Below are 288,358 nucleotides of genomic sequence, written 5' to 3'. Positions count from 1 at the left end.
TTTCCTTCCTTGCACACTTGATGTTAATAATATCCTGTGTATATTGTGTTAACAGAAAATTGGCCTATCAATAGTGTTTTTATTTGTCCTAATTGTTATAGATTTGTTATCTTCACGGTCATCTATATATTTTTCTTACTCTCTAATGCTGGTTTATTTTCTATTTCTATTTTGAGATGTTTCTATTTTAGAATTGTTTATTTCTCCTCTTTTAATTTGTTATTATGTGCAATGCCTTGTTTTGTTTTATGCTGCTGCAACAAAAAGTTTCACAAATTGGGATTAATAAAGTACATCTTATCATATCTTATCTTTGTATGTGTTTTGTGTTTGAAATAATGGATGTCACACTGGCATTAAAGAAGACTTTATTTCAGAAAAGCAACAAAGACACTTATTCTCAAACTATTATGTTTTTATCTTTACCAGAATGTTCAAAGAATGAAACAGAGTCTACCCAGAGAGCTGGAGAAACATCTGAAGAAAAAGTGTTTGAGCCTCCTCTCTTACTATCAACCTGAATGGGGTACAGTATTACCGATTCACCTGTTCCCACCAGTACAAACCCTCACTAAATGTCACCGTCTTTGTTTCACTGCATTGACCTGACCCGGGTGTTGCTTTGTGATCTCTTGTAGAGAACGAGAGTGAGGGTCTGAAGAACAGCAAGTTGTCTCACCTATCAGCCCAGATGGACAATGAGAAGAAAAGAGCAGAGAGTCGGAAGGAGAGCAGCCGGGAAAACAGTGTCCTCCTGCAGAGACAGACCCAGCTCTACCTCTCTGTAAGTGCTCTTTCAACTGCATATAGAAAAGCCACTATGACCTGTATTTATGGCACATTATAGGCCCAATTCCAAACTGCCCCCTATCCACTCCTACTCCGTCTGGAGTCACACTCACAGCTAAACAAGGTTCCCTTATTTCGGGTGGAGGCTGTAAATACAGTGGCTTTATAACAAACTCCCCTCTCTCCGACAGAAACAGGACATTTAACAACAGTTTCAAATCAGCGTCTCTTGGACACAAAACAATACAAATAAAACTCTTTAATGGCTTTTCCTTTTTGTAAACCTCTTTTTGTTTTGAAATCTGATGTTTATAAGCTGCTAGTTTTTGCAACAGTCCCTGTAAATATACAAAACTTTACAATCAAATGCAGATGTTTACTTAACACGGGTATATGATCCTAAGTAAAAGAATATGAGGTAACCATGAAGTTAACATCTGCATGGCTATATGAAATGTCTATCTTGTTTTGCGCAGTTTACTAGTAAATGTTTGCACGGAACTTCAGGGTAGGATGTATGGGCCGGTTTGGTATTGGGCCATACTGTTACATTTGATTTATTTAGTTTCATTGTTTTTTTCTTCTTGTGTCCAGGAACAGATCAAGTGTATTCAGCTTCTCCAGTCTCTCATCTTGGACCACAGGCTGAGGATCCAGACAGATCTGGATCGGAAGAAGTTAGACTACTTTGAAGGAAAATGTGAATTAGTCTTGCAGAAGATCAAGTAAGCATTCTTATATACATTTGAATACAACATATTCACTGGTGCTCTTATCTAGGAAAATAAACTCCAATTGTATTACTTGCATTTCATTTTTTACATGCATTTCTCTTTTTTCTTCAAAGGACTGAGATGGTGGAAATTCAGCTGGACACGTACAAAGTGGACACAATATCTGCTCATACAAAAATTAGGCAAGATGCTTTATCATCTATCTCCGACTAATGTCCTATGTTTTGATCAATTGCACCTTCTGTTTGGCACTACAGTAATGTTAATGGATGTAATGCATACTCTTTCTTACGAGCGTTTGTCATTGAAATGTCTTTAAATGTATCGTAGCTTCCTGATATCAACCCTGTATAACATTTTGACAGTAACTCCACTCTGTCTCGCTTGTATTTCTCTAACAAAATGTTGTTGTTGCGTCTACATTTCAGAGAGAAGCTGTCGTCTGATCTGAAGGCCAGTCAGGTGGAGAAGCACTCCGTTGAGTTGAAACTGGCCTCCTTTGAGATGTTGGGGAAAGACTTTGAGGCCTTGGCCGACGAGTACTGCAGACTACGGCAGGAGATAGAAGTGAATACCTGGGCTCTGAAGGAGTTCACCCAGTGCAAGGACAAGTGAAGGTCATATCTGACAACAGCCAGCCATCCCCTGGTCATAGTGTGTCAGTGCTCACAACAACATGCTGGCTTTTGGATGCTTGTCACAGACAGTGTGTGGATATTTGGCTCCCATATTACTCCTATTTATAATTCTGTTTAATAACTGCCATAAACTCTTAAAATAGTCAACCACATGTTAATCAACATTTATATGTTTTAGGTTTCTACCTGAACCCATTTTTAGTTCACGTTTGCATTTCTCTTTGTAATTAAATGCAGTGTTACACTTAGCTTTACTTTCCGTCTCTGAATGATAACTTTCTTATTTACATATACATACATATATGAGGTTAAGAAAGTGAGAGTATATTAATATTTACAATGTAAAAATCATTTGTCTTCCTACTAGGCATAGACAGCAGTCTTGGTGACCTGATCTTACTTCACCTTAAATACAAATGATGAGGTGTATAGGTAGCATTTTCTTGTAACACATTATCTCAAGCATCAACACAGTCAAATGTGCCAAAGATGGACAAGAATTGTTGTCTATATTGTAATATAAACCTGTAAGAAAATAAACTAGATTGAGTAAGTGTGAACATGCCGTTAATATTTTTTTCCTCTATAAAAAAAATAGATGACTGCCAGACAAATAATCCTTATAAAAGATCAATTATCAGTTTTGCGATGTAGCTCCTAATTTTCAGTCGTCTCCTGTGGGAGTATTGATGTTTTCATCAAAAACACTTAATAATCTTTTGGTAAACACTTCTGACATTTTGCTGCCATTTGCAGGTGTATCCACAAGATGGCAGTATATACTTCAATTTTCAACAGATGTCAAGTCATATTTTCCACCGGACAGTTATATTTTTGCAGACATGCTTGTTTTGTTTCTTTATTATCCTACTATATGCAACAATTTCACTTTTTCACTGTATAATATCACAAAAAGTAATGTTGTTGTTCAAAGCGCAAAAAAACCCATATGATTTAATGTGATGAATGTAATAAGCAGTCTATTGTATATACTGTAGCCTATGCATTTTAAATATGTATATATATATATATATATATATATGTATATATATATATATATATATATATGTATATATATGTATATATATATATGTATATATATATATATATATATATATATATATATACGTATATATCATTTTCCACGTCTCTAAGATGCTGGGAAATGTTTAGGAACCTTTATATACACATGATATGGTAGGAACCAGTTAAGAAGTGCCTCTCATTACTTATTTATTTAAGTATTTTAAATGTTCAGAGCAAGTAGCAATCCCTTTTACGGGTGTCTTATTAAAGCAGCATTTAGGGAATTGTGTTTATTGTTTTGATGTTGATAAAGACTATTTGTTATTTGACGCTGGCCGGCTGTCTTCTTATCATTGACGATCTTTGGTTACGTTTGCTTTCCACTGAGGAGAAACGGAAGTAGGTAAGGGTGAAGCATCTCGCCTCGTTAAACCTCATATCTCTGCTCTCATCAGCAGCAGCAGCAGCAGCCCCGCCTCGCGACGCTAACCGCTGGCTGGTTCGCCTCCAACATACAGTCTATGCCTCCAACACAACCTCTCCACATCTGGCTGTCACAACGTGCCGCGCTCCTCTGGTACCGCGGCATGCTCACATACACAGCGAGTGGAATTTAACAAGAGGGGCACAATGTCTGAGGTGCGAAAATTCACAAAGAGGCTAAGCAAACCCGGGACGGCTGCGGAAGTCCGACAGAGCGTGTCGGAGGCTGTGAAGAGCTCCGTGGACCTGGTGGTGAGTTAATGCTGTGTGTGGACCGGCGGCGGTCATTTTAAGCTAATAGGGATAATGTAACTGGTTAGCCCTCTTACCCCCCCCCTCCCTCAGTTTCCTTGGTGAATAACGGGTCAGCTTTCCCCTAGTTCTTTACATTCCTTCTGTACATCTTCCACATCTTTTTCAGTCTGTTTTATTTGTGTCTTTCTAGTTTCATTCAGTGCGCGTGCCCCACCAGTCTTTACGTTAAACCTAAAGCTAATGTAAGCCCCGTGTCAGAATGCACTGGAACAATTTCCCTCGCATTCTGTGTAAAAGACAGGAGCTATTATATTCCGCTAATACAACTCATATATGTTGGCTTGATTTTTCTAAATTACCGGCATTACAAAATAGGCTGACATTGTCCACATGGTTTTTCTGTCATGTTCGGCTCCTTTTGTGTGCTGGCGGCTGAGCAGCAGTGCCAGTTGGACAGCTGCAGCATGGCTTCCCTGTCCTTGTCTTGGAGTGTGTGAGCCTCTTTATTTCGGCAGGAACTGGCCACATTGAGTCAAAGAAAGCAGTCCATGCATTCCTTCAGGGTTGATGTAAATGGCTAATGACGTGTGTGCAAAGCATAGGGTTTTTGTTTTCTTCTCCTTTGGAATCAATAGCAGTGCTGGTGGCTGATATTGGCCTTGAACAGACTGAATGATGAGGGATTATAGGCGCAGTGGTTTGAGTTGAATAGCATTGAGGATCCTGCTGATGCAGATTGACTTCTTTTCATATAAGCATGTTTTAGGCGTTACATTGATTTGTCTTGAAACTTCCAGTGATGTCAATGCAGATTAAGCCTGCTGATAACTTTTCTATTTGTTATAACCAAAAATCTCGCTAACTGATATGAAAAACTTCCATTTTAAACACAAAACTCTTAAATATGTGGCTGTTTTAGAAAGTTGAGTAGCGTACAATTGTGTAAATAAACTCTTGTTCCCTTGGGATAAAGTCTTATGATGGTCATCTAGGAGTGTGACGCACTAGTGTAATAACCATGTGATAAGGTTTGATTTCCGAAACAGAGGTGGGAGTGTGTGTATTTGTGTATGTCTGTGTGTGAGTTTGTTGGCCACGTGTGATGTGTCTTCTGATAAGTTTTTCCTGTTGAAGAGTATCTGCTCATTTTGTGGAATAAGTGGTTGGCTTGGTAACTTGAGAACAAGCGTAGTTTTGTGGAGGGAGATTCCCTCAGGCCAGCTGTGACCGTGCTTCCTGTGTGACTGTTCATTATGAACATCTCTATAACGTCTGTCCTGTTTTCCAAGTCATTCCTTACATGCCTATATTCTTGGATTTTCTAGTGAACAAATAGGAAAGTGCTGAATACAACAACAACAACAACAACAACAACAACAACAACAACAACAACAACAACCCTTGGGCCAATCGGCATTACATTGCTACCTATTGCTTCTTCGTTAGTGGTCTGGGGTTCACAGAAAGTCATGTTGTAGGGCTGCTCAATTAATCGTTAATTTTAATCGCGATTACTATTATGGCTGGCAACGATTACGAAAACAACGTAATCGAAATAAAACGATTATTTTTTATGATTATTATTACTTTATTGATTTTTTTATTGATTAATTAATAATTATACTTAAAGTTCAGGGTAATCAACTGTTAAAAACATACTGTTCACATTTTTTTCTCCTATAAATGGATGTTTTCAAAGTCAATGAATAATCACATTTAATAATCGCAATTACAATTATTGACCCAAATAATCGAGATTATGATTTTTGCTAAAATCGAGCAGCCCTATCATGTTGACATGCTTTATCAATTCTAGGTATTTGTTTAGTTGTTTTTCACACAAAACTGTTTGGGGAGCAGTGGACAGTAATTGTTGTTAATTGGAATGTGGTAGTAGTCCTTAATGGATTACTAACATTCTAAAAGGTTTAACCGCTTATGTTTAGATTATAATAAATACGTTATTTGTACAGTAGTTCCCAATCTTGGAGGGCAAGCACCTATAACACGGAGCAGCAAACCCATTGCATATAACTAAAAGTAAGAATTTGTTGTGATCATTTTCACGCTGGTGTAACTAATATAAGTCTTAATTGCTACATTTCATGTCAGTGATAAGTAGTGTCATCTTTAAGGTAATTGATTTCACAGGTGTAATTCTTCCTCCCTGACAAGTGAACATATTTGTAATCCTTCAAATTCCAATGGGAAAGTTATTTTTTTAAATGTTGGGAACAATTCTTGAGGAATGCACTGTTGCCATCTTGGTTAATATCACACAAACACGTAATAGTCACTCAAATCCTTATTCATCCTTACTCTGCTATGCAAGCCTAAGTACCAGTCATTTTGCAGCGAAACATGTCTATATTAGGTAAATCATTCCAGGGTTCTTACGGTCATTAAAAACCTGGAAAGGTCATGGAAATTCAAAATGCTAATTCCAGGCCCTGGAAAAGTTTTGGAAAACAATATTTTTCCCAAAGTTTTGGAAAAGTCATGGAAATGTAACTAAAGTTGCATCAAATATAATTTATATTTTATCTAATCGCCGAAACAGTAATACTATAATGATAATAAATACTGTATCGTATAGTAATGAAACGTAAAATGGCATTTAACTGTCGAGGTGTTTTGCTGGTGAGAGATTTGAGTTGCTTTAGTGTGTAGAAGCTAGTAAGCCTACTATTGGATTTGTTTTAGATACTGTAGGCACAACATGTTTCAGACCTTATTTTCCTGTTCCATGTTAAAATAAACCATTTTCAGTGGTACCGCTGAGAAAGACACTTTTTTTTTGGTCATGGGAAATTAGTTAAAGCTCATGGAGAAGTCATTGAAAATGATTGGTGAAAAAGTGTATGAACCCTGTCATTAGTTTTTAGATGAAATGAATGATAACATGAAACAAGGCTCCTTTAGGCTGAACAATCCAATATATCTTATTGAAAAAAACCTCATACAAATCAATATCCTTTGGAATCAACGTGTACTTATAAACAAGTAAAATAAGGCAAGCTATCCATTTTCTTCCCCTCCATGAGCCCCTGTGTGTCAGATACACACAGGTTGGAGCACCAAGTGGGGTCAGCTGTGGGGCAAGGGAGCTTGATTCAGTGTGTGACTCCCATGAGAGTGTGTCATCTATTGGTTTTAAGTGTAAGCTTCCTTAGCCAGCCTGATTAAACCCACCTGGTCATGTTGGAGTTGGGATCGTGTAATGGGACACAGACATCTGGAAATGCACCCTTTGCTAACATCATCATCACAGTCCCCTGGAGAAGAGGAGAAAGTGTTTGCATCATACAGTCACGCCACGTCTTCTAGCATCTCCCTGTGTGTCTCAACCGATGAATGTGGCTTCACAGCTGCCTGCTTGTGATTCTTCTATGAAAGCAGAACTCTCTCTCAGCCCTTCCTTCTCTCTTTCTTGCTTCCTCCTCTCTCTCTCTCTCTCTGTAACATGATCAGCGTTGCAGTGGAGCCGCTGTGCGCTGGCGATTTCCCTGTGACTTACACAGCGCTGCGGTTTAGCTTGTTGCACATGACAGGAAGCAGGGCTGCTGCTTCGGGTGCAGTGCCGGCACAGTCGCGTGTAATGCTTTCAACAGACGTGTAGCTTGGTGTTTTACTGCTGCTCAGGTGGCTGTTTGTCCCCTGAAGAGACAGACTTCATGCACAAACATACTCTGAGATATCTGCAACCACTACGTTTCACACTTCATTTCAAGTATCTTTGTGAAGTTCTTCTTAAGATGAGTGGCTCAAAAAATGATAAATGCTGGTTTCATGTGGTCAACCGAGAAAGTCGGGGGTCTGGTGGAAAAATGTGCACACATCACGTACTTGAAACCATCGTGGGCCAAATGATTGGTTAGAGAACACTTAAAAGCGAGCACTTTCTTTCCTTCATTGGCTTGTGCACAGATACCAGCATATTCAAGGCGTCTCAAACTCTTTCACCCTCACTAAACTCATACTGTGGAGCCAAACAGTGTTCAAAACCACAGAAATGTGTTTTCACATTCAAGTGGAGATCCAACAATTCAAAAAGATCCCAAACAAGTGAGCGTTTATTCTCAGGAAATGCGCGCTGGAATATTTCCTCAGTGTAAACATCATATAGCTACTGTATAATGAGGAGCTGTTACACAATGCTGTAGATGCAAGTTATACTTTGAGCCACGTGTGGAAGTAATTTGATTCCATTTTTTTAGCTGCTCAAACCTCTAAAAACCAGACAAACTCATAAAAGATGTTGTGTACGTCCATGTAGCCTATAGTGAGAGGGAGATTAAGTTGGAATATGTTGTCAGTGATGGATTACAACATGGTTCACTTGGCACATAAAGCTGCATATTGGAAAAGGATGTAAGAGCTTGATATCTGCACCAGTGGTAGTGTTAGAGGAATAGCAGTAGAACAAGGGGAAGGAGAGAAGAACAGCAAGCACAGGGGGAAAAGCAGCAGCCAAGCTCTTTTTCACTCTGCCTGCCTCAGCTGTGGTGCAGTAGGAAAACACAGCTCTGCATCTCAGCTGCACGACTCTTAAATGGAAATGTGACAATGTGGAAAATGACTCAATCCCGCTCCGCCAGCTGAAGCGCATTGTCGCAGTTCTTCTCCCCACTTTGGCTCAGCAGAAGTCAAATCCATACAGTCTGACCATCTCCTCTGCAGAGTCCAACGCTCAGCCGGGGCTTATTGGCTAAGCTATTCATCACCATTTTCATTGCTTAGCTTAGCTTGAGCTTAAAGTTGCACTTTCTTCGGAATTAATTGTGAATCTTACCAAGTGGTTTTAGGTTTATACTTGTGATCACATCTTGACCTAGTTGTGCACGGCTAGCTTTTAGCCTGTATGCCACTTGAAGACATTCATGCATTTCATATCTTTCACTTCTCTATGAAATTCAAAACAGGAAGTTATGATGATCAGCTATATGGCATGTGATTTATTTCTTGTCTTTTGTTTTATTATTATGCTTCTGTCAAGAACACGCGCTTTATTTGACATCACATAACTGTCGAGTCAGATGGATTCCATTCCTATTTTGTCTTACCTTGAATGCCAGATGTCAGTTGCTTCGCTTTCGTCATTTTCACCTTTTTGTTGTCCACCCAGCCACAGCTGTCTGAGCCACTGTTTCCCTGTGAACCTCTGAGCTCTGTGGTTGTTTTTCTGATCTCTTGTTGCTCTGCTTTTGTACGGGTTGTTAAGAGCTTCTGGGGTTGAGCCCTTGTGAACTGCATTCAAACAAGCAAGGCCACGTGGAGCTTACCAGAGCCACAGTACACACAGAACCATCACAACATCAAATCAAAAAGAAATTGTTCATTTTTTGAAGTGACATTTATTCGTCTTCCTCCGTCTTTTAGGAGCAGCCAAAGATCATCGAACCGCTGGACTATGAAACGGTGGTGTTCCAGAGGAAGGCCCAGATCCACAGCGACCCCCACAGAGACCTGCTGCTGTGCCCTATGGACGATGTCTCGGTGAGTCCCCTCATGCTTTGTCTCCTACTGCCTCTCGTCTTCCTCCCCCACTGAAATCAGCCAAATCAGCATTTCTTTTCTTGTTAAACTGCCTGAGTCAAACGGGGAACAAAGAGCTGGAAAATATCCCCGTCCAAAGAAAGATGTCCCATCATGAATCACTTTTCCACTAACAGGCTTGATTAATTACACTTCAGTCAAACACAACCCAGCCAGTTAAACATTTTGTTTAGAGCCACGTCTTGCTCTTTTTCTTTCTTTACACTCATCTGTTTCCTTGCATCTGTGTCTTCTTTTTTATTTCATTCACTTTCTCTCTACCAGTCGCTGTTGAGGGCTTCCTGCTGTCTTACTATATTCGATGGGAGGATAAAGAACTGTCATTATAACATTGTTGTGTTGTGTGTCGTAGGAGTCCCAGATCTCACGGCAGAGGAGGACCGTCGTTCCCTCTGTGCCTCAGAATGCAGAGCGAGAGGCCAGGAGTCTGTTTGCCATGGAGGTATAATCCATCCGGCCCATGTGTAGGACTTGACACTTACTAGTCTCAAACTGCACATATGTCGCAGTGACTCCTTTCCAAAAACAAACATTGAAGTTACGGCATTTATTCTTGACGTTACAAACATTTCTTGATGACTTCATACAAGGCTTTCTGCATGAAGTGGTCACTTAAAGCTCCTAAAGGAACACATAATGCACAGGCCAGTGCTTAACACATGCTCTACTGAAGATATATTGCCGCTTTTCTGCCTGGCTCTAAATCTGTTTCCCTCCGCCAGCTCCCGTGACTGTGATATAGCATGGAAACAACTGTCATAGGGATCGTTAAAACAGATCCAGGCTTACTCAGCATCTATTGGACAAAGATCCTTTCAGTTGACTTAATTGAGAAGTTCTGCTTGCAGTTCATATTGAATTAAAAGTGATATGCACAGTGAAAACCATCTTGAGTAATGCCAAGTAGAACTCACGGCAGGGCTAAAGAGTTCTTCTGCTACTTTCAGACTTATTCTGAGTTCATAAATAATACAGAGCTGGAGGATCTGTCTGGAAAGAAATGTGTGCTCTGTTGGGTCATGTTGCTGCTGTGGGATGCTTGTTGTATTTCTGCCGCCCCTAATCGAGCTCTCTGTTTGGCAGTGCATCAAGATGTACAACACCGACTGGCATGTAATCAACTACAAGTACGAGGCTTACTCTGGTGACTTTCGCATGTTGCCAAGGTAAGGACAACATATTTTTCTACTGCTAGTGCAAAACAAGTTCTATACTGCCAAACATGCAACATGTGAAAGAGATTTACTCTGCTCAGGTGGGTCTGCTGGATGACAACATGCAACACATCTCTGTCGCTGTATATACATGTAACATGATGCCTCAGCAGTGAAGAGGACATACTGTAAATCAGATTCTCCTTTACAACACAGGTGCTTGTAAGATGTTGTAAGTTATTCAAATGGTGATAAAGCTTCCTAAAGGAAATATGTGTTAACCCCGCAACATGCACTCAAACCATACATTGGAATGAAGGAAACATGCGTAACAACATTTGACATATGTCCTCGAAATTCCAGAAAAAAACCCAAATACAAATAAAATAACCAATTGCAATTATTTTGACTGGAGTATGATGAATACATGGAGTGGTTGGTCATTTTGCATCATTATTCTCATTATTATAGAAAAAGAAATCATGGTGGAAGATCTGTAACAAACAGAAGTTTAAAATATGATTTGTAGCCCGGAATATCTCTGCTGCTCAACAATACTTTATTCAACATTTTATCTTACCACATATTTAGCTATATAAAACTACGGAGCGCCGAAAGGGACCATGAAGAAGAAAAAAAAGAGAGAAAAAAAAGAAAAGTCGGGATAACGGGTTTGTTTCTCGTGCGCACGAGAAACAAACCCGTTTTCCTGACTTTATTTAATTTTTTTAGAAAGTTACCGATGCGCCAAGGAGGAAGTGGAGACAACCATTTCATTGCAGACTGTTATGTTTACTTGGGGAAATGGCAGTGCATACATTATTTGAGATATATTTCAAACTCAGACTTAATTTTATGGACATTTCAGCCAGGGGTGGAGAGCTATTTGTTTAAGCACCGGATTGGCAAAACAGGAGAGTCTGTAAACCAGTCTGCTTTGATCTATGCATTCATGTCCGTGACTCTCAGAGTCCCCTGCTGACTCAGGCTGGTCAACCAGCCTGACCAGCTAAGTTGACCAGCTGAACCAACTAAACCAGCTAAACCAGCCATCCTGGCCAGCTAAAAAACACAGCATAGACCAGCATAGTATGCTTGTATGCTGGGCTGGTCACCAGCATCCATCTATCACCAGTTTATGTTTAATAATATGATTAAATATACGTCCACGAGTTAGTATTTCATGCGCACGAGATACTAACCCGTTATCCTGACTTTTTCTCTCTCTGTTTTTTTTCATGTCCCTTAGGGGCTCCGTTTAAAACATATATACTTCCTACAATTAAAATATTGTACTATTCCATATTGCAATTTTGTACTAAATACACTGTCAGATACGGTGGTGCTAAACTTACTGACCAACACATACAGTAAAAAGCAACGGCAACAGTTCAAGCAGTGATTTGTTGCATGTTTTACGAAGAGTCAAGACGTAGACAGATCTCACCACAGGGGGAGTACAGTGGGGAAGGGGCTGATTTATTGAAGACTGCTGACACTCACTCGCTGTCTTTTCAAAGCAAAGGCCTGAAGACAGACAAGCTGCCAGCTCATGTGTTCGAGATCGATGAAGACGCCAAAGATGAGGTGAGTAGGGGGGCCCGTTAGATCACAGTCATTGATCAGTGCAGCGAGGATCAAATCAAGTGTTATTTATATTAGGGATGCCAGCGATTATTCGATTATTCGAATATTCGTTACAGTCTCCATAATCGAATATTATTTTTAAAAATCGATTTTATTTATATATTTTTTTTTTATTATTTAAATTTTTTTTATTATTATTTATGTTTTTTTTTTTTTTTTTCTGGCTTAGTTTCAACCAAAATATATATATATGCTAATAATAGTAATAGTATTAATACTTGTAAATGGCCATTGGTCACACCACCAGTTTGTTTTACTGTAAACTTGGAGGAAGCCTGCGTGCAGAGCAGACTGCTGCTGCAGCAGCTACACACCGACCCCGCCCCCCCTCTCCCTCACACGTGCGACTAAAGATGAACAAAGCGGCAGGTAAAAAGAGTTCCTCCTCGTGGAACTACTTCGAACTTACAAGTCCAAAGGAAGTTAAATGCAAGCTCTGCGAAAAGACGTTGGTCTATCACAGCTCAACCTCAACAATGCGTTCGCATTTGAGTGCGAAGCACGCCAAAGAGGTTACAGAGAAAGACGCAGCACAGCTGGCCATTACCAACTTCACTTCAAGGCCACGTCGTTGTGATGACATGCTTGTTTGTTGTTTGTGCTGTTAAACATGTTACAGTAAAGACAACAACGGAATTCCTTTTGTCTGATTTTTTTTTTTTTTCGTCCTTTTTTTTTTTTCTCCCGTGGGGGGGGGGGTCGAATAATCGATTATTATTCGCCAGGGCTGCCGAATAATCGATTTTGAGCATGGTCAGTTTCTGGCAACCCTAATTTATATAGCACATTTCTAAACGATTTTTGGTCGAGCCAAAGTGCTGTACATATAATAAAAAATACCCTACAGTACACTTTACAGCAAATACAACAGCACAGTTTGTGCAGAATATCAGTATGTGAAAATGACACCCTCTGTCCTTAGACCCTCACATCGTACAAGGAAAAACTTCCGGAGAAAACCCACAGTTTAAAGGGAAACATGGGAGAAACCTCAGGGAGAGCAACAGAGGAGGGATCCCTCTCCCAGGACGGACAGACGTGCAATAGATGCCGTGTGTAAATCGAAGAGATAATACATTTTACAGCATATAGACAGAATGTTTGGAAATGCATGTCTGTAATGAGAAGATGAATCCACGAGGATGTCAGCAATCCTGTGGGAGCCATCAGGGAAGTAGTGTGGTGAGAGTCAGGCAGGACCGCAGAGACAGGTTCAGCCACGACTCGAAGTCAAGGACTCAGATCCAGAACTCAGGATAGAGGATCCAGGACACACAACCACAGCAACAGGATTAGCCTCGACTCCGGATCCCGGCGTAGATATAGACACAAAAAAGAACATTTGGGGGAGGCTGGGTTAATCGGAACATGAGCGTACACAGACACAGACAGACAGAAGGAAGAACAAGCACTCCCTTAGGATAGGTTGAGGGAAAAGGGAAGCAAGTAAGAGAGTAAGAAACATAGGTGGAAAGGCACACTCGGGGAACAAGGTCCCCACTGGAGCCTTAGTTGGAATTGATGAGAGGTAAGGAGGTAAGCTGTGAACACGGCCATAACACTCCCTGGCTGGAATAAGCCACTCTGCAAACCTATTTCCCTCTAATAAAACCTCGAGAAGTCAGAGAGGGAAAAGGTTTTGGGTAAAGAGAGGATAGAAAAGAATAGATTACAGGAGTAGAGAGTATGAGGATGAGTGGTCTGCTATTGACTCACCGGACCCTTTATGGACAGATTGTGCCACACAGGCACAGCTTTTAGTGATGTGCTATAAACCCTGCCCGGAAATTCAAAAGATACCTTTGAATCTTTTGGATTATCGAGATAAGACACATTTGGCTCCTTTCATATGCCTCCTTTCATATGCCTCCATATCCTGGAAACATGAGCAAATGTAAACGTGCATTTAGCTGGTTATTCTGCTGGATGATTTTCTGTGACTGATGGTCCGTCGGTCCTTCAGTCCAGCCAGCAGTGAGACCCCTCAGAGACTGAGCGTGAGGAGGGGAAATCAGTAGCTTTATACGTCCTATAAATAGCCCGCATCGATCCTCCTCCCTCTAACCGGATGTGGATAAACTCAGACAGAGAACAAGTTTAATTGACATTTAAAAAAAAGGCTGCTTGAATGGGGATGGCAGGGAGAGGCTCTGTTCCTTCTTGAAATGGGAAGTGCTACTGCTAAAAGCTGGGGGCGTGTAGAAACAACATTTAGGGAAATAGAGAAAACACGCATACAGGTGATGAAGCAAACAATCATTATATAGTTATTAGCTTCTGAAAAGCTTTACTATGTCTTTTCATAGCCATCCACAGGCTGTAACAATAAATCATAATCAATGCAAATTCAGTCAGGGACATGACACACGATGCAAGGTTTGGTGTGTCTGAGGGAAGCATAGACTTCTACAGAAGGAGAGCAGCCAGCCAATTAGATTACAGGACAGCTGGAAGGAGGGGTGGTGTGTGACGCTTGGAGGACAGAATGCCTCTTCAATGTGATTAGTCTGGTCTCAATTGTGCACACACATAAACACACATACACACCTCGACCCCTTTCAATCAATGTCATAATATGTGTGTCACGTTCCCGGTTTACATTAAGTTAATTAACGCTCCTTTTACTGGGCATTCCTCCAAGTGGCGTTACTCCTGAAAATGTGTGTGTGGTGTATATGAGAGAGACCATTCCCTTGTGCTGAATGTTATTGGATATTGTGATGCTTAATAAGTAAGAACAATTAACAGGAGAGTCTGTATAATTTATTCTGTCTTGATTGCTTTTCAATATGTGTCTGTGCCTGTCAGGACTCAGCCTCGCTGTGCTCCCAGAGGGGAGGCATCATGAAGCAGGGCTGGCTGCAGAAAGCCAACATCAACAGCAGCCTGTCTGTCACCATGAGGGTAAGTCACCACCAGATGCCCTGTCTGCTATTCATACAACATAACAGCAACACATAACACAACAACAACAGAGCAGTAGGGTTCACCACAGAACTAGAGAAGCAATAGTATTATTATTTATCTTAATACAGACAATCAATGAAACAGACAATCAGCAACCAAATCTAAGAAAGCTTAGCTCATAAAGAATATAGCCCTCCCGTTAGTCATCCAGTTTCAACGTTTTTGCATTTTAACTGCAAAGTCAGGAGGTGGGTTTCCATGAGTATGCTTATAAAGACACACATAAGTAAACAACATTCTATATGTACGTACAGCGATACTTTAGGTTTCAAGGTAGGATTTAACAAGGTCATGTATAGGGCTGAAAGACACATACAATACCTTATCAATACTAAAGCTAAATTAAAAAGAAAAAGGGTACACATGTCGGTGTACAGATAGCAATACAGTTTGACTTTTGATCTTATTTAAATCAAAGTGTTTTTTTTGGTAAACAAAAACACAAAGTTACACCTTTAGTACTTTGTTGCTATTGAATGTACAGCATTCTCTATCATCTTCTGCATTAAACCAACCCCATCATACATCATCATCCCCCATTTTAAAATCAGTTTAGGCCAAAAACAGCATCAAACATCCTCAATCTGTTCGATATTCCTCTGTCTTGATCTCTCCTGTCGCTAATTGCAGGTGTTCAAGAGGAGGTACTTCTACTTGTCTCAGCTCCCCGACGGCTCCTACATCCTCAACTCCTACAAGGACGAGAAGAACTGCAAGGACACAAAAGGATCCATCTACCTGGACTCCTGCATAGACGTTGTTCAGGTAGAAAAGGCTTTAGATTCTTCTGTTTTACAACTCTTAAGCTCTAAATAAACCTACTTCATCAAACTCTTCTGACCCTCTGTGCTCACTGTTAGTTTTCAGTTTTTTGGCACAAGCTCCCATCCTCGTGAACATCGGTGTGTTTCTTCACCTCGCCACGCTCCAAGGGGTTTTAGTCGCTTTGATTGAACAGATTTGTTGCATTCCGAGGACTCGGCAGAAAAGTCCCGTTCTGTGGGATTATGGGGGGCTGCTGCGGTTGGCTCACGGCGCAGGCTGGTACCTCATTCAGGTCAGCGCTCACAGCAGAGGCTGCCAGGAAGCTTTCAGTTTGATGAACACATTCAGAAGATCAATGGGAAGAGTGAGGAGACTCATTCTGGCTGCTGGCATACAGTGGACGCACCCAAAAGATCGCAGCGTTTACCTGGAAATGACCCAGTATTAGGACAATCTCAATCTGAAGCACTGCAAAACGTTTATTGTAGAGAATGTTTTCTTTTTAAATGTATAGATTAAATCAGTTTTTTTCAATATTTTTTGAGCCACGGTAAGGCAAGGCAAGTTTATTTATATAGCACTTTTCAACACAAGGCAATTCAAAGTGCTTTACAAAAAACGAAAGACATTAAGAAAATGGCATTTAAAATCAGTCATTAAAAAGAAAAGCTAATAAAATAAACATTAAAAGAAAAAATACATGGATAAAAGTTAAAGTGCAGTCTAAGATATGAATAGTTCAATTAAAAGCAGCGACAAAAAGAAAAGTCTTCAGCCGGGATTTAAAAGTAGTAAGAGTTGCAGCGGACCTGCAGGTTTCTGGGAGTTTGTTCCAGATATTTGGAGCATAATAACTGAACGCTGCTTTACCATGTTTAGTTCTGACTCTGACTCTGACAGAAAGCTGACCAGTCCCTGAAGACCTGAGAGATCTGGATGTTTCATAATTTAGCATGAGGTCAGAAATGCATTTTGGGCCTAAACCATTCAGTGCTTTATAAACCAGCAGCAGTATTTTGAAATCTATTCTTTGACACACAGGAAGCCAGTGTAAAGACTTCAGAACAGGAGTGATGTGATCCACTTTCTTAGTGTTAGTGAGGACTCAAGCAGCAGCGTTCTGAATCAGCTGCAGCTTTCTAATAGATTTTTTAGTGAGACCTGTGAAGACACCATTGCAGTAGTCCAGTCTACTGAAGATAAAAGCATGGACAAGTTTTTCCAAATCCTGCTGTGACATTAGTCTTTTAATCCTAGATATGTTCTTTAGGTGATAGTCGGCTGATTTAGTAACTGTTTTAATGTGACTGTTGAAACTCAGGTCAGAGTCCATGACTACACCTAGATTTCTGGCTTTATCTGTTGTTTTGAACATTGCAGGCTGAAGCTCAGCGCTAACTTTTATATGTTCTGCCTTGGCTTCAAAAACCATTACCTCAGTTTTATCTTTGTTTAAGTGGAGAAAGTTCTGACCCATCCAGTCATTGATTTGTTCAATGCACTTACTCAGTGTTTGAATTGGAGCATAGTCTCCTGGTGAAATTGTTACGTACATTTGTGTGTCATCCGCATAGCTATGGTAACTTATTTTGTTGTTTTTCATTATCTGAGCCAGTGGTAGCATGTAGACGTTAAAGAGAAGAGGCCCCAAGATGGAGCCTTGAGGTACCCCACATGTCATATTTGTCAACTCAGATGTGTATTTACCTATAGAAACAAAGTTGTTTCTGTCCTTTAAGTAGGATTCAAACCAATTTAGAACTGTTTCCGAAAGTCCCATCCAGTTTTCCAGTCGGTCTAGTAATATGCTGTGGTCAACAGTGTCAAACGCAGCACTGACATCTAATAATACTAACACTGAAGTTCTGCCACTGTCTGTGTTTAAGTGGATGTCATTAAAGACCTTTACAAGAGCAGTCTCAGTGCTGTGGTTTGGACGAAAGCCTGACTGGAACACATCAAAACAGTCATTTAAATGCAAGAAATTACTCAACTGTTGAAAAACAACTTTTTCAATGATTTTACCTAGAAATGGGAGGTTTGATATGGGCCTGTAATTGTTCATTACTGAAGCATCTAGATTATTCTTTTTTAAGAGCGGTTTAATGACTGCAGTTTTCAGGGCCTGTGGAAAAATACCTGAGTGAAGAGATTTGTTTACTATATGAAGTAGATCTGAGGCCATGCAAGGCAAAACATCTTTGAAATGTTGGAATAATATCAAGGCAGCAGGAGGAGGACTTCAGAAGTTGTATAATGTCCTCTAGGTTTTTATCATTAATCTGATGGAATTGTGTCATGGTGTTTGACTTGATGTTAAGTGGACAACACATTTGCTGTACCTGATGCAGAATTTTTTTTACTTTTTGAATTAAAATGATCTACTAGCTCATTTACTGAGATGTTAGCAGGGGCAAGTGTGGAATAAAAATTCTGAGTAAACATTTCACTAGTATTTTCAGTTAAATATCGCTTTGTGGTTACCTCTTTTTGAAAAAATTTGTGAACAGAAATAGAGCTCTCAAAGGAAACACAGGAATGGTCAGAGAGCGCAACATCAGTCACCACAACCTTAGAGATATTCAGACCCTTTGAGATAATTAAGTCCAGAGTGTGCCCCTTATTGTGCGTGGGCTCCGTCACATGCTGAGTCAGTCCATAGCTATCAAGAACACAAAACAGTTCTTTAGCCCCTCTGTCCTGGGGGTTGTCAACATGGATGTTAAAATCACCAACAATGACTAGACGGTCAAAGTCAATACACACTATAGACAGCAGTTCAGTAAAGTCATCAAAAAAGCTTGCACAGTATTTGGGTGGTCTATAGATATTTAGGAACAGAGCTCGAGAGGAGCATTTCAGCTGAAGGGCCACATATTCAAAAGAATCAAAGTTTCCATAAGATGTCTTCCTGCATTGAAGGGAATCATTGAACAGAATAGCAACTCCACCCCCTTTCTTATGCATTCTTTCCTGACTTATAAAACTAAAGTTGGGAGGGGTTGATTCGATAAGAACAGCTGCACTGTTATGTTGTTCAATCCAAGTTTCTGTTAAAAACGACAGAACGGCTAAAAAAACATCTCACACCGTGTCAGATTTAGGTTATTTTAGGGAGGTCGAGATAAATCATATTGTTTGGTGGATGCCATTTGAACCAGAGTAGCAGCATGGAGGTCGGATCGTCACCAACATAAATAAATAAGTGGCCCGAAAAAGGTTAATGACAAAAAAAAGACACATAGCCTTCCTCAGGCAGTGTGTTTGTACCGGGGACAGGAGACCCCCCTTGATGAGAGACTGTAAGAAATGATCGGGGAATCCCTCCGGAGTGGAGTCATGACAACTGGATCTGAATTATGTCTTTGTATTTGGTGGTTTGTGTCCCAGCTGTCGATCAGCTGTGCGCAGCATCTCCACTGCAGCCTGTACGGGTCCAGCGATGGGGGGAGGGTGACGCCAGTCAGAAGAGGAGTGGAGAGATTCAGCAGATTGTTTGCACTGAACACCTGGCTTTCAACTGCATGTATTGACCATTCTGTCAATTTTATTGACCATTTTAACTTTTTCTGGGACCGCAGACATCTTTTCAAGGCAAATGGAGTTTGCCTGAACAAGTCAGGAGTGAAATTGTTTATCTCTAACATATTCAACTGCCTGCGTCATCAATCTGTTCCCTCTGCCAAGGACAAGCGGCAAGAGGAATCAAAACAGGAGAAAGACACAACACATCGCGCAGAAAACCCTGAAGAAGTATCACTGCACCTGCCTGAGGAATGTTCTGATTATGGGAGACCTATGACACACATGGAGGAGTCTCCACCGCCCGTCACCCCCCCCCTCCTGTCAACGCCTTCGAGGATACTCTTCATTCATCCCCCAGCTCTCTCTACTCTCCGCTCACCCTTTCACCCTCGCCCACCCCCCTGGAGTTCGATGACCGCATGAAGGCGACACGCAGGGTTGGCAGCACGTCCTTTACCCCCGCCCCTCAACGACGCCCACCAACATCACCGAAGCAGAGATGCGCACCATCTCCCCCGGCTTACAGTGTAGCCCTCACCCTGCCCTCCTATGAGAGGCGCAGGGTGGTGGGTCCTCCCTCCCCTTCAAAGCCTGATAGGGATGTGTGTGTACAAAACGCTGCAAATTGATATCTGTTGGGTCCAGGCTCAAGGGCGTATGGCACTCTCCGCTCGAGCTCCACCAGGCTGAGGAACAGCTTCCTCCACCAGGCAGTCAGGATGCTGAACTCCCTCCCTCCCTCCCTCCTCTCTCTCCTCTTTCCCTCCCTCCCCCCTCTGACATCTCTCCCCTGACCTCTCCACCCTGCCTCCCACCTTTCCCCCCTGCCCCAAATGGACCTGGACTTTAACCCCCCCCCCACACACACACACACACACACACACACACACACACACACACACACACACACACACACACACACACACACACACACACACACACACACACACACACACACACACACACACACACACACACACACACACACAACCTTCCCTCATCCAGCACCAGTCACTTTTCTACCCATCTCCGCTGCTACTGCACTAACACAGTACTTTGCAGCACATCATTTTCTCATTTGCACTAAAGAATACTTGCATTAATGTAAATTCATGTTCTGTGGATTGTGTTTTTTAAAATATATTATTAACTAGTACTTATTGCTACTATTACTTAGTTTTATAGCCCGTTTATCTATGCCCTTTTTGTATCTGTTTTATGTATATATGTCACACTGTGGGACTGTATTTCAAATGTCTGTATAACACATGTAGAAATGTTAACAATAAAGCTGACTTTGATATATGATGATAATTTAATGAAAATTCCTTAATTTGGCTACAGGTTCAGATCCTAAGTAGCTAGTCTTTGTGTTTTTTTTCATAAAAGTGACCTGTTTTTCAGTTTGTTTACGCAGACGAACAAAATAGCCTCTGTTCTTGTTTTAAGGTGACAGTGTTTCTTTTAGAGATGTCGTTAATTGGACAGTCTCCCCCTGGATGTAATTACTTGATTGAATGATATTAACCTCCAGGGGACATTCCATATTCCAAACCATACCTATCTTCTTATTAGGACAATATAGGATGATCTTTTATCTATTGTGAGTGTTTTTTTCTTGTGGAACTTAAAATGTAAAGCATATCAAATCCAGTAATACTTCCCCCCTCAGAGCCCTAAGATGCGCCGCAATGGCTTCGAACTGAAGATGCAAGACCGCTACAGCCACTTCCTGGCGGCGGACAGCGAAGCAGAGATGGAGGACTGGGTGATCACGCTGAAACAGGCTCTGCAGAACGCCACTGATCCCAGCCAGGACAGGAGGAACGGGGCAGAGACACTGGACTGTGCCCTGGGTGAGTAATACCCTACCTACCAAGACACTTTGGATAAACACATGTCTAGATCTACTTCTGTCAACCTATTATTTACAGCATCATTTCAATGTTGCCTGAGCCTGTTTGAGGGTTTAAAGTGATGTGGAAGAATGCCAACAGTCTAATGCAGTTTGACTTTGTGTGCAAGCATCTATTGGCCCGTCTTCTTTAATAGCATACTCTGCAGAATGTTCTAGGGAAACCAAATAGCTTGGTCAGAGCTGCTGATGAGGGACTGGGTGGGAGTCACTTAGACAGACCCGGCGGCAGACATACGTCTCTGGGCGGGCATTTGATTTACCAGGGCGGGCCCACCCCGAAACTTACATTTCCCTGGAAATCTCGAGATTTGTCAAGGGTTGACGGTCTTATTATAGGCTACATCCATTGGTTGGTTTTGTGGCACATTTGTAACGCTGTGCCAACTTGGGCAAGAACGCAGGCAGACCTGTGCGCACACAGGGTGGAGAGGTTGAGCGATGGAGAGAAAGGGAGAGAGAGAGAGAGAGAGAGATTGAGCGAGGCAGAGAGCATGTGCAGCGGTATGCTTGCGCACAGAGCAGGAGTTTGTGAGAGATACGGCTTGAGAGTGATGTCTTCTAATGTGCCTGCATCTGGCGCTGAGTTGCCATATTCCTTTCATGAACCACTTCCTGATATTCATTGTTGCAGATAAATATAAATGATAATAGCCAAACTAACCTAGCAAGAGTAAACGGACAGGCTGCTGTGCCGCATCTCACTCAAAAAGCCACACGACTCAACCCAGCGAAAAACCAGTCTTGCGTGCAGCCTTTCATTCAGAATTTCATAGCAAAATAAAAAAAATGCTATTAAACTAATCTTTCAACATAGTTTAAAACAAAAATAATATTAGGACAAAGCCCTACAAATAACAACAATAAACATAATCAGTGGCGGCTCCAGAGTGTTTGTGTTGGGTAATCTATGGTAGGGCCGCCTAACCCATACAGTGGTGGGGCTCAAGTCAGTATTTTCAATGTAATTACATACACGCTCCCCTTGACAGTGAAACGCCACGCGTCACGGCCCGTCCACACAGCGGCGTGCGTTGAAGCTTCCAACGCTTCTGCCCATTCACTTTGAATGGGGTGACGTCACTTTTAGCCGAACTGCATCGTGGGAAGCGACGCGGAGCGTTGCTGGCGTGGCTCGCTGCAAAAGTTGAGCAATGTTCAACTTTTGACGCCTCCGCAGAAACGTCAGCCAATCGAATCATATGCCAGTACAAGCTCTAGCCAATCAAACCGCTGCTTGTGTGTCAGGGGCGGGAGATTCATGTGATTGGTTGTTGGTCGAGTGTCAGACACGCCCGCCGGCAAGCGTCAACGCACGCCGCTGTGTAGACGGGCCGTGAGGTTTAGATTATTTCCCTGTCTCAATCCAAATTGAACTGTATGAAATAAAAAGGCACATTTGTCTTGTAGTAAATAAAAAGAGCGACCTGGGGCCAATCCTGCAATTTCCCCACAGGTGAAAGAGTTGACGTGCTGAAAACCCAATCCCTGCAGGAGGGTCTGGGGGGATTCTCCCCCAGGAGATCTTTTGAAATACTAACATAAAATACACATTCTGGTACTCTCTTGAGAAGAGAAATAAATACATCTATTACTACACGACATATTTAAAAAAATGAATGCCATTTTAGTTTGTTGTTACTTTGTTCTGAAAGCTGAACCTGCTGCTCCTCACAGAGAGAAGAGGGAAGAGGCTGTGCATTACTTTACATTGTGGATAAGGGTGGATAGCCCCCATTGTTCTGTGTGTCAAAATGACAGACAGCCCACACACCTATCAATCATCAAACCGTGGGGTCTTATTTCATTACGTAATGTTGTATCGACGTATAGAGATTTACTACAGCAAAAGTATTCTCCGTCGGGACTTCCTGCAACAACACCATGTCGTTATCGTGATTCTGATTGGCCAGAAGACATTATCAAAGATGTTCTATTGAGAAGACGATCACTACGTGACAAAAGTTTTCAAACCGTTTCTAGTCTTCGGTATTTACTGCTGTCTGTGCAATTTACTCTGCGCGAGTTGGCGGACTTTAAAATCATTTTTCATGGTGGGGCTAAGCCATTTCTTGGTATGGCTGTAGCCTACCCCAGTATACCCTGGCGCCACCACTGAACATAATAATAAAACAATTAAAATGTTGTATTCAGCCTTGATTAAAACAGCGGGCCCAAATCCTGGATGGGCGGGCCCGGCCCCATGGGGCCCGCCCATGACGCCGGGTCTGCACTTGGAGTTCACTCAGTTCATCACCCGTCACCTGGGAGTCAGCAGAATAGTGAAGAGCCTCTTTCTGATTGGCCCAGTAGACTGTAAGGTTTTATTCGGTCTAGATTTGAAACTTGCACCCAGCCCAGAGGAAGCCATTAGAGAAACATTGAGCAACAGAGCTTTACTGGACCTGATTTGCATCAGTGATTTGTTATCAGACTGTGTGATTCATGTGTGATCATTGTCCCGTTCAACCAGATGACGACACAGCCAGCCAAGGTAAAGGGGAGAGCCTGCTGGAGAGCCTGGGGAGGGGCTTACATCCTGAACTAATGAAGGTATGAAGGATGAATGGATGGATGGTTCAATAATGAATGTAGACAAGAGGAGATACTGACTTATATCTGACCACAGCAAGACTACTTCATAGTGATTTGACCTCGCAAAGTAAAGTGGTTCCTTGATTAAAAAAAGCACTATTTTTTCTACTTGTGACTTTATTCTCACTGAATGTTTAAGATTCTTAAGAGGAAGAGTATGTTCTTGTATATTCACCACAATAATCTTTCATTTTGGGTTTTCTCCAAAAATGCACCCCTCTCCCCGTTTCTTTAGTGTTTAATAAAAAAGCAATGGATCTAAAATGCTATAATTGATATTCAGAAACATTTTACATTTGTATGGAAATCCTACACTTTTTTGTATTTCACATGGTAGTTTTTCATATCCTAAGTGTGCAGCTTTATTTAGCTAAGTATTATGTATTTGTAGTATTCCTTGTGTTCTGTTGCTGTTCTTGTTAGTAGTGAAAAGAAAGAAGAAAAAACACTGCGAGAAGCCCCATGTTATCTCGAAAGAGTCTGAGGTTTTGTACCATGCCACATTTGTTATCTCTTATTTATAAATGTTTACACAATGATAGAGCCACAGAAGAGCAGCTCTGTGTTTGAGTCTGTTTCCTACGCCAGTGTGTATTCTCCAGAGACTCTCCTGCTTTAACCCAGAGCTGCACACAGACAACAAAGCCCTCTGTGCTCTGTGCTGCTGCTGCTGCTGATTCACCGCTGTTTGCTCTGGGCCGCTCCAGCACAGCTTTCCCCAAGAACACCTGTCTGCAGGCTGGTCACAGAGAGGAGGAGGCGAGAGAGATGGATTAGTGCTTTTACCGTGACCTGAGGCTTTGATATGTTTGTCTCCATTAGATTCTTATCCTTTTTGCTTGTTGACCGTCTTCTTCTTTGTCTTACTGTGTCTGGATGTGTGTTGGTTTACTATGAGAATCTACATGTCCCTTTAGTACACAATATAGCAATATATACAACTCATAAAACATTTTTGAAAAGGCTTTGGAATTCTTTGCATAAAGTTAAAGAAAATACTGAAAACACTAAAACATTTGAATACCCTATTTGCTTGGAATGAATACGCCTGAAAGCCCAGGAAAACACACACATATATCATTGAAGGTTATTTCAGACAAAGACTTATGTTTGCAATACTATGTCTTTTTTATAGAACTGTATTATTACTTCTTGAAGAATTGTGTGATTTGTTTTTGTTTGGGTTAATGATGAAAGGTTGATAATGTTGTCTCGCTTCATAATGGGGATCCTTATAAAAACATCTGAACAACAAGATCTTTAAATTCCAAATGAAATAATGTATTTAAGTGTCATTACATTATATTGCACATATTGTGCCTGATAGTCTTCCACTGTGTGTGTCTGCAGTATGCCAGGGAGACGGACCAGCTGAATAAGATCAACAGGAACGAAGGCAGACAAAAGCTTTTCTCCCTGGATCCAGAGACACAGGTACGCTTCATGCTTCATTTGACACCTTCATGTTTGATTTATTTCACTATTGATTCAGACTATTTGATCTTTCCTTCTCCTTTGTCCTCTTCCTTCTTTCACTGCTTCTCCCCTCTCATATCCCCTGGATCAATCGTTCTCTTCTTGTTGTTTTATGTCCTCCCTTCTTTCCCCCTCTCCTCCCTCCTGTGGGATATCCAGAGGCTGGACTTCTCAGGGATCGAGCCAGATGTGAAGCCGTTCGAGGAGCGTTTCGGCCGTCGTATCGTGGTCAGCTGCCACGACCTGACCTTCAGTCTGCAGGGCTGCGTCAGTGAGAAGGGGGACAGCGTCCTCACCAATGTAGGTCACCACCTTACCTCCACAGGAAAGACTCCATTAATATCCTGCTTAAGTTACTCTTACCTCTACTGCTTCCTATTTTTCCTTAATTACTACTAATGAGACACTAAAGCTTTTTAAAGTCAAATAGATGACCATAAGACCTTATATACATAGACAAAATGACACAAAAAGATAAAAAAAATATATACAAAAAAATATATTTTGAAAGGCATATTGCATCCAGACCTAAAAAACGAATTTACGGTAAAAAATGATGACAAAAATAAATAAAAAATATAAAAATCAATTGTGATAGTACATCCGTAGTAATTCTTTTTTCTAATTGCACTTAAGCTAATCTCAATACACAGTCGTCCTTTAACCTCACCCATCCCCAACCTTCCTCACCCTCTGCAGGGCTGCCCCAGATAATACACTTTCATAATTCATGCTGCTCTGTCTGAAAGCCATGGAAGTAACCAGGCCAACGGAAAACACAACTACATATCGTTGTCATATTTTCTAAACAGATCAAAACACTGATGTTGCTAGCTGGTCTTAATGTGAGTGCTTATTTTCATTTCTCTAGGCGTTAAACTTTGTTCCTCCAGATAACTTATGCAAGAACTCCGTCTGATGAATGGTGGAGATTTCTTCATTGTGTTTAATGTGCGCATCATGAGACAGCACTTCAGAGTCAGAGTGGATTACTGTCGTCTGAACACATTGAGTTGCCTGCTTGTGCATTAGAGGGGCTGGAGAGTTGAAGTGATGCATATTTGTGGTTTGGATACAGCACGCTCTCTCAATCCCTCCCGCCTCTCCTTCCACAGTCTCTGATAGGTCTAATGATTATTGGATGGTTCTATCCCGGCATAAGTGCACAGTCATTCAGAAATGTGCGACTGTAGAGCCAACATCTGCTTCTAAACAAGGGATAAGATAACACTTATTTTAAGTGTCTGATATACGTGAAGGCAATGTTTATACAATATTTATCTGTAAATATTTTGTCTCGAACAACTGTAGTTAAAATGTTTCTTAAAATGGAAACATCTACAATTGTTACATATTTGATAGTATGGCAGATTACATTTAAAGAGTTAACATTGTTCTCAATAGCTTGGGGGTCCTCCACAGAAAAATGAAAAGCTGGGGGGAATTCTTAATTGAGGCATTGCTCTGAATAAAGCTGCGATGGACAGTCACTATATCCAGGGGTATTGTAATCCTGCCTGATGTATGGAAGTGTGAAAGCCTCTCTCTGCTGGACCCCAGGTGGAGCCGTTCTTCATCAGCCTCGCCCTCTTCGACATCTCCAAGAGCTGTAAGATCTCAGCCGACTTCCACGTGGACCTGAACCCGCCGTGCGTCAAGGAGATGCTGACCGACGCCTCGGGGCAGCTCTCTCCTTCATCAGACTCAGAGGGGGGAGAAGGAGGAGGAGGAGTCAGGGAGGGAGGAGGCATGGTGAACGGAGACTCTGCCAAAGGGAACGGCCTGCCGCTTCTTCAGAGGGTGTCCGAGGCTCTGCTGCGCTTCCCTACACAGGTAGAGACTTGGCTGTGGTTATACATCTGTTTGATTCAGGAAATGACTCACGGCCAATCAGAATGGGCAAGGAGCCTGAATCATTGCAGTATCGTTCACACAGATGTGAGGTGTGTTCGGAACAATGCTTCATCCTGTCTGGGAAACATATTCAGTGTCTTCTGAACAAAACAAACACAATCTAATTGACTTTAATTCATCATTCATATTTTGTATACTAATTATAAATAGATTTTTTTTTTATGACATTTGGACAGTTAAAAATACTAATTTACCAAAAGTACAATTGGTTTAAAATGTAATGAGTTATGTATTAAAAGTAAAACTATTATGAACTTTTAAGGCAAGTGATCTATAGTGTAGTCTCTCTAGTATAAATAAAACCAGAGATCTGGGAAGTGTATGCTCTTCGATTACAAAGTCAAGTGGGCTCTGCTTACATAGCCTGCCTTTTAGACAGAAGAAGACGGTATCCTTTCAGATTAGAGTTTTAACCGCTTGAAGAACTAACTGAAAAAGTGTTAGTTCATAACGTGTTTTGCTCTTCCTCTGTTTTGAGAAAGAATAGCTACTGGTGAGGCGGTGGTGGCGAAGTCGATAGGGTCTTGGCTTGGAAACTGGAAGGTCACCAGTTCAAGTCCCGGCAAGACCAAGTGCTACCGAGGTGTCCCTTAGCAAGGCACCGTTACCTACACTGCTCCCCGGGCGCTGTTCAAAATGGCAGCACACTGCTCCTAACACTAGGATGGGTCAAATGCAGAGAAACAATTTACCCACGGGGATTAATAAAGTATATCAAATCAAAATCAAAAGTGAAGATATACAAAAATACTAATCTAAAGCAAACAGTGTGAACACATATCCATTTGTATTCCTCTTTGCCCATGTGGAGAAATGCATACATAGACTACTTGAAACAGAGTTCAGAGGGTTGTATTTGTGTGTTGGACCCTTTCAGCACCAAAGTCTGCTGAAACAGAAACACAGTGGTGCTCATTGAGATGGCATTTGTGATTTCAGAACTTTCAGTGTTCTATCAACGCAGTGCCCGAGATGTAAGCTTGAAACAGCAGAACGGTATCTCTAATGAAGAATGTAGCAACCAGTAGCAGGCCATACATACACAGTTTAAAAGCTGCAGACATGAAATAATAGAACTGTTCCAAGTCTTAGTTCTGCCCTTGATATTACATTCTGCCAACAGACATCTGTGAAAGTCCTACCCCAGCAGAACACATACACACACACACACACACACACACACACACACACACACACACACACACACACACACACACACACACACACACACACACACAAACGGAGCCGTCTCTACCTCTGTGATTAGTGTGTTATTATAGCTCAGCTGACCACGCTTTAATTTAGGTGCGTTGGGTGTGGTCCAAGGACTGAGCCTCCACTCTCCACGGCATCAGCAGCTCTGAGGAGGCCACCGCTTCTATTCCAGTTCATTACATCATTCACAGATCTATTACGTTGATCACAGTGAAAATGTGAATGAGTTCCTCAAGCCAACAACAAGTAGTATTTGTTTGCAAAAAAGCTGTGACACTTTCTGCGAGCCATTCTGGGCAGTATGAGAATTAGATGTATGTGGTTGTTTGAAATCATGCAGATAAATGAACGAGGGCGGATGGGAGTGGTTGCACAGAGTGTCTATCTGTCCGGATTCTCTCTTCTATATTATTACTGTTTGTGACGTCTGCGTGTATTTCAATGTGAAACTAAAGTAGCCACTTAGAAGGTGCTCCCTCGGTAGTATCAATTCTTATGCTGCCTGAAAATGTAATGAATTCCAAAATGACTTCCTGCTACTTCTGTCTAGATTTTGTTTCCATTCTAGGGAAACCCAAGAGGAGGTTAAATATACATTTCAAACTATGAGCTCTTAACTTAATAGGAACAGCGTGTTTTGTCCGAAAGTCAATTCTGTCCCCTGGAGATTGTTTATGTGAGCTGACACTGACGAGCTAGAAGTCAGCCCCCTCGCACCGGGGCAAAAATAGAAGTGAGCCCCATGTGGTTTTCCTGTATGAGCTCAGCTGACAGCAGCCACTTCCCCCTGCACTTGCCTTGTAGAGAAGCAGCGGAAAGATTTAAGAACGAAAAGACATTTAAATTAATGATGAATGCTTTTCTATCAAAGTACCCAGCAGTTTGGAAGAAGTGCTTTCTAGTCTAGAATACTCTCACATCCTGCTAATGCACATACAACTCCATATGATCAAGTCCCTACTCTAATTATTCATGTACCCCCCTCTCCTCTAGGGCATCTTTTCAGTGACCAACCCTCATGCAGACATCTTCCTGGTGGCCCGTGTGGAGAAGGTGCTGCAGAACGGCATCACACACTGCGCCGAGCCGTACATCAAGACCTCTGACATCAGCAAGGTGCACAGTGTTCCCTTATTCAAAGACAAGCAAACAGCAGTGATCTTACGAGTTTAGCATTCTGTCTTTTGTATTGGAATGATTCCTTTCTGTTTGTCTCTGCAGACTGCTCAGAAGGTGCTCAAAGCTGCCAAGCAGACATGCCAACGCCTGGGTCAGTACAGGATGCCTTTCGCCTGGGCTGCCAAGTAAGACAGGAAGAATACACAAGTCAGAAATATGACCCAGAAATGAATCTGTTTGGATCCTTTTTTAGAACGACCCAATTGAAATGCATAACATCTGGCATCATAACGAGTAGACGTGGGTTTTTAAATGCCGAAAATCGACTTTTTTATTCTGCTTATGTCACACCTCCTCTAATGTGTTTTCAGGCAGGTGTTTAAAGACGCCCAGGGCAGCTTGGACATGGACGGGAAGTTTTCTCCTCTCTACCGCCAGGACAGCAGCAAAGTCTCCAATGATGACATCATCAAGCTGCTGGCTGACATCAGGAAGTGAGTCATCACATCTTCTGCTATTTTAGACAGTGCTTAGAAACTAGAGCACACAAACACCCATGCCCTTGCACATACATTTTTAAAAAGGCATTGCATCAAAGCCAGTTTACAAAAGCCTACATTCAAATGTAGAAACATTGTTTTATTTAATCTTGTTCTTATTTTAAATCTTTATTTTCCTCAACAGACCTGAGAAGAGCAAGCTTCAGACCATCCCTGGACAGATGAATGTCACCATCGAGTGTGTCCCACCTGACTTCTCAAGTAGATTGTCGTTCCTAAACACTCCCCATAGCCTAATGTGTGTCTGTAAAATAAGCTTCAAATTCTTGATCACAAGGATAGTTATCAAACAATAGTAACCGTATTCCTGTTCCTAAAATGCAAACAAGACAATAGAGAAACAGAATGCAAAAATAAAAACAATGAAGTTATGGATTTAAGAAATAAGCTCATGGTGAAAATTCTAGTGAAATAAATAACCAAATATATAAATACATTAGATACAAATAAAGGAGGTGATCTTGTATAAAAGGCAACAAAATGCCAGAAATACTAGAAGAAGAAAGTATAATAAAGCTAAAATGGTGATACTAAAACAAGCACAGTTTAGATATGATATGACAATAAAGGGAAATAGCCCACCATACATTTGAATAATGAGAGGAAACATGCAATAGATCATCAGGCCATCTTATAAAAGTGAGTTTTGAACGGCTGCAGATGGAGAAAAGGCTGATCCAAAGCCAGGAGGAGTCCTTAGCTTAGAAGTATCCAGAACAATCTTAAGTTAACTCTTGGGATGGCACTAAAAACAGGAACACAGCGGCGACGGTTTTCCCCTTACTCGTGCACTCTGTCCCTGCAGATACGGTGACTTCCTCTTATGTTCCCGTCAAGCCCTTCGAGGACGGCTGTGAGCGGGTTTCAGTGGAGGTGGAGGAGTTTCTGCCCGCGGAGGCCAAGTACAACTACCCCTACACATCGTACAAGAACCAGCTGTACGTCTGCCCCCTGCAGCTCAAATACGACAACCAGAAGTCCTTCACCAAGGTGTGACTCTCAGAGTTGATCTGATTTCTGTGGGGTTGCCTGCTACACAAAATGAAGCATATATCTCCAAATTGATACGGTGTGTAGACCATGACTCGCTCTACTCTGAGCATTACCTGACTGATGTCATGTTTCCTCCACACCAGGCGAGAAACATTGCAGTCTGCTTCCAGTTCAGAGATTCAGATGAAGAAGGGGCGACCTCTTTAAAGGTGGGTTTAATGAGCTGCATACTATATTGTCATATGTTCTGCCTATGTAAGTTATACACACACATGTACACGTTGTGATGCAGGAGTGTATTCACAGGTCATTTTGATCTGAAATGTTGCGATTACAGTTCGATACAAAGTTCTAATATGAACCTACTATCAAACATTTGTAAATGCAACTGTTCACATGATGTTTAGGTCGATTACTACACAGGATTTGAAGCAGTGTTTTCAAATGATTACATTACTCCCAAAATGTAGAACTTTTTCATGTAGATTAAAATGTATTCAGGACATTTGACAGCATGTTCCATGTAGAGACATTGAGAGCTTTTATAACTTCACACACTTAAATCAACTGCATTACACAATGTATGTAATTCATGCAGCTCAAGTTCTTCTTATCTCACATTGTGAATTATGGACAAGAAGTCTAAAAACGGACTTGAGCAGGGTCACCCAGAGAGAGGAGGGTGGTCATATTTTGATCTGTTATTCAAACAGCATGCTTACAGGAACATAGCAGAAGATAGAATAAAAAGATAAACAAGCACAACCTTTATTGGGAATGTCCTTTGAGAGATGTGATGGACAGCAGAGGCCTCAGCCATGATCAGCTCTTCTTTCTATTGCTGTCACAAAGTGGGTCTCGGAGAGCAGCAGAGGGGCCAGAGGAGGAGAACGGGAAACCGCTTATTATAGCTGGCAGGAGAAGATAATGAATGGTCACTCTTTTTTCTCTCTCTCTCCTCATCCTCGCTGCTCCTCTTCGTGTCAAATATTTGCGGCTGGAAAGAGTCTTCAAAGCACCGCGGGTTGTCTTTCTTTTCACTTTTCCGGAGAGACGGAGGAAAACGGGGTTTCTTTGAATTCAACCAACAAAACATTTGCCCTCGATGCAATTGATAGAGTCTCAGCCTCCAGTACACTACATCAGATAAAGTGAGTCTGATCTCAAACAATGCTGGAAGTACATGGAGGAAGAATTTTTGTTTTACAGACACACAGGAGCGAGCAGCGGGAGCTAGGGGGAGCTCTGGGTTTTGCACAAGTCACAAATATGTATTTTTCAGAGTAAAATCCTACAATCCTGATCTCAGGTTTAATTTATTTGTTGGTTTCCCTGAGATTTGAATGACGAGCTCTACCAGTGCAACATGTTTGTTTTGAAGGCATGTCTGGTTCAGTATGTGTATGACTGGGACATCAGATAAGAGCCTGGTTAATCACAATTCCCATCAGCCCCCTTGCTGCGTCTGCCCTGGATGTGTTGCTTCACAAACCACTGCACGGCGCCTGCAGTCCTACCGCACCGTGTGACCGCGACAACAGACCTTTCTGAAATCTGTGTAATCCCCCCTGCTTCCTCCTCACACTCCAGCTTCTTCCCCACTGTCCCCCCTCTTTGAGCCTCTCCCCTCCTCCAGCAGAGGCTCAATTTTCCTGATCCAATCAGTCTCAATTTGCATCCAGAAATGTCTTTCCTCTTGGCAGCTCTGCTCATTGTCCTTCATTACAGATGACTGCATCTGTTAGCCTCCTCATTACAGCATCAAAGCAGCCATCAGGACGGCTCTGAACATTTGTATCCCTTTTTGTTGCCCCTGATTGGAAATATTCTCACCTGGTCAAGCATGACTTTCCTCCACAGATATACACAGTCCTGATTGAGGGTGCATTTGGAAAGAAACATGAACACTTTTGTCACCCCACGTAGAGTCAAGGAGACGTAACTGTTCTGTGTTTGTTGCTTTTCTGTCATTATTAAAAATGTAGAAAAGTTTAAAAATGTAAGGCACAAAACTGCATGACGTTCTTGATGAGGCCGAGGTTGAGTAACCTTCTTTGTTTAATCTGCCGGAGCTTCAAAGCCACATACAATGAGGGGCTTGCACCCTCACCTCCAAATATTGTCAGTAATTACAGATTTCAGAGCACTTACTCACCGCCGTGGCCCCCAACATCAGAGGGCCAGAGTTGATGACTGACTCTTGATGCTTGCTTGCCTTTCAGTGCATCTACGGCAAGCCGGGAGACTCACTCTTCACCAGCAGCACCTACGCCGCCGTCCTGCACCACAATCAGAGCCCGGAGTTCTACGACGAGGTGAGAAGGTTACATCGGTATCCTCGCACTTTTTTCCCCAGGCATTAGTCTGATTCAGTCTGTTCAGTAAACATGTTATCGTGAAATGAAACAACCTGAAGAAACACTCATTCATCAGGTGATTCACATTGGATTCGACATAAAGAGGAAGTGCAACAATGAAGCAACTCTGATTGTCATTCCCAAAACTTCCTACAGCGAGAGGCAGTCACTGTGGTCAAATTCCTCAGCCAGAGATAATCCCATAAATCAGTCACACACACACACACACACACACACACACACACACACACACACACACACACACACACACACACACACACACACACACACACACACACACACACACACACACACACACACACACACACACACACACACACACACACACACACACACACACACACACGAAGCTGGGCTCAGTGAAAGAGGTTCGGTCAGGTTACTGTTAGAGAGGTGGTGGAGCAGAGGGGGGGGGGGGGGGGCATATGCTCCTGATATCAAACGGATTAGGATCTGAAGAGTGCCTACACAACACCCGCATGCACGCTCTCTGGGATTGACCTCCACATGCTTCAGCGTCACATCATAGAGAGTTTCTGCTCCAAAAACAATGATCTTTATCTTTTTACATATTTTGCCTTGATCTTTTTATCCTCAAAAGCTTATTTTAACACACGTTAAGATCTTAGGTGAGGTCATAGAGAGCCTTAAAGGATGTCACAATCTTATGTTTGAATTTCCCCAGATTAATAATTAAACACACTAACTGAAAGATTCATACACCTGTCATCAAAAGTACTTACTCATGACATTCTTAAGCAGTTTGTTGGTCACGAGATCTGTTAATGTGGAAATGCAGTTTAGTGTTTCTATATGTGTCACTTCCTGTGAGAAAATCAGCACGTGTTCAGGGTTAAAACCATAGACTGTATATATAAAGGTTAAAACTTGTATTTGATGTTGCTGCCCCCTGGTGGATAAACTGATATTTCTTATTTATAGATTTGTTTTACTTTTACTTTACTATGCTTTTCAGGGAGACACAAATACTGTATCACAAGTGAAATGTGGGTCCAAGTGCTGAACACCACTAGAGTTGGATATGAAAATGTTGGGTGGCATTAATGTCAAAAGTTATATCTATGCACTTTGGACAATTGAGAAAATAGGATGCCCGAATTTAAATGAAATATATGCCACTATTTCTGTATGAGTGTAGAATATTTACTTCTTTAAAAATCAATGAAGCATAACTGAAATTACTTTAATAGTTGTATTCCAATATACAGTGAATTTAGACTCACAATAGATGCAAAGGCTTTCCAGCTAGCTGCAAAGGGGGTTGTAAATATGCCTTGTTGATGAGATAAAATCCAGTTCCGTGTAAAAACATTTGAAATATAACTGCAAAAGACTGATCTAGCATAGCATTAACAACTTTTGATATTGTTGTTATATATTAAGTCTATTGTTGGTACCAGTAATGTCTATGCTGAGATGGTGTTGCTACATACAGTGACCTGTTCCCATGTGTAGGTGAAGATCGAGCTGCCTGTCCACGTTCATGAGAAACACCACATCCTCTTCACCTTCTACCACATCAGCTGTGAGTCCAGCAGCAAGGCCAGCAGCAAGAAGAGAGAGGGGGTAGAGTCCCTGGGTGAGTGTCTGTCTAAAACTGATTTGATATGTGTCCTTTAATGGAAAACTATTAAAAGAAAAGGAAATAAACAAATTGCTGGCTTCACATTTCATGTCCATATAAGGACAGTAAGGCCAACTCTGCTATTTGTATGTGTTCCAGTGGGTTACTCCTGGATGCCTTTGCTGAAAGAAGGGAGGATGCAGTCAGTGGAGCTGCAGCTGCCTGTAGCATCCACCTTGCCTCCTGGATACCTCTGTCAGGACACCAAGAAGGTACAGTCCTATTCCCTTTACCAAAGACTCACTGACCCCAATAGAGGTCAGGCATAATGGTACAACTAAAACTAAAGCTATCATATACGCAGAGGGTTCTTCATTAGTAAAATAATACTGATACTTGATTTTTTAAGTGCTAATCAAGCTAAATGTCCACAAATTAAGATGTCACTTTTCTAAAAGCTGACAATGTTTGTACATATGCAATGTATTCATCAAGCTGCTTGACCCTAAACATTTTATATTTGTGTGCACTGCAACAGTCCCAACCAGACATCAAATGGGTGGAAAATACCAAGACGCTGTTCAAAGTGAAGACCCACGTGGCATCTACAATATATGCTCAGGTACATCACGTTGCTCTTCAGTCATTCTGGTAGCTGGTGTAAAGAGAGTGTGTTTACATGATGGTCCTATTGTCCGGCTTCCTCTGCAGGACCTGCATCTTCACAAGTTCTTCCAGCACTGTCAGCTGATGAGGACGACATCAGACGGCAACACAGCAGAACTGATCAAATACCTGAAGGTGAGATACTGTCAGGCTGTACACAGTCTCATTGCCCCTCAGGGACAAATAAAGGTCTTCAACTTGTCAGTCAGCAGGGGAGGGGGGGGGGGGGTACAGTTCCCTAAAATGCAGCTCCAGACTTGTTGCATGGCACTATCTGACAACTGAGGAAGCACTGATAGGCAGGAGAGATAAACGTATTCTGGTAACCCACTTTCTCATCACATGGTTCTCTCTCGAATTCATGACAAAATAACAGTCACCAAGTTACTCACTTTTCGTAGGAAGGTAGGAGTAGGACGTGTATTTTCTTATACCTGTTATTATGCTTATCTTGATACAAACATAACTTGATAACTCACAAAGCAATCCTGTGGCCAGATACAGTTTTACAACAACAATAGCAATGTCTTAGATGGGGGAAAAAAGAATAAATGATGATCCTGGCAAAAAAAAAATTCCACAAGTTCTTAAGTCAAAACATAGGAGACAAAAAATGTTCAGGCCAGACTAAGAAAATAAAAAGCCAGATGTTATTGAAGTTATTTGTGTTTTTATGTTAAGTGTATTTATTTTTAAGTCACTTACATATATAGTCAAGATTATACAAGATTTCTGACCCCAATTACCAGATTCAGTATCTTCTATAAAGGTGTTGATATAGTTGCTCTTTAAAAATCACGTTGTAACTTACCTAACATGATTTTTCTTCACTTCCACCTATACCTCCCTCTCTTATAGTGCCTGCATGCCATGGAGACTCATGTCATCATCAACTTCCTTCCAACGGTGCTGATGCAGCTGTTTGGAGTGCTCACAGCAGCGACCAAAGAAACACATGAGATCGCTGTCAACTCTCTGCGGTGAGTAGAGTGTAGCATCTCTTTTAAACAATTTAATACTGATGCAAAAGCTCACACTATAACACCGCCCTGCTTCTGTGTCTCCAGTGTCATCATACACATCGTCTCCAGGTGTCACGAGGAGGGCCTGGAACACTACCTGCGCTCTTTTGTTAAGGTAACATACTAACTCTGCTACCCGGCTGAACAAAATCAAAGAATCCTAAAGTTGATTTGTGTTTATTTTCTCTTCTCAGTATGTGTTTGTGACCAACACCCCTGCCTCGGGGAACTCAGTAACCACACATGAGGTTTTAGCCACCGCCGTCACAGCGACCCTCAAGCAGACAGCTGATTTCAACACCAGCAACAAACTGCTCAAGGTGTGTTTTTTGCTAGTTACACACTTCCTGCCTCAGTCCAGTTGTAGTACCATTAATAAACAGCAGGGGGCACACCTGCTTATAAGATGGCACTTGTATTATGTACTAGCATGTGTTTCTGTCATCACAACTTTCTCTCCTGGTTAGCTTATAAGCCATCAGGAAATACCCAACACTATCTAACTGCAGTTCTCTTTTCCATTTGTCTGCAGTATTCTTGGTTCTTCTTTGAAACAATGGCCAAATCCATGGCCCAGTATCTACAGGAGGGCAGCCGCATAAAGGTCGGTATTTTGTGACTTCTTTTGAGTCATTAAGATCACCTCACTGTTTAACAATACCAGTCTTTGCTTGTGACGCTACCCAGAGTTCAAATGTCTACATCTGGCGTGTAACCCACAATCACGTGATGTTACGAAACATGTCAACACATTTAAACAAACCATACAAACACTCAAAGACATAACAGGAAACTCATAATGAATCACTGAGCTGTGTGTTTATTCCATATTTTGATGTCTGGGTCTGCATTTCATCTGGGTTGTAAGCAACAGTAAACAAGGTGATGGCTGTTGCTCTTTCGAAAACATGATAGAATGCAATGTTTAAAGGAACTGTACACTCGGGGCTATCTGTACACATTACGCTTCATTACGTATTCATCCCGATCATTAGATGCCGCGGCCCCAGCGTTTCCCGGACAGTTTCCACCAGGCGCTGCAGTCGCTGGTGTTGTCCATCATGCCGCACATCACCATCCGCCACATGGAAATCCTGGAGGAAGCTCGCTGCATCAACCTGAGCCTGGCCAATTTCATCAAGGTCTGGAACGCCACATGCACAAACATTAGAAACACATCCTTCTGCAGGCTGGTGCATAGAAACTGACTTTCAGCTATACCATCTGATCTGGGAACAAAACGTCAGTCATGATAATACAATAGTTTGATAGATAGATATACTTTATTTATCCCGAATTGGGAAATAGTTTTGTCAATGAACAAGAATTACAACATTTATTAAAAATAGAATAAAATACAAATAAACATTAAATATAAAAAGAAATACATTACATATTCTAAGTAGAAAAGACATATATTCAGAAGTGTATCTACACACTGTAAAATATACAGAATACATTTCAATACTCTCTAATATACCGATCTACTAAAGAAACATATAAACATAGTATATACATTCAAAATGGTGCACAGTAGCTTTTCATTCAAAGTGAAATATATCCTGTGAGGTTGTGTAAGCAGGCTAAAGAGATGTAAGTACAGTAGGTGCAAATTGTTTGGTAGTTTTATCAAACTACCACCAAACATGTATTTTCTCCAGTAAGTCCTATCTGAGATCTTCAAGTTGTACATATCATATTGCTTCTCTCTTGTTGTCCTTTTTAACACAACTCCAGAACACAACAAAATCATCTCAGCCTCAAAAAGGTGTTTGTTTATTCTGGGATCACACCTTTATTCACCTCAGCAGTATACGTGCTAACCATGCTCTCTCTCCTCAGAGGTGCCTGATCGTCATGAACAGGGGCTTTGCTTTCGGCCTGATCAACCACTACATGTGTCACTTCGGTCTCAAGGATCCTAAGGTACATCCTTTAAGTCAGCCAACACACAACTGCACACTTTAAGGCTATTGAAAAGAGGACAATAGAAGAGTAAAAGTATGTTTTTGCTGATCAGAATAGAATTTGGTTTATTGCCAAGTAGGTTTTCGCATTCAAGGAATTTGCTTTGGTGTCAAAAAGTGCATATATAAACTAGTGGTGGAAAAGTACTCAGATTTTATACTTAAGTAAAAGTAGCAGTACATTGTAGAAATTCTGTACAAGTCCTGCATTTAAAGTCTTATTTAAGTAAAAGTACAGTGTTATTGGCATCAAAATATACTTAAGTACCAAAAGTACTTTTAAAGCATTAAGGACAATTTCATTTCATCCATTTTATATTAAATAACTGGAAAATATGTATTAATTAATGAATGTATACATCAAAGCTTGTAAAGGAGAACATTTAGAAAGGTTTTTTTCATCAATTATAACATAAAAAAATGTGTTTAAGAAATGTAAATAGACAAAAAAAGGAAATGAAATGCATTTATGACTAGTCACTATGAAACAAGATGTAAAGTAGAATGGAAATGAACTGAATTGGAGAACTTGTTTACATGATAGAATAACATGTTTTGTATCTCCTGCCGTATAAAAAATTAAACACGAGAAGCACTATCAGCGGCATCAAGGATCGAGTTCAAAACACTGCAGAGAATTCTATGTTTGCACTGCAGCGGTTGATATACATTTGCTTATGAACTTGCATGGCCCACACTCACGTACGTCTGTTTTTTGGCACAGGTGCTGACAGAAATGAAATTTGATTTCCTGATGTCAATGTGCAACCACGAACACTTCATCCCTCTTAACCTGCCCATGGCGTTCGGGCGCACCAAGATGCAGAGGGTACAAGGTGAGCGTCAGATAGAATACCTCCCTTTGAATGCATTATGCTCTACATGTACCAACTAAGTAGCTATCACATGACCCATCACCCACCTGACCTGCATCCACCACACTGAACCCCTCTATTAACCTGCCTGATTGTTTGGCCCATGCACACACAGGTCTATAAATAAGCAGGTGGCAAGTTACCCCTGCATTACCTACTAATTATCATACTACGGTATATCTGCTAATCAAGTTTAGCCAACACGTGTTGACACATGTTTTAACTAACCACAAGTGAAAGAAAAGTGCTGTGGAAATGCTGCATGGATTTCACCCCCAATATCTTTATTTCCCCCCCCCCTCTCTGTTTTTTTTGCTCGTGGTCAGATTTTATTCCGTATGCGACGGAGCTTTTTGGCCCTGTAGGTAGGTGATGCTCACCGCGCCTTACTGTACATAAACGCCACCGTGTTTGCTGCCGTAAGCAAACCACCTGCACCTCCTCGCTCTGACCTGCACTAACCATCCTGTCAACACTCATAGGACCCCCATTCACTCCAACTCACTATGCTAATGCTAGGCTAACCCTTCACTTGCCTGAGCCTGGGTGTTGTCGAGGGGGAGGATCTTGGCTATCAAGCCTTCTCTCCGCAGTGACTTGAGACACTAGAACGCACCGTCTTTCACAAAGCTGCGGTTCTCTCTCTTCCCTGTCTGTGTCTGTTCTCTCTCTCTGCCTGTCTGTTTCTGTCAATCAGAAGGTACATGCAGATGTGGGCTCAGTTCCCAGCCTGCATTGCCTGACATTATCTCAGCATTATTGTGAAAATCATCGTTCGTGTTGAAACAGACAGCTTCTCATTTCTCGTGGCACGTCTCTGATTCTTGTGATGTGTATCTCTTCTCTGAATATACTGTACAGAATGAATATGTATAACATTATTATCACCTAATGTGGGCATTGGTAAAGAACGATCTTGATTTCTACCTTTCTGGCGTGGTGTGTAAACATGGTTGCTCATTGGTTTGGGACGTTGCACTTTAAATGACTGAATGTTTTTCACACTTTGCCTCTATTACATTTCAACTCACTGAGCAATGCTGATTATATTGCATGCACAAAGTAATTTATAGAAATATACACTAATACTAAGTACAATAAGCTAATATTATTCACTGAACAACTGTAATACCACTTCTTTATGAGACATTCTAACACAAACACATTCCACAAGACTGCTTATCAGATTTTAGTCTAAGAACATTCCCCTTAGAAGGTAGTGCCGCAATCAAAAAGACACATATTTATCAGCTTCACTTTAGCCCATACTTTGTATACTGACACTTCCTGTTTGACCTAACACAGAGCAGAGTTTGGAGTTCAGCCTGACGGAGGATTACTGCCGTAACCACTTCCTGGTGGGCCTGCTGCTGAGGGAACTGGCGGAGGCCGTGCAGCAGGGGCCCGTGGTCCGGCAGCTGGCCGTGAGCGTCCTAAAGAACCTTCTTATTAAACACGCCATGGACGACCGCTACACAGCATATAAGGTGAGGGAGCGATGAAGGAACAAGGAAAGAGGTACAAATAATGTTCGGAATAACTCTGTTTGGATAGTGACTAAAAGCACAAGCAGTCTATTCATACACTCGTCTAGCTACCCATACAAAAAGGCTTTCTCTCTGTTATCACACCTCCCTTTTCTTTTGTTCACGTTCAATTTCTTTATGACAAAGCATCGTGACAAGCACATTGCCCCCCTCTTTCCACTGTGGCACCTATTTGCATCAGAACCTCGTTGTCTGATACTAAAAGTTAATATTTGATATGACACGGGTTAAACACAGCTCCACTATGAACATACAATGAGCTGCGGTTTAACGTACCTCCAACAAGATACCAGTGTCTGTCTGTTATGCAAACGAGACCGTTTTTAGAGTGCAGGAACATGTGATAGCAGCTTGGAGCAGTTGGCTCATGAACTTAAACAGTGCCTTTTGTTTGCCTTTGTGACCTTACAGTATGTGATGTCGCAATTCATGATTCATCAGTGCATTTGTTTTTTTAAAAGCTCATTGTGTCATATGTATTGTTTCAGAACCAGCAGGCCCGGATCTGTTTGCTGTACCTGCCACTTTTTGAGCTGCTCTACCAGAATCTGAAGCAGCTGTCTGCCCAGCCGTACACCTCCAGCCCCGGGCATGGCCTCAATGTGAGTCCTCTCAAACCCTGGATTGAGGGAGGTGGGATTTTAGCCTTTGGAGACCATTTACATGCACAACAACCTATAGAACACACTACAGGGAAGGGGAGACCCCCAAACATCACAATAGGGCCCCTTTAAGTTCATGAAGAAGACATTTTAACAGGAGCTTTTGAAAGTGTTTGGGAGCATTCACACAAACAGTTTCGTGCAAAATAGGATTCGTCTATTTAAATCATTACATCTGTGAAATCCCACAATGTAATTCCAGCAATATTGTTTCTATAGCTGTTGACATCCTAACAGTAACCCGGATGTCCCTTCTTCCATCTTGTGGTTGTGCAGGGCTCCAGAGATGACCTGATATCCAGCGGATACACAGACAGCAGGAGGATCAGCACTGCAATGGACAGAGAACATGGTGAGTTTGGATCCTCAGAAAAGAACCAGCGCACCTGGGATCTGGCCTCTTCCTGTTTACAGATCATTAGCATCGCCGCAGAGGCAGTGTTTATGTTACATTAGCAGCACTCTCTCTGACAGCAGCAGATATGTGCCACTCAGATTGTGCTGTACTTTGTTGTTTTGTTTCTTGGGAATGGACACAACAAGCCTCATCGCACTTACCCTAAGGCTGTTTAAATGAGCATACCATTTACTAGCGACCAGCAACAACAAAAACATTTGAAATCTTTGAAAAATGTCAGCTATGTTTAATAGCGTCTTCTTTTCATAGATTTGATTCAAATTCAACTGTGAACTGAGGTATGGATTGTAAGGCTACAAATTCACATAGAAACGTTTTTTTTCTACAGATTTATTGTGAAATGTGTGAACGAGTTCTCCAGCAATGCAGTACTGCATTCCCATGAAGTCACACTAGACGGATTAAAGTAAAAAAACACATTCTGACCTTTATGATTTCAAAAGCATCTTTTCTCTGGTGACAGAACTAGGGTTAGGTTCTCAGACTTCCTCTCCTGAGCCACAGAACGGCTTTCATCAAGACTCGTTTAAATGCCAAATATCCTGTTACTCACAGAATGCCAGTAATACTTAACGTAGGGGCGTGTCAGTATCTTTTATTATCTTTATTATGTAAATCTGGGCTTGAGAAAGAATCAATATAAATATAATTGACAGATAAATAAATAGGCGAGGCATAGTATACAAAACATTACAAAGTTGTTGACAATAATATACATATAAGAATAAAATATGTATTTGTTATCTGTCAACTATCTTCTATTTATTGTTTTGTCTTTGTCTCCTTTCTTCTGATTTATCAATTTGTATTTTATCTGTTATAGTTTTAATGTATTTCTTTTTGTTGTGTATGCCCTTTAAAAAAACATATTTTCTTAAATGCAAATAATAATAATAATTAAAAAAAATAATCCTGCTATCGGTTGTCATTTAACAAAACTTGACTGTTTTGGCTTTAGGTCTGCCCGCTCAAAATGGCCATGTTGTGAGGAGAGAGGACTCCAGATGCTCTCTGTTTCTGGACTCAGGGACATCAGACAGCATGGAGGTAAACAGACTGTATTAAAGAGATGGCTCTCATTGCTTTGAAGTAGGGTTGTATAAGGTACTTATCCATAGTCAGTGTATTTCATACTTATGACTGTGGTAGGAACCCTTCCAGTCGGAGAAACAGACAATGCGCTGTTCTGGATTGCGGCAGAAGCTAAATATATTTAGCCAGACAAAATAATCTTAAGTGTAAGCAACATTTTACATATTTTCCCCGTTTAACCTGGCAGTTTTTGGGCTTTCGCTCTCTCAATTCGTTAGTTTAGAATCTCTTAAGTCACATTCAGTTCCCCTTTGTAAAGGATTGACTATTTAAGAAAAATCTTATTGGTTATCTTAATCATTTAGTTTGAGATACAACTACTTAGATAACCAGGGGCTAAAGCTCATGCTACATAGACACGCTGTTCTGTATCCACATCTGAAGACTGCACAGTTCATTCAACAAACCGTGGTGAGAATAATGTTAAAAAAAACATGTCTATTGCTTTTGAAAAGTGTACCATCGACCTCTCAGTGTGGAGTAGCACTCTCTCTGAACACTGACCCAACATAACAAGCCCTAAACAGTTCCTGCTGTGGAACCGCGGCACAATAAATGAGATGAATCCTTATTTATCTCACGCCAAAGACTACCATTGTGTTAATGTCAATAGTATTTTGATCCAGATATGCTGTTAATAGGTTTATTCATGTTCCCTGGTCTGATGTGTGTATCCGCTCTCTTTTAAGGCAGCCAGATGTTGAATAAAGACGCACTGAACTAGATTTTGTACTATCTACATACTTTTAGTACATTGCAGCACATCAAAGCTGGTTTATTCCGTGTCCATTTTTGGCCACAGCTTGGTTCACATGACCTATGAGGTAAACTACTATGCCGATTTACTCACTTCAAGATGTAAACAGTCAAACACAACAACAACAAAATGTATTTGCTTCATCTAAAAAAAAGATCAGTACAGCAAGAATTTGACCACGTGGGGAGACAATGATCTAAATAAATATTAACATGAACTTTTAATTGTACTTGAATAGTTTAACCTATACAAGGGTAAGTTACACACCCAACCCAACAAACCCACTACAAAATGTTGTATGTACATATGAGTTTATCCCAGATAAATCTTGTGACATCACTTCTTCTTCTTGACCGAAAAGTGCACCACAAATACTCCATTACTCTGTTTTGAGTCACTGTTAGTAAACACATGACTTCCCAGCTGTTTCGGGGAATTAACAAGCATTTTTCTAAAAATGAACTTTGTATATGTGACTTGATTTTAAATACTTTTTCAAGGGAAATGTGTGGCTCTAAGTCACACACAGGATATGGAAGACAGACTATGGAGTATGGAGAGACAAAATGGCTTGTTGTCTAATCATAAAACCCCAAACAGGTATCAAATAAAGTGTAAACAGACTCTTCCACTTCATGGATATGAATATCTCACTGTGTGTGTGTGTGTGTGTGTGTGTGTGTGTGTGTGTGTGTGTGTGTGTGTGTGTGTGTGTGTGTGTGTGTGTGTGTGTGTGTGTGTGTGTGTGTGTGTGTGTGTGTGTGTGTGTGTGTGTGTGTGTGTGTGGCAGCTGCAGAGACGGTACTCCACCATGAGCAGCAGCCCCGCGCCTCCCATCGGCAGACTGGGACCGTACGAGATTAAGGGCCTCCTGCTCTCCTTCCTGCACATCGTCAAGACTTTGTCAGAGGGTCAGTGAATATCTATGCTCCTTCACCACACACAATATAGGACATCAATGTCCCTTCTGCTATTTTGGGATAGCCTCTACGCAGAAACTTGGCACAACAATACATAAACAAAGATTTTTACGGCTGATTTTACGACACACACACATGGTGAGATATTCATATCCATGAGGTGGAAAAATCAGTCGTAAAGACAGCCTTCTCCCCATCATTCTTCATGAGACCTGAACTATTTCTTTAGATTTGATTGATGATGGTTAAAGGTTGTTTTTTGTTATGCATTAAAGACTTTCTTTTGTCCACAGACACTCTCATGGCCTACTGGAACAAAGTCAGCCCTCAAGACATCATGAACTTCCTCAGTTTGCTGGAGTGAGTAGTGAATACAAAGAAAACGTTAGCACATAATGGCCCGTTGTCATTCAGTAAAATGATGTGGTCGGCTAGTGTAAACAGGCTTGTTGAGTAAAGGATTACATTTACGTAATCAGGATACATTACAACAAGGTCACTTTATTCCCTTAAATTATATAAAAGAATCCGATTTGATCTCGTCTCTGTAAGCTGTACGGTCCTGTAGGCTAATACTTAAAGTGTGAATCCATACATTTACTGCCTGAATTTACTTTATGGTTTTCACTTTCTTTGGTTCTTTTTCTAATTCAGTAGGTGAACCTATATGTTCATAAAATAGTGTGTGTGAGCTTAACTGTGTGAGTTCAACTAAAATGGAGCATTTTCTGTCAGCTCAGATTTGATTTATTCTTATTTAAACTGTAGTTTGTGCTCTTGTGTTTCGTTGTAGGTGTATAGGTTACTGCCTGAATATGCTTAATGAATGACAGGCACTAAATATCTTGGTTACTGGTTTCTAGTAACTGTAACGGAATGCATTTTTAAAGTAACCCTTCCAACCCTGTATGTAATATAAAGCCACAGACGTCTTATTGGTTGTAACAATGTTTCCTTGCCAAATAGTATTTCATCAGCAGTTGATTGACAAGTGTTGCCAAAGTTGAGTTGTACAAACAACAATTACAAAAAATTGCAACCGAACATAGTAGTCCTGGTATTTATACAGACCACCAGATAGAATTTCTCATTGCTTACAACAAAAACTAAAAGGTGAAAGAATAACATGAACATTTCCCCTTCTCCTGCTAATATGTTGTATTCTTTCTCTCTGCAGGACCTGTCTGGTTCAGCTCCGTTACATTGGAAAAAGGAACATTGGCCGGTAATGCTGGGAACATTCTTAATATAATAGCTCAATATCTTCAGGGTGTCTGTCTGTGTCTATAAAATAAACAATGTCTCTCACTCTGGATCTATTATTCATACAGGAGTCAGGAGATTTGCGCGTCAAAGCTTTTCTCGTCAGACAGGAAGTCTCAGACGATGCCAGCTATGCGCTGCAACCGAGCCAGCCTCATGCAGACGAAGTTAAACCAGTTCAGCACCATGGAAGCCTCCCTCACTCTCAATATAGGTAACCACACACTTGTGCAAACTTTAGGTCACAATTTATCTAACGCTTTTTTTCCCTACCTTTTTTTCCTAATGGTTTTCACTTGACAGTTGGATTTGGGGAACCTAAGAGATTAGAAAGCCACACGGGTTTTTAATGCAAAGTTAGTCTAGCACAAACAAACCACACTGTAAGCTGTTGTTATCCCAAGATTAAACAAAGCTTTACCAATACACTTTACTAATACACTTTACCAATACACTTTACCAATACACTTTACCAATACACTTTACCAATACACTTTACCATGATGTGTGTACCTGATTGGAAACCAGCCAATATGCAGCTCTTGTAAGACTCAACAGTTAAGCCTTTCCTAGATTTATGCTAAACACACACAATCACATTGTGTAAAGCTGAAAGGAAAGATTAATACATTAATACATGTGTTAAATCCATACTGAAACTTTTTGAGAAATATGTGGTCTATTTGAGAGAAAAACTGACAGGATAAACTGCACATAAAAACATGAATGTGTCATAATTACATCTTTTGTTTTCAAACCTGAAAACAAGTTAAATTGTCTAAAATGTTACTTGGTATTGTTTTGTCCCCTTTAACTGTATATAAAACCAGTTTGTTGTTATCCATGAAATTGTATCCAAAAAAACATTGGTAATTTACCTTGTGAACTAAATAAAAAATGGATAATTTAACAGTCCAGAATCAGAAAAGGCAGTTCTAAAACAAAACAAGAGAAACATCCCTAAAGTGAGAAATGTATGTTTTTTTAATATATAATCTGTTCTGTGTGAGCCTTTATCATACAGCTATTCAAATATACTTGTTTTTTCACGTGTGCTTGTTCTGTGTGTTCTAGGGACGGGGCCATCCGAAGCAGAGATCCACCATCAGGCTGTGCTGGAGGGAAACATCTCCACGGAGGTCTCCCTTAGCGTCCTGGATGTCCTTGCTTTTTTCACTCAGTGCTTCAAGGTCAGTACACACACACACACACACACACACACACACACACACACACACACACACACACACACACACACACACACACACACACACACACACACACACACACACACACACACACACACACACACACACACACACACACACACACACACACACACACACACACACACACACGGATGGGGATTGTGTATCTCTCTAGGGAAAAATGGAACCCAGTGTCTCTGTGTGTGTCAGACCCAGCTGCTGGACAGCGACGGTCACAACCCCCTGATGAAGAAAGTGTTTGACGTTTACCTGACCTTCCTGAAAGTCGGCCAATCGGAAGCGGCCCTCAGGCACGTGTTCGCCGCACTCAGGGCTTTCATAAACAAGGTATGTTAACAAACTCTACCCCAGTCCTTCTACGTATTTGTACTATTTGTACTATCTAATTTCTCTAAAACACAGCTTAAGCCACAGTGTTGCCCTGGGTAACATGTTATTTGTATCACCACTCACACTGTAGTTTATCGTAACTCAATTTCACATACACCACAGTGAGAATAGGGCCAAACTAATGTGTTGTAACTTGATTAAGCCATATTTACACAGGGCGGTGTAATGGGAGCAGGTCACGCTCTGTTTTGCATGGCCTCTCACAATAACATATCAAACATTTCCTCTCTAAACATTAGAACTCAAAACGCCCCAAAATGTTGGTGTTATTTATTCAATTTGCATGTTTGTATCCTTGTCAAACATACTAAGCAGGAAGTCATGAAACAGAAGTCAAACGACCACAAATAAAAGATAAAAACTCCTGCATTACTTGCCCGTTGGTCCCTTTCAACATTCTCTTGCACTATTTTATTTCCATTATTTTAGTTGTTGCACTATTTTCATTTTTGTATTATTTTAAGTCGTATATATATATTTATGTTACATTGTTCAAGGAGCCTAGGACTTAATATTGTCATTGCCATAGCAACACTAGCTACTGCGCATATAAGATAAAGATAAGATATACTTTATTGATCCCAATGTGGGATTTTCTTTGTCACAGCATGTAGATCAGACTTAGAAGTTAATTACATAAAATATATAATAAAATCAAAAACAATTAAGATACACATATCAGCAGAAGAAGATGAACAAAATACGCCAACAGTGAATATATACATATCAATAATGAAGGTTATATATATCTATACAGTATAAATATTGAATACACAATACATATACATGATATATATGGATACATATGTCAATAAACCTTTGTATTATCTGACTCACAGCTCCTGTCCCTACCTAATGTCTCACTGCCACTAACCTGCTGTCCCCCCTACATACTAACAGTGTTTTCCCTAACCCCTGCCCTCTAAAACCCTAACATGTTGTCCCCTCAGTTCCCGTCGGTGCTGTTTAAGGGCCGCGTGACGCTGTGTGAAGCTCTGTGCACCGAGGTCCTCAAGTGCTGCGTCTCCAGGATGGGGTCTCTAAGGGCGGAGGCGTCCGCTCTGCTCTACCTGCTGATGAGAAACAACTACGAGTACACCAAGAGGAAGACCTTCCTACGCACGCACCTGCAGGTAGGGGGGGGGGGGTTGTTCTGAAGTAGAGGAAAAGGAAGTCACGCCTCTAAAGATCTGTCCTGAGAACAATCTCTCAACATCCCATAGCCTTGGTGGTCTGTAACAATGTCTTTCCTGATCTCAACACTCATATCAAGACTTGACCTTTAGCCTTTCTTTCCACACACTCCTCATGGGAACTTCAGATGCTTTCATAATGCTGGTGCAGAATGTTAGGATGTTGTTTAAACAGTTTAAACACACAGTGCCTTGCCGAGTTTCCGGCCTCTCAGCAGAACGCCGTCCAGCTTTCCATTAGATCTCACTGGACTCAAAACATATACACTCAGTATTTGGTGTAGAACTGTGTTTACCCTACTTTTTTTTCTTTGTTCTTCTCCTTAGCCAGCCCATTTCTCCCTTCAGTCCTCGTTCTTCTGCACGATCCCCTCACTGTGCTCCTTTGTTTCCTGTCCAGATCATCATCGCTGTGAGTCAGCTGATCTCCGACGTGGCGCTGACCGGCAGCTCTCGCTTCCAGGAGTCTCTCTCCATCATCAACAACTTTGCAAACAGTGACAAACTCATGAAGGTAGTAACAGAAAGTCAGACCAATCACAACTCTGAATGCAATAGGATTTAAATAAGAAACCATATATAGAAACAAATAAAGAAAGAAGGTTATTCCAAACTAAGTAAATGTTTGGGACATTAGATCTTTCCATATAAGCCCGTGCTGCGCCCAAAGCCAAGAGAGGATTCAACCCAAAAACTACAGAGAGCCCACCTGTGATCCATCTCTCTCTGTCTGTTTACGCCCCTGTTAGAGCAGCCATTTAGTTTAGACTGTAAATATGTACCGTACGAGGCGACGATGATCTATAACAGATTCTCTTACAAGGAGGCCTTGTAGAGGTACTGATCTCGTGTCTTGAACATATTCATGCATATAGTACAGCTTCAGAATAAAGTGCAACAAATGTAGAAACAAAGTGGGTCGCAGTGCAAACCACAATAACACCACTTAGAATGCATTAACTAAGACATGTGTGCATATGAGACTGTTGCCCCTGTGCATGCTGGGAGGCTTTCCTCCACAATCACTTGATCAGCACTGTAACGTGACTGATTATGGTTTCAATCCTCTCTTCATGCTGTCTCTATTTCAAAATAAGAGCGCACTGTTATTGAAGTTAACGTCCCCTAAGACAAACAAATCAATACTTAAACTGCACTTTAAGAATTTCCAATTAGTGAGAATGTATAGGATGATTTTAATCTATCTAGCCTGGATAAGGACATTTATCTCATAACATCATGTATTCAAACGTTTATTCCTCTCTGCATGAAACAGTCCACGGCGTTCCCCTCTGAAGTAAAGGGTCTGACCAAGGGATCCGCACGGTGCTGATGGCCACGGCCCAAGATGAGGGAGCATGAGAAAGACCCGGAGATGCTGCTGGACCTCCAGTACAGCCTGGCCCGGTCCTACGCCAGCACCCCCGAACTGAGACGCACCTGGCTGGACAGCATGGCCCGAGCACACCTGAAGAACGGAGATCTCTCGAGGGGTAACAACGGAATGCTTCACCTGGTGTCATATTTACAACACAGAAGTATTGCTATGCTCCTGGTTCATCTATTTTATTTATTTATTCATCAGAGACGGTTGTACATAAAAAAAACTTCTGCAAATGCGTCAGTCAGCCCTAAAAACACGTTTCATTTAAAATAACAAGTAAATACAATCAGTAACACACGCTGATCACTTTCTTTGCATGCAATGAAATCCACTTTCTCAATCACTTACAACTGTAAGCTGTCAAGACTCTTAAAAGAAAGTGTTTGAAGCATATTTACTTTGCTATTGGCACAGTGGCAACACCAAAGCAAACAGCATAACGAGTCTCTGCCCTTGTGTACACTCTGATGTACACAGTGAGTCAGTCCTTCAGTCTCAGGTTTCCAAGCCCACAAGGTTTCACGGAAGCATTACTCCCTGAATCACTCATGCATTTAAATGTGCTGCATTCTGAAGCAGAAGTAAAAATATATACCTACATAGTGTACATACTTACTACTGCTGCCAACAGGACACAGGCTGAATAAGCAGCAAATTGTTTACAATGTTTTTACCATCTCCAACATAAATCAGAGAGCTCAAGTCGAGGTCATTTTTAGGTTAAGCTGCAATTAAAACGTTTATTTATGGTTATCAAGAAAATAAAACATCGGCTGGTACATCCTACTTTGGTTGTAAACAAGAGAGACAGTGGCTGAGTCTTTATACTTATACTATGAATAGTTTTTTGTACAGTCACAATGATGCAGTACTACTGTTTCAGATAAGAGGAGGGGAACTTGATTTGAACTTGATGAACTTCACTTGGAATGAACTTAAATAAATAAGGACTGGTGTGAAACTTTACACCTGGCTGCTTTCTGGCTTTTGTACATTCTGTACAGCTGCCAGTGAATGATCGGTGTGGCTGCTAGATATGAGTCACCAACTGTGGAGGGTGACATGCGCTTGAATATAAAATAAATATTGTGCATATCAGTCCCAGTTAATCCAGTCACTGTCAATGAAACATTTGCATGTAATAATAATTGATAATTGTATATAGCGCCTGTCAAGAGACCCAAGCTGCTTTACACGGTGAACAAACAAAAGGGGGGCAAAAATAATAAATGGTTAGAAATGTAAACGCAATGTCACCTTTGCTGTTTTCCGTTTTTGCTTCCAATCTTGTGTTGACTAAATCCGTTGGGGTGTTTTTGTTCTCTCACAGGAGGCCATGTGTTACGTTCATGTGGCTGCGCTGGTTGCAGAATACCGTACAGGAAAAGTAAGTCCCCCTACACACCTGTACACACACCTGTACACACACCTGTACACACACCTGTACACAACATGTACACACACAACATGTACACACACCCACACACACACACACACACACACACACACACACACACACACACACACACACACACACACACCACACACACACACCACACCCACACACCACACACACACACACACACAGAGAAGCTACATGTTTGGCTCACACTTATACTGTAATCAAACACAGAGCCGAAGACCCTGTTGACTGATGAAAGTGCTAAGAAAATAAGAAAGGTATTTCCGCCTCAAAGGAATTCAGTTACACACTTCTCTTTGTTGGCATTGTGGTCCAGGACCAGTGTTGATAAAAGACAAGTCAGACCATTTCGCTGCCCGTCATTTTGACGGACAGGATCGTTAAGACTTCCGTCGAAATCCAGAATTACCCGTCGGCCTTTACACAACTCTGACGAGGGGGGGGGGGGGGAGCAGCTCGTGAACTGTCAACAGGGGGGGGGGGGGGGGGGGACAGTTCACATGCGCCGTGTTATGCATGGCTGCTGCAACTTGCGGGAGCATGCACAGCGTTAAAGCCAAAACTCACAGACAGTTCATTGGTCTGTACGGCAAAGTTAGGTTTGGAAACGGTATAATTTCCTTTTTGGAGGGCATGCATAACCCGGCATAACACCGGAGCCTCGCTGCGGGGAGGAAACTTTGGCGCTGTTCCGAGTTTGTTCTAATCTGTCAAAATGACGGACTGCTTTCAGATTTGTCCGTCATTGTTAAAAAAATATATTCGGTTAACGCCTCTGCAAGGCAAGGCAAGGCAAGGCAAGTTTATTTATATAGCACTTTTCAACACAAGGCAATTCAAAGTGCTTTACAAAAAACGAAAGACATTAAGAAAATGGCATTTAAAATCAGTCATTAAAAAGAAAAGCTAATAAAATAAACATTAAAAGAAAAAATACATGGATAAAAGTTACAGTGCAGTCTAAGATGTGAATAGTTCAATTAAAAAGCAGCGACAAAAAGAAAAGTCTTCAGCCTGGATTAAAAGTAGTCAGAGTTGCAGCGGACCTGCAGGTTTCTGGGAGTTTGTTCAGATATTTGGAGCATAATAACTGAACGCTGCTTTACCATGTTTAGTTCTGACTCTGGGGACAGAAAGCTGACCAGTCCTGAAGACCTGAGAGATCTGGATGGTTCATAGTTTAGCAGGAGGTCAGAATGGTACCATGTGCTCAACCATGGTAGAGCACTGATATAAACCATGGTCTACCATGGTCACAATAAACCATGGTCACCGGACTGGAAATAATATAAATTAATACAAGCTTTCAATAGTTTCAAGCAGTGTTTTTTTTTAATTTTAAAATATTTGTATAGATCATGTTAATTGCACTTTAATTTCATTTACAGTATATGTCACTCTATAGTTGCACACACACTCATTAAATGCCATGGTTGGCAATGGAATGCCATGGTTGGCAATGGAATACCATGGTGACCATGGTCAACCATGGTTACGTTTCGCAGGGGCAGCACAGTGACATTTAGCAAATGTACCGGAATGTGCTGTCAAATACTCATCATAACAAACGGGTTTGCCAACCTTTGTTGCATGTCAACGGAAAAGATAATTATGGGGTTTCACACAAATGGTTGATTGAGATCCAACAACAATATCATAAAAGAAAGCACATAAACAACAGATTCAGATGTACAATAACATACAATAATAGATCACAGCATGCAAACAAAGTCAAAGGTTATTATATTCTACTCAGGATGCAACCTCGGAACTAACCATGATGACAGTATTTGATAAGAAAATATTCCTTTTTTTTGACATGTATTTAATAAACGCCTTTTATTTGACCTCCTTGCTTTGTATTTGTAAAGAGTTGTTCCCGAGCGGCCCTGGCAGTTTTAAGAGATAACCTTAAACACGAAGAGGGAAGCTGCCATGAGGGACGACAGCGGAATGCAAGACGTCCTATGACACCGAGGTTCTGGACTGGCTGCATTTTCATGGTTTCTTGGTATTGCCAATACAGCTTATGACATTGTAAATGACTTAGATGCGCTGTACTTTCATTGTTTCCCAAATTGGGAGTTGTTTTGGTACAGCCAGCATTCGATCAAGGCATTGCCCATGAGTTACAAAAAGAAAACTAATACATTCATAAAAAAGAAAGCTATGATAAGAGTATCTACTAGAATAAACCATGTAAAAAAATACCAAAACAAAAGTCAGGAATTCACGATAATAGACCAACCGTACTACCAAAAATATATTCAAACATTGGTTACCATATACAGTATACAAGTGCAAAGATAGCTTTTATTCTGAGTGTGAACTGGCAATACCCTTATTCTACTTCAATGGATGTACTTTTGTTTGGACAATATTTAACATAAAAAAAACACATTTCAAATGTAGTAATAGCTAACAATTCTGTACTTTTGGCATTTAGCTCGGGTTTTGCGATTTAAATCCTAATGTAGAATCCAATTGTTAGTTTTATTCTGTTAATATGGTTCAAATGCATTTTCTACCCCTTTTAGGAGGTCTTGGTGGAACACTTGGAGGTCTGTGTGGAGGCGCGGTGGAAGGCCGAACGCTATGAGATCATTCACGCACCATTGCCAAGCTCATATCCCCATCTATGAGAAGCGTTCACGAGTACGAGGTACGGCTCTCAAACAGATATCATGGTATCATAAACATGCAGCCACTTGCCTCTCTTTGCAAAGCGGCTCATCCATGTCCCCGTGCTTATGAAGGTCAAGTAATCACACCTATGTAAGGACTAGGCTTTGTAGAAACATTATCCTGATATAAATACTTGTGTGTAAAGTGTACTCATATTCATTTTCCACTCATCATCTGACTCTTTGGCTTCATGTGGGTTGTTCGCATCTCGTTGCCTTTACTTACACAACAAGATACTTGGTTTCACTGCTCTCCGATTATTAAACCTGTTCTTATAGGTGCTTAATATAGCACTTACTTGTTGCTCTTGAACACATCAGGGTGGGGTGTGAGACTCTCAGGCTTTATAGAAAACATTATATATCATGTCTTAAAATCATTTTTTAAAACACAAACTGCTCTGTATGACCCTCAAGCCGTGAACTTTCTTCTTTTTTTTTACCACATGTTCATGCTCAGGCAGACATTTCTCAATATTGAAATAATGTGATTCAAAAACAGCTTTAGTTCAAATGTTAGTCTGGATTTTACACAACTGAAATGCCTGTTCTTGCTCCTGCACGCACTGCTCAGTCACTGCCATAGGTCACTGCACAGAAAACAGAAAATAGAACATGCCATCTCTCTTCTCCTTTTTGTGCAGAAGCTAAGCCGACTGTACGACACCCTGCACAGAGCGTACAACAAAATAATGGAGGTGATTCATTCAGGCCGCAGGCTGCTGGGTACATACTTCCGCGTGGCTTTTTACGGACAGGTGAGATCCGACAACAAGCCAGTTTCAATGAGGACTTTATTTGAATAAGATTAGATTGACAAACACATTTGTTAAGAATGTTATGTAGCAAATAGGTGTGCTAATGCATAATGTCACGTTCAGGATTGCTTTCAATTGTATTTTTCATATAATGCCACTTTATACTTTCCTCCACCTGCAGATTTAGGTTATTAATAACAAATATAAATCAACACACATTATGATATATTATGATAGGTCAATCTACCCAGAAAGTGTATAAAGTAATTCAAATAAACTCCCCGTTACCCAAGCGCAGACTGAAGTAATAAATTGTAATAAAATAATTTAAAAAGATCTTGTGCTTAAAATTGCCATGTTGCACAACGAGTACTTTTAATTTTTGGTACTGGTAATGCTAATACTTTTTTAACTGTATTAAGTACAATATGAATGCAATATGAATGCAGGACTTTTACTCGTAACTGAGTATGGTGGATTGGCACTGTATAAGAACTCGCAGTAAGGGTGCTGCAACTACGCAGACACAAAGCAGGATGTTCAGCAGGAATGGAATGAAGAAACACAATAGTTGTTACTGGATGCCATCTGCTCAGGCATGTGCCATGCCCATCCATCATAGCACGGAATAACTACTGTCTTGTCAAATCGTTCACATTTTGAAATGTCCTCTAGTGTAGGTGACAGTACAGCCTGTTGATAGATAAGCAACATGCAGATTCAGGAGAGGCACCGCAATAAATGAAAGCCAAATAACTGCCAGTGACGTTACATGTAATCATCCTTTACAGAAATGCTGAGTCATGCAGAATAACTATCTTATCTTATCTTACTTGTGCCGAAGGCAAAAACAACATGTTTATAATGTTGTAAAACATCTTATTTTGCCTTTTTTTTTAAGCCTCTGAAACACATTTTTTAATGCATGTGTCTCAAGCACATTTCCAATGGGACTGTCTCTTTATGTTATGTAATTTTCGCAGGGTTTCTTTGAGGAAGAGGACGGGAAGGAGTACATTACAAAGAGCCCAAACTCACTGGCCTGTTGAAATCTCTCAGCGGCTGATGTCACTGTACGGGGAAAAGTTTGTGCCGGAAAACGTCAAGATAATCCAGGGACTCGAACAGGTGCAGTAGATCATGAGGACGGATAAAGTGGGAATCGTTTGCCTTGATGTGATTGATGGGTTGACATTCTGTTATAAAATGACATAAAGCTGGAAACCTCCTCTGGAGGGAACTTTGGGAGTTCAGCCTTTGCAGACCATTTACATGCACACCTATCCAACACACGACAGGACAAGACAAACCCCCAGAAGCGTAATATGGCCCCCTTTACTCTTGACTGCTTTAATCTGAGTCAGTGGAAGTCCATGAGGCGGCATGAATTAGTTTTGAAGCAGTGAGAGCTGTTGGTGATGTTAGAAAGTTTAGTTTTGCTTTAGGATGACAGCAACATGTTTCTTTTGAAATGTCAAAAACTCAGTTCTCTTACTTGAGGTGTTTGTTCTCCCACAGGTGAAACCCCAAAGACCTGGACCCCAAGTTCGCCTACGTCCAGGTGACATTCGTCAAGGCATACTTTGAGGAGAAGGAGGCCCCAGAGAAGAAGACTGACTTTGAGAAGTGCCACAATATCAACCGCTTCGTGTTCGAGACCCCTTACACGCTGTCGGGCAAAACGCACGGCGGGGTGGAGGAGCAGTGCAAGAGGAGGAGCGTGCTCACAAGTACATAAAACATAATCTCATATCAGAAACTGCAACACAGTGATAATACATGTATTTGTATCTCTTTATGTGGTTGTTAATCTCTCCTAAGATCATGTATTGCACAATCTTTTCTCTTGACAAATCTTATCTTATCTTGTTGCTGGTTACCATAGCGAGAAGCAGCTGTATATTTCCATTCCATCCAGAAACACCCTATTAAAGTATCCTTGGCTTATCTGACATTATAACAAATCCCCCCAAAGCCAGGTTATTATTTAAATGTAGTTCTCATGGTGAACCTACAGTCACTAAGGGAGACAATACTTTGACTCTAAACGCTAAATTGCAACAGATGAATCGGCTCATTCTGTTCCTTATTTTTAAGTGTCCATCCAAAAGGACAGTGTTGCCAAAACTTTCCATCAGATATGATTGCGTGCAAATGAGTGATCACCTCAAGTTGACTCTTCGAGAAGCATATTGTCACTTTTTATTTATTTATTTTTTTTTCTCTGTGTTTTTAAATTGAACGCATGATTCGACCCTATATGACTCATGTTTCATCTCAAGCTGCCAACACATTCCCCTACGTGAAGAAGCGCGTGGAGGTGGTCGGGGAGAAGCAGGTGGAGCTGAAGCCGGTGGAAGTGGCCATAGATGAGATGACGGCTCGAACGGCCGAGCTGACCAAACTGTGCTCCAGCCAGGAAGTGGACATGATCCAACTGCAACTCAAACTGCAGGGCTGCGTCTCGGTGCAGGTAAAGGCCTCAATCAGAGACTCAGCTCAGTAAAAAAAACAATATATTAATAACGCATAATGACTGCCCATAGATTGCGAAAAGCTGGGCTGGTGTCAGTATCCGAGTGCCGTGAGAAAGCACGAATGGAACGTGCCAATTGTTAGTTTGTTTGTTGCGCTGACTCTGAACAGGAATGCCTAACACTCTCATGTTTTTCTGCAGGTGAATGCATGGTCCCATGGCCTATGCATAGGGCTTTCTTGGATGACAGTAAATCCAACCAGTGTGGCAACAAGAAAGTTAAAGATCTCAAGGACATTTTCAGGTACCCATTGTTTTTTCGTGGCTAATCACTAAGCTGCTACTTTCCTTGTTGTCCCTTACTTCCTCATTTCCTGGTTAACAGTCACTTTTTGTTGTAAAACGGTTTCTAAGCAGTCAATTGAGTTTGTAATTAATTACTTTTTGATAATTGCAGGCAATTTGTCCAGGCTTGCAGTATGGCTCTACGACATAAATGAGCGGATTATCAAAGAGGACCAGTTTGAGTACCATGAGGGCCTGAAGTCCAACTTTAAAGAAATGGTAAAGGAGCTCTCTGACATCATCCACGAGCAGTAATTGTTTTTATTTTCTGGGCGAATCAAAACAGTGTCTCTAAACAGAATATGTTATTTTTTACAAAGGAGCACACCCTTGGCTGATTACATACTTTCCCCTTGAGAACTCACAGGTTGCCTGTGGCAGGTTATCAGATAGAACTGTTCTGGAAAGAGATGTCGTCATCATTTTTTTACAATAAACAAAACTGTCACATAAAAGACAAAACGAGCCTGCGTAGCGGCACACAATAACAATATCCAAAAAACAACAGAACTCATGAGTAACACAGATAGTTATCACCGAGCAATGACAAACAATGGCTTCACACCTTCAAGAAATAGCATTGCACACAAACTGTATTTGATTGAGCTACCTCCTTTGGGACACTTCCCAGTTAATAATGGTAACTGTTTCACCTGCAAGCATGCCATTGCCCTACCTTGAAAGCCTGGTTATGATAGGAGGGAAGAGCCCGTATCCTTTCAGAACAAATTATACAGCTGGCTCTGTTTGTTATAATGGTCGGTGTCAAAAGTGTAAAAGTGATCCAATACCAACTTAGAAACTCATAGGAGAAATTAAAGTTTCTCAGTAATGCAGTCTAAGACTAATGTATCTATTTCTGTAAATTCACTTTGGGAAGTCCACGTCTTGGTCTCAGGCTTCTTTGAGATGAGTATTTACTGGAATCGTAAAAGCTGTGACGAGATCAATTGTTTACGGTTTGGCTGTAAAAGAGAAGAACATCATTAAAATGTGTCTCTTTGGTGAGAATTCTGGGAAATACTCTCACACCTACTTAAGGGACACAACGGAAATGTGATTAAGGATTTACAGCAGAATTAGTATCTATGTATGAAACAGATACAATACAGCAGAGTGTCCCTCCCCATTAGTGCTGGTGCGGTGCTCTATAGGGGGGTTCACTGAGACAATTTATCTTGATTCAAATTCTACAGGGAGTTTCTGAGAAGGAAGTTATGATGACCAAGAGAGAGAAACACATTACCATCAAGTGAGAACCATCGCATTTGCAGCCCCATTATAATGGCTATATCCAGGAACTGTTTACCTTCTGTAAGTGGGCTTTCGAGATTGAGCAGGTTTGTTAGCCCGGACCAAGCAGATGATTACTAAATCCAGGGGTTTTACAGGAACCTATGAAGTGCAAACCCGCCTCCATTGCACCCCTTTGTTTACCTCTGTGACATCCCTATGGAACACTAGCGCTAACACATTGTACGTGATAGGCTAAGGGGAGGGACTTCTCTAAGAGGTGGACCATTCACAACACAGCTAACCAATCAGATCAGACTGGGCTCGGGTTTCAGACAGAGGGTGAAAAGAGGTGCTGCAGTACAGGCAGTATGAGAAGAATAAAGAGCTTTTTGAACATTAAAGCATTGAGACATGTCCCAGTGGAGACACTACATACTGATATCTACTTGAAATGAGCATCGGTCCAATGTAGGTCAAATAGGTAGCTAATTTTACAAAAACAATCAATGAATCATCCTCATACATTCACAAGGCTTTCAACATTAACAAATGATATACAATGGATACCTGAGGGACTCGTGATTCTTATTGCACTAACTTATGAATCAATATCATAATAGAGCGGATGCAAAAGTTGTGTCTGTGTAAGTGAAGATGTCTCATAAACTGAATATATTGTATTTGAAAGCAACCATGTACTGTACTAAGCACGGGATAAGTCTGCTCTGATTTTGATTTGCAATGGTTGAGATATGATCACGTTATTTTGTGGCCAGGACTTTAGTCATTACCTTCTCAGCATCATTTAAGATCCTGAACTGGCAGGGTCGGTTTCTTCTTTTTCCTTTTCTAGAAGCAAGCCGACATCTGCTACGTAGAGTAAGCTGGGGAGCCTCTTATTTTAGCGACTATCTTTCCTTGAAACAACTTCTATAATTAAAAAACATCTGCTGTTGCCATCACAAACACAAACATGTCAACTTCTCTAGAGCTGGGGTCGAAGGCAGTTGGGAGAAAGGATAGCTCACAATCTGAGCACATAAAGGTTTGGTCGACAAAACTAGCGGTGAATGATTCCTTTAGTTTTTGGTCATTTGCGTTGAGCAACTCTATAAGTTGTGTTGTTACTATAGTTACAATCACAGCAGAAACCCAATACTGTTGCATCACAGCCGCCCATGCTTCATGTACGGCTGTGCGTATCACTGTGAATTATGTCTAAGTATCGAGTCATTTGAAAACAATGGAAACTCAGACAGATCAAATTACACATATGTACAACTCATTGCTAAAATGGAGAATTCTGCTGGCCGTTGCCTTGTTATCTCTATCCAAAAGCCCACAGTGGCTCAGTCAGTAGGGGCTTGGACTGTGAGCCGTAGGGTCGCCGGTTCAAGTCCCCGAACAGACCTAAATATGGAGTGTGGACTGCTACTTGGAGAGGTCCCAGTTCACCTCCTGCCCTGCCGTGGAGCCCTTGAGCAAGGCACTGGTCACCCCCCTTCCCCCCTCACTCCCGTTGCTCCCCGGTACAATAGCTGCCCACTGCTCCTAGAACTAGACTCCTGGTACTAGGATGGGTTAAATGCAGAGAACACGTGTCACTGTGTGTGCTGTGTGCTCTGCATGTGTAACCATTAAAGAGGGTTTCATCCGCTTCTACTCTATCTATTATTCTATTCTATACGTTAAGTTAATCACTTTTAAGTTTGATGGTTCCCACACGCGTACCTTTTGCAGCATCACATTCATTGCTCTGTGGGTGGTAAGACTACAAAAAGTTATCCGCTTTCTTTGGGTTGAACATTACTGGCAATTCACTTTGGCAACATTTTAATAGCATTTAGCAGCCACTTCAATTTACTCTGGCTTGTCAAAAATTCAAAAACTCAATAATAATCCTTCATTTTTAATGTTTCACACTGGTCATTAGACTTTGAGTGAGTCACAATGAGTTGTGACTCACTCAAAGTCTAATGACCTAATTTCCTGTGGAACATTTCCTGGACAAATTATGCCCAATGTCTCCCACTCATCTGTCCCTGTCACCCAATACGGCAAAGAGTTGAGTGTAAAAATGCACTGGTTTAATTCGCTGGAGAAAGGTATCAATGTGTCTTGTATGTGCTGTAATATGTTGCAATCTACAAAGAGGAAATACCCATCATCGTTACCGACATATGATATTACTTAAGCTGCTCTGAACTCACTTAACTAACTGGTCTGCCTTTTTCTCTCCAATACGCTGGCCTTTAGCTTTAAGGAAAACAGGTAATGTGTTCATGAAGTGTGTCAATGCTCCATTTTTATTTTATTTTTTAACTCATTCATTCTTAGTCAATTCCCTCCAGAAAGGTTTTCGATAATGCCAAGGTAATCTAAGAATATACACATTCCAAAAAAAAGTCGAAAGATAGTGGTTTCGGCTGATGTGGCAGACATTTGGCAGTCCTTGAATCCTCCTTTGAATAACATGTCGGCTGCTGGGTGACTCATGAAAATACATTTACATTTTCAAGAACACTATCATCACAGAGGATATTGCAAAACCACTCATCAAACGAGTAGTGTCCTTTGTGAGGGTGGAACTATTGCATCAACACATGCAAACAAAAGAGATGGTTAAAACACTCAGGTGTCTGCTGTTAGTCACCTCTTTGGTCATGTGGTCATGGTTTCACTTGCAGAACATGTTAAAGCGAAAACTTAAAGGAAGAATTCTGCACTTGAGAAATTAAAGGTTTAAGTGTCTTTTAAAGATATTATGTAGAGTGTCTGAATCTTTTGACACGGAGAGAAAACATGCGCATGTTGAGAGGAAACTGCATTTTCTTTTTTTTAAACATCCATACGAACCAATTCCAAACTTCATTGCATCACAACTAAAGGTGTGGTTGATCTGTGGAATAACTGAAATAATGAGCTGAAATATTGTGCAAGTTTATCTAATTTCAAACTATTATTTAGAAACCAAATCCTGAATGGTTCTGAGCAGGACCTGTGAACTCATACTTGCTATTTCTTGTCATTGTAAAAGTTATTTCTTTTTGTACAAAGAAAACATTTGTTTAAAAACAATGATTCCAATATCACGGATGCTGATGACGATGACTTCATCTTTTATTTTCAATAAAAATGTACGCTGGGGGGGGGGGGGTAGGACCAGAAACGTTTGTAAGCTTCTTCTTGCCCCTTTTGAGCATTACTGAAACTATTTGAGAATGTTCTTCTTTTTTTTATACCTTGAACGGTTTTTTTTTTTGCTTCACTTTGTTATGATTAATATTATAATTATAATTATTGTTTTGTTTCTAACATGTACAATACATTGATTAATAAAACAAAAAAAATCTGTTTAAATTAGCAACAGATTAATTGTAAGATATCGATGATACAGAAATGATGAAAACGTAGATATTCACAACATAGTTACATCACTATGTAACACTCACTCTTCTACTGCCTAGCGCTCCGACACACGTGATAGGCTAAGGGGCGGGACATCTATAAGCTGTTGACTAATCACAACAGACCCAGACAGCCAACCAATCAGAGCAGACTGGGCTTTGGTTTCAGACAGAGACAAGAAGTGCAAAATACTAATATGAACCTGAAAATGAGAATAATAGGGCCCTTTTAAACAGTTGATTGATATATCCAAGAATATAAAGATAAAACTACATTCACGAAATTGAAATAAACACGTGTTTAACAAACTAGCCCATGATGAGTCCACCCCTCTAACAAAGTTTAATAAACAAGACTTATTTAAATAATCAAACCGGTCAAGGCTGCAGCCAAAGGATGATCTGCGTTTATTCCTGTCTACCCTGCCAGAGTCCTGCACGGGTCTGATTTTCAAGACCCGCGACGTGCAGCACCGAACCCGCCCCGCCACCGCACATATTGCCAATTAGTTCCGCAAACCGACCCGACCCGTCGGCACAAGATCCGCAAACCGACCCGAACCCGCATATCCTAGGAGCAGTGAAAACATGCAATTATTAACACACGCAGTTGCGTATTTGTCTCAAAAAGCATGGGATATTGGTTATTTTCTCCATCTAGGAACCAAAAGCCTCCCAGACGTTGGATTTCGCTCTTGAGGAAGTGTTATTGAAAATGCTGTATTCTCCGCTAGAGAGCTTCACCTCAGCCATTTCAAATGTGACGCGCTCAGCAGCAGATTGATGCGGTGCAGAGGTTATGATTATGCGCGGTCCCGCGGGGGAGAGGTCTGAGGAATCTTTAAACATTCAATTATATTATTTTAATATATTTGTTATGCAACACCCGCGACCCGACCCGGCAGTGGGTCAGTCTGTGAGCCGTAGGGTCGCCGGTTCAAATCCCCGACCAGACCTAAAAATGGAGTGTGGACTGCTACTTGGAGAGGTCCCAGTTCACCTTCTGCTGTGGTGCCCTTGAGCAAGGCACCGGACACCCCCCTTCCCCCCTCACTCCCATTGCTCCCCGGGCGCTGTGCAATAGCTGCCCACTGCTCCTCGACTCCTGGTACTAGGATGGGTTAAATGCAGAGGCCACATGTCACTGTGTATGCAAGGACTGCATGTGTGACCATTAAAGAGGGTTTCATCCCTCCCAATATTGTTATTATTATCTTCTTTGTTTTACTCGCTGGTACCCGACCCGATGCAGGACTCTGATCCCCGCATCGTCCGCCTGTGCGCATCAAAGACGCACACTCATTGTTCCCACTAAAGTAGGGATGAGTGTAATAAGGAGGAAAAGTTGACGTTCAGTACATGTGTTGCCGGGCGCATTGGATTTATCCACAATGTTGGAAATGTTAAAAACATAAAGATAAAAAGGTTTAAAAAAGTTATTGTTTAATGTTTTAAGGAGGTGACGCTTCTCAGCCAATCAAATCGGTGCTGTCAGTGAGTCAGCACGAAGAGAGAAACAGTCAGTCATTTCAAATGGCGTGCTCATTGCATTATAGCAACAACAACAATAATAATAAAAATAGCAATAATAATTGGGAGGGGGGCGCGGCTGTTATGTTCTCTGAGGTGAGGCTCACCTTCCCACACTTGGAAAACCCCTGGAGACAGTAGTGGATGATTGACATGAATGTGGGTGGAGGTGTTGGGAAAGGTGCAATGTATCACCACCGTATAATGTGTGCTGTCGCCTTTCAATGACATCCTTGCACAGCCTGACTGATGTGTTATTCAGCAATGATCATGTTCCACATTGCTGAGGGTTGGCACCAGCCAGTTAACACTCCAAATCTATGAAGTCTTTAGTTGTCAGGGAAGTTTAGTGGATTGTTTACATGTCACTGTTAATTATTGAGACACTCCCAAAGAGACTAAATGTCCTGTGCCACAACAGATGTGCCATCTGAAGAAAGAGTAGGCGGAACATTATCTTTTCAAGATCAATGTTGTAAGAATTGTCTAATACACTGGACCAAACTTCAGATGGACAATAGTGTTCATCCGCTACAAAAACAGTTATTTTGTTTGAATACAAATAATTATTTAGCAACTTGCAACATTGTAATCCCGGGGACAGACCTCTGAATTCAAGATGTACTCAGCCATTCAAACGGAAGGATGATTAAAACGAGACATCAGAGAAATACCAAAGCGTTTTGAAAACAAAACGTATTTTTCATCGACAAAATTACTTTAGCAACGGGAAATGTGGTGTGGCCCCTTTCTTGTTTCTTTGTTTTTTGCCATTTCATTATTATCTTTTAATTATTGTTTGTCGTTTTTTTCGTTTCAATATTCACTTTTCAATAACATCACAGCATAAAAAAAACCACTGAAACACATATGCAAAAAATGAACGACAAAAAATATACATAAACACCATTTCTTTATATTCTGTACTTCTAGTTAACTACTGTTGCAGCGATATCTTCCATACATGTCGTAGCTTTAATAGCTTTATATACCTTTAGAGTACAAACCTCTCATTTAGAGAGTGTTTGTTGAACCACATCCCAAAGTGTGTCACATCCTATCTGCCAATGCAATCCAGATCACGTGCCCACATGTTCTGACCTCCTCTACGTGTGAACTGTGTGTTTTGCAGATCTTCCAGGAGGATATGATGCGCTCGCTCTTACAGAACTCCCACCATGTGTTCCGTGCCATCAGCGGGACGACCCCCAACCTGGGCTGACCTTCCTCGGCTGCAGCAGTTGGATGTGCTAATCAAGACACTGACACACCTGCTTTAGGTGTTGAGCAGAGTCAAGCTAGGTTGCACTTGCAGGATCAAACTGTTATGTGTTGCACTGAAGCAAAGCAGTGTCTCCAGTCCTCTCTTTGCTAAGATGCCTTTCCGGTCTATGCAGGACAAGCTTCTTCCAGAATTCATTTTCACCTTCTTGAGTCAACTTTAAGAAGACAAACGCATATTTCTATTGTACCACAAGGAACTATGTGAACTGAAAGTATTTGAGATACTCAGTCAAGCCAAGAGTTTATAGACTGTTGGCGCATTCCAGCCAGGTTACAAGATTGTGAAACAGATACATGACGGATCTTATTGCGAGCGCCAGGTTTGTTTTAAAAACAAATGCCTTCTCGATGTGTTCAGACGCTAAAGAAAGAGAGACAGACCTCAGGGTTATAAAGCTGCTCTTCAGAAGGGTTTGCATAGTGTAGAGGACTACGATTACATTGTAAAGGTCAAGAAATACGTATCAGAGGTGAAGAATAAGAATAGATTGTAATTGCAAATCAGAGCTTCAGAACAATCACTAAAACACGTCTTCTTTATGGGCTAAAAAAGGACACACCGGGATGGAATAATATTAACTTCAGAAAACAAGTGAATCCTCTCATCTGGGTTAAAATCCAGTGCCTTTGCCATCTGAAAAAAAAAAGCAAGAAGACCTTCATCATATGCTGGTTATAAACAGTATTTCACAAGTGCTACACTGTAATTAGCAGAGAGATGAATCATATTTAAGGAATTGTACATAGCCATGCTGTAAAATGAATTCTGTATCTTTGTTTGTTTGTATGTATTTATATTTGTAATATTTTGGACTCAGTCCAAACCTGTCCTAGCAATGAGATGTTTTCATTTGAATTGCATTGTACAGTATACTAAAGTGCAGCTGCTTGTTAAACTTTCTTTGTAAAGCCATTTTCCAATAAAACCCGGAGAAACAATCAAGAATGACGGTTCATTTTCAACAGAAGAACAACAGTATTGTTTCTGATCTTCTGCAGGTGTTGCCGGTTGTCATGGACCTCAGTCTCAGGACGGCTCCTTCTCCAAAGAAAATGGTGTGATATTGAATCCGAACAAACAACATGAGTCATACAATAACACAAACTGAAGACAAGGAACTCCGGGTTCTACAAGATAAAAATACAGTTTTTTCCGATGTAGTCTGGTGTCTTTGGGAGGAGCATGGATACCTGCTTCTGTAACTGCGGTTTGCTTATTTAAACTACCTATGTATATGCACCTCATACAACCCCACTTCTAAGCATCCTAACTGTTACTTTAACCTGGTTTAACAGCCTCTACTCGTTCTAGTTTCAGGCTTGCCACAATGTGTTGTAACTTGGATGCAGGTATTTGCTTCTATTGCGCAACCAGAAGTCAGGCAGGTAGGAGGCTCAAAAACACTGAGATGCATTATGGGAAGTGTAGGATCCAGCGTTTAATATCTCCCTTAGGAGTCCTTTAACATTGACATAATGTATTTTAAGGGGCTTACTCAAAGTATCCAAGTACATTTACTCGAGTTGGTATTTCATGTTAAACTGTACTTTATACTTCTACTCCACTATGTTTTGGAAGCACAGCAATTTTGCTAAAATAGTTTTTTGTTTAAAAATATTTTACAGCTCCAGCTTCTTAAAGTGAAGATTTACCGCTTTGCTTCACATTTTTTAAATATTGTTTTTGTTTGTTCTGTAATTAAATAAAAAATTAAAAACATTTGCTCATCATACTTAAATACTTTTATTTAAGTAACATTTTTTCGATGCAGTTTGTTTTACTTGAAATTGAGTATTTGTACAGTGTGGTATTAGTACTTTCACTCAAGTAAAGAATCTGAATACTTTTTCCACCACTGCTCAAACCATAAAAACACATTGGATTCCTTATTTTCAGAGGTGTTGGTGAACACTTGTTTTTACAGAGGATTATTTCTCTCAGCCAAAAACAGGGTTACAAAGCAATCCAGTGAGTTCAAATGTACTGCTGTTTGTTGCTGCCTAAAGCCATTACCCACAGTTAATCCTGTAATTAATTCACAGACTCATTTAGAGGCTGACTACTTCCTGAAGGAATGGATGAACACATGTGGTTTGGGATATAGCACTTACCATAAATACCAGACGCATGCGTGATCTTTGAACTGTCAGTTTCTTGAGTAACTTGCGTCGGCCAGAGGTCTTATAACATTCCCTCTGCTGGGTCACTTTCATTTCCGTGCTGTCATCGCAGCTTGCGTCTCCGCCCCCCCCCCCCCCTCGCGGCAAACAGCACACCCCTGACTGACAACATCACGGTGTGCCTCTGTCAACTTTCCAGAGGGAATAGACGCTCAGACAACATGACTTTTACACGGGAGCTCCACGCCTTTTTAACATTCACCGCCATGATGATGGTATACCACTGTAAAGCAGGTAAACTCATCTATTACCTGCCATTCACTAGAATAATTTTGTTTAGCTTTTATAAAGGTTTAATCAACACCGACCGCTGGTATGTAGCCTATACGTCTATCAAGTATGCTGCAGTGGTTCCCAAACGGTGTGCCGCGGCACACTGGTGTGCCGTGAGTCAAGTCCGGGTGTGCCGTGGGATTTTGTGACAACTATACGTTATTATTGCAATATACAACTACACAAAAATAATTATTTAATTTACTATATCAGTACTTTGTAGGTTTATGTACGTAATCTGCGCGACTTGCGCGTCCACATCTCCACGTGCAGTGCTGCATAAACATGGCTGAGTCAGCGATAACTTTCGAGGGGTGGAGGTATGCCCATTATTTTGAGTTCGTCCGAAGAATAGACAGGAATGTGACGGTGAGGTGCAAACTGTGTCCACTGTCCAGGCCAGAAGCTGTTATCCACTGCTGTAAACACCACGTCAAACCTCAACACACACCTGCAAAGAACACTTGCTCAGGTGAAGCTAACGCACACGCTATTTGTTGTTTGTTTAAAGGAATGGTATGCTCATGACAATCATTTTTAAATAATTATCATCCGATAAAACAGACCAGTCTCTGCCAGTCTCTCTCTTTTTTTTTTTTTAATCCGATGACATTATCAGTGATTTTAAACTGATTATATACCGAAATAACATCAACACTGTGGGCGCCGCCATTTCCCGGACGTGACGTTTGGTTTTCGAAGACACTTGATCTCCATGTTATTTACTGTAGTTTCTCTCTTCAAATATGCCTCACTGTATCGCGAAATATTGCCACAATTCTGATAGGAACAATCACGTAGTGGTCTGTTCTTCTTCTCTGTTTTCCGGTTGTTGCCTGTTTTGAATGACAAATACACACTACCGCCGCCTGCTAGTAAGGAGAGTTATTGCCACTCACGCATGCGCAGTTCGTACGTGCTCGGCGAGTAAAGTAACGAGTTACTTTATGTAGGTAGTAACAATTAACAAAGTAGTGTAATATATTACTTTTTTTAAAGTAATATGTAATATATGAAAAAAAAATTGTAACGACCCCATCTCTGGAGTTGGCGTTCTCTACTCTGATTTACATGAAGAACAACAGGAGGTCACGGCTCTCTGTTGAACAGGATTTGCGTGTGGCCCTCTCCTCAGTGCCACCAAGGATTCATAAAATCTGCGCGCCCCGACAGGCACATGTATCTTACTAATCATAGCTATGTATGTCGGCAAAATATTTACAATAGCACATGTTTCGATGCTGATTGCTGAAATGTTACATTTATAATTTGTAGTTCAGGACCATGGACAATGCTACGGAGCCCCTAAAGGGACATGAAGAAAAAGAAAAAAAAAACAGAGGGAGAAAAAAAAAAGTCAGGATAACGGGTTAGTATCTCGTGCGCACGAGAAACGAATCCGTTATCCTGACTTTTTTTTTTTTTGAGAAAGTTACCGATGCACCAAGGAGGAAGTGGAACACGAGACAACCATGTCATTGCAGACTTGTGTGTGTGTGTGTGTGTGTGTGTGTGTGTGTGTGTGTGTGTGTGTGTGTGTGTGTGTGTGTGTGTGTGTGTGTGTGTGTGTGTGTGTGTGTGTGTGTGTGTGTGTGTGTGTGTGTGTGTGTGTGTGTGTGTGTGTGTGTGTGTGTGTGTGTGTGTGTGTGACGCGGGCAGCAGGTACTCTGAGAGTCACGGACATTAATTCATAGATCAAAGCAGACTGGTTTACAGACTCTCCTGTTTTTTGCCAATCCGGTGCTTAAACCAATAGTTCTACACCCTTGGCCGAAATGTCCATAAAATTAAGTCTGACTTCAAAATATATCTCAAATAATGTATGCACTGTCATTTCCCCACGTAAACATAACAGTCTGCAATGACATGGTTGTCTCGTGTTCAACTTCCTCCTTGGTGCATCGGTAACTTTCTCAAAAAAAAATAAAGTCAGGATAACGGATTCGTTTCTCGTGCGCACGAGATACTAACCCGTTATCCTGACTTTTTTTTTTTCCCTCTGTTTTTTTTTTTTTTTTTTTCATGTCCCTTTAGGACAATGCAGCTTCCTTGCATTGACAGTTTTCTGTGCTGAATTTCTGCTGAGTTTCCTTTGCCTCATTTTTTATTGTGTGACCTGTCTGGTTTAAATGAGTGTGTTGCTGCTTTGATGAAGCCTAATTTGATAACGTTTCAAATTAATTTCTGAAATACTTCATTAATAAATATTTCATGAGTAATATAGTTGTCTTTGTCACATTTTATTTGGCATTAGTAAATAATTATGCACATGTACAGATATTTTACATGCTATGAGTGATAACACGTGTCATACGGGCTATTTTGCACAATAGGTGTGCCTTGATATTTGTACTTGTCCTTTGGTGTGCCTTGGGCACAACACGTTTGGGAACCACGTCTAACAAAGCAAATGTAACTCTTTTGACATCACAGTAAATAAATTATGGATTTATTGTCCATTTCAGACAAGAAATTAAAAAACAACTGTCTGATTTATGATCAGTACAGATTAACCCTGTAATTTCTTCCTCCCATTTGTGTACTATTTAGCCAACTGTAGGGGAGACCAGGGACAGTTGTAACACGGGTCGGTTGTAACACCTTCGATATCTCCAATCACAAACAAGCTGGAGTGATGAAACTCACTCTGCACATGCGCAGTTAGATGGTAAGATCGCTGAGAAAAAAAGGAGCCACGTTTGAATTTCTCGCGTAAGATATCAGCAAAAGTGTGTTTCTGAGGTCAAATATTAACTACAATTATATGATGTATTTTTTGGATACTGTCTTGAGTTCAAATGTCTAGGAATCCAAACTAGTATTAGAGTCACTGTTTTGTAAGCTACAAATATAACTAGCTAAATATGGGTCAAGCTAGCAATCAGGCAGGTTCACACGACGCTGAAGTTGGCTTCCGATTCGGCAGTTAAGGGGAAAGTTAAGGGACATTTAATTTACAGCGCTGAGCGAACAATCCTCCGTGTTTGAACCTCTTAAATCGCTGCATAGCCGATTTATCTGAACTGGATTATCCCAGAGAGTCTAAAGATTCTTTATAACCCAGTTTCAGATTTGTGAAACCTTTATTCTATTTGTGAAAATACAAACAAGGGAGATTTCAGTGCTTTTTTACATGTAGACCACATTAGACCAGGTCCTGATCTGAAACCACTAGACCTAGACTCATCAAATCTGGACTGGATTATCCCAGAGAGTCTAAAGATTCTTTAGTTTCAGATTTGTGAAACCTTTATTCTATTTGTGAAAATACAAACACAGGTGGAAGGCTGAGGTTGCTGCAGCAGGCCAGGATCAGGATCAGAAAGTGAACCTCCCAGCTGGGCAAATAGAATAAAGGTTTCACAAATCTCAAACTGTTATTACATTGACCACCACACCCCCGACCCAAAAGAAAGGAGGTATTATTGGCTTCCCCTCATTGTTTCCCCACGCCACGCTACTGACCATGATGGCTCATTTGCTTGAATGATCAATTGTTCATTCAAGCATACAGTTGTATTGTTGATTGGTGTGCATTGTCCCTGTAAAAATAAACAGAATAAAATACTGTACGGTAGGCCTAAAGTGTGTGTGTGTGTGTGTGTGTGTGTGTGTGTGTGTGTGTGTGTGTGTGTGTGTGTGTGTGTGTGTGTGTGTGTGTGTGTGTGTGTGTGTGTGTGTGTGTGTGTGTGTGTGTGTGTGTGTGTGTGTGTTTACAGTATGCAAATGTCAGAAAGAGGAAGACAGACAGGGGAGTGCCACTTGCTCTGCTGCAGAGAGCCTCAAATGAAGTTGAGAAGGGCAAATCAGTCAGGGAAGTGGCAAAGTCCCTGGTCTGTGCCATGTCACCCTGTACCGGTTCCATACAAAGAGGCTGGGGTTGGAGAGTCAGGGATCACAAACACCCCCAAGAGTAGGCTACTGGACACCAAAGCAGGTGTTCTCAACAGAGCAGGAGATGCTTTTGAGAGACTACCTGATGGAGGCAGCTGATTTATATTATGGCCTCAGCTCAAAGGAGGCAGGTCCACATAATGAAGGTAGAAGCACCTCTGAGAGAACAGTTTAATCCTTCACAGAGGATGATGCTGTGTGTGTTATCTGTTATCCTGTTCATTGTTCATTGTTTGTTGGAGGATGTGTGAAACCCCATTCAAATCTTGTTGCCTTAGAATTTGACAGCTTTCCCTATTTGTTGTCATGTAGTGTGAAAAAAGGTAACCGTTATTACATGTTACAACCGTGCCTGGCATGTGCTACAACTGTCCCTGTACACAAGGACAGTTGTAACAGTTGAGTTTATAAAAAAAAAAAAAAATACATTTTCCAACCTGCACTTATTTCATAAAAACATCTTAAATACATTGTTTCAGTAGCTGACATATTGATAATGTATGATATAGCAAAATGGTTATCCTATTGTAAATGGTTTTTTACTTATTGGGGAAAAGCCCAAAAAGTGTTGCAACTGTCCCTGGTCTCCCCTACTTGGCTTTTGTTATATCATTTATTAATTCAACATTTTCATTTTATGGCTTTCTTTGGAGAAATTACCCCATTATTCATTGTGTTATTAAAAGAGATTGTTTAATTGAAAAGTACTAAGCATGGGAGACAAGTAGGTATTGTTAACCTGAGACCATGCACAAATAATATTTAAAAGTCACAATCAAGCATTTTTTTTGTTGAGTTTGGATAAAATATATAAATCTGGATGTCTCACTTGTTGCGTCAGTTCTTGTTTAGATGTAGTTGCGCCTCATCTTGCAATTACGGGTTCCCAACTGAGCTCTGCGGGGAAACGACAAACCAAGCGGATGCAGGCCATTACAAACGTGTAATGGAATATTTAATATAAAAAATACAATGGTTTCTACAATAGTTTTGCACTACCATTTTAAATAAATCTTTAGAAAATTATAGTGCCTGTCATTTCAATCAGCATTGGGAATGTTATGACATTTGATCTCAGCTAATCTTCAGGTTTGCTAAAAAGATCTCAAGCATAATTTTAGAAGGATACATTCCTACTCTGTCTCTATATCCATAAAACGATGAAGGAAGTGATATCCCGCTTTTATTTTTTTGTTCCTACAGATTTCCCTCCTCCACCAACAGGGCTGACTTTTAAATGGCTGGACCCGTTTGCTGTCAACGTGTCCTGGCAGGATCCCCGCGGCCTGCAGGACAGCAAGGTCTTGTACAAAATCTGCCTGAAAGGGTTTGATGTAAGTATTGGGAAAAGTACTCAGATCTTGTATTTAAGTAAAAGTAGAAATACCAGGATGTAGGAATACTCTGTTACAAGTAAAAAATCCTGCAAATACTCGAGTAAAAGTAGAAAAGTACCAAAAGTAAAAGTAGTCGTTGTGCAGATTGGTTCATTTCAGAATAATATATATTATGTTTTATAATTATTGATCATTAGTGTTCTCAAAGCTGGTAAAGGTTTGAATGACTTTGTATACTGCAAGGTAGCTTGTGAATTTACTCAAAATATCTCAATGAATGACTGCTGCCTGAAGGAATATAAAACACAGATCATATATAAACCACAACAACATGGCTTTGAGTATTAGGTCTAACATGGAAGAAGCACTCTTGTAATAGTTCATCACAGTGAATTAGTTAATTTGATTTGTATCACATCCTGCAAAGGTAACAAGTAACACATGTTTTCAAATGAATGTAGTGGAGTTAAAAGTACAATATGTTAGGAGTAGATGAAAGTAGAAGTATCAAGTAGCAATTGAAAGGGTAAAGTACAAGTACCTAAAAAATACTTCAGTAAAGTTACTGCTCACACTGAACACAGCATTTTAAAAACAATACAATAACTGAAAACATGTAAAGACAAATATGTAGAGATAAAAAGCAATATCTCAATCTACATTGTTTATTCAAGTGTGTTTCAATATGTGTTGGCATCATCGTGATCAAAGCCTCTTGTTTTTTCTCCAGGCTTTTCATTGCAGAACCGACAAATATGTAAAAGTCAGCACTCTCACAGAACAGATTGGTTCTGATCATTGGACGTACCAAGTGTGGACAGTTGTTGACAAGTGTGAGAGTACAAATGAGAGCAACAAAGTGGACATTACCATTCATTCCCCAAAAACCCAAGGTAAGAAGCAGAGATCTATAATTACAGAAATACATAAAATGGTCCTCTACATTATAATGCTTAAATCTCATGTTCGATTGCATATATTTGACACCTTTTTTTTCTTCAAATGCTCAGTTAAATTAAAGGACACAAAATGCATCGTCTACACAGAGGGAATGAACTGTTCCTGGAAATCAACACATCAGCCTTTTAACCTCTCCTATAGGTAAATACTCCAAATATGTGCAGTAAATATTTAGTGATGGTTGTTAACATTTTGGAGGGACAGAGATTAGGTGGATGTGAAAACCAGGTGCAAAAGTCTCAGGGCCTCTAGTGGACAGGTAGAGAACGGTAATGGCAGAAAACAAACATTATGCCATGTTGGTTAGCATCTTAACTAAAGTCAATTGTGCAGAAACACTGTATCCCCTCATATATTTGTTGAAGAGGACATATTACTCTCATTTTAAGTTCATACTTGTATTTAGTGATTCTTATAGAAAATCTTCACATGCGTTTATGTCCAAAAAACTATTTATTTATCTCAACCTGTCTATCTGAATATAACCGTATTCAACCTTTGTTTGAAACGCTCTGTTCTAGCGCCTGTCCCTTTTAAGATCTGCAGTGTGCATTTCTCTGTCGATTTTTTGATAACTTAACAGTATATTAAAAGCTCCTAGATTTGCTTTATATATTTTCTTAAATACGAAAAAACTCTGAAATCTTGCTTTTTACCAAAGAGGTCCCATACTGTAAAGCAATAAGCTATTCAGCCTCCAAGAAAACACACAGAAAGTCAGTAAAAACTCAGATTTAGAGCCAGGACATCTGCCGCATGAGTTCAAGAGGAAAGCCTACGTGTGGCAATGATTTTCATTCCTCATTCAGGATGTTATTATTAGTTTATTTATATTCAGCAAGCCATTCTCACGTTACGTAATGAACCACAGTTCATTAGTGAGCATTATGAGCCCCTAGTGGTGACTGAAGGTATTGCAGACACATCAGCTCTAACCTTCCCTTCTCCCTATTTCTCTCACCACCTGCCCATTCTGTTTTTACAGGACTTGTCCTGAGGAAACTTTAAAACCTTTAAGAACGTGTGATCGGCCTTACAGTGGTGCCGAAAGGAGTGGGTGTTATCTGAAATACGATGAATTCAAAGAAAGAAAAGTAGACTTATGCATTCACGTGGAAACTGAAGCTGGATGGAGCACCTTTAAACCTCGTTTTGGTTTGTGTTACCTTCATTCAAATACTTATTTAACACAATGATTTAATCTTTTTTGTTGCCAAGTGAAGGTGAAAATGATACATGTTTTTGTCCTCAGTGGTACCTCCACCTAAACTGATCATCAAAGAAGAAAAAGATGATCTAAGATTAGAGGGAGAACATCAATTGATCGGAGAGTGTAAATGGAATTTCACAGTCTGCTACACCCGATGCAATAAGCCTGAAGTAAAAAGTCTCGATTATCTTAATAATTTTAAGTCATATAAGTTTTCTATACAATACAGTTCACCACTGTTTTTTTTGCTTACTTTTTTAAGGTATGCATTTCGAAAGTAGGACCCTCGGAAATTCGTTACGATAAAGACTGCCTTTACGAGTTCCGATCTAGAACTGAATCACGCTATTGCGATTTAGCCAGCGATTTTAGCGATGTTGTAAAATATGGTAAGTGTCATCACAATTAGAAAAAAAGAATTTACTAAAATATTATACTCCAGTAAATACTAACATGGTTGTCATTGGATCCCTTAATTTGCAACATTTTATGCCCTACAGTTTATTCTTAAAAAGGCACATTAGTAATTATTCAGAAAAACATTGAATTTGTCCATGATGACATTTATGATTGCTGGCTAATGTGTGTGTATATCAAAAATAAGCAGTTTATACTCATCAGTTGTTCCCTGTCATGTTCATATCTATGTTTTTGTTTGACACATGCTCTGTCTGCTTTTAATATTTAATTAGACCTCAAATGTGTTGAAAGTTGAAGAAAATGTGTCTCTTCTTCATCACAGGTTCTAACAAGCCTCCTGACCAAACACTGATGGTGGTCGCCATCGTCGTCCCCATCATTCTGTCCGTCTGCATCATTCTGTCCTGCTACTGCTTCAGGAAGTATGTTTTAGTAACAGAGAAGTGATTCTGGGTAGCTCAAACGGCTTTGTGGCTCCTTTCATTTTCATTCATTTTTTTCAAGTTTTGACGTCTAAATGTCCTCCAATTCTCCAGAATAAAACATCTGATTCATTTTTTTCAAGTTTTGAAAAAAATTAATCAGATGTTTTATTTTTTGTTCTCCAATAGTGCTCAATGGTCGGTTAGAATCGAATAGAAATCACAATTTTAAATGTCTATTAACCTCTTGATCTAACTATAATTTAAACGCAGTTATGGTCCTTTTGAGTCTAGACTGAAAACATAAGAAAAATAAAAGAGAGGACATCAACAAAATAATAGCAAATAAAGTATATTTGAAGTTGGCCACCAAGGAGGGACCAGAGAAAAATTCCATTTTAGGGGGGCTCGAGAGCTTTTTGATATTTTAAATAATATTTTGAAACCACTTTTCCTACAACTTTATTCACATTTTGTCTAAGGACAAGTATGTTTAACACAACAAGTGCATGTTTTGGCCAGGGACTATTTGAAATTTCGTAGCTGGGACAGAAAATGTCATCCAATTTTGGAATGAACCGGATACTGAATTTATCAATCGATTTCAAAAGCAGTTGTAAGCATACAGCTGTTCAGTTTTTTAGATCTGCAACGTTGAGATCATGCCACTGAGATTTTGCCACACCTCGTATAAAGGCTGATTTGGTGCATTTGAGGCATAAGACCTTGCCACAGCAGCGCTTCAATCAGTGAGAGTGTGTGGGTGGAAAATAGATGATTAACCCGCCTCACCCTCAGGCACAGATAGTATAGGAGCTACAATGAAAACAAATCATAGGAGAGGAATGCTTATTGCCCCAAGTCAGTGAAGGTTTGTAGCTTTAGGAGAAGATAAACTCTATAATCCAGAATGCATTTCCTCCTACCTGTAGTGCTTTGTTTCACCATTATACACACATGATCATACATTTGTCTACTATTTGGAATCAGTACAGAGTTCATGCAAATAAAGAAAACATGACTTTTGAAAACAAATGGAGATAAATAAATGTAAGAACTAAAAAATATGTATAAAAAAACGGTTGGAAAGTTAGGACAGTGGAAATGAAATCAATTAAAATAGTTTGGGTTTGAGTTTTTGGTCTGCCTTCTTTCCGTAATATAACTAGATGACGTGCGGTGCTCAAAGCCCCAAAACTAGTTCTCGAGAAACTCAACAGCAATGTCTTTCTCCAGAAATCACGCCCTTCACACTTCGGATAATCCACCGCAAGTAGTTTCAGTGCCCATGGAACTGCAACAAGTAACCTATAACCGGTTTATCATTTCTGGAAAGCAACATTGAAGTGGAGTTTTCAAATGTATATTTGGGGTGAACTGTTCCTTTAAAAATCTCCTGCAGACATGTTTACCAAATATCTTAATACCTTTGAATAATATCCTGCGTGTGATGCGTTTTTTCCACCAATAAGAACAATATGTGTTTGAATTGTAATAAATAATGTTGTGTTTGCCTGTTAAATATGAAACGTTGGTGGTGAAAACATTGTATGCTGGCTGTTAATCTGTGTCATTGTGTGTGTTTGTAGGCACAGCTCCATTTTGTGCCCCATCATACCAGACCCTTCAGCAATATTCAAGGAAATGATGATAAACGGGAACAAAGATCATAAGGTATTTTTTCGAGAAAGAAAACAAATGTGTGTATGGTGTGCTCCCAAAAATATGAATTTAACACTGTTCTGTTTTTTTCAGACGACAGGGAATTTGTACACGCCGGTACCAGAACCTATTGAATCCTGTAAAGTTACCATGGTAGCTGAAAACAGTGACCTATAGAGCAAATCTCCTGCCGTGAACACGCACAGTAGAATGCCCGCAGTGAAGCTGGACTTCCACTCAGGACCAACTCATCAGGAACATTGACTGAGTAGCTCAAAAACAGGCTGAAACGCTGTGATCCACTGACCTCTAGTGGTGTAAAGTTTCAAGTCAAGCTGTTTTTGCATCTTTACAGACCTGTCTGACTGCAGCTCAGGGAAGAACTTCACCTTTCATGAAGTCCTGGAAAAACAAGATTTTCAGCTGCTATTACGTAAAGGTAGTGTTGATGTACACTGCTGAGTCCTCCCCTTCACAGGACAAGGGAATGCATTGGCTCTTAAAATGAAAAAGCGGATCCTAACTATGGAGGAAGACGAGAGTAGTACGAGAAGCGGGTGGCCCTATGGATTTCTACTGTACTAAATGTCTTGGCACAGGATGTAGGACTCAAATGCCAGTATGACAGCAAGACAATGGGAAAGGAAGCAATAACTTAAATTAAAAGCACATACTTCTACTGATCCCTAATTGTTTTTACGACAATCGCTTGGAATTCCAACCTGTGGGGTTAAGCGTATAATCACAGCTTTAAACCATTTCTGGAAAGAGGACAATACCAGAGAACTGTGAAGGCATGAGGGCAAAAAACGGACAACTTGGCTTTCAGTCAGTCTGTTGATTCTGTGTTTTCTGTCTGCTTGCTCACAGAATCACCCACATCCAAAATGCCTTTCTTTGTTCTCTTGTCGCTTTGGTACGCGAAAACTATCTGTTGAGTGATTGCTTATTTTCACAGCTTAGAGATAATAAAGAAAGAGAGATTGAAAGTATAATGTGTTGCTCGGTCGTGATTGCGTGCTGTCTTAGCCTTCTTTAGAAGCAAGTATACTTTGACTTGACACAACTTGCACACATTTTCATTGGATCTGTTAGTCAGTGGGCAAGTCCCAGTTTCTATAGGTTATTTTTTAACACGCACTATATCAAGGATGATACTTGATGGATTACAAAACTATGAATAATAATAACAGCTTCTGTGTTGCATCCAGTCATTTCATATCATCCCACTCCTGGTTTTATTACATTAAATATAATGTTGGATGTTTTAATATATACCAAATACTCATATTTTAAAAGTGTTCCCCAAGTATTGTGTATACAAATCTGAATTTAGAAAGAAACGTGTGAATACATCTTTAAAATAAATGTATTGAGCCGAGGTGGGAAGTAACTATTTACTCAAGTACTTTACTTAAGTATAATTTGGAGATACTTGTACTTTACTTGAGTATTTTCTTTTAATGCTACTTTGTACTTTTACTCCACTACATTAATTGTGTACCTGGACTAATGATGTGAAATATATTCAACTCTTAAACAGACCTGGAGTAAATTCGCAACCCTGCAGTATACAAAGTCATTCAAACTTGCTGCACCTTTACCAGCTTTGATAACACTTTAATGATCAATATAAAACACATATTATTCTGAAAAGGACCAATCTGCAAAATGACTACTTTTACTTTTGGTAATTTAAGTATATTTGTATGCTACTACTTTTTGTAGGCTACTTTTACTTGCAGGACTTTTACTTGTAACAGAGTATTTCTACACTGTGGTACTTCTACTTTTAGTTAAGTACAATAACTGAGTAGGCCTACCTCAAATGTGTGGGTTAGGATTAATATACCTAATTATTTTCCACCACAAACGTATATTCAAAGTAGGCTATTATTATATTGCAAAATACTGGCACTCGCCCTTGTCCAGAAAAGGGAAGCTCTAGTCTACGCCCATTTCCCGCCTCCAACAGGTCTCATATATTTCAGAGCAAACTGGAAGGTTAGATTAAAACCTTTAAGTCTATGATTAAAACACGTACATTTACTGTCTTTTTAGAAACCGTGACAGCAGGACTGACACCAGGCGGTCGTCGTTAGAAACGAGAATAATTTACCAATACATTTTTTTACTATCGAAACTCAGACAGGAAAACCGACATGTATCAAAGTCGGGACATCTTCGTTTTAAGCTGCCTCTTTTTAACGGCCCTGTCTCAAGACGGTAAGAAAATATTTACAACAAAACTTGCTGTGGTACTTTTCCCAACGTTTGTGTTCTCAATCTGCTCCCTTGATGGAATTTTCCCAGCGGTGTTTTCCCAGTACTGACGTCACTACAGAGCAGGAAAACAAGCATACAGGATACAGTTGTTATACAGTTGTTATAGATTGCCTAATAATGTATTGCGCACCTTGGAGGTGCAGTGCAGGCATATTAAAGCCAGACAGTCTGTCTAACAACAATGTTCTGTTAATAAACAGCGGTGGAAAGTACTTCTACTCAAGTACTGTACTTTACACATTTGAAGTACTTTATCCAATTATTTTCATCGTATAGCTGCTTTATAGTTCTACTCTACTACATTTTAGAAGCAAAGGTTGTACTTTTTACATGTATTGTCCAGATTTATTTACTTTTACTTACTAAATTCAGATTTTAACACACAACACAATTATTTGGTATAGACATTATATTTAAGCAGCAATTTTGCTAAGAAGTTTTTTGTTAAAATATAGGCTATATTAAACGCTTTTAGCATCTTGATGCAGTACTTGAAATTGAGTATTTGTACAGTTTGGTATTATTACTTTTTCTCAAGTAAAGAATCTGAATACTTTGTTCACCTCTGTAAATAAATGATATCTGCATCAAAGTGTCACTTTAACAAAAATGACAAATTAAAATAAATAAATGAATAACTCTGACTACATACAGGCTCAAATATAAGTATTTTACTGTGTCAAAAAGAATTGTCTCACAGTTGTTCCAGGGAATAAGAGTTAATTCTAAGAACTAGTAGTCGGTAATGATTCGCGTGTCACATTCCATGGAATATACAGTATAAAGGAACACTCCCATTATTTCCTACATAAATGATAATAATAACATATGCAAGTTACCGTGCAGGCAATGTGTCTTTGTAAATAGTATACTTATTTGATGATCTTTTCAGTGATATCAAAATGTAAATGTTTACCGTTTCACTTTCTTGAAGAAAGCTATGAACTGTGGGAAATGTGGTCATTGGCTTCACTATATGACCCAATTAAGATGAAGTAGCTTTTATCTCCGGATAAGTTCATATGTTTTTTATATCTGTATCAAGGAATTATGTTTTATCAAATGTCTGTATTTTCTCTTTCTTTACCGAAGGATTACCACAACATGTGTCCGTACAATGGATTAATGATTTCGAGCAGAAGGTGACCTGGGAACCAGCACAGCACCCGGTGAAAAACTGCAGATATGATGTGATTGCAGTACAAAAAGACAGTTTTAAATCAGAGACACATGTGAGTATGCATGTATTTCGTTTTTTGGTTTGAATGTAATTGTATTTAATAGTTTTTCAGTGTATACAGCACCTATTTTAGTTCCATCATTTCCTGGATAACAATAACCTCAATTTACTAATGTTTTTTATGTCATTGTTAGAAATATTAAAACATGCATAGACTCTCTTATTATTATTATATCTATAATAATATATTGTTTTGTTATATTATGTTTACATAAATTATTACATTATTTTCGTGTCGGGACATTTCTACATTTCTTTAGGAAGTTGCTTGTTAGAAGAAGTATTCAGTGCGTTGTGTAAAGATAAAGATGTTGAAATACTATGATGTAAAATATATTGCATTACATGTTATAATCCGAGAAGTATAATTGAAAAACTCTAAAGTAGCAAAGATTAAACTCAGAATGTCCCCTTTCAGGCTGTGGTATTATAATCTATATTGAAATATAGCTTTTTTAATTATTATTATCTAAAATAAATGTATAAGCAGCATTTATATGTCTCAGGATGGAGCAATTTCCAGCTGTTTTACACCCAGTGTGGTAGTTCAATGTGTTAGCACGCGAATAACATGTTATAATTCCTGGAAAGTACTGCTTTTTGTTCCTCATTGTTTTTGTTTTGTTCTGCTTTCCTATTCTTGGTGGATTTAGAACTCAGTCACGTCCCCCGTCAGCCTGAAGATGGTGATGTACGGGGGGTTTCTGAATGTGTCTATAAGGAGTAATTGTGCAAGATACGAGCCAGTGATCGCCACTTACCCAGGTAGCTGAATGCTTCTGCTGCAGTTGAAATTCATTACCATGTGTTTGTTTATACATGTAATGCTGTGTGTGTGTGTGTGTGTGTGTGTGTGTGTGTGTGTGTGTGTGTGTGTGTGTGTGTGTGTGTGTGTGTGTGTGTGTGTGTGTGTGTGTGTGTGTGTGTGTGTGTGTGTGTGTGTGTGTGTGTGTGTGTGTGTGTGTGTGTGTGTGTGTGTGTGTGTGTCATATCCTGCCAGCTCTGGTGCAGGACTTGCAGTGCTTCATTACTACCCCCACGGAAGCTCACTGCACCTGGAACCAGATCGCTCACACTCCCTCAAATCTGGGTTTTTTCTATCAGTGAGTTTATTTTTTGCTAAACACAGACACATGTTGACAAAGTGCAGACAGTGTTCTCTGCCTGGCCTTAGAGACAGGCAGATATAAGAAAACATGGCTGCCAAAAGAGAAGCCATTATACCAACAGCATGGAGGAACTGCTGTGGGAACAACGCAGCACTTCCTCATACAATGCCCACAATTCAAACCTCATCCTCAATTCTTTGAAAAAGAAAACTAATAATCTTACTAGACTCACATCTCAGGTCTTTTTACTTTCTATTATTATTTTCTTATTAATGTATTATATGAATTCATCATCAGAATTATACTGCAAAATAGTCAATAACTCACCTTAACGTTTTCTATCTGTGTTTTAAATAAATAATTCATGTTGATATACTATATTGGTTTCCTTGTAAAGAAAACATGTTGTGATTGCTTTTCGCTCAAAATGGTTATGAACATAACTATAATAGTATATAATAATTAAGCGTTTTGAGCACCATATAAATAACATTATTATAACTGCCCAAATGTTTATTTATACTGTATATAGATGTCGTAATTGTACAAAGCTTTGGCCATACTGTAGGTAGGTCATTATGGTCATGCCAATTACCCCATTTGAATTGAATTGAATGGAAAAACACATTGGTGTGCAGTGCTGTTGTGTCACAGTAAACGGGACCAACACTAGCTGTTACTAGCTGTTACATTATTTTCGTGTCGGGACATTTCTACATTTTTTTAGGAAGTTGCTTGTTAGAAGAAGTATTCAGTGCGTTGTGTAAAGATAAAGATGTTGAAATACTATGTAAATGTTATAATCCGTGAAGTATAATTGAAAAACTCTAAAGTAGCAAAGATAAAACTTAGAATGTCCCCTTTCAGGCTGTGGTATTATAATCTATATTGAAATATAGCTTTTTTAATTATTATTATCTAAAATAAATGTATAAGCAGCATTTATATGTCTCAGGATGGAGCAATTTCCAGCTGCTTTACACCCAGTTTGGTAATTATAATGGTAAATGAGTAAGCTGTATTGCAAAATCTCCTGATACTGATTTCATCACATAAGATTCAGCAGAACCCGAGTGGCAGGAAATACTTTTTGTTTAACTGAGGCTAAAGTCCCCGTGTTCGTCGACCTCGCTTTTTATCGGGTGTCAGTTTAAGTTTAGGAGACTTTTTGTTGACTCTTGGAATGTTTATTCATCGAGTCTCTTGTCAATTTAAGTTTAAGTAAAATCACATTACAACGTACCCCAGTCCATCTGCCTATCCTTTAGCAAGTAGGATAGCTGCCAGAAGTTATGGTTTGGCTCAGGGGACGCGGAGCAGTGAAACTTCCTGCAGACTCTAGAGTCAAGGGGACTCAGAGCCGTACCATAGCCGTGGGAACATGTTTCAAATGGGGGGTGCTATGGGGATGACACCAGGGCCGGTTCTGACCAATTTTCTGCCCTAGGCAAGATTTTAGCTGGCAATGAAAATCCTCTACAAAAGACCAATACACTACAAAAAGAGAAACTTATTGACATGGTGGACAGCTTATATAAAAAAAGGCTTCAAATGTATTTAGTATTAGTACGTTGTGTATTTTATTATGTGAAGCACTAAATGGTTTTAGAAAAATATCGACTCTTTGTTTGTAGATATCTACTAAACTAAAGCAAATAAAGAGAGTAGGCCTGTTATACTGAGTGATGTATATTATACACACTGCTCTGCTTTCTGAACGGACCTCACAGCTGTTCACTGTAAACATCGTGTTGCGATGAAAGCAGTTAATACAATAATATCCAGGTGATGCATGCAGAGCTGTCATTGGCTGAGATAAGTCCGGCCGTGCGTCACGACGCTTTGAAACATCTCTGTTCCCGGAAATGCATCCGCGAAGGAGCCGTGGTGGACCCATCAGTGTATCCTCGGTTATAGCTCATCCAAAGAGCATTTAGAGAAATGAGATGTCCTTCAAAATGGCGCGCTGAAATTCATTTCTGGGTCACTACCGGAGGACCGAGGAGACGAGGAGGGGGATTTGATGAAATGAGAAAGAGCCCGGGTCTCTTGTTCTATATCGTATAAAGCTTCACCCTCTAAGGCTATCGCTATTGGGTAATCCCACTGCATTTGTGCAGCACTGACAGACTTAATCCACGCCCACCTATGACGTGGGCCCCACCTACGGACTCACTTCCGTATAGATAGGAAGTAGTCTCTACAACACGTGTCAAACTCAAGGCCCGGGGCCAAATCAGGCCCTTGGTGGATTTAATTTCGGCCCGCAGGATAATTTTGAATTACTATAAGATCTGGCGCGTCGGTATATTGCACGCACACCTTCACTCCATCCTGAGGATTTCCTCAGCTCAGAGCCTGAGCCCAAACATTGATGACCTTGCACCCGAGATGAGATGCCAAGTATCTGGCTTGAACTAGCATCACAGAGCAGCAAACTGAGTTTACATGGATGTTTCCTTCCCATTGGCTCTGAGACGGGCATGTTTGGTTTTTTCTTTGAGGGGAATTGTTTTTTTGAAGCTGTTGTTGGCCTGTGGAAAAATGTAATCATAAGAAATGACTCTGCAGATAGAGCCATAAAAAATGAATGCAACTGATTATTTAATGTTTAATGTTGTTTTTATAGGCAATCATTTAAGCTTTGTTAGTTCCAGGTTTAATATGTGCAATAAGTTCATTTCAATAAGTTTTGCAATAAACATTGAACCAGTCCGGCCCTCGACTAGCACCGATTTTTTTTATTTTGGCCCACTGTGTATTTGAGTTTGACACTCCTGATCTACAATCTGCTCCCACACAAACAGCTTTTCTTCAGCTATTCGCAGAGCCAGTGGGGCCTGATACTCATAGAAACTGGGTTACAGTATGTAACCCCAGTGCTATATCGTATAAGGCTTCGCCCTCTAAGGCTATCACTATTGGGTTAAGGGCAAAGCAGGATGTAGTCTACGCCCCACTGGTCCGTCCGAACTTACCAGAAGCACAAAAACACACCTGCTCAATTAATAACCGATGTCCATTTCGCCATGCATAATGGAGCATCACATTCCCAGGGAATATAGCATTAATATTCTCCATAAGGGAAAGTAACCAACCACACGGCAGGCAAAAACATCGTTTTTCATGCACTGGTCAATTTTGAGATTTTGTGCTATTTTGATTCCATAACATGTTTTCTTTCAGGCAGGAAGGAAAGGAAAACGTACAAAATACTTTCTTTAAATACAATCTTTAAAGGTTGTTTTCTCAAAATGAGTTTTTCTCCTACTCTGAGTTCGAAATCTCCACTTCAGTTGCACGTACATACACCAAACCTTCCAGTTATATTCCTATCAATATTATGATGGCTTTTACAGAAGGGTTTGTTCATATATCATTCATAGCCTGAATTATATAACATTTTATACCTAAAAACATGGCGAAAATTGATATTTTAGGGCTATTGACAGTATTTTCTGATTTATGGAGTGATAAAAAGAGATATCCAAAATCCCTTCTGTAAAAGCCTTAGATGCTAATATGACTACAAAATGAACCTTTGAACCTGGCTTTATCCAAAGTTGAGATTTCGATTCCTGAAATGTGTTAAAATATGCGCATATGTAATGAGATAATGGTTAATTTGCATATTTAAACATGCTATTTCAGAAAACATGTAATACAAAAGACAATTGCCTTATTGTAAGTCATTAACTGGAGACATTTCTAGCTATTTCTTTGTTAGTAATTCTATCGCTCGAGGTGGAGTCGAAAGAGATGAGTTTTCAGTCTGCGCCGGAAGATGTGTAAGCTTTCTGCTGTCCTGATGTCAATGGGGAGCTCATTCCACCATTTTGGAGCCAGGATAGCAAACCCACGTGTTTTTGCTGATGGGAACTTGGGTCCCCATCGCAGCGAGGGTGCAGTGAGTCGTTTGGCTGATGCAGAGCGTAGTGCACGCGCTGGGGTGTACAGTTTAACCATGTCCTGGATGTAGGAAGGGCCAGATCCATTCGCAGCATGGTAAGCAAGTACCAGTGTCTTGAAGTGGATTCTAGCAGTTACCGGAAGCCAGTGAAGGGAGCGGAGGAGCGGCGTGGTGTGGGAAAATGTAGGAAGGTTGAAGACCAGACGAGCCGCTGCATTCTGGATGAGCTGCAGAGGTCGGATGGCACATGCAGGTAGACCAGCCAGGAGGGAGTTGCAGTAGTCTAGGCGTGAGATGACGAGAGCCTGGACCAGAACCTGCGCCGCTTTCTGGGTCAGCTGGGGACGTATCCTCCTGATGTTGTAAAGCGTGTATCTGCAGCAGCGGGTTGTAGCAGCGATGTTTGCAGTGAAGGACAGGTTGTTATCTAGGATCACACCCAGATTCCTTGCAGTCTGGGTCGGGGAAACAACAGAGGTGCCGATGTTGAATGTTAGGTCAAGAGTGGGACAATTTTTCCCGGAAGGAAAAGCAGTTCAGTTTTGTTGAGCTTGAGGTGATGAGCAGACATCCACTGAGAGATGTCAACTAGACAAGCAGAGATGCGTGCGACAACCTGGGTCTCTGAGCGGGGGAAAGGACAGAATTAATTGGGTGTCGTCAGCGTAGCAGTGGTATGAAAAACCATGCGGGCTAATGACAGATCCGAGCGAGTTTGTGTACAGGGAGAAGAGGGGACCAAGAACAGAGCCCTGAGGGACCCCTGTAGTTAATTGACAAGGGTCCCTCTCCAACCCTCTCCAAGTTACCCTGTAGGTACGATCTATGAGGTATGAGGTGAGGAGGGAAAGTGCAGAGCCTGAAACTCCAAGTTCTTGGAGAGTGCGAAGGAGGATCTGATGGTTCACCGTGTCGAATGCAGCAGACAGGTCCAAAAGGATGATGACAGAGGAGAGGGATGCTGCTTTGGCAGTGCGCAGTTCCTCAGTGACAGCAATGAGAGCAGTTTCTGTGGAGTGACCTGCCTTGAAACCAGACTGGTGCGGATCCAGAAGGTTGTTCTGATGGAGATAACAGGAGAGTTGTTTAAAGACAGCGCGTTCAAGTGTTTTAGACAGGAACGGGAGGAGAGAGACAGGCCTGTAGTTTATAACATCAGACGGGTTGAGAGTGGGTTTCTTTAGGAGAGGGTTTACTCTTGCCTCCTTGAGACTGTTTGGAAAGTGACCAGAAGTTAGAGAAGTGTTGATTAAATGGGTGAGAAACGGTAGAATATCAGGAGCAATAGTCTGAAGGAGGTTTGAAGGGATAGGGTCCAGAGAACAGGTGGTAGGGCGGGCAGAGGTAATGAGGGTAAGAACCTCACTTGGCGAGAGAGGGGAAAAGGAGGTTAGTGTGCGGGTGGAAGGAGGGTCTGGTGACCCAGCGGTGAGTAAAGGTGAGTCAGAAAAAGAAGAGCGAATATCATCAACCTTTTTTTCAAAGTGGTTAACAAAGTCGCTTGACAGAAGTGAGGAGGGGGGAGGGGCTTTGGGAGGGTCCAGGAGGGAGGAGAAGATGGAAAATTGTTTTTTGGTATTGGAATAGGAAGATTGGATCTTATCTTGAAAGAAAGTGCTTTTTGCCTGAGAGATCGAAGCAGAGAAAGAGGAGAGGAGAGCCTGATAGGTTAGGAGGTCGTCACGGTGTTTGGATTTCCACCGTTTCCGCTCTGCTGCCCGAAGGACGGTTCTATTAGCACGCAGTGCGTCATTTAGCCAGGGAGCAGGAGGGGACTGACGAGCCTGCCGAGATGTGAGAGGACAGAGAGAGTCCAGAGAGGATGAGAGAGTAGAGAGGAGAGTTTCTGCAGCAGAGTTTGGAGGCAGGAGTTGGAACGAGTCAGAGGAAGGGAGGGCTGAGAGCACCGATGAGGCAAAGGTAGAGGGGGAGAGGAAACGAAGGTTACGGCGGACAGGTGCAGGATGAGAAGAGATTAGTTTGTTATGTTTGGAAAGGGATAGAGAGAATGAAATGAAGAAGTGATCGGATGTGTGGAGCGGGTTTACAGAGCGGTTAGAAGTAGTGCAGTTCCTTGAGAATATGAGATCAAGGACATTGCCAGCTTTATGAGTTGGTGGGGACGGAGACAGTGAGAAAGCAAAGGCGGTTAACAGAGATGTTAGTTCGTCTATCTTCCCTGTCTGGAGGTTGAAGTCTCCGAGAAGTACAGCGGGAGGGCCAGTTTCAGGGATGTGTGAGAGGAGATTATCTAATTCCTCCAAGAAGTCCCCCAAGGCGCCTGGTGGACGGTAGAGAACAACAATGGTTAATTGTATAGGATGGGTTACTGTGACGGCATGGAATTCAAAGGTGGAAGGAGTGAAGTTAGGTAGCTTGAAGAGGGAAAAGCTCCATTTGGGAGAGAGCAGGAGACCAGTGCCACCTCCTCTGCCAGTGGGTCTGGGTGTATGGGAGAAGGAATATGCTGTGGAGAGAGCTGCTGGGGTGGATGTGTTGGATGGAGTAATCCAGGTCTCAGTGAGAGCAAGGAAATCCAGGGTCTGCAGGGAGGCGTAGTCAGAGATGAAGTCAGCCTTAGGAACAGCTGACAGTTCCACAGGCCACCTGAAACTAGATGTTGGATCTCAGTGGAGCATGTGGGATAGACGAGAGCAGGCCGGTTATAGCGATTAGAAGATACACGGGGCCAGTGATAATTGTGAGAAGACCCATGAACAGGAATGGAGAAAATACACATGATTATAGCATGAGGGGCTAGAAAACTAAAGAAAAGAAAATTAGCTCAATCAGAGTAGGATTTGCCTCCTCTTTGCCACCCTCGTGACTCCCGCAGGACTCCAATGTCTTTGTCAGTCTTACTCCCGCAGGACTCCAATGTCTTTGTCAGTCTTCGGCTATCTGACGCTCCAGGAAAGAGCTACCTAAAATGGACGCCTGATTGCTGAGTTCTCACAGCTGTGGGGCCACCCCCTTCTAATTAGTTAACTCTCTACAGCTGATGGGCGACAGCAGAGTGGCCCTGCCTATATTGTAATGCAGGCTTGAGTGCCCACTGAGACCTGTGTAACAGGTTCACTTGAGCAGATCTGAGATTTAAAATCTCTCAAAAGCGCCGTTTTAGCTACAATACCTGCAGAACAATTATACAGAGTAGAATAGATTAAACAGAGAAGTCTAATTAAACAAGACTATAACTTACAGTGGTTGCTGCGTCAATAGGTATTGTTGTCACCCGGTCTAGATGCACACAGTTATCTTCCGACACTGACACATGATCTGTCAGTGTCCAACAAGGGAATGGCATTTTCCCATGCAGGTGCTGGAGTGTGTTCACCAGGGAGACTGGTTCACATCCATAATCCTGAAGGATGCATTCTTCCCTATGATTCTTCCACGTAACCATCATCCCGAAACACAGCAAATTCCTGCGTTTCTCATTCCTGGCTCCACGCACTTTTTCAAAGTGGGTGGAGACGGTTGGAGCAGCTACTCAGAATGGGGATGAGAGTGTTATTTTACCAGGACGACCGGCTGTGGCTGGCTCGCTCTAGGGAGGATGCGGCTTTACAGACGATACAGCTGTCCTCGTCCCTCCCAGGTTATCATTTAACTGGGAGTGGAATTGAACTCAGCCCGCATGAGAGAGCGACTCTCACAGCGGAGAGGGGAGGAAGTGACAGCTCTCCTCTGGCGCGTCACACCCCGCGCGCGGGCTGGTGACAGCCCTCTCCGTGATGCAGCTGTTAGACATGATGTCAGCTGGTCACGTGGTGATCCCCCTGGGTCTCCTTCACAGTAAGGAGACTCCAGAGGTGGTTTATTCGCCTGTGCATCGACCCTGTGCGTCAGAGGTGTACATTCCTCCTTCCATGGGTTTGGATTTAACCCACTGGAAAAATCTCCACGTCCTGTCAGTGGGGGTGTCCCTGATCAGAGTGACGTCACACACCGCAGTGTTCACAGACGCATCTCTCGCAGGCTGAGGAACGTGCATGTCGCAGGCAGTGGGGGGGACAGTGGCCGGCTCACTAGTCACTCCTTATAAACTGGATTTTTTACTTTCTCCGTATGGAGAGTAATCCAGCACTTCTCCCCGTTGCTGTACAATCAACATGTGTTGATTCGAACAGACAACAAAGCAGCGGCGGCCTACATAAATCGCCAGGGAGGTGTACGATCAGCCAAATGGACAATGTTCCGTTTGGTGTGTAGGGAAAAGCCTGGACCCTGTTACGGGCCCCCTGCCTCGTGCTGTCGTTCCTCCAGCTGTTGCTGGACAGGAATTTGGCTTATAGCACGGTAAAAACATATGATGCTGCCATTTCATCTTGCCACGTAGGTTTGGGGTCAGCACGGTGTTTAGTCACCCTCTGACAAAACGTTTTCTACGGGGAGTACAGAGACTCAGACCTGTGTCACGCGCTTTGGCGCCTCAATGGGTTTTTGGCTTTAGTGTTACGCGCACTGAGTAAAGCTCCATTTGAAACCTAAAGTTCTTGTCAGCCAAAGTAGCTCTGCTCCTGGCTCTGACATCAGCTAAAAGGGTGAGTGATTTGTCGGCTCTCTCTGTGGCTCCGTCATGTCTCCGGATCCAAGGAGATGGCAGCTCAGCTGTTTTGCTCCCGAACCCGGCTTTTATGCCAAAGGTGATCACAAGCTCTTTTAGATCGAGAGTGATACCTTTGGATGGCTTCTTTCCTCCTCCTCACACATCAGAGGAGGAAGCCACATCTCATCTCCTCTGTCCCGTGCGCACGATGTCATGCTATATTGCACAGACGGCTGCTTTACGCAGTTCCCAGCGTCTGTTTGTGCATTACAGAGAGGGCAGCCTCTGTCGGCACAGCGCCTGTCACACGGGCTGTGTGAGTGTCACAGGCGTATGTCTACTCTGGGTTGGATCCCCCTATTTACGTTCCAGAGCCTATTTAGCCTACCTTCTTTCCCTTATGGAGAATATTCATTTTGTAATGCTATATTCCCTGGGAATGTGATGCTCCATTACGCATGATAGGAGACCTTTAAGGAATATAGGCAAACAAATGTTGAAACATGTGAAAAGGTACACTTTACCTTTTTTACCTCGAGAATAGGTATCAGGTTTCAAAATTTGATTTCCTGATTCAGCAAACTAATAAATCACTCAACGCAAAAAGCCAGCTCCAGACTTCTGGAAAGTTCGAAAAGTCTGAAGATTAAAGAAAAAGTAGATTTTTACGTCAGTATTTTTTATGAATTAAAAAATAAATAGGGTGTCGTGTGTTAATTAAATTGAATTAGAAATTATATAAAGCTAAATGTTATTTCCTCTACAGAGAGTTAGGCTAGCAGCTAGCTGTTTACCCTTGTTTTCAATCTACATGCTAAGCTAAGCTAACCGTCTTATTTATCTTCATATTTAGGAGTATTAATACTTCCAGAAAACGTCAAACTCTTTTTTAAATTGAATTGAACCCAGTGGTGTCCTCTAGGCCAGGTGTGAGTTGTATATATTTTTATTTAGATGTTTGTGAAATGGTTCAGATAATTTTTTCAATTGTTGGCTTCTCTGAGGTGTTTTTTTGGCCTAACTTCACTGCGTTTTCTCTGTCTTTCCCAGCTTAAACAACAATGTCATTAAAGAGTGCCCATCGTACGTTCACCGCGGCAGTGACAGGACCGGCTGTGATCTGGAGGCAAACGTATATGATTCCATCATCTTTTCATTTAACGGAACGCTGAAAAACCAGACTGTGAGGAACACCTTCAAGGAGAAGCTGAGATTGAATGGTACGCCAGTATCAATAGTACTACAGGGGTCATTCCTAGCATTCCGTGTCATTCCATCGATACATTTCCATGATTTGTTGTTATTTATTTATTCATTATCTTATCATTGTGTATGGCTGTATCCTAGTTACTTTATGTCTGTTTCCATGCAGTGAGAGCTCCTGCCCTGCAATGGAATGTCACCAAAAGTGGGGATAAATTCAAAATCCGCTGGACTCCTCCCAGCATCAAAATCCATTGGGAGTATGTCATTACATACACAGAATGCAGTGAAAAAAAGGTAAGAAACACAAGAGAACAATATTAGTAGCACCTCAATATCTGATTCTAACATTGACATATTTTACTTCCAAGATGAATAGATGTGGTTTGTTTGTTTGTTTGTTTGTTTGTTTGTTTATTTTATTTAAAGGACAGTGCACATTAATTCACATTGCTGTAAATGAGCCAGTATTAGCCAGCAGGCTAATTTTCAACTGTTGTCCTGGTTTGAATTCTACAAGGTTATTTAAGGTTGACTTTGTGAAGTGGGACCAAGCAAAAGTGATCGTCCCAGGGAGTTCTTCTTATCATGTCATTTGTGTAACCCTCAAGTCATGTCCTTCCTCCTAATTACATTTGCATAGACCTTTAAAAAAGAGAAAGACATTTTTCGGCACATTTTGTTCCTTGTATGTTATTTAAATTATTGCGTTGATGCACAATACAAACATAATGGGACCTAATGTAGAAAACAACTGTTTGTGCTACTAGTGGTGTCTTCAGAGCAATTTTATTTGAAAATAAAACTATATTTAAGTTGTGAAAAGTATAAATTGTTAATTCTACAACACAATTTACTTTTGGTTCATAATCAACAGTAGTTAAAATTAGGTGATTGTTTCTAAGATTCATAAAATAATGTCTTTAATGTTTTGTATCTGTGACCTGTAATCTATTGTTGAAAAATAGTATAATAGGGGACCTTTAAATTCCACATCATTTGTGTGCCTTCACTTTCTCACAGCATTTAGATGGTTTCGGGGAAACAGCTGAGTTCACGTTTGTCCCTAAGTGTTCGTACCGAATAACTATTCAAGGCATTGGAGAACTTGAAGGCGCAAAGACACTATTGAGTGACGAGAAGTATTTTGGTATGGTCGTCGTCTCTTTGTCTATTTTCTTATCTTATTGAAATGATTATATCTATTATATTTAATTAGTTTGAGGTATATAATACTTTACGTGAGTATTTCCTATTCGTGACACTTATAGTTGTAGTCCATTATGTTCAGAGGGGTTTATTTTTCTTTTAAATGCCTTGCAGTTATTTGATCAATTGTTTAACTACTTGTTTCTTTACACATTCAAATTATTTGAAAATATGATGCATTTCAAAATATGAAACTATCCAACATAAAATCTAAGGTTAAGAAAATAGTCGAAATTCGTCCTTTTCAATTATCTGTATATGTACTTGTTTTAAAAAGTGCTAGAGATGTACTCAGATCTTTTACTTAAGTAAAAGTAGAAATACCAGAGTGTAGAAATACTCCAGTACAAATAAAACTCCTGTATTCAAAATGTTACTTTAGTAAAAGTACAAAAGTATTAGCATCATAAATACTTCAAGTACTAAAACTAAAAGTATACATCATGCACATTGAACATTTTCAAAATAATCTAAATTATATTTATCATAATTGCTTATCATTGATGTTTAATGTTGCAGCTGGTGAAGGGGGGGGAGCTACAAAATGTATTTGAGGAGAAATTACAATATTTGCCTAGAAGTTTATAGTAGTAGGAAATAGGAAGAAGTAATAGGAAATACTTAAGTAAAGTACAAGTACCTCAAAATGTGTAATTACAGTACTTAAGTAAATCCACCACTGGTTTTAATGGTGTACTGTAGCTTGAACACACTGCGGCTGTATAAGTCACTCATGATGTCTGTGATGTTTTTGCATGCAGCTGCTGAGTCAGATCTCAATGCGTGGGTGTATGTGGCCATCTTCCTGCCGCTGATGGTTGCTGTCCTGGCAGTCCTGACCATCGTGTATTGCAGGAAGTACGTAGAGTCTTCACCTCCACCTTTTAGCTCGGCTTGAATGAAGTAGTGTGCTTGCCTCTGGTCTTAAACTCTCTTTCTCTCTACAGGAATAAGGAGATCCTCATCCCCAAAGTTCCACAACCTCGGGACCTCATCAGCGACATTTCTGACAACAACAACAAGGTCTGTGTTTTTTTAAATACAAGGCTCGGGACCCCCATTGACACTCGTAGACACTGTGCATTAAATCAATTCACACTATGCCATCAATATCTTGTTCCTTTTGATACTGTCGGATCTGCGCACATTTGTACACAAAGCTTTTCACTTTTCATACCAATACTCTCCATATTGTTGTCTTATTATGCTTTACACAGTCTTTAGGTATATCTAATGTATATTTCATGTAAATATTTCTCAGAATTTGAATGTTATAATAGTTGTTTTTGTCCTTTTCTTACAATTGATCTTCCTTAACTGGCTTTTTGTTGTTGTCATAAACACAGCTACAGTGTAGTTATGGCAATGAACATCTGTATGTGTAAACCTACTTGGCAATAAACCTGATTCTGATCAAGTCACAATGAAATTAAGACCAAGAAATAATATATTTGTTCTTATCTAAATTGCAAAAAGTGTGTAATCACCAAATATATGTATGATTATTTTAATATTAATTATTTATTAATTAATTACCATTTCCTTCCTCTTTTCCTTAGAGCATGGGCGGCAAGCTGTACATCCCCGCAGAGAAGGAAGACAACTTTAACGTCACCCTGGTGACAGACCCCCAAATCTGCAAACTGGACATCAGACACGACTCAGTCTAAATCTGCACCATTTTTCTGTCTCAACAAGACCATATAAAGACTGTTACACTAATGAATCCAAGAGATTCATTACCCAAGTGCATCAAGGGAGCTATCAAGTCAAACTTCCATTGAGCCATCAAACTGTGAAAGCGAAGCACGGACCTGTAACATCCCGTCATGTCTGCTAAATTGTTCATGTCATGTTAATCAGGTTCATGTTATTGTTTTACGTTTAGTTCATAGCCCAGGTTAGATTTATGTTTAGTCAAGTCTTTTTGTTCACCTGTCTAGTCCTGTCATTGCACTTCCTGTTTTATTTTGTACTTACCTCTGGTCTCATTTCAGGTCCCTTTACTTCCTCCCTTTGTGTGTTTTCCCGCCATCGTCAGTGTCTGCCCCGCCCCTGATTGTTTCCACCTGTTCCTCCTTACCTCATGTATAAATAGTCCTGTCTCCCTTTGTCCTGTGCCAGTTCGTCTTGTGCCTTGTGCCATTTAGAGAGCCAGCTTGTCTCGTCCAGAGATTATTGTATTTTGTGACCATAGTCAAGTTTATTTAGTTAGTTTGTAATTTGCTTTGCTATGTTTTGCCTCTTAGGAGTGATGTTTTGTTTGAACTTTATACTTTTACAAAGTAAAGACTATTTTTGAACAAACTTTCTTTTGAGTCGTGCGTTTGAGTCCAAGTGTCTGTAAGGTCCCTAACAGAACGAACTGGCCAAAAAATGGACTCAGCCGACTCCGGTTCCTTCAAGGCCGATGTGTTAGCGCAGGATGCTAAGCTAACCCTCCATGCTGAACAGCTGTCTTCCATCAACCAAGGAATGATTGGTCTCACGGATCGTCAGGATGAATTCCAATCAGCTGTAACCAACCAAGTAAATCACCTGGCACTTCTAATGCAGCAAGTTCTCTCACCCCTCAAAGACGGTTCCTCTGCACCTACTCCAGCAATGCCAGGTCCACCGTCTGTTGCTTCGGATCACACCACCCCACCTGGATCGACGCTTCGCCTTGCTCCTCCGGAGAGGTTTTCCGGGGACTCTGGTAACTGTCGATCCTTTCTGGTACAGTGTGAACTACATTTTGCTCATAACCCTGCTGCCTTTGTTTCGGACCAAGCTAAGGTAGCTTTTATGTTGTCCCACATGTCTGGTAGAGCCGCTGCTTGGGCTACAGCCGAGTGGTCAAGAAACTCGCCCATATGTCAGTCACTGAACATGTTTACCCAGACCCTAAGCTGTGTGTTTGATCACTCATCACCTTCCAGAGAAGCCTCACGAGTCATTATGCAGATCAAACAGGGACAACAGAGAGTGACAGACTATTAGGGGTGTTGAAAATAATCGTTTCTACGATGCATTGCGATGCGGACGTGGACGATTCGGTCTCGATGCAGTGACGGAAGATAATCGGTTATAGAGTAGTAACGTTGCTTCCTGATTTTCCGGCCGCGGCTTTACTATAACGTTTTTTCTGTCACTTTAATATCAAATCGGTCGGTGACTCAGAGATCAGGGAACATACGTGACAGCGGCACAGCAACACGGAGCAGTCTGCTTTATCCACCAACACAAGAACACCAGTCCAGAACCGACAACAGCAGGACCCGCTCTGAATCACTCCGTGCATGTCGCTGCGGCTCAGAGACACAGGGAGGGATTTATGTTTTTCAAAAATAATCGCGTTACAATCATGTCAGGTTTTTGGTGGATTTAATTAAGTCTTGGATTGCAAAGTATGAATGTCCTCTAGCAATTTGCAGACGATATATACGTGTGTAAAGTTTGTGAAGGCAGGAGGAAAAAAGCTTCCGCGATCACCGTCTCCTCTCCGTTACTCCAAGCCCCGCCCCCTCCCTGAAAATAATGAGTGACAGGCTGATAGTGACCCGATAGAAACGTTGTTATTCACTTAATCACTGAGATATAATGAAGCTAATTTAATCTCATACATTCATGGGATTTATGTAACCGTAAGACAGAGAATGTAAGTGTGCACCCACATGCAGTATTTTTGTTTGTATATGCTGTTGTAAATACTCCTGTTGTCTGCTGTGTTCAGACTCAAGTCCTGTGTGTGATGCCACATTCAGGACATTGAGAATGGAACAACTTCACACACGGAGGCTAGACCTATACAATTCATTTATTTTGGTTTATAAATTAATGTCAAGACATTTATGTAATTGATTTCTGAAGCACTTTCTAAATAATAAAAAGAGAGTTCATATGTATTTACATACATGCAGTATGCATTGATGAAAAATAAGCCATGTGCAGTAATATAGAAAATTGAGGATGCAACGCATTGGTATGAATCGTGATGCACCGGGATATCGAACCGAATCGAATCGTTGACAGGATAATCGTAATCGAATCGTGAGACCAGTGAAGATGCACAGCCCTACAGACTATGCAATAGATTTTCGTACTCTAGCAGCAGACAGTGGGTGGAACACCCCTGCTTTAATTGATGCCTTCATGAATGGTCTACAAGACTCTATAAAGGACCAGTTGGCACCCCATGAACTACCCACAGATCTTGATTCCATCATTGCCATGTCAATTCGCATTGATAACAGGCTTCATGAAAGGCAGAAGGAGAGAATCAGAACCAGTGCACGACCTCCGAGCCACATGGGGTACTCACCTGCCTTTCGACACCCATGGAGCTCCAGTCCACCTTCCTCAGCCTCGCCCAAGGAACCAGCGCCCTCGGCTGCACCGGAGGAACCCATGCAGCTGGTGAGCCAATTCTCTGCAACTGATTTCCCTCCACGTTCATTGACCATGGTACATATTCAAGTGCGTGACCAAGACATTACTGTGGGGACATTAGTCGATTCAGGTGCCGACGAAAGTCTGATGGACTGGAGTTTGGCAAAGAGACTATGCATCAAGACTGTTCCGTTGACTTCCCCTGTTACTGCCAGTGCCTTAGATGGCAAGTTATTATTTAAAATAACCCATGTATCTGAACCTGTCCAAATAACCATTGACAATACACACATAGAGGAAATGAAATTCCAGTTATTTGACTCTGCACTACACCCCTTGATTTTGGGTTATCCATGGCTGATCAAACATAATCCGATCATTGACTGGCGATCAGGGAGGGTTAAGGAATGGGGCCCAGGCTGTAGGCTGACCTGTTCAGACCTTCCTAGGTTCTCCACAGAACCTGAAAAGGAACAAGACAAACACACTCATAAGCCTGACTCCATTTCGGATTATCCCGACCTGACTAAAGTGCCCTTGTGTTACCAGGACTTAAAGGAAGCATTTAACAAAACTAGGGCCATGTCCCTACCTCCCCACCGACCTTATGACTGTCCCCTTAACCTGTTGGCTGGTTCTCAGATCCCTAAAAGGAGACTTTACTCTCTCTCTGCACCGGAAAGGGAGGCTATGAAGTCCTATATTGACTCCTCTCTAAAAACTGGACTCATCAGACCATCCTCCTCAGCAGCCGCTGGGTTTTTCTTCATCGATAAGAAAGATGGTACCCTCCGTCCATGCATTGACTATAGTCCCCTTAATGAAATAACAGTTAAAAATAGATACCCACTCCCTCTCATGTCTTCAGCCTTTGAACTTTTGCAGGATGCAAAACTATTCACCAAACTGGACTTGAGAAACGCTTACCATCTCATTAGGATACGAGAGGGGGATGAGTGGAAGACCGGTTTTAACACTCCCAGTGGTCACTACGAGTACCTAGTAATGCCATTTGGATTATGCAATGCTCCGGCAGTTTTTCAGTCATTTGTCAACGATGTGCTGAGGGATTATCTCAACAAGTTTATATTCGTTTATCTCGATGACATCTTGATCTTCTCACCCGATGAGGAGACCCACACCCATCATGTCCGCCAGGTACTGCAAAGCCTGATGGAGAATCAACTCTACTGCAAGGCTGAAAAGTGTGAGTTTCACGTCAAGACCATCTCCTTCCTGGGGTACATCATCTCGGCCAATCAAATCCAGATGGATCCAGAGAAGGTCAGTGCAGTGGCCAATTGGCCATCTCCCACCAACAGGAAAAAGGTGCAACAATTTTTAGGCTTTGCAAACTTCTACAGGAGGTTTATAAGAAACTTTAGTGGCATTGCAGCACCTTTACATGCTTTAACCTCTCCCCATGTCATGTTCAAGTGGAATATACAGGCGGATGAAGCTTTCCAGAAGCTCAAGAAACTGTTCACGACTGCCCCAATCCTCACAGTGGCCGACCCACGGAGACAATTTATCGTGGAGGTGGATGCCTCCAACGATGGCATTGGGGCGGTGCTGTCCCAAAGATCTGTCCAGGACAACAAGCTACACCCATGTGCGTTCCTTTCACGTAAGTTGACAACTGCAGAAAGGAACTATGATGTGGGGAATAAGGAGCTTTTAGCAGTTAAAACAGCTTTGGAGGAATGGCGTCATTGGTTGGAGGGGGCTGAGCAACCATTTCTAGTTTGGACTGACCATAAAAACCTGGAATACATTAAGAACTCCAAAAGACTGAACTCACGCCAGGCTAGATGGTCATTGTTTTTTAATCGGTTTCATTTTGTATTGTCATACAGACCAGGCACACATAATGTTAAACCTGATGTATTGTCACGTTTGTACGATCCTGAACCTGTTGCCAAAGAGCCCGAGAGCATCCTTCCACCTAACCGTGTGGTTGGAACAGTTTCATGGCCAATAGAATCAGTGGTGAAGCAGGCAAATGGTGAGACCCCGGCACCTAGGGGTTGCCCACGAAATAGGTTGTTTGTCCCTGTTTCCGTTCGATCACAGGTAATCCACTGGGCTCACACGTCTATGCTCACCTGTCATCCTGGAGTGAAACGCACAACCTTCATGATCAAGCAACGTTTCTGGTGGCAGGCTATGAGGAAGCAGGTGGCAGAATATGTTGCGGCCTGCACTGTCTGTGCCAGGAACAAGACCTCCACTGAAGCACAGATGGGGTTGCTGCAGCCACTTCCTGTTCCGCATCGGCCATGGTCCCACATCTCGATGGACTTTGTCACCGGACTACCGATATCAGAAGGTAACACCACCGTCTTGACGGTGGTGGACAGATTTAGTAAAATGGCACATTTTATTGCACTATCCAAACTTCCCTCTGCCAAGGAAACGGCAGAGGTCATGTTACGTCATGTCTTTCGCATTCATGGTTTTCCCAGGGACATTGTGTCAGACCGGGGCCCACAGTTCATTTCCCGTTTCTGGAAGGAGTTCTGCCATCTCCTTGGAGCCACCGTGAGTCTTTCCTCAGGATATCACCCCCAGTCGAATGGCCAGTCAGAGCGCATTAACCAGGAGCTAGAGACCTGTTTGCGCTGCCTGGTCTCCCAGAACCAGGCATCCTGGAGCAAGCACCTGATGTGGGTGGAGTACGCCCACAACACGCTGCCCACTTCCGCAACAGGACTCACACCGTTTCAGTGTGTGCACGGCTACCAACCACCTCTGTTCCCTGCCAATGAGGCCGAGGTCACGGTCCCATCAGCTCACGCTATGGTCCGTCGGTTCCGCCGGATCTGGGCCGGTGCTCGTCGGGCTCTCTTGCGCAGTGCCAGCCGGATGAAGGAGGTGGTGGATCGACGCCGGAGACCTGCTCCACCGTATCGGCCTGGACAAAGAGTTTGGTTAGCTACCAAGAACTTACCCCTCCACGTCATGTCGCGAAAGCTAGCGCCAAGGTTTGTTGGTCCATTCCCGATATCGAAGATCATAAACCCGGTGTCTGTGCAGTTACGTCTACCCAGGTCATTAAAGGTCCATCCAACGTTTCATGTCGGCAAGATCAAGCCGGTCAGGGAGAGCTCATTGGTACCCGCCTCTAAACCCCCTCCACCCCCCCAGATGGTAGAAGGAGGCCCCGTCTACGCTGTAAAGAGACTGCTGGCAGTTCGTAAGCGAGGGCGAGGAAGACAGTTCCTTGTGGACTGGGATGGGTACGGTCTAGAAGAGAGAACATGGATCCCAGCGAGTTTCATTGTTGATCCGGCCATGATTAAAGATTTTGATCGGGTTCACCCAGAAGTTCCTGGGACGTCAGGAGCCGTCCCTAGAGGGGGGGGTACTGTAACATCCCGTCATGTCATGTTAATCAGGTTCATGTTATTGTTTTACGTTTAGTTCATAGCCCAGGTTAGATTTATGTTTAGTCAAATCTTTTTGTTCACCTGTCTAGTCCTGTCATTGCACTTCCTGTTTTATTTTGTACTTACCTCTGGTCTCATTTCAGGTCCCTTTACTTCCTCCCTTTGTGTGTTTTCCCGCCATCGTCAGTGTCTGCCCCGCCCCTGATTGTTTCCACCTGTTCCTCCTTACCTCATGTATAAATAGTCCTGTCTCCCTTTGTCCTGTGCCAGTTCGTCTTGTGCCTTGTGCCATTTAGAGAGCCAGCTTGTCTCGTCCAGAGATTATTGTATTTTGTGACCATAGTCAAGTTTATTTAGTTAGTTTGTAATTTGCTTTGCTATGTTTTGCCTCTTAGGAGTGATGTTTTGTTTGAACTTTATACTTTTACAAAGTAAAGACTATTTTTGAACAAACTTTCTTTTGAGTCGTGCGTTTGAGTCCAAGTGTCTGTAAGGTCCCTAACAGGACCAAGGATTAACCTCTTCAGTTTCAGAACCGAATCACAGGTTGGATACACGCATTATTGTTCACTCAAACAAACAGTCCACCAGTACATTCCTATTTAATGAATGCAAGTCTTTTGTTGCACTAAATGATTTGCTGCACTACTTTGGTGGAATTAATACATTAATGTGTCCCTATTTGAAGCAATACATATGAAAATAATCCCATTTGTACAAAATGGTTACAACAATTTTGATAGTGATGAATAGTTTTAGCACTTTCCAGGCATTACATCTGAAGCGTTGGTCCCAGATTGTATGAGGATGTGAGGAGTTTCTGCGTTTCTCTGTTTTATATAAATATTTTGAGTTTAATTGGTTTTGGCTTGCCACATATTGAGCCAACATGTATCTGTACTGCTAAGCCTTATATTGGCTACCTAGCTTACTTCGTCTTCTTCATCAGCCAGCATCCTTGGTATCTGTTGTTCACTGAGTTGATTCTCGCTAAGTAGCCAATAGAAGGCTTAGTCATCTTGCCAAATAGTGAGCCTGTGTTGATGTATAGAACTGGTTTATAATGATTAATAAAGTGTTTACAACCTAATTCATAACCTAATTATAAACCCTTTATGAATCCTCTTTGTAAAGTGGTACCTCACTGTGGTAGAACTGAAGCACTCACAGTGAAAATACTGATGAATAACTGTAAACGTCCAAAGACCAAAACAGAAAGGCTGAATGTGTTGATGAAGTGCACGGGTTTCACATTGTATGCTAAATTCTTTGTTTGATTTTCAATAAATGTTTAAAGCTTCTGCACATAAAGAAAATGTTTCACTTTTTACAATAATATAATCTAGGAATGATAGCGGTATAGTAAGAGTTTACAGGCTTTTGCAGATACAATATTATCGGAGCCTACAGTTAGACTGTGATAGGAATTTCACAATATCCAACCTTTAGCAGAAAATGAAGTTTCACAACATCCCTTTTTGCAAATCACAGTAAACACTGACTGTGTGTCGTGTGTGCTACATTTGTGTTGTGTCCCGTCAATTATGTTAGTTTGTGTATTTGTCACGTTCATGTTTGTTTTGTTTGTTTCACTTCCTGTTTTATTTTGTACTCAGAGGCTTCTCAATACTCAAATTTCCCCTCCTCGACTCCCCTCCTCGAGACTTAGACCCGCCCACAGGAGATGCGAGCGGAGGACCGAGGAGGGGAACCGAGGAGAGAGGAGGGGAAGCAGCAGACGTTTAAAGAAATGAGAACTCCTCTCCTCTGAGCGGTCATATTAAAGCGACGTCCGTTCATTATGACGTGGCAACAGCTGCATCAGCTGTCGAGTGTTTTGTCATATTTTATAATCTCTGTTAGATCAGCTGAACATTGTTCCCCCACATATTTTATTTGAATTCATTGAGAGTGCGGTATAATGAGACAATAACAGGCTACAGATGCGGACACACACACACAAATATATTTATATAAATGTATACAATTTAAAGTATGAGAGCACTCTCATAATAACGTAACACAGTCAGAGACTGGATATACCCCCCCCCCCCCCTCTCTCTCTGGTCGCTGAAATGGGGAATTGAAATTACGGGCCAAAAGTTGTATTTGCAAGTATTAAAAGTAAGGACATCAAACCAACTGAGACCCGTCTGTCCGCGGCATCTGCGCACTGTACAACACACACCTACACACTGTACAACACACACACCTACACACTGTACAACACACGCACCTACACACTGTACAACACACGCACCTACACACTGTACAACACACGCACCTACACACTGTACAACACACTGTACAACACACGCACCTACACACTGTACAACACACACCTACACACTGTACAACACACACCTACACACTGTACAACACACACCTACATACTGTACCACACACACCTACAGCTGCTAAAGCATAATCAGGCTACAGCCGTTGTGTATTTTATTATGTGAAGCACTAAATGGTTTTAGAAAAATATGGACTCTTTGTAGATATCTACTAAACTAAAGCAAATAAAGAGAGTAGGCCTGTTATACTGAGTGATATATATTTTACACACTGCTCTGCTTTCTGCAGGACCTCACAGCTGTTCTCACTGTAAACATCGCGTTGCGATGAGAGCAGGTTCTCAAATAATATCCAGGGGATGCATGCAGAGCTGTCATTGGCTGAGATAAGTCCGGCCGTGCGTCACGCCTCCACCGTTCCCGGAAATGCATCCGCGGAGGAGCCGTGGAGGAACCATCAGTGTATCCTCGGTTATAGCTCCTCCAGAGAGCCTCCTCGATGCTCGATCCTCGGTCCTCGGTGTGCATTTAGAGAAATGAGACGTCCTTCAAAATGGCGCGCTGAAATTCATTTCCGGGTCACTACCGGAGGACCGAGGAGTCGAGGAGTCGAGGAGGGGAAATTTGAGTATTGAGAAGCCTCTCTCGTCTCATTCCGGGTGCCTTTACTTCCTTGGTTCTTGTTTCCCGCCATCGTCAGCGTCTGCCCCGCCCCTGATTGTTTCCACCTGTTCCCACCTACCTCTTGTATATATTGTCCTGTCTTGTCTGTTGTCAGTTCGTCTTGTTCGTCATGCCAAGAAGTCAGATCCAAGCAGCCATAGAGAGACCAAGTACCTTTTGTGATATCCTCCATGAGAGCGTTTTGTTTTGTCACTCCCTCTGTAAAGAGTGTTTCTTTGTTTTTGATCCATTAAAGTTTATTTTTCTTCAAACCTTTTCGTCTCCGGGTTGTGCAATTGAGTCCTCATATCAGTGAGTTATGGTTCCTAACAATTTGTGCTACATTTAGGAAAGCGATCTACAGAATCGAAAATCAACTTCTAAGAAAATAATAAATGATGATAATGCATTATTTACTCTGAGAAGTTTCAGTTCTTGTACAGAACTACAACGTGAACAGTTTTGAAATGGCATCATAACAACTTCACACTCTTCCTCAAAAGAAGGGGAACAATCGCATTTCTAAAAATGACTGATACTTTCTGTATTGCACTCACACACAGTCACATTATATTCAAGCCTAATGGTCACATCCAAAGCTTACAGGCGTATTTGTATTTACTGTCCATACACTGGGGAAAAATATCCATGAACCTTTATGGTGAATTTTGACTGGGTCTATGTTTTACCACAGAAGGTGTCCTTGACATAAAGTGTAGATGGCAAGAAACATAGCCGTGGGAACATGTTTCAAATGGGGGGTGCTGTGGGGATGACACCAGGGCTGTAACCTGAATATATACAGTATATTTAAAGTATTTCAGCCACTTCAGGGGACCATGGGACTCACATCAATTAGCATCAGAAGTAAAAAGGCAAAAGCGTTTAAAACTACCATTTATCAAAGTATTTTACCTAGAAAAGCTGCAGTGTGACCCACATACTTTAAGAGTCAATGTTACCCAACACAAGATCAAAGGTTCCTGTTGAGCTACACCTTTGGTCCCATCTGCTAAATATTGAAAAATAACCCAATAACCTACATACACTCTTAAAAACTACTGGGTTAAAAAATAACCCAATCATAACCCAGCTGCTGAGTCACTATAGGACAGAACACGCGCTGGGTTGTCTTAACCCATGTGCTGAGTTGTTCATTTGACCCATGCTAGTGATTGAAATTAACTATATTGTTGGGCTAAATAGAATATAATAATAATAATGTATAATAGTGTAATGAATTATCTCCAAACACACTGTATATATATAATATATATATATATATAAAAATGCATTTATTGATAATTTGAACAGCTTTGGCAAATCGCCAACATTCCATTTCCACTATAAAAGAACAATGCATTTTAGCACAATACAAATTCAATATATTTAACTCTTAAATAAATAAATAAAACACCTTAAAAACAGTGCTCGGGCCTTGAGAAATATCGGTGTATTTTAACCATCACTTATGAGTGAACACAATTTTCAGGAACAGTGCTGCGTATTAATTTAACACATGGACCATAAAGACCCAATACATATAAAAGTATAAAACAACATCTACGAACAGTCCAACTCGAAGCTGAACAGTAACAAATCTGTCAATGAACAGAACACAGATGTAAAGCAGCAGGATGTAAGTAGAGGAGAAGTGTGTGTGTGTGTGTGTGTGTGTGTGTGTGTGTGTGTGTGTGTGTGTGTGTGTGTGTGTGTGTGTGTGTGTGTGTGTGTGTGTGTGTGTGTGTGTGTGTGTGTGTGTGTGTGTGTGTGTGTGTGTGTGTGTGTGTGTGTGTGTGTGTGTGTGTGTGTGGTGTGTGTTGTTAGGAGATTTGGTGGACAACTCGTCCGCTTTCTTAAATCTCCTCGCGTCCCTACACAAGCCGTTATCTTACAGGAAGGAAACCCAAAGCATACAAGTAACCGTTTAACAATAATCCATTTTAATGGTAATATACAATGCAATACAATCAAGTACAGTACAAATTAAATACAGTTTATCTGTGGGATCCCATAATTACCTGTGCCAGCGAGAGGAGAGAGAGGGAGGCACACAGCGGGGTTCCCGTCTAAATACTTCGCTGACCAGAGGAGGAGTTATCTGCGCCTCCCTTCCAGACCAGTGATTGGCTGCCCAAATTAGTATCAACAGCTCACATCTTAAGTTCCCAATCCCAGTGGCTCAGCTTCCTTATCACAGGGATCTGAGATGACTGTATGTCAACTCCACACCTTCCCCCTCTTCCTTTGTCCTCACAAAACCAAATGTTCACAGGCCCCAAAAACAGTTCACAGTTTTCTTACCCAAATCATTTTCCCTTTTTAAGCATCTTGATAGTTTACTAACATGAATACATACAAATATTCCCTTACAGTGTGTGTGTGTGTGTGTGTGTGTGTGTGTGTGTGTGTGTGTGTGTGTGTGTGTGTGTGTGTGTGTGTGTGTGTGTGTGTGTGTGTGTGTGTGTGTGTGTGTGTGTGTGTGTGTGTGTGTGTGTGTGTGTGTGTGTGTGTGTGTGTGTGTGTGTTGTTAGGAGATTTGGTGGACAACTCGTCCGCTTTCTTAAATCTCCTCGCGTCCCTACACAAGCCGTTATCTTACAGGAAGGAAACCCAAAGCATACAAGTAACCGTTTAACAATAATCCATTTTAATGGTAATATACAATGCAATACAATCAAGTACAGTACAAATTAAATACAGTTTATCTGTGGGATCCCATAATTACCTGTGCCAGCGAGAGGAGAGAGAGGGAGGCACACAGCGGGGTTCCCGTCTAAATACTTCGCTGACCAGAGGAGGAGTTATCTGCGCCTCCCTTCCAGACCAGTGATTGGCTGCCCAAATTAGTATCAACAGCTCACATCTTAAGTTCCCCAATCCCAGTGGCTCAGCTTCCTTATCACAGGGATCTGAGATGACTGTATGTCAACTCCACACCTTCCCCCTCTTCCTTTGTCCTCACAAAACCAAATGTTCACAGGCCCCAAAAACAGTTCACAGTTTTCTTACCCAAATCATTTTCCCTTTTTAAGCATCTTGATAGTTTACTAACATGAATACATACAAATATTCCCTTACAGTGTGTGTGTGTGTGTGTGTGTGTGTGTGTGTGTGTGTGTGTGTGTGTGTGTGTGTGTGTGTGTGTGTGTGTGTGTGTGTGTGTGTGTGTGTGTGTGTGTGTGTGTGTGTGTGTGTGTGTGTGTGTGTGTGTGTGTTAAAGTGCAACTTTCTTGGTAGGATTAAACTGCCAAATGCTTTTTCAGGCTCAACACCCTGGGCTTCAAGGGCTTCAAGTTCCCCTCATGCAGGCCCATCAACACTTTCTGGGTGAAGGCGAAAGTGTTGACCAAGTCTTTTGGGTAGCTCAGATGCAGGGCAAAGGTCAGTGCAAAAAGCAGGATGAATGCGGCAGCCAGTGTGGGGAGTTCCATAACTCCGTTACCCTCAATGACAACAGCGATGCTCTCTGGGCAGAAGAGCGTGGTGTCTGTTGACCTGGCACTGATCATGAGAAGTCCTCTGTGTCTGGATCATCAGACTGCTCCACCTGATGACAAGAACAGATACACGTTACCCAAATTGCCTTGGCTATCTCAGAAATGTGTTTTTTGAAAAATACATCAGTGACATATCACATAAAATAACCGTATGTTTTGTGCCTAATGTGGGTTTAAGGAAACGCCTATTAGCATTACACAGCATAATGTTACAGCACCAGAAACGCCAGCCTCCAAAATAACCAATCAGTTGACATAAAGGCTTTCAACAAAAAAACACGTATAACCTTCATACGGGTAGGATTTATTTTATCACTGTATTAGACTGTTACTATTAGCTAGTTGTCCCTAAGAAACTGGAAACTGAATATATATTTACAGTATAATCTCTCCCTACTACATACAAACAAATATGGGGAACACTAGAGATTATTTTGTAGGAAAGAAAGCCCTCTCTTGATTGTGTATTTTATTAAATCACGTGAGCCCATTTTTTACATGGACGTCACCTTGCTCCTTGAGTGTGAGAACATATCTTGTTTGACTTTGGATGCTAAACAGTATAACCACACAACAATTGATATCACAAGAAAGGGCTCTTCCATGACTGAAGAGATTAACATTTTGACAAAGATAATCCACTGTAGTATGAGAATAAAACACCAAGAGGCATAACCGACTCACCTGGAGGTCATAGGAGGCAAATAGCTGATCCAGAACTTCAGTTTCCTTTCCTTGCCGCCTTCTTCCTGAACAGGCTCTGAAGATGGAGGACATGTCTATCCAACTCCGCATAGAAGTGGTTCTTCAGGTTGAGGTTTGTTATCCTGTGAAACTCTGCCAAAATATAAAATGACTATTAATTCACAGTACAATGTATATGTGGACTGAAGGCAGCAGAGATAAACAGAAACATAACATGCTAAAAACACGAGTAAACATGTCAAAGTTATCAGTGACAAAGGCACACAAAATAATTATATAGTTGTAATAAATAAAACATTTTCACCTGTGACTCCATTGTCAAGGCAGGCCAGCGTTCCAGGATCTCTCCAACAGGTAGCTCATCATTGATGATCTCATTGCGTCGCAGGGCAACGGTAGTCTGCATTCACTTTTAAATCAAAGGAATAATAATGTTATAATGTTCAAGTAACTCTGCCCTTGTATCAAAGACAGCAGCACAAAGTTTGCATCTCCAAGCCATTGGAAAACGTAACAATATTCACAGGCACCAACACAAATATAATTTCAGTGTTGAGCACTAAATATTCATTCACATTTTAGTAACTATGTGGAATAAACATGGACGCGGGAAGGGGCTGCAGCACCCCCAAACTCGGCGCACCAACAGTGTGTAATTACAAAAACATTCTTAACACAATATTAAACAGTAATATCAACAGTAAACATATTTTAAAGCATTTTTAAAGTGATTTCTGTCTTTATAATATTATATAATTTTGAACAGTAATATGAACAATTAACATATATTTTTAGCATTTTTGAAAGCTATTTATATATAATATTCAACAGTAATATTAACAATAAACATATGTATATTCATATATATAAACAAGAATATTTGCTACTTCCATGCTCTCATCCAGCTGCAGAGCGAAATATTCACTAGCTCTCACTTGCTCCAAAAGCTGAGCAGATACTCAGTTTCACTCAGTAGCGGCAGCTCGATTCTGATTGGCTTGAAGGGCGGTCGTGTGATTTAAAAACAAAAAAATTAAATATTAATAAATAAAAATATTAAAAGATTGGCATAGATTGATAGATATGCAGTTATTAATAACATCAAAAAGAAAAAAAGGAAAAAAATGTAACTTTAAAAAAAGAAAAAAATTCCCCTTTCCCTCAAACTTTGCATGACCCCCTGGCGCCCCCTGGCGAGCCCCCACTTTGAAAAACACTGCACTATTAATCTGTTAAATCCGGCAGCCGTCGGTACCGAGGTGTTCTTGTTCACGAAACTTTGTCTCAGGGCTTCTTAACATTTAAAAACCAAGATAAGATATCAGATTAAAGCTGAAATTCCACATATTATAGAAGTATTAGTATCATCACTGTGCGATCATTACCTTTGCTGAGTTACATGTATTTGAAAACTCTGGGGGGTATAAATTACCTTGTAAAATGAATAGTCTAGTGCAGGGGTGCCCACACTTTTTTGGCTGGTGAGCTACTTTTGAAATGACCAGCTCACCGGGGTCTACCAACCAAAAATAAAATCCCAAATTGCAAGGGTTGCTGAATAACACGTGTTATTTATACATGGGATAACTACAATAGGGCTGCAACAAACGACTCATTTGGTAAGCGATTAATCTATCGATTAATGAAACGATTAATCGACTATTCGGACTATTACTGTATGCCTTGCACAATTTCTCAAACGCTCTTATTTAGCCATCAACTTTTAGATTTAGCTTGAGGTTGTTTTAGGCATGTGGAAACTAGCAATGAAGACACAGATGAATACTTGATTCAAAAATACATATATTATTAAATTAACTTAACAAATTGTGAACAAAATTAACATTGCTTTTTATTTAAATTAAATAAATAATATTTCACATCAAAAGAAACAACAATGTTTTAACAAATCGTATTAAATAATCTGATGACGGAACTGTAAACAGAATAGCTGAAACTTTAACAAAATAAAGAGTAACTCAGTTTCCTCTAATCATTAACTCATGTTTGTATAATTGAGTTAACTCCGTGTGTTGCTGCTAGCATACATAACACCTGAAGTGGAAACGTTACTCGTGGATGGGGCTACAGAGCTGCTAGAAAGACAGTCTAACCCGGTGCATTCCTCCGTCTGAATGAGGAGCACTTTTGCTAAATGTTTAGACAAATTGCTTGTGTTACCGCCCTCATGCTAAACACTCTTAGCAACGAGCATCGTCCACCTCAAGACGGGTAACATTTAACCACACCTTGGAGCGCTTCTCTCCGCCATCCCAGCTGTGTGTTGCTGACGACGCTGAAGTTGGCTTCCGATTCAGAGCATCCGATTCGGCAGTTAAGGGGAAAGTTAAGGGACATTTCATTTACAGCGCTGAGCGAACAATCCTCCGTGTTTGAACCTCTTAAATCGCTGCATAGCCGATTTATTTGGACTGGATTATCCCAAGATTCTTTATAACCCAGTTTGAGATTTGTGAAACCTTTATTCTATTTGTGAAAATACAAACAAGGGAGATTTCAGTGCTTTTTTCGCATCTTCACCACATTAGACCAGGTACCTGATCTAAAACCACTTTTCCTAGACTCATCAAATCTGGACTGGATTATCCCAGAGAGTCTAAAGATTCTTTATAACAGTTTCAGATTTGTGAAATCTTTATTCTATTTGTGAAAATACAAACACAGGTGGAAGGCTGAGGTTGCTGCAGCAGGCCAGGATCAGGATCAGAAAGTGAACCTCCCAGCTGGGCAAGCCTTTATGCCTTCTTGAGGCTCCGCCTCTAGATGGGCGGGCACAAACAGGACGACACTCCCAGTACCTGCCAGAGGACAGCAAGGCAGGGAGCACAGACAGGCAGAAGGGGGAGGGGTCGTCACAACATGTTCTTTCGTTTTGTTTTATTGTTCTGTCTTTTTATTTATTTAAGTATTCCAGTAATGTATGTTGCATGTTTTAATTTGATTGTATTTACTTGTTTAAATGACATTTGTTATAGGTTCACTTATAAAATCTGTCCAGGGACAACAGATAAAAAATAGCCTATTGGCTAACTGGCACATTTACAGGAATGTTAATTAATGTGCACTGTCCCTGTTAAACAAATGAATAAATAAATAAAAATAAGTGTATGCTCCTCATTCAGGTGATAATTCTTTATCTACAAAGTTTTCGTAACTTAATAGACTATATTTCATTTCCTGTTGAAATGTTTTGCCTGCAACTGTAAATACATTAAGTTTATATAAGTATACCTACTTATCTGTTGAATTTGTATTTGCAACAAAAAATTATAATACATTTGAGAAGTAAAGACTTTATTCTTCCTTAATTAGCTGTCCATACTTACCTGATTTGATGAGTGGTTTCAGATCAGGACCTGGTCTAATGTGGTCTACATGTGAAAAAGCACTGAAATCTCACTTTTTGTATTTTCACAAATAGAATTAAGGTTTCACAAATCTCAAACTGTGTTATAAAGAATCTTTAGCCTCTGTGGGATAATCCAGTCCAGATTTGATGAGTGTATGTCTAGTGGTTTTAGATCAGGACCTGGTCTAATGTGGTGAGGATGCGAAAAAAGCACTTAAATCTCCCTTGTTTGTATTTTCACAAATAGAATAAAGGTTTCACAAATCTGAAACTGGGTTATAAAGAATCTTTAGACCCTATGGGATAATCCAGTCCAGATTTGACGAGTCGTGGTTTTAGATCAGGACCTGGTCTAATGTGGTCTAGATTTAAAAAAGCACTGAAATCTCCCTTGTTTGTATTTTCACAAATAGAATAAAGGTTTCACAAATCTGAAACTGTTATAAAGAATCTTTAGCCTCTCTGGGATAATCCAGTCTAGATTTGATGAGTGTAGGTCTAGTGGTCTTTTAGATTAGGACCTGGTCTAATGTGGTGAGGATGCGAAAAAAGCACTGAAATGTCCCTTGTTTGTATTCTCACAAATAGAATAAAGGTTTCACAAATCTGAAACTGGGTTATAAAGAATATTTAGCCTCTGTGGGATAATTCAGTCCAGATTTGATGAGTCTAGGTATAGTGGTTTCAGATCAGGACCTGGTCTAATGTGGTCTACATGTGAAAAAGCACTGAAATCTCACTTTTTGTATTTTCACAAATAGAATTAAGGTTTCACAAATCTCAAACTGTGTTATAAAGAATCTTTAGCCTCTGTGGGATAATCCAGTCCAGATTTGATGAGTGTAGGTCTAGTGGTTTTAGATCAGGACCTGGTCTAATGTGGTCAGGATGCGAAAAAAGCACTGAAATCTCCCTTGTTTGTATTTTCACTAGGGATGCTCCGATCGATCGGTCACCGATCGATATCGGCCGATACTCACTCTCTACCGATCGATCGGTGCTCTCGAAACATGCCGATCGCGAGAGCCGATCGCATGACGTAAAATACATGACACTTTTCTCTGTGTGCGGCAAAACAAGCTCGCCAAAATGGCTTCACCGGTCTGGCATTATTTTAAGGTGTCCGAAAAAGACAGTAAAATAGCGGTATGCAACGTGTGTGTGAAGCAGAAATCCTGCAGCTCCGCCCGCCGGACCGATAAACGGGACGAAACACACAAGAGTTAGACCTAACACCAGGGGCGTCGCCTGGGGTAGGCATCCGGGGCTTTGTTTTTTCTTTAGCCCCGGACAAATTCTCCCTCAATAATATAATACATTAACCTACTTTACCTATAGGACGGACGGCAGGAATGTAATTTCCCATGTTCAGTGAATGCAACACAGAGGCAAGACGACGCCACCAGACCAATCAGAGAGTTGCATGGAAATAAACGTGTTTTATTGGCTGACAGGTACGTACCTCTCCTCTGTGACAATGATTCAACTTTAAACTGTCAGCCCCAGACGCGGAGATTCTGAAGATGGACATTAGACATTTCTTTAATAAAAAAGACGGCAATTCTCAAGTGATGGCTCACACAACAACCCCAGAGCCACCACCTGAGCCAGGTGAACAAGGTATGTACCTGTCAGTAAACTTACAAGTTATGTCAACATGTAAGCAAAGCATAAATTATAGCTACGTTGACGTTACTTTGAATCGCGGGGGTAAGCTAAACCGTTAGCAAGTAGCTATAGCTAGCCAGATATATTAAATAAACACTTTGTCATACAATCTAAATGTTGTGTTTTTTAGCGTTACTTGGTGATTTCAAAGAAAGCTCTCTGGGAAATGTTGACTTACTGTCTGTGTTCGACCTTACAGTAGTAGTTGATCCTGAGTCCTGCCAGTTAAAGTGTTTCATAGTTAGCTTAGCTAAGCATCAACCTAGCACTGAAATATATATATGGATGTTATGTGACGGTATTTCTGAGAAAAAGTCAGCTGAAATGGTGGCATAGTTGCCACTGCTTTACGTGTCGACAGCATGTTTGAACGTATTTGCAGCAGTAAATGTGGCTGTCTGGCCACTGACGTTGCCATAACAACACCTGCATTTAAATGTGCAACCTCTTTTTGTGACAGATTTTGCATGAAAATATAATTCTTCTGATTGATATTTCCTATTGACAGCTAGTTTCTATGTGAACATTATGAGATGGACAGCCAGCTAACAAGCTTGTTATACACATATTTCAGATCAAAGCCAATCCAGTGGGGCTCCTGAAAGGGGCAAGGGACACTATGCTCCCAAATATTAAGCCTTGACCCCCATTTTAAAATTGATATGATCAAAAAATGATCTGCATTGTCGGAGGCCTTTTTTCCTCATCATCATGTCAGATTGTACAGCTTTCCTTAGTGTTGAATGCAGAAAGATGACTATATTAGAGTATTAAGTGAAAATGACTATCACAGTTTTAAGTGAATATATTAAGTGAATTACTCAAACTGCATTTGTATAGGAATGATTCTGTCCTATTGGCAGATAACTACTCTTAACAGTGATATCTGCAAGAGGTTTCCAAAGTAAATGTAACTATTTTCAATTGGTTAGTATTACATTTTGTGACAGTGTGGTGACACTCATTTTAATGAAGACAAATGTGTGTATCTTGAAATTCATTTATTTGACAGAGCTGGAAACTGATTGACTTAGGCTGCGGCCCCACGAGGACGAAAACGGCTAAACGCATAGGATTAACGCAAACGCAATCGCAAACGGCTTCCGTCCACATGCAATAATTATCCGGATAGTGTCTGCCCACACGAGACCGCTCCGTTTAGCTCCAACCGCTGGAGAAGCTGCAGTACATATGCAGGAGCCTCTACGTGGCGCTGTAACTTCCTCCACAAAAGCAGCGAAGAAGCATGGTTGTCATGGTTGCCCTTCTGTTTATTCTCCGCGCTGGGGGCCGAGGGAACCGGGCAGAGTTTTTCGCCAGTCAGCGTGTATTAAAGTTGAAATCTTCCGGACAAAATTATAAAAGTGCCGGTCAAAGGTCTTCTTTGTTATTTATTGAGCTTTAAAACAAATGAATAACGACTCTATATAATATAATGATAAAATACACGGAGCCTCTCTTTTTCCTCCCTCTCTTCGGACAGCGCCAGTGTCTGTCTCATGCAGCAGCTCATCCAGTAATCAGTGACCCGGCCGACTGTAAAAATAAACATATTTATAACTAGTTTAGGTAGTTTGAGAGGTAATTAAAATAGCTAAGGGTGATGATCTGACTTGAAGTGTGTGTTTTGCTGCAGCGGGAGGAGCTGCAGGTGAGCAGAGCTGCGTGTCTCCGTCCTGTCAGATTAGACTTCACTCGCGAGAGAAAGATAAATAATCTGAATTCAGGGTGCAGTTTACTTTGACGTGGGGGTGAGCAGCAGAGGTGGGGAGAGGCGGGGCTATTGCCTCATCATTATTGCTGTAGATGTTGCACAAACAACTGTAGCATGGTCAATAGCGTCCGGAGCACGATAGCAACTCTGCGATCCGCCATTGTTGTTGTTGTTGGTGGCGAAACACTTCAGCACTGGCGCGGGGTAAGCGGAGGTGAGCAGAAGAGGTGGGGAGAGGCGGGGCTATTGCGCAATCACTATCAGTGATCTGAAAATGTCCGTATAGGGCGCACACACGGAGCTGTTTGACCCCCCAGAGAGTGGCGTATGCCTTTCTATCCACCTTGGGACCCGTTGTCGTTTCCTCAGTCGTTTAGTGCCATATTCGGTCGTCCTCGTCCGAACGGTCTATATGACACTAAACAGTAACGCAAACGACCGAATTCGTCCTCGTGGGGCCGCAGCCTTACATACTTGTTTGTGTTTACCTACACAGTCATCACAGATGAGCCAAACGGAGTAGAGGATGGAGAACAGGAGAAAGGGACACACAAGAAGGAGATACAACAGACAAGAACGACAATGGAGACAACAATGAACAGGAACACCAGAACAGACACGAGTCAATGGGTAACATGACTGATTTAGGGACTGCAGATACAGGGCCAAGGCAAGTGAGGCATCACTGCTTTCCATCCAGCATGTTTGGCCAGCAAAAGAGATAATTTCAACCGCAAACAGCAAGAGAAGAGGGATTATTATTTCCTCCTTCCATCCCTTTTTTCTGTTTAATCTGATTACTAACAACTTCTAATAATTTGACATCGTTTATGATTTAATTGGAAAATGAAGTGTTTTTAAATAATAAACCCGTTTCTGATTCTGATTCTTTGATTTCTTTTTGACATATGGGTGTTGAGAGATGTATCATATCTCTTGATGTTGCTCTCAAAGTGCACAAGATTGATGCTTTTAACTTCAACATTTAAAAAAAATCTTCCTGGGGGACCCCAGAGGAGGTGAGTTCCCCCCAAAGAGCACTTTATCTCTGCTTCTGTAACTCCGGTGTAGTGTCCCCTCGGCAACAGATCACTCAGACCTGGTGATTACTTTCCTGCATTTCAATGGACAGCATATAAAAAGGACACGTGAGCTGCATTGCTTAAGAGATCCTCTCATGCTATCTCTTTTACAAAATAAGTGTCCAGTCAACAACAAAACATCAGTGATCGTATAGTGGTAGTATATTTTTCACAAGCAATGTGAAACATGAAACTTATACAAACTGTTGTACAAAACTCACATACCTGCGTTGATCTCCTGGAGTGTCTCTACTCTTTCTTCTCCACATCTCTTGTCCACCATCAGAGATTGCAAACATTTCAGAAACAGCTAGAGGTAGGGGACAAACAACTTGTTCGCTGGGCATGTCAAAGACCTCCCTGCTTTGATCAAGACTTTAGGGAGCCTTTCAGCCCCTCTAGCAAAGGGACTGGAAAGCAAGCTTTGAACATGCAGTACCATCTACATGCTGTCATGTTCCAGACACTGCTCTCAACCACTCAGGGCCTGCACAAATACCTGCAGAAAGAAACAATTGACTTGGTGCAGGCAGTGGATTACAAAACGGCAGTTGAGAACACACTAAAAAATTACCAAAGTAACGAGAAAGCACATGAGGTCTATGACAAGACCAAAGCCCTGTGCAATGATCTTGATATTCCCGAAACTGTGACGCAGAGGAAGAAGCGTAGAAACATCATCTTTGTAGTCAAGGCATCATGTGGAGCAATGTGAAACATTACACATAAATAAACTGGTGTACAAAACTCACATACCTGCATTTCAATGGACAGCATAAAAGGACACGTGAGCTGGGTTCTGGTGCTCAGATTAGCTATTGATGATCACGTTGGTAAATCATATAAAACAAATAGCCAATCACACAAAAAACATGTTGCTGTGACTGTGAGCATTAAACAATTAACATTAAACTAAACAAACACAACGGTACGTTATTGTCCTTATAAAATAAAAACATACATTTTGTCCACCGAGATAATACAGGCACCTTACCCTCAAGAGATCCTCATGTGCTTTGAGAATCTCCCACAATCCATTGCCGTAACAAAGCTAATGCAGGCACACGTTTGTGACACCAGATGGCGCAATTGTGTATGTGCTGTGGGGAGTCTTGCAGTAGAACATTTGACTGTAGCGCCGCCACTGTGGGCTAAGCCCCGAATGTTTCCAGGTCCAGGCGACGCCCCTGCCTAACACACGTAGCTATTTTATCTACCTCTGGAACAAGCTAAACTAGTTATTATAAATATATGTATTCTTCACTGTCGGGTCACTCATTACTAGATCAGTGAGCTGCATGAGATACTGACAGGCTGTCAGGAGAGAGAGAGAGAGAGGGGGAGAGAGGAAAAGAGAGCCCTTTTCCGCTCATTTCTCCCGTGTTATTATCCAAAGTGAATGTAAACTTGAATAATGTACATCATTTCAATGTAATAATTAAGTTGATTGTTGTTTGTGGAAGCTCCAGTGAATGAGCCCCATTAACTGAGTTTAAACATCACTTTAAATGGAAGATTTAAAGTGATGTTTAAATCTTCCATTTAGGTCCCGCACACTCGATCGGATCGGCCGATACTGATTCCGGCGATCGGCCCCGAAATTGGCGATCGGAGCATCCCTAATTTTCACAAATAGAATAAAGGTTTCACAAATCTCAAACTGGGTTATAAAGAATCTTTAGACTCTCTGGGATAATCCAGTCCAGATTTGATGAGTGTAGGTCAAGTGGTTTCAGATCAGGACCTGGTCTAATGTGGTGAGGATGCGAAAAAAGCACTGAAATCTCCCTTGTTTGTATTTTCACAAATAGAATAAAGGTTTCACAAATCTGAAACTGGGTTATAAAGAATCTTTAGACCCTCTGGGATAATCCAGTCCAAATAAATCGGCTATGCAGCGATTTAAGAGGTTCAAACACGGAGGATTGTTCGCTCAGCGCTGTAAATTAAATGTCCCTTAACTGCTGAATCGGATGCTCTGAATCGAAAGCCAACTTCAGCGTAGTGTGTTGCTGCATGTAGCAGCTGCGTGTGTGTGGTACTGCCCCGCCCCCCCTCACACACAGATGGGAGAGAGAGAGATCTCGTCTCGATTGGAAAGATAAAAATACACCGACCATAGACGCATTTGTTTGTCTTTTTGCATATTAGAAACGAGTTGGCGACACCAAGACTGCGAGATGATGTTTGTGTAGCAATAATACATGACCTTTCTCTTTCTCAACTCGCTACTCGAAGGGAAATCGCTGTCATATGCCTTGTGAACACTCCGATAATGCCTCTCCACGTTACCTTTCTTTGGCAGAGCGACGCTTGCTTTACAAATAAGGCAAATAACCTTTGAATGTGACATCACTACAAAATATTCTTCCTCCCATTCTGGGTGGAAGTGGTATGTCTTTAGCTTCTTGCTCGGTCCCGCACTCATTTTGTTGTTTGTCTCTTTAACTTAATTTGAGTTTTCCCGGCACTTGACTGATTTTGTATCGCTTTGCATTCTGGGTTAACAGACTGGAAAGCGATGTCGCTTTTTCTGTCAATCAAGTCAACTCCTGAATTAAGTGGCAGGGAGGCCAAGGGAGGAGGGATCAAAACCTGTTTTGTCTATTTCAACGGAGCTGGATATTTTTTTTTATGAATGACTCGCGATCTACCAGCATTGCCCCCGCGGTCGACTACTGGGCACCTCTGGTCTAGTGTTTCAAGTTAGCTTGCTTTTACAAACATGCAGAACGCACGGTTATGATACATTGTAGTGGATCAAATGAACGTAAATCCTCTATGCCTCTAAGTTAATAAAACATTGGTAACAAAAAGAAGAAAGAAAACGCGCCGCCTGCCGCCATTTTAGGTTCGACTTTTCCAGAAAACTATTGCAACACAAACGTTCCACTTTGAGATATAACTTAAAACAATATTAAAATACTGTCTTACACGTAAGTTAAATCATTTTTCAAGTGAGGCAGATATTAAATGTAGGCTAGCTAACAAGATCTCAAATCAAACTAACACACCATGCGACACAAAGTGCATTAGATGCAGAAATTAATAACACATCATTTAAATACTGTGCAAAGGCAAGACGTAACTCAATCAATCAATCAATCAATCAATGTTTATTTATATAGCCCAATATCACAAATGTTACATTTGTCTCAGTGGTCTTCACAGTGTGTACAGAATATCAGTATGACAATACGACACCCTCACCAGAGTAGTGCGGCCAAAAAAGGATCACGATTCCGGCAGTGAGAGCACGGTGGGCAAAGTATTCTTAAAAGTCTGAGCGATTTCAACAGAGACGAGGGGCTAATGGCGGACTCTGGTGAAGCATGTGTGATGGAACCTCTAGGCACGTCAGGGGCGGAGCACATACGTGATGACGTCAGACCAGCGTCAGACAGATTCAATAAAAATGTTTGAGTACTATTACCAATATGACCCAAAGTGGTTGAACACTGTATACACAATAATAAATCAGTTCATAGTCATCAGAAAATTAGCGGTGAATTAACTTGTTTAAATGTTTGAGTTAAAACAATCAATTTTCTTTCAGAAGCTTGTAATGTTCGGTCTTACAGTGTGCAATAACTCTGGTGATTCTGTGAAATCACTGGCTGATTACTGGTTTTGCATAATCACTGTTGTGGTTGTAGTGGTTTTGCAAAATCACTTACTAGTGATTCAATAAGTTACAGAATTGTATAATTATATAAAATATAGTGATAACATATAGGTTACATACCTTGTGTTATGTGATAAATTACAAAAAGATGGTTCCAGAATGATTCAGAAGTGGGAAAATGAATAAAGCAACCTCTGGGTTAAAAATAACCCAGGCAGGTGTACAACTGCAATTGAAGCCCTAATAACCCCTTTGACCCAGCATGAACAACCCACCAGTGTGTTTACAGTACCCAAATAACCCATAATTACCCAGCCAAATCAACCCAGCAATGTGTTTATAGAAATAAACCAGCATTTTTTAGAGTGTAGATTTATTGTTTTATTCCGGGATGGTGAAACTTTAGAAGATCCAATACTGGACGAATACGTAGATTATATTTCCCACTCATGGATTTAGGCAAGAAATGAATCATGGTGGCACATTGTGGAGGGGGGTGGGGGGCATTATAGGTATCTGATGCAATCCTGGTGTAACAATAGACTAAGCCTATGTTTCTAGTGAGAGTGCTGCACTATTTCAAAATAAGACACTGAGTAGGGCCTATACATGTGTGCTGAAAAACGATGATTTAATAAACCATTAAAATGACCCAAATACCAATTATAGTAATTAAACACTTGACATATTTCCTTGAGCTATTTTTAATAGCCATAGCAGCAAACACTATCCTCTCCTTTTTCTGATTGCATTTGTTAAACATGGTTGTAGCACTGGCTTTCTTTAAACTGGCCGATTTTTGATTTGTTGTCTTAAAGATCCGTCATATCGCCGACATATTGCAAATATTTTTTACATTTCAATTTGATTTGTACACGGAGAAACAGAAGCTCCGACTCGCACCATTTTGGCTCTTTGGTGGAAATTAAAAAAGTTTTATTTAAAGAAGATTCCGGGTTGCGAAGTTTCAGAATAAAAGCCTCGATTACGAAGATCTACTAATACGCCATTAACTGTGGCGGCAACTTTTATTTTTTAAACGGAACCTCTAGACTTCCGGTTGTACGAAGCTAATTTGACTCATCTATGAGGGACTCACACCCCAGGGTGTAGCAACAGCGCCCTCTGGTGGTCACACTCGGAACTAACAACATGTCGGCTCAGAGTGGTCCTGATGCTGCGGGATGCAGAGTAGCGGTATGAGAGGCTATATGGATGAAAACGGTGCCAGTCATGGGATATCCTGGCGCAGTCTCTGTGGCGCAATGGAATAGCGCGCTGGACTTCTAATCCAGAGGCTCCGGGTTCGAGTCCCGGCAGAGATGAGTCACTCTGTGTGCCACACGGCAGACCTGCGGTCACTTTTATCAGATGTAAGGGATTAGGGTGATGTTTTGGTAGCAGATGCTGTAAATGATCATAACTGTGCGCGCAATATTGAGAGCTGTAGTGTGTCAAGTGAAACACTCCCCATCCCATTCCTTCTATGCTGTACTCTATTCTGTTACATTTTTATAGCAAATACAATTCTGAGTTTGTATTCCAAACCTGATTTCATTAGGTTTACTCATGCACGCCTCATTGTTACATGATAACCTACAATTCCTTTTCTCTCTCTATAAAATCCTTACTATACATTATTTTCTCATGTTGATTCTCCTTCTAGAGCTAGCTCTCCGAACAATTTTATTTTATATCTTAACAGGAGTAAATTAAAATGAAACTATTATTCTATGGATACTAATTTTCTCAAACAAACCACGTTATTAATTTATAATGTTTAAATGTGATATTACTTGTATTTATTAACAGCCTTCCTGCAGACTATTATGAAGCTTTAACGGTTTAAACAAACCAATTATGTTAAAAATGCAATTTTTAAATGAGTGCACCTATTTAAGGTTATAATCCTTGACAGCATGTTGGGAACATCAGATATTGTGGGATTATCGCCCCAGTCCCTCTTGGTGCTCTGTCAGTGTCGTTCTAGGTTCAGGACACGAGGGGGCGCTCCAGCCTCAGCCTGAGGACCGGCTCTCTGCAGACCCACCGAGCTGTGACAGGGAACCATCCCCAAAAATATGTAGCCTACATTATGTGATAGGAATCAGGTCTGTTTATTCATCATGTGCTCGGGCTATTTCTTTCATCATAGTGACATCACTACCTTGCCCCACTAAATTGGGAATATCATTTTAAGAAGTAATAATATCTGAGTATTTATTTGGTACTTTTTACTCCTACATCTCACTACCCTACTTAGGAATCTCATGCAATACATGTTCCCTATATTGAGCTTTATAACATGTGACAATGACATTATGGTTAATTAAATTGAGTGACAACTGAGTTTGCTGTCTTCTATTTAACATAATTAAGTGTGACATCATCATAATTCACATATCAGGCCTAAATGATAGAAATAGGAGGATTCTGTTATTGTAGAGGTGAGTTAGGGTATCAAGAATGACTTCATGTCCTAATGTCACATTGTGAAAAACAAGAAACAAAGCAGTACCGACCACAGCAAATGTGTCAAAAATGATTATGCCTTTCTAAGCTTGTTTATTGTTTTAATTTTGTACTTCATAATGTGTTTTTTTGCCGGTGTGCAAGATCCAGGGGGAAAGGGAAAAGGGGGGCAGTGCTGTGGTGCTGCTGACGTGAGAGACAGAGAGGGGGAGAGAGAGAGGAATGCCCCGTTAATGAGAATATGACGTCAAGTCAGAGAGATTACAGCGAAGACAACACCGGAAGTAGAGCTTGGTTGCACGGGTTGCATTGTTTGAACTTGTATTCTGATTTATGTGTCAGGTAGCTAACGAATATCTGGATTACAGTACAACATCAACATGTGTCATCCTTATAAGTGTTTTTTTTCAGGATTGTAAGCTTTTCTTTGGATTAAAATGGTCTTTATTTTCTAAGAATATTAGTTAATTATTATTTTCTATATGGAGGTGGCTCTCACAAGGGCAGGACAGGACTACAGTATATTGAAGCTATCAAATATAATATCGAATTGTACGAATACAGCATTTATTGATAATACATCATCAATTATTATTAACTGATGTTCATTCCTCAACATCTGTTTCAAATGTATCATCTTGTTCAATGTGCGTTTTATTTTGAAGGGGACGACCGGATGTTTCCGGTGTTACTCCTTCTTGCTTGCTGCCCCAGTGAAGAGTAGAAAACGGACTGTCGCTGGAGAGCAAAGAAGAAGAGAGGGCTGAAAAAAGCAGTGAAATGGTATAAAAGCTGAGCAAGTCCACGCCGAGACAGGGGACAAACGAGGAGGGACGACGCAGGAGGATTATTGTTCTTTATCTAATTATTACCAAAGTCAGAGAACTCCCGCTTTTTGATGCTGTCCTCACGGAGGTTTGAGCCAATAACGGACTTATTGGTCGGCTGAACCATGCAGAGGCTGCTGCTCTTGAGTTTGGTGTTGAGTTTTCAAACTGGTAAGTCTGCATTAGCTTTTTTTTTTGCATTACACACGGTGAATACTCTTTGATAGTGTCAATATTGTGCGAGGGTTTAACACAGTTGTATTTCTCATAAAGTGTGTGTGCCGAAAAAGGCATAAAACATGATTTCACAGCATTCCCGCAGCAATGGATCACCTTAAGCGGCGTGTGTGCGCGCGTGCATGCAAGTATGAGGGCGCGTGTGACTGCGTGTCCGCACCGCAGCAATGGATCACCACACTTTTTTTTTGGTGCGAATTATCATTGTCGCGCGCCTCTGTCCGCGTGCGAAAACGTGCGTGCGTCCAACTTGAGTATTACTGCTGCATGCGCGTGCTCACGAGTCTTAATGACCTTTTGCATAGGACAAGCCCTCGCGGTGCCGCTTTTCAGACGGGCCGTGGTGAGACGCCGAGGACGTGACGGGAATGACAGTGATTGACCAGCGCTGCTCTACATGCCAGCAGCACTTCCACACTGCTATAGCATCTGAATGGCTTGTCAGTCAATGACACCACTGCCACCAGCCTCCTGTATCCCCCTCCCACCTAACCCTTCCACTGTCACTGTGTCCTACCTGTGACACAAATCCCATCTCCACCCTCTCGATTGCCTGTGCACAATGAGGCGTGTGCAGCAGCCCATGCATCTGCCCCCCCCCCCCCCCCCCTCCATACCTGTGGGGTGCCAGGTAGGCTTATGATAATCGCAGCGAGTTGCTGGGAGACAGGAGGATGAGGAGGAGGAGGAGGATGAGGATGGTTGTAATTTCTATAAGCGACCTGTTTGATCGAGGCATGTTTGGCGTCGGGCCACACAGCCGCAGCAAACCTCCCTTTTTTCCCTCCTATTGTCTACCTTGGGTGACCGAGGAGCGTGCACGACTGGCCGGCCAGTAGACCACTTCATCATAGGTAGGGGGCGTGTTCGGAGAAGGTATGGAAAAGGATGATGTCACCCTGTCTGCCAGGCTTTGTATCGCTCACCCAGGCTTGTCATGCTCAGCATCCACCCATAGTGCATTGTTGAGTGTTCCTGGAAGCCCACCACAATCTATACAGGTGCAGGATGCTTTTCTACGACAAATACAGCGCTTCTAGAATCCACAAAATGACACAATCCGGCATTGTCGCAACACACAAACACACAGAACCCCCTGCTCCCGCCACCGAGACCCCTACTGTCACATGCTGTTGCCCTGTTTGTCCACTCATAACGCGTTCATTCCACATGACTAGTTCCGCAACACTTTGCAGATGTGAATAAACACACAGACACACACAGCCCGTTTACATGTGTGAAGCCATGTGTCCCATTGTCTGTTGTTGTCTTGTTACAACTGTGTAATCCATCAGTACTCCATGTTGGGATCTCAAGCACAAAGACATTTGCTCTCAAAGGCTTTCCCGGAGACGAGATTAGGAGGCTGCAAATGGGGCTTTGTTTCTTTCAGTACGATTGTAAATGGTGTAGTAAATGTAACGTCTCAATTGTTGCACTGTGGTCATTTGGCTTTGAAAACATTAGAGGAGTAAACTGAAATGAATAGAACCCTCGAAAGAGATAATACCAAGGTTTGGGAGCAGACTTTTATCTCTTCATTAGACAAGTAAAACAGTATTCCATGGCCTGCAATTTGCACACATGTAATTGCCTAGCAGTGATAATGATTGGATGGTTATTAGTCGAGCAGCTAATTAAAGCGGTGAATGTTTTCCAGTTCTTTACCAGCAACACCATTGGAGTGATTGATTCGGTATCCCAGCCTGGTATCTACAAACCAACCTGGTAATAAGTTGCAAGCAAGCGGCGCCGTTAATGCAGCTGTTAAATGTTACTGCATAATCAATCATTGCAAACACACGCCTTTAACTTCCTAATGAGGCGGTTGGACTTGCAGCACTGCACCTCCAGCCCATAGGCTCGAATGCCGACTCGGACAAAGGCTCCGGTGCAGGTGTGCCATTTGTCAGCCTCCGTCCTTTTGTGAAGACGGAGGCCACGATCTGCTGCTGCTGCTGCTGCTGCTGCTGCCCAACTGCACGCTCCGACCCTGAATCACGCAGCCGAGCGGTGAATCACAGACCTCAGACGGATTCCTGTGTTGGGCTCACAAAGAAAATATCCAGATATTTGAAGAGTCAGCTATTAAGAGGGGCTTTTACAGCCCCAGTAAAGAAAGGGTGCTCAAGAGTTGATCTGCAAAGTTGTGGCTCTATTATTACTATACTGTCTGTGCAATGTTTATGACTCTGTAAAAGTGAACAATGAAGAATTAGAAAAGCCTCATAAAGACTCCAGTGGGATACTAGAAGTGCTGATTTCCATTATTTGATGCATCTGGCCAGTTTCTTTTTGACATTTGTATCTAAATACATTCTGTTATATCTGAAGTGACTGTTCGGCAAACAAACCTTGTTTTTGTCTTTTTACAAATAAAAAAAAAGCTGATTAGTTTGTTAGCTAATCTCACAAAGCCAGTCCTCCGCTTCATTAAGCTCATGCAGATGCACTAATGTTGGTTAGAAAGGAATGGGAACATTGTGGGCAGTAATAACCACTAAAAGTGCACTTGGGAGAAGTAGTTTCTGCTCAGATAATGGCTACGAGGGATTTAAACATGAGCAGTACTATCTACTGTGGCTAATGAAGAAAAAAGTGCTACCCTACAGAAACTCAAACCCTTCAAGAAACTTCAATGAGGATTTTGTGGATTATACATTTATAGAATTATTTATAGCGCCACGGACCTTTCTGCCATGGTTTCAAGGCTAACGAACCATTCTGTGGGCTTTCCGGCGCGCACTGTAGATCTGGAGTGACACATGTAGCGAGGCAGAAGTCTGTTTTTAATTTTCTGATCCCAGCGAGTGAGATATGGCTCTTTGGTGCATCCTACCGTTTAAACGAATTGAGGTCACGATTTTTACGGGATCTGAATGATGCATTTTACCAAAAAAAACTCTCATCTCTAATTGACATCAGCCACTGAAAGCAATCACTGAACCAGCTGTAAATCTCAATCTGGGAATGGAGCCCGTGATGTTATAATGTACATCCACGCCTGTTGTTCCCCATTGGGTTCCATTCAATCAACAAATTCTTAGGATTTCCATCCCAGCGTGTGTTTGTCAATGTGTGACACGCTGATTGCTTTTCTCTTCATATGTTTGTTTAAGGGCATTCCTTTGGACGCGAGTGTCATGTCATGCTTTTTGAAGTGGCGTTTGTGCAAAGAACTGCCGCTAGCACGCCTCCTTTGAAATGTTCGAGTGAAAACCTGATAGGGTACAGAAGAATGAAGTCATTATCAAACTTGTGGTCGCCGATAAATTCAACAAAAAGTGTGTACACATTTCCATTTGAGCAACCCTTTCCAGCTACATGTTTATCAAGTGAAGCCCCAGGATTTAAAGTCCCCGTATGCAGTTTGTGTTTGACAGGCCGGGGGGCATCTGAGTTACAAAAAGACGTCGGACAAAAAACCCACATCCCCTTAAAAATGTTTCTTTATGCAGAGCCCCCCGAGCAAGAAGGGAACACTTCATCACATCTGACTGAATCTATTGGCGTTGTTTTCGGCCACATTCTGCAGCGAGGACCAATTTGGGGTGAGGTAGAGGGGGGTGGGGCCAGAAAAAAGTTGTTTCGGGGAGAAGTGGAGGGAGACAAAGAGGGCTAGTCTTGCGGGCAGGTGGGTGAAGCCTGATGGAGAGTGATTAGAGTTTTTTGTTTGTTTTAAAGGTGGTGAGGTGGAGGGGGGAGCAGCATTGTAGTGTGGGTAGAGAGAGTGTGCTGGAAGAAAAGGAGTGAGGGGACTAGGACGAAGAAGGAGGAGGAGGGGGGTGGGGGGAGGGAGGGAGTGGTCAGGAGGCCAGCGGCGGAGAGAAAAGGACTATTACTCAGGCCTGACTGCTCCCTCAGTAGTGACAGTGGAGCTGCTCATTCAGACAGAATATGGTCGTGGCCAGTTCAAAGACTACATTTGCGCTGGAATCTGTAGCGATTGCCTCCCCCCCCCCCCCCATCTGAGGTGCCAGCCGAGCCCCCTCCTGCCCCGTGCCCACCGAGGTTAATTGGCACTAATCGGTGTTGCTGTTAACTTTTATTCTTAGCCTCCCAACATGAGCCTTTTTATGCTTACCAAAGTTCATTCTTTCTGTCCCCTCCTAGACTTTTTTTTTCTCCCAATCTGACTCTCCCCCCCCCCCCCCCCCCTCCACGCCCCCCCCCCCCATTACTTATTTCCATCTACCCCTTTCTCTCCCTTGCTCTCTAATAAGATCCAGATGTGGTTCCTGCATTCCTCTGGTCGGTGGAGAGAGAAAGAGAAGTGGGGAAGGGGGGGGGGGGGTGGTGGTATGAGTGGAGGGAGAGGGGGGGGGTGCGGTGGGGGAGGGGACAGGAGTAGAAGCACATGAATTAAAACAGGGAGCGCATGATGAGGAAGAGGAGGACGTGTACCGTAACACACACACGGATAACATGCGTGCAGAGGTTGGGAGATTGGATGTGTGTGTGTGTGTGTGTGTGTGTGTGTGTGTGTGTGTGTGTGTGTGTGTGTGTGTGAGAGAGCGAGTGTGTGTTTAAAGGGATGGGGGAGGGGGGGATGTTGGTCCTGTAACCTCAAAAGTTTTGGGACATTCTCCTCCTCCTCTTCCTCCGTCTTTCTTCCCCCCTCCTCCTCGCCCCCTCCCTCCGCAGGAATGTGGCCGACGCTGATGATGTCACTTCATTTCTCCGCTCTCCCAGTTTCTGCTCCTCAACAGGGACAGAGCAGAGGGAGGGATGGGGGGGGGGCTCAACTTACTCCATCCATCTTCCCTTTACGATAACATTAGGGTCAGCCGTCCAACTACATCGGTTACCACAGCACGGCAATGCTCGCCGTCCCCTTGGAACAGCCTGCAGGCTAATTTGTAGCCAACTACACATAATGAGTGAGCCATCTCTTAGTATTAATAATCATCAATGGCCTTGAAATCCAGTCATTAAAACCATTATGTTCAGATGCAGTAATTTGTCGAAGACGGCTACTGTCAACCTAGTACCATACCCTTGAGGCTTACCTTGACCCCATGGTTTTATGTCCAGATAGTTTACATCTTGTGTAGTAGATGAAAGATGGCCAGGGGTATACATATTCTGCTGTAAAAGGCCCACTCTTATGGTTTCATGATTTCCATGGCTGCAGGGATTCTTGCATGTAGCCTCAAAAGCATTAGTGAGGTCCAACAGTGATATTGGGGAATAGGAGCTGGCTCACAGTTAGCGTTCCAGGCTATCCCATTGCTGTATGATAGGGTGTGGGCCAGGCAAGTTCTTCCACACCAATTAGGAAAAACATTTTCGAATTGACCTGGTTTTATCTGCACAGGAATCATTGTCCTGCTAAAAGTTTAAAAGCAATCTATTGTCTAACATTTAACTGTATATTCTAATTTAATAGTAACAACATTTGTTCAATCATAAAATGTCAATCATGGCTTTGCTAAAAAACTTGTTTTACATTTGTCTAATGAGTGGACATTGGAATAGCCGTTTTTTTCTGAAGCCTTCCAAATGCTTTAAAATGTAAAAGGCCACACTAGATTTATTATCCCCCGCTCTCTTTGCTTTTCTCGTCACTAAGTGTGTTTGCCATAAACAAAGAAGCCTCCTCTTCAAAGCGACAGTATGCACTTGTGGCGATATTGGCGAGGGGGCTCTGTATTAATATTACTTCACTAGAAGAGGTCAATGCCCCGGACTTTTATTGGACGGTTTGTGACAGATGACATTGCAAGAAGCTACAGTACATACCAATACAATTAAATTACACTGGATTGAATTAAAGCAGACCTTGGAGGAGGTGATTTATCGGTGGCACGCTGCTTGTAAAATTGTCCTGCTGGATTCCATTACTGTGCTTTACTGTAACGTGAGGTGGACCATCTGAAAGCTGTCTCAGTTGACGGTGGGTGTGTTTACTTGCTGGATCACGTGGCATTTGGAGTGGCTTTAGGAATGGGTCTCTGCCCAAAATCAATTGGGAACGCCTGCCTTGAATTATCGATTAATTATGATATCGATCGTGCCAGTTGAATTATTTGGCGACCCCTGTGCTAAGCTACACAGCACTCTGATACTGCAGAATAGCAGCTTGATATGTATGTATCCCCTTGTTCAAGCTTATCCAGAGGGCAGCTATTGTTAGTTATGGTCACCCTTGGTTACAGCAGAGTATTCTTTGTCAGCCGCGCAGCATGTTGGCCGCACAAAGGCTCGTGGATTACCAGCGTCGGGCCGGCTTTCCATTGCTTGAGCATATTCATGTCCCCGTAATGTGTCAGATGCCTCGTCCATGAATTATCATATTACCCACCACTGATCCTGAGGTTGCCATGGCCACTGTGTCTGTCATTGTGTCAGTGGTCCTCACCGGCTGTAGCTATGGTAACAATGTCTGTTACAGAGGTTTGGTACAAATTAAGCTCTTCAGATGTGAAATGTATGATAGGAGCCTCAGAGGATATGAGCGTGGCACAAACACACTCACAAATGAGCGTGCACACCTTGACAGGAGCATATGCGCACATGGTAGTATCAAAATGGACAGACAAAGCACTGGAATAATTTTCCTTCCGCCATTTCCAAATAAACCTGTTTCCACAGCAACCATTTTGATAGAAATGGAAAGAGGGAATGAGATGGAGGAGGAGTGATGGAGGGAAAGAAGGGCAGACATTGAAGGTGGAAAGGTGGAAGGGAATAAGGTTGTTCATGGAGGGAGGAGTGATCATTTCTAAGTAGATGCCTGCCAGACAAAAGGAAGTGAATGGGGAATGAGAAGGGGGCAAGGCCACAATGGAGATGAAGAAAGAGAGAGGTCGCTGACTGCTAGTAAGGGGGAGGACGGCAAGGTAAGGCGACAGAGGAAGGGAGCGAGCAGGCACACAATGCGGCAAACAAAGGAAGGAGTCTGTGTCTTTCTTTCTGGATCTTTCTGCCCCTGATCTTCCCTCCGCTCCGTCCCCACCTCCAGGAGTCACCTTTGTGTTTGAGTGACACAGTGTCAGCAGGCTCTGTGGGTCGCCTCCTTTCACTCGCTACACATCTATGTCCCTCGCTCCTTCATATAGCGCCGTCACCATGGTTACAGGTATTATGACCGTCCTTTCCAGGCAGCCATGTTGTTGAGAGAAGGCAGGCACAGGTGGTCAAGTTCCCTCATAAATAGAAAGAGAGACTGAATACATTCAAGTGCTACATGTATAGGTTTGAGCAGGACATCAGTGGGTGGTTAATTGATTAGTTGGCAACATTATTCACAACAATTTGAAAAATGTGAAGTTATTTGACAAAAAGAGCGTCAGTCTGACAAAACAAGATATTTGAAGATGTCACCATGGCCTCAAGAAAATTACAATTATAGGATCATAATTATGGCGTGTCTATAAATTGTTTACACCATGTATATGTTCATAAAAATGTAAGTAGTAGGGCTGTCACAATAACAGATCTCCACCACAGGATTACCTTGGCCAAAAAAACTCCCTATAATTATTATTTTTTATTATATTATCAAGATCGCTCAAAAACAAATTCTGTCTGTAACATACATTTCTACCAATGTTCATTGGAACTGTGATATAGTTGGACTATTTCCACAATATTATTATAGATATGTATTTATTTCCCCACCATTTGGATCAATAAAGTATCTATCTATCCATCTAAATAACATATCTAAATTAACATCAATATCGGTATATCACGAAACCCCTAATTTGAAGGCTACATACATACAAGTGCATGTATACAATTAAAGTGCCTTTTGCTGTTTTGCTTTAAATCCTTGAATCTCTCACAGCTTTTTACGAGCCTAATAGGGCTGCACGATCTGGGGAAATAATGTAATTGCGATTTTTCTGACAGATATTGCGATTGCGAATCGATTTGCGATATTTGTCTTTAAGCGACCCAACGGAAGTTTATTGTAAAATGCGGCCATATCTCTGGCTAGGAAGGTCGCATCAACATGCTCCCGTCTCTAGCACCCCCGCAGCCCGAGCTACGAGTGAAAGAATTTTCACATGAAACTTCTGTTGGGTTGCTTTAAAGTCAAGCTTCAGTTTAAGATTCACCCTGTAATAGATGTAAAACATGTGATGGAGCATTACTAACCTGACCCAGATGGTTTGTTTCACCAAACCATCTAGGAAAGCTCCATTGGAAGCCATTTGGAAAAGTATTTCAAAAATACTTGGCAGGTGATTGGATCAATCTGTCTATCACCTTCTATCATGGGCCACTTCTGATTGGTTAACAATGACTGGTACATGTGGAGCACAGCACTTCTGATTGGTGTAGATGACTGACACACAAGAAAAAAAATCACAGGCTTTGCGATTTGATAATTGCATCCTTTCAAATCGCGATTTCGATTTAAAATCGATTAATCGTTCAGCCCTAGAGCCTAAACAAACATTTGTGATTGAACGTTTTCTGAATTAAAAAGGAACCTAGAAGATAAGTCCAGGAGTAAATTCAAAGGTTCTCATGCGCCCGCATGGCTCCTAAGGGTGCAACTTTGTCCTGAAACAATGATATCATCCTCCTCCATTGCACTTCACAGCTCTGTGTCTGTGGTCCTCGCCGTCTCTTTGTTCCCCTATTCCTGCATCTAATTTTCCGGCTGAGCCCCTCCATCACACCAACACATCGGCCACATGCGGCGCAGATATGGAATTAGACAGATAACAGAATCAATTTGAAGCGGATTGCCTAACAGTGAAGAGATTGTGAAGGGGGGGATGTGAAGGAGAGAAATAATGAGAGACCAGTGCGGCCGCCTGACTATTAATTGAATAGGTGGAGGAAGGATGAGGTCATTGAAAAATGTTTTTTCAGGAAAATGGGTGTACCAAGCACTGGGGAGGATTTCATCAGACACACAGATGCACGTGTGTACGCTCGCAGACACGCTCGTACAGACAGAAAACTTTTTTTGGGCAGTTACTTTACACGTCAGCTGTTGCTATGGTGACGCAAGTCCGTAATCCAGCCGAAGCACGGGATTGGCTAGAGAGGAGCAAGGGAGAGGGAGACAGGGGGACTTTGTTGGTGGGGTACAGAGGGGTACGGGGAGGGGGCCAGACACAAAGATAATTACATCGATGCATAACAATCCATACAAATGCCATTTTATTTAATAGCATCCGATTTAATGATGCCATCAGTGGACCTTTCCCAGAAGCCTCTACTGCATGGCATCACTTCCAACCTCGTCTCCTGTGCTGTAGAGAGAGCCTGTATTTAAATGCTGTAAAGTCAGCTTTGACATTCGCCACCTAACAGCAGGGTGTGTGGCAAATTATGAGCAGCGCACTTACTAAAAATAGCTCCAAACATCTTTGCATGCAACATATTGACGGTTCATTACCTTGCTATTAAAACACCATCGCATGGTGCGAGAGGTGCTCTTAGGCTAAATTGCTGCCGTGGTTCACACTATAGCGGCGTGTGGCTATGCATTTGGTGACTTACCCGGCCAAGCTGTGCGTGCTCGCCTTTGGCTTTGTTTCTGCTTTGACAAGCCGAGGCTGGTGTCACAGTGTCTGCAGGGGCTGTTGTCCTAGGCCCCAATTTAATCCTAATCCCTTTCCAAACTTTGACTAGGCCATGCTTAACCCTAGACTAAACTGAGACTCACTCCCAAAGGAGATGGAGATGCTCCACTAGCTTGACGGTTTAGCCAGAGCCGTGGTGTAATCCATGTTCAGGAAACCGCCTCTACGTGTCGATTATATGTTTGGGGTTGTGGTTGTGTTTGTGCGTGTGTGTTGACAAGTCATGGTTAGCCCATGTGGTGAAGGTTAGGGCATCTGTGCTGCCTTTCTTTGTTTGTGTTTGTCCATGTGGTCACGGTCACAGCTTTTTGTGACCGTGGTCTCGCGTGGACAGGGTATTCAGAGTCTCCCGTGGTATCTTGGGGATCAGTGACTCAAAGAAATCAGGACACACTCTAAATGTGTCACTGCAGCATAACCCACATAATACACTCTCCTGTCTTGCCTTTGCTCTGACTGCACTCTGCGTGTACATTTCCTTCTTTAAACACACACACACACACACACACACACACACACACACACACACACACACACACACACACACACACACACACACACACACACACACACACACACACACACACACACGCACATAGACTCATGTTGACAAGTGTTAACTGGGTAATATGGAAATCAGAAGGCGATGAGCACATGTTTAAATGAGTCAGTGTTTTCAGTCATCAGCCTTTGCATGGGTGTTTTCTCTGCAGATTGTGTAGCCTCCGCTCAGGAGTATTCAGTTTGGATTATGTTTGTGGTTTACTGAGGCAGATGAGGGAATACCTTCAGCTACCATATCTGAGTTGGTGGAGAAAAGGATTTGCTTGCCCTCAGGCTACTGTCAGGGTTGCGGGGTAGTTTAAACCCAGCTAAACTAGCTTAACACCCATGTATGTCTGAGAAAAAGCTCTTTATGCTTTATAAGATTGGTGTAAATGAGTTTCATCAAATTAGGGCGCATACAGGAAATGTAAGCATAAATATAATCTGTCTGTGATTACCTTTGTTTCTATTGACAGTTTCTCCAAATATCTTGCTGATTATAATTTGGATTCTCCACCATAATTGCACTACATTATTGCCACATGCTATTGCTACTAGAGATGTCCCGATCACGTGATCGGGGAACGGAGCCATTCACGTGATTTTCAAAAGATCGTAATCGGAAGAAAAAAAATCGGGGATCGGGATTTTTTTTTTCTTTTTTTTTCTAAAATATTTTTATTATTTTATTTAATGTTACAAAACAAAAATAACCATGTTCACGTCTTAAAGTCATCCTGAGGCCTTAGTTTTGGTTTAAAATTACACAACATAATGTATGTTTTGCTTCTTTTGGGCTTGTTTTCAGACCTGGTTGCTTATTTCTCTCAAATCTGGCAACAGAGTGGGCGCAGTGTCTATAGTAGCAGTAAGCTAACGAGAGGCTACGTTCAGCTGGTGACTCGGGAGTCGGGACAGAGGAAATGTCAGGAGTTTGGAAGTATTATAAAATTGAAAGCGAAGGCAGTGTAACAACCAGATGCAATGTTTGCAAGGCGGAGGTTCCGCGTGGTGGAAAGAACAGAGCTACGTTCAACACGACCAATCTAATACGCCACCTGAGAAACAAACACCACCAACAACATGGCGAGTACACAGCGGCCACTCAGGTAACGGCACTGACACAACCCACACTTTCAGAGACTTTTAAAAGGAAAGAGAAACTGCCCCAGAACAGTGAAAAGGCCAAAAACAGCCAAGATAGCTGAATTCATCGCGTTGGATGACCAGCCGTTATCTGTTACCTTTTTTTCCTCTTAATGCATTGCATAAAGATCGGATCGGGAAAAATCGGTATCGGCAGATTGTCAAAATCAAAAGATCGGAATCGGATCGTGAGCAAAAAAAGGTGATCTCGGGACATCCCTAATTGCTACAATGGGCTCAGAACATATCTGACTACATACCAGATGTCCTAGAAAATCTTAAAACAATCCTATGACATAATAGATTCCATCATATGATGCATCTTGAGAAAATGGAGCAATATTTTGTTAGGTTTTTTTCCAAGCCAGTCCTTGCTAATTAATATATTTGAGTTTGGGAGTGTTGGTTGTCGCCTTGGGCTCCGAGAACTCTGTCATTGATTTCGGTTGTTAAAATTTGGGCCAACTGAAACGCAGCAACTACAGTAATAGTTGAGAATTCCAACACGGCCCTCTTGATAGCCTCTTAAAACTTGTTTTGAAATCTGAAGTGTTTCTCTATAACCTTAAATATTTATGACTAAGTGAGCAACAATTTCAACTACCATTTATTAAGAATAAAACCTTCATCTTCAGCTAATCTGCTCATTAGATGACTCGTCCGTACAAACATTTCCAAAATTCTATCTTTGGCAGAAAAGTATATTTTTATGTTCGACCCCATCAGCCTCAGTAAGAGGTTGAAAGAGGAAATAGTTATTTAGCCTTTTTAAGGTGTTATGTCCTCATCATTTACTAATCACCTCCATGAAACATATGAGATAACACAATTTGAACAGTGGAACAAACTAACCAGGTTCTAACTTCTCTTGGAGAAATTACCCTGATACATTCTTATTTCTCTGCAAACCAAAATATAGTGTCCATTTGAAAAGTGGGGGGGAAAATATGATTTCAGTGTCTTATCATACATTTTACAAATAATGACTTTGTTACTTATTTGACTTGGTGTTTACTTCCAACCCTTTCAACGCCCATTGTTGTTGTTGCCATGTTGTTTCCTTTGTTTATCCTTATTCACTAATCCAGTTTATTTGGGTGTTCCTCAGGGATCAAATTAAGGGCCGCTATTATTATTATTTTTGGTTCAGCGCTAAATTATTCTAGGTATGCATGCTGCAAAGCTCCCATCTGCATCTGATTCCCTTTTCACTGAGCTTGCTCGCACATCTCCATTATGTTCAGCATATTAATGTGCTGCACTGTCAGAAGCCATTGTTTTGATTGGTAAGGAAATCTTGTTGCATGACTGGGTTTCATTATCATCAGGCATATTGTACCTCTGCAAATCACACCGAATCTGACATGATAAGGGGAAAGTGCATGTCCGTGATTATGAAAGAGAGGGGAAACATGAGAGATGGGGACCGAGGGTCATGATGCGGAGGCGGGAGGTGGGGTGAGGAGGCATATGGCAGTTGTTAGAAAATAGTGAGTGAGATGGGATTGGGAACCTTCAGAAAAGTGCTGGAGGGCTCAGAGGTAAAAGTGTGAGGGAACGAGAGAGGGAGTGTACGGGAAAAAGGGGGGGAGTGAGAAGTGAGTGAGAAGGAGAGAAGGAGAGATGTAAATGGTAGGAGGTGAGGAAAAGGGAGTGAGGGAAAAAGTGAGAGACAGGGAACGGGAGAGAGAAAATGCTGGAGGGCTGGTATTTAATGTGATAAATGAGTTGTGACAGTCCGCCTCTAACCCCCTTCCAACCAGCGAGGAGGAGGAACACAGAAATAGAAAGCATTATGGTTAAAAGGACATATACAGCATTATATATGTATATAGAAAGAAGGAGGCGCGTACATACTGTAAGAGGAGGCAAGGTAGAGGAGAATCTGTGCAGGCTAAAGGACATTCATAGACAGAATTATAGATGTACAAAGTGAAGGAGGCGAGTGGGGATGCATACATATGGAGGGAAAAGCAGAGAGTGAAGCAAAGCAATTTGGGTAAAGGACATACAACATTATAGAGAGGGAATAAAGGAGAGAGGTAATGGCAGAAGAAGGAGGGGGTGTGCTTTGCAGTATTGGGTTAATGATCCACTGTACGAGAGTCTTTGTGGGAGAAAAATGAACGCAAGAGGCAGGATGGAAAAAATGTAAATGTTTTTGCCTCTCATCTATTGTAAGGGTGACATGTCTTCAAGGGACAGCTAATTACAACTTGTCATCACACAGCGTGGGACAATAGCTGAAGCTTTTTAACTCATCGTAGTCGGTCAGTCTGTAGGCCAACTGTAGTGGACTTCTAGAGGGAGAGAGTCTCGTAGACAATGACAACCACTGTAGTTTTGGTTGTGGATTGGAAGCCTGTGTGATGACTCATAGGGAGGAATGAAGAAGGGAGAAACAGAGAGAGGGAGGGAGAGTTTTGAAGAACTAAAAGTCAAGAGCTGGAAGAAAAGCAGTGTGAGAAACCCTATGGCTGAAGTTTCCTGTTTGATCTCCCAGCTCCTGAGTCAGCGTTAACCACGTCCTTCTTCTTTCTTTCTTCTTCTCCAACTCTGTTCTGACTCTCTCTTCTCTGACACCTCCGCCTTGCCATGCCGCTCTTCACTCGGCGGCGGCAGTTAATGGCCGCGAGCCAACGTGTGATCAAAGATGTCATTTCTGCTGGGGGAATGCAGTTTTCGAACAATTAACCATGAAACCGCAGTCACGATAATACGCTATTCAGTTATATGTGGTTGTGGTGGTTTCAGAGTCGTTTTCCTGCAATGTACACACAGTGAAAATGAGAAATTCCCAAACTTATCCTATTCTTCTTTCCCAATTCCTCTTCTCTGCAGTGTGGACAGCGAGGTTCTCTCAGGAGCCGGCAGACCAGTCAGTGGTGCGGGGCCAGAGGGTGATCCTGTCCTGCGTTGTCTTCAACTACTCAGGCATTGTTCAGTGGACCAAAGATGGCTTGGCTCTGGGTATCGGAGAAGACCTCCGGGGTGAGACATCATGCATCCTTCACTCCGTTCTGCATGTGACTAAGATGGCGTTCTCAAAGCTGATGCTGATACTTTCAGATTGGAGCTGCTGATAGGCACATGTTAAAGCTGCATGTTTAAAGCTGTACAAATGTTGGGAATGTTTTTAATGCAACGTTTCAGAGGGTGCAGAGGGAGACTGTTATGTTTGTATTGACATGTGCAGCAACAGTTACAATTAGGGATCGACCGATATGGCTTTTTAAAGGCCGATACCGATTATTAGTAATCAAGGAGACCGATAACCGATATTTGGAACCGATATACATTTGCAGTAAAATCAGAAAATCTTGGTGTCAAAATGTAGAATAACACAAACTCCAACACAACTCAACACAACTTCTTTGAAATGCATTTAAGCATATATTATGTTTAATTAACTTTTAAACATCTTACAACTGGTTTCCTCTCTGTGCCCTTTTCTTTAGTGCAGCCATCTGCAATGAGTTAGAGAGAGAGACAAGAAGTGGGCTGCAGGCTGACATGCTTAACTAACAATAATGCTTAATTTATTATATCTGTCGATCTAGCATAACATCCCAATAAGCTGCTAGCAACTGCAAAACACTAGTGCTAGCTAATGTTTTGCAAACTATTAAAAGTGAGGCTATCACAGTAGACCTAACGTTAGTCTAGTAGCCTCACTTCTAATATTTTGCTAAACATTTGCTAGATACATGTTGGCTAGCTAATGAGGCGTGTGGCGCAGTGGATAGAGCCTTGGTGTTGATCAGGGGGTCACAGGTTCAAATCCCACTGCAGTCAGCATGTCGTTGTGTCCCTGGGCAAGACACTTCACCCCAAAATTGCTCCTGTGGGGATTGCCCACAGTATTGAGTATGTAAGTCGCTTTGGATAAAAGCGTCTAACAAGTGACATGTCATGTAATGAGCTATCAACCTGAAAAACTGGGAGGCTCCACTCGCAGCCCCCCTCCGCACCACAGTTACTCCGCTGCACCCCCAACTCTGACTGATTTCCCGCGTCCCCGTGTAACTGGGAAACTGATAGAATTGGATCATACGATCGTGGTGTTTTTGCAACTTCAGCATAGGGGATAGGGATGTTTATTGAACTTCGGTTTAACACATGTATGGCTCTGCCGCTCAGCGCTGCTGCTTGCTTCAGTCTGTGTCTGCGTTCTTTCGCACCTGCCTGTAATCTGAGAAGGTCCCGACTAGGGGTCGACCGATAATCGGTCGACCCCTAGTTACAATGCATAAGGTCAGAGCTCTCTGCTGGAACTGTTACATTTAGAAAGTTACATTTAGAAGTTTGCATAACATTTGGTATTTACATTTTTTGGCGGGACAACCCAGGGATTTCAAACCGCTTGGCACTTGCTAGGTCTTACATTCGATTGCCAAATTAAATGTTGGGCGTAAAAAGGTCTAAAACAGTCTTTATTACAATTTCGTAGGTCTAAAAATGAACACTCTACTGGTGTGTAAGTGCAAAATAATGTTTAGGTTAGGATTTTGAATGATGCTTCCAGTTTCTTTTTCTTTTTTTTCATTTTTATAAATGATGCTTTTAGATTGCTGCGAGAGCCCTGTTAACACAGATACATAGAAATACCGGGTTTGAACACAGAACAACTTGAAGCGGATTGTAACAGCCCTGCAAACTGCTGTTTCAGATGTTACAGATGTGGAATGTGATTTTCTCAAATACTAAACCCTCTCACAGCATTTTGAAAAACCACGCTCGTCCAGTGTGACATTGCGTGGATGTAGCTGTGACGGCTAATCTACGCTGACAAAGTGTTTTTGTAGCGAGATTGAGCCAGCAGGGCAGTTTTTGGCCAAGAGATGTGAGAGTTGCAGCCCCCCCCCCTTCCAGTCACACCATGTTGTGAAAAACTGTGCACTTATTTAGGTTGATGTTAACTTTAGCCACCTTCAACACATATCATACAATATTTGATGGGAAAGCACTCTGCTCTCCCTCGGGACGAGTGACACCCTTCGACTTGATGAAGGGGCATCACATCATCACCTCTGTCATATAGGCAGAGGGTGACACTGACCGGATGATATGACTATATACAATTTATTTGCATCGATTCATCAGCTAGCTCACATTCCTTTACGCTGCTGCCCTAAATGTTCCCTCCACTTTGTCTTTGCATTTCTTCCCCTCAGAGGAAATGTCCTGTTTGATTTATGAAGCCCCCCCCCCCCCCGCTTGTCTGTCTGTCAACAACAATTTGAGGAACTGCTTGTCTGACTTTGATAAAACTTGGGGGAATGGTGGGTCTCATCGCTGTGATGCAGCATTTTCCCGAATTGCGCTGATTAGCCCAAAGGGGGCTGTGCAATTACTGGTCAAAACAAGTAGGCATATTTTCAACTGATTGGTCCAGAGGGAGACCGCACAATTGGTGACATGCTGAGGCCTTGTTTTCTGTTGATGCTGCCGTTGTTTACCCCACATGGTGTAAATATTCAGTTTTTTTGTTATTTTGTTTTTATTACAACATTTCCTTTCTTTTCCTCGATCCTCCCATCCTAACTACTGTATGCTTTTGCATCAGTTCTTTTGTTTCTTTTTCTAATCATCACCCTCTCCTCCACTGTCTGTCATGCTATTCCTCTGCGACCTCCTCATCTTAGCTCCCTTGTTCCGTCCTCTTCCTCTTCCTCTCCTTCTTTAAGCTGCCTCTGTTGCACTGAGCCCTCTCTCCTATTCTTCATTTAACTTCTCCACCTTGTCTCTCTCTTTACCCTCACCCTGCCTGACACACTCTCAGTTCATGCTCTCTTCTTCCTGACAACCTTTCTCTCCTCCTCTCTGTCCTTGTCTGTCCCTTCTCCATTCTTCCTGTCTCTCCCTCCCTTTTTCTTACTCCTTTCTCTGAATCATATTGTTACTGTAATGGTCCAGTGCTTCAAGCCAAAGCTTTTAAATAGAAACGTGAATGAACACTGGCCGCTTCATGCTCACATACACATACACACGGGTGTGTGTGTGTTTGTGTATGAGCCTCTCTGTCCCTCTCCCCCCCGGTTCTCTGGGCTTTTCATACGCTTTCTCGCTCTCAACATTAGAAATGCAAATGCACGTATATACAAGGCACACATACACACATGCATGCAGAAACAAGGACACCCAAGGTTAGGCGAGCAGCAGAGCTCAGAGTCTGCACATTGCACACAGAATTTCACCCGCCATCTACGTCTGGGCAGCAAACATGAATTCTGCACCATAGACTGGAGTGGATTTGAGTCCTCTAAAACGTTGCTGTCATAATGCATTCATCTTTTCTCCCCGCCGGTGAGGGAGAGCATGGATGCCACCTAATGGTGAGAATGTACAGCAGTGACACAGCTGTGTGGCAGATGGGGGAAGGGCAGGGAGTACTGAAGAGCAGGGTGTGAGAGTGTGTGCATCGTGCAATTGTGTGAATGTGTAGGTTTGGTCATGCATTTGTTGTTGTGCACGTCATCATATCACGTGGTTGTGCATCTCCCTGGTGACATTTAGCCTAATGACGAAAAAGTCATGTTTTTGCTTCATTTGTGACTCAGACGTCAGACCTGATGTTTTCTTACCAGCAGGAACAACCACATGCTGCGTGGTGTCGCATTTTTTAAAATTCTGATACAGACCCCATGGGGATGTTGGGATCCTGTGACGAATTAACAATTTTTGTGTTAAGAGTTAAAATAGGATAGTGACATAAAGTAACCTTCAGCCAGAGAACAACAAGCATAATAGGAATGTAGAATGAGTTTATAAGAAGTGATAAATGTAATCAAGACAGTAAGAAAACCTATTTCCTCAAAGTTATTAAGATGATCTAAATCTTAAATGTATTTCGTGTGAATGTGTGTTCCAGCTTGGCCCAGGTACCGCGTGCTGCGAGTGCAGGAGCTCGGCCAGTACAACCTGGAGATCCTGTCAGCTGACCTGTCTGATGACTCGCTGTACGAGTGCCAGGCCCCTGATGCTGCCCTGAGGTCCAGGAGGGCCAAACTCACCGTCCTCAGTACGTTTGTGCGCATGTATGTCAGTGCACGTGTCTCTATGTGAGAGTGCTTTTAACACTCCTCTCCTCTCTTGCTCCAGTCCCCCCAGATAACCCGGTGATCGATGGGGGTCCAGAGGTGTTGCTGAATGCGGGGGAGTCCTACAACCTGAGCTGTGTGTCTCGAGGGGCCAAACCGCCTTCTATGATCGAGTGGCTTAAAGATGGGCTGCCTGTAGAGGGGGCTGCCAGCACCACTGTAAGTCTCAAATAGAGACCAGATCCAAGTGTTTCCACAGTACCTGATATGTATTTAAAATGCTTCATCCATGTCTCCACCCCGTCATCAGGAGGTGCTTCCAGACAGGAAGAGGGTGACCACACGCAGCTACCTGCCCATCCAGCCTGTGGACACTGACACTGGGAGGAACTACAGCTGCGTGGCCACCAACCTGGCTGTTCCCACGGGCAAAATCACAACCGTGTCCCTCAACGTACACCGTAAGCTGTTAATTGATATACAGGCAGAAGATGACTTTTACAGAACAGTATTTGGCCCAGGATTAAAGTAAAAATAGACAAGGAATATTATTTTATTTTGAATTCCAAGTGAAATTCAAGTTGAAATGCAGCAAATAAAGCTAGAATGTATGGATTAAAGTCGTAATTTTGCAACATTTATTCTTGATATTTATCATTTATTTTGGACAATTATGACCTTATTATCTACATTTCCACACTATTATTAACACTTCATCTTTATTCTCCTTATTCAAAAACGAAATACAAGTCTTTCTCCTCTCCGGTTTTCCTGCCTCACTCTAGTACTCCTAGGTTAAGCTAAGGAAGTGTCATTGTATTTGCAAAAAAATACGATAAAAATACATTGGCATTGAAAGAATACATTTTCTTCACGATATATTATTACAACAAGTTACTTCACACGGTATCTTTCGACATTTCCAACTAATCAAAAGCAACAAGGTGTCAATTTTGAAAAATAAAACATCTGCGAGCTGCTAAATCTTTCATAGCTTTAACTAAGTAATGCATGGCATCCATTTTGAATTATCCTCCTCCTTCTCCAGATTGCAGCATATATTAGCCGTAATAAGGCTGTTGTAATGTGAGTCTCTCTCTCTCTCTCTCTCTTCCAGATCCACCGTCAGTGACCTTGTCCATCGAGCCTCGCTCTGTCCTGGAGGGGGACAGAGTCACCTTCACCTGCCAGGCCCACGCCAACCCTCCTATTATGGGCTACAGGTCTGCATTCACCTTCAAACACAACCATTTTCATTGGGCCCTGTAGAGATGGAAAAAGTACTCAGATCTTGGTCTTAAAGGTTCCCGATTATACTCTTTTTCATCAATATATTATAGGTTTCAGATATATACAAAACATGTCTCTGAAGTGTTTGGCTGAAACACCAAACAGATCATTGCAGCCTCCCATAATCCCCTCTGTTTCAGCCCTGTTTTCAAAGTGCTGATTCTCTGTCTGTTACTTTAGATGAAAATAAGGAGCCCCTCCCCACGCCCCTCTGAGAGATATTTGGTTACAAAGAACACAATGGTGCTCTAGGAGGAGATTCAGATGATAGGGGGGGGGGGGGTATCTTGGTTGGTTATTGGCTAATGGTTGCACAAGCCAAATCATCTCATCAAAAACCTGTCTGAAAAAGAGCTGATCAGATTTTGGCCACTTTATGATGTCATAACGATTTTTTGGCTTGGGTAACCATTAGCCAATCACCAACCAAGTGCAACACACACAGAGTAAAAGTCTGCCCCTGATGTGCTGTACAGGCTGGCATGATAGGCTGTGTTCAATGGGGCTGATGTGTTGTGTAGATTCTGCCAGAAGGAAAGGTCAAACTCATTATGAAGCGGTGAGCTGCCGCTCCACATTGCTTTTCTTCCCGACTTCCCGAATCAAGCAAGAACGTGATTGGTCGATATTAAGTAGATAGAGTTCACTATGATTGAGGTTTCGTTTATGCCTAGGGTAGATTCTTTTAATCACATTTCCTTTTTTAAATTTTTTTTACATTTTGGATTTGCTTGGCACGCTACTTATTGAGGGCTTGCGAGCTACCGGTAGCTCGCGATCGACGTGTTGGAGACCCCCTGACAGACAGAGAATCAGCACTTTTGAAACAGGGCTGAAACAGAGGGGTTTATGGGACGCTACAATGATCTGTTTGGTATTTGGAGCCAAACACTTCAGAGACATATTTTGTATATATCTGAGACCTATAATAAAGTACTGAAAAATAGTATAATAGGGGACCTTTAAGTACAGTACTTGAGTAAATCTACTTTACACCACCACTTGTACGGTATTTTTTGAATAACCTGCGTTTGAATGTTTCCTTCCAGTTGGGCTAAGGGGGGCGTGTTGCTGCAGGGTGCCAGGGAGAGTGTGTTGACCACCAAGGCGGACCACTCCTTCTTCACAGAGCCCGTCTCCTGCCTGGTCTTCAACGCTGTGGGGAAGACCAACGTCAGCATCCTGGTGGACGTTCACTGTGAGTCACGCCGCACTCATCTGGCCCTGTTCACTTGTTTCTGGCCCACTTCACTCACTTCAGTCTGGAGTCAGAGGGATAAAGCACACGGCTGTTTGTGTTTCTTTATCCTCTGAGCATGGTCTCCCCTTTAGTCCTACTGCATTATTACTCGAGCACAACAAAGAACATCTCTCCATCTCTGTTTCTGTGTCTCCAGTCGGTCCAATTCTGCTGGTGGAGCCGCAGCCAAAAACAGTGGATGTTGACTCTGATGTCTCCCTCAACTGCAAATGGGCTGGAAACCCTCCGCTCACACTCACCTGGTTCAAAAAGGGATCAAACATGGTAAGAAGCGAAGAGCCCACGCTCTCCTCTCCTCTTGTGTTCACACTATTTTTGCAGTTCACACTTTCTTCTCCAGTGTTGACAAAAGCTGCCTTTCATTCAGGGCCAATATTTAGTTTGTACACATCAGAGTTTCTGTTAGCCGGTAATTACCAGACTTTGACCGGTAAAATATGCTGAAGACCGGCAAATCTAAATCCCTCCAGTCAAAATAATTTCCCCTTAGCACTATGACATAATACTATTATGTTTATTAACATAGACAAGAATAGTATGTGATAGACAAGAATAGTCAACTCTAATGTCTAACACTTAATGTGGAGAAAGAGATGTCCTGTATGGGTTGATTGTGCGTTGATCTGTTGGTAATGCCTCAGGGTTCCGGTGGGCATGTAAACAAATGCATAATGCTGCGCTATACTTTGTGGCCTCACCCGGTTGCATAGCGACGCTTATTGTTTAGGTGTCTTTTAATAAGCAGGTAGTCATATCATTTGCTAGAACTAGCTGGATCTGATCGATATGGACATAAACGCGAGTAAAGTCTAATCTGACGAGAGAGAGATCAGCTGCTGCTGACGAGTCGACACGCAGCTCTGCATGATCACCTGCAGCGGTGAGCAGAACAAAACACACACTTCAGGTTAGAATATCACACGTAGCTATTTTAATTAAACTACCTAAACTAGTTATAGATATGTTTAGTTTTACTGTCGGGTCCCTCATTACTGATCCGCGAGCTGCATGACGGGCTGTCAGGAGAGGGAGAGAGTGCTCCGTTTATTATTCCCGTGTTATTGTAAGTTACTGAACACTTTTGAATAATGTAGTTAATCTACTATAATTTCTTTGTTTAATATCGAATCATATCAATTTGTTTTAAAGCTCAATAAATACCAAAGAAGGCCTTTGACCGGCACTTTTCTCATTTTGTCCGGAAGATTTAAACTTTAACCTACAAAAAATTCTAACGGAAACTCTGGTACACATAGAAATCTTTCTTTGCTGCTTCCCTGTCATGACCTATTTCTCTCAATGTCCCTTTTGTCTTTTAAGCTTCGGTCAAAAACGATAAATGAACTCTCATATATTCAAACGACTCAAACAGCTGACCAGTATCTTTGAAATTCACTAATTAGCATGTTTTATTTTTATGTTGAATCAAACAGTATTTTTTTTCTTGATGATGTTGTGGTTTTACTTGGCGTTTGCTGATTGTATATTTTGTTATTATTAGACAGAGCTAGGCAAGCGTTTCTGTTGTTGCCAAGCTAATTGTCTGCTTGCTCTGGTTTCAAAATGTATGGTACTGACATTAGAGTGGTGTCACTCTTAACCATAACACAAATAATTGTATTTCCCAAAATGTTGAACTTTTTCTTTAGCCACAGCCACCAGACACTAAGGCTGCATTGTTTTTAACTATCAATTATTATTCCGCTAGGTTTATGAAGTGAATAGTCTAGTTTTTACAATGTCAGAAAATTATAATCCCAAGTTAAATGTTGTTTTGTTGGTCAAAACCTAAAAGAATATCCAGTTTTAAATGGATATTGAACAGAGAAAAGCAGGAAATATCCATTTTTATAAGTACAAACAGTATTTATTGCATTATTTGAATAATCAAAAAGAAAGTTATTATTTCTCTGACTTGATGTTTGGTTTATTAATTGCTGAATCTCTAAAGGACAACCTATTAAAATGTTAGTTCATTTGAATTTTGTCAAATAATTTCATTTAACTAGTTAACCATCACCGTTTTTAGACTGCAATACATGGCTTGTAGTTGTATGTGAACATAAATATTGTTCAATATCTATATTCTATTTTACCGTTGGCTGTCTCTTATTAGACTGCAGTTAAGATCAGGGCTAAAGACAAGACAGCACAGTGAAATAAATCTTCCTCATCATAAGCCTGCCTTAGCAATCTGTGCACCAGCTTACACCTACATCTGTGTAATTAGTGCAGGTATTTCTCTCTCTAGGCAGTTACATATTTAGCCATAATTTCCCCTCTGCTAATTTTCCGATGGATGTGGTTGCTAGGCAACTACAAAACCTTTGTGATAGGTTAAAAGCGGATGTGCCGTTTGCATTGTTGGAGTCACGGTTGTAGAACACATAAGGCCAGACATGCAAATATGTTGAACTTCTCCACTCGTGAACAGCTTTTATTTTGTTAATCCCTTCACAGTTTTTAAGCAGATTCCTCTTGTTTCTATGTGTTTATACTTTCTCCACTCCCCCACAGGTTCTGAGTAACAGCAACCAGCTGTTTCTGAAGTCTGTGAGCCAAGCGGATGCCGGCCAGTACGTATGTAAGGCCATCGTCCCACGGATTGGAGTAGGAGAGACTGAGGTCACGCTCACTGTCAACGGTCAGAAAACATCCACACAAGTTAACATATCACTGCTGCTAGAGGAAAAGCATGTCGTTCCTTAAAGGTCAGCTTGTCAGTAATTGAAAAAAATTAAAGTCTAAAGTGGTTGCCGGTTATTTTTAAAATAATACTCTTGAAAAGAAGCTTGGTAAGGTCAATGCCTTAAGAAAAAGAGGAAAAAGCAGCTTGTGTTATTGAAGTCTTTGTATCCATCTTTCACATACACTCACTTATCCTGTTCTTTTCCCAATGCAGGCCCCCCCATCATCTCCAGTGAGTCAGTCCAGTATGCAGTGAAAGGGGAGAGAGGAGAGGTGAAATGCTATATAGCCAGTACACCTCCGCCAGATAAGATTGTAAGTGGGAACATAAGAAAATGCGAAAGCATGACGCACTGTTAAAATCTCCAAATATTGGACAAGAATGAATTATTAAGGCAAAAAGGAAAATCACAAAAAGCATACGGATGTACCTTTTAACCAGATTTGTGTTTCACTGTTACTGTACCTTCCTGTTCCTAAATGGCTCTGCAGCAAATGCTTTTAGGCCCTGTCACTCTTTTCGCTTTTTGAGTGGTGACTCACCCTTAAACTCTCACAGAATTTCCCTCCGTCCCATCATCTAAACAAACTAACACTAAGCCGGGCCGCTTTTAGCTCCTGCGTCAGGAGTCATCCGTGATGCTTTCTCCACTCAGATGCAGTCGTAGTAGTCCCTGTGTGACTGATCCATCCTGACTCTCCGCACGAGCTCCTAATGCGAGCGGCGGAGGGTTTGGACAGAAACAGATTTATAAAATATAAAGGAGTGAAGAGGAACAGTTGTCCCGGTAAATGCCACAGCCAGGAGATTATCCTTCTTTTGAATAAGTGGGCAGATTATGGGAACATGTGGGTTTATGCATAATTAACTGGCTTTACAGTGTTCCAATGCTGAATAATACAGCTGCTTTTAGTGGCTTTAAGGTTGGACTATGTGCAAGATCCCCCCCCCCCACACACACTTCAGTCTGCGCAAACAGACAGACTGTTGCTGGTCTGAGAGAGTCACGCAAAATGTGTTTACATGTGTGAAATATACGTTGTCAAATTGTTTGTTTTTTTATCCTTCATTTTCAATTTTTTAAGAGAAAGTAAAATCACTCTCCTTTGAAAATATTAATATGAGTCGTTTCAGAGTCCCTACAACAGAAAACAGAAACATAAATACGGATTAATTCATGAATAAACCAAATAACAAACACACATTTACTGTATTTACAGCAGTTGGGTTATTATTTGTTAAAGTCATAATTGAAAAAATCACTACCTCTGAACGGAACATTGAGAGAAGATAATTACTGGCAGATATTCAGAAAAACATGTACAAATTAGTTTTCATCCTACATTAAAAGCTTTCCAAATATAGATTTTCTGAATTTGACGATAGGAGTTTCACATTCTTAAAGCCAATCATTATTTTGAATCAGCCAAAAACTAAAATAACCGGCAGGGTTTTTGGCATAATTCCATGTTAATCACGGAAAGCACCATTCTCTTTTTTAGAGAATTCTGGCTTCCTTTATTCTTTGACTTTTGTTGCTTGTCTTGGTGGCTAAGATAAGCACACTTAACTCCGTGTTTGGAGTACATACAGTATAATATTCTTCGCACACTGCCTGGAGTTTTAATAAACAATTTGATTGGACGATTTACCCATGAAAATGTAATCCCTCCCACACGGTGATGAACTAATTGTGATAAAACCTCCTATGGTCTCCTGTGTGTGTGCAGGTGTGGGCGTGGAAGGAGAACGTGTGGGAGAAGGAGAAGGGAACGCTGCTGGAGAGGTACACGGTGGAGCAGAGCAAGTCCTCGGCCGAGGGAGGGGGCGTCCTCTCCACGCTCACCATCAACAACGTGATGGAGTCCGACTTCCTGTCCACCTACAACTGCACCGCCTGGAACTCCTTCGGCCCCGGCACCATGATCATCTCACTGGAGGAGACCGGTGTGTTTCATGCATTTATCATTTAAAGGTCACCTATTATGCAAAATCCACTTGTTCATGTCTCTTCGACATCAACACGTGTGAAGAGATTCTGAAAGCTTCAGGAAAAAAGATTCGCTCACTTTTTGTCCTGATCCATTTCTATAAAAACCTGTCACACAAAAATGAGCTGATCAGATTTTGGCCATGTTATGATGTCATTACGATTATTTGGCTTGTCCAACCATTAGCCAATCACCAAGCAATCACCCCCCCACCTTATCACCTGAATCTCCTCCTAGAGCACCATTGTGTTCTTTGTAACCAAATCTCTCTCAGAGGGGCTCCTTATTTTCATCTAAAGTAACAGACAGAGAATCAGCACTTTGGAAACAGGGCTGAAACAGAGGGGATTATGGGTAATTCTGCCATTATCTGTTTGGTATTTAGAGCCAAACACTTCAGAGACATGTTTTGTATATATATCTGAGACCTATCATATATTGATGAAAAACAGTGTAATAGGGGACCTTCAACAAACAACAGAAATGTCTGACAAAGTTGGTTGTCGCACCATTACTTATTAATATATAAAACTCTCTTTTTCTCCCTTTCTTCCTCATTCCAGAGGAAGTCCCAGTGGGGATAATAGCCGGTGGGACGGTGGGCTCCACCATCCTCCTCTTCATCTTTCTGCTGGTCCTCGTTCTGATCTTCTACCGGCAACGCAAAGGCAGTGAGTCATTCTCTCCATGTGTCCAACACATACTGTACATTCATGTTTTTGCTGATACTGATACCAATACAGTACCGTCCCCTTCCCTCGCTTGAACTGCTAAGCTGTTAATAATTCATTTGTATGTGTGTGCTTCGCTTAACTAAGCCATCTGAAAATAACATCAGGCTCTTTGAAGCAAATGTAACTCAGTTCCGCCATACTGCCTGCTGCTGTTTTTAACTTTCAGAACATTAAGCAGCCGTTCTGATGGGTCAGAACCAGACGTTGCATTATCAAATCTAAAAATAATTGGTATTTTCTAATTAGGACAAATAATGAACAGATGCCTCTTGCATTATTGTCATCTGAATGGTACTATAAAACACTAACGTAGGCAAATTAATCACATCAGATTATACTTATTCTTATTTTTTTTCAATAACTAATCTAGTGTTTTTAGCTGATTCTGGTTTTGTTACATTTCTCATCAATCAAGCTTTTCCTCTCTCAGGGCTTGTCTTCTTTTCTTCTTCTTTTTACTTTATTACCATTTCTCACAGTGCATACAAAACCTATTTACAGAACAAAAATGTAAAGTATTTTCTAACAACTTATTACATTATAATAATATTAATAATGAAAATAAAGAAAAAAAGATATAAATAATAAAAAGAGAGAGAAAAAAGAGAAAGATATCAAGACAACAAGGAGAAAAAGGAAAGGAAAACAGTCAGCTGATTTGGGTTGAAATGCTCACAACTAGACCGAATGAAAGCAAAATCAAACACCCCCAGCTTCCTCTCCACCATGTGGATGTCGGTGCCCTCTGAACTCGCTCCTCCAGCTCGTGAAAACAAACCAGCGGAGGTGCGTGTGTCCAGCTGTATTCAACCTCGCCCGTGTTTTGCTTCCAGGTCGCCGCGGGGTCACGCTGGGTAAGCCCGACATCAAGGTGGAGACGATCAACAAGGAGACCCACAGCCTGGAGGAGGACTCCGGCAGCGTGTCCACGGCTTCGCGCATGGTCAAGGCCATGTACTCGGTGAGCGGCAGCGGGATATGTTTACACAGCCTGTAGTCGTAGAAAAAGAAAAACTCACATTAACTCAGTGACCTCTCCCTACACCACACTGTACATTTTGTAAAAACTAAAATCTTGTGTTTTCCCTCTCCTTTTAACACTGTTAATCCCATTTTCTCTTTTCTTGTCATACTCTGTTCCCTCTTCTGTTTCGTTACGGCACCTTCTCTCTTCCTTTTTCTTTTTTGTTTTGTTTTCTTGTTTGACGGTTTAGTTTCTCCCCTCTGTGTCCTTCTCTCCTTCCGATCAGCCCTTTAAAGATGACATAGAGCTCAAGTCTGACCTCCGCAGCGACACCCTGGAAACCCGCCAGGAATATGACCTTAAGGTGAGCTCATTAAACACTCGTTTATATCAAATCAGCAAGCGGATTGACTGCACAACAAACAAACTGTACATTTATACTAAAACACTCCAAATACAGAGAAGAGTTACGCCACAAGTGAGGAAAGCAAGTAGAAAAACACAGATGTGTTCAATAACTTAAGGTTAACTTAATGAGGTTATGCAGAGTTCATTCTGGTGCAATGTTTCATTCTAATTATACCTGAATGGGCTGTAAATATCCCAATCATCACTGACATGGTGACTTTATCGAATGAAGTACAGTATTTATTTTTCCGTGAACTAATAAAGTTTGCAATGTTCTAAAAGTTGAAAATCCGCTAGATATAATGTTTTTTAAATATCACATTTATCCTCTAGAGGGTGCAAAGGGGCATTTTAAGTAGCCAGAAGCAGACAAAGAAAGGGATTTTAAGAACAAAGCTTTATTCTGGATCAGATTAGGATCAATTTATCTTAACTGGATACCAAACTGGTACTCGTAACTCATTTTGTAACCATTATATACTTTCACATTTGAGATAGAGTATATCCAGTAGAAAGTTCTCTTCATACAGGTTTGTATTCACAGTTTAGTTTAGTATCTTATTAGAGACATATATATCAAAGAAACTGATATTAGCATTACATGATTTCAGTAACTGTTCCGCCTTCATGTAACTGTCATGGAGTAACTACTACCCTCTATACGTCCTCTATATATGGATAAAAGCATAACAAAGTGGCCGCCTTTTATCTAACGGTTGGTGGCCAGCAAATAACAATGTATTACATAGGACTACAAAAACAAGACTACAGTCCAGTTAAAACAATTTCAACATCAGTGCAAAATCCCCTCAGCTGATCTTTAAACTAAGTGTTAGTATTGCACTCAATATCTGTGGGAATATTAGAGTAGGATATTTCAAACTAAAACTGCCGGCGCTCCTTAAGCGCTCCCTCTCTCTCTGTCCAGCTGTGATGCAACTAGCTTCACTGATTTCTGAGAAACGTAAGATATTTGATGAAAAACAATCCGCCCGTGTACCTGGCATCAATCATTTATACTTTTTGACACTATGAGGCTGGTCTAAGTCTACCGCTGCCAAAATGTTCTGCTGAAACCCGCCCCCCCCCATGAATATTTTGTGAGGGCAAACCCCTCTAGCTGGAGCGCTGCCTGGGATCATCACTCTGAAGAAACACAGACATGAATCCACCCCAGGAGATGGTTAGATCACCTCGACAACAGCCTCAGCAGCCAGACTGTTTTTGTACACACACACACAAGCACCAGAGCAGTGAAACAAAGTCAGGGGGAGGAGCTGGCGCATGACAGACAATGAGATGGCAGAATTATGTCAGAACTAATAGTGGAGAAACATGAAGTGGGTGTAGAGAGCAGGGAGAGCATCCTTCAGACAATCAAAAGGATTAACGTCCATGTTAACCTTCTTCTAAAAGTGAGATAGATCTACTCTAAAGTTGAAATCATTTGAGAAACAGCTGCTAGTTTTTGTGGATTACTCCTGTTTGCTGAGGAATTTAATGTCAGTAGAATTTTGCAGGACTCCAGACTGTATCTTGATTTGCATTCATTTTTAAAAAAGAGTCACAAAAAGACAGCTATGACCTCCAAGATAATTTCTCCTTGGGGATCTGGAGGAACAGAACATATTTATTAGAGACCTTTGACCCTAACAATCTGTACACTGGCGTATAGAATAATTATGTAAGGGATAATGTGCAGCAAGCATGTTATTTTAAATTTTAATGTACATAATCCCACTTATAACACAGCTAAACTTACTAATACAATTTCACAGGTAATGATTTCAAATAGATTTGAATGCTACTGCTCAAGAATTAAGTCGATAACAAGCACCGTAGAATGTTGTTATTGACCAATCAAAATCAAGCAACAACAAAGTTGTGTAATATATAAATGTTTATAATTTTAGTTTGTAGGTTTTTATAATAATAATGATTTTTCCGCTCATTATATATTTTGTAATACTAATTCTGCCTCCTATTTTTGCTTCAGGACCCAACCAATGGCTACTACAACGTGCGGGCCTCCACCCACGATGAAGGCCGCCCTGCCTCGCGCTCCACCCTGCACTATTCTGACTACCGCTCCCCCACAGGGACCCCAGGGGGTGCCGCCTCCATCAGCAGCAGTGCAGGAGGCTCAGGAGCCACGGCCAGCGGAGGGGGCCCCGGTCCCCCCGGCCCCCTCACCTCCCCTGGCCGCCCACAGGCTTGCTATGACCCCAGACCCCCCTCTAGACTCTCACACATCAGCTACGCCCAGTTCAACACCTTCACCCGCGCGGGCCAGATTCAGCAGCCCCAGCCGAACCCCCCCCCCATGGCCAGTGACTTCCCGGGAGAATGCAGCCTCCTGGACTCCACCTCCCAGCTGGCCTACGACAACTACGGATACCCGTCGCATTACCAGACCTACCGCATGGGTTTCGCCCCGTCCAGCCTGGCCCCTCTGGAGGCCTGCCCCTCCTACGAGATGTACGGGGTGGGGGCCGGGGTGGGACCTGGGGTGGGACCCGGGGTGGGACCCGGGGTGGGACCTGGGGTGGGACCTGGGGTTGGCAGCCCTGTTGTGGGCGTGGGTCCCCCGGGCCCTGCCCCCTCGGGATCAGAGCCTGGACTCGGAAAGTACGGCAGCTCCACCCGCTTCTCCTACACCTCCCAACAATCTGACTACTCCCACAGCCGGCACACACAGAGGATGCAGACTCACGTGTGAGACAGAGAACACCCTGACCGTCTGAGCAGAGCATCTTATAAATAGTGTCACACCTAAAAAACACGACAGACAATCATAGATTTACACGCACACATTTTCACACAGAAACTGAAAAACATCACACACACCCACATGCACAGTCAGGAGACCGTGCCCATGAGACAGGGAGAGACGGGGAGAAAAAAAGACAAGTGGAAAAGTAGTTTAGTGAGACAGGGAAGGGAAATTCCACACAATTTTGAATTCCCTCACTCCCAATGTGTTTGTATATCTGAGCTCTGAAAGAGCGGACGGCGCAAGTCACAATCAAGACTGAGAAAGAGAGCAAGAACCAGAGAGAGGACGAGAGATCACAGATCTATGGAGCCCTATAGCTTTTGCTCTGAACTGACTTTGTAAATGATGAGAGAGAACGTCTTTAGGCTAAACGGACTGTCAAATATGGAACACGCTGATTGGGTAAAACCTCAACCAGTGGAAGTTATTTCTGGCCTCCATTTTTTTATTTTGTTTTGCTGGTTGTCTTATTCAGTGATCATAGAGCACATACAGTATACATATAGTATCCCAGAATGCCCTTTTGTACAGTGGTACATGCCATTATGCCCGTTAGGCGGCATGTGTTGGGGCTGGGGGGGGGGGGGGTTGGGAGGGTTGTCATCATTTTGCACTGCATCTACAGTATTCATGCTTAGACGTCCCTTATCTATATCTGTGTAATGTCTTCTTTTTATTTGCACACCAGACTAGAGCTTTGTATTCTATTTTTTAACATTACAGAATTATTTTTGTCAATGTAAAACATGTATTGTGTATGTATGGACCAAAAGTTTTGAGCGTGAGCCCACTTAAAGAAAACGGGCCGGGTGATTCCACTGAGACAGGAAGAAGAGTTGTGTCAACAGCGGAGCCTGAATTCAGGACGTGTTTCACATCAGAAGGGTGTATCAGTGTATAAAGGAAACCCTAGTGCCAAGTGTTCATGTTGTTATTCACCTTAAACCATGTATATGCAGTAGAAGCTCCTTCTATTGGTGACTGTTGCTTTATAAACCAGGCTCGAGGCTTTGAGTCATTCTCAGACATTTTCGTAGGCTGGAGCCTTTTTCCTCTGAGCTCCTCACTACAAGCTCGGTGCAGACAGAGAGAAAAACACAGATGTTGGGTTTAGAACTGAGTGGCCTTATAGGGGAACATGTCGTACATTTCCATTTTGAATCATTCCTCATCGTCTGTCTGCCAAAAAAAACGGCCGGAGGAGAATGTGTAAGGAGAGGTTCAATGAAGGCTTGTCCACAATATTGACATGTAGTAGAGTATGACTGTGAGCAGGGTTGGAGTTATGTGGGAGCCAATGGGAGCTGAGCTCCCACAAGGAGGGGTCTGAGCTCCCACGGACGCAGTGAAATCATACATCTGTGGGGGTCGCTAATACATTACCAACAACCATTATTTGAATCACAAATAATGCATGTGTCAATGTAATGAGTATTATTTACATTAACGAGGTAAATAGGCTAAAAGAAAAACATGTTTTCCAAAAGAACTACGCATCTCTTGAATGACAATATGCCTGCGCTGCACCTCAAAGGTGCGCAATACATAATTAGGCAATCTATGCCTGTGAGCGTGCTGCGCGAGCCGAGAAGGTGTGTGTGCGTAGTTGAACCTTTTCATATTTAAGTTTGTAGCAAGTAGAGGGCTGCTGCTGCTGCGCGTGTGCGCGCACGCATGCGTTAGTTTTAAAGACCCCCATAGAGCTCAGTTTATAACTCGAACCCTGACTGTGAGTGTGTGTGTGGGTGTGTGAGTGTGAGAGAGAGATCAAGAGGGAGTGTTTGGGCACTGGCACGCACATCGATTTGTACAGTGTGTTTGTATAGATGTGTGAATGACGGCGTGTGTATGGGAAGCATACTGTAAACACGCAGCACACGACTCCAGTGCGCGCGACTATTGTATGCATGTCCGTGTGTATACAGTATGTGTGTGCGTGTCAAAGTGTGTGTGTGTGTGTGTGTGTGTGTGTGTGTGTGTGTGTGTGTGTGTGTGTGTGTGTGTGTGTGTGTGTGTGTGTGTGTGTGTGTGTGTGTGTGTGTGTGTGTGTGTGTGTGCTTCAGTATATATCCATATCATTTCTCTCACAATCCTGTCACAGTACTTTTATACCTCTGGTAGGACTGTATCCTGTATTATTGTGTCTTTGAATTTAGAAAATCCAATGTTTATCTTATTGTACTGTTCTTCGTAGCAGAGACAACTGTTCAAAAGATGTACAACGAACGTTATCAAACTCTCATTTTTTAATTTCATTATCTTCAATATTTTTTAAAAATGGTATGTAATTATTTTTCCACAGTATTACATAAATAAAAGCACTGTTTTTTATAATAAAGCCGAGTTTTTTCATTTTTGGTCATTGGCTTTAAATGTACAGCTTCCATTGTTTGTGTAATAAGCATAAAAGCTAAAATATTTTAGGGGGAGTGGAGAACACAAATCTGGAGTGTATGCTTAGAAGCAGCAGTACAGACTTTATTTAAAGAATAGTAAAGTTTAAAAAAGGTCCTTTAAGTATCTTACATTCTGCCTACCCTTTTCTTTATGACACTGTAGTATGGGCTGCGAATAGCGATAAATAAAACGGGTTTCAGGAGGTTGGAGTCTTATAATAGTTGCGATTTGTTCTTTAATAAAGACAAATATATTGTGTGATATATTTTACAAAGTAAACTGGAAACATGAATACGCTTCTCTTTCTTGAGTTGCTCTTAATGTTGATACACACAAATAGAAATACAGCTGTAAGGACGATAAAGCTGAACAGAGCTTAAGATAAAGACTGCTATGTACTGTACATATATGAAAAGATAGATAGACATTGAGACAATAGATAGATGATAGATAGTTAGATAGATACTTTATGTATCCCTAGTTGAGAAATTGTTTTGTCACAGCAGCAGTGTGCAAGAATTATAACATTTCTTAAAAATATAATTTAAAAAATAAACATTCTTGGCATTATATACATATTCACAGTAGAAACTACTATATTCAGAAGAATATTTAAGAATACAAACTATAAAATAAACAGGATAAATGAGAATACTCTCTTATATACCAATCTACTAAAGGGACAGAAACATACAGTATAAATACAATAAAATGAAAACGTTGATGAAGCAGTTCGTCAGGCAGCAGTTCGTGCTATAAACCGATAGGTGGCAGACACGTTTTTAACTGAATGCACCTTCTTAACTACAAAAGAAGAAACTCCTCTACGTCATTGGCCACGGCCAGTGTAGCACTAACAGCCAAAATGGCGGGCACGATGTTGAGGTCGCTTACTAAACTAGGACGTCCTTCAACAAAATTGATATTAAATAATAATTTGCTGAGCCCTGCCTGTACTGTCGTGCAGAACAGGTAAGATAACAAGAATACGAAACGTGACGTTTTGTGTGGACAATGTGTGGGTTGCCGTGTTAGCTTGAGCGTCAGATAAATATTCATACTGACACACAGGCATATGTTAGCATAACGCTTAAAAAACCGACCTGCAAAATAATTATAATCACCTGCAACAGTATGTAGTTTCTTTCTGAATGGAAAATGTATTTATCAATGCACGCAGAATGTAATTATCATACAAATATAGCAATGTCATCCTTTAAAGCGGCGTTTGTCTAAGGGTAAACTAGCTATTGTGCTATCTAGTTGCTAGTGTTACCTAAACTGTTACCTAAAGTTAGCTTAGCTTTCTGATTAGCTAATGTCACTCCGTGTTTATCGTTGTTTTGCAGCTTTAATGCTGTATGTAAAGTCAACCTATAGGTGGTATACTGGTTATGATGCTCCCAAAATAGTGTGTTACCTGCATTACATTCTAGCTATATGTAAGACCTTTGACACTAATGGTAAACATGTGAAGAAGCCTGCTTCCGACCCATCGCTATTATCAGAATCAGTCGTATATTTCACTTTAGGCTTAGAGGTCTCTACAATGTGTTTTTGTTCCTAACATGTAATGTGTTGATTAGATTATGTAGCAGTGGCACCAATGTCAAGCAGACTTCAACAGGAAAGCTTGTTATTGGCGTAATCTGATACCGAGGGAGTTCTACAGATGCTTTAGGATAGGGTGACCATATTTTGATTTCCAAAAAAGAGGACATGCTGCCCCCAGCCTCGAGATACTTAATGATACTCAAAGATGCCTTATTGTTTTAAAGTATGCCTCCTCTGTATGGATATACAATTATTATTTATATTATTTTACTGTATATAACACAATAATATCTCTCTGTAACCAAAGACACACCAAACCAAGCTTACTCAACAATCAACATGCTTTATTATGCCTAGAATTATCTCTGACAAATCTCAAATGCACAAGAATAACTTAAACATCAACCTGTAACAAAATAATAGCTCTCTTTTCAAGTCTTACTGGACAAAAATAAATAACAAAATATATGAAATAGTAGAAAATAGAAAATCCAGCTTTAACAAATAATCTCTTTGTATCTTGTCAATGTAAACAATAAAACAGTAACCTCACAAAGATACTAATCTAATTATTTTAAAAGTGCACTATGCAGTTTTGGATTTCACATTTGCATAATTGCCATTAGTGAACATAACATAACATTTGATTACCTAAATCAAACCAAACACATTTTGAGGCACCATGAACCAAATATAAGCCTACTTTAAATGTTTGTAAACACAATTACAGGCCCTGTCATTGTAAACAACAACAGTGAAACGACAACTTTTCACATATTTCTAGCTTCAAACAGTTTTCTAGGGTCCCAATTTAAAATTAAAAGTTTAAAGTTTCTCTCCCACAGCTACATAGCTTTCTCTCTCTGCATAGCTGCATACTTCAATCTTCTTCATCCTGCTTTTCTTCTTCATCCTCCTTGTGTGCCCATCGATATTCAGCTGTGGAGCTGATCTTTCCCAGCTGTTTTCGGTTGCTCAACAAATAAGCATGAAAGTCTTTGCAAGACATGTCTTTCAAATTGTATTGCACAATTAGAATCCCCTTCAGTGACTCAACAGACAGCTGGTTCCTCTCCTTGGTCCACTGGCTCTGCATCAGTGAGAAAACCCTCTCAACATTTGCATTGTGAGAGGAAAGTGCAAAGACAAACTGTGCAATCTTCAGTAGTTCTGAGTAACATGCAATGCTTTTGGCCTTCTCAAAATATTTGGTCCACTTCTGGTGCACCTGCAGGCCACTGAACTCCTCATCACGGTTGCACCTTTCTGTGAATCTCTTCAGATTGGTGACCTGGTCAAAACACTTGACATCATCCATTACCCCCCCCCCCTTCTCTCCTAGGAACTTGATGCAGGCCTCCACATCATTCCACTCTGGTGGCTCACTCAGATCCATCCACGTGAATGTGGAGAACTCTTCCACGGGAGTCATCCACTTCTCCAGATACTCCAGACATGTACTGTACAGGCCTTGCACATCAGCACAGAACTGGTCATAGTCCTTACCAAGTCCATCACTACGCTTTTGTGCCAGTAGTCCCTTAACTTTAAGGGACATGAAGTTGTTGCTCTTGCGTTCAAGAAGAATGGTGCGGATGCTGTTCATTATTTTCTTTACCTCCATAATGGAGTTCTTCTCCTTTTCCATGTCTTGAATGTGGGTGTGGAACGCAGACATGAGTGAGTGCATGTGCCAGAGGTAGATCTCACTGAATTCGTTTTCAAAACACTTCTTGATCACTATGGGTGGTTTTTGCTGAGACAGAAAGAATGCTTTTAAGGCTGGAAACATCTGTATCATCCTCTCAATGCCTGGGAACAATGACAGCCACCTTGTCTTGCTGTGAGAAAGCATCTTTCTGTATTCAATGTCAACAAAATCCCAGTACTCCTTCAGGCTCTCAGTGCGCACAGTGTAAATGTGGAAGTACTGGTAGATTTGATTTGAACATGATATTCTCAAGGTCAATATCTATTGTGTCTGCTGTGATGAACACAATGATTCAATATGTGTGCTGGGCAACCCACACCGATCAGAGTGTTCTTCTGCAGCAACCTCTTCACATCTGCAAACACATTCTTTCCCCCTTCATCACGTCAGATTCCTCCAAAGTTTGTGTTGCAATTGTCGCCCGTAAATGCAATGCATTTTTCAGACATAGTTTTTTGCCAATGTTTCAATGAGATATTGTGCAATGGTTTCTGCTGTCTCATTTGGTGTGTCTTTAACCTCGATTTATTGTGTTTGCATGCCACCCCTCTTCCAGTCAAAGTACTGGATTATGATTGGGAATATTTTCCCTGCTCCGTGGTTACTCCCGTCTGTAGAAACACCGCCGTACTGGATTTCTTTGAGTGCTTCATGTGCGACATCAATCGAGTGGGGCGCTATAACACCATTGACAATGGCTTCGGTTTTAGTGCGCGCACTACTGCATTTTTTGGCAGTGTCAGAGTCTGGAAATGCTTTTTTTAGCAAGGCACTTGTGCAATCCATAGATCTGTAGCTGTTGTGAAGTTTCAGTGTGAAATGCAAACGCACCCTCCGCTGCATTTACAGCATCCTCTGTTTTGCCTGGTCTAACAAAGAAGTCTGTCAACTTTGCCGACAAACTCTCACCTTGCACAGCTTTCCTATGTTTGTCTGTGTCCATGTGCGCTTTAAGATCGCCTGCACCTTTATTGGACACACACACACGTATGTGCAAGCTTTGCACAAGGTGCACTCCGCCTCCCATTTGTCGGGTCGGTACATTTGGAATTTCTTCTGCAATTCATCTGTAAAAGTACATTTGCGCTTTGGCATTGTGAATGTGAGCTGCGGTCCGCTCTGTCCCCTTCCTCTGTGTGTGTGTGTCAGCGTAGTTGTAGAGCCGCCCACAAAGCTTCAGACTCAGGGATTACGTCGCACACGCAACAGAGTACCGTAGTATTCTGTGCAATGCGCCAGTCAATTTAAGTACATGCAAACGGTCCGCGAAACCCGGACATTCTCATGAATTTATAAACCCCCCCCGGACGACCCGGACATGTCCGGGCAAAAGAGGACGTTTGGTCAAAGTACATACTTTGGGTTAAAATGCTGTTTTTGTCGTTAATTGTCTGCCTAAACAATGAAGAAAGATACCGTACCTCATGTTCAATGCTTTTACAGGCAGAAACAATGGCAGCCAGATGTGGAGTATACAGAGCAATTTGCCGGGGCCGTGATGTACCCCACTGCTGTTAACGAGAAATGGGTCCCACCACCATGGAATGGTACCGTCATCACACACACACACACACACACACACACACACACACACACACACACACACACACACACACACACACACACACACACACACACACACACACACACACACACACACACACACACACACACACACACACAGTCTCACATTTAGGGCTAAGACTGTGTGGAAGCTAACAACATTGACACTATATTTATAAAAAACAAGTATTATACTTGAACCTATTTCCATTATTTTCCATGGTGTTGTCAGTCCACCAACCCTTTTAAAGACATGTCTTCAGTGTCACAACACTGTTTACATGTACACAGAGCACTGGATTTTAACACATTGGGCAGCTACATAGCTACATAAAGTAATAAAATAATACAAATTGTTCCTACATAGGCAATAGATGATTTATTGAACTGTTTGTGTTGTCTATCGGTTGCTTTCTTAGTTATTTGTATTAGAAAGCATATCCTAAAGCAATACTAATTGTTCTGCTCTCCATGAACTCAATTGGCTAACCTTCCCTGTATGTGTTTTGCTCCTCGCAGACAAAGTTCCTGATGCAGTGAAGGATGTGTCTAACCTGACCATCAACTTTGGCCCCCAGCATCCTGCAGCTCACGGCGTGCTGCGTCTAGTCCTGGAGCTCAGCGGAGAGTCCGTCAAGAAGTGTGACCCACACATAGGCCTGCTTCACCGTGGCACCGAGAAGCTCATTGAGTACAAGACCTACCTGCAGGTACTCGACCACTGATGATATCTGTCATTAGTTTGTACCCTTATAAACGTCTAAGGTAGTGGGTTGAAGAGCACATTGGATGTTGATCTGTGCTATTTGGTTTTTAGCCAGTCTAAGGACAGCAAATTGCATCAGAACCCATTGCAAAAATGATGTTTTTTTGCAATGTTCACGACCACATCCTCTGGAGATTGAGTTGTGTTTACTTGGTAAAACGTAGCTGGTGCCCGAGCAAAGGAACACCCCCTCACTTTAAAAGGACAATATTCAACTTCTCACCTCAACAGTCTTGATTAACAGACCTTTCTCATGTGTCATTTGTCCCGCAATTGTTTTGGAATTCCCTTAACCGAAACACTTCTTCTTTTTTGACCACAGGCTCTGCCCTACTTTGACCGCCTGGACTATGTTTCCATGATGTGTAATGAGGAGGCCTACTCTCTGGCTGTGGAGAAGCTGCTCAACATCCAGGCCCCCCCCCGTGCACAGTGGATCAGAGGTTCGGACTGGCATTGTCTGCTGATTCTGCAACGGCTATAGATTTGAAATCAAATTATTTAAGGCCTAAAAATACCGTGAATATATATTTTTAGAGGACCTATTTTTGCCATTCATAACAGGCTGTTGTATTAGACGTTAAATGTTATAGTGCTATAACTCGTGAAATTCAGAATAAACAAATACTACTGATTTGAAAGGGATTCTGGTTTCGACAGATATAATGCATTAGAATTACACAAACACCAATTATTGTTAATTAATAATCCTAACCCCCTGTGTTCCTACAATCTTGTATCTGTCAGTTGCGGTCAATGGTCATAGTTCTACATCCAATGATAATGGTTAATAGAATATTCAAATGTTTACAGGGTTACATTTTAAAAGCATTTTTCTGTCCAACACCTAAAGAGAGAAGAAGTATATTGCAAATCTTCTCACTTGATCGGCTAGGAACACGTGAAATGTTGTTACATTTGTTTGACAAATGACTTAAAATCAATAATTGATTTAAAAATAAAAAAATGACTTATTTATTTCTTGTCAATAGTCCTAAATGGTTTGTTGTGTTTTTGTTTTGCAGTTCTGTACGGAGAGCTGACCCGCATCCTGAACCACATCATGGCCATCACTACGCACGCCCTTGACATCGGTGCCATGACCCCCTTCTTCTGGTTGTTCGAGGAGCGAGAGAAGGTCAGAGCCAGCCTGTCCTTTATTTGTTTTAAACATTGTTTATTCTGTATTGCACTTGCTTGCAACATTCTTAAAAAATCAATACCATTTGGCACGTGAGACACGCATTACCTTAAAGTTCCTCAAAAGAAGAAATCAAGTTACTGAAAAACATTCAAGTTGGAGTAAACGGAACATCTGTGACCCATAGAAGTGACTATAGTTTCATATTCACGGAAAATCAAGCTAATTGTAAATAAATGTGGATGCCCCTTTTCACTCTCACTGTGATCTTTGTTTCCTCCCAGATGTTTGAGTTTTATGAGCGAGTGTCTGGAGCCAGAATGCACGCTGCATACATCAGACCTGGCGGTGTGCATCAGGTAAAATAACTCATTTTAAACAACACAATTAAGCTATCTCTTAGTGAGAATTGTGTACGTAAGATGTATCAATTATTTTACCTGTAGACCACTTTATCAGATCATGATCAGTGTTAATGATCTTATGTGTTTCAGGATATGCCCGTTGGCCTGATGGACGACATCTATGAGTGGTGCAAGAACTTCTCCATTAGAATCGATGAAGTAGAAGAGGTGACTTCTTCTATATGTTTTGATCTTTACACGATAATGATGTGGTGAAAATCTATCATTAAATGCTCAAATTTGTTTTCTTCTTGCCAGATGCTGACCAACAATCGTATCTGGAAGAAGCGTACCGTGGACATCGGGGTGGTGACGGCAGAGGAAGCCCTCAACTACGGCTTCAGGTAAACCACCTATTCCCCTTCAATTCCCTTTTATGAAATGCACACACATTTTTGGTTGGTATGATATTTCTACACCTCTCTTCTCACCCCCCCCCCCCCCCCCCCCAGTGGAGTGATGCTGCGCGGGTCAGGCATCAAGTGGGACCTGAGGAAATCTCAGCCTTACGACAAGTACGACGAGGTGGAGTTCGACATCCCCATCGGAAGCAACGGAGACTGCTATGACAGGTGAAAGACTTCTATTGGTTAGCGCTCCAACACATTGTACGTGATGGGCCATGGGGCGGGACCTCTGAGCAGTTGACCAATCACAACAGAGCCAGCCAGCTAACCAATCAGAGCAGACTGGGCTCTTGTTTCAAACAGAGGGTGAAAAGAGGTGCTGCAGCACAGGCAGAAAAATAAAGAGCTTTTTGAACATTAAAGCATGGAGACATGTCACAGAGTCACTACATACAAAAATAAAACTGAAAATTAGCATTATAGGGCCCCTTTAATCTACAAATAAACACTCATGTGGAAAGGAAGATATTTGTCCGACATACAGATGTAGCGCTTCATTTCAGACGCCTACCCGTGCGGGTCCGTGATCGGCACGGGGTGGGCCCCTGCTGAAAAGGAAAACCCCCGCAGGACATGAAACGCCCCCTTGATAAATACATTTAATTATAATGAAACCAGCTGCAATGGATCATGGATCCACCAGGGGGAGCCGTGAAAAGCTGCCACACTGTAAACAGCTGATCTACAGGTATCTGATATAACGGATATTTGTTAAGATCCATATGTCACGAATAGGATCATATTCTATGCTAAATAAGAGACATGTAATCATTTACTAAACATCACCATGTTTTTATTTAACAAAATAATGTTTAATTCACGTTGGCGTAAGTACAATACCATCGCTATGTTTTTAGATCAGGAAATGCATCCAGACTCAAACAAACGATTTTCAATCATCATCCTCACGATCATTTCATGTATCATATGTTCGCGAGTTGAAATGAATGCACTAAATTGAATCCACGTGAGTTTACAACAACAAAAATAATCGCTTTGTTTTTATATCACATCCGACCGGAGGAAAATGCAGCGGCTCTCACTACCGATCATCCTAATCCCACGGGTAAACAATAATATGTACAGTGTTAATAGTTTACTGTATTATTAGTGTCTAATATTACTGGGGATTTCGGAATGGTACTGGATTTTGATTTATTGTATCGGCTTCATATCGCAATATATTCCCGAAGTCTGAAATGCAAAAATGTCCCACATTAGGGCAATTCACCCTACATTTAACCATTCAAACAAAATCATATTTAGTTTCTTTTTAACAAAATAAATGTGGTTTAATCCACATAATTGACTGTGTTAATTGTTTACTGTAGTATTGTGGACATTACTTTTCGCTGCTTGTTGTACCTGGTTAGAAGCTAAACTGCATTTCGTTGTCTCAGTACCTGCAACATGTGCAATAACAATAAAGTTGAATCTAATCTTGAGCAGGAACAAATGTATTTAGGCTACTTAGTACATATCTGACATAAACGATTAAACACATTTGTGCATTCTTTAAACCGAGTCAAGCCGAGTCCGGAGGTGGCGGCACATTAAAGTGTGCACCTGATTGTTTAACTTGAAGGTGCCTGATGACATTTAATCATTCAAACAAAATCATATTTCGTTTATTTTTAACGGAATAAATGTGGTTTAATCCACATAATTTAGGCCTACTGTGTTAATTGTTTACTGTAGCATTGTTTAACTTGAAGGTGCCTGATGTGAACATTTCCAGAAGAACTCTAGCTTGAATGGCCTTTGTATGTGTATACAGTAGGCCTACAGTACAGCCCAGCCATGTACACCTTCCTTTTTTCCCGTCCAAAGTTTGAATTGGATAAATATCTTCTTCATCTCTCTCCATTTCCCGCCGTCTCTCTTCGGTTCCCGTCATCCCTCTTCGTCTCGTTTCGTATCACTCCGTTTACCTGATTACCTCACCCCCTCCTTGGTAAATACATCCTGTTGAGCAGGATCTACAGTTTCCAGTATTTTCCGTTTCGTAAAATGATAAAATACGGCGAAGATATTAAAATATGTGCTTCCATTATTCATACTTCTGAAATATATCTGTATTAACTTTATATCATCGTATCTCCGTGTTTACTGGGTATTTTTTGCATGAAACAAAGACTGGGATATAGTTTCAAGCCAGTACTTTCGACAGAAACACACAATGTTGTCCGGACTGTTGTTTTTATGCGGCACCGGCTTGAACAGGTCATGTGATCTGATCACGCCGGTGTGACGGTCGACTCCAAAGGGTTAATATTAAATACATATTATAAGTATTTTTACAACTTGTATTTAGAAATACTCTGTTGTAATTATTGATGCATACATGTGTTCATCCATTCAATGTGGCATCTGCTATAATGGGGTTAATGTATGATATTACTTAATAATACAATACATTATAATATATGATATGATAATTACATTTTAGTTTTATTCATTTCTTATTTCATAGTTTCTTATTATTATTTTTATCGCTCATCTTATTTTTGATTTTATTAATCTGTGTGAATCTGTGCTGTCCTGTTTTTCACTCTCACCCTGTTGCTGTTTGAACTACTGAATTTCCCCACGGGATTAATAAAGGTCCATCTTATCTTATCTTAATGTATAAGTTGATTTACTTCAATCTACTGTACTGTGTAAAAACACCCCAACAATATTACAAGAAATATACTGCATAAAACAAACTATATACTTTATTTGATCTAAAATATTGATGTGTTTTCATTATAGTAGCTTGTGAAAACCATACAGTAACAAATAAGTGATTAAATGGTACAGTATTCAGCAAACACAACTGCAGAGCTGCAAACATTGAAACAGACTAAGTTCTCCAACACCCAGTTGTCTTTGTTTATTTTGTGAATGAAGCGCCATCTCATGGTTAAATCCTGTAATTGAACAAATGGGGAGATTGGGCAACGCCCTCTAGCAATTTGGCAACACCCCCAGCCACTGGCATCCGCTGGGCTTTCGACTGGGACACACCCATGTGAGTCTGATCTGGAGTGCTACATCTGCAAGAGTTGCGATGATATGTCATAGCTATTTTATAAAAGCTGCTTCGATCCAACATGTACAATTCTGCTGCAAGTAGGTCATATTGAACATTGAATTCTGGCACCCTGTCCATCAGAAAGTATTTTATGGCTTTCCCCGGACACCATATGTAAATAAATCATGGTTTTTCTGCAGATAAAGCTCAATGTTACTGGTTAAGCATTTCCATTGATGCAGCACAGGCAGTGCCTTCTTTCCTGTTCAGTTCTCTTATCACAGATGTTGAGAAATGACTCTGAGTTGAGCTGTTGGGAGCAAATGATGAGAAATAACGATGTCTATTTGTGTGATCAACTCTTGAAGGTGATCATAATCTGTGGATGATTTCCTGACTTGTGTTATCAGTCTGTAGCTGACTGTTTTATCTGCGTGTGGTCCAGGTATTTGTGCAGGATGGAGGAGATGAGGCAGTCGCTGCGCATCGTGCTGCAGGCTCTCAACAAGATGCCAGAAGGAGAGATTAAGGTGGACGATGCCAAGGTGGCCCCACCCAAGAGGTCTGAGATGAAGGTGAGCTGGAGTGGGGATACCTTAACCCCCCCCCCCGCACAATATCATTTTCCATTCCATCCTATAAGCTGGTTTGATTACGCAAATGTAAAAAACGTTTTTCCTGCTTGGACTTTCCCCTCATCTCTTCTATGAGTTTGTTAAATGTCAGTTGTGTTATCTTCATACTGTCATCGTTACAGAGTAAGCCACTTCTGCAATAAAAAGCACCTTAATTTGGCCGCCCTTAAGTTCTGAGATCACTTCCTGTAATGCTTGTGTGCTGCTACCATCTAATCGGAGATACAGGGTCCCACGATTCAATAAAGTCAGACTGAAGCACTCCTTTGTGCATCAGTCAGTCCTCACAGTAAATACAGAGCTAAATCCCAGACCAAATGCATGTTTTTCTCTCACTGATTGTGCTGTTATGTTAAATGTTTGTGTTTCATGTATTTGTGTATGCATATTTGTCTGTTGATGTTGGACATGGAGCTGCTGTGACGCAAATCAAATTTCAGACTTGATCTGACAATAAAGTAATATCCTATCGTATCGTATCGTATCGTATCATCTGCTGAGACGTAACATGTGCTCTTTGTCCTAGAATTCCATGGAGTCTCTGATCCACCACTTTAAACTGTACACAGAGGGCTACCAGGTCCCTCCAGGCGCCACATACACAGCTGTGGAGGCCCCCAAGGTGAGAGACCCCATAAATGTATGTGTATAAAACCACATTTTCGTATTTTGACTGCTGTATAAATGCATCTGTAAATGCCCTAATCGAGCAAATCGATGTTAACCTTAAAAGGGTAGCACTTTGAAGATCCGTACTGTATACACTCGCTTCTTTGAGTCTTAATTAATTGTGAAGCCTTTGACGGCCCTAAGGGATATGCTTACGTGTGTGTGTGTGTGTGTGTGTGTGTGTGTGTGTGTGTGTGTGTGTGTGTGTGTGTGTGTGTGTGTGTGTGTGTGTGTGTGTGTGTGTGTGTGTGTGTGTGTGTGTGTGTGTGTGTGTGTGTGTGTGTGTGTGTGTGTGTGTGTGTGTGTGTGTGTGTGTGTGTGTGTGTGTGTGTGTGTGTGTGTGTGTGTGTGTGTGTGTGTGTGTGTGTGTGTGTGTGTGTGTGTGTGTGTGTGTGTGTGTGTGTGTTGCAGGGGGAGTTTGGTGTTTATTTGGTTTCAGACGGCTCCAGCAGACCCTACCGCTGCAAGATCAAAGCTCCCGGATTCGCTCACTTGGTACGCACTCAAAACTTCACAAGACACCGTGAAATATTAACACACCGGGCATCAATTATTTAGCATGTTTAACGGCTTGTCCTTAAGGCTACTTTTAGCTCATTAAGTGGATTTTATAAAGTACAATAGAAGCTTTTTAAAAGCCCCCCCCCCCCCACTCTCTCCGTCCTTCCTGCTAATGTTTAACGCAGTCATTTTCATTTCGGTATTCAAGGCTAAGATGTATTTTAAGGTTACATAAACAAACTATTGGAGTAGTTAGTGCATTAACTCCAGGCTATAATCCTATCAATGATGAATATTCAGTTTTCTCAGAGCTGCCCTGAATAGTAGTTCTTCTGTTAATACTTCTTCTCTTCTCTAGGCTAGTCTGGATAAAATGGCCAAAGGACACATGTTGGCTGATGTGGTGGCCATTATTGGTAAGAAGCTCTCAACTCGATACTATAAAAGAAAGTATTAGCTTTTGTATGAAGTTATACTGAGCCTTTTCTTTTTTTTCTAACAGGTACACAGGACATCGTCTTTGGCGAAGTTGACCGTTAGCGTGCTGGTTCCCTAAAGATGAGGATTCTTTCTCCTCTTCACTCATCTGTTAGTCATGTTCTCTTCCTGTTCACTTGTTGCTGTAGTGAGGCTTTGAGAGGTGACTCTGCTAATAACCAGTGATGTACAAATACACTTAATAAATATTTTATGATTGGACAGCAAAGTAGTGTGTTGTACTTTTCTTTTGGTACGATTTATAATCTTTTAAACATTTTATTTTTCAAAATCTCCATTTGCGTCACTTAACTGAGAATCAACTATTAAGCATGACAGCAGAGACCCAACCTCGATTGTTTGTCCTTGCTCTGGTTGGTGGTAAAAGGGGAGGGGTATGATGAGATCTAAGACCGATGGACCACAACTTCCCCTGTTGGCTGTGAGGTACGCAACATTTGAGTTTTCACCAGCACAGAGAAAAAGAAACCACCCACTAGTCATCGTCTTTACTGCGGCCACTGAAGGAGCCCAGTTGTCCGTGTCGAGCCTCCGGAAACATGGCCATGGGGGACAGGAGCCCGCTGCTCGTTATCAGTCTGTGGATGTGTTTCGGGAGAGCCGGTGAGTTGTGACACCAAACTGGGATAGACTGAACTTAAAGATGTTATATTGAATTCTCCGTTGGAGCTACAAACCCTAAAACTGAGCAGTGTGTGAACAGAAACTGGTTATTTAGGTAGCCAGTGTGAAGATAACCCAGTTTTGATGTTTTTGCTGTACACTACAATTAGTTTGTACATTGATGTTGGCGGGTGTTCATTTAGAGCAGTGAGGTTTTTTTTGGCCTTTCTCTTCAGTGTAGGCAGTTCCTGAGGAAATGGAAACCGGGCCTGTTGGTTCTGTTTCTTGTGGCAACATGGCGCTGAGGTGGACCACTTTTTAAACTACTTCATATGTTAACGCGGACCTCGGCACACCCTGCCTCTGCCCAAAAAGTTCCCTTTTTTCTTTTTGTTCCTCAATTTTTTTTTATTTTGCAACATATATTCAGTAATTATAGACGGCTACATAAAAAAAACCCATTTTCAATATGCACAACTTTATCGGTTCAACAGCGGTGAAACCCAGATTTTTTTTTAGAAATAATAGAAAATAAACCAAATGTACTATTTTCAGCACATGAGACATACCTATGTAGCCTTTAAATGGCTGTTCACGTTTTTTGGTGGAATAGGCAAGATGACGTTAAAGTGTGGTAAATAGAGTAGCGCTGAAGCACTCAAACATTTATTATGAAAAAATATTAAAGTACTAGTTAAACCCACTCCTCAAATTTGTGGATTTGATTATTTTACTTTTAACTCATTTAGGGTTTTTGTACTGTGTTCAGATTGACAGAAGCAATTCCAAGACAGCTTTTTTCTGACGTTTTACAGACCATTATTTATTGAATTTTTTTATTTTAGCTTTTAATTTCAAACCACACCTGACCACTTGTATTAATGTTGTGTAGAATTTCAAAAAAGAGAGCTCTCACTTTCAAATCATGTTTCCTCTATCCTCTCTCCACTAAAATACCTTCGTAACAACACATAGAACTGCACATTCAATAAATCGCATTTTAAAAAAAAAAAAAAATGTATTTAAAATTAAGCTACAGCCGAGTGTCGTGAGAGTCGTGAGAAACAGAAGTTCTCATCTTTGAAACTGCGCTGAGATCTGCTTGTATGATATGAGTTGCGGTTAAAGTGTTCGGACACATTTTTGAGTCACTCATTATCAGTCCATTGGTTATTTTAGGGGGCTTATACAGGGTTGGCTGTTTCCTTATAGCTGTAGTACACGCGAGTTGCGGAAACCAAAAGAGATGCTAGATAATACCCCACACATCAAATGTCCAATAATACCAGTCGATATCATGCGATACTCTGAAAAGGGAACATGATTTGGAAGTGTGAAATTGTTTCTCTGCATTTGACCCATCCTAGTGTTCGGAGCAGTGGGCTGCCATTTTGAACGGCGCCCAGGGAGCAGTGTTCAGGGACACCTCGGTAGCACTTGGTCTTGCTGGGACTTGAACTGGTGACCTTCCAGTTGCCAAGCCAAGTCCCTATCGACTTCGCCACCCCAAGTCCCTATCGACTTCGCCACCCCAAGTCCCTATCGACTTCGCCACCCCCACCCATACATGTAATTAATTCAAACAAGAAATACCCCACTTAATATGTGCCATAAAAGCCCATTAAAAGCTAAATACAAAATGACCTTGAACTGTGATTCATAAAAGGTCCATAAAAGTTAATCCATAAATGTGTCTTTTTGAGAGTTTGTATTATATTTGATGTGTCTCTTTATAGTGTAGAAGGGATCACCCGCCTTCGTTATTCATATTTACAAAACTCAATTCAGAAAGAGAGGAACTAACGACATAGTCCAACATAAATCCACAGTCCCTAATCATTTCCTTCAAAGTTAGTCTTATACAATCAAGCGGTTTTATCACTTGATGTTTTTATTCAATACCTGCAAACCCAAGGCCAACATATTCAAGAAGATCGCTGTATGTATTCAGAAACGCCAAAGAAACCATGACCCTATGTCACTGCTTTGGAAGGACTTTGCTTCGAATTCTTCCGCGATCGAAGGATAAAGAAAAGATGTGTGTAAGAAGTAGATGCCTTTAAAAGCTGACTTCCCGTCGTGTTTGGTAAAAGCACTTATGCAGGTACAATTTCCAGACTCAATATTTCACACTGCAGAAGGAGAAGCGGTTGTTGTTCATTACAGCTTAAAATGATATGCTTCTGATGTGTTGCAAACAGATAACACAACCCACCCTTTTTATTATTACATTTCCTTGATGAGTTGATTAACTGAAACTCAAACGCTACTTTTACTGGGGACTGTGTGTGTTTTATTTCCGCTATTGTTTGCATGGCTGTAACTATCTCACCCTGTACTGAAAAAACTAAAACGTTTAATTAAATATATTACGTCAAAGAATTTCACATAACTGTATTAGGTTAGTTGAAAGCATTAATATTAAGTTTAAATAGGTTCAAGTTAATATAATTGCTTTCAACTAACCTAATATAGTTATGTGAAATTTGCTGACAGAATACATTTAATTAAAGTCAACGTTTCAGTTTTTCAGTGTAGACATATCATGTTTTCACCATTTTGATTTCACCATCTCAGATTGTGACGCCACAGTTACTCAATATGCCGTTTTGTAAATGAGAATCAGAAAAAAGAGCGCCCATCTTCACAGGAGAACCAACATGACAGTAAACAATAAGCAATAGTTAAGCTAACCTTTTGGAGGAAGTACTTGATGATGATGGTGTTTTTCTAATTATTTTTTATAGTAACATGGGGAAGGGATATGAATTAATATAAGTAACTATCTTTGTTTCCTCAGCTGCCTTCACAGAACCATACGTGTGTTACGTGCTGGATGGCATCCTGTTTTTGTACGGCATTATCCTGACGGCGCTCTACTGCAGAATCAAGGTTTGAATGATACACACTTGCCTTTACACACATTTATACTCTATCAGTGGCGGTGCTAGACTTATTTCACTGGGGGGGCCAGGATGGGGCCAATACTTTTAATGAGAAGGGCACATTTAATGGAGGAAGAAGGAGATTTTAAGTCAAAGCACATGTAAAAAAATAAATAAAATACCATTATTGATGTTTGATTTAGTAACAGAGTCAATGACTTACTAGAATTTTTATTTTTTATTTTGTTGTTACTTTGTCCCAAGATACCGGACATTAAAAGAAGTTTGGGGTAATAAATACATGATTTATTCAGCCAAACTCTGCTTTTAGCTTATTTGTTAATATTAGTTTTAGTCACAACATTTTGTCAGTTTCAACCATAGACTGTATATATAAAGGTTTCAACTCATTGAAATGATATATCCCAGGTTACAGCACAGTAACTTAGTATTGTACATTAATTGTATTATCGAAGATGTATTCTTTTGGAGGGGGGCCACAGGGGGGTCCAAGCTCTGTGTAACTAGCCACTAGACTAGAACCACCCATGCTGTACATCAGATGTATTTAATATGGAAGAACAGATTATATTTTGAACTGAATGACTTACTTTTTAAGTAATCCGACATTATGGATATACCATAGGGTGTCATCAGCATGCTTCACATTCAGAAAGGGACAACAAGTATCAATCACATTTAGAATACAGAATATATGCTGATGTAGTGGCATACAACACTTCTATTTGTTTATTGTGGCAGATGAATGTTTTGCTATACCGAAATAAGACTTCTTTGCTTTCGACACCTAATGTACCAAGAGAGTACATTTAGAGCGACTAAACAACTGTTAATGGACGGTGAAACTACAGTGTGACGTGTCTCTCACTAATGTAACTCTGTCTATAAAGGTCAAAAATGCGAGGCTGGCTAAAGCTAAGATCGGCAAGTCGGCCAAGAAGGTAAAGATACACACACACACACACACACACACACACACACACACACACACACACACGCGTGCACACACACGCACACACACTGTACATGTGTGATTAAATAGATGACTCATCGTCTGAAATAACTGTTCAGAACACAATTAACCACAGCACTTACTGGAGTTCCAGTGAACAACTAGACACAGAGCTTCTGTGGAGGCAAACATAAACGTAACTGGTCACGTCTAACCTCAGTAGGCAAACAGCGATAGGAAACACCTCTATGGTTTTTTCTGCGGCCCCACACTTGCAGCTGTGTGCGGCCAGATAAGCTCTGCACCCGCGGCTGAATTGCTTTAATAGAAACATCTATGTTTTATAGTCATGTTCCTGTATGTGAAACTAAATTGCTAAGCATGCAGAGATAGAGCTTTTCATACTCACACTCAACCTCATTGCTTTATAGAAATAAACTGGAGATACATTGCACACTTGGTACATTATATTGTACTCAAACACATTCCTTTGTTTCATATTGTTTTTTATTGTGCCGAGTGTTGATAGCATACACTGTATATATATATATATATATATATATATATAGGTTTTACAGTTTAGGCGGGTGTTTTTGCAATGCCTGATAACATGCTGCTGAAAAGAGCGTGCGACCTGCTGCTTGACTGCTTTACTTATTTAAGTATATTATTTCCTATTACCAACCACAAACCTGCCTCGACACACACACACACACACACACACACACACACACACACACACACACACACACACACACACACACACACACACACACACACACACACACACACACACACACACACACACACACACACACACACACACACACACACACACACACACACACACACACACACACACACACTCTGAAGTGTACAGATCTGGTGTGTGTAGCTTGTTCTTCCTCTTTACAAAGATGTGTAAAGAGACGTTTATGTAGTCGTGGCCAACGAAAGACACTCTGAGTTATCTTTTATGAAATGTCTAATATTGCTGTTTTCCCTCCGTCACAGAGTCCTGAAGAGAGCGTCTACACGGTACGTTGTGATTCTGTGATGATGTAAAGCAAATGAGCGATTGCTGAATCCCTAAAAAAGACTTTGATACTATCTTTATATTTATATGTATATTTCCCCACTCTTTTTTTCCTTCCAGGGCTTGACTCTCCACGCCACGGACACGTATGAGACTATTGGGCAGAAGAAGTGATTCAATAAGCGAGAGACAGATGCCATTCTTCTACATCTTTTAAATATATTTAAATTTAGCTTTTATTTTGAGAGAATGTGAGAATGCGTGCAGTGTTCATTTCCCTTTTGCTATTTTATTTCTAATGTTATTAAAAAGGACGACACAGAAACAGGGAAGTTCAGCTGAAGATGGGAAACTGTTTACGCCTATTTTCTCTCTTGCACATTCTTGCATTTTTAAACTGTTATGCTTCCGACACATTATGTACAAAAACTCAAATTAAATGAATGTTACATTTTGTCTTTAAACTGTCCAACGATCTATCGCTTTGAGGCCATCTGTAAGGCATCTTATATAGGAGAGCCACACACAAGGTGGTGTGAGTGAATACATTTAAAGCCATTTTCAAGCCTGAGATACTGAGCAGTGTTACCTGTACGCCACAGGATGGCAGTGACGCATGCACGCACTCACGCACGCACACACACGCACGCACACACACTCTTCTTTCACAGACTGTTTTGTATGTAAAGTGCTGCCTGTAGGATGCATAGAGCTGTTGTACGAATAAAATCAATGTGAACTTGCTCATTACATAATGTTGTCTCTCTTTGAATTACAGTTGATAGTTAGGGGGACCCTGTCTCCTAGATATTACGTTTTGAAGGGAGTGGTAAACCTCCAGTCGTCATAAGGTAAACAACCACAAACAGAAATAAAAATGATAATTTTCTCACTGTGGTTTGCCAACGTACAGTTTGTATGAGGCTGCAAAAGATCTATGTCTGAAAAGCCATTTAGTTAGATTTAAAAAAAAAATAGGTGTCCGAAGTGTTGTGGTCGTGTTGGGGGAAACAATGCAGGAAAAGCCATATACAAAGTAGGTATGTCCTGCTTATTCCTGTTTTTCAGATTATGGAATTATTTTCTGGGGTGTTGACTGGGTTTATATCCCTTTTAAATGAATGGCTTAATTTGTTTTTCTCCTTTGGGAGGAGGCAGCTTTTGTCTTGGTGTCAGCCTTGTATAAAATCCAGCCTTTAAACTGCCACTCCGTGTCTTCTTTCACCTGCCCGATCAGAGCAAGTAAAGACGAGAAAATAACTGTCATGTACAAACCGGATCGGTGAGTTCTGATGCAAACGTGTGTGCGCGCGCGCGCGTGTGCGTGTGTGTGTGTCAGTGTCAGAGAGAGAGAGAGAGAGAGAGAGAGAGAGAGAGAGAGAGAGAGAGAGAGAGAGAGAGGGGTGTAGCTCAACAGGTGTATAGGTGTAACAGGTTAAGCTGCGCCTTCTTTTTTTCTAAAGAGCTATCATTATGGCATGGGCTTGACAAACCAACACGTTATCAAACTCAAAGGATTTTATTTGACTTTATAAGCAGTTTAAACGCTAACATTTCTCACCCAGGACGGGACTTTGGGAAGGATTAAGGATGGAGTCATGAGTCTGCCTCAGTGCTACATGCATGACTGTGTTTAGGATACCTTCTCCTGGACTGCAGATCTTTATTCCAACGCTGATATTGTCCCAGCTTGTGCACAGTTAACAGTATCTGCCAAGGAGAATGACATCTCTGCCGAACACACTGTCTCTGTGTCTCTGTGTCCTCCGGATCTGTGGTAAGAATCTGTGGCGTTTCAATGCCGTCTGTAAAAAGTGATATCATGCAGAAGTATAGTATTATTTTAAAACCTCATAGTCTGGTGTCAGATATGATATGCCATGGCGTGACCTTATTATAGGCTTTATCTCCTAAATGATTGTGTGACCTTTAGTGTTCTTGTGTATGAAAGATGACCTACAGTAGCCTATGTCATGTTTATTTACAAGTTAAGTTCTGTATGCTCTGGGCAGGGGAGCAGCTTGTAGACTTAGTGCCGTTAAAGAAAACACATGTCTGACATTTCTGGAAAAACAGGTTGCTGTTGATCACCCCCCCCCTCCTCCTGCCTGATTCACTGCATGGACCCTCCTTGTGTGTGGCTTAAGCCTAAATGTGTGTGTACATGCTGTGAATGCAGTAATTATCTGTCAGCCTGGAAAATACTTTCTACTGCATTGTTTACAGTCAATGTATTATGTACCAGTTGATCAGTCCGTTATTCTTCAAAAAGGTGCCACAATTAAAAAACTGTCAGACAATCATAGATACTAGTAATACAAATCAATCTAATAAAAAAAGCAGGTGTGTTATTCCAGTAATGCGGCACAGGCACATTTCACTGTATGGCTAAAAGCTCCAGGTGAAACACACGCACACACACACACACACACACACACACACACACACACACACACACACACACACACACACACACACACACACACACACATTTTCATGGAAAAACACACCTGTCTGCACAGTACACTAATCAGTTCTGCTGGTAAAAGCATGAATCACGTCCAACCTGCTGACATAAACAGATTCCTACACATTAGGTGCCCAGTGCGGATCAACAGAATTATGTGTGACCGGCAGTATACGGTTCAACATCACGTGTGTCATGTTCACACATTACATCAAAGTGTCAACAAAACTGCACTAAGACTAGGTTTGTGCTAACACAGGAAACAACTGTGCCGAAATGTTTTCATGTTCTCACCTTCAATTAACTGCTGTTACTTCACATTCTATTTATCACTGCGTTTTCAGCTCTTCTTTTTATATTTTGTAACAGGTCAAAATTAAATTTGACAGATGTTTTGCTTTATGATCAAATGACAGCAAAACTGAAGACAATCCCATCGACTTCAGCTAGAACTTCATGTTCAGCACTGATTAGCAAATGTTAGCATGCTAACACGCTAACACTTATTTAGCTCAAAACAGCTCCGTCTACTTCTTTTCATATGTTTTTTCAATTTGTGAGTGATAATAGCACGAGTTGAAAAGACAAAAAGCTTAAAGATTCAATCATTTTGCAGATTTTTTCAAAGTTGGTTAAATGTGCAATACATTGACATGTAAACTTTAACTTGCAACAATGCTACCAGCTATGCTAGCAACTGAACGGTGACTTTGAGATGTAGATCTTGGTATAACATTAGTGAAATTGAAAATGAAGTGAAACTGTTTGAAATCAGCAAACAGCGGGAATAGTGATCTGAGAAAAATGCTCTAAACATCTTGTTTTTACTGATTAGCTCATTGTAGTGATAAAAACACCCGCCATATTGAATTTCAGCTTAGAAACACATGGTCTGTGGTGTTGTGGATTTAAATATCACCTGCTGAAATATGCCAGCTGTTGTCCTTCATTCTGACATCAGGAAATGGCACCTTCTAAAAGAGATTGCCTCACCAACAACACAAGCCTGATGCCAAGAGCAAGAAGATAATAGCACATTGTGATGATGTCCGGCAGTGGCTCAGTCAGTAGAGGCTTGGACTGTTAGCCGTAGGGTCGTCGGTTCAAGTCCCCGACCAGACCTAAATATGTAGTTTGGACCTCCTGCCCGGCCTGGTGCCCTTGAGCAAGGCACCGGACTTCCCTCCTCACTCCCAAAGCAATATTTGCACCGGGGCCAATCACAACCTTGTTACGCCACTGCTCATGGAGTCCTGGTACTAGAATGGGTTAAAAGCATAGAACAAAATGTCACTGTGTGCTGTGTGCTCTGCATGTGTGACCAATTCTAGTGAATAACCTGTCCATTGTTTTATCTTAGCATAGGCAGATATTACACTTATTTGCATATGCAGAACTTTTCGGAATTCAATTTGAGTACCAAGAGAAACTTCCCTCTGAGAGATACAAGCCCAATCTTCCTTTTTACCCATACATCTTGTGCTTGGTCTACATAAAAACACGAGGAGAGAAAAGCAGAAAAACACAACGCATGCTGGCCTTTATGGTGTGGCACACACATTATGCAGCGTCTGTTTTTCATGTCTTGCATATTTCCTGAGGCCTTGAACGTCTCGCTCTGTCCAGACACTGAGGTAACCCTCTATTAGTTTGCATTGAAAGCTTATCAACTAGTTAGGCGACATATCTTCACTGGTGCTTCAACTGATAGACTCCTTGTCCTCGCTCTCCTTCCTCCACTCTGTCTTCACTCTGTGTGGACTCTGTGAACCCCCCCCCCCCCCTCCCCACCCCCGTGCTCCTCCTATATTGAAATGCAACCGTTGAGTCTGATTTTGTATTTTCATTTCACATGATCCATATTGCACACATTAAACCTTTTTGACCTAAGGCCAGAACACTATGAAACTGTACCTCGTGAAAACCCAGTGCCACTGAAACATTGAAACATAAAGAAACTAGATATGAAGCCACGGCCAGCAGCCATGTAACAGTCTGGAACGTAGCCATGTGTGCTGTCTTTATACTTAGGTACAATTTAAGTATAAATCACCACAGTGTAGAAATACTACACATTACACATTTACTTCATTTTTTTAAATAAATGTTATAATTGTCCCATTGCATCATTTATTTGTTGATTATATATTTTGTATTGCTAATCTGAATCTGAAACACTACCAAAGGTATCAGATGTAGTAGAGGACAATATTTACCTCTGCGATGGAGTAGAGTAGGAGTGTAAAGTAACTAAAAAAATGGAAACACTCAATCAAAATACAAGTATCTCAACAGTTGGTATATGTATTTCAAAAGTGAATAAGCTGCTGACTGTAGCTTCCTTTGCAGTGAGAAATATGAGAGAAATCAGAGAAAATCTACAACTATTAAGCTTGGAACAAAAGTCACTCTGCAAAGCCTAAATAGCAACAGACAAGAAGCATATGGCTTTAGTGTCAGCCAAGATAAAGAAGTATGGCTAGACCACATTCTTCGTGGGAAACGCACACTTCTGTAACATTAGCTTCTGCCGCGTAGGCTATATACCAACTCTCTTTTGAAATGGAAAATAAGCAGAATAACTGTTGTGTATAACAGCAACTAGGACTTTTTCCTGACCTTCTCCTTGAACTATTGCAATTATAAACAACTACAGGTTCAGGTTGGAGGTCAAAGGTCAGGGATCTGTTAGAGCAGGTATTTAACACCCATACTGACACGAGCCACTTGCACAAGCATCATGTCATTCACCCTTATGTTTCTTGAACACTCAGATGTTAATACTCACCCCCCACTCCTCCTTTACATACAGTGATTCAGGGAGACTTTGTGGATCCTCCTACAGAAGAACCCATCCTCTCTTTGTCAGAGAAGGAGACCGTCCTTCCCTGCCGCTACCAACTGTTGCCTGGCGACACCGTGGTGCAGGTCACATGGTACAAGGAGAAGCCAGATGCCACCAAGGACCAGATCGTCACTGCACACCGCACTAATGGACAGACAGGTGGGCGCCTAGATCGTGCTAAAAAAGATTTAAGATTGAACTTCCCCTTTCCTCACAGTGAGAAACTCTCCTATCATGGTTTTCCAACTCATAAGTGGAACAGAGCTTTAAGCCAGGTGTTCACCACAATCTGATAATTGAGAAACTGACTGTGATGTCACAGATTCTGCTCTTTGCACCGTTTATTTTTGAATCTTGCACCCATTGTGAGTGTGAGACATGCTGGATGAGACTGTGAGCTAAACGCCCAGAATGTTAATGTAATTTCTTGCAAGAGCGCGTGCATCATGTGTATGCAACTGAAAGTGACAAAAGAAAGCCTGGGGTCTGTTTTCTACTTGCTGGGCTTCATTATTTGTGTCACATGGTCAGTGAACACTTTCTGTCTCTCTCCCTCTGCAGCGTTTGGAGCGTGGTCTCAACGCGTGCGCTTTCAAAGCAGTGAACCCACCGTGGACTCGTCTCTGGTCATCATGAGCACCGAGGTCTCAGATGAGGGGAAATACCTGTGCCGCATCATCACCTATCCCTCCGGAAACTTTGACACAGAGATGTCACTCACCGTGTGGAGTGAGTCCCTTCAAATGGTCAAATACACAAAATAAATGAGCTAAGAAGTCTCACTCTGCTGGAAAACACATATTGCAAAATACATTACATGACAATTACATGACTAACTGTTTTGTTGTTTTATTTTCTATATTGCACAACTAAATTCGCAAAGAGATATTGAGCTTTCCTACATGACTAATAAGGAAGTCAATATGACACAATAAACATACTCACTTATTATCTTATTTCAGTGAGTTGAAATACACAAGTAACAACCCTTATAAGGTAATACACTCCAGGTAAGGAAGCCAAATGTGATGGATATGGGAGTTACTTTTATGTTTGTGGGAAAATAAGCAACACAAACTGTTAAAGTTAGGACACCCAAGGACACCGTAGAATTAAAAAAAAAATAATAAAAAAATAAAATAAATAAAATAAAAGCTAATAGGCAACAGAACATGATAAAAAAACACAAACAGGAAATCATGGAGGAGACAGTCAAGTGGACACAAATGGGACATATAATGGGGGCACTACAGTGAGTAAGCAGATTTGAACAGGTGGGTTTTTAATTGGGATTTGAATAAGGTGATTGTGTCTGACTGTCGGATGTGCGGGGGGAGGGAGTTCCAGAGTCTGGGAGCAGTGCAGCTAAAAGCCTGAGCACCCATGGTGACGAGGCGTGGGGTGGGGACGGTCAGCAGACCAGCAGAGGAGGAGCGGAGGGAGCGAGAGGGGGTGTACTCCTGAAGAAGGTCAGCCAGATAAGGGGGGGTGGGCAGGTTATGTAGGGCTTTGTAAGTGAGCAGTAGGTTTTTGAAGTTGATACGGGATTGAACAGGGAGCCAGTGGAGTTGGATGAGGATGGGGGTGATGTGTTCGGAGGCCTTGGTGCCGGTTATGATCTGGGCTGCGGAGTTCTGTATGATTTGTAGTTTATTGATGAGCTTGGTGGGTATGCCTGAGAGGATGGCGTGACAGTAGTCGATGCGGGACGTGACAAATGCATTGACCAGGACTTCAGTGTTTAGATCTCTCTCTAAGTCTATGTGTGCATTCCACTCTAACTATTCAGTGTGCTGACTTATCATTATCTTCCATCTGATCAAACATTGTAACAATCCCCCCCCCCCAGCCATTCCCATCTCCTCCCTGGACCCCGTGATCCTGGTGGAGGGCCAGTCCTACCGGCAGGCCGCTTCCTGTCGCTCTGTGGCCCGCCCGCCCCCCCGCCTCTCCTGGGAAACCGACCTGAATGGCCAGTCCACCAATCGCTCCTCCGATAACGGGGCCGTCACCTCGCACTACTCCCTGCACCCCCTCAGGAGCATGAATGGCAAGAAGCTGGACTGTATAGTGTGGCATCCGACTCTAAAGGGCACCCGCAGGATCAGAAACCAGCTGGTGGTGCACTGTGAGTATTCATCAGCACTATACAGAGGCAGTGTTACATTAAAGGTCACCTATTATGCAAAATCCACTTGTTCATGTCTCTTCTACATCAGCATGTGTCTCCTCTGTGGAAAGAGACACAGAAAGTGTCAGGAAAGAAGATTCTCTCTCTTTTTCTCCTGATCCATTTATATATAAAAACCTGTCTGAATATGAGCTGATCAAATTTTGGCCATTTTATGATGTCATGACGATTTGTTGGCTTGTGTAACCATTAGCCAATCACCAAGGTAACCCCCCCCCCCCACCTTATCACCTGAATCTCCTCCTACTCCTAGACTAGAGCACCGTTGAGTTCTTTGTAACCAAATCTCTCTCAGAGGGGCGTGGGGAGGGGCTCCTTATTTCCATCTAAAGTAACAGACAGAGAATCAGCACTTTGGAAACAGGGCTGAAACAGAGGGGATTCTGGGTAATGCTGCAATGATCTGTTTGGTGTTTGGAGCCAAACACTTCAGAGACATGTTTTGTATACTTATATTTAAATGAAAAAACAGTATAATAGGGGACCTTTAAAAACACACACATGGTGAAAAACATGTAAAGAACATCTACAAAAAAGGAGAATGTAGTTCCTCTTTCCTTCTTGTACCCTACGACATGATCATTCTGTGGTTGGTAACAGGATATGACTGAACTTTGGCTTTTACGTTTTATTTTTAACTTCCTGTGAAATGTTGCATTCATTGGAAGTAGTCTTTCGTCATTGCATCAGCTTGAAGCTTGACCATTCAAATGTTGTTAATCCCTTCTAAAAACACTCTTCATAAACACGCTATTATTTGAATCCCTATGAGCAGAGGTGGGAAGTAGTGGAGTACAAATACTTCGTTACTGTACTTAAGTATATTATTCTGATATCAGTACTTTACTCCACTACTTATTTTTCTGACGACTTTCTACTTTTACATTTTTTACAGAAATACCTGTACTTTCTACTTCTTACATTTTCAAAACAGGCTCGTTACTTACATTTTTATCTTTTTAAACATTACCATAATAATTGTTGTGTTGTTACCAAGGAAGAGGTATACGATTCACCCTACTATCTACAAAGTAGCCTAGGGTTTTTTCCCCCTGTCCCACTTCTTCTTTGCTTGTGTTCTAAATGGTGGTTGTTCAGTGTTGAAACATTCATTAGCTAACAATGACATTTTTACAATTTGAATTAGAAGATCTTTAATGCTCTATTAATATAAAGCGAGGTCCAGTTACCAGTTACTCTATAAAACAGTTGGTAGTTATGGGTACTTTTTACTTGAGTACATTTCGAAGCCAGTAAAGTACTTCTTTACTTTTACTTGAGTAAAGAAGTTTGGTCAGTATTTTTAAACACGAGTATCTGTACTTCTACTTGACTAAAGGATGTGTTTACTTTTGCCATCTCTGCCTATGAGTATATTTTGTAATATCTTTATCTGCTTTTCATTGAATCTCTGTTGGTGTATTTCTGTCCTCCTCCTCCTCCTCCTCCTCCTCCTCCTCCTCCTCCTCCTCCTCCTCCTCCTCCTCCTCCTCCTCCTCCTCCTCCTCCTCCTCCTCCTCCTCCTCCTCCTCCTCCTCCTCCTCTTCCTCTCAGTCCCTCCGGATGCAGAGGTGTCTGGCTTCGCTGGAGACTGGTCGTTGGGTTTGGAGAATGCTGCCCTGAGGTGTGTGAGCGGAGGAAACCCCAAACCACACAGCTTCACCTGGCTCAGGTACAGAAGGCCTGCCTCCCTCTGGCTGTCTGGAAGTCGTGTGACTAACTGTCTGATGTGTCTGGTCACTGTTACTTTTCCCATAACTCATACCAATTATTTCACTATCATTTTCCCAGTGGGTTGTACAAATGTTCCCAGGTCATCCTCAGGCAAATGTGAAAGTAAAAAAGCCTCCATGTGACCAGGATGTTTTTATGATCTCGCCTGCTCTTCTTAGCTCTCTCACAGAGCAAGTCATGTAAAGCAACATTGACATACACTGTAAATATAGGCTCAGGGAAACAAATTCAACTTTTAAAAAATACAATGTAGTCCTGTTTCTTCACCATCCGTTCCACATGGCCGAATCAGAGTCCCAGCGTTGTCACTTCCTGTGTCCATGCGTGGTTTTAAACTCAGACGAGGGTTTGACTGAGATTCCTCACTTCTTCTCATTGAGTCACCTGGTGTCATCTTTAAGCCGTTTCATGAAGTGAATCAATATATTCTCAGGGTGTGGCATAGAGTTTGGCTCAAAAGTGTGAGCCACAAAATGACTGGAAGTCTCTCATGGAAGTATGAGAAGTGACAGTTTTGCCCCTGGGAGAAATTCCTTACCAACAGATGAGCATATGTACATCTTCAATTTAAAGAATATGATGTAAACAAGTTTGGTGTGGTTTGAAGTGATTTTGTGCCATGTGATGTTTAACTTACCTTTCATTGTTAGTCACAGGAACACACCTCAAAGATTTTTTTTTTTGAGTAAGGCTTACTAGACTCACACCCGATTGAGCATGTACACACACATAGACAGGGCCATGTCAGCACTCTGAATCTCTAGTTACAAGGAAACCTCTCTTCCACACGCATTTCACACACACACACACACACACACGCACGCACGCACGCACGCACGCACACACACACACACACACACACACACACACACACACACACACACACACACACACACACACACACACACACACACACACACACACACACACACACACACACACACACACGCACGCACGCACACACGCACGCACGCACACACACACACAGATGACTGCAGCACTGGGCAAACCTGTTGGCTTTGTCAATAAAAGGCGGCAGGTGAAGTAATAGCTGCTGTCACAGTGTCCTGTTGCGGCTTGTGCCGAGAGCAGACAGATGAGATGGTTTCACACGAAGGAGGGAGGAAGGGGGGGATGAAAGGAAAGGGGAAAGGGATGATCGGCCCCAACAAGAGAGGTGAAATGGGGCAGCAGGTAGCGTAGGGGTGAGAGGAGGAGGAAGAAGAAGACGACGACGGATGTGTGGATTTGATCAAGATGTAATCAGATGTTATGGACAAACACAGAGTTCATGTTTCCTGCTTGTAGTGAGGGTGAGTGTAATGTGAACAGGTTTGTTTCACTGCATGTGTTCCTATAGTTGGAATACATCCAGTATTTCTGAGGCAATGTTCACATGTTGTTAAAGTTCACGGCAATAGGCAGACAACAAGGTCAAGTCTGTTCAAACGGATTAAATGAAATGCGCTCAAAACAACAACACCGAGGCAACACCCTGGAGTCGCTCATCAACACATTGCCCTGAGTCACACTGCCAGGAAATACCTTTGTATTTCCCAACAATTAAAAGTCCACAGGGTCGGCTATCGGGGATCTATTGGTAGAAATGGGATAGTAGATATGCTTTTTTATTAGAGTATATTAACCCAATGCCTTCTGTTTTGGTTCCCTTATGAGCCCTTTCCAGTGGCGAGCCGTGACTTTTATACCTAGGCCCTCTGATTCCCCCCCACCCTTCCCTCGAAAAAAGAAGAATTATTACGTCACAGCGTATACTTCAGCGAAATATCAAAACAGAGACCCGGGGTACAAAACGCATCAATGACAGCGACCCTCTACCACACAGAACAACACCATTTATATAAACACCTATCATGACAGGGCGCCCACAGCCAAGTAACAATTACAAATGAATGAAGTCGGCACGGCGGCCCGCATTGAAAATGACTTTGATGATCAAATCACTGAAACACAAAGTCCATCCTCCCGTCCTTTTGGATGAAGCACCTGATGGCGGGTCATGCAGCTGATCCTTTGCCACTCCAGTTTATCATTGTAACTCAATCTTGAAAATGACTCGGTTAATAATTTCCCAACGATGTCATCACTATCACTGACATGTGCCATCATGAACGAACTTATGCTAATCATACATCTATCCATCATAAATCTATCGATTAGATTTATGATTCGAAAATAATAAAAGTAGGGTAGACATGTGGATATTATCCGGCTGAACAAAACGTGCATTTATCAAACAGGGTCGTTTTCCACAGACCTTATTTAGAGCTATTTTCCAAAACCCTATGGAGAAATCCCACTGCTTTCTGTCGAGGGAATCCGAGCGCAGGTTACTTCCGGGTTTTAGGACGCGTCACTGTACCACTTGCATAGACCTCACAGCGGGCGGAACTTGTCATAAAGTCTGCGAAAATAAAGCCCGCCCATTTAGAGGGAAGATATGATTGGTCAATTGTACTGTCATTTGACATTACTCTCTCATTGAGTTACTATGGCGGGCCCTCTGTGAAATAGCCGCGTTCACACCGGAGTACTTTTCCCACAATAGTTCACCAGAACTACGATATAGTTGCGTTCACACCAAAAAGCCCCAGGAACTAAATTAACTCATGAGAACCTTTTTACCCCCTTTTCAGTCCCTGCTTAGAGAGCAGGTAGTTTCGTGGGAGAAAAGGTTCCTCTGTCTGATTGGCAAACCACGCCCCGTAAAATTCCCCAAAAAGTTTTGCGAAGCCGCCATTTTATTATCCTCGTATTGCATTATTAGCATTAGCCCAGAAACGCAGAGAGACTAATTTATGGCAACACAAAATAAAACATGGGAGAAGAGGAGGTGTCGGCGTTCAGGCGATTTACTCGGAAGGCTTGGGGACTGGCTTCAGTAGAAGCTGCTGCTGGGACTCCCGGCAGCAGCTTCTACTGAAGCCAGTCCCCAACTCCGGGGATTTTGTGCGGCAGTATACGCCGTGAAGTTGTTTGCGGCCTGCCAGTAAACCCAAAGCAGAAGAAGAAGAAGTGACGTCAGCGGCTTCATTTGCCTAATCCTCCCTGAATCCACCCCCAGGGATTTATTCCGGTGTGAACGCGATCTGTATTTAGTTCATGAGAACTAAAGAGTTCTGATGAACTAAAGTGGGAAAAGTACTGCGGTGTGAACACGCCTATTGCGTGCCTATTGGTTTTAACAGGATCCGTGGATCCATTATTTCCTGGTTCTTCTCTTAAGAAGAGGGACCAATGAAAACGTTGCCATGTTGCCGTTGTTCAGCATCGAACATTATTGTTCTATTAATATAAAGGGAGGCCAGTTACTCTATAAAACAGTTGGTAGTTACTTTTTACTTAAGTACATTTCGAAGCCAACACTTTACTTTTACTTGAGTAAAGAAGTTTAGTCAGTAGCCTACTACTACTTCTACCAGAGTATTTTTAAACACCAGTAGGCCTATCTGTACTTCTACTTGAGTAAAGGATGTGTGTAATTTTGCCATCTCTGAAGAGATGTTGCAATTCTTAAAAAGGGAACTCAGGTCATCACATGACCAAGATAATAAAGTAAGGGCTCCATATGTTGATATAAATGCACTATAACTCTGTTTTGTCTTCTTTACAGAGTTGGGGGAGAGTTACCGGAGGGAGTTATCACCCACCCTAATGGAACACTAGTTTTTGGGCGACCCCTTAGCCCGTCAGATCAAGGCACCTACCAGTGTGTGGCGAAGAACGACGTGGGAGTGGGGAAGGCGGAGGTGGAGATTATTGTGGGAGGTACATGACAACAAAGTAATTACATCACTTACAATGAGAATACATGTACGCATCCATCTAATCCCACCCCCCCCCCCCGACCTCCTTTGCAGACTCCCCCCAGGAGCGGAGCTTGTTTGAGAAAATGCCAATGATCTTCATCGGGGGCGCGGCGGGGGGGCTGCTGATCCTGATGCTTATCGTCATCATCTGTGTCACTTGTCATCACAAACGGAAGAACAGGAAGCTGGAGAGGGAGCTGACTCAGAAGAAGTATGTTGGGATTTTATAATTAAGATGAGATACAGTACAATGAGATGATACATGAATGATATCCTCAGGGAAGATTACGTCAATAAGAATAACTAAGAGTGGAGTTACTCAGGGCTACTGACCATATTAGCACTGATAGTTAGAATTAGATAAGCAAAATGTGTCAAATTAAGTAAAACATGAGTGTGCTGGATGTGGAAAATAACAGCAAAGATGTTATCATATGCTGTCAAATCTGAAAATGCTCAAAAATATGGATGATCCACAGTCTATTTCTTCAATCATTTAAATATCTTCTTTTTCCCTTTTTCTTGCAGGGAGGAAATAAACACTCTGGCGAGGGGTGCTTCTATCAGGAGGATGAACTCTGTCAGCACAGATGCCAGAGGAGCGGTACTATTCCTGAATTATTCTTTATACACTGAGCACTGGAACATCATGTTGGGTGTTATCCTTTGTGTGCACGACCTGATTCAGGATTGCTGGTCCCATATGTATCACATAATCATTTATGCAGGGATTCTCGTTCAGAATTGATACTGAGATGAATTATAATGCAGTCAGTCAAATGATAATATCTCGTCTGTCGCTCATCTTGCCCTACCTACAAGTGAGGGATGTTTGGAAAAGGTTTTATGTTAGTTGCATAGACTTTTCACCCATCTAATCCAGCTCTCTGTTTCCTTTCAGACGGAGGAAAACATCCCTCTGAGGGTGGAGGCGACCCTAAGGACCAGCCTGTCTTCCATCGGGGTCAGTCTACATTTCACATTTCAAATCTGAATGTAGTGCATCTCGGATAATAATAATAACAACAATAACCCTTTAAATACCTTTCTGCTACTTTAATGCTCCTCTTTCTTGGGACCTTTTGTTTAATGGGTGGCTTTTTAAATGTCTACACTGAGGTACTACACTGAGGTACTATACTGAAGTACACTACAGTGAGGTATTACACTGAGGTACTACACTGAGGTACTACACTGAGGTACACTACAGTGAGGTATTACACTGAGGTACTACACTGAGGTACTACACTGAGGTACACTACACTGAGGTACTACACTGAGGTACACTACAGTGAGGTACTACACTGAGGTACTACACTGAGGTACTACACTGAGGTACACTACAGTGAGGTACTACACTGAGGTACTACACTGAGGTACACTACACTGAGGTACTACACTGAGGTACACTACAGTGAGGTACTACACTGAGGTACTACACTGAGGTACACTACAGTGAGGTACTACACTGAGGTACACTACAGTGAGGTACTACACTGAGGTACACTACAGTGAGGTACTACACTGAGGTACTACACTGAGGTACACTACAGTGAGGTACTACACTGAGGTACTACACTGAGGTACACTACAGTGAGGTACTACACTGAGGTACTACACTGAGGTACACTACACTGAGGTACTACACTGAGGTACTACACTGAGGTACACTACAGTGAGGTACTACACTGAGGTACACTACAGTGAGGTACTACACTGAGGTACACTACAGTGAGGTACTACACTGAGGTACTACACTGAGGTACACTACAGTGAGGTACTACACTGAGGTACACTACAGTGAGGCAAGCAAAGAAGCACATCTCCAAAAATGTCAAACCTACCCTTTAATGTCGTCTATGTGTCATGTGATTCTGCTGACCTGTTCTGCACAAAGTTATTCCAGTTAATCCTTTAGTTTTATATAGCATCTGTAATTAAAAGCCTTATACGCCCACGTGTTAAAGGTCCCATTACATGCTTCTCCGGTTATTACCCGTCCCCTTGTGTGCTATGTAGCTTTTTACTTTTAAAAACATTTATTTTTTATTCAAACCAAAGTGAATTAATACATTTTTTTTTCTAGCTCAGACATTATTTGGAAATTAATTGGAAATTAGAGAAAGCAAACTAACATATTATTGCTTTAATTAATTATAAATGAAAAAATAAATCTCAGAATGACTATTTCAAATCAATCTTTATAACAAAATTGTCTACAGTTTAAACAGAGGGTGCAGAATATGAATGGGTGAATGAGTGAAACTGATCACCGTGTGTTTCCGTGCCGACAGGAGCAGGCCCACTGCCGTGACAGCCGCTCGACTATCTCTATTGGACGGAGTGGAATGGGAGCGTACGACTATCTGGGCAGACCAGTCCTAAACAACAACTCTCGGAGGGGAAGAGAAAGGACTCTGGATAGAGACGAGGAGAACCGACTCAGAGTGGAGTCATACGTGAGAAACAGCAGTATTTCTTTAGTAAGTGTGTCTTTGTGTATGCGTATTTCTGGGCAAGTCAAAACACGATTTAACCAAATTGTGGAATGCATCTGAGCAAGCTTATTAGCCTCTGCATACTTACCTAATGCTGATGAAGTTTGTCTGTTTGTTTCAGCAGGAAACTCGATTCCACCCTCCTCTCACGCATTCAGCCTTCCCAATCCTTCAGTCCACTGAGATTGTGAGACAGCTGAACGGCAGCGCCATCATCCCACCAGACGGGGGTTCACGGACAGGAAGTGTCTCCAAAAACCACCAGCACCCTCCTCCGAACTACAACTACCCTCAGGTAATAGATGATGAGGATGAAGTGGACGAAGGTTTGGGAGGTCCTGCCAGTCAGGAGCACCCCGATGACCAAGACAGCGAGACAAACAGCTCCCAGGTGTCCGAGGCCCACAGTGCTCTCTATCAGCAGACTAACGGCACAATCAGACCTAAACCCAGGCCCACTGGGATCAGTCCCCATGCCTCCCTGATCCACAAGGCCCAGATAGTTTAGCAGGCAGCTGGGAATGAACATGTGGAACTACAAGACTCGTCAGCTCTGGTCTTGGAACAGATTCAAAGGCACAATCCTGAGAAACAACATCTTGACTACAATGCTGCTTCTTCTATTGTGCATGGTGCAATACAATAAACTCTTAAGAGGAATTCTTTGCAGCATCTACTGGACATATCGGATTGCTGCCTGATGTTTGGTGATCAGCAAGTGTGTTCCTGGAACTATTGGCACAAACAAAGACTATGTCGCAATATTTACAGTAAAGCTTCAACAGCGTTTAATCGCAGACACTATTTTGTGTTCCCATTTCGCAATACAGTATCTGGTGCTCTATGACGGACAGGTGATTGCAGTTGACATACCTTTGAGGGGGATGTTAAAATAACTCAAGGACATGCAGTAGAACAAATAAATAAGGAAATGCAAGAGAAGTAGAGGAGGCCGTGGGGAAGTTGGTAAATCAGAAGATTGCAACACTTCTGTATGCCATAGTGGTGCTCTGTGTGTCACTAACCGTGCCTGGGTTAAGTCTCCTTACACAACACGGTTTGGGAGCTGATCCACACCATGGGGTTGTTCCTTCTTTGCCACGCCTGCACCATGCATACCTCCTAATTGTCTTGGATGTCATTAAGTCAAAACATGACTTATTCATGTGGTGATTTGGTGACCTGTAAATCTGTACAAAAATGCAAATAAATTCTGATACGATTTTTTTAAATACGTTTTAAATTTAGATCATCTGTACAGTAAATAAGCAAACACAAATAGCAGATCAATACCCAGTACAACCTGCTCCCGATCCAAGTTGAGAGCTGGAACAGCTGCTATGTTTTTGTAAAAACCATTTTTTATTCTTCAACCGAATGTGCTTTAGATGAGCAATAGTAGATACATTTTGTAAATATTGGACTCTGTTACAACCCTGACATGGGAAGAAATGTGCCAAAGGGAAAGTATAGAAAAATCTATTTGCTTAATTGGCAAATATGAAGTATTATTTGTTTCTTCACGTATATGTATTACATTGTTATGTTTAGTTTATTTTACCGTAAGAATTTGAGACCGTTTGTTGCAAAAACAATGTGCCATATATTATTTGCTCACACCTGATATAGGTTAAAGCAAATGAATGGTGTTATGTGTGAATGTAGGCTGTATTTGTAGTGAACATTGCCCCCTGATGTGTACTGCTGGGAAGTGCAGGGAGCTGAATGAGCCTACTGCTAAACTACAGAACTATGAAAAGACTCTGCATTGCACTGTGATTATGAGAAATGATCTTCCTAGTCACTTGCCTGGACATTTGTTTATTTTAAGGGCTATGTTTGGGTATCAGATTGTATTGAGGGGTTGAAATAAATGTGCATTTTTTGTATGATGTTGATGGTAAAAGATTGTTTGGATCATATACATGTGCATTTACACTGATATTTATTCCAGTTTTGGGGGAAATTAGATTTAGTTTGGGATTGAACTGCAAAGGACTAAATGAGCAGTATTCACAGGTTTCCAACTCATGATGCACAGTATCTATTCCCTCATTGTCATGTGATGCTTGGTGTGATGTTTGTGCTGCTAATTAAAAAGAGCAACATGGCATATAACATCAACTAAAAAAATAATTGAAACTAGATTTTGAACATAACATGGCTCCTATAATGCATATTTTTAATTTTGCCAATCCATTACCAAAACAGATTGAGCAATTAAAAAAAATGAAAATACAGTTAACACACTCATCCAGGTTTTGCTTTAGTTGCATCACAATACAATTATGTAAAATAGGGAAGAATGGGAACAGTCACAAGACTTTTTGCATTTATCGCAGTTAATCAGAGACTATTCGGACTTGACCAACTAAAAGTAAACTTAAACATGTGTTTTAATCACTCATACCATTTAAATATGAACATATATGACGGATTGTTCACAATGTACATCAGAAAGGAATTCAATTTAGATGTTTTCTTGACCCCAACCCGGGGACAGTTGTAACAAACATCAGGGATGTTTGCAGCATACTTTAAATGTCACTGCTTAACTTTCACCTTTTGTCTCAATGAACACAGTATTCTTAAAATATGTATTGTTTTACATTAATATTATAGTTATTTTATTTATACAATCATTAAATAGCATTATTCATAGTCAAAAACTGCAACAACTATACTACAACTGATTGTTGTGACACTTTTTTAAAGCATTTACTGACATCCCATTATTTACGTAACATTCACTTTTGCATGTTCAAAAAAGCAATTTAAAATTGTATTTGGGTTGAATATCCTTGAAATCACCCCAAATATTTTTTTCTTTCTTTCTTTATGGTATTGTGTTGCCTATCATGACATGGCTCATTAGTTATGGGGACAACTTAGGCCACAAGTAAATAAGTAGCCAACTAGTTAAGTTTAAAAAGTAGGTTATTAGCAAACAAGACTGCTGATAGTTTGGTTTACTATCGGCAGTTTTGGCAAGAAAAGGTCTAATAACACCTAATTAAAAAAGTCAACCAACCAATCAAATAAAACTAACAGAAAATAAACAAACAAGACTGGACCGGAAGTGAGTAATGAATGAAGTCATGCAGAAGGAGGAAACAGATCTCGATAGCTAAGATGGCGGAGGAGCAGCAGGAATCATCACAGCCAGAGGTGGGGGGTGAGTGAAACAGTTGCAACACAAAATATACAACTAACAGTGTGGCCATTTCTCTTGCTAATGAAGCCCGAACCGACATGAGTGTCCGCTCGGCGTTTCAGCCGCTGTCCTCTCCGCGGGGCCGGGGGCTGGCATGGAGCGATGAGGCCACAGCTAGTTGGCTAATGTTAGCTAGCTACCGTTGCTACACAAAGAGAAAACGCTTGTTTAGTTACTGTCATGGCAGCAATAAGTGGCAGTCCCACAATTTTTGACTTGGGGAAATGTTGAAAATGTATGCTCAATATTAGAAGATGGGACATCCCGTTTTTAGTAGCTCGAACAACCGTTTCTGTCGTGACTTGAATTTGTTTTGTTTTCGCTCGGGTCGAGCTAGCCATGTTGAGCTGACTGACGTTATCTGGTGGTCTCAGTGAAGTGGTTTCATGTTAACTGCTGACTATGGCTGAATACTCTGTGGTGACGACATGTCATACAAATAGTGAGAGACAATATAGTTGTCTTCGTGCATGCTTTTACATTTTAAGTTCATATCCATTTGATTATTGTTTTTATTTACGTCAGTGCAATGTTGATTTCACTAACCAGCATGGGGGGGTAGAAGTACAAAAGTATAGGAATACTCTGTCAAAGTAAAAGTCCTGCATTCAAAATGTTACTTAAGAAAAGTACAGAAGTATTAGCATCAACATATACTTAAAGTTCCAAAAGTGAAAGTACTCATTATGCAGATTGCCCCACTTCAGAAAAATATAGGATGTGTTTTGATTATAATTAATGATGCATTAAAGTGTTATCAAAGCTGCTGAAGGTGCAGCTAGTTTTAATGACAGGGTATCTATCTTTACATCGTGTGTATTGTTGAAACTCCTTGCAGAAATTGTTTAGCTATTTGCTTAGCAAGTTCATTTTTGTAGACCTCTAGCCTTGTTTAGCTAAATAATTAATTAGCTCTAACAATGCTATCCTTAAAAATCCTGCACATTGCATTTGTGGCATGTTCAATATGCAGCACTGATCTTGGCAGCTATGTCTCCTCAGATTTTAACCTGACCAATTTTCTATCATGATATCCATTATTAACACTGGCCCTGATTTGATACAGATTTTTAAATCCAATTGCCAATCACCAGATTACATTTCAGCCATCATGGTGGCTATCATTTCCCTTTTTAGAGTTTGTACTCTGAACGCCTAATTATTCTGTCCCCTTCTCTAAAAGGAGGAGTGAACTGCCTCGCATACGACGAGGCCATCATCGCTCAACAGGACAGAATTCAGCAGGAGGTGAGAAATCTATTTTCAATGAAGATCCAGATCAAAAAGTTTCACATTCTATTCATTTTCAGAAGTGTTGTGTACTAGGGTTCTAGTATTCACTGTTTTGGTCAGAATAGAGGCACCCACGAGGGACGTTTTTCTAATGATCTATTTTGTGTGTGTGGGCTGTAGATAGCCAACAGTAACCCGTTAGTGTCGGACAGACAGGACCTGGCGGTGCTGCAGAGGGAGTACGCTGACGAGGACACCGTTTATCAGCTCAAGATCAAGGTCAGTCAAAGGTTACTGAACAAAACTCTATGTCTATTGCATACTCAAATAGTCTGTGCACAGTTTTTGTAAAACTATTTTTTTGTTTTGTTGCAGGACCTACATAAAAAATACTCGTGCATTCGTAAGACGCGACCAGATGGGAACTGTTTCTACAGAGCCTTTGGCTTCGCACATCTCGAATCGCTGCTTGAAGACAGCAAGGAACTTCAGAAGTGAGTGTCACAGTGGTTACTGTTTGTGCTGTAGTCACTTTTGTTGTAGTGTTTGATAGCGTTACTTTAGCTAAAGAGAGAGTGGAAGCGAAGCACCCGCAGGACATCCGAAGCAACAACAGATTTTCTGCTCAAAAAAGTATGGTCTGCTCTGTCAGGTGTTTTGTTGTCTGAGTGCGTAGCTCTTGGTTATTTTGTCCTGTTTTCAATTCTACTTAAGATCTAACAAACACTATGATTGATGGCCCACATTTCACAAGGTTTTTGAATACATGTTTTTGTCTCTTCAGGTTCAAAGCAGTTGCAACTAAAAGTAAACAGGACCTGGTTAATGAAGGCTTCACTGAGTTTACCATTGAAGACTTTCACAACACTGTGAGTGTCTTGTTCAAGAAAAATGACATTTCTTATTTACTTCTAAACTGCTGAGCCAAGCTGCAGATATTTCCCCTATATTATAAAGTAGCAGAAAGCATGATATTATTATTTTGTTTATTGAAGTGAACAGTAGTAACGTTTTATCGGATCAAAATTGTGAAAATGTTGAATCTCGCATTAGGTATACTATAGCTATCATCTTGTTGGATTATGTCTCTAATGATATGAATAATGTGTTTTCTCAAAGTTCATGGACCTGATCGATCTGTGTGAGAAACGGCCGACCCTGCAGGAAGTGCTGAACTCCTTCAACGACCAGAACGTGTCAGACTATTTGGTCGTGTACCTGCGGCTGCTCACCTCCGGCTACCTGCAGAGAGAGTACGGATTCTTTCAGCATTTCATCGAAGGAGGACGCTCCGTCAAGGAGTTCTGTCAGCAGGTTAGTTTTGAAAATGCTTTCTTTGGTGAACTTCACCAAAGAAAACGTCTAGTTCATGAGAAACAAATGTGGGTCTCTAAATGATCATTTTAATAGAAAAGATGGGTTTAAACGCATTTATGTACAAATTGAAATGTGCTTTTTTTGCATCAAAAAAAGTCAGCCATTCTTGGGTGAATAAGATAAGATATACTTTATTGATCCTTAATTTGAGAAATATTTTCATTACAGAAGCTTGTAAACAAGGCATTGCACACGTTGGGTGAAAATGAGTAGGAAATTATCAAACCAAAAAATATGTACATATTGACAGTGAAAGATACATATCTTTAAGGATGTGTCAGAAATGACACATCCTTAAATCTATCCATTCCAGTTCTGCAAAAACAAACTCACAATAAACAAACTAATACCTGATTTAAATGTTTTCCTTGTTTTCAAAGGAGGTAGAGCCCATGTCTAAAGAAAGCGACCACATTCACATCATCGCCTTAGCCCAGGCCCTGGACATTTCCATCCTGGTGGAGTACATGGATAGAGGAGAGGGAGGAACAGTCAATCACCACGTCTTCCCTGAAGGAGGCGACCCACGCATCTTCCTCCTCTATAGACCCGGCCATTACGACATCTTGTACAAATAACACTCGTGGCCACAGCCCATCTCATCGTCTGGGTAAAAAAAAAATAACTTCAGCAGCCGCATTGATGAAGCATACATCTGTGTACGAGATTACACACATGTATTTGAAAAAAATTAAAATAGTCACATTACATGCGTCCCGTTCCCCTCTCGCCCCCAAACTCCCAAGTTTCTCCTCAGTCATCACAAAATGGTTAATAAAAAAAACAACTTTGGAAAATAGAAGTGACTCCAGGCATTTATAGTTGTACAGGTTTTTTTCTTCTTTTGTGGTTGTAAATGTGATCTACTTGCTTTATGTTGGATTATTTTCCTTTGTTACACTGCGTTTTATTAAAGGGATTTAAATCTTGTTTCTTGTGCAGTGCTTTTTTTCTAAGAGTCAGGTTGAACAAGGGCTGCAACAAATTATCATCAAATAATCACTTTTTCTCTCACCTGAAGAAATCTACATGTTTAACTTCTGTACACTTAATCATTAAGCATCATCAAACTTTACAACCACACATTTGAGATCTTGGTTTCAGATTATGCATGGTTTCCCAGGGTAAATTAACAATAAGAGGTTTCATGCAGAAAAACTGCATTGCAAGTTAAGTTTCTAATTATTGACTTGCCTTCTACCCCTGACAGATCAGCTCTCCCCCATACTCGTTCAATTACAATTAATTAATAAACATTGTAAATATCCTGTCAATTACACCTCCAACTGTAAAATAGACTTATTCTGAAGCAGTAGGACTAAGTGCACCATTAGAATAATAACGCTTAAAACAATCGGACAAATATAATAAAATAAGGGTATTGTAGCTGTAGGCCTACGATACTCTACCTGGAACATCCATCTAAACAGCTTAATAGGTTACATGGTTATTGGTGGATTTGTTTAATCAAATGCTTTAAATACAATAAATAAGGGTTTACTGAAGTTACTACAGGAAAACAGTTGCTTCTTTTTATCATCAAACATATGTGCTTTGTTTACAACACATGCGCAGTCCCGTCATTGCTGCATAACCTAGTCAAATATCGTCTCTAAATCAACAGATGATGTCTCCTACTACTTTTTGTTGGTTATTGGTACCAAGAAATATGGGCGGAGTGAGAGCTCTTACTTTGGGGGAAGAGTAAGACAAGCAGGACTCTGACAGAAAATGTCTCCGCTAGCAAAGTCGCTGACAATGTCAGGAAGGAGGATAGCTGCAGCGTGGATACGGCATCACTCTATTACAAGTGCGTTCAACGTGTAATTACTAATTTTAAGTGCATATGGGTTTAAATGTTTTGTATTGGTGTTGTGACATGAGAGACACATGATAAGGTCACTAGCAGTCAACAAGCTAATTAGCGTTAGCCAAGGAGACAACTTGGTACAGGGAGTTAGAACTGTTGTATGTTAGTGGACGAGTTAACTTTTATTGATTTAGGAAGTTTTACTGAGTTGCAGGTTTGTGTACAAATGAATTCAAGAGTCGAGTGAATGTGACGTCTCCATCGGAGGCGAACGCATCCTACAGCTAGCAGAGTAGCATATGTTTTCACTCAACACTTTTTTAAATGATGGTCAGTGGGCGTTGTTGTGTCCTTGGCTGTAAGAACCGACCCCACGACAAACGGCAACAAGAGAAGATGGACCATGGGATCAGGTTTTATTCGTTTCCCACATGGAAACTACGAGGCAGACTATGTAGCCAACATCACCAAGAGACGCCAGATGGCATGGGTGGCAGCTGTGAGAAAGAGAGACCTCACCTTTGACAACATACCCATGTCGGCCAAGGTCTGCTCTCTGCATTTCCATACAGTGAGTTTATCATGATCAGAGGGGGAAGAAGTACACTGATCTTAAGTAATGGTAGAAGTACCAGAGTGTAAGAATACAATTAAAAGTCCTGCAATCAAAATGTTACTCAAGTAAAAGTACACAAGTATGAGCAGCAAAAATATACTTATAAAGTACAAAAAGTATTGTAGGTGGAGTTAATTTGAATTACTTTTTATACTGCAGGTGTAACTAAAGTCTTTAAGTGTTTATATGTCACATTAACAATCCAAACGTGCAAAGTAACTAAAGATATTATATTTGTATTTGTATCATACTAAGAACATTCTTGAAGAAAAAAATACTCTTTATAACTGTCTATTTCTCCCTTACCTTTACTACTGCTCCGAAATATGGGGAAACACGTACTCAACAAATCTACAAAAAACAACAACATTACGAATAGTCTGTGGTGTTGGTAAATATGAACACACAACTCCCATATTTAAAAAAACTCAATCTATTAAAATGTGTTGACATAGTACAGCTTAAAACAGTACTGATTATGCACAACATTTTCCATAACAAAATGCCTAATAATATTCAAAAGCCGTTCCAAACCACAGCGTGAACATACAAATGTAAAAAAGTCACTTGAAAATAAGTGTTCACAATGTCTATATGCAATTATGCATATATTATTATTATTATTCATTTGCCTGTACATGTTTACATATATATTTATATATAGTATTTTCATTTTCAAAAAAAGATAGTTGAAACTGCTATTGACAAGTGCAGAAAATGACCCTATATATATATATATATATTTATATATATATATTAGGGGTGTAACGGTTCACAAACATTTCGGTTCGGTACGTACCTCGGTTTTTAGGTCACGGTTCGGTTCGGTACGTTTTCGGTACAGCAGAAAAAATGATCACAAAACATAACATATTTTTTTAAAATTATTATTAAACTGTGAATAATGTATTCACTCAAATAAATACAAAATAAAATAAACATTAAGGTGCAGCATTTCGATGAACTGAAATAATCTGTATTTGAACTTTACTGTACTAGTACTCACAAAACATAAACTATTAGTTTTGGGTTTTTAATTATTATTAAACTATGAATATTCACTCAAATAAATATAAAATATAATAACATAAACATTAAGGTGCAGCTTTTCGATTAACTGAAATAATCTGTATTTGAACTGTACTGTACTAGCACCTAAGCAGCCAGTTAGACATAATGACTTGCTTGTCATTGTATTTTCATGTTGTTTGAAAGAAAGATGAACTTGTCCACATTGCTTGCCGAAAGGGCAGATCTGCTGGCACTAGCAATGTCTCCTGCCGTGGAGAACACCCTCTCTAGGGACAGAGGTAGCAGATACAGTCAGGTAGCGCTTTGCTAACATGGCAACATAAGGATATTTGGCGTTTGTAATAGCTTTGGCTCGGTCTGAAGTTTTTGCGAGTGGTGGAGGCTTAAATGCTAGCGGGAGTTGGGTTTGCACTTCAGTCTTTTGGTACCGGTGATATTCACGTTCGGGTGATGCCTTTTCAAATGAGTGTGCAAGTTTGATGTATTGCCAGCCGCGTAACCAATTTTAGTTGAACAATGCCGACAAACAGCGTTGGTTCGGTCCACCTGTCTTTGTCCGTCATCCTTGTTCGTAACTGCGAAACCAAAATGTTCCCAAACCGGACACTTCAATGATGCTGGAGGATTTTCGAGCTCAACTTTATCTGCGTTCACCATTTCGACAGTTCCTCAAATTACTGACAACATTTGAACGCATCCCTCTGACCAGCTCGTCCAATGAAATGACTTGCTCGCTCTATGACGCGTTGATCACAATGGGAGCAAATTACTCTGAATGCTGCGACGCAGCACCTGAGAATGCTTCCAAGAAGTTGTTCACGTTCTCATTTTTTTACGTTTAACGTTATATGCGTTCGGTACACTTCGGTACACACGTGTACCGAACCGAAGGGCCCGTACCGAATAATTTCGGTACGGGTACGTGTACCGTTACACCCCTAATATATATATATATATATGCATTTATTGTTTTCCTGCCCTAACTTTTATTACATTTTTTCTCCTGTTTTCTTTATTTCTTTGTACTCCTTCATTTCTATACATTTTTGACGCAATAATGCCGATGTTGTATTAGGATGATGCAAGGGAGGGCTACTTTCCATAAGCTATGCTTCAGCCCTCCCACTTCTACTAATTTTGTTTATCTTTGTGTGTATGAATTATAGCTTTTTAGTTTTTTGGATCAATAACAAAATATATACTTTCAGCTTGGGGGCCCCCTAGTGGCCGCGGGGGCCCTATGCATCTGCATAGTCCGCCTATAGGAAGAAACGGCCCTGCAAGCTAACAAACATTATCCAGCGACAGCAACCTTACACAGAAACAATCACAACTTTCTTTTCTCAGAAAGTTAATTTTCACCCTGCTGACAGTATGAATCCTTGAAGTTTTTCAGGAACACCAGCATATCAGGCGGCTGTGGCTCAGTGGATACTAGAGTGCTGGACTTTGAATCAAGGATGGCAAATTTGAGTGTGTATCCATTGTGTAACGGCCCGTCTACACTACAGCGTCGAAAGCTCCAAGCAGCTCCAAGCTGCCCATTCACTTTCAATGGGATGACGTCACGTAGCCGCGCTTTTTCGCCGAACTGAATTGTGGGTAGCCGAGCGAGGCGTCTCAGGCGACCCAGGCGACCAGAAGTTGAACATTGTTCAACTTCTGGTCGCCTGGACGCCGGAGTAGCCAGCGCCAGCCAATCAAATCCCGTTTCCCAAAATCTGACAGCTGAAGCGCTAGCCAATCAAACCGCGTCTAAGCTGGGAGAGATATCCCGCCGTTCATTTCTATATTTTCAAAAAAAGTCGGAGGAGAAACTAACTATCGCCGTAGCGAATCACCCGGTTTTGTATGACCAGACCCACTCACCACTGCCTCTGCCACCTCCCTCCATGCTGGTTCCTCCGGTTTGTGTCCCGGTAGGTGAAGAGGGTCTGGTCATACAAAACCGGGTGATTGCTACGGTGATAGTTAGTTTCTCCTCCGACTTTTTTTGAAATATAGAAATGAACGGCGGGATATCTCTCCCAGCTTAGACGCGGTTTGATTGGCTGGCGCTTCAGCTGTCAGATTTTGGGAAACGGGATTTGATTGGCTGGCGCTGGCTACTCCGGCGTCCAGGCGACCAGAAGTTGAACAATGTTCAACTTCTGGTCGCCTGGGTCGCCTGAGACGCCTCGCTCTGCTACCCACAATTCAGTTCGGCGAAAAAGCGCGGCTACGTGACGTCACCCCATTGAAAGTGAATGGGCAGCTTGGAGCTGCTTGGAGCTTTCGACGCTGTAGTGTAGACGGGCCGTAAGAGTGCCATCTGCTGACTGTTTACTGTAAAGTGTCAAAAGAGGGGCACCAACGTCAGTATCAGTGATCAAGATTATTTGACCATTCTTCTCTTAATTCATAAGATGTGTTGTCATTAATTTAATATTGTAAAATAATGCTCCTTTGACTCGTTCAAGAGCTTCTTTCTCCTCTTTTTCTTCTTTTGCCGCGTACTTCATAATACTTTTGCACTTATACTTAAAACATTTTCTTACAAGCAGTGAGGACACATTTAATTAACGTATTTGTTACTAAGGTTAGTTCCAAATGCTAATGCTCACTTACTTACTCTCATGGTATAATCTCATCTGTGTTTCTCCTTAGCTGATCTCATTGAAAACATGGATAAGAAAGTAACCTGGGACCGCTTCTATGCTGAGAACAGAAACAGGACAACCACCTTCAAAAACTTTGAGTGGTTCTTCGGATTCGATGCCATCCGGGACTTCATCATGCCATCCTTGCAGACCAAGTCCCACGGAGACGCTCTGCTCCACGTCCTGGATATGGGCTGTGGCACTTCCGCTATAGGGCCCTGTATTTACAGACACTCTCATCTCCCGGTGCGGGTCACGTGTGCGGACATCTCTCCCATAGCTGTGAGACAGATGCTGGAGCACATCCAAGCCAATACCATCCAACCCCACAATGCTTCCTCTCAGCTTGAGTTTGTAGAGCTGGACTGCACGGAGCTTCAGACACACTATGTGTGTAGAAGTGTGGACCTTATAGTGGACAAGGGCACCACAGACGCCTTGCTGAGGTCCAAGGAGGGCAAAGGGAAGGCTGGTCTGGTGCTGAAGCAGTGTTTGAAGGTGTTGCGTAGCTCAGGATCGCTGCTCCAGTTCTCAGATGAAGACCCTGATGCCAGGCTCGTGTGGCTGGAGACTGAGGCCCAGGAGGCGGGGGTGATGTCATCAGATGTTAGTGTGCAGGAGGTGGGGGAGCTCAGGGGAATGACTTACTACTGCTACCAGGTGACTCCTCGTCCTATTGTATAGCAGCTTTATACAATACAATAAATACATGGAGGGCCATAATATTGTATAAGTAAGTTATTAAACACCATTTTTAAAGAAGGGATGTTTGTTTTATTCTTCATACCTCATTGTTTAAATGTTTTTATTTGTCACAGCGGGTTACAAATACATTTCCGCCAAATACATCCATGTATAATATTCTCATTCAAACACGCTAACACAGACAGTTCAGTTATGAGGCTGACCATATGCACTTTAAGAGTTAATGTACTGAGATGTGGCGGTCCTCACTCTTCCATCTCTTGTGTAGTATACTTTTTTGTTTAACCTTTTCATGGTACTCAGTAGTACTTTGACTTTGCTATGACATTTTCGTGGCGTACAATAAAATGATTCTTATTGCATATTATACTATGACTTTTGCATTTGTTTGTCCATGGCATACTGTACTACTCTGCCTTTTTAATTCATTCATTTTTTTTACGTCATACTATATATGTCTTCTTCTTACGGCATTAATTTTGTGACATGTTAATGCAGTACGATACAATGATTTTCTTTAGATTTTTAAAAAGACATTGAAAAAAAAAAAAAGAAGCAATATACTATACTACAACTTATTGCCTTTATGGCCTACTTGTTTTTAATGAAAAGTTTTATTATTAACATGTTCATCTTCATGATGTCTCAGACATTGTATAATGTATACAAAAAAACTTGGTATAGAATGCTGAAGAACCTGAAAAAACGTCATAGTATTATGTCAAGAAAAATGTTGTGGTCTGATTGTCGAAAAATCTAAAATAAAGCTATTTTGAAAAAAGTCATATGTATGTCAAAAGTATCCACAAATAATGAAGAATAGTTTGTTAAAAATATCAAAACAATTATATATATGTCGATATATATAACTTGTTTTTTATATATTTACGACATACTATACTATGTCTTCTTTTTCCTTTTTTCACATACTTTACATACTTTACATACTTTAGCATATTTTGACATACTATACTATTATATATACTATTATACTAACACGTTTTAATTACCGTCATTACCTTTTTTTTTTTCATTGCATACAATACTATTACTTTTTTGTGATTTTTTCAAGAGACAAATTGACATTTGACATGGCACACAGCTTTGTCTTTTATGGTATTTTATTTAGCTAGTTCTTTTTTTCTATTATTGACATAAACACCAAGAAATAATTGCATATTGAAGATAAAACAAAAATCAACCTCAGCATTTATTTAGTGGTTTAATATTTGAATACATTTTGACCTGATTAAAACATGAAGTAATACAAATTCCAAATGCACATCTCCAAATGTGTGGGAATTAAAGTGCAACACTGCCCCCTTGTGTATGTATGAATATATAGTATCCATTATGAAAAATCAAGTCTCGGTTATGTTATGAGCCCTCCCTCTCTGCTCTGTTTGTCTGCTGCTGTCAGGGAGGGTCCCAAAAGTGTTCCAGGAGCCATCCAGGCCCAGTTTGGTTCGTCACTTGCCCGCTGCACTGGCACACACATTACACCCTTATAAGTACTGTATAATATATTGTCTTGTTTCCTGTGGTGGTGTCTTGATGATTGATTTAATAAATGCATCACTAACCTGACATGTCTCCTCTCTTTAGTAGCATTTCCTGAGCTGGTTTGTGACAGTTAAGATTTAAAAGTAAAGAGTAAATGAGTTTAAATAAATAATTTACTTATTTTTAAGTATAGTGATCATCACAAACATTTGTATCTTTAATTTACCCAAGTGCGGATGTGCTGACATACAGTAGGTCAACATCTCAGTTTGAGTAGTACGGTTTATGACCAATACATGCAGTATTAATAACATTCCCACCAGCCTCAGCTAATTATATTCAGTGCTAATTAAGAAACACTAACTAAGATGGTGAACATGGGAAACATACCATTACATTACATGTTAGACGCTTTTATCCAAAGCGACTAACATACTCAATACTGTGGGCAATCCCCACAGGAGCAATTTGGGGTGAAGGCTCTATCCACTGCACCACACGCCCCCCAGCTGAGCATTAGCATCATGTGCATGTTAGCCTTTTGCACTGCTGTGCCATACCTTCACTGGGTTAATGTAAATCAAAGTAGAACATACCTTAATAAACAGATTTCAAAAGCAAGCAAAAAAAACTAAAACAATCTGAATGATTTGATTTCTGATTGTCTATTACTGTCACATCATAAGTGACTTTTTAACTGTAGCCTATCATTTACTTCAACTGTTTTGTTGTCAATCACTTCTTACACTAATGGTTATACACACACAAAACTAACAGGAATTGTATTGATTCAAATGTAATTAATTGCGTCATGAATTCTACCCAAAGATATACCACACCAATGACTGCTACTCAAGTAAAGAAACAATAGAGTGCAAAGAGTCATATTAGAGTATTCATCATCAAAGTGCATCACATATCTAAAACATAGTCTGTTTTAAAACAAGCTGAAGAAGGTCGCTGGATCCTCATCCTCCTCTTCCTCCAGCTGGGCGTCCTTACAGAAACGTGGAGGGATGAGATCTTGAGGCTCCGCTAATCCAATGACGTTGTTGAAGAAGCTGAAGGTTAAACAAAACATGAAGATCCCATGATGAACTAGCAAACATAACAATGGACGCTACAATAATGTACTGAAATCAAAGAAGATGCAAAAATATAAACCACAACATTTTATTTTTAGCAGTCGTTATGCTAAACTAAGCTAACCCTCTGCTGGATTGAGCTTTATATTTTACAGAAGATATGTAGTCTAAATAATCATCGCACGCTGCAAGAAAGAGAAAAAGCTTATATGTCGTATGATCTTAAAACCTTGGTTGCTGATTGGCTAATGGTTACACAAGCCAAACAAATCGTTATGACATCATAAAGTGGACAAAATCTGATCAGCTCATTATCAGACAAGTTTTTATATAAATAGATCAGGACAAAAAGCGAGCGAATCTTTTTTCATGAAACTTTCAGAATCTCATGTTTATACTTGAAAAAGAGGATTTTGCATAATAGGTGACCTTTAAAACACCAGTTACACTGACACACAGAAATGAAACTTGTCCATTACAATTTTAAAACCTGTGTTTGACAAGTCCAAGCACATTTGACAATGGTTGATAAAGTCTTGTATTGTATTCTTTCAAATAACTTGTGTGAGTTGTCTGTGCACTCACTGACCTGGTCACCATCCACCCACTTTTGCTGGTGTGAAACATGGTGGTGATAGGGACGCATCCAAACTCTGTGACGGTGCTAATGTACTTCGCTGCAGAAACAAAAGAAGATCACAAGTTAGCTGAGGCAGCGAAACCAGACCAGCAGGTTTTGTAAGCATCGACAGAAGAATCACAGAAAGTCATGTGCTGCAAACGCTGCATATCTGTCTAATTTCCTCTCTGTTAACTTCCTCTAAATCTACCTGTTCTATTCTTCATCTGCAGCTCTCCTTCCCATGTGTTGACCAGGACCCCCTGCCCTGGTCCCGAGGAGCTGCCCAGCACCACCTGTCCTAGCAGGTTAGCGTCCTCTGGGATGGCCAGTGGGTGAAAGTCTGTCTTCAGTGGCTTCTTGCAGCATGTTTTGTTCTTCCTATCTATCTTGTACATGACGCCCTGGAGGACAGATTAGCAGTAAAGATGAATATGTGTTGCACACGGCATCTCTGAATGCAGATATACATGTTATTGTCATTACCTTTTGGAAGAGTAGAAGTACATCGAAGTGGAAGCTCTTATTGTCATAACTTCCACACTCTCTGAGGCGGATTCGCTGTCCCAGTGCGTCATAGGTGTACTTGGCATAAGCCATCAGATTCTCTTTCTGGGTAGCCTTGGAAAAGGATACAAATGTATTATTAAAGCAAATTAGATCTTTTTTGAATGAAAGTAATCCAATATGTTTTGTTTACACTATTGTGAAAGGAGATACACACTTACCACAGAGAGAGTTCCAGTCAGCAGTCGTGGGGATTCTGTTACAAATAAAATAAATGTTTTTATTAAAAATGGATCATATACGTCAAAGCTTGCAAACATTTCTTCATAAAGCAAAAACAGAACTGATCGTCATCATTCACAGGGAAACCAGATGACAAAGTCACATCTTTTTGTTCTACTGACTGCATGGTTTGGGTCTCTGAGCCAGGCAGCACGCTGACAGCAACACCAGCAGGATGAAGGCTCTCATGCTGTCCGACGGCAGAAACACTTTCCTCTGCACACAGATCCAGATATGCTGCTGCAACAGAGTTCACTTCCTTCTAAACAAACAGGGGAGGCTCCCGGTCTGCATCCACTGCCAGGTTTTCTAACAGTCCTGAGAAGCTCACACACCTGCCCTCAGAATATATCTTTGTTAATGTTATTAATGTGCAGCATCCCCGTGACCCGAGGTTTATATCTAGCCTGAGATGTTTAATCACGACATCTCATTTCTTTCTCCCAATAGTTGCAATCTTTTATTGTCGTAGCACATTTTTTATGTAAACCTTTAAAATAGGCCTTCCGGGGGACTATTTGTAGTATCTAAAATGAACATGTTTTGCACGGATGTTTATTTCTGAAATGATATACCGTACTTTTCGGACTATAAGCCGCGACTTTTTTCCCCATTTTTTTTGTACCGGTAACGGCCACTAGGGAACCTCCTAAAGCTATGGATTTTACAGGTAAAATGAACCACCTTTAACTCTATGGGCTCTATGACCGGTCCGCCACCTTTAAGCGGCGGGCTCCAGCAGGAAAAGCTGGAGGCCGGAAAAGAGTGGGACAGGTAGCGCGCCAAAGTAAAAGTGGAACCGAGAGACAGAACGAGAGCAAGACAGACGGACAATTTAGCTGCTGCCGCTTATATGCAGGTGCGCTTTATAGTCCGAAAAGTACGGTAGTCATGTTTATACAGTTTCCTGTTTTCACTAGACACTTGGAAATGTATTGTGAAAGATGTAGATTCTGTAAACGCTTGACATTTTGCCATGCGCCACTTTTGCCCATTATAATGCTGTATGATACGTTGTAATTAAACAGATAGACCAGTCGAAATGTGCTTTTTATACTTATATCTTTATTGATAGAAATCACAAGATTAAGTGACATGGCGATTTTACTTCAGAAAACATTCATAATTTCAGCCTTAAATTCAAGACAGAAAATTGTAAAAAAAAAACAAAAAGAAAAGTTTAGGTTGCATCATTTTGTTGACATTTTTTCCAGGAGTAAATGTGATATGAAAAAGGCTATGATCTATAGTTTCATTTGAAAAGGTATGTTAAAGGTGTCCCTCAGTGATTGTTATTGAACAAGCTGAAGAAGTCCACAGGCTCCTCATCACCAGCCTTCATCTCCGCGTGCTGGCAGTAGGCTGGAGGGTTAAGGTCTTGGGGGTCCAAAATCCCAATGACATTGTCAAAGTAGCTAGGAAACAGAAAGAAAGAGACACTTGGTGGGAAGCAAAACAATTGACATTTTCTAAAAGTCCCTGCTTGGCCTTTCATCATCATCAAACTATCCTTTCTGCTATATGGTGATTTCAACAGTGTACTTACCTAAACACCATCCATCCAAACCGGTCGGTGTGGAACAGAGTAGAGACAGGAATGCAACCAAATTCAGTGACTGTGCTCATGAACTTCCCTGTGAAGTTTGCAGAAGAAAAGGCATGTGTAATACAATCTAAGGCAGTCAATGCAGCACAAACTATAATGTGCTGTCCTACCTGCTTTCTCGGGGAGATCCCCCGTCCAAGTGTTGACCAGGAGTCCTTCTCCAGGTCCGGAAGAGCTGCCTAAAATAACCTGGCCCAACAGAGACGCATCCTTTGGGATAGCCATGGGTTGGAAGTCTCCCTTCAGAGGCATTTTGTTGCATGTGCGGTTGTGCCTGTGGATCTCATACATGGTAGCCTGAGGAGGAGAGTTGCCGGGTAATGACTTTTAAACCTGACTAACATCTATGCATAATACAATCATACCAACATATTCATTCCTGGTGATGGACCGGGTACTTTAATACCTTTACTTTAGTCTTATGGTTACTATTTTTATTTTGTTTTATTTATTCTATAGATTTTTACATTTTATTGTATCTATTCATTTTGCTGTCTGGGAGTTATTGTATTATCATACTTTGTACCTCCTTGTGTCACTAGCCTTTAAAAGCACTCAAACCTGTACATTCACATTCACTTCTTTACCAGGATTAATGTTGTCATAGACAGGTAAAGCAGGTATAAGCAGTAATTGTGAACTCTAAAACATAACACTAAAGATTATAGTCTTGTTGATGCCTCATGTTAATTATTTGCAAGGTGCACATACAACTCCTACTGCCATTAGAAAACTCTGAAGAGCAAATGCCTTTAATGGTGTCCAACTCCAGAGTGTGTTCAAATGTTAAATACTTCTGAACCGTTAAATTAATACTGATGTTTGTGTCATAGCGTCGGTCACCTCTCTGTAGAGCAGCAGAAGGTCGTAGCTGAACGTCTTATTCTCATAGGTCCCCAGCTCCATGAGTCTGATCCGCTGTCCCATTGCATCGTACAGGTACTTGGCATAGACCCACATATTTTCCTTCTGTGTGGACTGGAGAAAGATCATGTGAGCTTTGTACATAGCTGGGTCGATATCACTATAAAGTACCGTTGGTGTCCCCGTCAGAATCACTCAGTTATCAGGAAAATGTAGCAGAATAATGAAACTCTGAGGTCTTATTATAAATTCCAAACATTTAACAGTACAATGATAAGTCTCTTGAAATGGGTTTCCTTCATTTTATACCTTATTTTTGCATTGGATGTATGTGATTGTGCCATGTCCCACACACTATGCTAACTACAGTGTGTGTAATAATAAGTGCTTCAATTATACTACATTTAAAAAAAAAAAGGGGTTATTTGATAAAACGAGTCATTTTGATCATGTATATTCTATTTTCATAATAATATTGATTCATATATATTTTTCATGTGTCCCTGACATTTGCTGTCCACCCTGTCATTAAGGGGTAACTGCCCCATAAAAACCCCTATGATGTTTTCAGCGACATCACTACCACCATTCTGTCTTTCCTCAATAGACATTGGCTAGTTGCAAAGTAAGTTTGTAAACTTATATTTCGAAATTGTAATCATATTATGTGTGTAGTTGGATGTCGTCAAGCTTAACATGTCCACTCTGTCATAGTGAAATGTCAATTAATATAAAAACCTTTCAGAAATTCGAAATATATTTGTTAAACAGTACACAGTCACTCAGGTCCCACAGGCAACATTTGCTCTCCGTCCCACGCACCCACCTCAAGACCCGCGTGATCGAGAATTCGCGGCTGTGGCTCCTAAATTATGAAATGCTCTGCCTGCTCATCTACGATCTGCGGAGTCTGTTGACTCTTTAAAACTATTTTAAAGACATTCCTGTTTGATCAGGCAACCGGTATGCCTGATTTTATTCCATTTAATACTATGTTTTTATTTTGTTTGTTTTAAATTTCATTTGTGAGTTTTGTTTTATTGTGTTTTTATTTTGTCTTAATTATGCTCTGGTGCTTTTATGACTTCTTAACATGTGTGCTGTGGGTTAATTGATCATTGTACGCCTCCTATGTTGTGAAAAGCGCTTTATAAATAAACTTTACTTACTTACTTGCTAACTGAATCATGTTGCTAACTGAAGGTCCACCATGTGCTCATTAAATGCTAATATTAGCCAAAAATGTCCACCCGGCACCCTGTCATTGTCCACCCTGTCAGCAAGCCTTCCATAAATGATATAAAATGTACATTTTCAGAAAGCTATAGTCCCTTTCTCAACAATATATTTCAGTCAATGGAAAAAGTATTTGGATAATAATTAAATTGTGGCAAACTATTTGTACCATTGTCCACCCTGTCAGCAAGCCTTCCCATGGCAGGGTGGACATGGTACAAATAGTTTGCCATCATTTCATTATTATCCAAATACTTTTTCCATGTTTCCATGTTTTTTTGTTTTAAGTTGCAAACATATGAATGTTATGGATGTTCTTTCAAAAGTGAGTCTTCATCTTCCTATTTCACATGTTGTAATTGTGCTGAGTCATTGCTCAGGTTCTGCTTAATGATGCTCATACAAAACACAATAAACACTCACCATAGCGAGGGCTCCGGTGAGAAGAGGAGGACTTGCTGTGGAAAGAATTGTGAAATTACAACATTGCATTAAATAAAATACTAAAGATTGAAACACATAAAGCTGGATCCCTGTGTAAGTCAGCAATAGGAAACATTGACACTACCAATTTGACTGTTCAGAAAGCACAAGATATGATAAGAAATGAGATAAATCCAACAACCACAATCACTTTTTAGTTTACTTACAGCATGGTCGAGGCTCCTGAGCCAGGCAGCCTGCAAGGAGGCACGACAGTATTAAGAGTTTCATTCTTATGGCTTCCACTGTCTGTTGTCAGGCAGCCACAAACACTCTGGTGCTCGAGAGGGGACTCTCTTCCTTATAAACACAGTTCCTGAGGAACTGAGGAGAGAGACTCCCTTCCAGGTTTTACCATTAACCCTATAACTCTCATTACAGTTAAACATCTGAGTGAAACACTTCTGCTATCAGGTTTCCCATGACATCAAAGCATTACACCACCCTACTCATGGCACTTCAACTCTATGATCACAGAGGACTGTTTACCTGTTATAACATGTTAAGATCACATTTAGCTGAATTACATGACAGGGTAAAGGTACAAATATACACTACTTCTCAGGGAAATATGATACGTTCTGCTTTTTAGAAAGCACATACAGAGTGACTGTGAGCTCCAGTGGGTCAGGGGTAAAGAATGATGTTGGTGTTAACAAATTGTTGGAGCCAATTTGTGTGTGTGTGTGTGTGTGAACGCGTCATCTAATCTGCGCACCTGGGAGCACGGGAGGTAATCAAGATATATGTGGGCACAGGTGATCAGTGGGGATGAGAGGTTAGAGAGGAAGCCACACGTTTTTCAACCGTGTTGACAGTGTGCGTGATTGTGATATGTTAACCAAGATTTTAGATAGGCCTAAAAGAACCTTTTAACATTTTATAAAGAAATAAAGCATTACAAATTACGTCATGGTGGACCTCATCCTTCACCACAACACGCGTTGGGAACTCTGGCTGCTAACCTCCATGAGTGGCTTTGTTTTGATGAGCGATCGCCGCTACACAAATGATGGAGGCTAATAGATTTGAACTGAACTGAACGGAGGACCATGTGTGCTTATAGCTCCATAGATGACATCGGTGTCAGGTAATGTGTGTGAGCACCTGCATGTCACATGATGATCTTCCTCATTTGTTCAATCCTCAGAGCACATGATGTGAAGCATTACTTAATACATTCCCAATCACTGTCCACATTTGAATTAATATTTATGTTTATGATACACAGTGTTGGAGGAAGGACTAAGATATTGTACTGTAAGTAAAAGTACAAATACTAATGTTTTAAAATACTCCACTACAAGTACAAGTCTGGATTTCCCAATTGTACTTAAATTAACTTAAAGGTTAAAGTACAAAAGTATTTGCAGCAATTTTACAAAACGTAAAAGTACTCATTCTGTACAATGGACCATTTCAGAAGAATATGAAGTTCAGAAAAGTATTATCAGCTAAATTAACCTTAAATATCAAGAGTAAAAGTACTCATGATGCAGAATGGATCTTCTCGTAGTATTATATTATTATGTTATTCTGTTTTTATACATGTGAGAGCATTTTAGTATTGTAGTTGGTCAATGTGGACCAAATTCAGATACTAGGAATACTGTGTAGATTAGTAGTACAGTACTGCATTATACCATCTCAGCATACTATGCGGTTTTTTTAATACAGTAACTATGAGTGTTCAATAAATGTACTGAGTTAAAAGTACAATATTTGCCTCTACGATGAAAGGGAGTAGAAGTATACATTAGCATTACATGGAAATACTCAAGTAAAGTACAAATATGTCAAAAAAGTAATTAAGTACAATACTTGAGTAAATGTACTTTCTGCAACTGATCGTACACAGTAAAAGTTGAGGCTAGTATTCAACCTGCACACATGCAGTCTCCTTATTCTCAACTCTGGCTACTTTTATCTGGGTGTGTTCTACTCTGATTCCACAGATGGGAAAAGTGCTGAGTCATGCTTTGTTATCATAATTGGAATTTTAAACAAATGTTTGTCATTGATAAGGAAACCTTAAAAATATAACCTTAACTCAAAAGTGTGCCAAGGTCACGTTAGGTAAAAGTTGTAACAAAAGTCTTATGCAATCACAATCTCATGTTGAATAAATACGGCTACACATATTTTAAAAGTCAAGTGTGTTGCATGTCTACAAGGTTATTTTATACAAACTTTTGCAAAAAAGCTGAATATGTACCATGAGGGTGTCGCCACTCACATGGTGCAGAGACGTTACCTCCAAAGCAAAACGAAAGTGTATTTATTGCATGATTTCTTTATTTGTCTAAATAATTGGGCTTGAGCAATAACTTGACAAATCCGAAAAAAGTGAGTCAGCGTAACCCTGTGGAAAGTAAGTACAAGAAATGCCCAAATAGTTAATTCTACGGTATGATTTTATACAATAAACCACCTCAATGATAATTTCATGTAACTATAATCACAATTCTGTTGATTTGATCTCATTGCTAACAGCTGTTTAAATAAGAAGTATCTAACCATCATTGCAAGATAAAAAAATAAATAAAACAATTGTATCAGAAGCTTAGAGTTATATTTTGGGGGGGAAATTGGTTGTATGCGAGTCATAACTACAAGAAAGGTTTGCTAATGTATTATGTCTGAGGTTATTAGGACCAGGTACAAAAACATCATTAATATCAGTTGTATGATTGTAACTCGGTTCATTTTGGCTAAATCATGTGGCACCAAGTTTCAGTCACTTTATTAATGGCATGTTACTCATATTTAATTAGCCAAACAACTTGTATATAAAACCTTCACCTGATTAGCTAATACAAAGGTCCATTTCGTGGCAACTCCTCAGAGTGTCTGAGGCAGAACATGTGGCTGTCTGAGCACTCGAGGTAATTTGAGCAGCTGGCAAATGCCATTGCACTCTGGTCCATGTTGCTCCTCCAGGAAGTACCTGAGGCCTCTGTCAGCAAAATTGGAGGGTCCTTTGGGGGTCTTGGTGGAGTGAATCTGGGGGTCAGTGAGGTACGTCAGCCCTTTTCCATTGGCTGTCACCCACCCTGTGAAAACAGAAAGCAGTTGTTCACAAACGTTCCCATATATCAACAATACAATCATTCGTGAACACACACCTTGCAGGTCGACAACAACCTCCTGGCAGTCAGAGAACAGGTAGGTAAAATGTCCAAAAGCGAGGCCGTATTCCGTAGCCTGGAATCTCTTGTCCTTCTTCCCCGTGTTGTTGGTCAGTTTGACAAAGTCTCCAAGCATGAAGGGCTCCACTGTTACACAGCCCGCAATCTCATCTCCATTCAAAATCTATTTACAAGCGCAGAGAAGAGGAGGGAAATGATGTCTCATAAATGCAACTCATCAACATGGCTGTTCCTGCTTATTCCTATGGTCTGTTTATGTCTCGTCAAGTCAATTAAATGCTGACCAGAGCAAGTCTTGCAACCATACTATAGGGTTTTTAATTTTAATAGAGGTCCAAAATGTCAATGAAAAGGATAAACTGTTAAAACTCACCCTTAAGCTATTATTTGAACCATAATGTTCCCCTTTTAACACCTCTAAGTAACATTCTATACCAAAAACCCACAGAACATTGGATCTACAGTCATCAGAGGGTTATATCTAGCTGTAAACTGACAACTGGAGGCTGTACTCGGGTATTACAGTGGATTTAAACTAAAAATGCTCCAAGGCTGCTGAAGGCTGCAGGCTAATCTACTCTCTGCTGCCTCTGAAGTTATTTCTTCATGTAGGTGGTCCTACATCTTAAAGGGGCATTATGAATGGAGTCATTTTAAATCTACTATTGGCCTCACCAGAAGTGCTTCGGAGGGAATGAAGAAGATCTGAGCCATGACTTCCTTGTCGTATAGACTCTTGTTGAATTCAGTCACATAGTACTGGGCTGTCATCTGTCTCTCCACATCTTTCAGGTGGAACTGGATCTCCTTTGGCTTCAGGTAATCTTTCCCAACATAACTAAGGACATAGATACAAAGTGAGACTTAAAGTTGTTATGTTCAGGCCGTGCTTCGGTTGTGCGGCGGCTTACCTGCTTAACCTCTCCTCTTGGTGTAAGAACTGCACCCATATTGCTGTTCTCTGCTTGCCCTGTATCCCCATTGGCTCCCCGATGTAAACACAGGTCTCTCTTGCTGTCCACATTCCTGTGGCCTTGGAGAACTTCAAATGAAGGGCATCTAAAAGAGGTCGTATAAAAGATTAAAAGAACATTTCAACCACAAATGGTCTATGGTTTTATCCCTCCTCGGCACAGCACGAAGCGCCTCTGGCAATCTGTTGTGCCTGTCGCCACTAGACTGCCCAATCAAGGGTTAACCTTGTAACCCATCAAAAATAACCGGCGCTGAATGTTATTAATATTTGCACTGTATGCATATACGACTTTCACCCGCACAGGTACCTGTACATTTAAATGTGTATATATTTAACCTGGTTCGCATATCTGTATATATGTACATTCACCGGATCAGAGTTTAACTCTTGTGATTTCTGGATTGTTACTTCATTTTTTATTGTATTCTTATTATCACTTTGTATATCTATATATATACACAGTGTGGCAAAAAAGTATTTAGTCTGCCACCAATTGTGCAAGTTCTCCCACTTAAAAAGATGAGAGGCCTGTAATTGTCATCCTAGGTACACTTCAACTATGAGAGACAGAATGGGGGGAAATAATCCAGGAAATCACATTGTAGGATTGAGGAATTAATTAATTGGTAAATTCCTCTGTAAAATAAGTATTTGGTCACCTACAAACAAACAAGATGTCTGGCTCTCACAGACCTGTAACTTCTTCTTTAAGAGCCTCCTCTGTCCTCCACTCGTTAACTGTATTAATGGCACCTGTTTGAACTCGTTATCAGTATAAAAGACACCTGTCCACAACCTCAATCAGTCACACTCAAAACTCCACTATGGCCAAGACCAAAGAGCTGCCAAAGGACACCAGAAACTAAATTGTAGACCTGCACCAGGCTGGGAAGACTGAATCTGCAATAGGTAAGCAGCTTGGTTTGAACAAATCAACTGTGAGAGCAATTATTAGAAAATGGAAGACATACAAGACCACTGATAATCTCCCTCGATCTGGGGCTCCACGCAAGACCTCACCCCGTGGGGTCACAATGATCACAAGACCGGTGAGCAAAAATCCCAGAACCACACGGGGGACCGAGTCAATGACCTGCAGAGAGCTGAGACCAAAGTAACAAAGGCTACTGAGTAACACACTACGCCGCCAGGGACTCAAATCCTGCAGTGCCAGACGTGTCCCCCTGCTTAAGCCAGTACATGTCCAGGCCAGGGTTTCCGCTAGGATTTTTTCTCACCGGTCAAATGTCCGGGCAGAATTTATTTTACCGGACTAATTTGAAATTTACCGGTCATATTTCAATAATAATAAGAGTTGTGTAGCAGAGTTGCCGTTAGCAGGTAATTACCGGACTATGAGCAGATATGCTTCAGTTTAAAACTCAGTTCACGGGGCTCATTTTTATATTGCTTCAGTTTATAATCGTAACAGATCGAAAAATTCAGATTCATTTTTCAATAAATGATTCAACAAACAACATAATTATTACATTCAAACAAACTACTTGTAGTAGATAACGTACATTATTCAAAAGTTTACATTACATTTGAATAATAACACGGGAGAAACGGAGCCTCTCTTTTCCCCTCTCCCTCCCTCTCTCTCTCTCCTGACAGCCCGTCAGTTTCTCAAGCAGCTCGCTAAACAGAGGGCGGGGCTTCAGGTGATTATGCAGAGCTGCGTGTCTCCGTCAGACTCAGCAGCTGATCTGATCTCTCTCTCTCGTCCGGTTATACTTCACTCGCGTTTATGTCCATATCGCTCAGACCCAGCTCTCCTGATCGGCCTTTATAGAGAGCACCGATCAAACTATTAAGAGTGAATATCGGCCGATAATGACCGGTGGCCGATCGATCGGAGCCTCCCTAATTATTACCAGACATGTTGACCGGCAGGTTTTCAATTTATCGGTTTTTAATAAATTTTACCAGCTAAGAACCGGTAATTACCGGCTAACGGAAACCCTGGTCCAGGCCCGTCTGAAGTTTGCTCGAGAGCATAGATGATCCAGAAGAGGATTGGGAGAATGTCATATGGTCAGATGAAACCAAAATAGAACTTTTTGGTAAAAACTCAACTAGACGTGTTTGGAGGAGAAAGAATGCTGAGTTGCATCCAAAGAACACCATACCTACTGTGAAACATGGGGGTGGAAACATCATGCTTTGGGGCTGTTTTTCTGCAAAGGGACCAGGACGACTGATCCGTGTAAAGGAAAGAATGAATGGGGCCATGTATCGTGAGATTTTGAGTGACAACCTCCTTCCATCAGCAAGGGCATTGAAGATGAAACGTGGCTGGGTCTTTCAGCATGATAATGATCCCAAACACACCGCCCTGCAACGAAGGCATTTCAAGGTCCTGGAGTGGCCTAGCCAGTCTCCAGATCTCAACCCCATAGAAAATCTTTGGAGGGAGTTGAACGTCTGTGTTGCCCAGCGACAGCCCCAAAACATCACTGCTCTAGAGGAGATCTGCATGGAGGAATGGGCCAAAATACCAGCAACAGTGTCTGAAAACCTTGTGAAGACTTACAGGAAACGTTTGACCTCTGTCATTGCCAACAAAGGGTATATAACAAAGTATTGAGATGAACTTTTGTTATTGACCAAATAATTTTCCACCATCATTTTCAAATAAATTCTTTAAAAATCAGACGATGTGATCTTCTGGATTTTTTCTTCTCATTTTTTCTCTCATAGTTGAAGAGTACCTAGGATGAAAATTACAGGCCTCTCTCATCTTTTTAAGTGGGAGAACTTGCACAATTGGTGGCTGACTAAATACTTTTTTGCCCCACTGTATATATGTCTTACCCTGGCTGGTACTTCACTAAATCCACTGTTTTAATTGTTCCCTATATTGCCCCTATGCCCTGTAAGGTGTCCTTGGGAGTTATGAAAGGCGCCCCCCAAAATAAATGTATTATTACTATTATTATTATATTCTCATGTGAACTCTCCCTGTTATTCTGTTGCTGTTATTACACCTGAATTTACCTATGGGGATCAATAAAGGTCCATCTTAGCTTATGTTATCAGTTACTCAAGCCGGTTTACATTCTTTAAGACTTTTTCATGATGAATTAAAGTACAGTGGGGCCATCTTTTTTCAAACTCTGACACAATTTAGAAATGATATTCCAATCCTTATGTATCCAGGTGTCGGCCCACTACCTTCCAGACACATGCATCTCTGGATAATAGAACACTTCCACATAAGCAGTTTCAGGCTTGTGCTGGTGGATACTTGCCTGTATGAAGTATGCTTAATATTAAGGTTTGGTGCAAAATAATGTGTTTAGGAAATTGTGAGCATATAACTGGATAATTGAAATACATTAGTCACAATTAACTTCAATAAATCAAGATTTTCCTTCGCTGTTTGCATACTTAAAGGTCCCAGGTCATGCTTTTCCAGTTATTCCCCGTCCCCTTGTGTGTTATGAAGGTTTTTCTGCATGTAAACGGTCTGCAGAGTCACAGACCCTCAAAGTACACCCTGTAGCGAGTAAAACTCTAACACAGGAAAGACCTGTCTGTGCTGCCCCAGAACGCCTCGGTGGAGATTTCTCTTTTTCCTACTGGTACTAAGTGACGTAACGACGACCCAAATGGACCAATCCGTGGAGCCTTTAGGTTACGTCCGCGGAGCCGTTACGTTAAGTGTGTGTGTGTGTGTGTGAGGAAGACACGGACACTCAATCTTTTCTCAGCTGCAGCTCCGCCGATTTCTCCTCCCTGAGACGGCGGGACGCGGCGAGGCTGTGAGTCGGCTTGTGAGCACACACACAAACTCCCAGCCAGGCTGCGGGTGTGTGTGTTCAGGCTGGGTGTCTCGCTGTGTCGCAGACGGCCACTGGGCTCATGGGAGGGGGGGGGGGCAGGGGGGCAGGAGCTCCAACAAGCCGTTTAGGACAGAGAGTGAATACACATACTGTAGAGAGATGCTGTTTGAGAAACCAATGCGAGTTTGGAACATTGAACAATATAAATCTATTTTAGTAGACCTCAAACATGGAATTATGATCAGTAGAAATGGCCATGACATGGGACCTTTAAGACGAATGCGAGAAAACCAAGTTGTCTTAAAGAATTCAATCTAGCAATGGGTGTGTAATTGATATACAAACGGTTACTTTTTAGGTGATGTATTTGTTTAAGATAATGTTGAACTTTCAATTCAAACTCACTGTGGGCAGATCTGTGTGTCTTGAGTTTGAATTGTGTCTCGTCACTGTGAAGTCTCTTCAGCAGACACGCATGGCAAACCCCGGCCAGTAGGGCTCGGTAATCCTCCTGCGACAACACATACTGACTCTGAGGGACACCAGCAGCTACAGGGCTGTTCCTCAGGCAGCTGAAGCACAGGGGGTTCTTCACCTGAGGAAGACCTGGAGAATCAGTGCTACTTTGGTGTCCACTTGGAGGATCACCCAGCATCTCAAATGAGCTCTCTGTGGAGGTTTCACACTGTGCTGGGACAAACTGGGAAAGGTCAGAGTGTGGGTTTGCTCTAGAGTCAACTTCGGTCTCCATTTTTGGGTCAACATTCAGGCTCTCCACAGGGCGTTTGGGTGTGGGATCACAAGCCCAATCGTTGCTTTCGGTATCAAGTGTTTCCAAATGGAAGAAGCTCCCATCTGACCCCGGTGACTTGCTGCTTTGGCCAGTTCCTCTTTTTGACAGGCTGCTTGGCTGCGGTTTTCCGGTTGTGGGGGAGTTCAGGTCAGCTGGAATTTTCTCCCATGACGACTGGGAACCAAAGCTGTCACTAAGGGAACTGGAGGTGATTTCGATAGCTAGCTGGGATAAAGATTGCACTTCTCCTTCGGCGACTGACGGTTGAAGCATCACTCCACCATCACTCATCCAATCTTCCTCAGTGACCAGTGTCTCTATGCCGGCTCGTATCAACTCAAACTTCTCTGAATCACTGCTTGCATTGGAGGAGGAAGTGGCAGGTATTTTGCAACTGACATCTCGCTTCTTGTTTTCTGTAGAGCCAAGGTTATCTGTGCTTCCTAGAGTGGTACACATGTGAGATGTTTGAGGTGGGGGCCCATCAGATGACCTTGAACCTCCCTGTTGTGGCTCCTCTCCTTTGGGTGGTACTTTGCAGGCCTCTGTGCCACATTCTGTACCAATGGTGGTCCCCAGTGCAGTTATACACAACGTCACCCCTTCTTTGGCCCCCTTACAGTTTGTGTTGGTTGTGTCGCACAGTGACGCATGATACTTTTGGAATTTCCGCATCACCTCGGCGAAACCTTCCAGAGTGAAATCCACCGATGTGTCTTCGATGTTCCTGTAGCTGTCGGGAATAAAAGACCCCTTCTCTGAATTGTTGAAAGGATCCACTCGCAACAGAAGCTTGACCTGGGCGACCAGCTGCATGATTTCACCACACAGGCTGTCTTTATGTTGCGTTTCTGCGTTGGAGTAATCGCAAAAATGTGCTAAAGCCTTTTGGCACGCTTCAGTTGCCTTCGCCACAACCGACGAAGGAGTTCCAAGCCATTTGTGAGTGACAGTGAGAGAATACGCAGCTTTGAGGAACGTGTGAAGCTCCTGTTTACTGGTGACCAGCTCCCCCTCTGCTTTGGTGAGCAGGCCTATTGAAAATGCCTCTCTCGCCTGCAGGAGGAAAGACTGCCTTTGAGTGGCAGGGCAGTCCACTGAGAAACTGTACGATAACAAGCAGGTCCCTTGAGTGGCCTGCAAAATTAAACGGAGAGAAGCAGAAGACTAATTAAAGGTCCCCTATTACACTGTTTTTCAACAATATATTACAGGTCTCTGAGGTGTTTGGCTCGAAGTACCAAACAGATCATTGCAGTATTACCCATAATCCCCTCTGTTTCAGCCCTGTTTCCAAAGTGCTGATTCTCTGTCTGTTACTTTAGATGAAAACAAGGAGCCCCTCCCCACGCCCCTCTGAGAGAGATGTGGTTAAAAAGCACACAATGGTGACTCTAGGAGGAGATTCAGGTGATATGGGGGGGGGGGTTTCAGACATTCTGAAACGTTCAGAATGTCTTTACACAGAGGGGATGCATGTTTATGTTTATGATTTATACTGCTTCAGAAATGTGAGATACAAAAAAGATGTTATTTTGATTGCAACAATTCACAACTCACCACATTGGTCAACACGTAGAGTGAAGTGTACTGGCTGTAAACCACCGCCATCTTAGCTGCCTGAGCTGCTGATAGAAGACGATGACTCCTGTCCCCAAGTAAAGACTGCTCCAAACAATCAGACAAACAGTTATACAGAGCCAACAATATTATATCTAATCTAATATATATATCTAATATATAGTTAGACTTACTAAATCAATATCTGGGCTAGTCCTAAAAGCATTGAAGTCCTGCTCATTCATCGACACCAATATGTTGGCCAGTGTACAGAGAGAGGCTCCAATGCCCTGCGGAGACATGCGGAGCAAAGGTTTATAACAGCATGGATATTATGTATGTTCCAAATATGGCAACTACGATGGCAATAATGTGGCTGGGTCACCTTTTTATCAGGTTGAGGAAGTGCATAGTAGCCAACCAGAGAGGCCCAGATGAGCTCTGCTGCCTCGAGCCACAGGCCTGAAACGGAGCACAAATGGTTTGGATTATTAAAAGCTAATGTACCAACATGTTTTTATCCTCAGTAAAGCAAAGCCATGAGGTTCTTTGACCAATAAAAACACACTATTGTTCACGTTTGTTTAATTCATGGCTTTAATCCTAAAGAGATTTCAGAATTTATTTTCTAATAAATGTAAGACTGTAATCTCAGAAATGTTGATTTTGTTCTTGTAAAATGATCCCCCGGCTCTAAGGATTATATATTTGACTGATGATTGCCATAATATGCTTTTGTTAAAAGACAGGCTTGGAAACATCTATATCAACATAAGACATGACACAGAACCTCGCTATTGATGACATATCTTGGTACACATACAGTAGTAATATGTAGATGCAAGTATGTTCAAAAAGGGTTCCTACACCTTTTTAAACATCAAATCCAAGGACCTTTAAAGGATTTTGAAGGCCCGAATTCAAGGACATAACACTGCATATTTTGAGACACGGAACAAGGTTATAGGACTATCATTTTTCAACAGCTTGCCGGCTAGACAGAAGCTCATATTCAACATCAATCACTAGTGCAGGCACACGTCCAAACACTTTTTCTAAGCAGGTGTTGCATGGATGAAAATGGATGCAGCAGAACCTAGCCTAATAAATATGTTAAGCAAAATGAAAAAATCAGAAGCAATTTCTATTAATAAAGATATGAATTATTAAATCCCATTTTATTGACCCAGGTCTTTTTACAAAACTTGTAAGGCCTTGCTTTTATCACCTCAATTATAAAAATGTTAAAGATTTTAGAGACCTAAAGGATTCATGACATCAGTATAAAAGGTGAGGGGGTTAACTTTAGTCCTTCCTTCAGGAAAAATACCTTACCTAGCGTTCGCAAAATCATTCCCCGCACTTGAACACTCACAGCCTGCACAAGAGCCCTGTCACTTTCAGAGTGGTACACCCAACAACCTGTACAAAGTATTATTTGTTTGCATGTAAAAACAACATAATGTATAACTTAAGGCAATTCCAATAACAAAGCACCTACAGTACCTGTGGACCCACTGTTGTTAATCAGACTGCTCAGTATGTATTCTGCCTTCCGTAGTTTGCCTGCATAGGAAGATGACTGTAACGTTTTCCTGATCTGTATAACACATCCAAACGCCTTTTCACATTTACATGAGTTTATATCAACACCTATTATTCATACCAGAGTTTAAGTAGACCCTAGCCTGTCGTATGACCAGCTGGGGGGCCACAGGGGTGTCAGGGTGGTGTTTGTGGAGCAGCTTGGTGATCTTCAGCAGCCGACTCGACTCATCTGTCCAGTAGAGGAAGCGGTCGACTAAGAAGACCACTGATAGTGCCGTGCCTGCCTCCTGAGCCACGATGGAGGCCTTTAGAACAGCCTGGCAACACAGAAAACATATCAAGAGAATATGCTTCCAGCAACACCACATAAAAACATTATTCCCTGTGTTATTATTACCAGTAGCTGCGTCAGGTGAGTGCTGGTGAGGTCACTGAGGTTGGTCTTGTCATTGGCACTAACTGACTGCTTGTATTGCCACTTTTCCGGCACAAATGGCCACTTCATTTCCATTGAATCGTGCAGGAGAGAGGCCAGCTCTGCACACAGCGAGTCTACAGGAAAGAAGTGGGATTTCAAATATCCAGATAAGATAAGATAAGAGATACAGTGGGGCAAAAAAGTATTTAGTCAGCCACCAATTGTGCAAGTTCTCCCACTTAAAAAGATAAGAGAGGCCTGTAATTTTCATCCTAGGTACTCTTCAACTATGAGACAGAATGAGAAAAAAAAAATCCACAAAATCACATTGTCTGATTTTTAAAGAATTTATTTGCAAATTATGGTGGAAAATAAGTATTTGGTCAATAACAAAAGTTAATCTCAATACTTTGTTATATACCCTTTGTTGGCAATGACAGAGGTCAAACGTTTCCTGTAAATCTTCACAAGGTTTTCAGACACTGTTGCTGGTATTTTGGCCCATTCCTCCATGCAGATCTCCTCTAGAGCAGTGATGTTTTGGGGCTGTCGCTGGGCAACACGGACTTTCAACTCCCTCCAAAGATTTTCTATGGGGTTGAGATCTGGAGACTGGCTAGGCCACTCCAGGACCTTGAAATGCTTCTTACGAAGCCACTCCTTCGTTGCCCGGACGGTGTGTTTGGGATCATTGTCATGCTGAAAAACCCAGCCACGTTTCATCTTCAATGCCCTTGCTGATGGAAGGAGGTTCTCACTCAAAATCTCACGATACATGGCCCCATTCATTCTTTCCTTTACACGGATCAGTCGTCCTGGTCCCTTTGCAGAAAAACAGCCCCAAAGGATGATGTTTCCACCCCCATGTTTCACAGTAGGTATGGTGTTCTTTGGATGCAACTCAGCATTCTTTCTCCTCCAAACACGTCTAGTTGAGTTTTTACCAAAAAGTTCTATTTTGGTTTCATCTGACCAGATGACATTCTCCCAATCCTCTTCTGGATAATCTAAATGCTCTCTAGCAAACTTCAGACGGGCCTGAACATGTACTGGCTTAAGCAGGGGGACACGTCTGGCACTGCAGGATTTGAGTCCCTGGTGGCGTAGTGTGTTACTGATGGTAGCCTTTGTTACTTTGGTCTCAGCTCTCTGCAGGTCATTGACTCGGTCCCCCCGTGTGGTTCTGGGATTTTTGCTCACCGTTCTTGTGATCATTTTGACCCCACAGGGTGAGATCTTGCGTGGAGCCCCAGATCGAGGGAGATTATCAGTGGTCTTGTATGTCTTCCATTTTCTAATAATTGCTCTCACAGTTGATTTCTTCACACCAAGCTGCTTACCTATTGCAGATTCAGTCTTCCCAGCCTGGTGCAGGTCTACAATTTTGTTTCTGGTGTCCTTTGACAGCTCTTTGGTCTTGGCCATAGTGGAGTTTTGAGTGTGACTGTTTGAGTTGTGGACAGTTGTCTTTTATACTGATAACGAGTTCAAACAGGTGCCATTAATACAGTTAACAAGTGGAGGACAGAGGAGGCTCTTAAAGAAGAAGTTACAGGTCTGTGAGAGCCAGACATCTTGTTTGTTTGTACAGTAGGTGACCAAATACTTATTTTACCGAGGAATTTACCAATTCATTCATTAAAAATCCTACAATGTGATTTCCTGGATTCTTTCCCCCCATTCTGTCTCTCATAGTTGAAGTGTACCTAGGATGAACATTACAGGCCTCTCTCGTCTTTTTAAGTGGGAGAACTTGCACAATTGGTGGCTGACTAAATACTTTTTTGCCCCACTGTACATTATTGATCCCAATTTGGGAAATGTTTGAGTTGCAGCAGGATAACAAACAACAAAACAAAACAATTGCACATGAGTAGAAATAAACAATACTATAATTTAAACATCTCAAAATACAATTAAAGCAGCATTACAAAGTAGAAAATATGAGTGTAAAAAGGATGTTCCAGTGCGCAGATTGCCTTGCCTTAAATATTTGAAACTCCAGGTATAAATAAAATAGAGAATGCACACATTTCTGTTCTTCCTTTGGTAGAATTTTGTTAGAGAAGGAGGTTTCTTTTTAGCATTGTACTGCCACAGCTCGAGCTACTGAAAAGCATTAGCTAAACAAAAGGACATTCCCTCACATTCGTGCCAACCATGTGGGATTAACAGAGCATTTGTAAAGAATGCCCTCATTGTCAACACAAACCATATGTTGTGTGCATGTAAATGTAAATCCACCACCAAATCTCCTCACCCAAATCCCAATCTGACATCCTTCCAAACCCAAAAGAAATTGAACAAACAGCACCATCTTGTGTCTGACCTCTGCAGAGACAGAAGTCCAGCCTCTCAGCCTCAGTGGAGTGGGTGGACAGTCGAGCTGCTCTGAGGCAATCCTCCAGTAAATCCCCCACCTCCAGGCTGACCATTCTGGCACACAGATGCCTGGAAGGAAATGGTTTCCTCCTTTCTTTGCCTACTCAACTTGGTTCCTGTATTTGATTAAAAAAGGGCGATCCTCTGGAATAACCCGGGTGCTGTTGAGAAAGAATTGCACCATCAGTTCTGTTTGTACTTTTAAAAGTATGAATTATTCAACATGATGGATAACATGAATCCATCATAAAATAAATAAATAATTATACATCATATACAAAAGCCAATTCCTGTTCCAGTCTACATGTCTGTCCCCAATTTAAATGCATATGATGATGTCTTATCATGTATGGTGATGTGCTTGAAACAATATGAAACCATAGTTTATGACGATGTAAGAGAGTTACAATGGGTTTACAATGAATGACATACTTTCAGGATATTAATAGAGTTATGATGATCATATACAGCAATTTGTAAAAGTTATATTACGTGTGTGAATCTTATACAGTCTATGTAGGTGCACTTTGAAACTAAAGGGACCATAAATGCAACACACTGTATGGTGTTAAGGATGTTACAGTATACACATAATGTAGTACTTTCACTTTAAAAACTAAATCGCAAACATAACAGAAGCGCCAACTTTTCGTCACTTTTAATATAATTATTACCCTCGAGTTACACTTTAAGATGAATGTTATGCTATGATACATTTTTACAAGCAATAAGTAAACAGTAAGCTACCGACCTAACGTCTGTGTTGTCCTCTTCTTCCTGGTAGGGCAGTACCACAAGGTGCTGCCTTCACTGCTGTGGGAAATATAGCAATTCAAATTTGAAATAGTCCTTGCACTATTTTACAAAAATCAGTATTCTAATTGTTGTCAATTAAACAATTGTATGGTTTGCCATTTTAAAATGACACACTTGATTATATGTTTCGGATCGTCACCAACTTAATCCTGCATGAAGTGAACGCAACATGTGCCGTTAAGAAGGAATACAATCCCTCCTGAAGCAACAGCAGGTAAATCCGTAAACTGTAGATTTGTCTCGGAAGATATTGTCTTTATGGCTGAGAGTTATTACTAAATGTATGGGAATAAGTCATTTCTAACAAATAACATTGAACATTGGTATAACGTTTTTTTTTTTTAAAAAGGTAGCCCATTTCTTTATCCATTTATTGCCTTTATATACTTGTATCTATGTATTTATTTCGTTTGAACCACTACTGATCATTCTAATTACTATATTGTTAATGGACTTGAAAAAGCTGTAGCCTATTGTAGGCCTATGTAAAAATAAACAAGTATTAAATATGGAACATTATGGACCTACCTAACACCAAAACAGACACCTTATGTTTTCTGTCTCATGCAGTGCAATAAACACATTCATAACTATTCCACCACTGCAGCAGCAGCAGCTGCCTGTCTGTGGTTTACTGCAATACAATCCAGCCAAATGCATGTGAACACTCGATAATTAGTTTTAAATGTGGGCCTTTGTTTGTGAAGACAGCACACCTGGAGGTGGAGGCATGTCTACGATGGAAAAGACGCATTGGTCTCGCCAACAGAATGATGGATCATTATGGTAATGATGCAGCTCGTACACAACAAGCATGTGCAGACTGTGGTGTTGCTGTGCTACTACCAATAGGCGGGACTGTGGCTCTGCAGTGAGTGTGATCGCGACACAGCTGGATGCACGAGCAGAAGGCTGGCACGCGGTCCAGCTGCGACCAGATGACTGAGCTCAGCTGCTTTCTGAAGCACCAACACGCACCACATCCATAACTTGTTTCCGAGCGCGCCGGGAGATGACTTGTGCGCACTGGAGGGTTAATGTATCGTAACAATACCCGCAGAGCCCATTCAGAAAACTCCGGATCCGCGTGCATCTCTCTTCTGATGACTTCTTTTTTTGTTTCGATCCTCGGCGCGTCTCTCCTCAGGACTTGGTGTTCCCAATCCGCAGCCAAACAGGCGTGTTGAGTTCGGTTTGGTGCTGGTGATGTAACGCTTCTCATCTCACTACACAACCTATCACTGCCGCCTTCCTCTCGCAGAGCATGGGACGCTTCAAACTCTAAAAGGTAAGACATGTGGCTTAACGTGCATGTTGGAGGCAACTTGGAGACATGTTTACGCATGGCGGGTTCAAGATGTCACATTATTACTTTACTAAAGAAACCCGCCACAATGAAAGTATTTTTGTTCAAGTCCTTGATCACTTGGCTACATCCGTTTGAATCTGTTATGTTGTTTTGCAACAGTAGAGATTGTGTGAGGTGTTGTCTTCTTGCACCATCAGCCACAGCAATGTCAGGATTTCATGTTGACTCATGATTAGGGAGTCACGGTCATGGATGAGTTGTATACTTTGCTACACGTCTGAGCACGAGAGCTTTGAGTACTTTGCTTCCGACATCCCACAGCAGTCAATTACATCGTGTAGTTGAACTGATTGAAATAACAGGTCAGGAGGAACAGAGTAAAGGAGGATGGAGGAACGCCTATTTCTAAAATTAGACAGAGGGAGAGGCGGGGTCTTCATCCTGCTGTGAGTGCGAGAATGATGGTAAACAAAAGTCTGTTTGAATGCAAAGTTATTGCATTTGCGCGGATGGGAGGATAACTTGTTGAGTTATCCATCAAATGGCAAACTTTCCAGACCCCCGGCAGCTAATAACCATTAAACACCTGTGTGCTAATGAGATATCACCTTAAGAATAACTTTGTAAGCCACATCCCATCTCGTTGTGAGCAGCCTAATTTAAACAAGTGAAAGGTCAGACTCCATCCAGCCTCCTGCTCCTGTCTGACAGCAGACACTCAAGGTGATTTTCTCCCACCGCCCTCGAAGCAGCAGGGATTAGGAGGCATCTTTGACTGCCCGAGCGGCTGATTACTTGCTCTGCCGCATGTCTTCACTTATACTTCACCCTTGCCTCCACTCATGTTTTGATTTCTGAGCGCCTGGATTTGACTTGTAAGCTGAGACATCTGGGAGTCCTGTAGTTTTGTCACATCATTATAGGAGGCACACAATGTGACTGATCTGGCTGCCGCTGCATGTTGTTGATTAACCGCTCCTATTTTGAATGTTGGACAACCTTGCCTTGTGACATCAGCATCTGATTCACAGCATGCAAATGAGGCCGCTACCGATGTGAGCCATTATATATGACAGACTGATCTTTCTCTCCAGCACAAATCAATGAAACAATTTGTACAAAGTCCATTTCATCAGACCGGGGCTTATTTGATCAGCGTTTGCCTCAAAATAACCCGTGGCCTATGATGTCACGCAGGGAAGTGGTATGTCAATTGTAAAGATTTAGCGCTTTAGAAAAAAGGAAGGATTTCATGGATTAAAAGCGCCTTCAGCGATAAAATCAAATAAGAGATTTAAAAAAAGAGCCCCTGCATCTCCACTTCTCCTTTCTCTCCTCCTCTGCCGCAGTGCAATTACTTCAGGCCTCTGGAGCGGCCACCCTAGATATTTAGCTTTACTTCCAGCCATCGCAACCTGCAGCAGTGTACATAAAAGCCCAACATAATTGGATACATTGTGCATGGCTGCTGCTTTATGCCAAACGACCAGCAGCAACACATCTGGGAGGAAGGGGGATGAGGAAGAAGGAAACAAAACACAATCAACACAGGAGAGAAATAAGAAAGAAAGCAGACAGGAGCAGTCGATAGCCAGACACCTGTGCTCTCTCGGCCCGGTGCACTCTGCATCTGTCCACTGCCTTCCTTACCTCCCTTTTCATAAACTCATCCTACTGTATCTATTCCATCACAGTCCATGTGCTGCATCCTGATGACCTGTATCGACCTCTTTCTCAAATGTACCTGCATGCAAACCACACACATGTTGTAATGAAGCTAAAACATGTTTCACATCGAGGGCAAGTTGGCATCGAAAGATGTGCACGTTCTTCTTCAAAGTAGTCGTTGGAAGTGTTTTTTATACTAATTTTAAACACCAGAAAAGATCATTTAAAGACACGAGCTGGAATTCACTCCCACTCACTTGGCAGGACAGCAGATACTGTAGAACTAAACAATCTAATTGTGAGTGGATGTGACATAGCTTAATGCCAACAGGGTGACTGTTGAAGTTCCCCCCATAGTTCAGTCCATGAAAATAGTCATCTCTACTCTGTGTCTGTCCCTATGGGATCTTTTTGTTCCTCCGTCACCTCTGCAGCTCCCATGAAAGGGCACAGACCCTGTAAAATGTCAGCATGTCATTGCACTCTGCTCTCCTCACCTTTAAAGGCATGGTGAGAATGCAGCAGAAGAGCAGGAGACACGGGAGGGGAAGGGAGCTGCTGAGGGAAAGTGTTGGAGCTGAAGAGCTATACATCACGCTGTGGCTGGAATGAAATCAGTCAGACGGGAGCACAGCAGTTCATGGCCTGGTGGAGGGGGGATCGAAGCTCACAGGCGGCTGTATTTAAGATAGTGTGGGACTAACTCAAGGTAGTGAATTAGCAGTGATGGATAATGCTTAAGTGTAGTTGGTGGAAGTAGTACTCTTATCTTATACTAAGTTAAAGTAAAGACTGTAGGAATACTCTGTTACAAATAAAAGTCCTGCATTGCAAGTGTTACTCAAGTAAAAGTACTAGTATCGAAATATACTTAAAGTACTGAAAGTAAAAGTACTCACTATGCAGATTGGTACATTTTCAAATAATATATATCATATGTTTTGATTGTAGTTATTTATGTTTGAATGGGTTTATCACAGCTGGTGAAGGTGCAGTAATGTAATGACTGTGTATACTGCAGGTAGCTTGTGAATTTACTCCAGGTGGAACTAAAGTCTGAATTAAGTGCTGGTTATATTTCATATCAAGTAACTAAAGGTATACAATACATGTAGTGGAGTAAAAGTACATTATTTACCTTTGAATGTTATTTGTGGTATAAAAACAGTAGCAAACAAGTCAAATGCTCAAGTAAAGTATACGTATCTCTTAATTTGACTGAAGTACAGTGTTAGAGTACATGTACTTAGTAACTTTACACCACTGCTTGTTTCATTCTGAGCTGCATGTGTCAGGCGTGCCTCACTTTCAGAAACAGACATATTTGTATGCCACCTGTGGAATACCTGCTTTTCAGCAAACACATTCATTTCTTTACTTTTGTTTTGGCACAGTTTGCAGTCTGTGATCTCTCACGCTCTTTATTTGAATGTGCAGAACGAATGGTTTATTTCGACGGCAGGAAATTGTGGGGTGTGTGGTCTGCTCAGGGATGCATGCTGTTTTAGGAAGAACACATCAACAGGAACTCGCCGGGGCTAACGCTGTTTAGAAAAGCCTGCAGGGGCAATGGGGAGGCTGGCTGGGTGAGACTCCTGACACACACACACACACACACACACACACACACACACACACACACACACACACACACACACACACACACACACACACACACACACACACACACACACACACACACACACACACACACACACACACACACACACACACACACACACACACACACACACACACACACACACACACACACACACACACACACACACACACACACACACACACACACACACACACACACACACACACACACACACACACACACACACACACACACACACACACACACACACACACACACACACACACACACACACACACAGAATGACTGTTGCATGAAACCACTGTATAGCCTAGTGAGCACAACTCTGACAGGCAGGAGGAAATGAAGCAGATAAACACGGCAAATAACAAATTAGTCTCCAGGTGCATGTGCTGTATATCGTGGGATTGGATTCAGCATCACTTGGTGTACCCATCTAGATACAAAGCATTACTAAAAAGACATTTATTTAAATTACAATCTTTGAGATGAATACTTCAAGATAACCTGCTTCATATTCTCTGTGCATAAACCGGTGTGATAGCCATCCTATTATCTCTGCAAGAATGCAAATAACTCGTGCTTTATCCCTCCCAACAATCAGGCAAATGCATTTTCTTGTAAGCACAATTATTGATTTCTTAACCGTCATTACCTAGAATTTGTTGGCCTGAGAAAAAACACACAAAACAGGATGTTAGATTCCTTACATCAGCGTTGCAGAAATGTGAAATGGTTAGACGGCCTCTACACAATGCTCCATGTGTCCTCAGCCTTCACTCGTCACACAGGAAGCTATGTGTGTCAGACAGATAACTGACGGCAAGGAAATCCTCCAATGCAGAGAATAAAAAAACCTTTGTCCAAGGGAAATGTTACGCTTAGAATAATACCCACTGCAAATAGTTTCAGTAACACGTTTAAACAAAAAGTGTGGACCACCATTTTACACACACACACACACACCAACACACCCTTCCGGTGTTTGTTATGAAGCAAACTTTCACATGTGGTAACGGGACACAAGTTCGAGCAGGAAGTCTCAACACAAAGCAGTGAAAACAATGTGACGCAAGGATACATTGTTGAGTTTGGGAGGGAGCAGAAGGCAGATATTCCAACACCACACGGGGTCCGCAGAAGTGCCCCTCTGCCCACACATTACACTTTTCATTGGAAGGGATTTGAGATATGAGAGTGGGCCAGATGTGGAACAGGATGCCGGGCTTCTTTTTCTTCGAGGACGTAATAAAACATTACACCCGAGCGAGCAGCTGTTATGTCCCAGAAACACATTGTGGAATGTGCATATTTTTCTTCTTACCCTTTCAAGATTAGAAAAAGAGTGCAGCTTGAGTTCTTCACATTGAATGCATTTTCCAACCCCTCCCTATTTCAACTTTCCCCTCTTCAGCCAACAATCTCTTTCCATCTGACTGGGCTATAGCCAGGTTGAGCAAGCTCTCTTCCTGCCTCCCAGTTGATCTCCCCCTCTGCCTCCCCCCCCCCCTGTCCCTAAGGAGCAACTGTAGCTGCTAATCTCAGTTTGCAGCCGGTGTGCCCCCCCCCCCACAGATGTGGCATTCTGCGTGTCCAGGGAAAAGGAAGCGTTTCCCTTCCTGCCCTCAGTACCCTGCAGTCTGTAAATAGAGCCTGTCAGCAGCCGCTCTGTAGGCCCCTATGGAGAACTATATCTGTCCCATCATGCAACACCCTTGCTACAACTTCCTGAAACAAACTACGGGGTGTTGAGCAAGAGATACGAGTGGGGTGTGGATAACATGAATCCACACCCCACTGTTTGTATATGTTATTGCAATTCTATCCACATGGCCTCACACTGACCGAACACTGAGATAAAGCTTTATAAAGGATAAAGGTTAATGTCCCGCACTGTTGTCAAAGTAACTCTTAATAAATACGTAGTGAGCATATTCATTTGAGACATTCAATTTTGATAGATGCTGGAAAAGTAAAGCGTTAAAGTTGCTAGTTAGTGAAGGGATAGAAGATTCATTCTTAGCACCACTCTCACAGATAATTGAAAACATTTTTTTTTTTAAATCTGAAAAATAAGTAACTGCATTTGAAAAAAAGAGACTGATAAATGAACCCTTCTGTTAAAGGAGAACATGGTTTACTCAACATCAAGTCTTCGATTTAGGAAAACGAGCAGCAGCAATACAACTGATGTGAGAAAGCGGCCACAGACCAAATTAATATAACATGTTTATATTATTGTGTTTTGAGATATGTTTAAATCCCATCAAATGCCAAATGTCCAGTATCCAAAATCACATGTGACATAATAAAATCAATGTTCAGCCAAGTCACTGTTTGAATATTATATTACATGAGATGCAAAACCAAACCATCAATAACATTTTTAGTTTTTATCATGTGTGTATTTATATAATACATATAACACCTAAAATAGTTGAATTACAATATGCACATAATCAAGGCAGCATTGCATATCTAACATGGTTTTGCATCGTATGCATGCTTACTGTAGATATTGCAACTTGTGTGATATTGATATAGTGAGGTTGGATCAAGAATAGCAGCAGCTCTGTAAGGCATCCGAGCTAAATGCTAACGTCTGCATGCTAACATGTTCACAGTGATGATGCTGTAGTGCGTTAGCCTGCTTATCATGTTAACCTTCTTATCTTATTTTGTAGTTTTGTTTTTAGATCATAAATCGAAGTATTGGACACATTCTCTTACCTGAAGGTGTCTCTAACTGAACCTAATGACGATGCCATCCAATATAATCATTCTGGAGATAGAACATGTTTATGTGAGGCAGAATGAACAGACTGTGTCTGTGTGTGTTTTCAGTGCATGCCTGATAGCTAATCCCAATTACTTAATGTGTGCACATCCGTTAGCGGGTGACTATTATCCATGACAACATCAATCAATCAATAGTGTTGCACCCAAATGCCAGAAGGCAGGGGATAAAACGAAATCAATGGCAGGGGGTCCGTGCATTAGCTCTGCGCGTGGAAATGAGAATATCAATAGGGGGATGGATACCATTATCTATGAGTCTGTCAGTGTCTTATTATCAATCAATGCTTGTGTCAATTTAAGACATGAAAAGGGAAACAAAACGATTGATGCAGCCACTTTCCCTCTAATGTGTGGGCTTCGTAGGAAGGCATTCCTTGCAAAGCCTGATGCGATTTAGACAAGAACATATCTCTGTAAAAAAGTACTCAAGAATTGTGGATATACTGTAGCTTAAGATTTAACTTAACTATCTCCTATCATGCTATTTTTAGGCATATATTATGGGTCTCAAATATATATAAAAAACATGTCTATGATGTGTTTTGCTCAAAATGTTTAGACATTCCTCATACCCCTCTATTTCAGCCCTTTTAGAGAAGTGCTGATTCTGGGATCTGATCAGGAGATTTCTCCCGGCAGATACAGCTGAATGCTAAATCACGTTAAACAACCACATTAAGCATTACTTCTGAAACAGTATGGAGCTCAAATGCTTTTCCTCTTGAGGGTTTACCACAAGGTGAGTTCCTTTTAATTTCCTGATTTTTTTACACATACTCTCCAGCACAGGTTAGCTCTGAGTGTTAGCGATGCTTGCTAAAGTAAACAAAGACCATATTACGTCCAAAACACGTTACGCATTGTTTCTGATAGCGACCTTCCTGATAGGGCCGTGGGTGTAAAGCCAGCCCACATTTCCGATATTATGTCATATCGGACGCAAATCTGGATCAGTTCCGTTGTTCCCCCGTTTTTAGAGATTTGGGTACGGAGGAAAGACGGACACTTTGCGAGTTCCCTGACGCACATAGTTATGTATAAAAGTCATCAAAGCGTGCATGTTGCATGATAGGAGACCTTTAAAAAGTGTATTTGAATGTTGTAGGCATTGTGTTGACAGGTATTATGGGGAACATCTTCCGTGTTGTTTTATCACTCTAATAAAATCTGGAGGATGTGACATGTTCAGTGCCCACTAAACCAGCAGCACCCTACAGACTCCTCTTGCCCAGGATTGACCAGGCACCTGTCAAGTTCTCTTTATCCCCGCTGCGCCCCCCAACCCACCTCTAATCTGCCAGATCGATGGCCCTGGGTGGACGTCACCTGGCAACCAAGGATGACACCAAAGTGCTCACATGTGTGTGCGCTATACTGAACAATCAATCTGTCGCTCGGCGGCGATAGAAACGCTGTCAGAAATCGTGTGGGGAAAATACTTAAAGAATTGCAAGACAGGCAGAAGGGTGGGCTTGTTAGAGATAAATCAGTCTCCTAATCCTCGTGAAGCACTGAGAGAATGTTCCATGATGAATGGATAGCAGGATGGTGTCATCATCAAGATGGGCACAGCCTGTGTCGCAGTGCCTGACTAAAGAAGGTACACTTTAGGTGCCACTGAATCACCCCTCTCTTTTCACCCCCCATATTCGTAGAAACTAGCTTAACATCCTTCTCGGAGGACAAACTGTCTGGAACTGAGAGTAAAAATGCAGAAGCGAAACAGATGCCTACAAATCAATCCGATTCAGCCCAGATCTAGATGACTCATGAAAAACTCTTGTGTGCATTAGACTCTACTTTCCTTCTGATTATATTCATGAGATGCAAGTGTCTGCTCTTTTTCTCCGTAAGCCACATATCACAGGTTGCTTTTTGAGGTTTCAGACATACTGCGCTATGGCTGCCTTCTGTGGTGACCTTCGCATCCTCACAGGAACTCAAATGTCTATGTATAGCAACAGCACAGCCTTTTGATTGCGAGTCTTGACACCCTCCATGGTTCTGACCACCTTCGACATAACAGCACAGATTTGAAGTTGGTTTCCTCCAATATATCACTCTCACTGCATGACTGATGATTGAAGCTTTACTTCCCTCTCTCTCTATATCTTATCTTCCTTTGGCTTCATCCCTGCAGATGTGTGTGTAAGTGTGAGGCTGAGACAGTGTGTGTAGCCTGTAATTGAGTGTGTCCGCCCACCACGTTGCAGCAGACAGCGCAGGGGAAGGCTTCATTGTGTCAGGCACAATGGATACGTACACACACACTCATCACGGTCCTCTCACACCGTGCCACAGAACCACAACACTGAAGAGCCATTAGCCGAGGCAGCAGCGTGCTCTGTTGTGGATCCCGTGGCCTAACTTTGTCACTCGAGCATAACCTCAGTTTGTTACAACAAACAAAAATAATGCGGCTTCTTTGATATCCTATTTCTCCACAAGAACCTAGCATTACTTGTATATACTATACTATGTATTTTGAGTGATGTGTTAGGGGCAGAAAGAGGTGGTGATCATGGCTCCCTACTTTTCTTTTTTTTCCTGCAACACTTAAAGCCATCGTGTATTTGCTTATATACCTTTAAGGGTTTTCATTGTGTTTTATACTGATAATAAATGAGGGTTTCCTGTTGATTGTGCTCGTGGCTTTCTAACGAGCCACATTGAGCTCAAAGCACGCAGAACTATCCACGCAACGTCATATTCTGCTATCAAAATGACCTTATTGTTACATTTACATTGTTGCAACTTGTTAACTATCTCAGTGTATACATGTCAATTAGACTGCAGGCATTGTGGAAGACACATATAGTTAATAGTATCACTATTGCTGAAGCTGCAAGTCAATATTTTCGATTATTATTCATTTTTAAATGGATTATTTTCAACAAATGTGGAAGCAGGGCTGGGTTATATATTGATATTATATAGATGACACTAGATATCTTCATGGCACATGTTTTGAGTACTGTACAAAAGGTTTGTGTAGTTTTAATTATTAAAAAGTATACTAATTTAGAATTAATCACATATGTGTGGATTGATAAGTCAAATCTTATCTTAATTCTCCAAGTCCAAACTCTGCGAATATTATTCTGGTTGATTATTTGGTGTTTTTGTAATACCCTCCAAGTCCTGAAAAACTGTTGGGTAAAATCCCAGCATAATATCAATTAGATAGAAGCATCAACAGGCAGATATCCCCATTAAAAACAGCCCTACAGTAAATATAGTGTCAACACTCGCTGATTGCTTCACTCCCCACAGTGTGACGCAGAATGCAACATAACTCACCACACAACTCTTTTCCAAATGGCTGCAACAGTCACTGAATTTCAATTTCTCTCTCTTGGCTCCATACAGCAATTAGTCTCTTTCGCATGCCTTTGATCCTTTCTCTTCACCTCCTTTTGTGTTCAGCAAGAAGCACGAGAGTCAACGCAGAAAGGGAGGGAAACAACGAGGAAAGGAACGATGGAGTCCATATTGTCGGATCAGTCTGCTGCAGTGGATGATCTGGTGGAAGCGAGCATCCAAGCCTTCGGTTTGTCCTTTGAACACTATGTCTTAGAATAAAACGATATAATCCAAAGTTGTATTCTATTGTCACTCACTTAAACAGTTATGTTTCATGTCAATTGTCCTATATTCTGCAGACATGCATGTGAATAATGATGACCAGGCAACGACTGACACAAATTAAATGAACACTAATTAATAGCAGGTGATGCTGCTGTGTGGGTATTGCTTCCTGATGATGAGTGACATGTTATTTTCTTCTTCCAGATGAGAGAGGCACTTTGAAGGATGCCTCCATGGTGCGCATGTTTATCATGATGCACCCTTGGTATATTCCTTCAATCAACCTGGCCAAGAAGCTCGTGCTCAAGTATCCTTCACCTTTGTTTATGCTACGATGAGATCTATTCCAGGCACGTCCAGCTGGGAAGAGACCGAGGGGTAGACCTAGGACCAGGTGGAGGGATTATATCTCTTCGCTGGCCTGGGAGCGCCTTGGGACCCCCCAGTCAGAGCTGGTTGATGTCGCCAGGGAAAAGGAAGTTTGGGGCTCTCTGCTGGTGACAGAAAGATATAATCAATGCCTGTTGTCTATCTTGATTGGTGTATCTGTTCATTCTCAATTATATTTAAGAGTTTGCATAGTTGGACCTTAACTGTTTGATAAGATATCAAGAGGAGAGCTGCACTGCTGAGCGCCGAACAAGAATATGCCACCTTGTCAAGTACTCATCTTTTTATTTATGATTTAACGTGCCATTTATTTCCTGTACTTTTATGGGTTAACAAATCAATATACAGTAACTACATGTCATACAGAAATGGTTTTACAATGCAACATTTATTTACAGCAATTACAAACATATATTACGTGAGCTAGGATACAATTGTATGCAAAAACACAGCAGAAAATGATTTGGACCTTCACATTTACTGCTGTAATTTTTTGTTTGTTTTATTTTGTTTTGATATTCACTTATTTTTCACAAGATAACTTATGTTGACTGCTAAACCAGGTCTAATAATGGCAGGTTTATAATATCTTTTTGTATTTAAGCACAACTAAATCATGGATAGTCCACAACTAAGTGTGACATGGTTGTTTAAATGCTAACAAGTCGATCCTTTTCCATCGTCTCTCTGTCTTTCCATCCCTTTGTTCTGCCTTGCAGGTACTGGATCTCTGAGTTTCCAGCAGAGTTCAATCTGAGCCCGGAGCTGTCGGAGGAGATCAAAGACTTTAAAGACCTCCTGACCACTGAAGGCAACGCGAGCCAGAGCCAGCTCATAGACCTGGACAGTGTGTGAGTTGTTGACAGTGAATGACCATCTCTGTCTGAGGGGTTTCATATCAGTGTGCCCTTTTATTGCCTGCTCTCAGACAATGCTGAGCTGTCATTAGCAGTTCAATCACTTCTCCTTTTTCAACTAAATTCATTTCTGTGTGACCTCGAGTTTCCTGGAATGCTCCACGAGGACAAGGAAGTCCCCTATGTGTGACTTCAGCTGTGCGAGGGAATTAATTCTGCATTTGTAGAAACATGTTATGGTTGTAAATGAGACTTTTCATCAAATATTCTACAGTTTGTGTGTGTTTTATCGTCCCTTTCAGGCCATCGTATAAATGGAAGCGGCAGGTGACTCAGCGTGTCCCGTCAGTGTCCAAAAAGAGGAAAATGTCCCTGCTGTTTGACCACCTTGATTCCTGTGAGCTGGCTGAACACCTGACCTACCTGGAGTACAAGTCCTTCTGCAAGATCCTGGTCAGTCTGCAGTCTGTGATTAGACTGTGTGTCGAGTGTTTACAGCTCTTACATTCCTTGAGTTCTCAAGTAATGCCACATGCTGCATGCTCTCTGTAGTTGCTAAGCAATACTGGTAAAAATCAACTTTTACTGGCGGTAATTATGTTTGTTTTCTTCAAACATTTTGAGTGTTATTTTGAGCAGCAAAAGCATGATTGGGTTGGGTGCTGCTGATTTATATGGTAGACATTTTTAGATCATTTATTCAAGTGTGATGTGTTGGTGGTATGAGTGCTGGTAATTGGTCTTCTTGGCTTTGTCTTTGCTTCCTTTCCAAAATAGATGCTGGCTTAATATAAAACCAAATGAGTCATGGTATAAAAAGAGCATTTAGTTTACTATGTAAAATGCGCAGTGATGTTGCTGTTCTGCATCTCCCCTTTATTTCCTAGTAAAGACTGGCTTTATCAACGAGAGAGAGAGACCAGGAGGAAAAATGGTTATTAAAAAAAAAAAGATAAAAAAAAATTATTGATTAGAAAATAATATGATACAGTACTATTACGTCTGGGTCTCTGTGTTTCATTAAAGATCGGCTGTGTGTGTGTGTGTGTGTGTGTGTGTGTGGAACCAGCCATTTTGTGTGAGAGAGAGAGAGAGAGAGAGAGAGAGAGAGAGAGAGAGAGAGAGAGAGAGAGAGAGAGAGAGAGAGAGAGAGAGAGAGAGAGAGAGAGAGAGAGAGAGAGAGAGAGCGAGCACCGGTACCGGAGATTGTTGTTGTTAGCTTCTGGTGCTAGCGAGCTACGCTAACGGATATAAGGAGTTTTGTCAACAACAAGGTGGAGGAGAGTCCTCTCCTGTCAGACTGAGAGACTCAGTGAGCTAAAGGACTCTCAGTGGGTCTCAAACGTTTTGGTCACCATTAATGTCAACAATTATTTCCGAGGCACACGTTTATATGATCATTATAGTTATAAAAAAACAAGAGAATAAATTAAAAACAGGTATGAAATACTATATGACAGTAAAAAAAGAATAAAGTTTAAAAGGGTGATTTGTAAAATATCCATAAAGAAAAAGTAAATCTGTTTACAGTTCTGTTTCATATGGGTGTTGAGAGAGGTATCCATAGATCTCTTCATGTTGCTCTCAAAGTGCACCAGATTGATGCTTTTAACTTCAATATTTCAAAATAAATCTTCCCGGGGGAGCTTGCCCCCGGACCCCCCTATGTGAGGTCCACACACCACCTATAAAAATAGCACTTTACCCCTGCTTACACCTATATGCCGTGAGCTGATTATCGAGCCTTCATTGTAACAGTCGCGGGTACACTGTGTATATGCGTGGAGATTGTTGCAGTAGAAAATTCCACTGTATCGCCCGGTACATTAATGGGAAACCCTAAATGTTTGATCACCCTCTATAAAACGTCAAGCTACCCCACAGCACCCCCAAGAAGTCTCTGGCGCCGCCACTGAGCCTGACTCTGTGCCTGTGTTGGGGGGGCCCGCCTTTTTTTTTTCTCCAAAGGGGGGGCCTGACAGAAAAATTTGAGAACCACTGCTTTAAAGGGATATTTTAACATTGTTCTAAATAAACTTACTATAAAACAGAGAATTGTGGATTTTAAACTTAAGTGTCTGTACAGATAAACAAAACATAATATAACAGGTTAGTAAGTACAGGTGTTAGATTGGGGATTTTGTTTTGATAGGTTGCCTTTTCCCCCTTTTTAATTATTTACGCTAAGCTAACCAGCTACTGCCTCCTGCTACATGTTTACCTCACAGACATAAGAGTGGTAATAATTTTCTCACGTCGACTCGCCACGACAGAAAATAAGCACATTTCCTAGTGCTGCACTTATAGACAGGGGACATACAGGAAACACATACACATTTGTTTTATTAAAACCAAAGCAGCTAGGCCTGAGATATATCCTGACCAGTAGTCTTAAAAGGTAAATGTAGAAACCAGCTCGAGTGCGCTAGAATTTGAAACTACGCAACCGAAAGAAATCTGCCACTTCCTTACAGAGCCCCTCCTCCAACACACACGAATGCGCACATGCCCAATGAGGGCACGAGATATAATACGTTTGTGCACAGATGGAAGACTGACAGGCAGGTAGGCCATCCAGTTACTTTAGCCGGGCCGGCTCAGATGATTGGTCGTGCTTTTTACAGCGCCACGGCTTCCACAGATGAATTTTTTTAACGTATTTATTGTCAAAGCATTTAATATATTCATTGCTATCAGGATGTTGAGAGCATTCCATGGAATATAACAACAAGTGTTTCAGAAATGAATGACCTACCCCACCTTTAAGTATAGGTCAAATGCAAAACACTAGATATGTATGTTTGTGTATTTAGTTAGACCCTTCAAGACATTTTGCAACACCATTTAAAGATATCAGTTTCACAACTTATTTTAATAATCAAATATGTAATGCTCCTACCTCCTCTCAGTTTCAGGACTACCACAGCTTTGTGATGCACGGCTGCACGGTGGATAACCCCATCCTGGAGCGCTTCATCACCCTTTTCAACAGCGTCTCCCAGTGGATCCAGCTCATGGTGCTCAGCAAGCCCACCGCCCCGCAGAGGGCCGCCGTCATCTCCCACTTCATCAGGGTGGCACAGGTCTGTCTGCAGTAAACAGCCCTAATGGACTCACACAGAGACAGAGCTGGCAGGAGGGGGGGGGGGGGGGGATGATTGCCTGCAGCCACAAAAGTCGAAGAAAGGTGAATTAGTGATTAAACTAAGAGATGTGGAGAAGCGAGGACAAGTCACAGCACTGATGATTTGAAATAAGATGGATCATTTCCCATTCAGGGGCACACACTTGGAGAAAAAGTGAGTTTAATTTAAAAAGGCTTTAGAGGGATTAGCATGGTAAGATGCCCACTGAGACCGCTTTAACATAATGCTGCTGCAGAGGGAAAGCATCTAGGAACTAAGAAAGTATTGTTTTAGCTAGGTAATGATGCATTTGTGGCATTATCCAAACAGCGTGTATGGATCCAAGGGGTTATACAAGTGTCTAAAACAATGCATGAGCAGGTAAACGTTCAATTGAATGAATGGAAATCACATAATCACCTATTTTTCCCGAAAGAGTGTGAGCCAAGACAGAGAATATACAATGATACACAGGGTGCACTTCCTGTTGGTTAGACATTATTCACTGATATACATCTACAATACAGGAATCAGTGGACATTGTTTGAAGGTGGGATTACTGCAGAGATAAATAAAGGGTGGTCGGGAGCCTGTGGTGCATTTTAGGTAACATAAACATACTATGAGAAAATTCCCAATTCCTCCCTCTCAGTTTAATGTGTTAGAGTGCTACTTTATTTTAGGAGGTAACAAATTACTATGCCATTAGTTTTGCATGTAGTATAATTTGTCCTTTGAGTGGCTGTAGGATTCATCATTGGGGACCAATTAATGTCGGTACAAAATGTTTTTGTATCTAGTAGACGCAGAGATATTTTAATAAATAATTAATCATTTTAAACACTGGAGGAAATGATTAAATGAATTCTGTTATATGGTTAATATATATATTTTTCCTGCAAGTTCAGCTTCACTGGAATTACTATCCTTCTTACCTGAGTGCTAACTTGTTACTATTAAAGGTGGGGTAGGTACATTTCAGAAACCGGCTCGAGATACACTTTTTCTTATATTCCATGGAATGCTCTTAACACCCCGATAGCAATGAATATTTTAAGTGCTTTGACAAAAAATCCATACAAAAATGTCTGTAGAAGCCGTAATACTGTAAAAAGTGGCCGGCTAAACGGATTGGATGGCCTACCTGCCTGTCAGCCTTCCATCGGGGCACAAACTTATCTCGTGCCCTCATTGGTCATGTGCGCGTTCGTGTGTGTTGGAGGAGGGGCTCTATAAGGAAGTGGCAGATTTTCTACGGTTGTGTATTTTCAAATTCTAGCGATCTCGAGCCGGTTTCTCAAACTTACCTACCCCACCTTTAAGGGGACAGTTGTCTTTCTAACAATGGTACACTTTGGTCAGTTGCAAAGATTTGTGTAGAAGCATTACACTTTCCCATGCATCTCATTTTCTCTGCTCATAGGAAATGAATCCAGTTTCCAACTTGCTGCCCTACTGTATTTGGCTCTGTGCCCATATGTCTTGAGACTGTCACTCTTTCCTGATAGAGACATACCTTTAATGCAATCACTGTTGATACATTTTCAGTTTGATGTTATCGTTTGCTCTGCCAGATGGGCTGAGTTCTCCCTGTATGGCAATTCACTCATGTGTGCAAGGCGAGGGTGCTTCAGTGGACCATTGAAAGAGCAGGAAATTATTCTCATCCGAATAGCCTGCAGTGCTTTGTGAATGCATCCTCATTACTCATTTTCCACCCGTCCTTCTCTTCAGTTATAACAAACGTCTGTCCCTCATCATTTATTGAGCAAGGTCTCAGCAGGTTTGAACAAATCCATCTTAACACCATCACTCCAAAACGTCAGCAGGGCTCTCTTGCTTATTCACACTCCTTGACATTGAGCAGGACTTTTACAGTGTTTCCTGGAACGTTGACAATGTAGTAGTGATGCTGATTCTGAACCAGCATAATGTGTATGACAGATCAGCTAATAAAAGCCTGATAATTATATCCACTGGTCTCCCACCTCCTAATCTTCCTTTTTACCACAATCCAGTGTCTTTTGGTGAATCTCTAACATAGGAAGTGTAATGTAATTAGAATTTGTTAGCATAAACAATTCTGAATGGTCGTGAACATACACATAATTGCAGGATATCATACTTATTTTATTTTTCACCCATTAACAATGATCAATTCTCTTTAAAAGAGTCTTACATTCTCTCTTAGCATTGTCATTGCTAGCATGTTAGCAATGTGTTGTTCCATTTAACTCTTAGCATCGGTGTGCTTTAGGGTAGCCACACAGAAGCGCTAGCATGTTAGCAATGTGTTGTTCCATTTAACTCTTAGCATCGGCGTGCTTTAGGGTAGCCACACAGAAGCGCTAGCATGTTAGCAATGTGTTGTTCCATTTAACTCTTAGCATCGGTGTGCTTTAGGGTAGCCACACAGAAGCGCTAGCATGACTCGTATCACAACGAGCACTTCCCACTTGGCACCCAGATGTCCTTTTGGCCATGTCATTCATCCAGAAATAGTGAACATTTGGGCACAGACCATCCCTGTGAAGAATCTCATTGTGAATTCTTTGCCAATTTAAAATGTCTCAAACTTTGGTATTTAGTATGATAGCCGAGTATGAGCACATGCAGGGACAAAACATTTCCAACAAAATACCAAATGCATTCAGAGGCCACACAGGAGCTAGTCCTGACATACTTGACATTTCCCAAAGCTTCCCTCAGGGTGCGCCGGTCGTACAATTTTAGCCTCCTGTTGAGAGTGCATCACAAACGACTCACATCCATTAGTCTTAGCTGTGCAGACCGCTATTATAATTTAAAATGAAAAAACATCCCTTTCATGCTCATTAAAAAGACCCATTCTAATTTATTTCACAATATGGTACGTGTGCATGTGTCTGTGCCTTCTGGCTTTGAAGAAATAGCCACATCACCAATCGGCTGAGTGCCAACAGTTGGTGAATCCCTCTCGTAGCCCTTTTATATAAACACCATTTATTCTACTCCCAGTGGAAAGCCCTGGCATGTTGACAACCAGACCTTTCTGACGGTCACATGCACATGCAGTTTAGCCGAACGCACCCTGTGAACGCGAGGCTGCCTTTCACACTGCTTTGCCAATTGATTCCAAAGGGTGTTTGAGCTGAACCAAATGATCCCCTCTGGCAGCCCACCCACACAGCTGCGACCCCATCGATTTCTCTGTGAGACGCCACACAGGCTGAAGGGCGGCGGGGAGCCCTGCGGAGCGCCATTCACAAAGTGTTAGCTTAACTTTGACATAGACAGGTTACAACATTCAGTCATATTTTGGTATTCCAGATCGGGTTAAGTGCATGCTGCTGAATTTGTTTTACTCATACTGTCAAATGTTTTTTTAACCTCCACCCCCTCGCCCTATAAAAGCATTCCCCGTCTCCTCTTTCACCCTCAGAGTTATTTTTGTCCTCCTTCTCGTTGACAGAAGCTGCTGCAGTTGCAGAACTTTAACACACTGATGGCTGTGGTGGGCGGCCTCAGCAACAGCTCCATCTCTCGTCTCAAAGACACGCAGACCCACATCAGCGCCGAGACCAACAAGGTGCAGTAGCTGCTAGCAATCCTCCCAACCATCACTGATCTCTTTCTGGCACTCACAGCGTAAACACCACCACACACATTCAAAGTTCACTGCGTGTCGAAGCACTTCGCGAAACAAGTGATATTACATCTTGATTCAGTAATCCGCATCTTCTCCGCATGAGCTGCCAAGCTCCTTATCTGTGCCCATTACTCCTACTCTGTGGGGTTTGAGAGATATGAATCGAAGCCATGTAACTCAAAAGTTGGGTTGCAGTCTCGTTTGTTATGTGAGTCCATCTGGATCACAGTTTTACACAATGTTTCTGATTCTTCTAAACAATTCTCTCTTGAGAAAGGCTTTGTGTTTGCTGCCAACTCATCTTCTACCATTGTTCACCCCTTAAAGGTCCCCTAGTATCCTGTATTTCATCAATATATGGTTACACAAGCCAAAAAATCGACATCATAAAGTGGCCAAAATCTGATCAGCTCATTTTCAGACAGGTTTCTATGTAAATGGATCAGGACAGAATCTTTTTTCGCATGTTGATGTACAAAAGACAGGAAAAAGTGGATTTTGCATAATAGATGACCTTTAAATGATTTCCATTCACCCAACCTGCAGGTTTTTAATAACCTCATTGAACTGGTGACATCATGTGGGAACTACAGTCAATACCGCAAGCGCTTCTCAGAGTGCTCAGGCTTCCGGTTCCCCATCCTCGGCGTGCACCTGAAGGACCTGATAGCCGTGCACGTGGCCCTGCAAGACTGGGCTGATAAAGAGAAAACACGGGTCAACCTGACCAAGACCCAACAGCTGTACACCATCCTTCGAGAGCTGGCGAGGATCCAGACCACACCGCCTCACATCGACGCCAACACAGACCTGCTCAACCTGCTGACGGTGAGTAAGAACTGGAACTGGTATGTATGTATGTATGTAAGAATATGTAAGGTATGTAAGAACTGGTATGTATTTGCAGCGTCCAAGATGTTTGGATTGAATTAGAGTTGTAAAGAACAGCTTGTACCGGGTAAAATCAGGGTGTTATTCATCGTGAAGGCCAGAAGTCGAAGGCACTCGAAAGCACCCGGCAGCAGTGAAGTGGAGGGAAAGGTTTGTGAAGGACAGGCCGTCTGTGATACACACAGTTTGTTCTGCTATGGTTCGCTTGTACAGTAGCCAGCTGAGGGGAAATCTGCATGAACCTTCACAGTTTTCTATTTTCCTGAACAGATGCGGTCCACAGTTGTCTTGTGTCGGTATGGCGAGAACCACTGAGAGTTGCCCTTTGAGTAAAAAGAACATAACATGAGTGATACAGAGAGGATTAAACAATGCATTGAATTCTACATCTTTGGTTGAATTTCAGAGTCAGGACGAAGAGGCATCACCTATTTATAAACATTACTGAACTTTAAATTGTTAACCTGTGCTGAGACCTCTTGTCTTTTCCTGTATCCTGAAGACTACAAAGATTCTACTGTCGGGGCGGAAAAAAGAGTACCTTAGTGAAATAAGCATCTTCTTAAATCTCAACCATTTTGCAGATAAATATATTGTGTCATTACTGCTTTTACATTTGAACTTCTTCCACAAAGTATTTGTATGTCTTGGCTGACAACACGTTGCTCTCTTTCCTTTTATTCCACTTTGTGCTGTATCATCCCATTACCAAGCATGAACTGGAATACATAGAAGCCTGAAATAAATCACATTCTGACCCTTACATACATTTAGCAAATGAGATTTTTTACAGTTTAGAGCAAACAGCTACAACTCAAACAAATCTGGAAACCTGCACGACAGCATGTGTGGTGTTTTCACACTACACACTAATCCCCTGAGGTGTGTTGGAGTATTTTTGGCAGATGCAGATACGATTTTCCCGAATTCGAGAAGCGTTCTGTATTCAAATAATCCTGAGAGTTTAATCAATGTGGCTGCAGGTGTTCTTGTGAGATTTCAGCTAGTTCCTCTTTCTCTCTTTGAAAGTGAAAGAAACAACTTGACAGGTTTTTTGGGCACCAGGGAAGTTTGTCAATACACAATTATCTATCTTAAATCCAAGGTGAGTAAAGCGAGAACAGAAAGAAAGTCAGTACATCTTTCAAAATAGTCCTTTGAAAGTAAGTAGATTTCATTACATCACCTTGGATGTAACCTTCTCCCTGATATACTGTAAGCTCCATTTGATGAGAAGGTGTTAGAACGGGGTACAACAATACTGGACTCAAATGCGACGGCTCAGATTTTAATGAAAAAATAAAACAAAGTTTTAACAAAAAAATCACTCAAGCGAGGACAAAACAAAACTTCTCGATTTCAAACAAACAAAACTCTTCTCTCTGGTTTTAATGCTGGGTCTCTGGACATGGAAGCACACTGAAACAAGACGAACTGGCACAAGACAAAGGGAGACGAGGACTATTTATACATGAGGGGATAGGGACCAGGTGGAAACAATCAGGGGCGGGGCAGACGCTGACGATGACGGAAAATCACCCAAAGTGAGGAATTAACAGGACCTGAAAGGAAAGACAAGAGGTAAGTACAAAATAAAACAGGAAATGGGAAAACGAGACATGACATGAAATAGACAGACAAGACATGAAGTAACAAGAAAACGTGATTCTACATAGAAACCTGACTAGACTTGGAATTACATACCTGACTAAACATGAAGTGACAGACATAAAACAAACACGACTAACACAATTGACGAGACACCACAGAAGGCCAAACAAGACTAAACACACATTTCCTTCTGCACTTACCACACAATAAAAACCAGGAAATATAATTACGCGAGGAAAATTGCTCTGAGGAAAGCAACATCATTTGAAGCCAACAATGGATGAAGTGAGGAATTGAATGTGGCAGAAAACACTCACTTGGTGCTATAGCGGCTGTGTAGATGTAAAAAATGGATATACTAAAATATTCCTAAAAATAAGAGTTTAATGTGTATGACGGCATTTGAGTAGTCTGCAGTCTGAGTGAATTTACACCACAGCCTTATTTGGTGTCTTCGTCTATTTCACATTTGCAGTTGGACTAAATCTCAAATTCAAAGAAATGACCTTTAAACATCTATTTATTAACACCTAAACAAAATCGGTTAATGTTGTGTCTTTACCTGTAAACCTTTGTTAGATGTGTGCATTAAACTAGTGCCTTTACTCTTTATTACCGTTTTCATGACTGCTTTTTATTGTTATACTAACTTGCATCGAGAGAAGCCTGCAAGATTTCATTGTACACGATAATATAATGCCAATAAAGATCTTCAGATTCCCTGATGTCAAATATGGAGACATAAAAGTCCCACTTTTCTCTTGTGTGCAGGTGTCTCTGGACCAGTACCACACGGAGGAGGAGATCTACCAGATGTCTCTACAGAGAGAACCTCGCAAGCCAGCGGTGAGCAGCCCACTGATGTACCCTTTATGTTCTACCCGTCTTGCCATGATGGATGATCACATCGCATTTTAAAATGGATTTATTTTCCTTCCGTCATCACATTTCCACTTCAGTAACCCTCGACTCATGCTATGTAGAGCGACCGTCTTCTCTTTACTTTGTGGGATTGCAGCTCGTGTTTCCCCGGGCTGACGCTGATCGTTGTTTTCTCATTTTTTTTGTAGCAGAACTCCAGCCCGGCCCCCGCGCCTGACCCCAAGCCCACCATGATCGATGAGTGGTCCGTGTCGGTGAAGCCCAGCACCGACCCCACCATCATCAAGAAACACATAGAGAAGATGGTGGAGGTGAGTTTTGTTCCTCTCTCTCAGCTCTGACTGTGACCTGAGCGACAGAGGAAGGCTGGGGGAGGATTATCTGTGGTTATCCTCTCCCTCATCTTGACATGATAACTGCAAAGTGCTCTTGGCTATTTGTCCAAATGGGTAGTAATCTTTCATCAATCCCTGTGACTCTACTGTGGGTGATGGTTTATGGTTTCTTTTTGCTTGGAATTGAAAGTATTAAGAGTTCTGTGTTGGTAAGGAACATAGACTCTATAAAAGAAGCCGGTTCAGTAGTTGCAAAAACAAGTCGGATTGTATAGAAAGAAATGTTCCTACTTCAGTTGATGGTCTTGAACTGTTGGTTTCAAGTCGTCTTCAATATAGCATGATTTTCATTTGTAAATAATGGACCCCCAATTTAGAGTAAAAAGACAATTAAGCAGTTTTAGTCATTACCACAGTGACCTGCCATCTGACTCAGAAGAATCTTAAAAGTTTGAATCTCAGAATAACTTAACAAATACCTTTCTATCCCATAAGAATCTAAACGTGGCTATTTTTAGCCAACACATTCTGAATTCACACTGAACCAACCGACTGTCACATTCACAGTCAGTCTTCAAGAACTTTGACTCAGACGGTGACGGCCACATCTCCAGGGATGAATTTGAAGCCATAAGGAACAACTTCCCATACCTCAGCAAGTTTGGAGAACTGGACAAGAACCAGTAAGGATTTTTCTTGTTGAATCACTACTGTTAAATCCTTGCTGTTTTCAGACTGACCCTACCCTACTTATCTTTGTTTCTCTCTCACAGAGACGGGAAGATCAGCAGAGAGGAGATGATCGACTACTTTATGAAAGCCAGTTCTCTGCTCAACTGCAAGATGGGTTTCATCCACACTTTCACTGAGAGCACCTACGTCAAGCCCACGTTCTGTGAGCACTGCGCCGGCTTTGTGAGTAAACACCCACTCCTTAAAATGGACAACATAGTATCTGCAATGAAATAATGAATTAGATGTATCGGGCTCATGGGGGTCTAATTATTGGTTTTCAAATGCATGGATTTCTTGCCTGACTCAATCAATTGCCATGTTTGTTTAAAAGGTCAAAGGTCAGTTGAGTCATATGGACTATCTGCACTTCATTACATGTCACCTCTCAGAGGTTCCTCCTGTCAGGTCAGGGCAATACCAATTACTTTGAGCTGTAGCCACACACTGCTGAAGTTGCATTCTGGGAAATATGGGAGGGAGGTAATTGGGCGAGATGATAAGCCTCCTCTGTGGTAGTGTTACATCTGTGTGTGTGTGTGTGTGTGTGTGTGTGTGTGTGTGTGTGTGTGTGTGTGTGTGTGTGTGTGTGTGTCCTCTGGCCCCTTAACATCTGTCTAAAGTCCCCCGAGGAGCTCTGTGTTATTAAGACGCAGACAATGTCAGCACTCAGCTGTAATGAGAACAGGAGCACGGCCCTAATGTTGAACTGCTGACACCCAGATGACACCGCATTCGTTTGTGTGTACGACATGTGGAGAGAAGCTCAAGAGGAAGTGCTCAAAAGAGAAGTATGCCATACAGTATGGGTAGACGTTCAAAAACACTCAAAGGAGCGCGGCATACATACAGATGCACACATTCTCCAGGGCAGCATTTTCAACCCATCATGAAGGGAAACGGTGAAGATTAGGACTGACACTGTGTGCCTCTGCCTTTGAATACGATTGTGTGGCAGAGGTAGATACACTAGCCACTTCCTGTTCAGCCTGCTTTGGGCCTTCCTCTTGGCTCCTGTACAAAACCAATATTTTTTCGCAGCCCATTTTTCAACACTTGTCTCAAAAACGCTGTTCAAGCCGGTCCTTCTGTAAACACGGCAGAGTTCACCCACATCTCACATGGACCATCACGCTATTCTGCCTGCAGCCCCCTTTAGTCTGAATTCTAATTAATGGCAAACAGATGCGTTTTACTGAACGCACAAAACGATAAGACACAGATAAGACATCTCACGAGAGTACGGCAGGTCTTTAGCTGGAGGCTCTGAGCACTTTAATATGAGAGATGGCAGAGAGCTATGCAAGTGTCTTAAGCATTTACGCTTCATAGAAACATAATTAAAAGGGCTGGAATCATTTTGTTGTTGTTGTCTGGCCTTGAATAGAATATGTTAAAATCATCTCGCTGGGGAAAATTGCTGTCAAGGCAATCTATAATTAAACAACAAATTCAAGCCCATTTATTGTCCTTTTTCACACCTACAGATATATTAGCTTCCTTTTTCTTATTTGGTGCATTTAGGTTCATAACGCTAAACCTTCCTTGAACAGAGTTGGAGAGCATGACACACATATTTTTCTAGAAGCTGTAAATCTAAATAGGACTTTCTTCCGGCAATGTTCAAACCAGTTCAAAATACAAGCGGTACTGGAATGTTAAGCCATAAAATCAAGTGTAAAACTTCCCCTGTAGAAAGATTCTAGCAGACACAATGGGAGCACCAACATGTGACTTCTTATTTAATAAACAAATAGATACATTTCACCAACAGGCCTTTAGAACCAACACAATTCCAAAGTGTGTTGTATAGAACAAGATGGACATACGTCTTGTGGGAAAAACGGTTGATTATGCCAAAGAAAAAATACCTGAGGAGAGTAGAGCAACATGTGCTGTCTAGCCCATCCAGATGATGTGAAATCTACTTTAGATACTGTTATTTCGATGTTGATATTTTGTGTTTCCACAATGATTAAAATGTCCACTCTTTCACACATTGTAAATCTATTTACAAAAAGGTGGTAGCTGAATGACATTTTTGGCACTCAAAAAGTTTGGTAGGAATAGATGGAAGGCCTTTTGTAGCTGCGACAACATCACATGACGTTTTCCTTATTTTGCTGATTAACAGCTTGTCATTATATATTAAGAAATTAGCAAATGATCCCAAAAATAAAAACATAACAATCTGAAAGGACATCTTTCATATTAAATGTGTAACTGCTGACAATGAACGCCACAATGTGAAAAGTCAAACATTTCATTGTGAAGTGCCAAATCTTGCCCCGATTTCCTCGAACCTTAGCGTAAACCGCCAAAGAGAGATAGTGTGTGAGTGTGTTTGCAGCGCTTGTTTGTCGTGCATTGTGTGACTCACAGGCAGTAAAGGTCAGTCGGTGCAGGCGGAGCTGTGATGAGAGTTGTGTCTTTGCTCGTAACCGACTTCTCTTTGTTGTAGCGCCTCTGGCTGTTCACGCTCTCCTGATGTGTGTGTGTGTGTGTGTGTGTGTGTGTGTGTGTGTGTGTGTGTGTGTGTGTGTGTGTGTGTGTGTGTGCCTCTGTGTGTGTGTGTGTGTGTGTGTGCCTCTGTGTGTTTGCATGCATGTAGGCTTGTGTGTGTGAAGAGGTCAGGATATTTTGTGCTTCTTCAGATGTGCCAGTGCAGTGTGTGATCTCCAGCTCGGCTCTTTCATGTCATTGTTCCCCCCACTGTCTGTGGACTCCCCGTGTCCCGCTTGATCTCGCCCCCCCCCCCCCCCCCCCCTCCCTCTGTCCCGCCAACCTCCTCTCTAGCTCTCGCCCTTTTCTTTCCCCTCCATTGCGCCCCTTTTTCCTCCATCCTTTCGCTTCAGCATCAATGAGGCGCATCAAGATGTGAACTGTATGGGTGTTTTAACAAGTTAACAAGCTAATTGTTCATACTTCCTCTTTAGGTCGACCACTTCCACGTTTTTATATACATCTGCTTCCAGGCAGTTATTGGTTTCCCATAATTCATTCCACTTTGTACCACAGCTTAGAGCCTTGGTGATGCATTCGAAGGCGGCTGAGAGAAAATGCACGTTTGTTGTAAAGACTATTTAAAAGTTCAAATCAAATCAGCCCAAGTATGCCACATTGTACATTTTAAGTCTTGTAGATTTTCTCCCTTTAGTGAAGTTCATCTAGCTTTTCCTGGCTCATATCTCTCAGTAAATGCTGCTTCACTTTGAGGATTTGACCATTCATCTTGCCCAAATGGGAATGAAATCACATCCTAATTAACACTCCACCCCATGACCCTTTATTCCTGTCTCTCTGCAGATATGGGGCTTCTACAAGCAAGGCTACAAGTGTAAAGGTAAGAGAGCAGCACATTTAGATTTGACTCTGCTGCACCCTCACCAGTGAAGCCTTCAAACAATTACTGATTCTTTTTGAATCCATCGATTCCAAACCATCACACACCCTCTGTAGATAAAGATCCACGGGGTTGAAGAGCTGGGTAAATGTCAACGACACAGAAACCATGGCAAATAAATCACAGCCTTTAAATATATGTCCACATAGAAAGCTTGGTTGACTGAAAAACAGATAAGCTCCCATCAGCTGGGACCACAATACACACAATGCCATATTATGTCCCCTTTCCTGGCTCCCAATAGGTGTTTGAAGAAGCTGGTTGATTTCACAAATGTACACACACTGGCCACCCCCGACACCTTCTTCTCATTATCCTCAGAACCACACACTCTAACAGCGTGCTTCTTTTCCCTGATGTGCCGCCGCCGGTGGTGTGTGTACTGCTGACGGTAAAAAGATTAAGTAGTGATCATCTGCAGACGTTCAGCGCAATAAATAAGTAACACTGCATATGTTTCCACCCAGATGCCGTGCAAAAAACGTTGGAAACGGTGCCAAATCTAAAATGCAAATAATGCAGGTTTCCATCTGCTGGAATCATTTGAGAAGTGATTGATTACAGCTCAGATTTATGAATGGGAGAAGCTCGAGAGGGAGGATCATTTGCAGGCAGGATTTGTTTGTGTGTGAAGCAAAGGGCTCAGTGTGTCCCTGCTCCCTTCTTGCTTTCAAAAGCAGTGGTTTCTCACATTTTGAAGGTGTTACTGTACCAATGAAAAAGTAGCCCATGAAACTGGACCTGCAGTCACCCTATTCTTCTCTTTAAACAGGCATTTGAATTACTCTCTCTTGTTCTAGGCATTAACAGATTCCACTTTCAGTCCGGTGCACCTAAGGTTGGCTAATGCTTATTAAAAAGCTTGCAAGTTACCATCAAACATATGAGTTGCATAGCAACAAGATTAATGAATGCTCTTTGAGGTCTGTTACTCGGTGTCTTGTGTTTAGAAAGACAAACAATAGATTCTTGTTCTTTCCCCGCCTCATTTTTTAATTACCAGGACATGTTCGACTTAAAAGGGTTGCTTATTTTTTACTTTTAGTTCAAATTTAGATTTTTGGTGCTGTGAACGCAGTAATTAAAAGCTATGTTGCTCACATGACTGCTGCTGTTGTGACACAAGAAGTGAAACATAGCATGGAGGTGAGAAGAGAACAAGCAGCAGCACTTTACACACTCACACCCCCACACGCTACACCCTGCCATCCCATCTCCTCTCTGGAGGAGTGCATGTCTCAGAGTCGGACTGGGAGTGTTCTGGCTTGTTCCAGCGCATTAATGAGACCATAGGAAGTCAATGACAGAGCCCCCCCTAGCCATTCATCTCCATTAGCATTGTTAGCCTGTACTGAGGGAGGTAGAGAGAGTGGCAGAGACATCATTGAAATGAATCACCCTCCAACTAAGGTAAAGGAAGTGTCTGGCAAGAAAACACCGTGAAAACAGAAAAAAGAGAATGTCGAAAAGCTGAACGCAGGTGGCGAAAAACAAATCTCCAGGTTCACTTTGAAATCTATTAAGAGAGACTTGGCCTTTATAATTTGGAATTGAAAAACGCACGACAATCGTTCTTCTCTGACATCATTACCAAAAACAAAAACAACGCACGTGCCTTGTTTGCTACCGTCGACAGACTAACTAACCCCCCAGTGTCAGTAGCCTCTGAATTTCTATCCACCAGGGCGTGCAATGATTTTGCCTCCTTTTTCACTGACAAAATTCAGAAAATCAGACAAGCAGTCAGTGCCTCTGCATCAGGTACAGCAAATGTGTTGTCTCTGTGTCCACTTAACATCAATTCAGACATCATGACACAATTCCATCAGATTAATGATAAAAACCTAGAGGACATTATTCAACTTCTGAAATCCTCCTCCTGCTGCCTTGATATTATTCCAACAGGATTTTTCAAAGATGTTTTGCCTTGCATGGCCTCAGATCTACTTCATATAGTAAACAAATCTCTTCACTCAGGTATTTTTCCACAGGCCCTGAAAACTGCAGTCATTAAACCGCTCTTAAAAAAGAATAATCTAGATGCTTCAGTAATGAACAATTACAGGCCCATATCAAACCTCCCATTTCTAGGTAAGATCATTGAAAAAGTGGTTTTTCAACAGTTGAGTAATTTCTTGCATTTAAATGGCTGTTTAGATGTGTTCCAGTCAGGCTTTCGTCCAAACCACAGCACTGAGACTGCTCTTGTAAAGGTCTTTAATGACATCCACTTAAACACAGACAGTGGCAGAACTTCAGTGTTAGTATTATTAGATCTCAGTGCTGCGTTTGACACTGTTGACCACAGCATATTACTAGACCGACTGGAAAACTGGGTGGGACTTTCGGAAACAGTTCTAAATTGGTTTGAATCCTACCTAAAGGACAGAAACAACTTTGTTTGACAAATATGACATGTGGGGTTCCTCAAGGCTCCATCTTGGGGCCTCTTCTCTTTAACATCTACATGCTACCACTGGCTCAGATAATGAAGAACAACAAAATAAGTTACCATAGCTATGCAGATGACACACAAATCTACGTAACAATTTCACCAGGAGACTATGCTCCAATTCAAACACTGAGTAAGTGCATTGAACAAATCAATGACTGGATGTGTCAGAACTTTCTCCAATTAAACAAAGATAAAACTGAGGTAATGGTTTTTGGAGCAAAGTGAGAACGTATAAAAGTGAGCACTGAGCTTCAGCCTGCAATGTTCAAAACAACAGATAAAGCCAGAAATCTAGGTGTAGTCATGGACTCTGACCTGAGTTTCAACAGTCACATTAAAACAATTACTAAATCAGCCTACTATCACCTAAAGAATATATCTAGGATTAAAAGACTAATGTCACAGCAGGATTTGGAAAAACTTGTCCATGCTTTTATCTTCAGTACACTCGACTACTGTAATGGTGTCTTCACAGGTCTCACTAAAAAATCTATTAGGAAGCTGCAGCTGATTCAGAACGCCGCTGCTCGAGTCCTCACTAACACTAAGAAAGTGGATCACATCACTCCTGTTCTGAAGTCTTTACACTGGCTTCCTGTGTGTCAAAGAATAGATTTAAAAATACTGCTGCTGGTTTATAAAGCACTGAATGGTTTAGGCCCAAAATACATTTCTGACCTACTGCTAAATGATGAACCATCCAGATCTCTCAGGTCTTCAGGGACTGGTCAGCTTTCTGTCTCCAGAGTCAGAACTAAACATGGAGAAGCAGCGTTCAGTTATTATGCTCCAAACATCTGGAACAAACTCCCAGAAACCTGCAGGTCCGCTGCAACTCTGACTACTTTTAAATCCAGACTGAAGACTTTTCTTTTTGTCGCTGCTTTTAATTGAACTATTCATATCTTAGACTGCACTGTAACTTGTATCCATGTATTTTTTCTTTTAATGTTTTAAATTTAAACGTAATTAATTTCTCCATGACATTTATGAGAGGGACTGCTCGAAAGTAGGATATTTGGGATATCCATCGTAGCCAGGGTTTAGCCAGTTTTTGGGTGATTTGTACTGAGGAACAAGTATCACAGCACCGACGGGTGAAAAATAGTGTTTTGGTAACACGGGGTGTTCAGGTAACACTTAAAGACTTTGTTATGGAACGCAAAGCAGAGTAGGGGGCTAGTACACACTCCTGAGGGTCCGATTTATGGATGTCGTGCGAGCATAACATGGTGAAAACAATCAGTCTAAATTAACAATCGGGACGGAAATGTTCGGATTTCCAAAGGGAGGTTCTGAGAATAAATTAAAAATCAAGAACCGAAATAATTGAACTATTCATATCTTAGACTGCACTGTAACTTGTATCTTTTAATGTTTATTTTATTAGCTTCTCTTTTTAATGACTGATTTTTAAATGCCATTATCTTAATGTCTTTCATCTTTTGTTTTTCTTTTAATGTTTCTTTTATTATCTTTTACTGTTTTTAAATGCTTTTGTCTGAATGTCTTTCATTTTTGTAAAGCACCTTGAATTGCCTGGTGCTGAAAGGTGCTATATAAATAAACTTGCCTTGCCTTGCCTTGCCTACGCAGTGCGGGCGTGGAGTGTGTTGAGACCTCTGAGTATGTGTGTGGATATAGTTGGATGTGTGTTTTGGGGCTGTAGACTTTATTAAGAATTAGATATGAGAGGCTCTCACTGTCTTTGAATCCAAGTTTATATTGGATATCACACTCCTATTTTTGATCCTCTCTATTTAAATGAATAGCTCAAGATTAGGCATATTCACTGTGTCACTAAGAGATGATCAAAACCACTTTTTATATTTGTTAAATGAGTACCTGCTCTTCCCCTCAGTTTGAATCTTTATGCTATGCTATGCTATTTAGTTGCTGGGTTTAGCTACATTTTCTTGACAGTGGTATACGCTTTCTTTTGTAACTCTCAGCAAGAAAATAAGTGTTCCTCCCAACATGTACAACTATTCCTGTAAGCCAAAAACACCCCCTGTTTTGTGAACATTTTAAGTATTATCCTCCCAGCCCTGGTGGTTCTCTGGCCTGAGTAGGCGGCTGCCAAAGTAAGAATAACACAGCAAAGTCAGAGCAACAAAACAAGAGAAAATAGTGCAGTGAACAATTTAAAAGAGAGGTTTTTAAACTGCCTCTAACTCAACAGTTCACTTCAAGGTAGACAGTTAATGAAGATGCAATGAGAAATAATCAACCTCCTCATCAAAGGAAACATGGATGTTGTCTTTTAACTAAATCTAAGAGTCGAGGGAAGGCAAATAAGATAAGATAAGACAAGAGGTACTTCATTGAAACATCTCAATAGAAATAAAATAACACATACATGTTGAACTACAAATGTACAGTAACAAAATATAAAGCAGGATATTATATATATGAGTATGTGAGGAATGGAATATTAAATATTAGATTGAATATACATGTACAGTGTGATTTTAAGTCCAAAGAGCTTAAAAACAGCTTTGTAGAATGTCTAAAAGTAGGAAAAGGTGATTTTGGTCGCTGTGTAAAACTAAACTACAGTGATGTGTGTGTGGCTACTTACATGTGTATGGGATGCCTTGCTCACGCTCCTCTCCTCTCAGACTCCCCCCGGTTGACAGAGTTGTGTTCAGGCACAGTTGGCCTCAGTGCATGTGCGTGCCAGTGTTTGTGTGTCTGCATGTCGTGTAGAAGATCATTCCCGTCTCCACTGGCTCCTCCGTTTACCCCAATGTTTTCTTTTTTCCCCATGTCTCTCCCTTCCTCTCCACCTCTCCTTGCCCCCCCCCTCCTGCAGCCTGTGGGGTGAACTGCCACAAGGCCTGTCGGAGCCGCCTGGCCGTGGAGTGCAGGAAAAGGACGAAGAGCATCAGCCACGAGACGCCTCCCGCCCTCCAGGCCAGATCCTACAGCTTCCCCCCACCTGCCAACACTCCACCCAGCCTGCAGTACTCAGGTGAGCTGCTGTTAGGACAACATATGTTTTATGTACTCTTTATATGGATTTTATTTGGTTTGGTAAACATTGGCTCTTCACACTGAATCGTAAAAGAAATTCCTGCATGGAATAGTTTCATTCGTTTTCTTGATTTAAAGAAACACACAACATTTACTGATGCTCTTTAGGTGAAAGAATCAGATCTTGTACTTAAGTAAACGTAGAAGTACCCGAGTGTAGGAATACTCTGTTACAGTAAAAGTCCTACATTCAAAATGTTACTCAAGTAAAAGTACAAAAGTATTTGCATTATAATATACCAAAAGTACTCAGTATGCAGATTGGTCCATTTCAGAATAATATATATGATATGTTTTGATTATAGTTATATTTTGATGACTTTGTATTCTGCAGGGCAGCTTGTAAATGTTCATCCAGGTGTTACTAAAGTCTTATTTAAGTGCTGATTGTATTTTAAATGATTGATGTGCCTCCTAATTGTAGTGGGGTAGAAGTACAATGTATCAAAACATTTAAATACTCAAGTAAAGTACCCTAAAATATGGTACTTGAGTAAATGTACTTAGTTACTTTCCACCACTGTCATTATAAAGTTGAAAAAACCGAATGTACAGTGTAATGCAGGCTCCCTAACCCTTTCAGAAAAGTATATCTCAGAGGATTGTTATATCACATTCTCAGCACTGCATGTCACCGCTGCAACACCTCCACTTTTCAAATGGCGCTTTGCTCTGAGCGTATAGAGCACTGACATTTGGAAGATTGTCTCACTCAAAGGTGTCATTTGCAATGGACATGTGATTGGCTCAGAGACCCGGGCGGTGTTTGCATCAGCAATAAGTAAAAGTGCTGCCCTGTCAAGGGAACTGAGTAAACACACAGAAGCCACACATTCTCATCAGCTGTATAGGCAGTGATTTGCATTTTAAATTTCATTGACTAATCTATTCTTGCTTACGCTGTTTCAGTAATTGCTGAAGAGGATTTAGAGACCTTGGAAGAAGGAGTGTTTGATGTCCACCTATAACCAGGTGACTGAGGTGAGAGCGCTGCTCACTTTCAATGCTATTCTTACACTGACTGCATTCAAACTATGATTGTTATTGATGTGCTTAGTGTGAAAAATACGTTGCATGGAGAAAAATGTGATCAGTCACATGTTATGAACATCTGCTTTTTGATTGCCGAGCATGACTGTAAATAATTATCATACAAGAATAATAATGCAGCACAAAATAGAGAAATAGACAGACTGAGCACAAACAGGGAGAAAAATGCCTTAAATAAGGTTCAATAAGTGGGAAAATAAAACAAACTTGAAACAATATGATAAAATAAAATGTAAAAAATAACACATTACCCAACATGCATCCTACATGCATAACATAAATCAATACATAATAAAACATACATTTTATAGTTGACCGCTGGATATAGGTTTAACAGAAGGTGGTTATTCCTGGCATGAAAGAAAATAAATGTATTCCTGGAATTATCCACCAATTCTTATTTGTTTTAATGAATCCATCAATAAAGGGAAGCTGAGCAGGAAATACCTGAATGTCATCTTCTGACATCTTTTGCATGGGACCCATTAAGACACAGCAAAGCCTTCTTATAACCTTTCAGAAAATATGAATATGAGTTGTGAGAAGTTTAATAAAAGAACAATTCTCACATTGCTGTATTTGAATAATGTGTAAAGGCCTACAGATGTGAAATGAATCAGTATTTAACCATAAAAAAAGGCTATGGAATTGCGAGTTAACCTGGGAAAATGTTCTTCTTTCTTGTTGTCATTATTAATACAAATATGTTTGCACATGACACAAAACAGGCATACCAGATCAACATAGACCCCGGAGGCTACATTAGCAATTAGTTTGTTGCAATTTGATCATGCATACATATGTTTATAATATAACAAAAAGGTATTGAAACTGTATTTTGACACAGGCACTTAAGATTGTAATCACCACTTTAAGGCACGTTTTAATTAAGATTACACAGTGACTCAGGGCTCTGTGCGACACAGTGCTGATGTTTTTCTGGATGTATTAGTCATTGTATCCCAATCCATGCAGGAGCCATGGACTGAAATTTGATTTTGTCCAACAGGCCAGTCTGCAGCTCTCTATTTTAGAATCCCTCCTACGGCTGGTGTGACGAAGCTAAATCAGCGTCTGTGGGGCCCTGACACAGAATGTGCTACAGCCCTCAAACCGAAGAGAAATGCACTGAACACAAGCCAGGATCCCTCCATGCTGCCACACAGTGGACACATCCTGCAACAGCACCCCCACCCAACTCACATGAATGTGAAGACCAATGTGAATGGAATGTCTTTGTATGAAAATAAATGTACAATCTCTGCATTATGATTCTGTATTGGCCAAATGTGTTACTGTTAAACTTACTATATACTTTAAAAAATATCCACAAAATTGTATTTTCTTCGTGGAATGCTAAAGTCAGTGGAGTTTATCATTTCAGTGCACAATCGAAATGGCTGTATACATTTTTATTTTCTGTAAAAAAAACAAAACATATAAGAGGTGCTGTTATCGCCAAGAATGTAAACCAGACAGCTACTGTGTTCTTTGCCTGAGAAGCTTTTTATTGTACATCATGTTATTTTGAAACACATTTCAATGGACCAATAATAATAGGACCCATTTTGATGTCGGATATAATATTGTGGATTCGTGGTGCCCGTCTGAAGCATGATGACAAAAGCAAACCATTTTTCCGAGCGCTGAAATGACTGTGTGGACAGTTATGATTAGAAAGGACTTTGATCAATGTTATATTTTTGTCATGTTTACTGGAATATCAGTAACTGTCCTGTAGTTATTGCTGTGGTGTTGTTCTCAGTATACAGTCCTGTCTTGTACCAGTGCATTGATAGATGATCCATCCTCTTGCAGTGCTGTGAATGTAGCACACACAGTAAAACGCTGCTGTCAGATAAAGATCTCATTTTCCCCGAGACTGCATGCTGACAGCGGAGAGTAAAAGCCTGGCTAACGTTAACTCAGTTTTTGTTCCCGGTTCTTAGACTGTCAGTGAAAACAAACGAATCAGAAGAATAATACTAACATTGGAGTAATGAATCTCTCCGTCCGACAGCAGCGTATACATATTATATTATTTCCCTGAGAATCTGCTTTGATGCAAGTTGTATTTTGCTGTTTTTATCCTGCATGCTTCTCCTTTCACGGCTCTATTCTCTGGCCAGACATCTCTATTGCTGAGGATCTTTTTTATTTTTAATGTAGCATGCTGAGTCATCATTTATTTAGGAAACATGAAGTGTTGAAATTCCAATAGAGTAAATGTTTCTTTTGCTTTGTGCCTGTGGAGAGATGAGTTCAGACTTTAAGAGCCTACTGTTAAGCGCTGGTTGGTTTTTGAATGAGAATCCTCACATTGCTGGTATTTATTTTTCTGTATAAATAGCTACTGCCGGTTCTATTCTGACGAATGATGTTTGTTGTCATTCTGTGAATGCATTTTTCAGATTGATGTCATGCTACTCCTTGTGGTCGATTCCCCAGTATTAAAAGCAGCAGGCATCACTCCAATATGTGTTCTCATTCAGAAAAAGGTTTTGTCTGAAATTCAACACTTTGTCCGTGAATCTAAGGTTTTTATTCACTTTGATGATCCTTCACTTTCAGGATATCTTCAGCTTTTAGCGGCTGCTTTGATCTAAAAATACATCCTGATCTACTTCCTTAAATGTCAGTTAATTCTTGTAATCCCAGGTGAAAGCTGGCTTTTTTGGATGTTTTAACTTGAAGAGTTTAAGTGTAAGAATTAAAGCCTGGGTTGGGAAAACTTAAGTTATTAAAACTTTCTTTTAAACTGAACCTAAAGAACACACACACACAAATCGATGCTATTTTTCTCTGTTCCTGAAAAGGCTTAGATTAGAGGCACTCTAAACAGGGATAATGTAATGCTGTGTCAGCTGAATCTTTCCCTGCATTGGAAGCACAATTCAAAATAGTCCAGTTGAATAAAACATTAGGCATCCAACTCTGAGGCAGGTGCCAGATGATTAGGGAGGACATTTTTTCTTATTTTACATAAAATAGCATATTAGAATTTGACCAAAATAGCCCACAGCACATTGTTACTTATTAATGCAACTATCATTTCACAGAGGTGGGAAGTAGTGGAGTACAAATACTTTGTTACTGTATTTAAGTACATTTTTCTGGTATCAGTACTTTACTCCACTACTTATTCTTCTGACGACTTTTTAGTTTGACTTCTTACCTTTTTAAACAGAAGTACCTGTACTTTCTACTTCTTACATGTTGAACTCAAATACCTGTACTTTCTACTTCTTACATGTTGAACTCAAATACCTGTACTTTCTACTTCTCACATATTGAACTCAAATACCTGTACTTTCTACTTCTTACATGTTGAACACAAATACCTGTACTTTCTACTTCTCACATGTTGAACTCAAATACCTGTACTTTCTACTTCTCACATGTTGAACTCAAATACCTGTACTTTCTACTTCTCACATATTGAACACAAATACCTGTACTTTCTACTTCTCACATGTTGAACACAAATACCTGTACTTTCTACTTCTCACATGTTGAACTCAAATACCTGTACTTTCTACTTCTTACATGTTGAACAGAAATACCTGTACTTTCTACTTCTTACATGTTGAACACAAATACCTGTACTTTCTACTTCTTACATGTTGAACACAAATACCTGTACTTTCTACTTCTTACATGTTGAACTCAAATACCTGTACTTTCTACTTCTTACATGTTGAACCCAAATACCTGTACTTTCTACTTCTTACATGTTGAACACAAATACCTGTACTTTCTACTTCTTACATGTTGAACCCAAATACCTGTACTTTCTACTTCTTACATGTTGAACACAAATACCTGTACTTTCTACTTCTTACATGTTGAACACAAATACCTGTACTTTCTACTTCTCTCATTTCCCAAACAGCTGGTTCCTTTAGTCTGAATGTGTGTCTGGTGCGTGATCAGTATTCTTTAGAGTCATTGCGTGCCTATTGATTTGAACACGATCCGTGTATCGATCACTTCCTGGTCTTCTCTAAAGAAGAGGGACCAATGGAAACGTTGTCATGTTGCCGTTGTTCAGCATGGAAACATTCATTAGCTAACAATGACATTATTGTTCTATTAATATAAAGGGAGGTCAGTTATGGGTACTTTTTACTGAAGTACATTTCAAAGCCCATACTTCTTTACTTTTACTAGAGTATTTTAAACATGAGTATCTCTACTTCTAGAGTACAGGAAGTGTGTACTTTCACCATCTCTGTCAGTTCATAACCCCACCCTTACTAACCGGAGAGTTTAGCAACATCTCTAGCCGCAGCCCTTCTCAGAACACACTCATTCCAGATGTTGAAATCGATTCTGTAACTGCCACTACGCGCTTACGCCATCCTCCACAAGACTACGCTCCATTGTCCTCTGACTATCTCTTATAGACATTAATAACCAGCCCTGAATTAGCCTTGCAGTTGGTGTCACATGTAATTACTATCAGAGATGAAGATAGTGTGGGCCTCTGATTGCCTGGCTCTCTGCGGCTGAATGGGAAGACATCGACCCAGACTTTCAATATGCTTATATCTCATCCAGTGCTATGAAAACGCTAAATGCTCTCATGTGTCGGCCAACAATGAGCTGATAGTGATGTGTTCCCAACTTGGATTATCGATCTTGGTTAGATGCATTCAGGGTTAACTGTGTGAGTGTGCAACTGTGATTCATTCATTTCCTGGAGCGGCCTTTTTAAAGCAATAATTATCAGGTCAATCATTGATAAATGGATGTGAAAGAAAACCTTTATAGCCATGTTTGTGTCTTCAATAAAGCCGATTCTGAAGCTCCAAAGTCAATTCAAATGAAGATATAGATACAAAGAAAGCATACAGCCTCAACACAGAGAAGATAATTCAGCGCTAACAAAGGATTGTGTTTCCATCAGTGTATTTCTCCTCAAGCAATCAAGTCAAGACTTCCAGATTTGTGTCTTTACCTCAATAGCGGTTGATACAGGGGAGACAAAAAGAAGCCATGTCGTAAACCTGACACTTCAACACAATATCCTCTTAGAAATATCACCCTCATCTCTCCTCTGCCACCTTTTCCTCTAAAGCCTGTTGGATAACGCCTCAAAGTGTGTGTGCCGCCATTGCTCCTACTGCATTGAATGTCTCTTTTCGCCCGGTGATTGATCTCCCATTCAGCTATAGAAAAGCCCTTCCTAGCAGAACGGTCATTTAGCAGGGCAGGCTATGTGATATTGATCTGAGAAAGTCTGAAATGAGGGGAATTGAATGGGACTGCAGCTAATTACATATAGCCATGAGGACAGGAGAGAAATGCCCTGGTGCATTGTTAGCAGCCTCACTCCGCACACTTGAAAGGAAAGGCGTGTGTTGGTTGAGATGCAAAAGTGTTACAAGTGTTAGTGAATAATTTGCTTAGGTATTCACCCTTCGACACAGTTCATTACTTTCTCCTCTCGCTGTCTCCTTTCTCATGGCATAGTTCTACGGCCTTGGGTGTTGCTGCTATCTCTCTTAAGGAGGAGCAGCTTGGGCGCATTGTTGTTGCCAGTCTACACTGTATGACGGAGCACAAGCTGCCATGAGGTAGTTTACTGCTCAGGGACGTCGGTTCCTGGCGCACATTCTTTTCTATGGACGAGAGCTCTAGTTAGATTCAGGGTCCGTATTGCTTTAGTCTCACTGATAAAGAATGTTGATTATTTCACTGCGACTAGTTAAAACCTCGAGCTGCAGAAAGAGTTCTTCAGAATTGGTTTGGCAGCCGCTGTGTCAACTCGTGACGCACCACCTGTCTCGTCAATTCTCCGGCCGTAACTCCAAATAAACCACCAGTGTTTGCCGTCAAAGCTCCAGCTCTCCTCGTGTCTCTCGGAGTCCTGTTTCCAATTGCTTCAGAAGTTTCCCCCACAACAAGTCCTCTGCAATTGGACAGAGATTGGAATGTGCATCATACAGAAGGCTATTTGATAAGATAAGATCAAATGAGACTTTATTTATCCCCTTGGGGAAATGAATGTGTTAATAGCAGCAACAGGATGCACACAGGGTAAAAAATTGAATACAAATTAAAATAATAGTACAGCAACAATAAAATGATACAGTAACTATTAAAACAAGATATCATAGTAAAAAGTTGTGAACATGTTAAATATATTTATATAGGTGTGCAGATGAGAGTGCAGGTTAAAGGTCACCTATTAGGCAACATCCACTTCTCCATGTCTCTTCTACATCAACATGTGTCCCCTCTGTGTAAAGAGATTCTGAAAGCTACAGGAAAAAAGATTAGCTCACTTTTTGTCCTGATCCATTTCTACAAAAACCTGTCTGAAAATGAGCTGATCAGATTTTGGCCACTTTATGATGTCATAACGATTATTTGACTTGTGTAACCATTAGCCAATCACCAACCAAGGTAGCTTGTGATTGTGGAGCCTGATGGCTACAGGCACAAAGGACTGATTTGAGTCAGATATCAGCAGCTACACATTAAAAGTGACCATGCCACAATGAGTAATAAATACATGCGTTATTGATTTGTTTGAGCAGCAGACCACGTTTAGATTTCTTCTTGTAACACTAATGAACAGATTATTGATTTGATGTCCGCTCATCACAAACTGGGACCTCAGCCAGGCTCTGCTATGATTTGACGTCTGCTCATGTTTTTTTTAACCAAACCCTGACACCTACATCTGCAATGCTGTCCCCTCGTGGAGCTGGCTGTGAGTAGTGCTGCGTACCGGTACGCCGAACCGGTACTGGACTTGTAAAAAGTTTCGGTACAAGTCCGGTTAAAACCGGAACGTCGGGAACCGGTACTTGGACTCGCAAAAAAACTAGCACTTACGTATATTCTGGTGTCTGTGGTTATTTAAACATTCCCTGATGAACGTTATTCAGTGTGAATAAATGAGTGCTAATCCCAGTGTGCTCAGTGTACAACATCACATGTCATTTCACCTTCGATTCACGGTTTGAAGATGTAGAATTTCGCCACATGCTAATGCTAACCGGAAATGAAGAATTTTCAGAATAAAAGTATTAAGTTAATAGTGTGAACTTCCGGTTTTTTCAGAATAAAAATGATTTAAATTAGTGTATTTAATTCAAAATTACGCCATATCAACATTGATTTTAATTTCTAACAGTATGTATGTACATCACTATGTATGTAGTATGTACTGTATAATGTACACATGTAGATTGTAGAAAATACATGGTGCACAGACAGTACAGTACACTCTGACTGTACAGTCACTACAGCCTATACTGTATAGTAGGTGTGTAACAGTGTAATGCGTATAGTCTACTCTACACTCTACCTTTCAGCAACGCTTTAGGGATTTAGGCTCAGTCAGCTCAGGGACTGTTTGGTTACTTTAGTTTGGTAAATGAAATACATGTTTGAACTTTGTAGTAGTTCACTGTAGTTGCTGTCATAAGTCATTTGTAGACTAAGTGGCACATTTGTACTTTGTAGAGAAATGTAGACACAAGTTGGAAGGGAGCACAATAAACCTGATGAGTGAATTTGAGTTGATTATGAGTTAATTTTCAATTGATAATTAGCTCACAATAAGTTCACTTTAGTTACTCACACAACTTGACACAAGCCATGGGTTCAGGTCCGGACTTATAAGTCCGGACCTGAACCTGAACCTCTGGACTTGAGTCCGGACCTGAACCTGAATGTGAGTCCAGGTACGCAGCACTAGCTGTGAGCATCTGGAGCTGTTAACCTCAGCCAGAGAGGGGTCATGGCTGTTATGTACCACATGGTGGCAATGTTGAGCCTCTAAACTGTGTGTGCGTGCAGAAGAAGGAACCCTACCGCTACCAGGAAGGTGGGAACACTGCCAGTCATGTCGCAAAACACAGAGCCCCCTGTCAGGGTTTATGGTGAATCACAATGCAGCATCACAATGCAGATAACAGCGCTACATTCCTCAGTCGTTTATGTTCCTTCCCATAAAATCAAAACTATGCATATACGCAAGCAGATACACACTGTAAATCAAATGAAATGTTGCTTCATGCTTTTTCTTTTCATAAGCTGACAGTTCTCATACATTCTTTAGCCCACACACAAAGAGAAACAGACCCTCCGATATCATTGCAGCTACAACACTTCACAGTTGTGTTATTATATTATAGTGTTTAGTCAGTTTCTTTGACACCCCTGATTGAAAGTCATTTTTTAAATTCTAACAGCAACTTGATGGCAAGTAAAACAAATCAAATAGGCTCCAGTGAAAGTACCTCTCGCATTAAAACGCTGCTTATCTGGCTTTGTCCACATTTGAGAAGCAGCTCGGCAAACAGTGATTCACAAAGGAGGCTCCATGAAGCGGCTGCAGCGCTTTAATTGCATTAAGCCCATTGCTGACTCCAGTGAAGCACCCAGCACTCGAGGGTTGGAATCCTCATTAGACAAGAATCAGTTATGAATGATGAATATTGCTTTAAGAAAATGTAACTAATGCCAAAGAATCCCAGTGGGAAGTGGCCTGGACTTGTTAGCTCGACTGTGAAATGCTAAAAAAATGAAAGAAGCACAGGCGTACTGTAATACAACGCTTTTAAATGACTTCCAGAATTAAGGTCAGAGGACACAGTAACGTGAAGCTTACGCAGAATCTAATCATGGCGATACTGTAATTAATAATACATATTAACCTGCCTGAGGAAATTCAGAGTGAGAAACTTATATTTTCTCCGCTCCTATCTGGAGAAGTCTCATTTAGCCATCACTGATACCAAATCAGGTTGCTGCAGCCTGGGGGAGTGACACAAAATCAATGCGTCTGCGGCTGGGAAGGCTCGCATATTTAATATTCCTGAAGCTGCAAGACAGGAGGAGGAAAAGGAGGGAGGGAGGGAGCGAGGGGACGGGGACGGTACACCTCAGCAGCAGGCAAGTGTGTTTTGACTGATGGACCTACAGATTGTATCTCGCGACCCTCACACTTATCTTTGAACAACCTGCACGGCCAGGTCGTCACCGCTGTCAGACGTACCCAGTAGAAAAAACAGAACAACAATAACAACAAGCTTATCCCTGTGCTTACTATCTAAAGTCGTTGTACCGTTCCCTCCTGTGGTTATTTGAAGATTTAAAACAGGGCTTTATGCATATAACATACCTACTTTGAGATATGCATGAAAGCACAGGTATGATGGGATATGAAATGCTTTCTCTAAACGCAGGCTCTGGAAGTTGAGCACCGAATGCCTCACAGACTTTTTACTTTCTAGAAATCCTTGAAAGCCTTTGAATTTGAGCATTTTGTAGCATTGTGTCCTTCATTCATCTGTTCAACGTTGCTCATATGTGTAGTGGAGGTTAAACTGTTTATATTTGACAGACGACAACATTAGTTTTTACAATTTACAAACCGGTGTTGCTTCTGACCTCATGTTATGTTTGAATACAACTGTGAAAAAAAGCTAATAGCAAATAAAGGATTATGAAGCAATATTAGCCATCCCTTTGGCGTTCTCCAAATACATATTAAGTGCTTATTGTACAACTCAAGCTCAGCGTCATAGTGGGACTTTACTGGTCAACTACATGTGGAATACAAATATGTAAATCTCAGATCAGCTGCTGTAAAACATGCCTACTGTCAATACCAATAACCTCATTAAATATAACTAAGTGGAAATGAAATTGAATACTGAATTGTTGGTTGCAAATAATGCGCAGTGTATATTCTCTTGTGAACTCCCAAGTATACAGCATGAAATCTAAATTGATCAACCCTGCCTCATTTTGCTTTGGAAAAAAAAGCAAAAGAAAACAAACATCTGTAACTACATAATATCTCTGAATATGTTATATTGTCCTAAACCTTCTGGCCAAAGTGTAGCCACATGGTCATGTTTGTACATGGTGGCCAAACCCCAAAAACCTGCTGCTGGAGGAAGCCATCAAACTGGAAAAGGTACCATTAGACCAGAAAGCCTGCAGTGTGTCCTGGAAGAAATGTCGATATGATTTTCTGGGCAACATAGAGAAATAATCTTCTTTTTGGCCAGACTGACCGAGGTGGAAGAAAGAACACTTTGAAATATCCTGACCTAACTCCCTCGTACACTCGGAGAGGAAAGCAGGACTGGAGGTCTCACCGGTCTCTCCGGCAAAGGTCACTGAGTTGACAAATCATTGCAGAGGCAAAGGGACAATGTTGGACGACATGTGGACACTGCTGGGCTCTCTTGTTTTCTAGGTTGCCCATTGAGACTGAGGAATCAAGGAGTCTAAACAGGCTTTCTCTACAGGGCAAATACTGGGAGAAACCTACTGAGAAGCACACAGGGGGGATAATGTATCCTCCCTGGCTTGGAAACCCCTTGGGATGCCCCAGAATCCTTTGGCTACCTTGCTAAACCTGGCCCTGGACCAGATTAAAGATAGAACGGGGTAGAGGGGGTCTAGTCAGTCTGATGTCTGCCAACTTTTTTTTGTCCTGGAGACAAGACTCCTTCATTCGTCTGTGGCAAACACAGCCTTTCTGCCTAAGGGTGGCTTTGTCTCAGTCAGTTCAGTTCCATAACCCACCTTGACAATGGGCATCAAATGGCAAAGCAATGGAACTAATATATGCATCATAATGTCTCAATTTTGAGGAGGGAGCTCTCATAAGTCTCTTCTGTTTTCCCGCTCTGATTAAATCAAGCGTATGACATATAATCAGAGGCAAGACAAGAGAGGAATGGAAAAAGAAATAAGAAGACAATGGAGTGGCAACAGGCTATACCAGTAGAGCATTATCTGAGGGCAATTACGCGGGGGTTATGGGGCTCTCAGGGGCATACAAAAATAAGTCAAAGAAAGATGTTTATATTGTTGCTGTGGTCAGGAGAGGATGCTAAGATTTTACAAGCTCATAAGAGAGAATGACTGGCCGAAACCTTTTAGGATTTTATGAGGAAAATGCCTGGGAGGCATGTAAAACCTACCTTTATTAAAGACCACTTAAGCTGCCTTTATGATGCCTAACAGCACTTGCTGATTGTTATAGGCATAGCTTTGCTTCATGCTGGTGTATGAGGTTTGTGGTTTATGGTTGGCTTCAGAGTGAGGAAGCTTGTCACTGTTCCTGCAAGTAAGATGGATATTAGAAAGTGGGGATACATCAAGAAGTTTATAGCTGCCTTTGGCTAATATGTTGTTGAATACTCCAAACATGTAGCGGGGAGGTAAACACCCCGCAGAGCTTATGCTATTATACAGTAAACATACACATTTACACCTAAAGGCAGTTCTCTTGCACCTGATTTAAAGGTGTCCTATCATGCAAAATGCACTCTTTTATGTATTGTATACGTAAATATGTGTCCCCGGTGTCAGACAACAAAACCCTGTCTCTTTCCCTCTGTACCCAAATCTCTAAAAACGGGGGTACAACGGATCTGATCCAGATTTGCTTGCCAATATGAGGTAATATCGGAAATGTGGTCTGGCTTTACACCCACGGCCCTATCGGAAACGTTGCCATCAGAAACAATGGGCAACGTGTTTGAAGTAATATGTGACCCGCTCTATCGAAATCAGTCGGAAGTGGCAACGGCTCATTTAAAAATAAACGTGGAGTTGCGTAAAAAAAAAAGTTCGGGTGTTTTGTTTGATTTTAAATAAACAAAGTCTTGGCTTTCAGAATATGAAACTTTTATTTCCAAAATCAGACGATAAATACATTTTTGAAGCTTGTAAAGGGAAGATGACAGGCACCTCTCACTCGCACTCTGCTCTTCCGCAGCGCCGCTCCCCCTCCCTCCTGTTGAAATTATGAATGTAATCATAGATAACACGGCAGGGTCCGTTACAGTTTGTTTTCATCTGATTTCAAACAAACAAAGTCTTGGCTTTCAGAATACTAAACTTGTTTCGGCAAATTCAGATGATAAATACAAGTATGAAGCTTCGGCATAATTACAAGCAGAGAACGGAGTAGCATAACAACAGCCGGTGTTTATTGTGAGTGTTTTCACACACACACACACACACACACACACACACACACACACACACACACACACACACACACACACACACACACACACACACACACACACACACCACACACACACACACACACACACACACACACACACACACACACACACACACACACACACACACACACACACACACACACACACACACACACACACACACACACACACACACACACACACACACACACACACACACACATTTCCCCTCTGTACTACTTTGATCATTTGCTCCGCTACTAATCAATCAGATCGATGGATTCCAGAGAAGGGGAAACTTTGAAGGCCTTTTTCTCAAAATGATGACTCAGTGACAGTCATTATATAATGTGACATATGTTGCTTAATATTACACTGAACAAAAATATAAACGCAACACTTTTGGTTTTGCTCCCATTTTTCATGAGATGAACTCAAAGGGTAATGTTGTGAATCGAGTGGCCTGTGTTCGTCGTCCATAACATACGCCTGCCCATACCATAACCCCACCACCACCATGGGCCACTCGATTCACAACATTACCCTAACCCTAACCCTAACCCTACCCCTCACACCAGATACTGACTGGTTTTCGGACCCCCCCAATAAAGCAAAACTGCACGTTTCAGAGTGGCCTTCTATTGTGGCCAGCCTAAGGCACACCTGTGCAATAATCATGCTGTCTAATCAGCATCTTGATATGCCACACCTGTGAGGTGGGATGGATTATCTCGGCAGAGGAGAAGTGCTCACTATCACACATTTTTTCAGATTTGTGAACAATATTTGAGAGAAATGGTTATTGTGTGTATAAAGAACATGTTTTAGATCTTTGAGTTCATCTCATGAAAAATGGGAGCAAAAACAAAAGTGTTGTTTATATTTTTGTTCAGTGTAGGAGTACAACAACAATCCTGAGATCATTAGAAAGCTAGGAATCTCCTCTTTCTATAACAGTGTATACAACTCAAAATATGCCTTCGGGTCAATGCGACTGATTTCGTAAGAGCAGGTCACATGTCTTTGTTTACATTAGCATCGCTAACACTCAGAGCTAACCTGTACTGGAGAGAATATGTGTAAAAAAGCAGGAAATAAAGAAAGGAACTCACCTTGTGGTAAACCCGCAAGAGAAAAAGCATTTGAGCTCCATACTGTTTCAGAAATAATCCTTGATGTGGTTTGGAACATGATATGGCATTTTAGTCCTCCTCATTACTCACAAAGCCCTCAACAATCAGGCCCCCCCCCCTACCTCACAGACCTGCTGCACCACCACACCCCTTCCCGCTGCCTCCGCTCATCAGAAGCCAACCTCCTATCCATCCCCACCCGCATCAATCACCGGACCTGGGGAGACAGAGCCTTCTCCGTCGCTGCCCCCTCCCTCTGGAACTCACTCCCACAACCCATCAGAGACGGCACCGACCTCACCACCTTCAAAACACTCACAAAACCTCACCTCTTCAATCTGGCTTTTAATGTGTGATTTTTTTTTGTATTATTTGACTTTAACTATATATTTATTTGTTGTTCCATTCTTTTCACTATATCTGTAAAGCGTATTTGAGCACCTGTAAAAGCGCTAACAAAATAAATCTATTATTATTATTAATCACGGCAGCATTTAGCTGTAACTCGGTAGATTTCTGAGCAGGAATTAGCTCCCACCAGCGTTTCCGCCAGGGGGCGTCTTGCCGTCATTTGACGCCCTTATTCAGCTCGGAACGACCTGAACTCGAGCCGAGGGCGTCCACAAAAATAAATAATTCGAGAGAAGATCGAGTTTTTATCGCTTGAAATGACGAAAAGGAAAAAGGACAAGGACATCCCTCTGTTGGAGGGGCAAAGGACTCTGGTGGGATTATTTTCGCCGCCAGCAAAGCGTGTTGCTGTGACGGAAAGTGTACTGCCGGCGAGCCTTGACGGGGGGTGCTAGTGGAGCACGCGCTTGAACTGCGAGCGCCGGAGCTTCGCAGCGGCGAAACTGAGGCTCCGTGGTAAAATGAAGAGCTGTTTAGTGAGCCGAGCCAAATGATCTAGAATTCCCATCACTAATACGAAAAGAGATAGTATCTATTAAGGGACAGCTCAATTCAAAATTCAAGTCACGTGACTACTCAAGGTTCAAGGCTTTTATTGGTCATGCGTGCATAGCTACAGTGTAGTTATGATGACGATGAAAATCTTAGGTCACAGGCTCCTCCAACAGTGCAACACAATACAACAGAACAAATTGTGAAAGTAAATACAAAAAGAAAAATAGTAAAATAGTGAAATAGTGCAATAATATGATATATTAGATACATTATTTATAAGCAGCAGCCAGATTAATGTTATGGATGTTGTTTCTAAATTCAGGTGTTTAATAGTCTTATGGCCTGTGGGATGAAGCTGTCCCTGAGTCTGGTGGTTTTAGTCCGGATGCTGCGGTACCGCCTGCCAGACGGCAGCAGACAGAACAGTTTGTGGCTGGGGGTCTTTTATAATCCTGAGGGCTTTCTTTAAGGTTAACCTGGTATTTTTACTCCACTACATTTATTTTTGTTACTTTACAGATTTGGATTATTGATGTGAGATATAAACAACCCTTAAATCAGACTTTAGTTACACCTGAGTAAAATGCAGGTAAGGTGATTGTCAAGTGCCAACAATCAGGAGAGATATTTGATAGTTGGTGCTTGAGAAGACTAAACATGTATCTGCAGATCCCCATAAAGCATATTCATTACTCGTTATTCTCTAATCGTTCATTACAAACTGCATATAATGGCTATTTTGCACATCCCTTTCAAGATTTATTTAAATATCACATACACAACTACGGTGTAGTTATGCAATGATGACAAACTTGGGTCATAGGTTCCTCAACAAGACATCTATCAATATGTGTGTATACCTCCACCATTAAACTGTCGTATTCTGCACATTTATTATTGTATCTACATACATCTTATAAGAGTATAATAAATATGTATAATATCGGTTAAAATAAGTGCTTCAACATAGTTAACATTGCAGGAAAGTTGATTGTCATCCCAAAACAAACCATGCAATATATTAGACTTTAAGTACTATGTCAGACTTAATATGTATCTGTTGATACGGCCCCAACGCTTTTTTTATACATGTATTTAAAAGAAGACCTTAACCTAAAGTGTTATTTAATGTTTTAATAAAGCCTAATTAGTTTGTCTGTTTTGCACATCCTCCTATTCATATCTTTGTACATCCGGCACTAAACTGTTTTATTGTAGAGATAATTTACAGTATCTTCTTGATATTTTCTATTCTCTATTTCTATCATTGACCTTCTACTTTCCCCCTAATTTGTATGTACTCATAATATTTAAATGTTTTCATCAAATATAACACATTCAACAAAACATGCAGCAGACCCAAGGCAAGGCAAGTTTATTTATATAGCACCTTTCAACACAAGGCAATTCAAAGTGCTTTACAAACCTGAAATACATTAAGAAAAAGTTATTTAAAAATAGTCAAGCAACACAATCTACCTGCATTGCAATTACTCTAAACGTGTAATAATGTGCTTTAACCAGTAGGTGGTTTGGGTTAAAAAGCTGTCAAGTTTACAGTGTTAACAATAAAATATACTGCTGTTTCTGGTTTAGTTTACGACGGATATATCTTGTTATTGTTTTGATATTTGTAACACAAAAGCGATGGAAAAAAACCACAGCAACACAGAAAAGATGGTCTTAACATGACCCAGCGGTCTAGTTAATAAAAAACCATAATTTCAAAACAAAATATTATTATTAACTTTATTGTGAAATTAAAACAGAACGGTAAAAGAATAGTTTCCGTTCTATTCTGAGGCCAGATCTCTGTAGATTAATAAATAATTAAACCAGATGTGTAATATTTAATGCAGCCGAACCATTTATTACAATGCATTCATGTGATGATTTTCAAAGAGTAAAGCAAGCACTGCTGATCAAAGTATGATTTTAAACGTTTTTTTTCATATGGAATGCAGTTGGAGGTCAACCAATCACAGAGCTTGAGGACTAATCACGGGGTTTGTCAAGCAAAGCGGAACGATAGCTAAGGATTATGCGTAGTGTAGTGTCTTCGGCAATCCTAAACTCCAAAAAAATATTTGTTTCTCCGAATCGAAGGGGGAAAATACAAAAGCATTGCACACAATTTCATTACACAATGTTGTGTAATTAACAAGGATAATCTGGTGTTTTTGAGTTGATGAGTAGTGCAGATATCACTGTAAAATCAATCGACAGTAAGAGGAATACTTACTTCCGGGTGTAAAATCCTCCGTTATCCAATGGGAATGGACGCTCACATTGCCTTTAACTGCCGCCGACATGGACGATGCGGTGCTTCCCTGAGCGTCAAATACCGCCGCCGATGGGAATACATTGCAATCTGTTGAAAGCTCTTTGCGTCCGTTTATGAAGCTGAAGGAGCCTCGGTGCGTCACAAGTATGTTGACACCTCAAAGCTCTTTATATGCTACGAGTCATTCACCTATTCACACCTCATTCATACAGAGCAGCACCACTTGCTCTAGTGAAGCTAACACACACACACACACACACACACACACACACACACACACACACACACACACACACACACACACACACACACACACACACACACACACACACACACACACACACACACACACACACACACACACACACACACACACACACACACCACACACACACACACACACACACACACACACACACACACACACACACACACACACACACACACACACACACACACACACACACACACACACACACACACACACACACACACACACACACACACACACACACACACACACACACACACACACACACACACACACACAGGATTGAACCAACAACCCTCTGGTTGAAAGACACACTGCCTCTCAGCCACAGTCACCATTTCATACAAGCTGGTAAAACATTCTGGGGCTTTACTCCTCAACATTTTGAGCTGAACAGAGGAAACATGATGTATTAACAGAAACGTGGAGTCCATCACCTCAATAGACGAAAATGTATATACTGTACTGTATGCCTTATATGATTCAACAACACAAACATTTAAAACCTCACTTACTGTAGGTAAAAATGGGTGATTATTATCTGCAAAACGCTGGTAAAATCCTGAAGAAAAGTTGTCCCTGTGGCGACTAGTATCTGTAAAACATTTGAAACACAAAGATTTATTCTGCTTATAAAGTCACAAAGTGGGAAAAATCAATTGCACTTTCCCTTTTACCATTTGTAGTTTCCTGCCGCTAAGCATGCTGGGAGTTGTAGTTGTACTGTGTCGGTGATTGCATGCAGGTGTGTGTGTGTGACATCACTGGAATGACAGCCTCACATAGGAGATGACATCATAACTATGTCATCATGACATCACAGGTGGCTTTGGTGTGTGTTCCGGAACTCTCTGTCTCTCTATAGTAAGAGAGACAGAGATCAGATCTGCATTCAATCCAGATCGTTTAGTGATAGACGCATTCAGACAACCTTCACAGTCTTCGAGACAGACAACTTCTTCCACGGACACACAGATAATTTGTACCTACGCACAACACAAGTGTACAGACTGTGCCATGGATAGAAGAACCAACCAGAACCAGAGGGGAAACCCCAGGCCCTTTGACCATGGAGCTGCAGCTGATCGAGCTTACAGGCAGATCCACTGCAGAAATGGATGGATATACGGCCTGGATGAGTTTCACATGGCTTTAGGGGAGGAGAGGGCTGGCTTTGGCCACAGGATGCGCAAAGAAAAAGACAATGTCAAACGTCTTGAGGACCTCCTGAGTAACAGGAACTCAGGGTTCGACCAAGACAATAAAAGGCTCTTTGACATCATCCAGTACCGTGAGGCAGAAATCTCACATCTGAAGGAGCAGATTGAAGCTGCAGAGAGCCAACACAAGCAGCAGCTGGATGTCATGGTGGCACATCAACAGAAGCTCTCAGACCAGAACAACAAGGTCAACCTGGTGAACTCAAACCTGCTGCAGAGAAGAGAAGAACAACTCCTTCAGTGCGAGGAAAAGTTCACCAAGAACCTGGCAGAGAAATGCAACATCTGGGAGAGTGAGAAACTACAGATGGAGAAGAAATATGAAGAAGTGACTCAGGAGAAGAACGACCTGGACAGGAAAAACCTAAGCAGGGAGACTGAGTTTCAACAGCTGGAGGCTACACTCAAACGGGTGGAGAAGCAGAAAAATGACCTGGCCAAGAAAAACAAGAGCTGCGAGACGGATGTCAAACAGCTGAAGGACCAGATGAGAGAGCAGGAAGAGATGTTCTCCAAAGACCTGGCCCAGAACCAGGAGAGCTGGGAGAAGGATCTGAAAGAGGTTCAGGCTGAATTAAAAAGGGCAGAGGATGAGAAAAAGGACTCTGCCAAGAAATACCTGAGCCTGGAGAGCGAAGTCCAACTGAAGGACGGACAAGTCAAGCAGTTGGTGAGCGGTTTGGATGAACAGAAGGAAACGTTCTCCAAAGACCTGGCTGAGAAACAGCTGAGCTGGGAGCTGTTGGTCCAACAGAAGGAGAAGCTTGTCAAGCACTTCGAGAACAAGTTGGAAGAGCAGGAAGAGATGTTCTCCAAAGACCTGGCCCAGAACCAGGAGAGCTGGGAGAAGGATCTGAAAGAGGTTCAGGCTGAATTAAAAAGGGCAGAAGATGAGAAAAAGGACTCTGCCAAGAAAAACCTGAGCCTGGAGAGTGAAGTCCAACTGAAGGACGGACGAGTCAAGCAGTTGGTGATCGGTTTGGATGAACAGAAGGAAACGTTCTCCAAAGACCTGGCTGAGAAACAGCTGAGCTGGGAGCTGTTGGTCCAACAGAAGGAGAAGCTTGTCAAGCACTTCGAGAACAAGTTGGAAGAGCAGGAGGACATGTTCTCCAAAGACCTGGCCCAGAACCAAGAGAGCTGGGAAGCCAAGGTTAATTTGGTGGAGATCAAATTAAAAGAGGTGACCCAGGAGAAGAACGACCTGGCTCAGAAACACCAGAGCAGAGAGAAGGATCTGAAAGAGGTGGAGACGAAATTAAGAAAGGCAGAGGATGAGGAAAAGGACTCGGCCGAGAAGAACCAGAACCTGGAGAGCGAAGTCCAACTGAAGGAGAAGCAGGTGAAGCAGATGGAGAACCAACTGGATGAGCAGAAGATGTTCTTCAAAGACCTGGCCCAGAACCAAGAGATCTGGGAGACCAGGGTTCATCTGACGGAGACACGATGGAGACAGGTGGAGGAGCAGAGGGACGACCTGGCTAAGGGACAACTGAGCTGGGAGGCCAAGGAGAAACAGATGGAGGAGGAGAATACACTACTGGAGGACCTCTGTCTTCACATGAAGAACAAGAGCAGAAGTTTCTTCTCCCGCAGGGGGGACACTGAGGACAGAGACGTCGCCTTGCAGAAGATGAAGAGCAAGATGTTAGAGAAGGAGATGAGGAAGAAATCAAAGAGGTAGGAAGCTGAGGGGAGAAACAGTGCCTAAAAGGAGACTGAGAAGACGGAGGCTGGTGATTCAGCTCCGGCTGGACAACAGTAACTCCCTCTTCCTCCTTCTCTTCCTCCTCCATTTCCCTCACCTCCTTCCTCCTACCTCACCCGCCTCCTCCCTTCACCTTTTTCTCATGTATGGTTTTCTGGTACTCAGGTTTTCCAGCAATTCAAATAGGATTGACATAAAAAACTCAATATTAAGTCCCTCCTCCATTTCCCTCACCTCCTTCCTCCTACCTCACCCGCCTCCTCCCTTCACCCTTTTCTCATGTATGGTTTTCTGATACTCAGGTTTTCCAGCAATTCAAATAGAATTGACAGAAAAAACTCAATATTAAGTCCCTCCTCAATTTAGCTCACCTCCTTCCTCCTAACTCCTTACCCTTTCTCACCTCACACATAGTTTTCACAATACAATTAGGATTACAATTAGAATTACAAAGACTTGATTTAAAAATAAAATTCAAAATCAAATCTAATGTCCATGTGTGTGCCTCACTGCGTAATACAATACAATACACTGTGTAAACAAGTACAGTATACATTCATTACTGTTTTACATGTTGGTTACTAAAGTATTTGTATTCATTTAATGTATGTGTTAATCAACACTTTCATAAATAAAAGAACCCATGGTATGTTTGTACAGATACTTCTTGGTGTTTTTATATTTGTTTCACTGTACACGTTCAATTCCATTATTTAGTTGTTTTTTAATAAATGGACTGTACTTATAAATCTCTTTATCAGGTATGTTCACAACTGCACGCCACGGGACCCTGACAATCGCTATTGGACGATCAGGGAGTGAGACCATGTCGATCTGAGACGCCATATGCCTACAAATAGCATGATAGGAAACCTTTAAAATGTTCCCACATAATAGGGTTTTTTAGAAAGTTAGACCAGGCATTAACTTCCTGTTTGGCCCTTCTCTTATAAATCTTAACAAGGGACAGAAAGGGAGCGGATCACTTTATTCACTTTTTATGGTTACATAATCCCCTAGAGGGGTGCTGGCCTGTCGCAGGGCTTTGACAAGGAACCCCTGACATGGGGGGGGGGGGTAGCTATAAAGTACAGTAGCTATAACTGTGCAGCCAGCTAAACACACTGGCCTTGCGGCTGCCCAGGTCTCTCTCTCTCTCTCTCTCTCTCTCTCTCTCTCTCTCTCTCTCTCTCTCTCTCTCTCCTCTCTCTCTCTCTCTCTCTCTCTCTCTCTCTCTCTCTCTCTCTCTCTCTCTCTCTCCGTTCCCCCCTCCATTTTGTCTTTCGCTCTCCAACGACTCTCATAGCTTCGCCTTTAATTGCTTTGAAGCCGAGCGCCCACCTCTGGGATCTCAACAGGATGTTTTACAGAGGTTTGGGGAGACCGACTATTAATAAATAGGAGCAAAGCTTTTGGTAACCTGCGATGCTCTCCTGCGGAAGGTCAGGCAGCGATTCACGACAGGTTATGTAATTACAGAAAAAAATGAAATACATTCCCTGCTTTTTCGCCATTACCAGCTGCCACACTGTCAGTAGAACAGTTTCTAAACAGCATTAGCCATGATACACATCATAATTAAATCCCTCCTTATCAGGTGTATTATTTAAAGGACTGTGCCCTGCATATTTCACATCATAAAGACAAGATTATTGTTTTTTACGTTGTGCCTCCGGTTTAAAGATATCTGAGCTGTAAGGGAGAAAGTCATAATTACATCAGCTTGACTTAACATTCATGAAAATAATATGTCTTATCATTCCAAATGTAATTGGCATCACCTCAAGAAAAAAACAAATCAATGGTGTATTATGCGTCATGCTCTTTGTTCCTCCTGACAGGGCTTTCTTACCATTCAAAGCTTGGTGTTTTTGCTTTGTTGTTATGCTGCGAGGCACAGCTGTACACTGAGGCTTTATAAGTGTGTTATTGTTTCTTCCATGGCTGTGTTGACCTTCTAACAGAGCTAAACGTTCAGGAAACAATGGTTCCCAAATGCCATTGCTAAAAGCCTGCCCTTCCATATTGTCATTTACTTTCACCCAAAGGATAAGACTTTAACTCTTTAAGTAAACATCCACTTTTCACAATCTCATATCTACACGTTTAGTCATTTCTTCTCTGCATGCCAGTGGAAAAAGAGGATTCATTCTTTACAAATGAGTGAAGAGCTCAAACTTCAGCTATACTTGTCTAGATTCTAAGAGGTTGACCAATCACAACAGAGCTGGCCAGCTAACCAATCAGAGCAGACTGGGCTCTGGTTTCAGACAGAGGGTGAAAAGAGGTGCTGCAGAAAATAGATTTTTGATCATTAAAGCGTGGAGACATGTCACAGTAGAGGCACTATATACAAATATGAACTTGGACATTTGAACAATAGGGCCCCTTTAAGTTTAATATCATTTAATTTTGCATGGAAATATATGCAATAACTAATATTTGTTAGTTTTACACTTTTAACATTTATTTAAATAGATTAAGAACGCAATAAATAAAAATAATTGATGAGTGACACAATAATGAGTACTCTCTTTACAGTGTAAAGGCAGCACATCTATAAACATATGAATCCAAGGCATTCTTTATTTAAGAATACATGCTTTTATCTAAAGCAACCAGTTCAAGTGCAATAAACCATGAAGATGTATTGACCTCTAATTGCAAGCTCAAATTATTTATTTATATGTGGCATAAGAAATAATGACACAAAGCACTAATATGAAGCATGTTGAGGGAAAGTAGGAGCCCTTAACAAATGAGATTACAACCGTTAAAATACAAAATAACTGCTGTCAAGCTAAATCTCACACATTGTCACCATCAAGGATATTTAAAATGTTCCTGCAAGAGACTTTCCATAATGATCAGTCAGTCAGTCTACCGGTTCTTTAATGAAGATGTATCTGAACCACAGGAGCCCACCTTGGATGTACAGACCTGTCCCTGCTCTAGTTCCCCTCCCCAGGCTGTGTCACTAATTAGAAGCTGCAATGCATCATGATGGAAAGGGGAGATATTGAAGTTTAAAAAGGAAGAGGGGATGTGCGATTGATCCGCTCCTAAATGATAGAGGAATTGATCGCGGCCGAATGTGGCGGAGGGAGAGGAGCGATAGCATTCCCTAATGAGGAAGAATAGCCATTAGTGACAGATATGTGGGCAATCTCTCACGCTGATTAAAAAGGCTTATGAGCGCCATGGCGGTTTTGTCCTCCACATTCAGCGGGAACAAAGGCGGGAGGGATGGATGGAGAGGATGCTGGGAGACAGTGACCAGCAGCAGATTCTAATTCGACAACCAATCCGATTCTACATGCACACATAGTATATGAGCTCTGATTTGAGTAGCTGATGATCATTATGTAAAAAGCAATACCAATACCTGCTGAGCTCTAATGGAAAAACTACAACACCTGGGGTCATTCACAATTATTGATCCAATGCACTTCTCCTCCTATCCAGACACTCTGAAAGCGATGGAGCAAATCAACCATGATAACAAACAAAAAACTGGCGAGCTTGTATAATGCCTATGTTCCAAACTTTTTTTCTTTTGACCTCAAACTCACTTTCTAAAATCTATATTTCATGTTAACCTCTTTTTCCCGTCTGGTTCAAAAACGCTCCTCTCTTATTCTCGCGGGGTATTTCTTTGTACAGCAGTGCTCTTTGGCCAGAGATTGTGTTTAGCTTTACTACACGACAAAGAGGAGCACAGACGGAAGACGCAAGTTAATGATATGGCTCTGCCTACATCTATTTTGTTCTATTTGCATTGACGTACTGCATAATGCAGCTGGCATTCTTTGCACCATGTGACATGCCTTTAAAATTACATTTGTAATTCAATCTTGACCCAGATTATAACTTTAGCAGAATATGATGCAGAATTATACACATTATTGTTTGTTAATGGGGACATGGTAGTTTGATGTTGAGTCACAGCCATTTTTATCCCAACACAATTTCTTACAATTCATTTAAATGGTTTTGAATAGTGTGATGGGCCACACATGCTCTCCCAAATGCTCCTGACAATAAGGTAAGATTTAATTATTGCATTATTCTTAGGTTGAATTTCATTTGAAGAAAATGTGTGTAGAAAGGCTAATAAATCATCCAGTCCACTTTGGGTAACCCTACCTTTACACAACGGCCTCTTACTGTTTGTACCGTTTTCCACAGACTACATATCCCTTTTCTAACCTCCCTTTTGTTGTGAGCTGTATCTTGCCTGACAACCACAAGAGCAACACACTTCTCTAGTCTCAGTAATGTGTGAAAAGGTTGTTGGCAGGACACTATTTTCACATATACATACTCACACATGGACACACACACACTGATGGCCTTTCTAATGTCCCCATGCCAGAGTGGAGCTTAAAGCCTCCTGCTTTTTTACAAACAAACTTGTCCACATTGTTAATCTTGATGCGTTTGTGCTCAATTTTCCCGCCCCTCTTCTTCTCTGTTTATATTCTTTAGGTTTACTGCTTTAATGGGGTCAAATAAATGCAGATCCTGGGCACCACGTTCAACACACTGCATTATTCTGTTCAGGAGACAGTTTGAATATACGTCTTTCATTGTTCCGAGCTGAGGCCTTCGCCCTGGGCTTCCCGCAGTAATGAGATTGATGTATCACACACACACACACACACACACACACACACACACACACACACACACACACACACACACACACACACACACACACACACACACACACACACACACACACACACACACACACACACACACACACACACACACACACACACACACACACACACACACACACACACACACACACACACACACGAAAATCAATGGGCCGTTGTTAGCATTTATATGGCTTTTGCTTGAATATCGCTATAGCTAAAAGGGAGCCTGCAAGCAACAGAAACTAAATAAAAGAAGAATGGTTGTTAGCTGTTCAAAACCTTTATTTATCCAGGTTGCAGGTGATCACCATGAAAACAACTAAACAATGTCGTCCACTTAACGAAGCCCATTAAACACCCCTCCAGACTAACTGCTTAGTGTTTTAACACAGATTCATGGCATTCATAAAGGTTTAGTGTCACTTCCAGCCAATCACAAGCCAGGGACATTTCAGGACTGTTTATTTACTAAGTATAGTCTGTGACAAATAGATGCTGATTGGGCCTCGATATAAACAAGTCAAGATGTGGAGTCTCAATGCACCATGTTAAATCATTCGCCAATAGGATGAAGCTAATATGCAGAGAAGTAAGTACTTATGTTGCTTGATATTAGCGTTAAAGGCCACATTTAGATCACAGGTGCTTTTGCAGGGTCTGTATGCAATGCCTTCTCTCTGAAACAGTGACATCTTAATACCCTGACAGAAATCTGGATGAAGCAAGAGAGAGGGAGGAACAGAAAATAAAATAAAAAAGAGGGGGAGTGAGGAAACGGAGCATAAAAGTGAACCATAATCCACGAGTATTGGTGCTAATCTTTTGATCAAAAGCTCGATTTGCATTTTTTTTAAAAACAGATTTTAATTTTCACAGTTCTGTGGATTACCTCAATTCAAAGCTTTCCTGTCATAAATGGAAAGATCTTTATCTTCACTCCCTTCTCTCTCTCCCCATCTCACCTCCCGCTTGTTGTGTGTACATGCGGACAAGAAGAAATGGGGAAATTCATATACGGTGGCTGGTCTCTTTTGTCTCATACAGGGTCATCTCGCTCCGAATTATATTTGGAAAGATTAGCTTCCTGTTCAATTGGATATGCAAAGCTTTTTCCGGTGGAAGAGAGAGCAGGAGAAAGATGCTATTCCATCCTGTTTTACAGCAAAGGGGTCAGACCGCCGATAATTGAAGTTTCTTCGCTTTTCTCCCCCCGTTCTGAACTGGGACATCTTTATCATGCAGGCGTCAGTTTTGGCGTGATGCTCCAACACAACAAGCATTACTCCTGGGTGGAACAGCTTTGGCTTAAAGGACAGGGAGAGTCCCCCGCTGCTTGGGACGGAGGGACAGGTGCAGACTTGGGAGGGAGCAACAGCCGAAAAAGCAATTAACATTCACAAATAGTGTCAGGGAAGCTATCCGCCGAGGTTACACAGACGCTGAATGTCACCTACTGCCTAGGCCTAATCCCTTCATTAAACCCTCCCATCAGGGCAGACACACTTAAATACATATTTGCATACAAATGCACTGATTAACCCTCTAAGTGCATTAGCTGCGACGCTTCCAGGGGCCTCAGTGCTAATACTTCACTCACCGTTTGTCTATGTGTGTTTGAAATGAGGTGGAATAATGATCCTTTATTGACTTTGCTAAATTGACTTCCATTGGTTTCCTCTGGCTGTATTGTTTATGGATTTCGGAGAGATTCATTGTTCCTCCGATAAATCACGGCGAAGCCTCAGCTCACATTTGACAGACAGTTTGATTTAAGAAACACATTTCCATATTGTGTCCCATAAAGCAATAAAGCAGTCAAGCAAAACACGCTAAATGATCCCAGTTAGGGTGAACTGTGTTGCTATGGCGCAAATATTAATAGGATAATGATTAAGTATAAAGACACACGGGGTTCATTAACTTAAACTCAGCAGGATACAATGGAGAACTCACAAAGAGCTTCCTTCAAATAAAGACAGTGTATCCAAAACATTTCTTATTGCGGTGTAAGCTTTGTTCTACTTAATGCAGATGACCACTGACTTGCAAAGGAGAGCCGTATATGAATAAGCCAAAGGGCCGATTTGTTTCTGTACTTCTTACCTGTTGAGGCAAGCGTGTTGTCAAAGGCAAAAAGCAACAAAGAAAGAGAAGAGGACAGAAGGGAAGTAGTGAAAGTCGTGACCTTTTTTTTGTTTTTTATTCATATTTAAAAAGGCTCGCTTCATGACCTAAGAGGCTCTCCTCTATGCTTCAACAGACAGAAGCTAGAGAGGCTAGTCATTATTGATCTAATTGTCCATGCCTTCTACTCTTCTTCCACCTTCACTCAACACGTATAGGGTAAAATGTGGAGGTGGAGAACAAATGTTAAACCTGACTTGTGCATTTCTCCTTCCTCATGCCTCCATCTTACCCCACCTCCCTCCTCTCCTCCATCTCATCCTCCTCCCGTGTCCTTTGGCTACACACACAGCCGTGAGCAGAGCTAATTAAATGCTTCTAAGTGAGTCGCCTCGCCTCGTCTGCCATTCCAGCCTCAGCTAAAGGTCAACCTACTCACAGGCATGAGGCAGACATTTCTCATGACTATTTTCCTTTTGCGAAATTTAGCCGATTGTTAATTATCAGATTACAAGTTTGCCTTTTTAAAGGCCAGTGTGCCGCCCCGAGTCACATGGCAGAGAGACGGAGAAAAAGGAAAAAGAGATGAGGGGCGTAGAAGCACTGAAGATGGCTGACGGGGTCCAGCTTTTCTCCTCATGCTTGAGTTGAGTCAGGGCTATGATTCGTGATCAGACAGAGAGAGAATTTGAGATAAGCAGAGTAGAAGGGCTGTCTGTCTGACAGTAACCCCTGCACCCTGTCTGCTGCTATCAGCCCCCGGCAGCCCCCACCTCTCTTTCACTCCATACACATTGAAATAAAGCCTTTTAAACCAACCAAAGCTGAGGTAGACCTGACCTATGACCATGGACGTAATCACCATCAGAAAAACACCATTAACATTTGATCACTTTCTATACTCGGCACTATACTCCTGCTGTTTTGAAAGAGAGGTCAGTCGGTAGACATTCTGCCTCCTGTTAGTGGATGGAGGTGCTATCATATGATCGAAAAAGGTCTGGGTTAAAAATACCAATGTTTGGTAACCATGAAAAACAGCTTGGAGGCGTGTGTGTGTGTTGGTGTTACAGCTGCTACCTTATGCCTTTAACTGTGTGTATGCAAATGAGCTGTGCCTTCCTATGCTGTCAGTGGCCGTCTCGACCTCGCAACATTCGCGGAGATTGGACAGACGTCACTCAAGCCCTGCCTGCGTCTGCCACGTCATCCGGGGGAGGAGGATAAAGGCTGGGCACGAACATCAGTCTGGAGGCTCTGTATTGTGTGACAGATGCCTCAACCCTCTCATTGTGACAAAGCCTTCGTTCTGTGCTTCTGTAGACTGCCTAGCAGTGTATTCTGTGCTTCTGTAGACTGCCTAGCAGTGTATTCTGTAGGGTTCTGTGCGAGCACACTGGTTAGCAGTGTGTCGTGGTATTCTGTGTTTAGTGTAGGGTTTGTGTGTGTGTGTTGCGTAGATCCAGGTTGCTTAGCTCCTGTAGAACCGCACTTAGGATAGTTCCATAGACGAACTAACATCTCTGTTAACCGCCTTTGCTTTCTCACTGTCTCCGTCCCCACCAACTCATAAAGCTGGCAATGTCCTTGATCTCATATTCTCAAGGAACTGCACTACTTCTAACCTCTCTGTAAACCCGCTCCACACATCCGATCACTTCTTCATTTCATTCTCTCTACCCCTTTCCAAACATAACAAACTAATCTCTTCTCATCCTGCACCTGTCCGCCGTAACCTTCGTTTCCTCTCCCCCTCTACCTTTGCCTCATCGGTGCTCTCAGCCCTCCCTTCCTCTGACTCGTTCCAACTCCTGCCTCCAAACTCTGCTGCAGAAACTCTCCTCTCTACTCTCTCATCCTCTCTGGACTCTCTCTGTCCTCTCACATCTCGGCAGGCTCGTCAGTCCCCTCCTGCTCCCTGGCTAAATGATGCACTGCGTGCTAATAGAACCGTCCTTCGGGCAGCAGAGCGGAAACGGTGGAAATCCAAACACCGCGACGACCTCCTAACCTATCAGGCTCTCCTCTCCTCTTTCTCTGCTTCCATCTTTCAGGCAAAAAGCACTTTCTTTCAAGATAAGATCCAATCTTCCTATTCCA

General features: G+C 41.4%; 15 protein-coding genes, 1 long non-coding RNA gene and 1 other non-coding gene across 25 annotated transcripts in view; 14 read left to right on the top strand and 3 right to left on the bottom strand.

Moving 5' to 3' along the window:
* The window catches only part of haus4 (HAUS augmin-like complex, subunit 4), a 5,514-nt gene extending 2,361 nt beyond the window's left edge, over positions 1-3,153 (top strand). The window contains exons 5-9 of the mRNA XM_034106165.2: positions 430-526; positions 639-784; positions 1,384-1,514; positions 1,637-1,705; positions 1,952-3,153. Of these exons, the coding sequence (XP_033962056.1) occupies positions 430-526; positions 639-784; positions 1,384-1,514; positions 1,637-1,705; positions 1,952-2,138 (630 nt within the window). The 3' untranslated portion in view covers positions 2,139-3,153. The remainder of the gene's footprint in view (positions 1-429; positions 527-638; positions 785-1,383; positions 1,515-1,636; positions 1,706-1,951) is intronic.
* Positions 3,154-3,637: 484 nt separating this feature from the next.
* On the top strand, positions 3,638-66,763 carry dock11 (dedicator of cytokinesis 11). Its single transcript, XM_071206574.1, is given in 60 exon segments — positions 3,638-3,922; positions 9,305-9,421; positions 9,834-9,923; positions 10,565-10,647; positions 12,156-12,222; positions 15,091-15,186; positions 15,880-16,014; positions 21,212-21,395; positions 23,928-24,007; positions 25,400-25,483; positions 25,685-25,825; positions 27,086-27,358; positions 29,648-29,770; positions 29,876-29,958; positions 30,145-30,267; positions 30,458-30,534; positions 31,139-31,323; positions 31,470-31,535; positions 33,549-33,641; positions 35,181-35,304; positions 35,449-35,561; positions 35,828-35,911; positions 36,001-36,090; positions 36,814-36,935; positions 37,023-37,092; positions 37,172-37,297; positions 37,510-37,581; positions 37,973-38,119; positions 38,820-38,903; positions 39,669-39,780; positions 41,125-41,306; positions 41,855-41,968; positions 42,305-42,380; positions 43,405-43,493; positions 45,086-45,206; positions 45,509-45,575; positions 46,393-46,440; positions 46,547-46,692; positions 47,553-47,668; positions 47,897-48,034; positions 49,048-49,230; positions 49,691-49,804; positions 50,567-50,783; positions 51,032-51,033; positions 52,008-52,050; positions 52,593-52,606; positions 53,971-54,001; positions 54,004-54,062; positions 54,064-54,075; positions 54,635-54,703; positions 54,706-54,759; positions 55,426-55,539; positions 56,523-56,569; positions 56,571-56,672; positions 57,058-57,269; positions 57,822-58,041; positions 58,248-58,319; positions 58,473-58,503; positions 58,505-58,612; positions 65,666-66,763. Coding segments are annotated over 60 exon segments (6,240 nt in total). The 5' UTR covers positions 3,638-3,817; the 3' UTR covers positions 65,756-66,763.
* Positions 66,764-68,055: 1,292 nt separating this feature from the next.
* On the top strand, positions 68,056-79,171 carry LOC117463355 (interleukin-13 receptor subunit alpha-1-like). Its single transcript, XM_034105548.2, has 10 exons — positions 68,056-68,232; positions 73,369-73,499; positions 74,233-74,395; positions 74,513-74,603; positions 75,448-75,617; positions 75,715-75,842; positions 75,935-76,061; positions 76,415-76,514; positions 78,104-78,188; positions 78,270-79,171. The coding sequence occupies exons 1-10, from the start codon at positions 68,160-68,162 to the stop codon at positions 78,351-78,353; spliced, it is 1,152 nt and encodes a 383-aa protein (XP_033961439.1). The 5' UTR covers positions 68,056-68,159; the 3' UTR covers positions 78,354-79,171.
* Positions 79,172-80,146: 975 nt separating this feature from the next.
* Positions 80,147-95,996, top strand: LOC117464098 (uncharacterized). Its single transcript, XM_034106641.2, has 10 exons — positions 80,147-80,402; positions 81,555-81,694; positions 82,356-82,467; positions 82,703-82,805; positions 92,324-92,493; positions 92,646-92,773; positions 93,500-93,626; positions 94,447-94,543; positions 94,633-94,708; positions 95,245-95,996. Exons 1-10 carry the CDS (start codon positions 80,339-80,341, stop codon positions 95,353-95,355), a joined length of 1,128 nt encoding a protein of 375 aa, XP_033962532.1. The 5' UTR covers positions 80,147-80,338; the 3' UTR covers positions 95,356-95,996.
* A 17,492-nt stretch (positions 95,997-113,488) lies between these two features.
* On the top strand, positions 113,489-116,248 carry LOC139435757 (uncharacterized). The gene is made up of 2 exons (XR_011644966.1): positions 113,489-113,600; positions 115,859-116,248. It is a non-coding gene; the product is annotated as an uncharacterized lncRNA (long non-coding RNA).
* Positions 116,249-121,320: 5,072 nt separating this feature from the next.
* trnar-ucu (transfer RNA arginine (anticodon UCU)) lies at positions 121,321-121,394 on the top strand. Its single transcript has one exon. It is a non-coding gene; the product is annotated as a tRNA-Arg (tRNA).
* A 1,867-nt stretch (positions 121,395-123,261) lies between these two features.
* On the top strand, positions 123,262-154,576 carry kirrel1a (kirre like nephrin family adhesion molecule 1a). 2 transcript variants are annotated; one of them, XM_034106178.2, is made up of 15 exons: positions 123,262-123,539; positions 137,690-137,839; positions 141,720-141,869; positions 141,950-142,107; positions 142,199-142,349; positions 143,006-143,111; positions 144,228-144,376; positions 144,576-144,703; positions 146,957-147,083; positions 147,342-147,442; positions 148,859-149,075; positions 149,683-149,790; positions 150,687-150,814; positions 151,104-151,181; positions 153,222-154,576. In XM_034106178.2, the coding sequence occupies exons 1-15, from the start codon at positions 123,494-123,496 to the stop codon at positions 153,942-153,944; spliced, it is 2,520 nt and encodes an 839-aa protein (XP_033962069.1). In that variant the 5' UTR covers positions 123,262-123,493; the 3' UTR covers positions 153,945-154,576. The 2 variants fall into 2 exon arrangements, with proteins under 2 accessions (XP_033962069.1, XP_033962067.1); XM_034106176.2 differs by having other exon boundaries at positions 151,068-151,181.
* Positions 154,577-157,232: 2,656 nt separating this feature from the next.
* ndufs2 (NADH:ubiquinone oxidoreductase core subunit S2) lies at positions 157,233-169,471 on the top strand. The gene is made up of 14 exons (XM_034105979.1): positions 157,233-157,370; positions 161,107-161,210; positions 161,746-161,936; positions 162,315-162,435; positions 163,018-163,130; positions 163,418-163,492; positions 163,628-163,705; positions 163,796-163,881; positions 163,990-164,109; positions 167,406-167,535; positions 168,122-168,217; positions 168,676-168,759; positions 169,124-169,181; positions 169,268-169,471. The coding sequence occupies exons 1-14, from the start codon at positions 157,264-157,266 to the stop codon at positions 169,303-169,305; spliced, it is 1,401 nt and encodes a 466-aa protein (XP_033961870.1). The 5' UTR covers positions 157,233-157,263; the 3' UTR covers positions 169,306-169,471.
* A 203-nt stretch (positions 169,472-169,674) lies between these two features.
* On the top strand, positions 169,675-175,515 carry fcer1g (Fc epsilon receptor IgFc epsilon receptor Ig). The gene is made up of 5 exons (XM_034105980.2): positions 169,675-169,866; positions 172,667-172,758; positions 173,663-173,713; positions 174,739-174,762; positions 174,881-175,515. The coding sequence occupies exons 1-5, from the start codon at positions 169,803-169,805 to the stop codon at positions 174,932-174,934; spliced, it is 285 nt and encodes a 94-aa protein (XP_033961871.1). The 5' UTR covers positions 169,675-169,802; the 3' UTR covers positions 174,935-175,515.
* Positions 175,516-176,270: 755 nt separating this feature from the next.
* nectin4a (nectin cell adhesion molecule 4a) lies at positions 176,271-192,315 on the top strand. The gene is made up of 11 exons (XM_034106290.2): positions 176,271-176,537; positions 180,040-180,231; positions 180,634-180,801; positions 181,922-182,200; positions 183,818-183,935; positions 187,632-187,786; positions 187,879-188,038; positions 188,356-188,431; positions 188,729-188,791; positions 190,122-190,310; positions 190,447-192,315. Exons 1-11 carry the CDS (start codon positions 176,483-176,485, stop codon positions 190,831-190,833), a joined length of 1,842 nt encoding a protein of 613 aa, XP_033962181.1. The 5' UTR covers positions 176,271-176,482; the 3' UTR covers positions 190,834-192,315.
* Positions 192,316-193,404: 1,089 nt separating this feature from the next.
* On the top strand, positions 193,405-197,079 carry otub1b (OTU deubiquitinase, ubiquitin aldehyde binding 1b). Its single transcript, XM_034106055.2, has 7 exons — positions 193,405-193,500; positions 194,723-194,787; positions 194,953-195,051; positions 195,148-195,266; positions 195,557-195,641; positions 195,892-196,086; positions 196,530-197,079. Exons 1-7 carry the CDS (start codon positions 193,416-193,418, stop codon positions 196,725-196,727), a joined length of 846 nt encoding a protein of 281 aa, XP_033961946.1. The 5' UTR covers positions 193,405-193,415; the 3' UTR covers positions 196,728-197,079.
* A 770-nt stretch (positions 197,080-197,849) lies between these two features.
* Positions 197,850-203,318, top strand: cskmt (citrate synthase lysine methyltransferase). The gene is made up of 2 exons (XM_034106337.1): positions 197,850-197,959; positions 202,254-203,318. Exons 1-2 carry the CDS (start codon positions 197,881-197,883, stop codon positions 202,928-202,930), a joined length of 756 nt encoding a protein of 251 aa, XP_033962228.1. The 5' UTR covers positions 197,850-197,880; the 3' UTR covers positions 202,931-203,318.
* Positions 203,319-203,877: 559 nt separating this feature from the next.
* On the bottom strand, positions 203,878-207,965 carry LOC117463855 (ependymin-like). The gene is made up of 6 exons (XM_034106338.2): positions 207,070-207,965; positions 206,887-206,921; positions 206,645-206,779; positions 206,370-206,562; positions 206,129-206,216; positions 203,878-205,515 (listed from the first exon to the last, which is right to left on the bottom strand). The coding sequence occupies exons 1-6, from the start codon at positions 207,134-207,136 to the stop codon at positions 205,392-205,394; spliced, it is 642 nt and encodes a 213-aa protein (XP_033962229.1). The 5' UTR covers positions 207,137-207,965; the 3' UTR covers positions 203,878-205,391.
* Positions 207,966-207,992: 27 nt separating this feature from the next.
* epdl1 (ependymin-like 1) lies at positions 207,993-211,421 on the bottom strand. The gene is made up of 6 exons (XM_034106400.2): positions 211,304-211,421; positions 211,077-211,111; positions 209,397-209,531; positions 208,664-208,850; positions 208,494-208,581; positions 207,993-208,362 (listed from the first exon to the last, which is right to left on the bottom strand). Exons 1-6 carry the CDS (start codon positions 211,365-211,367, stop codon positions 208,230-208,232), a joined length of 642 nt encoding a protein of 213 aa, XP_033962291.1. The 5' UTR covers positions 211,368-211,421; the 3' UTR covers positions 207,993-208,229.
* Positions 211,422-213,299: 1,878 nt separating this feature from the next.
* Positions 213,300-232,241, bottom strand: alpk1 (alpha-kinase 1). Of its 6 annotated transcripts, none has more exons than XM_034106387.2 (15): positions 231,878-232,241; positions 226,502-226,563; positions 225,683-225,911; positions 223,348-223,502; positions 223,069-223,267; positions 222,909-222,968; positions 222,738-222,824; positions 221,788-221,864; positions 221,597-221,692; positions 221,403-221,507; positions 219,455-220,979; positions 215,197-215,344; positions 214,961-215,123; positions 214,262-214,448; positions 213,300-214,189 (listed from the first exon to the last, which is right to left on the bottom strand). In XM_034106387.2, the coding sequence occupies exons 3-15, from the start codon at positions 225,801-225,803 to the stop codon at positions 213,978-213,980; spliced, it is 3,135 nt and encodes a 1,044-aa protein (XP_033962278.1). In that variant the 5' UTR covers positions 225,804-225,911; positions 226,502-226,563; positions 231,878-232,241; the 3' UTR covers positions 213,300-213,977. The 6 variants fall into 6 exon arrangements, with proteins under 6 accessions (XP_033962278.1, XP_071062667.1, XP_033962279.1 ...); XM_034106388.2 differs by having other exon boundaries at positions 213,301-214,189; positions 225,698-225,911; XM_071206566.1 differs by lacking the exons at positions 226,502-226,563; positions 231,878-232,241 and adding an exon at positions 226,425-226,444.
* LOC117463895 (RAS guanyl-releasing protein 2) lies at positions 227,412-262,424 on the top strand. 3 transcript variants are annotated; one of them, XM_034106395.2, is made up of 17 exons: positions 227,412-227,854; positions 237,393-237,516; positions 237,759-237,861; positions 238,160-238,216; positions 238,664-238,795; positions 239,104-239,254; positions 241,711-241,884; positions 245,378-245,494; positions 246,101-246,382; positions 248,828-248,902; positions 249,130-249,249; positions 249,841-249,956; positions 250,047-250,188; positions 253,312-253,348; positions 258,679-258,837; positions 259,809-259,880; positions 260,959-262,424. In XM_034106395.2, exons 2-16 carry the CDS (start codon positions 237,447-237,449, stop codon positions 259,865-259,867), a joined length of 1,794 nt encoding a protein of 597 aa, XP_033962286.1. In that variant the 5' UTR covers positions 227,412-227,854; positions 237,393-237,446; the 3' UTR covers positions 259,868-259,880; positions 260,959-262,424. The 3 variants fall into 3 exon arrangements, with proteins under 3 accessions (XP_033962286.1, XP_033962285.1, XP_033962284.1); XM_034106394.2 differs by having other exon boundaries at positions 249,127-249,249; positions 259,809-259,871; XM_034106393.2 differs by having other exon boundaries at positions 227,413-227,854; positions 249,127-249,249.
* Positions 262,425-277,406: 14,982 nt separating this feature from the next.
* LOC117463481 (interaptin-like) lies at positions 277,407-279,957 on the top strand. Its single transcript, XM_034105721.2, has one exon. It carries the CDS (start codon positions 277,557-277,559, stop codon positions 279,441-279,443), a length of 1,887 nt encoding a protein of 628 aa, XP_033961612.1. The 5' UTR covers positions 277,407-277,556; the 3' UTR covers positions 279,444-279,957.
* Positions 279,958-288,358: the final 8,401 nt, after the last annotated feature.

The sequence above is a fragment of the Pseudochaenichthys georgianus genome, chromosome 18, assembly GCF_902827115.2.
Source record: "Pseudochaenichthys georgianus chromosome 18, fPseGeo1.2, whole genome shotgun sequence".
Lineage (NCBI taxonomy): Eukaryota > Metazoa > Chordata > Actinopteri > Perciformes > Channichthyidae > Pseudochaenichthys > Pseudochaenichthys georgianus.
Note: the sequence above shows the minus strand (reverse complement) of the source record. Positions and strands in the feature narration are given on the sequence as shown.

Excerpts from the sequence above, each read along its gene's own strand:
- LOC117463355 (XM_034105548.2), top strand. The coding sequence starts at position 68,160 with ATGACTTTTACACGGGAGCTCCACGCCTTTTTAACATTCACCGCCATG. Across the intron at positions 73,500-74,232 it reads TCTGCCTGAAAGGGTTTGAT|GCTTTTCATTGCAGAACCGA; the intron begins GTAAGTATTGGG and ends TTTTTTCTCCAG. Across the intron at positions 74,396-74,512 it reads TCATTCCCCAAAAACCCAAG|TTAAATTAAAGGACACAAAA; the intron begins GTAAGAAGCAGA and ends TCAAATGCTCAG.
- LOC117464098 (XM_034106641.2), top strand. The coding sequence starts at position 80,339 with ATGTATCAAAGTCGGGACATCTTCGTTTTAAGCTGCCTCTTTTTAACG. Across the intron at positions 93,627-94,446 it reads GAGTGACGAGAAGTATTTTG|CTGCTGAGTCAGATCTCAAT; the intron begins GTATGGTCGTCG and ends TTTTGCATGCAG. Across the intron at positions 94,709-95,244 it reads TTTCTGACAACAACAACAAG|AGCATGGGCGGCAAGCTGTA; the intron begins GTCTGTGTTTTT and ends TCTTTTCCTTAG.
- kirrel1a (XM_034106176.2), top strand. The coding sequence starts at position 123,494 with ATGCAGAGGCTGCTGCTCTTGAGTTTGGTGTTGAGTTTTCAAACTG. Across the intron at positions 142,108-142,198 it reads AGGGGGCTGCCAGCACCACT|GAGGTGCTTCCAGACAGGAA; the intron begins GTAAGTCTCAAA and ends CCCCGTCATCAG. Across the intron at positions 149,076-149,682 it reads CATCTCACTGGAGGAGACCG|AGGAAGTCCCAGTGGGGATA; the intron begins GTGTGTTTCATG and ends TCCTCATTCCAG.
- ndufs2 (XM_034105979.1), top strand. The coding sequence starts at position 157,264 with ATGGCGGGCACGATGTTGAGGTCGCTTACTAAACTAGGACGTCCTTCA. Across the intron at positions 161,937-162,314 it reads AGTACAAGACCTACCTGCAG|GCTCTGCCCTACTTTGACCG; the intron begins GTACTCGACCAC and ends TTTTGACCACAG. Across the intron at positions 169,182-169,267 it reads TGATGTGGTGGCCATTATTG|GTACACAGGACATCGTCTTT; the intron begins GTAAGAAGCTCT and ends TTTTTCTAACAG.
- fcer1g (XM_034105980.2), top strand. The coding sequence starts at position 169,803 with ATGGCCATGGGGGACAGGAGCCCGCTGCTCGTTATCAGTCTGTGGATG. Across the intron at positions 172,759-173,662 it reads CGCTCTACTGCAGAATCAAG|GTCAAAAATGCGAGGCTGGC; the intron begins GTTTGAATGATA and ends CTGTCTATAAAG. Across the intron at positions 173,714-174,738 it reads TCGGCAAGTCGGCCAAGAAG|AGTCCTGAAGAGAGCGTCTA; the intron begins GTAAAGATACAC and ends CCTCCGTCACAG.
- nectin4a (XM_034106290.2), top strand. The coding sequence starts at position 176,483 with ATGACATCTCTGCCGAACACACTGTCTCTGTGTCTCTGTGTCCTCCGG. Across the intron at positions 176,538-180,039 it reads CTGTGTCCTCCGGATCTGTG|TGATTCAGGGAGACTTTGTG; the intron begins GTAAGAATCTGT and ends CTTTACATACAG. Across the intron at positions 188,039-188,355 it reads AGGGAGCTGACTCAGAAGAA|GGAGGAAATAAACACTCTGG; the intron begins GTATGTTGGGAT and ends TTTTTCTTGCAG.
- otub1b (XM_034106055.2), top strand. The coding sequence starts at position 193,416 with ATGAAGTCATGCAGAAGGAGGAAACAGATCTCGATAGCTAAGATGGCG. Across the intron at positions 195,642-195,891 it reads TTGAAGACTTTCACAACACT|TTCATGGACCTGATCGATCT; the intron begins GTGAGTGTCTTG and ends GTTTTCTCAAAG. Across the intron at positions 196,087-196,529 it reads TCAAGGAGTTCTGTCAGCAG|GAGGTAGAGCCCATGTCTAA; the intron begins GTTAGTTTTGAA and ends TTGTTTTCAAAG.
- cskmt (XM_034106337.1), top strand. The coding sequence starts at position 197,881 with ATGTCTCCGCTAGCAAAGTCGCTGACAATGTCAGGAAGGAGGATAGCT. Across the intron at positions 197,960-202,253 it reads ACGGCATCACTCTATTACAA|CTGATCTCATTGAAAACATG; the intron begins GTGCGTTCAACG and ends GTTTCTCCTTAG.
- LOC117463855 (XM_034106338.2), bottom strand. The coding sequence starts at position 207,136 with ATGAGAGCCTTCATCCTGCTGGTGTTGCTGTCAGCGTGCTGCCTGGCT. Across the intron at positions 206,780-206,886 it reads TGACTGGAACTCTCTCTGTG|GCTACCCAGAAAGAGAATCT; the intron begins GTAAGTGTGTAT and ends TCCTTTTCCAAG. Across the intron at positions 205,516-206,128 it reads AGTGGGTGGATGGTGACCAG|CTTCTTCAACAACGTCATTG; the intron begins GTCAGTGAGTGC and ends TTTAACCTTCAG.
- epdl1 (XM_034106400.2), bottom strand. The coding sequence starts at position 211,367 with ATGAAACTCTTAATACTGTCGTGCCTCCTTGCAGGCTGCCTGGCTCAG. Across the intron at positions 208,851-209,396 it reads TTCTGCTGCTCTACAGAGAG|GCTACCATGTATGAGATCCA; the intron begins GTGACCGACGCT and ends TCTCCTCCTCAG. Across the intron at positions 208,582-208,663 it reads GGATCTCCCCGAGAAAGCAG|GGAAGTTCATGAGCACAGTC; the intron begins GTAGGACAGCAC and ends CAAACTTCACAG.
- alpk1 (XM_034106387.2), bottom strand. The coding sequence starts at position 225,803 with ATGGTCAGCCTGGAGGTGGGGGATTTACTGGAGGATTGCCTCAGAGCA. Across the intron at positions 221,865-222,737 it reads AATGATTTTGCGAACGCTAG|GCCTGTGGCTCGAGGCAGCA; the intron begins GTAAGGTATTTT and ends GCTCCGTTTCAG. Across the intron at positions 220,980-221,402 it reads TCTACGTGTTGACCAATGTG|GCCACTCAAGGGACCTGCTT; the intron begins GTGAGTTGTGAA and ends TTAATTTTGCAG.
- LOC117463895 (XM_034106394.2), top strand. The coding sequence starts at position 237,447 with ATGGAGTCCATATTGTCGGATCAGTCTGCTGCAGTGGATGATCTGGTG. Across the intron at positions 245,495-246,100 it reads TCAGCGCCGAGACCAACAAG|GTTTTTAATAACCTCATTGA; the intron begins GTGCAGTAGCTG and ends CCCAACCTGCAG. Across the intron at positions 248,903-249,126 it reads GAGAACCTCGCAAGCCAGCG|CAGAACTCCAGCCCGGCCCC; the intron begins GTGAGCAGCCCA and ends TTTTTTTTGTAG.
- LOC117463481 (XM_034105721.2), top strand. The coding sequence starts at position 277,557 with ATGGATAGAAGAACCAACCAGAACCAGAGGGGAAACCCCAGGCCCTTT.